At 42.3% G+C, this 288358-nt stretch overlaps 1 protein-coding gene and 1 long non-coding RNA gene across 7 annotated transcripts; one reads left to right on the top strand and one right to left on the bottom strand.

Annotated features, from left to right (window-relative positions):
- Positions 1–72544: 72544 nt before the first annotated feature.
- On the bottom strand, positions 72545–73849 carry LOC309344582. Its single transcript, XR_014157774.1, has 2 exons — positions 73731–73849; positions 72545–72610 (listed from the first exon to the last, which is right to left on the bottom strand). It is a non-coding gene; the product is annotated as an uncharacterized lncRNA (long non-coding RNA).
- A 15524-nt stretch (positions 73850–89373) lies between these two features.
- FOXP4 (forkhead box P4) lies at positions 89374–248620 on the top strand. Of its 6 annotated transcripts, none has more exons than XM_081865383.1 (17): positions 89374–89576; positions 131677–131875; positions 160113–160202; positions 183310–183432; positions 189587–189673; positions 197905–198055; positions 202030–202234; positions 203905–204009; positions 206912–206999; positions 210122–210205; positions 212633–212834; positions 212947–213023; positions 216849–216950; positions 232945–233066; positions 235236–235302; positions 236449–236615; positions 238303–248620. In XM_081865383.1, the coding sequence occupies exons 2-17, from the start codon at positions 131693–131695 to the stop codon at positions 238445–238447; spliced, it is 1998 nt and encodes a 665-aa protein (XP_081721509.1). In that variant the 5' UTR covers positions 89374–89576; positions 131677–131692; the 3' UTR covers positions 238448–248620. The 6 variants fall into 6 exon arrangements, with proteins under 6 accessions (XP_081721509.1, XP_081721507.1, XP_081721510.1 ...); XM_081865381.1 differs by lacking the exon at positions 89374–89576 and adding an exon at positions 89757–89893; XM_081865384.1 differs by lacking the exon at positions 89374–89576 and adding an exon at positions 119096–119230 and having other exon boundaries at positions 197908–198055.
- Positions 248621–288358: the final 39738 nt, after the last annotated feature.

The raw sequence follows: 288358 nt of genomic DNA, 5'->3' as shown, positions 1-288358 counted from the left end.
CTGTACTAATAATCTATACAAAATAAAAGAAAAAAAATTCCTTCCAGTAGCACCTTAAAGACCAACTAAGTTAGTTCTAGGTATGAAGGTATCTGAAGAAGTGTGCATGCACACGAAAGCTCATACCTAGAACTAACTTAGTTGGTCTTTAAGGTGCTACTGGAAGGAATTTTTTTTCTTTTATTTTGTTTTGACTATGGCAGACCAACACGGCTACCTATCTGTAACTAATAATCTATGCGTGTCTATCCACACAACTACATCCATTTGCAGCAGCCTGCAAGCCAAACAGTTCTTCTGTATGTTTGTAACATGCTATGATCATCGTGAATACAGTGGTACCTCGGGTTAAGTACTTAATTCATTCCAGACATCCGTACTTAACCTGAAACTGTTCTTAACCTGAAGCACCACTTTAGCTAATGGGGCCTCCTGCTGCCACCGCGCCGCCGGAGCACAATTTCTGTTCTCATCCTGAAGCAAAGTTCTTAACCTGAGGTACTATTTATGGGTTAGCGGACTCTGTAACCTGAAGCGTATGTAACCTGAAGCGTATGTAACCTGAGGTACCACTGTATAACTGCAATTTAGAGGAATAGTCTTGCACTAGAGCTGGAGAGTGCATGTTCCCATTGCTCTGCAAAAGCAGAAATGCTGCCATTACCTCAATGCACGCTCAAATTCCCAAGTTCGGGGCTTACCTTCACGTTTCATGTGCTCTTTCTGCTGCAGATGCGGGCAAGTCTTCTAAACGTTCCAATCCAGAACACACACAGAGCCAGACTTGACAGACATTAAATGCATTTTGCATTTAACATGCAGCGTTTCAAACATGCAAAAAGCATCAGCTTTGGGAGTGTGGGTGTTTTCTGATAATAATCAGGATCGCATCAGGCATGAAGGGGAGGAGAATGTAGTTCCTTTCTCTCCTGATGAGATCCTGAGAAAATGCCCTTTTCTGAAGGTGGCATTTACTTTGGAGTGAATTCCCCCTGTCCCCCCCCCCCCGACACACACTGATGTCAAGATAGGTGGAACCAGAAATTTGGCTTGTGTGTTTCATATCCTGATATGAATGGGGAGGAGGGTAATCCCAAACTCTGGCAAAGGAAGTGGCAAAGTGTTTGTTTTGTTTTAATCCTGTGATTTTTCTGAATGATGCACGAAGAGAAAGGAGACCGGGTACTAAGAAATTGAGGAAGGTCAGGCCAAATGGCAACTCCATACAGAAAAGGACAATCCCCAGTATTTTTCAGAAGGTTGCTATGTTAGACCCCTGTCTCCATTTCTAAAATGTTCCCTGCTCTCCCTATGCCTTAGCAGATAGTTATTGGTTCCTATTGCCATTGTATGCATAAAGCAAACAGACAGAAATCCATCATCTTCATTTATAAACTTCAATTTTTCTTCCCTCTCAAAATGGCCTTTTTCTTTGGGCCTGCTAAGAAAGTGTATTAGCACATTGCGTTGGGGGCACCTTGAAATGGGCCATGCCCTCGTAAGCTCTAGAAACCAGAGTATACCCAGAGTCCAGGAATGCAGCTTTATGGATTCAGCTGCATAACTGATCCTCAGGCATTTTCTGCCGATAGCAGCAGTTTCAAACGACACCGTGCTCGCTGCCAGACCCACCGTGCAACAACTTGTTCCTCGATTACGTCATCCTGCATAAAAGGGGATTATTCAGACCTTGGTTTCAGCTAAAACAATACTGCAAATTAGCTAAACGTGTGCTCTGTGTGCCTTCCATCCCCCCTGTGCTTTCCATCTCTTAAGGAACAACGGCTGTGTGGTTCAGATGGAGAGGGAAGGTTGAAATTAGACCCGCTTCAAAATGCAGGGGATTAAATCACTGAATCCGATTTTGTGGGGTTTAGAAAAACACCCATTTCCTTTAGAAAAAGGCTGCATGCTGTAAAAGCGAGTCCTGCCGCAGGAGAAAACATCAACAACTGGGAGACTGCTACATCCCCAGTGTCTCGATCACTCCAGTACTCTTCCATCTTTCCATATGGAAGAACGTTGGCCTTGGCTTCATTTAGAGATCCATCCCTGCCCTGAAGCTTTTCCATTCCATTCAGAATTCCTTCCATGCATTCCTGGAACCTTCTATCTGTCCCTGAACCCCCAATACTTATCACATCTTATAATACAGCCCTTTCCTAACCATCTGGCAGTCATGTTGTGAGGATCTCCCCTCACCGCCAAGTCAAGGGCCCATATTAATGGACACCCTCTCATTTGCAGAAGACCCAACGCCCCAGTTGCTTCTCTCCAAACCTCAACAAAGGTGTCCTCCAAGAATGTGCCAGAGCCGGAACGATCTTAAATATTTTCATTCATGCCAGTCATTTGGGAATTGGTGGGGGGGGGGATAGAAAAAAGGGGAAGGCGAGGGGGGGGACAAAGGGGGTTTAATAGGCTCCAGTGACAGCACAGTGTCCACATTGGGAGAAGATTAATGACAAAAATTAATCGCATGACCTTTCTTTCGAGGAGCTGGAGGTGAGGCGAGCCATTAAAGCCTCTTATGTTGTAATTAACGTTTGAGGGGAGAAAAGACTGGCTTCAGAATGGATGTGATCATTTAATTAGGGTTATGCGTCAGTGCCACAACAGGTTCAGAGAAGTCATAATTTAACTATAGCTTTAAATTACACAGTCAGAATGCGGATGGCAGGGTTTAATGGCAGGAGAGCCCTGCCATAGTGGAGTGGGGAAAACAATTAAATAAACACCTCAAATGGGAGAGAGAGGAAGGGGAGAGAGAGAGAGGGAGCACATGCAAGACTGAGCTTTGAAGAAGATAATCTCGGCAGGGAGATCTGGAATGTGTCGCTATCTATTTTTAAGAGGATTCCTGTAATAAACTTGGAGCAGGCCAAATCTTCCATTCAGTCCAGTGTTAGCCGTCAGCATAAACGCTCCATGAAATTTTGTCCTGGGGCAAGTTGACAGAAGTTCCACTGGAATGCAACCCACCCACTAATATGGGCTCAGAGGTGTGTGTGTGTGTGTGTGTGTAAATTAGCTAAAGGCAATGCAAATATATTGTTATGGAGTTGGGGCCTGGTCCGAATCGTCCCTTGAATTACTGGAGAAGCCTTATAGGGTTCCATCTTATTCACAAGTATGGACAGGGAGGTCTTCAAGTTCCAATTTATTTAGAATCTGGATTGCCTTCCGCAAGAAACAGGACCTTTTGTGGGCTGTTGGTATTATTATTATTCAAATTTCTATACCACCCTTCATCCAAAGATCACAGGGCTGTTTACAATATACAAACAGAAAACTACATACCATAATAACAAACATAATAACAAACTCCCCATAGTCTAAAAGTCCATAGATTGTTTAATTGGGCAAAGGCCTGGGAGAAGAGGAATGCTATCCCTGGCGCCTAAAGGTGCGCAACAAATGTGTGAGGCAAGTCTCCCTGGGAAGAACATTCTGCAAGCGGAAGCCACCACAGAAAAGGCCCCCCAAATGCATGTTGTTGTTGTTGTTGTTGGTAGTAGCAGCAGTAGTATTCCTTAGAATCTGTTTATGTCCTGTCCTGTCCTGGGTCTAATTTCATGCATGTCCTACAATTTGGACTGGGGGATTCAGTTAATGCCACGGATCAGGGAACTGAACCCATAGGCATGACTCAACATCCACTTCTTGCATTTCCCATCTAGCTCATAATGCAAAATTATGAGTGTGTGAAGTGTCCCAGTAAAAATCAAGGCACCTTTGATCACCAAGATATTCTAGTGATAAAAGGGAGACAGCCAGTGACACAAGGCTCTCCTGCATTCAGTCCTTTTAGCCTTCATCTGGAAAAACCACTCCAGAGGACTTCCGGGTTAGCGCCATCGACTAATGGCGGATTCCCTCCGAGCTCCGGAGGGAATCGGCTCTGCAGGATCGGGTCTTGCTGCTGCGGCGACGCGGGGACCCTTAAAAATCACAGGCACGGAAGCCTGTGAGCTTGGTGACTTGGCGGGCACCATTTGCGCCCCCCCAATCTGCGAAGGAGCCTTTTTAAAGACTCTGGAACGGGGGCGGGGGGCGGCGCGGTGCTGAGAGTAGACCGCTTCTTCTGTGGAGTGAAGCCGCAAGCCATTGTCGGAGAGCGCTGACTTTTTTCTTTGAACAATTGGACTTAAAAGCAACAACCCGTGAGTAGTACGGAAATTGGAACTTTAAGGAAAATTTTGATGAATTAGGAACGAGCGGGGAAGGTTTAAATAGGAAGTCTGCCCCCCCTCTTTGTAAATAATCTAAAGCAAAGGACCTGCTAACTAAGGTCGAGAGAATCTTTCCTTTTCTTTTTGTAAAAGATTTTAACTTCACGGTTTGACATTATAAGAAATTTTACTGGAGGATAAAAAACTAATTTTGGGAGCTGAAGTTTCACCCCCCCCTCCTGGATTTGGGAGCGTCCCGCGAGAGAGCCTATTGACGAAGTACTGAAGAGTTTGACAGCACTCTTAATGGACGGTGCTGGCACTAATTGCACCCCCGCAAGAGATGGGAGTTGCCCCCTCAATCCCATATCGTCCCGCCCCAGCCAGAGGACCTCTGTCTTCGAAGGATTTAACTTCAACTGGCTCCCACGTAACCATCCAGCCACAGCTTCCAGACATCTCGCCAGTGTGTCTGGGGCCGAGTCAGGATGGCCATCCATCAACAGATAGAGTTGGGTGTCATCAGCATACTGATGGCAACCCAGCCCAAAACTCCGGACAAGCTGGGCGAGGGGGCGCATAAAGATGTTAAAAAGCATCGGGGAGAGAATCGCACCCTGAGGCACTCCACACACCAAGGAGTGGTGCGATGACAATTCCCCCCCAAGCGCCACCCTCTGTCCCCGACCAGAGAGAAACGAGCGCAGCCATTGAAGGACTGTGCCCTGGATCCCCACGTCGGCAAGGCGGTGGTCCAGGAGTTCGTGATCGACCATGTCGTGATCGACCATGTCGAAGGCTGCTGACAGATCTAGAAGAATCAGCAGCCCCGACCCGCCTCGATCCAGCTGCCTGCGGAGATCATCTGTTAGGGAGACCAGAGCCGTCTCGGTCCCATGACCACTCCAAATTCCTCAACTCTATGAAGCCACAAGGGCTAGGAATGTCCTTGCCAACAAAGGTCTGTCAGGTCCCAGAACTCTATTGTTTTAGGTGGCATGCAAAAAACCTGGCTCTCCAAAAAGCTTTTGGCTGAATATTTTCTTTCCTGGCTAATTTTTAAAATGCTATTCCTGTTTTGACTGCTGTTCCCAGAAATTGTCATTGTTGTTGGTTTTTTAATGGTCCAAGACTGAGGTTTTATTATTGTTGCTGTTAAAAAAAGTTGGTTATGATATACTGTACTGTATTGTTTTAAAATATTTATTTGCTTTGTTCCTTGAGATCCTTTATGGGAAATAAGATGGAATATGCTGGGTTGTATCTGATGATAGTTCTGCTCAGAATAGAGCACTGAAACTAATTGGCATGATCAATTTATGCCTATTATTTCCAGTGGGTCTACTCTTGAGTAGAACTCACTGGAACATGGCCCACTATTTTTTATAAAAAAATAAATATGTCCTGGATAACTGTTGCAAGACAGTTCAGAATGAGCTGGTGCACAACGTGTGTGTTCCAGTGAAATGATGCCTCTGATCTTCCAAGGCTGTGTACAAACTATACAATCAAAGTACATTTGAAACACATTATTTCCCTCAAAGTATTCTGGGCCGTGTGGTTTACCCCTCACAGTTACATTTCCCAGTGACCCTTAACAAACTACAATGCCCATAATTCTCTCTGTGTGTGTGAGATTTGAAGATATAGTGTGTACGCAGCCTAAGTCAGAGCAGTGTGGGTGTCCCTCAAGTTTCCTGCTTCCCACTGGCCATCCTTATTCCAGAATCCTCTACAGACCCACCCAGAGTGCTTTTCCTCTCTCCCCTCTATGATTCAATCCAGCGAGGGTCAGCTTTATGGGGAATCTGCCTGAGAATGGAGCCCTCATCAATTTCTGCTGGTGATTGGCCCATAAACTCTAACACCTTCAAAAAGAAAAGAAAAAAATAATAACAGAAATGACTCCATTTTCTTCCTGGAGGTCTCGAGGCCTTAAAACTTAATAGTCTCTCAAATGCTGCAACGCAAGAGGAGACTTTTATGGACTTGACAAGGGATAATATTATTAAGGTGTGTTATTATCCTAATTCCAGTCTATCGTGAGTGTGGGGCAGCGGGAGGGGAGGGGAGTAAAGAAAATAAAGACCCTTTTGCCTAAGAATTACATCTTTCTGCTTGGTGACTTGTGTTGGGTCCCAGGACAATCTGATTGTGCTGGGCCCAGGTCTATCCGACTGGCATTATCATGTCAGCATCCCTGAGTGATTTCCTCTCTTTCTAAAACAGATGTAAAGGGGCCTGGTGGGAGGTTCAGCCCCAGGCGTGTTTGAAGCGTGACGGGTTCAGATGAGAAGGTTGGGTAAATAGCCTGGTGACTAATGACCAACAATTTAAAGCTTGTGACGGAGTCAATGGGGAGCAGATGGAGGGGGAGGGGGGAGGAAGGGATATTGCCACAACTGCATCAGGAGGAGTTAATTTCCTCAAACGGGTGTCGTCTTTGGTATTTCTTATCCATGTGCTTTTCCTTGAGGTTGTCCAAGTGAAATGGTGGCAAGCTTACTTGTGGCATGGCTGCCTACCCCAGATGCCTCTGCACATTTATTTAATATGCAATTTACAGTGGATGCTCGGGTTGCAAACATGATCCGTGCGGGAGGCACATTTGCAACCTGCAGTGTTCACAACACCACATCGCAGCGCCACATCTGCGCTTGCACGGGTCACGATTCTGCACTTCTGCGCATGCGCAGAGCGATTTACTGTTTCTGCACATGTGCGAGCGCCAAAACCCGGAAATAACCAGTTCTGGTACTTCTGGGTTTGGCGCAGTGCACAACCCAAAATTGCACAACCTGAAGCATCTGTAAGCCAAGGTATGACTGTATTTAAATGCATACTTCTAATTCAGCCTTTGCCATGTGCCTTCCACATGTTTTGGACTACAACTCCCATCAGCCCCAGGCAAAGAAACCTTGTTATATTCCAAAAGTTCTGGAGAGCACCAGGTTGGTGAAGGCTGCTCTGATTAATAAAAGATTCCCAAGGAATGAGGGAAATCTCAGCAGTGGTTTACCACTGACCAGGTTTCAGCTCCAAATCTGCTTAGGACTTCACAGACAAACAGTAGTTGTTTCCACACATCAGTGCCAGCTCAAGACACCTGCACCATGCAGATCATTAGCACTGTCTGCCATGGAATTCCTGGCAAATAATGTGGGTTTTAAAATAGCTCACTTTGGAGAAAAATTCCCCACTTCTAATTGCCAGGATACAAAAATGTGCCTAGTATGAGAACTCCTGAATTGGATGTTGCTTCTGCCACCTGTAGGCAGTGCTCATTTGACCGTTCGTGGTCTAGTTTGCAGCTACCCAATCTCTGTTTGCTTGTGGCTTTTTGTTTGTGCAATAATAGGATGAACGGATAACCTAAGGCAACTGAAAGGTAAGCAAATGTGACCAAATGTGCCACACCGTGGGATCAAGGTATTCTTACTAGGCCACAGAAATACTCAGAATGCAATGAGTTCTTCGCATGAGCAGGGTTGCCTACTGTAAGCAATGGAGACATTTGAGACCATATTTAAAGGCCCAATTTGCACTTTCTGAAACAATATGTGACCCAATCACATCCGTCCTTCAAAATTTGCACTTCCCTGAATTTTGCAATGGAGTTTGCCAACCTAGCAATGTGTACAAAGCACACACTGGGGTAAAGTGTGCATAGAAATATATTAGTGAAAATAACATACAAAAATGTATTGGATTGGGGAAATTACTTTGCAAAAATGTGTAGACTGGGCAGAACTGCATGCAAAATGCTGGTGAATTTTCAAAAAATAACCACAAACTGATGCGGAAATGTGGAAAACGGAACTTAAAGATTAGAAAAATGTGAAACTGAGAGAAGTCAAAACTGTCAGATTTGCCCGTCCCTACATACTTTTACTGATTTTTTTTTCATGATGCACAAACTGCAAGTACAGAGTTTGTGCTATCATTTCTTGCATTACAGAGAACCATTTGGCCCCATGGAGGCATTTAGGGATTATCCACTTTTACATTTTGCTCCATGCTTTCCAAGCACAGGTCTGCACTTTAAAGCTCCGTGTCTGAGTGCTCTTTTTTTGCCCCAGATCTTTCCCCATGAAAACCTGCTCTTTAAAGCTGAAGTGCAACAAACAGCAGTTTGGGTTTTCAGATTGCCATTTGCTCCAATTCAGCAATAAAGAGCGGGTTTTCATGAGGAAAGCTCCAGAGAAGAAGAAGAAAAAGAGTGCTTGGACACAGCACTTTAACTGCAGAGGAATGGTAAGTTTGGGTAAGTCCTCAGGTGGATTCTAACTCTTATTAGTCTGGAGTAGCCACAGCCATTTTAGAAGGGTACCCGAAGTCTAACAACTCAAGGCCTATTTTATAGTGGCTATCATCTCTGCTTACAGTTTGACTAGAAACTTCTGCCATTGCAGCTCCACAGTGTCACTTTGAACCCTTTGCTGTCAGGCAGAAAGATCCATGCACACATTATGGGAAGCTTCCTTGGTTCTACTTACTTTAGCTTGCTCAAGGAACACACAGGGATCCTTACAAACCTCTCCCCACAGCCCATTACAAAACACAGTGCATCGGAAATTAAATGTCACTCCTTCCTTGTTTCTTGCTCTCTGTGTATGTGTGAAACCATTGTGGGTGGGTGGGTATCCTCTACGAAAAACATGGAGTCCTCTACTGCTTTCATTTCCATTTCATCTTCCACGTTTGCTGTCCTCTTCTTGCGCTCTCTCTCTCTCTCTCCCTCAGATCCAAGAAGCCTGCTGGGAAGAATTTGGAGGCTGGCCACTGCACAATTTTCACCATGTGTGGGCAACACCAAACAAACAGACTGTAAATAAAGTCCGCACTCTCTCACACGCGCATGCACACAGACACATATTTTCTCGATTACCTTTGCTAATACCATCTTTCTTCCATCTTGAGCTCAGTGTTGTTTTTTTGTCTTTTTCAAACCCTCCTCCCCTTCCCCTCAATTTATTCCAGCTGTGAAAACCTTTTGCCATCTCCTCTGTCACACGGGCAGAGAGGTGAGTGGCAGGGAGAAAAGCCGCTGCAAGCCATGGTGGATAATCTGTTCCACATGTGTGCCCTGGCAGGAGCCCCACCGCCAGCAACTCGGCTGGATGGAATGGCTCCTGCTGAAATCGGCTTGGCCATTAATGCGTTTTGGCCCTAACACTCTGCTTCGCACATGAATACACAGGGGCACTGGCAGCGTCACTTCTGCACTGCTTACTGGTTTTGCAGGGGAAACCTGAACAGCTTGGGAGAAGGAGGGAAAGTCAAAGAGGGAAGAAGAAAGAAAATGAAAAGAATAACATGGGGAAGTGAGACAACTGCAGGTAAAGTGGGAGCCAGGGCCCCAGCCAAAGATATACGCCTCCACCAAAATTAAATCTGGATTTGAGAGAGAGACAGCGTGGTAATTTCCAAGAGTGCTTTAACAAAATGCTGTACTTCCTATATGAAGAAGTTAGAATGAATTTTAGCACAAATCCTCTTGTGGAAAGCAATGGAAGCTAATGGAAAAATGGAGCTGCTTCCAGATGTGTGGCTCCTAGCCCTGCCCAGCCATGGCTTTTCCATTGTAAGCTGCAGGCAGACACTCTACATGATCTACATGATCTACATGATCAGGCGCATCTTCAGAGGCTGTTTCTGTGTGTGCATCCCTCTGTCCACACCAGTGGTTGTAGCAGAGCTACTGTGGGTGGGGCCAACTGAAGCTCAGCATACATTCACTCTCCCCCATTGGGCAGAGAGCAGATCCTTTCTTGATCCCTGCCTCTTGCCCACCCATGAGGTCTTGCATTGGCTCCTCCCTTCGAAAGAAGCAGGTGTAAAGCCCCACCACACCCCTGGGCAGGCGGAGAGATTCCCCACCCAGTAGTAAATGTGGCAGCAGGGGAGCTGTTCCACAGAGCTTTGTTGCCAGTCCTTTTCTGCCCCTAGAGGCTGGGAAGACCAGTGGCAAAGCTGGGTAGTAGAACGGGGTAACGCCCCATGCAGGGTACCGCCTGAGGCGGCCTCCTCATTCAGCTTCATGGGCAGACCAGCTCTGCTGCCCGTTACAAATGTCTGAAGAACATCTTCTGAAGAACCCCAAGGTTTCTGAGGTATGAGAAAAGACTCAAAAACCACAGGGAAAATACAGGGTGGCAGTGATTGTGTGGATGTGCCATAAAGAGTGATTGAATGAAATATGATAATGCCACACTAAATACTTAGAATGGAACTACACTAGGATGCCTCCAGACTTTCATGATTGTGCAGAAGTAATTCAGGCGCAAATGGGAAATGTAGGTTTGCACAAGGAAAGTGGGTCAAAGCATTCCTGGCACCCTAGAAAAACAAATCTGCTTTTGAAAGAAATGGGCTTTCTGTGGTTAAGAAAGTGGTGGGGAAATGCAACGAAAAGTGTGGGGTGAATGAATCATGATCAGGAAGTGTGTAAATATCCAGCAAGAAAATCCAGTTGAACACAGGATGAATGCTCATTATTATATAACCTCAGTGCTCAATAAAGGCTGGGCATAATCTAATGTCTTCGTAAGCCAAGCAAATCAGGATGGATGCTCAATAAATAGGTTGTCTGGAAGAGCCCTAGTTGCAGCCACTTTTTCAGTGATGGGCAAGAAGTCAGTAGGGGCGAGGAGGAATGGGGGAGAAGAAATTTGATTTGCTTAGGATTTTAAGGCAAACCTACCCAATTTTTCACTTTCTGAAACAATACCTGAACTGAAGCACAGCCATCCCTTGAAATTTGAACTTCTCTGAATTATGTGGTGTAGTTTCCCAACCAAACAGCATGTAGAAAATGTCTATTTTAGAGAAAAGTGTGCATTAAAATGCATGCATTAGGGCTCATCCATGCTTCTGCTTGTCCCATGTCTAGAAAACACAGGTCTGAGTGGTTTTCTGTTTGCCCCACCACTTCTCCCAGGAAAACCCACTTATTTACCACTGAATTGGAGCAAATGTCAATCCACAGAAAATTCAGTGGGTGCTTGCTCCAACTCAGCAGTAAAGAAAGTTTCTTTCTTGGGGGAAAGTGATGAGACAAGTCAAAATGTGAATGAGACCTTTGTGAAAATAACATATAAAATATATTATATTTGGGGAAATTGCTTAAAATTCTATTCTATAAAGCTGCCAAAATTGCATACAAAAATATGTGTGCAGTATTTGGAAAGATTGCACTCAAATGCTGACAAATTTTCATGAGAGCTTTAAAAAGATAATAATCACAATCAGATGCAGAAATGTGGAGAACATGAACTTAAAAGTGGGGGGGGGGATGACAAACCGAAATTGACAGATTCATCCATTCCTAGGAGAAGGTAGAGTACATGGCGGTTCATGGCCAGTAAAAAAAAAAATCCCCCATCTATTATGTTGTGACTAGATTACATATCGTTTAGGCTGGGAGGCATCTCTGTGAGCATCTGATTGGCATCACCAGCTTTGCACAATCCTCAGGTGCTCTGCCTCCCAGGAGGACCCATGCCTTGTGTGCGAATGTGTTCAGGTTAGCAGTGGTTAGGCCAGTTCATAAGCAATCCTGGGAGGTAAATATCTCTGTGTTGGGAAGCAGGAGGGCCCCAGGCCACAATGGAGGGTGAAGCTTGTTTGTGGAAGGAGAAAATATATATGTAAGTCTCTTGCCGTGCCTATACGCTGGGATATTATCTCCAAAATTACTTGGAGGGAGACCTTGAGGCCAGGAGAAAAGAAGAGCTTAATCTCCCTGAATTTGCCCCAGATGTGTGGTAGGCTCACACATGATTGATGGCATCTGTTTTCTGCTTTATTAAACTTGCGCAGCCATGTTCAGCCTGGGATTTGCAAGTGGCTTAATGAGCATTAGGCAGGAATCTTTGGCAGGACAGAGTGATTTCAGGGAGTTATTGAGCCAGTGGCCAAAAGTGTCCGGCACAATGAGGTGTGGCCCGATGGTTCCTCTCAGTTGGAACTCTGTGTGCTACTCTAAATGGGCAGGGGATGAAATGCAGAACCAGGTTGCAATGTTAATTCAATATCAGGCCCCAGATCCATAGCTCAAATACTTAAGTGAGGTTGTATTTGAAGAGGAAAAAATACCTCCTACCAGTCTAAAGATTCTGTGTACAGTTGCACCTTGGAAGTCAAACAGAATCCGTTCCGGAAGTCTGTTTGACTTCCAAAACATTCGACTTCCAAAGCGCGGCTTCTGATTGGCTGCAGGTGCTCATCCAAGGATCTTGGCACCTGGGCAGGTTCCTATAGGGAGATACGAACTTTCAGGTAGCCTGAGCCCAAGCCATATAAATTCCTATGGAAATGATACTGGACATACTCCTGAGACTTGATATATTGCTGCTGTTCTTGGAGAGGTGGTCACCCCAGGTTTGAAACATGTACACTACCATTTGCTTGTGGTATCCAAATGTCAAAGAATTAAGCATCTAGGTTTCAGTAAACTGCATCTTTGAAAGCTAATATATTGAAAGATATATATTGGGGGATGGTAAGCTACCAGAATTCACTCTCACCATTACACTTTGCACAGCTTGTAAAGAACAACTCATGTTATGTTATGTATTCAGTTTTATTTTTGCCTATCTTTTTTGGGAGAATATAGGTGTTTCTGCACTTAATATTTACAGCGGAATAGTTGCATTATCTGATGTTCTTAAGAGTGAATTGGCAGATGATTGTCACGTTTTGCTTTCTACACTGAATGGCAGGTTGTGCCCAAACTGAGAAAAGTTCCATGGCTATAGCCATACCACTAATATACTCTCATGCTCCTCCAGTTATAAGCATGTGCGTGGGGATCATTGTGCACATACAACACAACTGAAAAGATTGAGGATGCATTCCAGACCTTTCACAAAAGTCAGAGTTTTTTGGGGTGTAAGAAAGAGCTGGTTTTTAAAAATACATTATTCTGGAATACTCTGGAATATTAGCTGAATGATTCTGATGTCATATGGCAACAGCCCCCCAAATCCAAAACAAACAAACAAACAAAGTAGTAGTATTTGAGTTCTGTGAGTCCATTGGTCAGCAACACCATTTCCCCTAGATCAGTTTCTCCTTTTGGCCATCTTTGCTTCTTCATCATCGTCATCGTCATCGTCAATGAAGGCCTTTCCTCTGCCTCTAGTATTTTTTGGGGGGTGGGGTGAGGCGGGGTTGGTGACTCCCTCTGTCAAAATTAGTCAAGGCTCAACTGCCCAACTTCCCAACAAGACCCTGTTTCACCCTGCCTAAAGTTCACTGCCTTGTCAAACCTAGCTAATCTCCTGCAGGGGTGGAAAAGGCTTATTTCAAACGGCTACTCATTCAGGGAGTAGGGCTGGTGGGGGAGGAGGAGGAGGTCTTCCTGACTGCTGCCTGAAAAGACCCAGGACAATAATACCCCTTTTGTTCTAAGTCAGTGGGTGGGGGTTAGGCGGCAGGAATGAAAGATGGGGGATATTAAAGAAGCAGGTGAAAGACATGTGTCTTCAGCAGTCTCAGATAAGAACCTGCCCCTTCTAATCTGACTGAAGCTTATTATCTTTCTGCCACAGTCATTACTATTTTAATATTAGATACAAGAGAAGAAAACTGCATGAGACAACAAGCACAAGAGGCTGGCTTAAAGCACCAGCATGTTCAAAAGTAAAGTTGACAGCCACTGGCGTCCACAAGCCCATTTACGAAAAAAGGAATTAGGACCTTCAGCCACAACTAGTGTCCAGATGTTTACAGTCCATAAAGTGTCTGGTATGCACATCACAGGAACCCCTTGCTCCATCACTGGATTTTGTAGGCACAGCTCGAATGCAAAATGTAGTAAAAAATAATATTTGAGAGCACTCGGAAGCGGAATAAATGCATGTGTGTCAGCAGCAATGTGGAGGAATGGGATCTGAAACAGCAGAAGGCCCCACAGCACACAGAGAAAGAAGGTGATGTGTAAAGGGTGGAGAAGCACAGGAGACCTATGTACGGGAGACAACGGAAGTCTGTGTACCAGCCTTCGCCAGTCAGATGCTTTGGTCTATGACTTCTATCAGATGATTGGGGCTGGTGGGAGTCCAAAACACATGGAGGGCACCAGGTTGGCAACAGCTGCTGCATGTGCTTAGGGAGAGCTCAGGAGAAGAAGACATTTAAGGAGCTTCTGGGGAAGCAATTGGAGAAGACTAGGTCCTCTATTTGGGGTCTTCACATTCCTTGGGCCAGCCAAACAGCTTATAAACAGAACCTCCTAGGAAAAGTCACATACTACTATATAATACCTGTCTGGACCTCCAAAACCAGCATAGGTCATATGCTGATGTTAGGGGCTTTTAATGTCTGTCCATCTGTCTCACTACGCAAATTTGAAACCTGAAAAAGAGGAGGGGATATAAGGGGCAGAAATGCACTGGACAGGGAGAACACACAACCAGCAAGGAACCTTTCTTAAAGAGCAATAGTTTCACAGGAGTTACTGTGCAGGATTAAAGCCACATTTTATGCTTAAAGGGTTACACAAGCACTCCTGTATTTGGCTAGTACAACAAGGTGCTGCTCATCCACTAAAACTGAGAATTCTCAATGGTCTTGGCCATTTACACAAGCATGTTTATACAGTGGTACCTTGGTTTACAAACTTAATACGTTCCGGAAGTCCATTCTTAAACCAAAGTCGTTCTTCAACCAAGGTGCACTTTCCCATGAGGCCTCCTGCCGCTGGTGCCCTTCCACCATTCGGCTTCCATTCATCGACCAAGGTAAAGTTCGCTAACCGGAACACTACTTCTGGTTTTGCGGAGTTTGTATACCGAATAGTTCGTAAACAGGGCTGTTCTTAAACCAAGGTACGACTGTACATATGTTTAGCCAGGAGAAGAGAAGACTGGGAGGTGATAATGATAGCAACCTTCAAATATCTGAAGAATTGTCATGTGGAAGATGGAGAAAGTTCATTTTCTGCTGTTTCAGAGAGTAGACATTGAACCAATAGATTCAAATTGCAAGAAGGAAATTCTGACTAAACACTGGGACAAACTTTCTGATCATAAGAGCTGTTCAGCACTGGAATGGACTACTTCAGATGGTGGTGGAGACTCCTTCATTGGCGGTTTAAACAGAAGTTGGATGGCTATCTTACAGGGCTTCTTTAGCTGTGATTCCTGCATTGCAGGGGGCTGGACTGGTGCCCTTTCCAACTTTCTAGTTCTTTGATTCTATGTGCTACAGAGAGCAGCTATCCAGTAGTATATCTGACACATGCAGTCCAAATCTGCATCAATATCTGCAATTATTACATTGTGAACTGCATTTACCCCTGCAACAAGAACTGCTGTTCAGCTGTTGGGGAAATTGCTCTCTGTCCACCACAACCAGACGGCTACCTTGAGTAAACAAATGCAAACAATGACACATTTTGTGCTCTAAACTGATTGGCTCCAGTTCAGTCAAAGGAAAGGAAAGAAAATGGAAAAAGTTTGCTACCCTACACTGAAATCCCGTTACTTGATTTCTATGGCACCAACAGCACAGTCTTAAAGCAGATTTACTTAGGAGCAAGTCCCAGTGATTTTAGTGGTGCTTACCTCTCAGAAGGAGGACTTAGGATTGCAGCCATAAATTCCTAGCTGGATTGGGGCCAATACCTTTAGCGGCTCATACATGCAGAAACTAGAGGTGGGCACACACAGCTTGTTTGAGAACATTCAGTAAAGCCAAGATATAAACACAAAATGCACATCTGCATATGTAATATCCACTGGGCTACAACAGCTCAATGCCCCTCTCTTGTCTCTACTTTTATTTGCCATTTAAATTTTTGCTGATGATTTTTTTTTAAAGGAGCTACTCTCATTTTTTTCTAGTTAAGAAGTTAAAAAATGAAGTGAATCGCAGAGCACAGCACTTGTTAGCCTGGGTCCTCCCTTGTTTCTAGGGAGCTTAAGAACCACCATGCAGAGCACTCAGACAATGAAGAAAAAAGGCTCTCTGGCAATAGGGAAGCTTGTTTTTGTAGTTGCTTGACAGACCATGTGCCTGGAATGCGAGTTGTAGCTAATGCTCGAACTGGAGCAGGGTATATACATGCTGGCAGACAGGCAGTGTAGGTCTGTGTCGTGCATTTATGTTAGAGACAGAAGTAATGGGCAGGACAGAGGGAGAGAAAGTGCATTTGAGTATGACCGGAAAATGCCAAAGATTGGAGACTCCCAGGGAAGTGGAGAGGCAGTGTGAGTAGGTAGGTGTTGTATATGTATATTTCATGGTCATACAACAAACACATTAAAAAAGTTATTGGTGTGGTGTATGCTCCAGGATTATATTTCACCTCTACTTCCATTCAGATTTCGATTTTGAGCAGGCTCTGCTCTCTTCTTTCACGCTTCCTCTACTCTGTGTTAGGGTCATGGGCTGGTGAAATGGAAAACAGTGGTTATTATTATTTAAACTATTTACTATATACCTCTTAACTACAGTATTGTTTTCTCCACACTGAATATAAGGGCTGAGAATGAAACTGAAATTGCTTCCAGATGACCTGTTCATCGAGCATTTGTTCTGATTTGTTTGCACAAAGTTTGCAGGGAGGTTAGATGATGTCAAATATCATGTTTATGATGAGGATAGATGATGTTGCATCAGGTCACCATTATCTTACACTTTCCAGTCCATTTCCCCATCACTTTCCTTATTGCAAAAAATCTGCTGTTGTTTTTGTTTTTGAGGAGGGGAAGAAGTGTATTTGCTGTGCAAGAACACCAAATCAGCTTCATCTTGTGCAAGCTCAGTTTCTGGTATGGGACCGAATCCCATTCGAAAAGCATCAAAGTGCCCTTAGGGGATAGCAGTTTGCCTAAGGGCAGCGAGTAAGTCCATGAGTGAAATGAGATTTAAACTAGGGATTTCTTGACTCACAGTTCTCACACTTTGTGGCTAAACTAAGGACTATATGTGTGTAAAACATACACTATACCACCAAGCTATGGGCAATTTTTAATAAAATGAAATGAAATAAAGTGAAATAAAATGTAATTAAATTAATTTTTTAATGAAACTGAAAATAATAAAATAGTTTAATTGCATCAAAAATTGCCTCTACTCTCTTCCTGCTTATCTTAACACCACTGCTCTCTTGACAAACCATTTTTTGGTAGAAAGAGATCTGCGGTCTGTTGCCACAGGCTAAATTAACCAGCCCTTTCTGTATTATCACCAGAGCCTGCCAAAGTTATTTTTGCACTACAACCTATATTCACCTGCCATTTCCTCAACCCCACAGCACCTTGATACCCTGTTGATGTTGGGGGTAGGCAGAGATGGATTAAGCATGGGATAGTAAAACAGTCAGTCTTTGCTTGCATATTCAGGATTGTCTGGGTGGGTGTTTTTGGCCAGAAAATGCTGGTGCCTCTTCCCCACCCAGTGCACCTTCTGCCACTTCATAACTGCAAAGTGCTGCATATTTTGTGTGCATTCAGGGCAATGTCATAGCGTTGTGTTTCCAGGCACACAGTTTAGGACAGCAATCAAATTTTTCAGTGGTAGTTCATCAGTAATTCCAGAAGTTGGCTGAATCTGTGCCAAAATTCCCCAGGGAAGATAGGAGGAAGGTTTCAAGACAGCCCTAGCTGTGTTATAAATAGAATGATGGACAAAACACTTAAGTCTCCAAACATTAAAGTTGTCATGTGGGTTCTTACAATGTGTGGTGTTTATCACACACATACTATTGTGGTGGCGGGTTTACTGTTTGATTACTGTGAATGGGTCTGTCACTGATCTGAAGTAAGTCAGCAAGGATTTATTGGCAACAAAAAGCAGCCCCCACACTTCAAAATCAGGTTCTTAGAACCCCTGATCTATAGTAACTCAGACAGAGATTTGCACACTTACATATGTGTATAGCTCATAGGGTCTGGCAAGTGACTGGCTCCAACTCCTGAACCAATTGCATTTGGCTGCATGCCTTACCATTTTGTTCCTGGTTGGTTAAAACACCTTGGGGTGCTTAGTCTCTCTCTGGGTATCTGATGTAGAGGATCATATCTGATATCTTGTAGGAGCACCACTTTGCCTCCACTTACATTCTGCCAAAAGGTATGTAAATAAAGCCATGTCGGGCCAATTCAGACACTGATATCCCAGTTCAAGAAACTAAGATTATGAATGAATCTTTCGGCCATGCTTGCAGTCTCTTCAAACAAATCAGGACTCCTTCCATTAACTATAGTTTTCTGCTTCAACTGAATGGGGAAACTAAGGTTAAACAGCTTTGGAACAAGTCGGTCATGGTTTGAAGTTGGCTTAATATCACAGCCAGTTCCCAAGTTGTGTCGAAGTTCAGACAAAATGGGAAACTATAGTTAATACTTTCCTGGTTTGTTTGTTTCCTCGCATGAAGAGGAGCAAGAGGACTGCTGCATATGTGACCAAAAGGCTCTTTCACGTCTTGGTTGATCACCCAAACACAGTCCATAAGTCTCCAGTTCTCTCCCTGCCAAAGGAAACCATAGTCAGTCAGTCGTGCTTCCTCAGGAACCTCTTGCTGCTTTGGGAAGCTGAGAACATGTAACAGTATTTATTGCATTTGCAATTATTGCACACTGCATTCGTTGCAGAATTTATTGCATTTCCTTGCTTTCAAGGGTTGGAAGTTTAAGAAAATCTGAATCACCGCCTTACATTTTAACATGTTTGGGAAGCTAATATCTAGTATCTAGAGAAAAAGGGGAGAGCCTTAAAACAGTAGGAGTTCCATTTTTAAAATTTCAGCTTCCTGAAAAACCGATGTTTATTAATTAGCACTGGTATTAATTTATCACATTAATACTAGGGGATTCAAACAATAATCTAGACAATTACTCTGTCTAATTTAAAAAGGTTATTGTATATATGGTTCTCATTAAGCCACACTTTGAGAGATGACACGGTTTAGTTTAAGCCTGATATATGCTTTTACAAAATTATAGCTCAGTCCACAGATCAGGGCTACGTTGGCACAATGGGTGTTCATGAGGAAGCCCTCCCCCTGCAATTGTGTTAGTGTAGCCCTGGAATGCTGCACTCATATCTTAATCATTATTAGTACTGATGCCTATATCATTTCAAACCCCCCCCATATACAAATGCTTTACCATTCCTATTCCGTTTATTGTTGCTAACATAATTATAATGGATAGGTCTATCAACTGCTATTAGATTATGACGGCTGAATGGAAATTCCATATTCAGAAGCTGTATTACTGGATACTAGTGTCTATTCCTTGTGACTCACCAGAGTACGCAGGACCTGGTGGCCTTCTTGGTCTGATCCAGCATAGATTTTCTTATGTTCTTAATTCCGCAAAGCAGCTTAGGCTAAGAGATAACTGATTTTCCCAGAGACACAAAACAAGCTTTGTGATTGAGAGATTTGAACCTGTATAGGATTGCACAAGAGTCCCTGCACAGATCCTTTGTGATGGTGTGTCTAATAACCCAATATAGGAAGCTTCTGTGTTGGAGGCTGAGGTGACGAACTAGCTGGGATGAGGGACTGGTGGAGAGAGGGAGGGTGTGCTGTTTCTTCAGCTTTCAGAGAGAATTATCAAACGTACAATAAGCTTCAGATAGTGCTAATTGCTAGAGTTTCTCCAGCAGTTTAGAAATACATTTCTCACCCTTTATTGGCCATGTAGCATTGGGAAAGAAACCTTTGATTCATTTATCTTAAGCCCAAACTACATATTACATTGGAATTCTGTGGTCTGAATTCCCAATGTAATTTTCTTCTGACTTCAAAAAGCAACCCTTTGCCCTACAGTAGTACACTGATTTAACTGGAGGTGGGTGAATCTGTCATTTTTTGGCTTCTCTCAGTTTCTCATTTTTCTAGACAATGTCGTTTCTCCATATATCTAGTAAAAGTTTGCAAATTTTATTTTTAACAGTCCTCACGTAAATTCACCAGCATTATAGCGAGAATTTCTCCCAATATACACATTTTTTGCAAAGCAATTAATGTCGTTCCCACCATGGGAACTTAGGGTGAAGGGCTAGAAATAATAAAACAAAACAAAATATACATCTTTGTATGTCCTTTTCTCTAATATGTGCATTTATATGCATACTTTATAATAGTATATGCATTTTTATGCACATTACTTGGCTAGGGAACTGCATTCCAAAGTTTAGGAAAGTGAGAATCTTGGTTTCCATATTGTTTCAGAAAGGACAAATTTGTTAGGCTCCCCTTTAAATGTGAACTGAATCAAAATTCGTCCTCAGCCCTGAACTTAATACCCCTGAAGCTGAAGAGGTTTCTTTTGGGGTTTTTTGGTCCCTGTATTTCCCCTCTGTGGTTAATGGCAACATGTGTCTGTGTGCACTGATAAGCATTGGGCTATCCCATGGGGTAGGGGTAAAGGGAGATAGCAGAAGTCCCTGAATGAAGCAGACCAAATCCAGAATGGGAACAACTTGGCTAACTTTAATGAATTATAAACAGGCAGGCTGCAGCAATAAGATTGCTGTAAATAACAGTGCACAGACAGAGCTCTCTGGTGAAGCAGTCAGACAGGACAGCAGGTCAGGCAGGGCTTCTAACAGAATGAAACTACGGCTGGTCTGCAACAAGAACAGTTTGCAGCCAGGGCTCCCTGGAAGCAACCAGGCTCCCTACACAATTTAGCATCCTGTGCCTACGTGTGTTGAGCAAGCTCCCTGCTTCAGACCTTCACACCTAAGGTATGGACAGTGTGGGGTGGACCAGGAGAAAGGTGGGCACACAATGTATAGGAACAGAAGAAGAGCCAAAGGCCCATCTACTAAGTCCAGCATCCTGTTCTCAGTGGCCAAGCAGATGTCTGTCAGAAGACCACAAGTGAGATCTGAACACAAAGGCACTCTCCCTGACTGTGATTCCCAGGAACTGGTAATCAGAAGCACACTGCTTCTGAAAATGAAGTAGAGTAAAGCTATTTAAATACAAAGGGAAGTTGCTAAGTTCTAAGTCCGTCAAGTCAGGGGTTTTCCTGAGTTGAGTGGAAGTCACACAGAACTTCCCTAAGACAAGTATTCTGTGGTTAGTTAGCATACCAATTACAGGCTGAACAGCTTCTTCCAGTGCATCCCTTTCTGACTTAGTGGGGGAGTACAGCTCTTTCAGCAGAAGACATGGAGTTTCCCCATACACAGCCTTTTAGGACTTCATAGATCCATAGAACTGCAGAGTTGGAAGGGACCACAATAATAATAATATAATAATTTATTATTTATACCCGGCCCATCTGGCTGAGTTTCCCCAGCCACTCTGGGCGGCTCCCAATCGAGTCTGAAGGCAGCCCTGTTTAGGGAAGTTTTAAATATTTAATGCTGTATTGTTTTTACAGCATTAGATATTAAAAACTTCCCTAAACAGGGCTGCCTTCAGATGTCTTTTAAAGATAAGTCTTCTTATTTCCTTCACACAGGGTGGGCACCACTACAGAGAAGGCCCTCTGTCTGGTTCCCTGTAACCTCACTTCTCGCAATGAGGGAACCGCTAGAAGGCCCTTGGAGCTGGATCTCAGTGTCCGGGCTGAATGATGGGGGAGGAGATGCTCCTTCAGGTATACTGGACCGAGGCCAACCCCCTGCAATTCACGAATATTTTGCCCAGTATGGGCCTTGAACCCGAAGACCCAGAGATAAGAGCTGACTGAGTTATCCATCATGAGCTTGTGTAGCAACAGCATTTTTTTCCAGTAGATGTTGCACAACATCTCCAGTCATGTCCCTTTAGGGCAGGGACAGGGAACCCTTTTCAATGCAAAGGCTGCGCGCTGATGGAGGGTGGGGCCAGAGGTGAAAAGTGATGGATGTGACTCTTGCCTTTGTACAGTAGGCTACCTTCAAGCCACACAAAACTCAGAGGTTACTGCACACCTGTACACATATCTCCACCAGGAAAGCAAGGCATATTATCATGGTTCAAGCCAGCCAAGCAAAAGTACTTGAGGAGGGCACAGAGCAAGGGCCGGGCAAGGGGTGTCTTAGAGAGAAAATATGTGGCCTGAGAAAGGGGTGTGGGTTGGGGAGAGTCCTTGGGGCAAGATGGAGAGGCCTGCAGGGACAGAACTGACTCTAGTGTCTGAGATGTAGGGCTGTAGGGCTTGCATTGAAAACCAAGGCTCTAAAGTGGCGTTCTCTGCAAAACAGCCTCAAAAGCACTGTTTGTTTGTTTCTTAATATAGGCTGCCTATCTGTAAAATTTTCTACTGTAGAAAAAAGGCAATTTTCTACTCAGTAGCGGCTGGCAGCACAGGACAGGTGGGGCTGCGTTGCTCGCCTGAGTTCCTGTCGATGTGCATCACTGCTGGTTACTGAGAGGGGAAGGCAGTGGGGAGTTTGGTGCAGTTTGGCTGCAGTAGTGCAACAAAGCCAAAGCTCCCACTGAACTGAGCTCCTCTCTGCCTTGCCTCTCCCCCTCTCCCTATTGGTAGCTGGGCCAGGCCAGCCACTATTGTTCCCATATGAAAATTAAAGCTATATCAGCAGTAACATAACTCCTGTCTTGGATGCTTTAGCTGAGATTCCTGCATTGCAGGGTGTTGGGCTGGATGACCCTTGTGGTCTCTTCCATCAATACAATTCTATGATTCTATGACTCCTACTTATAGTGAATTCAAGTGGTGTGTAGCAACTGGATTATAGCCCAAGCTGGGGCACTGAGAAGCAAGAGGGAAGTACAGTGGTACCTCGGGTTACAGACACTTCAGGTTACAGATGCTTCGGGTTACAGACTATGCTAACCCAGAAATAGTACCTTGGGTTAAGAACTTTGCTTCAGGATGAGAACAGAAATTGCACAGCAGCAGCAGCAGGAGGCCCCATTAGCTAAAGTGGTACCTCAGGTTAAGAACAGTTTCAGGTTAAGAACAAACCTCCAGAACGAATTAAGTTCTTAACCCGAGGTACCACTGTATCAGCATATTCAGGGGAACCCCAAGGTTTGAAGTAGTACGAAAACTTTTTGGGGAAAACCTAAAAGGGGGAAATCCAAAACCCCACAACGGAATGAGGTCTGAGTATGTTCAATAGCCATATAATGTTGAGCAAGTGACAGCTGGAAAAGAAAAGATAAATTGGACATGACATGGGGGAGAGTGGACAGCCTGCTTGGAGGGATTGGCTGGATAGAACCCTAAACCATATTGCTCCTTTTAGGAGTGAGAATACATTTGCAATATCTTGTTTCCAGTTCCACTGGCTACCTTTCTCACAAGTGACATTTTGCCCATTAAAAGTGTTGCCACCTTTGTCTCCAGCTAGTACAAATAAGACACTCCCGCAATTGCCTTGTCCAGAAAGTATGCAGCTCTCTGAGGTAGACCAATAAGGCGTTCTGAGTAGGATACATTTTTGCATCAGTGGCACAAAAAACACAGTATGCTTGAAATGCACATGCAAATCTAGCTTCCTGTATAGACTCCTGTTGACTGAAAACTGGATTCCTGTGAACTCATAACTACATTGTGGTCATTCGCTAATGCCAGGAGGGTGGTTCAAGGGTGCACTTTACATCACTTGGGTGCAAATACTCTTAGGTAAGACAAATGAGAAATCGGAATACATTACGCCGCTGTTACCGCATCCCAAACATCAAACACTATGGTGTTAGGCAGCTATTCTTGGCACTTCTGAAAACATGTTTGTAAACACGTCACATTACAGACAGCAACAGTGACACCATACCTAAGACAGTGCTAAAGAAATATAGGCGAATAAGCCAGATTCCCCTGCATTACACAAAGTGTCTTCAGAAAACTGTCATTCCTTCAGCATATCTGCAAAGATCTGCAGAGGTACACCTGGCAGCTGAGCATGGCAGAGGCTTGGATCTTTCAAGTCTGTTTTGTGGACATTCTGCTTGCTTTGGGACAGCTTCTTGAAAAATAGAAATCTTGATTTATGTTTATTATTATATGTTGATTTTAGTTAAAAGAGGTGGCTAGAAAGAGGCTAAATAATTCAAGCTTCCATATTATTCTCCAAGAGGTTTTTAGCACAATTTACGAATGATTAAACAGGAAGTGTTTTCTGGATTGGCTTTATGGCATGAATGGAGAATTAAATGTGCCACAGAAATTGGGGAGATTCCACATATTTTCGAACTTCTATTTTTGTCATGTTTTACTTCACTAGATGATCCTATCCACTGAGCCACCAGCAACCTTTATGATACAGAATGTATAAAACAACGTTTGTAAAGTTCAAATTCGATTCACAAAACACTAAACCATTCAACTGATGCAAAATTGTGTTTGTAACTAGTTGATACATTCTTCAAATGTTTCAAAGTCTGACATCAACTCTGGAAGTGCTCAGGCAGGAGCTAAGAGGAAGGAAATTCCAGAGCTGGGGAGCATTCACCAAGAACATACCCTGTTCCAAGATGGTGCACAGATGGTACACTTAAGAGGAATTAAATTATTTTATGATGCTGGGTTGTTCTTGACTGATTTTAGAGATTTCAATGTGACGCAAAGGAGGAGAAATACAACAATCAGTCTTTAAAATCAGGGATCAGTGCCTGTATGCTGTGTCAACTGCGGTTAACACAAAGGCATGGTCTGCTCTTGCACCATCCATCACTCTTTCCCCATGACGAAGCTACAGATATCGAATGCTTACTGTTTTCTATTTTAATCTGCTTTTACTGTTTCATGAAGGGAAAAGGCTTGGCAATGGGCCCCAAAAGCCAAGCAGTCCAAACCAAATAAAAATAACCCCAACCTTTTAAAAGGTTTGATGTCTCATGGATGCAAATGTATTATTACCATTATCTGGGGAGAAATGTTGGAATGTATGAGGTGGGTTGCTGTGTTGGCACTTAACATGCCTTTGTAAATTGATGGTGCTTGCAGCCACAGTTTTCGAACTTGCCTAATAACTTGGCTACTAACTAACTCCAGCTTGGGGGGGGGGGTGTATGTTTAAAAAAGGCTGACTAACCAAAGGGGCAGTTTTTCATAGGTGCCATGCTGCCACGCTCCAGTTACGGGGGACTGGCATCTTCTCAGGCAGCTCCTTAAGCAGCACAGTGGGAAGAGAGAGAGGACATCCTGTCTGTTTACTTATGTGTCTGGTGGCAGATGTGGGCTGCATGCTTGTATTTATATATGCAATTTATTTGTTTTCAAGGCTTCTATCCCATCTTTTCACTTAAAATAAAGCACTCAAGACGACTAACTTAATAAGATTTTTTAAAAACCCAGCCCATTAAAAAAAAAACCACTTTAAAAACCATGCAATATGTGGAAAATTTGTCTTTTTTTCAATTTAGAAAATTGTGCATGGTGTGGGTGGGGAATGTGGATAGTTTTTCCTCCCTCTCTCGTAATACTAATGGCCAGCATCATCCAGTGAAGCTGAATGGTGGGAGATTCAGAACAGACAAAAGGAGGTACTTCATGCACACAGTGCATATTTAAACTATGGAATTTGCTACCACAAGGTATGTTGATAGCTATCAACTTGGATGGCTTTTGTAGATGGTTGGAGAAACCCAGGGAGGATAAGCCTATCAATGACTACTAGTCAAGAAAGCTGTATATTACCTCCAGGGTCAAGGAAGCTTGCCTCTGAATGCCAGTCACTGGGGAATAACAGTGCCCTCATGTCTTCCTTGTGGGCTTCTTTTAGGCATCTGGCTGCCCACTGTAGGGAACAGAATGTTGGATTAGATAGGCCTTTGGTCTGATCCAGCAGGAAGGCTCTGTATATGTTCTAAAACGTCAGGAATAGCAAGAATTCAGGGGGAAAAAACCCACACTTCAGGGTAGAGATGAGTTCAATTCAGCCTGCATTTAAAAGTGAACTTACTAGTTTCACAATACACAAGCTGAAGCATAGCCATCCTTCAAGGTTCACATTTTTCTGAATTTTGCAAGGCAGTTCTCCAGCCAAGTAATGTGTACAACAAGGTATAGCGTACATAAAAATCCACCTTTTAGTAAACATAACATGCGTCAACCGAAGCACCTGCAATGTTAGATAAAGCCAGGGAATACAGTGGTACCTCGGGTTAAGTACTTAATTTGTTATCAAGATCCGTTCTTAACCTGAAACTGTTCTTAACCTGAAGCACCACTTTAGCTAATGGGTGCTGCTGCACCACTGCTGCACGATTTCTGTTCTCATCCTGAAGCAAAGTTCTTAACCTGAGGTAATATTTCTGGGTTAGCGGAGTCTGTAACCTGAAGCGTATGTAACCCGAGGTACCATTGTACAATGAATCCCAAATACACTACTCTTGTTGTTTCAGGTTTCCCATTCATTTTAGGGGAAATTGTTTTGCAAAAATGAGTATAGTGGGATAAATGTCCCCTAAAATGCTGATGGGTTTTTCATGAGGACCATCCTACTGCCCTCCCCCACAAAAAAATGCAATCTGTTGTGGAAATTTGAGCAACTGAATTTAGTACTGGAAAAATTTGAAATTGGGAGAAACCAAAATTGACGTATTTGCCCATCCTGACTCCAAGGGGAGCAGCAGAAGATAAGGCAAAATCCATGCCTAAGGCCTGCTGAAACAAACAGGTTTTAGCTGGTGGAGTCCAACAAAGGAGCGGCCTACATGGTCTTAAGTGCTACAACAGAGAAGGGCCTTCCTTCTCTGAGGGGGGGGGGTAGAAAGGGACTCTACCACCAACCTCAGTGGACATGGGGTTGTACAGGAGACAGTCTTGTTCCCAAGTGGTTTAGGGTTTTAAAGGCAATAACCAGAGTTGTGTCTGGAAATGGACTGACATCCAGTGAAGTTTATAAAGAAGTGGAATAAGCTGAGCCCAACCACACACACACAACAGGCTCAAGTCAGAATGTTTGCAGCTGCATTTTGTACTTGTTGAAGCTTCTGAAGCCCTTCAAAGGCAAATAACTGGTATTCCTACTCACTGCTGCCAGCTGTGAATCCAAGCAAGGCCAGGTTCAGGAGCATCCCCTAAACTGCCAACCTGATCCTTCCAGAGGAGTGCAAGCCCATCCAAAAACAGGGTTTTAAAACATGAGTGTTTGCCATTTTCAGCATGTGTGTGTGCATTTTAGGTACAGGTTATCTACTTAGGACACTGGATGGGGCGCATGATTCTCAGCAGCAGCCACTAGCTAATTGTAGCAAGGAAAGGTGTTTTTACAAGTTAGAAGAAGTAAGAAAACTAAAAGTGGCCTCACAAAGTGACACTTAATTCAAAGCTTTTACATGCACTTTTCCATCTCGGAAGCATGAAAGTGCCTAAATTAGCAAAACAGAAGTAAACTGTTGACTGCTTCATTGCAGGATTAAGTGTGATAAATGGAGGTTTTGTTCAGCCTCTGTCCAGATGTTGTGTCTATGCTGTGTGCACACGCCTCTTTTTCTCTTTTCTTTTTCTTTTTTTTACATTCTTGGCGTAAGGCCCATATATATTTTGGATACTGCAGGGAGTATATAATATCATTGGAAAATGATGTGGTCTGGTAACCTTTTAAATAACATTTCCTCCCTCCTCTCTTTTCTAATAGTTTGTTTTTCTTTCCATGTTTTCCTTTTATTGGGGGGATTTTTAAAAAAATTAATGAGAGAAAAGTTTTAAAACAAAAAAAAAAAAGTCAGATTGCCTTCCTCCTCCTCTTCTCCCTCTTTTTTTTTTTTTAAATTGGGCGTAAAGGGACTTGTAAGGGTGCAGACATAGCTTATATATGGGGCCCTTTCTGTCTAGAATATATTCCTGATTTTTTTTTTTTTCACTTTCCTGGCCAACTTGGCTTGAAAAGTAAAGTAAGGGATTTGGCAAAATGTTAATTTCCCCCCGCACACACCTTTTACCTTCTGTTTGCATTTCAAACCCTCATCCCGAGATGCCTTGTTTTCTAGGAAGTACCTGCCACTCCTATACGCTTTGCCTGAAAAAGGGTGGCTGACTTGCCTTTCCTGAGTTTAAAAATACAGTATCCAGCAGGAATTCGGACCTCCCAGTTTTAAGAAAAACAAACAAAGAAAAGATTGTCAGGCAGGCCTCAAAGTGCCGCCATGCCGCCATATGAGTTGCCCTCTGCATGCCTTTGAGTCTGGGCCTCTTCTGCTTTTGCAGAATGCCCATCCAATTTGCAGTAATAGTGTCCATCTTTCCCAGAGTAGCATCTAAAGGAAAATGATGAGATTTCAGAAAAGCATTTCTCACTCTTAATACAATTTTTGGGGAGCTTCACCCCTCCCCCTGCCCTCAGCACACACTAGATTTTCTCTCTCACACATGCCACACTTTTTGGCTAGGCTAGATGGTGGAGACTTTCTTTCTTCACAACTAGCTAGTCACTGAAATGGTGCATTTTTCTGTTTTGGTGAGAAATACAGAAAAGGATGCGTATATCTTACTTCACTGACTTGTTGCTCTATCGAAGTTCCAAGTTGTTTAATCAAGACTTTTCAGTTCAGCAAAGGGCATATTTTTATTTTGTCTGATTCTGTGAGACCCAACATGACTACAAAAACCCAGATCCATTTTTTAAAAAAATAAAGGAAAAGCTCACATTACATTGAATTCCTTACAGTGAGTCTCAGACCACAAATTTCTGATGGTAATTTACTAAACAAATATATAGAATAGACAGGTGTGCTGAGCATTCCTTACTAACAAAATCTGCAAATCTAGAGGCCAAGATGCTCCTATTTATCAGTATTGTATATATCAAGAGTGGCCAACTGTTGTTGGCATCCATGTATTTGAGAGACAGTGGAGTGCACCTCTGGGGGTGAAGTCAAACCACTGTGTTAGCAGCACCCAAGTGACCTCAACAGAGTACAAACCTGGGCAGTGTGTACAGAGGTCCTGAGCTGCCCAGACAACAAGATCCCTATGGTCCAAAGGAAAGCAGAGCAATACATTTGGCACCAGCTGGGCTGCATGAGTTGCCAGAAAGAGCCGTACAAGGTGCCATCCAACCATCTTAAGGACTCCACTCCAGATTTGTGTAGGGTTACTCCTTAGCCTTTTCTTCTCCCAAAGATATCCTACAAGGCAGCAGAGGTTTAGGACTGGAGTTTCCCTTCTCCTAGATGGGCTGCCTTCCCAGGTTGACAAGCCCCATCCACCCCACACTTCCCTCTACAACTCCTGCAGAAACTGCCTTTGGACCCATATTAGTGTTGTCTGCTCAACCTGCCGGAATCTGTCTATGTATGCAGGGGAAGTTCATAACTTACCAAGAGTTTGACAACCATTGGCTACCCTCACCTGGTTTACCTGGCCAGTCAAAGCCACTTCGTGGGGTGTGGCCACTGTCACGTACTGACAACTCTAGGAGCCACAGGTGAGAGCTGAGTACAATTATTTCAAACATTTTTAAAAAACTTAAAATCAATCATGAGCTAAAAACCAAATGAAAACACACATCAACCGTCTACATATCTGTATAAAAGGTAAAGGTAAAGGGACCCCTGACCATTAGGTCCAGTCGTGGCCGACTCTGGGGTTGCAGCGCTCATCTCGCTTTATTGGCCGAGGGAGCTGGCGTACAGCTTCTGGGTCATGTGGCCAGCATGACTAAGCCGCTTCTGGCGAACCAGAGCAGCACACGGAAATGCCATTTACCTTCCCGCCAGAACGGTACCTATTTATCTACTTGCACTTTGACGTGCTTTCGAACTGCTAGGTTGGCAGGAGCAGGGACCGAACAACAGGAGTTCACCCCGTTGCGGGGATTCGAACCACCGACCTTCTGATCGGCAAGTCCTGGTTTAACCCACAGCCCCACCCGCATCCCGCATATCTGTATAGGCATGGCTAAACAAAAATGTACAGTGAAGGTGCCTGTCTGGTGTCAGGAAGTTTTTATTGCCTCTTTTATTTCTGATATTCTATTTATTGCATTATATAGAACACAATTAAAAACCTGTGCTATTTTTCTAGAAAAAGAGGTGCTGGAACTTTCCATGAACTTTCCCTTGTTCTCTTATATTAGAAATGGCACCCACCTGAGAGGTGCCGGAACTGAGTTCTGGCGAGTTCCAACAGGGGAAAAAAACTTGTTTAAAACCAATATGTGTATTCAATATGAATATTATGTGGACTGCCTGAATGAAGCTGGCAGACCATTGGACGATGGACCATAGTTTCGGAACCCCTACCCCAGAACCTGTGTATAGGATTGCAGTGCCCTGAATCACAGTTCTGTGGGAAATAAATAGGTAAAGCATTGTGATGTCCCCAAACACCTTGCTGATGGGGTCCAAACATGTACTAAAGATTCTTGATTCTGTTTTCTGTTGCGAGAAACAGGTGGTTTTCTCATGACCTATTAGGTAATAAAAGAAAATGGGTAGACAGCAAAGTGAAACTAGGCCAAAGATGTCTTCCAAAAGGATGAAAATCAGAATCAAACTATAAATGTTACCTATTGGAATGGTCTGATTGGCAAGAGACTTGATTACACATCAGAATGAAGGAAGTCTTTGTTAGCAGTTACATAATGCCTGTGTTTTTTTCTGTTGTTTTTACTCTTTTATTCTTTTCGTAAACCACATCGAGGTTGTTGTTTTTACAGCAAAGCAGTATATAAATTTTATGAAATAAAAAATAAAAATTCAATTAAAAATCACACGGCAGCAAGCACAGCATATTTTAATTGCTACAACCAGTGGGGGATCATTAATTGATCTGCTAAGGCCCTCAGCAATTTTTATGTAGTCCATGGGGGGGGGGAGGAGTTTTGGGAACCACAGTTCTTGGGAGCAAAGCTCACTGAACAAAGTGGGACTTACGTCTTCTGAACAGACCTGTAAGAGGACTGCACTGAAAATGATTTGCCCCAGGGGAGACAGAGGAGCAAGTCTGCTGCAAAGCAGGGATATGTTTAAGACCCTAAGTCAGCACCTAAGAACCACATCAGGTAATGTAACCAGTCCATAGCCCCATCAGTCTTGAGCTTAATTGTTTCTGCTGGTTATTTGGAAGAGATGCGTAAGTCCCATCAGTGACATGAGCATATACATGCTATTTGTTCAGGTTTTGAGAGAATATAAAAAGGTGACAATTTTTGAAGATAAAAAGGCAAAGCGTCAGCCATTTGCAGCAGTAAACACCTTGAGAAACTTGTTCTCTCTCTCCCCCCCCTCCTCCTTACTCCTGGCCTCCTCCTGTTTTCTCCCTCCTCTCTCTTAAGGTAGCAGTGTGGGAGCATTGCCAATACATTGTGGTCTCATGGGGAAGCTTTCCTCTCACTGAAAGAGCCCTTGCGCCTGCCAGCCCAATTAAAGCAATGTGAAAGGAAAGCAGCATCTGGAATCATGCTGCCTCTCACAGCCAAGTCACAATTGTTTAGTCTGAAAGTTGTTTCAGGGAGAGCTGAGCTGGCTGGCTGCACAGTGGCCCCCCACATCTGGATCTGCGGCTAGACAGCCTCTTTGGCTGAAGTCCTGTGTGCATGTGCATTATAAACTTTAGGATATGCTGACAAGTTAAGAAGTCAGAAAGGCAGTCACACTGACAGTCTCTGCAGCCTCTTTCCAAGACACACATGCATGCATGCTCTCTCTCACACACAAACACACACACAACTGCATATAGTTTTCAGAGACCGTCTTTCTCTTTCCTTTCTTGACTAGCAGCTTTGGTTTCCTGAATAAGATCAGCTGAGCCAACACACATGAATAAAACTGTTCTCCTCACTTTGATTTTAAGGCCTGTTTGCTGTATTTACATCCCAGCAAGAATGAGATCTACTGCTGGATGTTCTCCAAAGAGCACCTCCGAGGGTCATATTTTAGATTACTTCACCGTGGTTTGGTCCCAGGGGAAGCCATCTTCAAATGTGGATGCATCTATCATGTTTCTGAACTCAAATGTGAACACAATTAAGGCCAAACTAGACATGACGTTAAATGCATGACTGCATTTAGCAAGTCTAGTTTTTCTTCTTCTAAATAATAGCTGCCGTGGGGTCATGATTGGGATTGGGTGGCATGGAGACAAGGGGTTTAATCCTTTCCCCCTGCCTTGGTCCAAATGGAAATCCCCACCAAAACTTATTAGCTTCAGAAGATAAATTTTCACTGGCACTGGTAGAAGCTGCCCTCCTGGGGCTAATAGTAGGTTTGGAGGGTTTCTCATTCAGATTGCATGGATAGATCAGTTGGTTAGAGAACAGAACATGGCAGGAGGGAAGGCTAAATGTCTCCTTTTCACATATTATGTTCCTCCTTCCCAACTATTATTTGGAAGAAAAGACCAGTTAAACACCATCACACATTTAAAGCCAGGTTGAGTTTGGCCCTTAGGATAAAACCATTTTCACTCTTGCAGGAGTTTTAGCTAAAACTGTACCATAATTGTCTCCATTCCCAACTAAGGTTGCAATCCAAATCCTGGCAGGGTCGATGCAGGGCTAAATAGAGCAAGTGGGGTCAAGGCAGAAAGTGGGGCTGGCAAATCACTGTGCCATCCTGTTGCAGTGATCTAGCAGTAGGGCCCTTCTGGGATCCAGTGTAATTGGGGTTGGCTCAGACCCTCCCCTATCCCCAAATGTCTCATTTTGGGCTTTCTGTGGGCTGTGATTGCCAGGGATCCCATTGGCAGCACTGCTTCCCATCCATTCAGCTGGGAAGCTCTTTCCCACAGCACTTCAGAATTTCTTTAGATTTCTTCATCAATACAATGGGCTGAGCTTGCTAGATTGTTACAAGTGTTTGTAGAGTGTTTTTCTTCTGTCACTTAAACATTTCCACAGTACTCTGTACTGCAGCTTCCCTTTCTAGTCTAAAAAGGCCCATGAGGTAAGTTACCTCATGACAACTTTCCCTGAACTGTTGTTGAAATACTATGAAGTTGGCTACTAAGCACATGACATTGCTGAGGCTGATGATTTTGCTTTTAAATAAAGTTATTCCATTAACCTTAAAAAGTAAATATCTGTACAGTGGTACCTCGGGTTAAGTACTTAATTCGTTCCGGAGGTCTGTTCTTAACCTGAAGCACCACTTTAGCTAATGAGGCCTCCCGCTGCCGTCGCGCTGCCAGAGCACGATTTCTGTTCTCACTCTGAAGCAAAGTTCTTAACCCGAGATACTATTTCTAGCCTAACAGAGTCTGTAACCTGAAGCGTATGTAACCTGAAGTGTATGTAACCCGAGGTACCACTGTACTGATTTCTCGAAAAGTAAAGACTTTGCTTAAAAAAATTAGCTGCTGTCAGGTGCTCTGTAGGCAGCCTAACCAACCTTCCTGCACTGACAGGAACGTCCAACCAAGAACATCATGAAGTTTTCAGGAGACGAGTGCACCCAGGGAGGCTGTAAAGTGCAGAGTACCCAAGAGATGATTTGTAGAAGGAAAAAACAATGCTCACCAACACACCTCTACCACCTGCAATGTAGGGTAAGTGCAACAAAAAGCCTGAAAATGTCAGTAAAATTTTCTCTCGCCTTTCATTCTTTTTAAATGCAATTTCTTTTCTCATAAATTGGATCCATGTGAGTGACCACGTGTGCTCTGAACCCTTGCCCCTGGTGGCTGATGAAAACTAGCAAGGAGGGAAATGGGTGGGTGGCTGGGTGGATAGACCATGGAGGTGATTAATGCCTCTTTATGAGAGGGAGCAGTTCCTGAATGCCTAACAATGGTAAAGTTACTCCTTAAAAAATGTCCCTAAGATCCAGAAAATAACTATCATCTGGATATGAAAGTCCCCTTCCTGGGCAAGGTTCTTGGATGGTTGCTAACCAGCTTGGCTGTATTGGATGATGATGATGATGATGATAATGATGATGATGATTTATTTGTACCCCGCCCATGTGACTGGGTCTCCCCAGCCACTCTGGGTGGCTTCCAACAAAGATTAAAAATACATTAAAATGTCACACATTAAAAGCTTCCCTAAACAAGGCTGCCTTCATATGTCTTCAAAATGTCAGGTAGTTGTTTATTTCCTTGACATCTGATTGGAGGGCGTTCCACAGGGCGGGTGCCACTACCAAGAAGGCCCTCTGCCTGGTTCCCTGTAGCTTTGCTTCTCACAGTGAGGGAACTGCCAGAAGGCCCTCAGTGCTGGACCTCAGTGTCCGGACAGAACAATGGGGGTGGAGACGCTTCTTCAGGTATACTGGATGAGACTGATTTACTATTATCCACCTTTTGTGGAGTCTTGCAAAGGTATTATTATGCCAGTGTAGCCTTGTGTCTTGCAGGTGGAAGGAGGATTTAGTCAAGATCCTATCCTACCCAGCAAATATAGATTTTCTATAGGATCGCTCATTTAGACTTTGACAGCTTATAACTGGCTTATTAGATTATTATGTATTGTATTGATTTCTTTGTTCCACAGATTTTAATGCTGGTTTTTCTATCGTATTCCCAGGGCAGGATGAGGGGGGAAACAATTGCAGAGAAAATGCATACAAAACATAATAAACGAAAAAGTCTCAAAAGAAGCATCAAATAGCAACAAGATTAGCATTGTATCTAGAAAGGTTGGGGGGAGGTTTTAGGTGTCAGTCAAATCTCTCTGGGGAGAGCTTTCTAAAACTGGGGTGCCACCACCAAGAAGGTCCCCTCTCTGGGACCAATTTAGATGGTCTTCCATTGCAGGTTTTCATGTGTGGACAGTTACATAATGTTACACAGTCCTTTAAGAACCCTACTTCTAAGCCATGAAATGGTTTTAAAAGTCAAAACCAAAGCTTTGAATTGTGCCTCAAAAAAGGCAGTTGGCATAGCACACAGGTATAATATAGTCATAGAAGGCAGCACCATTACATTAATCTAATGTGGTATCCAGAGCATGGATAGTTGGGACTAGACAGGCAGGGTTTCAGATAGGTAAGTTAGATCCATTTTTAACAGTTAACATGGTCACGATGACTCTGGCTTGTACATATCATGGACTAAGAGCCAAAGCTGAAGTTGTTTCGATTTGTTTTAAGAAAGCCGTTAACAGACTTTACAAAGATAAATGAGGGCAACTAAAAGAAACTCAATAAATAGAAAATAAATAGATCTGTGCGTAATTTTTAACTTCAACTTTTACAAATTCTGAGACATAGTCAACCTAAAGCCTATGGGCTGGATGAAGCCTAATCGCCTTCTCAATCCGGCCTGCAGACGGGCCAGGAATCAGCGTGTTTTTACATGAGTAGAATGTGTGCTTTTATTTAAAATGCATCTCTGGGTTATTTGTGGGGCATAGGAATTTGTTCATTTCCCCCCAAAAAAGTATAGTCCAGCCCACCACATGGTCTGAGGGATGGTGGACCGGCCCACGGCTGAAAAAGGTTGCAGACCCCTGTTCTAAGATGTGCTGTGAAGCATTTTGTTTAAACTTGTTTACATATTGCAAAAAAATTTAGCATAATTCTTTGTTTATAGATTTGACGGGGAAATTCTCAGAAAAGCCCCACTTTTCACTGTTTTTCTATTAGCTCTGATAAGAATGAAAAGCGGAGATATTTGTTTATGCAAGTGACAGGCAAGTCTTTGTTCTTAAACCATTAAAGTCAGAAGGAGCTTTTCCACTGACTTCCATGACCTGTCTCTAGATCTCAATAGAACTGTCTAATGAATTTCCATCTCTTAGATTAGTAATTATTTGCTGGCCTGACTTCCTCTTGTGGTTTGAACGGAGAGAAACAAACCACAAGTGCTGGTTTTAACATACTGCTAAGCCATCCCTCTGGTTTGTTTCCTCTTTGCTTTAGATAGGGAGGAGCAGGGAGGGTGCAGTTTTACCAGTGCGCACTTGCTCATCCATAGTAAGCCACAGAAAAGAAAAGAAAAGAAAAGAAAAGAAAAAAGGGTGGGTGGGTGGGTGGGTGAGATATGAAGGATGTCCACAATCTAGAGATTAAACTTCTAATGCCAATACTTTTGTATTGTATACAGATACTTCCGTAGGTGAAAGAAATTGATTCAGATCTTCAAAGAGAGTTGCGGAAATATATCTCTTTGTGAAGGAACTTCTGTTCCAGTGGGAGCAAAGTTGGAGAGGATTTCCACAAACTAATGGATATATTAGAATAATGGAGTCACAGCCTGGCAATGGAAAGCTGACAGTACAAGCAGGGTAACCAGGCAGCTTTGTTCAAAGGAAAGGCTGAGAAGCAGCTAGAGATATTAATGAGACCCCTCCTAAGATCTCCCAAGCCCCGCACCCTGAGCCAATTTTTGTGGGTATAGGGAATGTGGGAAGAGTTCCATCGCACTAGTGGAAGTCCTTGTGCAGGGCTTTCACTGACGGGGCTCATTAGTTGGATCCCACCCCAAATGCACCCTGGTGACATGGCAGCGTGGGAAGCTGAAAGGAAGAATGAGCCAGGATTTATCAGGCCTCAGCCCAATAATGAGCTTTTGTTATGTGACTTGGGCTTCAAAAAAAGTGAGACAGTAAAGAGTGTCTGTGGCCTTGTCAGGTATCTGTTCCAGGCAGTGCTTTCCCCCCCGAAGGGATGCAGGGGGACATTTTGTGAATCTAACAGGTGAAGAAACAATTTTTTTTTTAAAAAAAGTTTCTTCTCTAGCACGGGTGAATCGTCTGTTCCGTTGCTACCTTTGATGGCGGCCTCATTTCCTGTCATGGTGTTTTCTGAGTCTCAGATGGAAGCGAGCGTTTAATGTGTGAAGTAGGAGCTGGAATCTAGCACAGTGATTGGTCACTTTTGTTGTTACTACCTCCGATGGTGGTTTCATTTCCTTTCCCGATTTGAACTATAAAATGGTGATCTTCTTGAGTCAAAATGAGAGTACCCCTAAACATTTTTTTAGAAAAAAAGCACTGGTTCCAGGCATAAATGGATATGTCGAAAGTGGGAATTGGGAACGTGCCTCCACACATTCACTAGAATGTATGGACAAAGTCGCTGTGAACACATATTTGAATATTAGAGATGGTCAAGGTCTCCCAAGCTCCTCAGTTTGGCCCAGGATTTTTCCAAGTTTCCTAGAAAGAAAATGGGAACACTCAACATTTTCCAATATGAAAGGGCCCAGAAGAATGTGCCTGTCTCCCTCCGTCTCCAGTTTGGCAACTTCCACCCCTTAAATACACTTCCCCTTCCTTTCCCCCTACTCAGTGTGGCAGTGCAAGAGAGGTTCTTCTTTCCTACTCTCTCTCAGTCCATGGTTGGACATTGCACTGGTTAGCAGTGTGATAAGGCCACAGAGGCCTGTGGGAGATTGGGAGAACTGCCCTTCTCTCCCATGGCTTTGCTTCTGCTATTGCCTAGTGAAGGTGGGAATGTGTCTGTGGTTGGGGTGGGTGGGGATGACTTTTTGAGATGAAAAATCAGCAGGGATGCCAGGAATTCCCCCACTTGGATTCTGATCTGAGTGCAAGAAAACTATTGGAAAAAAAATATTCTACTGGGTGAGAATTGTGGCTGAGAAAGCATGGGATGGGAAAGAAACTTGATTCAGTTCACACTGAAAGGCGAACCCACCTGATTCACACTTTCCAAAACAATATGTGAACCAAAACCCAATCCTTTGAAATTTGCAACTCTTCTAATTTTGTAATGACCGCTCCCCGCATAAAACGGGGGGAGACCTTTGTGTGGACGTGCGCAGCCCCTGGATCTGGAGCGGCTCCATCAGCATAGGCTTGGCTTCGCCTTCCCTCAGGTGGGATACCTGGAGGTCTCCGCCTACCCCAGTCAGCTGTCCAATCCCACCTGGGGGAAGCGTTGCCAAGGAGATCAGGCCAGGTCGGGGAGGGATTACCTGCCCACACAATAGAGGGAGGACCTTACCTGGGAATCCTACTTACCTAATGAAGCCGCCCAGCCAAGTAATGTGTACAGAAATGCATACACTAGGGTAAAGTGTACATTTAAATGCATATATCTGTGAAAATTATATTGGAAAAATGTGTGCATTAGTCAAAACTGCATGCAAAAATATGTATATAAGGAGAAATTTGCATGCTGATGACTTTTCATGATGACTTTGAAAAACAACAACAACCACAAACTAATGTGGAGGTATGGAAACCTAAACTTCAAGATTCAAAAAGAATGTGAAAATCAGAGAAATATCTGCCTTTCCCTAGTTACTTCAGCCTTGCTAAGTATCCCAGTGTTGTGGTATTAATATTGTAGGGGAGAAGGAGCGAGGACTAAATGAAAACCTTGCAGTGTAGCCCAATGTTGTAATCTAGTCTCCTGGTGTTGATTTTCTTTTTTCTTAAGAGAAATAAAGTTGGGAAGCTGTTAAGTGAATTGTAGCAGCAACATGGGGGGTGGTGATTAATTGCTTTCCCACCTGTGGGAGGAGCGAAATAGGGGGAATCTTGGAGGTAAGATTCTGCTGCTGGTATAAACACTTGAATGGATATACTCATCAAATCCTTTTTGCTCAAAAAGAAAAAGAAAGAAAAAGGTGTCTGTTTGACCTTTGCTGATAACATTGCTGTAGTTATTATGAGATATAAATAATAAATAACCAAAACAAATGCTGTTAGAATACACTGCCTGTTTTTTGTTTTTTGAACAATTTAAACTTGAATTTATCCAAGCACAGGCAACTAAACCTTCATTGCTGCAAATCTCTTTCAACCCTGACCCCACCCGCATATGAAATTCCATTGAATGTAGAATTGCCAGCCTAAGATCAATGGGTAAATGCTCTATAACTCATGAAGCTCTTTGCATGGTTTAGGGTTGGTCTGCAGGAGAGCAGAGCTCTTGTTGAGGAGGCAGAAATTCAACAGGTTAAGTCTGTTCTAGTCTAAAAATACCATTATGACCAAAAAATTACCTGTTGACACTCTTGTCTGTCTGACATCTTATTTGTGTGCGGCCCCCAATTTCTTTTCAGGCCTTCCACCCAACCTGCAAAAAATGTAAATTTGCTTATGACACAAAATGTACACATCTCGATTTCAGCCTTCTTTGTAAGTGGGGCTGAGGGCCCAGTCGACACACCAGGCCTAGAAAATTTTGTTAGCACCCTTTGTAGGTTCTGTGTACAAGCTTCAACTAGACCAGACCAGGAGATATGTCACCTATTTCCCTCCCTCCAGGTATTCATTACTTCTGGGGGGAAACACTTCTACAGGGGCTATTTGATTTTATATATTAAGTTTCTCCCCTCACCACAGAGTAACCACAGCCAGATCTTCGCACAATGAGGATTAGGAGAAGTGGCTTTTAGGAAGTCTTGAGCTTTGGCAGCTGTCATTTTAGACATTCTGTACTGCTGAAATGTCATGAGTGTGTGAGGATAACAAAAAAGAAAGGGAGAGTTTGTGGATAGTATTGGATATAGGAAGGCAGAGAGTCTTGGAAAGAAGCTTGAGGGAAGGCTAGGTAAGGTAGGGGAGACTTGATAACTGAGAGACAGTCCTGAGATGGTAGGATATTCTGCACCATTTCATACTATCAGCGTGGGCTGCCATTTTTTAATGCCCCCTCATGTAAAGAAGGCTGATCGCCGAAGAATTGACGCTTTTGAATTATGGTGCTGGAGGAGACTCTTGAGAGTCCCATGGACTGCAAGAAGATCAAACCTATCCATTCTTAAGGAAATCAGCCCCGAGTGCTCACTGGAAGGACAGATCCTGAAGCTGAGGCTCCAATACTTTGGCCACCTCATGAGAAGAGAAGACTCCCTGGAAAAGACCCTGATGTTGGGAAAGATGGAGGGCACAAGGAGAAGGAGACGACAGAGGATGAGATGGTTGGATAGTGTTCTCGAAGCTACCAGCATAGGTTTGACCAAACTGCGGGAGGCAGTGGAAGACAGGAGTGGCTGGTGTGCTCTGGTCCATGGGGTCATGAAGAGTCAGACACGACTAAACAACAACAACAACAACACACATACAAAGCTAGCATATCTGAGAGAGATAGCCCAACTTGCTACCTGTTGTGTTGATTTTCTGCATTTGGGGATATATCCCCACAACAGGGAAGCATTCAGAAATTTGTTCTCCCGCTAAGAAACTGGAGCCACTCTGTCAGCTTATTACCACATTCTGCCACATGGGTAGACTAGTTGCTGTGGTGTTAAAATATGTCGTACACTATAGCTCTCTTCAGGCTTCTTTCCAGTGAAAGAGAATATGTAAGCAGGGAAATGGAAAGATAAGATTTGAGTCTGTGTGCACACAATATATTTAAAGCACCCCTCATAAGAATCCTGGGAACTGTAGTTCACCCCTCACAGAGCCGCAGTTAACACCCTTAACACACTACAGTTCCAGGATTCTTTGGGTGGGGGGAAGATGCTTAAATACGTGATGTGCATACAACCTTTTCCCATGTGTGTTATTTTATGGCATTCCCCCCCCCCCATTAACTGTAATTTAAGGGAAACTGGGACAGAGTTCTTTATGGAAAAGTAGGTGGGACTGAGTGCCCATCTTTAGATGAAAAGGAATCATGAGTTTTAATTCCCTTCAGAAATCCGTTCTATTTCAGCATTTCAGATTTATACAAAAAGAGAGAAAACATTGTGTCAGAAACATAATACCTCGTAATTCTAAAACTTCACATTTCAGAGTCCATTACATTCATATTAAGTATATGTGTCAAATAAATAGAAATATCTCCTGTTCTTGACATAATAAGATTGTAAGATTGTCGTTTTGAAAACACGTTATTTTCATGGGACCTTTTTTTTTGGGGGGGGGAGGTTGCTTGCACAGAGATATGGTTGTGCATTTCATCGTGTACACAAAGGAAGAAAAATATGGGTTTATGTGCACTGCTGTTTGCTTTTGTGGGTTGTTACATGTATTAATACGTATGAGTCTAACAGGTTTAACAACCCTTAAGGGCTGGGTTGATGCTGTTTCCAAAGTCTCACCAAAAACATGTTGTTCGCAAAGCCCTCCTATATAAATAAACACCAGTATTTTCTCTCCTGACCTTTACTCTCTTCCCGGATTACATGTAAATGCTGAGCATCCAAATAAAACTTTTGTTAATAAAGAGGCTTGAATTTCATCTCTGCTAATTTTCCATGTCTTGTTGCAGGGTTTTCCTGTGACCAAAATCCTAGAATCTAGAATTGTAGCTTTCAGATTTTTCATTCTGCTCTCAGCAACTAAAGCACAAACTGAAGTAGAAATGAGAATACAGCAGAGCCAAGCAGCAGAACAGACACCATGGTTCAGTGAATACAGAGTTTTTATGTATATAAAAAGCATTTCTAGCCTATATAGTGCCTTTCAGCCCACAAAATTCCACTCAAGGCGGTTTACAATTAAAATATCAACCAGGTTAAAAAGAGTCAAAATAAAACAAACAAGGCTATAGCTAGCAAGACTGAAATATACTAAGGCTACAAACCCAAATGCTTGCCCAGGAGTAAGTCCCATTAAACACAACGGGACTTACTTCTGAGTAGGAATGTATTGGATTGCACCAAGAGCACTTGCCAGGTTTGAGGGGGCCTGGGCAGGGTGTCTTCCAGGGTCCCCCATCACCACCCTCCCACCTCCCCAATCCACTCCTCCTCAACTTGCTGCTGACATGGTTTCTTCTCCCTTGGTTTTCTTCCCTACTCTACCTGCCTGCCTGCTTGCTTGGTGGCAGATGGTTATGTTCTCCAGAGGAGCTTGGCAGCAGCCTAGATAACTACTGCTGATTTGAAAGTGGCGCTGACAGGAAGTGGGAAGGGAACAATGCGCCTCGCAGCTCCAATTACAAACCATCCAGGCTGCTGTGTTGCTGCTGCAATTGCAGTTAAACTGCTCTTTCCCCCCCTTTCCCCCCCCCCCTTTTTGGAGACACATGATTGGATTTTACTTTTGCAGTTTAAAATCCAAGGGCTGCTTTTCCAGACAGATTGGCAGAGGCACTAGCCCAGGTAAGCCAATCCAAGCATGGACATGGGGAGCAGAGAAGTTGCATGCTTAGTTTGCCCCTCCATGATATAAGCAAGGTTTGCACTGCATTGGATTACTTTGAAAAAGCCTGGCAAAATAAAATTTAAAAGCCATAAAAGTAACAAAGAAGAGGGCAGCCCAAACTCTCTTGGGAGGGAGTTCTGTAATTGAGGTGCCGCCCCTGGAAAAGCCCTGTCCTGTGTCCCCTCCAATTGCCCCAATCTCCACAGCAGAATGCGGACCATTCTGAGATGATTGCAACTGGTAGGCAGGGTCACATGAGAAGAAGTGGTTGGTGTACAAAGCTGAACTGAACTTTAACATATCTCATTGCCTTATGCCAGGGATGGGGAACCTCAGGTCCAGGGGCCAAATGTAGCCTCCAGGCTTTCTATCTGGCCCTGGGGACTTCTCAGGCCACACCTGCTTTCCCAAGCCACTCTCCTCACTGGCTCTACTCTGCCCCCTCATCAAGTTCTTTTGCTGGTCTGAAATGTGCCTTTGAACTATGTTAACACATCTTGCTTGTGTTGATGGAGGAGGGAGGTTTGCGTAGAAACCACTGGCTTTTATGTCCCTGAAATGTAGCTTACTGTACAATGGCAAGAGTCACACCCATTGCCCAGGTTTTGACCTCTTGTTGGCCCCACCCACCACTGGCATCTGAACTCCAAAAGGTTGCCTCCAAGGGAATGCGGCCCTTAGGCTAAAAACGTTTCCCACTCCTGTCTTCCACAATTTTAGACCATTAGCCAAACTTGCCCAATTTTGTGTTCTCTTGGTGACTCTAGGACATACTGTGTACAATGTACGTGTCATCCCACTGAGATATAAACCCCTCCCCATAAACATTTTAGCCAGTGCTTTTATTCTAGGAAAAAAGGTGCCAGTACTGTGTACCCTTGACTAGCCCCAGAAAAAAGCACTGATTTTAGCTGTTATTTCTCTTTTCATGTTAAATCTGTACAGAATCATGGCTACTAGAATTAAAAACACATATACAGCCATACACACACATGTACACAAGCATATAACCATTCATCTTTTGTTCACTCTGTGTGTAGCACCGCCCCCCGCCTCAAATATTGATAGTAAATACATATAAAGACCCTACAAGTGTCCCTATTTTCCAGGGACATCCCTGATTTAGAGAAGCTGTCTCCAGAGTAGCTGGGGCAACCCAGTAAGATGTGTGGGATATAAACAGTAAAATTATCATTATGGAATGGGATGTCCCTATTTTCATCGGATAAATGTTGGAGGGTATGCTTATAAACCCACAATTTAATAACCTAAAGTTAGTTAAAATAATAGTTCATTTTTTTAAAAAAAGTAATGAAGTCTACTGCAGGAAGTATTTACGCCTGCGATGAACACCGCCTTGTGAGAAGCCTTATTTAAATTGTGTCATATTCATCTTGGATGCATTAGTTGGACGGCACTCTTCCTTGGATAATTTGATAATTCGATGATACTACAAATGCAGTGTCTGACTAATGGCAGATGTCCAAATGAGTGGATGGCAGAGCATGTGATTGCAGACCTGGCCCCATATAAAATGTACGACCTGATGCAGATATACATTGAGGAGACAGCTTAGAGAACCAGGGCTGGGGAGTAGGTGTTTTTATCCCTCTCTTCTGGGAGGAAGATAGTGAAAATTTGAGAGAAATCAGAAAAGCAACCAGAGATGAAGGCTTATGAGAAACAGGCCCTGGATAATAATTTTCAACCTGTTGTTGCAAAGTGGTGGGGCCATCTGTGTGCTAGCCATGTGATCCACCACTGAACTATGGCCCTTCCTCTGTCTTTTTAACGATCCAGGAGGTTAAATGTATACTAGCCTAGGATCAGCAAGGTAACAAGATTAAGCAGAGCTTCAAATACATACAGGGGTCCGTACAGGGGTATGGATCCTTACAAGTTTTTTCACAGAGACAAACTGGAAATCATAGACACAGGCTGTGTACACACTCCTGTTTACTCTGCATCCAGTGTACTCCCACTACTTATTTGGGAAGCGATGTACACACAACATCAGCCACAATCCATATCTATCCTGTATGTATACTGCCATTTCTTAGGAAATACTGCATTTCCCTCAAAAACAGCGTCATTCTGAACAGAGAAAAAGAGTGACCTAGCTGCATTTTAAGCTGGCAATGTGTACATAGTCACAGTTATGAAATAAGGAGACCTAAACCCATCAGGGAACAGCAGGCAGAGTTCTGGGTTTTTAAAAATCATTTTGCTGGTTTAATTAAACAGACTTTTGAATTACTGTTACCTAAACCAGTGCAAGCTTTGTGTATATGCAAGAGCTTGTGTTTGATATGAGATGAGTAATATAAATCCAGAGTTGTCTGAGCTAATTGGCAGGATGAAAAACTTCACCAGAATGATGCAAGTTGTGGCATTACAGAATGGGATACAGCAGCCTAAGAGCAGACATGTTGTGTGTAAAACTCACTACAGCTAAACTTTCTAGTCACCCCTCGTACACACCCAGTTTCTGGGTTTATTTTATATTTTTTCTCATAAAGATCCATGCCCCTGTTGCTTTCCTATCAAAGCCTGTGGCGGCTTCTAGGATAAACATGTGGTCAAAAGACAGAAAACTCCAGGCAAAAATGGTATTCATTTCGCCCATAGCAGCATAAACTGAGAGGCTTTTAAGAAGGGTGAATGGTTTTCAGTAAATCTCTCGTATCAGCAGAAACCTTTGAAAAAGTTTGTTTAAAGGCCGTGGAGATAAACAGCCCAGCCAAGTGTTTGTTTAAGATGTATGTACTCTGTGTCACCCAGTAGGCTGGTATTTGTAGGGGGAAGGAAAGCTGGGGTCTTTTTGACTCTCTGCTACCTTCAGCTGCCACGAAACGAGTGTTTAAAGGGCTGGGATGGTCACCAGTCCTCTGGCCTGTTGCCTCCAGTGTGTCTCATCTGGGTGTGTGTGCTAGATGCAGCTCAGGGTGACTACACTTCAACCAAATAACTCTTGGTTTTCAGGCACGCACACAAGCTGCCAGCTAGAGAATTCACGAACTTCACACCAAGGCAAGCCTGAAGTGCTGAGCACCCAAATTCTTTAGTTACCTCCTCAGTAAAACTAACATCATTTCAGAAGAGCTGAGCAACTTGGGGTGTTTTTAGAATGTTTGACCCAAGATCAAAGAATGCCCCCGAACTAAAGAGCTTGTGGTAGATTTTATTGACACAGGATGCAGTCATACACAACTAAGATTGGATCCAGATCTTCTAGTTCTTTTGGTGTAATATATCATAAATATAAGGACTTAGATTGTAACTTGTGCCCTCCAACTGCTCCCCCCCTTTTTTTACCAATATAGCGTCAGTTTTCAGAGGAACATGGAAACTGCCTTTTGCAAAGTCAGACTGTTGGTCTAGCTAGTTCAGAATTGTCTATAAACTGAGCAGCGGCTCGCAGAGAGTCTTTCCTAGCCCTGCCTACCGATGCCAATGATTGAGCTTGGGTACTTCTGCATGCAAGTCATGCACTGAACCACCAAGCTTTGGCCCTTCCACAGTTGCTGACAAAGGAGTTCCTAATGGCAGGCAGTTATGAAAGTTTCCTTAATTATTATAGCAGTGTGAGACATTTGTTTGCCCAGCTAAGGTTTCAGAAATTGTGGGCAACAAATGGAGAGAGGGACGTTTTTCAAATATGTTATGAATTATGTTTATGGATTTTTGCTGATCAAACGTGATGAGGCATCTTGTCCACTGCTCTCTGTTCTGTCCTTAAAATGCAGAGGTATACTTAATGCAGAGGAATCCTTGTTAGGATTGTTCATAAATGAATTCCATGTTGTAACTTTTTTTCCTTGGGAATATACTATTGGGGCTTAAAGATCTGTTGCTATTTTTCCAGAAAAAGAGGTGCTGGAACTCACCATGAACACCTCCCTTGTTCTCTTAGAATGGCAATGGTGCGCACCTGAGAGGTGCCAGAACTGAATTTCAGCGAGTTCCAGCTGAAACCCCCCCTCCCCCGATTACTTGCCTTATTATCTGAGACAAGTGGTTGGGTTGTTTTATAGTGGGGACAGTATTATCTGTATGAAGAAAACTTGAAAACCCTGTATTTTGGTTTTTTATATCTGCACAGATGTATCCATGTGTGATTTTATGTTGCTATTGCTAATGGATGACATTAAATTTTTCCACAATTCCTCTGAAGAAGCATCACTCCTAGGCATTGTGGGAAATAAAACACCCCTCCCACTTCCTGGTTCTGTTTCAAATGCTGGTACCAGTAGCCCACAAAATGAGGACTCCTAGAGAGGGTATTTTGTTCAGCACCTCCTAAAACGTAGAGCCAGTCCTGATGACTGAGGTCACTGTGTTGGTTGGGATAATGACCGCTCCCCGCTTAAAACGGGGGGCGCCCTTTGCGTGGACGCGTGCAGCCCTGGATCTGGAGTGGCCCCATCAGCATAGGCTTTGCCTTCCCTCAGGTGGGATACCTGGAGGTCCCCGCCTACCCCAGTGAGTTGTCCAATCCCACCTGGGGGAAGCGTTGCCAGGGAAACCAGGCCAGGTAGGGGGAGGGATTACCTGCCCACACAATAGAGGGTGGATCTTACCTGGTAATCCTCACTTGGCTCCAGAGCTTCTCCCACCCTACCCACCCTCAGTTAATGTCTTCTTTTGCAGGTTAACTTTTCCTCATAGGTTTTGCAGGTTAACTTTCTCCACAGGTATGCGGGCGCTGCTACGATAAGGTTGCTGTTAAAGGGCCGGAAAGGAATTTCCCTGCATTGGCAGGTTTCGCCTTTCCCGTAGCAAAACGTCACAACTTTGGCGGTATCAGGCCTTGGGCGGAATCCTTTAGTCCATCTTCCTCTTTGCGGCGGCGATACCAGGGTTCCCCGTTAAAGGGGTTTCTGGAGGGAGGCTTTGACCGTACGCCGAAAGGTCGTCATTGCTCTCCCCTGCGGCGGCGGCGTAACGGGGGCGGCTATCTCTGCTTGAACATATGTTCTCCAGAGCCAGCCCTTCCCCCCCACACACACTGGATAACCCTGTAGCTCCCTAGGTCCCCGGCTGGGGACTGGGGAGGGAGAACGCCCAATGCCTGAGCCAAGGTCTACCCACATTTGAAATTTAATAAAGTTGTGGCCAATTTAATCCCATAGCACGTTGTCTAGAGTCGTTATTCCACATGACGGGGGAGGACCACTCGGGATCTGGGGACTCCGCCTGTCCACGCAAAAGGCAATTCCTTATTTCCCACATGTTTAGTTTAGTCCTAAATGTTAAACCAAGGGGTTGAGAAGCAATTATAGTACTGCAACCTAAACTTGAGACAAGTCCTTTTTCCTGGGACAGATGATGATCGACTCATCAGATGGACCTGATAATGGAGGTAATATTAAACTGGGTACATTGGAGTCTTTTCCAGACAATATATTTAATGCAGAGCAAATTCGCGTTTGTTATTCTTTTATTGCAAAAGATCTAGATCCCCCCTTGATGTTTTGCCTCTGATTCAAGAATACTGTATTCCCCAAAGACTGAAATAGTAACATTCTATCACCAGAAACGTGATTTCTCCTCCAACCTCACAGCTAGTCTAACATGTTATTTGCAATAGTGACAGTATAGAAAGTGGTTGTGCAAATGTCACAGGAATCTATTGAACAGTGTCTGTGACATCATTTGTGAATACCTCCTCCCTACAGCTTAGATTGCTTAGCTAATGAGGACCACTTTACTGTATCAATCAGGTTCACAAGGACTCTGCAGCTTTGAAATAAAAAAGGAAAAGTGTCAACTATGAGTAAGGCTACACCTTCTTGTCGCAAGAATACCCCAACACTGAGTAATTGTTTAATTTTTCCCATATCTATTTTATCAGTTTGCAGTCTGTGGAATCCCCCTCTCTACTGCAGTATGCATCACCTGTGATTTTTAAGATGACCATAAACATGGCTATTTCCTTGTAGAAAAGCTAATAATTCTCCTCTATCCACTTAAACTGTAACTCTCCTGGTGTTGAAACAAGGCTAACACAAGCATGGTTGAATTGATAAAAGCTGAGTTTTTGAATGACCAGAAGTGACCCAAGACGTGAACTCGGTGAACAAGCCAGTCATGTTTCTCCTTCTTTTTCTTATACCAAAGACCCTCCAAATTCCAGATATTTTGTCAAAACTTAGACTGAAGTGTACACTTCTGCTTGCATTTTGAAAAAGTCACTGCGGGTGGAAAGGGACGTTGACAAATGACGACTGGCCCTTCTCATTATTATAGCAAAGCAGGTGACAAAGGGAATGTGTGACAGGCATGACTGAGGCAAGCCCCCACTGTTCTGGAAGCATGGGAGAAATAAAGGGCTTTCTTTATTATTTCTGCCTTATCCAACACTGCTATCAAAATTAGCTCTGGGAAGTCAATTTCATATTCTCATTTACTTTTTCTCTGACCCACGCATGCTCTGGACATGGCAGAGAAGTCCTCTGCTCCGAACCAGATTAGCAGCTGATATTGTATGCTAAATGGTGCTAGAGTTCTCTGCAATGCTGGTCTTTGCAAGAGGCTGGGAGAGGTCAGTCTACCATTTGACAGATTACATGCTAGTATGATAAAATGACTTTGGACTCTTATGGGTCAGAAAGAAACTTGAAGGTCATCTACCCTGAACCTATGCAAGGCACGGTAGGAGCCGTTGAAGAAAGTAGGTGGCAACAATCCTGTCACTCATTGGTATACAGTGGTACCTTGGGTTACATATGTTTCAGGTTACAGACTCTGCTAACCCAGAAATAGTACCTCGGGTTAAGAACTTTGCTTCAGGATGAGAACAGAAATTGTGCGGCGGCGGTGCAGCGGCAGCGGGAAATCCCATTAGCTAAAGTGGTACCTCAGGTTAAGAACAGTTTCAGGTTGAGAACAGACCTCCAGAATGAATTAAGTTCTTAACCCGAGGTACCACTGTACCTGTTGTGTGCTGTTTTCTTTCCTGCATTTAATTGAAGGGATCTTTTGAACCAGATTTTGTGAATTTTGAAAATAATCTCCTAAAGTTATTGAAAGAAGAACTTGGGGTCTTTTTGCACATTGGGGTTGCCAGGTCGCAGCCTGGAGATTCCTGTTAGGTCCTTAAAATCCCTGATAATGTAGGAGACACGGCAGTTGTTTTTCCTGAGAATGTTAGCATGACAGAATTACCCTACTAATGCAAATACAATCCATCATTAGTATATCCATCTTTCAGAGGGTTGGGTGCTGTGGTTGAGAAACATGGGTCACATTAGTCCTGCAAAGTAGCCCAGTGTTGTCCTAATATTTGGTTGGGTGGGGGGAGTGTATTGCATGACAGCCCTACAGTGCAGTCTAGTGTTATTGTCCAATCTCGGTATGCCAGTGGCAGGGCTGGCCCACCAATGAGGCCAGGTGTGGCAACTGCTTCAGGCGGCAGGATCCACAGGGGCAGCTGATCCTGATGTAGCCTTTTCTTCCTCCCCTTGTTCGTGATTTAGAACTTCACTCCCCCCTTCTTTCCTAGCAGGAAGGGGGAGGTACCATTTTGTGGTTCACCTCAGGTGCCAAAATGTATTGAGATGGCCATGGTGGGTGGGTGTTTTTAGGGAAATAGAGCCAGAGGAGGCTGTTAAGTTGATTGTGGCAGCAGCATACGAGAGAGAAGTGATTCATTGCTTTCTATAATAATAATAATTTATTTCACACTCATGGAGGTAGGGGGAGACAGGGATTTACTTGACGGCTGCTGCTGGTGGTATAAAAATTAAAATAGGTCAATGTCAAATCCTTTTTGCTCAAAAATAGAAAAGAGTGGCTGTTTGACCAGTGCTGATAACATTGCTGTAGTTATTATAAGGTATAAATAATAAATAACCACAACAAATGCTCTCGGAATACACAGCTTGCCTTTTAACAATTTTGAATTTATCCAAGCATGGGCATCTGAACCTCTGTTGCCATAAATCATAAATCTCTTTCTACACCCCTCACTCCCTGCCATCTGAAATAGCCCTCTCCTGGTCTTGCACTAAATGTAGTATTGCCAGCCTAAGAGCAATTGATGAAAGACCTACAGTAACATAAGTGTTTTACAAGTTACAACTCATGAAACTTAAGTTTTTTTGCATGGTTTAGTATTGGCATTGGGGGGGGGGGAACAGAGCTCTTGTACTTTAACAGCTGAGTGGCAGGCACAAATTCAACAGGTTGTATCTTTTCTAGTATGGAAATGCAATTATGGGGGAAAGCTTCACCTGTTGGCACTTTGTGAGGACTTATGCTATTCCCGTGACTAGAATTGGTTTCAGCTTTTTTTAACATTGGATTTTAAATTGTTGTAACCCGCCCTAGAACCTGATGGTGAAGGGTGAGTAATAAATTGAAGTAGTAGTAGTAGGTAGTAGTAGTAGTAATACTAAGAAGAAAAAGTCCAGGAAATCCTATTGGTTCCCCTGCCTATCTAAGCAACAGATTCATTGGGAGGAAAAAAGTGCTGCTTGTTAGTGTGAGGAAGCAACAGAATGAATTCTTATTTATTCTAAGTCTAAGGGTGGGACCATATAATACAACATGAGGCTTCCAAACCACAGGGCATTTCCAGGGGTAAACTGACAGGTGGGTGGGGCTGCAATTCTCCCATCCACATGTTTCTTCCCTGGAACAACTTCTCCGGGGTTGTGTTTCATTCTCTTCATTTGCTTTTAAGACCATTGTCTAAGCTGTTTTTTCATCAAAAGGATATCCCAGACAGATAACACTGAAAAAATAAAAATAAATCAAAACTGCACATTTTAAAAAATCAAAACCGCACTTTACAAAATTCCAAATAAAACATGGACAGGACAGCAGATGAGATACAAAAACTAAGCAGGTAAGTTAAATACCTGATTAAATAAATCAGTCTTATGGAGTTTTATCCCAGCTAATCTCCAAGTAGAAGAATAAATGGAACAAAGAAAAGAATTTCAGAGGAGAATCAGTTAATGGGAGGGGAGGGTGCTACTGCCAATTCTTCTCTGCAACTCCCTTTCCCTGCTCCTTCATTCATATATTGCAGGGATGTTGAAGCTGCGGCTGTCAGATACATGTTGCTGGACCAACTCCTGCCATTTCTGTTGCCCATGCTGGAGGGCCATAGCTTCATCATCCCTGAGGTATGGAGAGTCTATGTCTATTCAGCTGCTCAGAAACAAGACCCATTTGTTTCACAGGTCTGGCTACAAAGGAACGCCCTGGTAAAGAAACCAATTTAAAACCCAGAAGCTGATACTTTTCATTTCAAAACTCTTCCATTTTGTCTTTCTTTTGAGAAGGGCGGAAGCCCCTTCTGTTGAGTATACAGCCTGTAATTTCCCTGTCAGATCCTAGCCAGCAGGTCAGTGTTGTGACTGACTGTGTGAGGATAGCTCCCTTAAGGGTAATTACACTAAATTTCCTTTTGAAGGACAGCTTTCTCTGGATATGATACAAGGAACTTGCTTTTTTCCATTCACTTAAATTCATGAAATCGGCATCTGTCACTAGAAACTCGCAGTTAGAGACTTACATCCATTCCAGCTCCAAGGTGAGTCTTGAAAAGGGAGGTAATAACAATATTGTAGACTGTGGTGCTAATCATGTAACACCAACTGACTTGCCTGAGAGGGGGAAATGGAACAAAAAGCAGGGAACAGGGAAGCATCTTCTCAACTTTGTGTTGGCAGTCTGTGGGAATTTCTCAATCCTAGGCCAAGAGCAAAACTATAAAAAGTGAAAAGTCCAGCCTCTGAGAGGATAAATAGTGAAGTCTTCATTATGGAATCCCTGCAAGTGGAATATATAAGGTAAGATGACCCTTAATTCAAAACAATGATTGGCTGATGATTGGCTAAGCAGCTGAATGGTTTATGAGGAGAGAAGTTTTCAAAAAGCGATAGCTCTACAGGATGAAATAGCCATGGAAATGCTTCAGTGTCAACATATCTAAGATGTAAATTGTTAGCATGGACAGGGTTACCAAAGAATGTAGATGTACTCGATCTGAGGATCTCCTTATATTGGTAGTTATAGAAAAATGAGAAATCTAATTAGCATGTTACATGGATGTGGAGGAACAAGAATCCAGTCCCTCAAGACTCCCTCTCTCCTTAAAAATATTCTTTGTTCTTTCAACCTTAAGGCCTCTGCAGTTACTTTTCCACATCTAGAATGTTCCCAAGGTACGAGCTGCCATGAGTCCAGGAATCACCCATCAACAACAAACAGTTAAAAGGAAGAAAATAGCCTCAAAATATCAATGCACTTTGGTAACAATAAACCCTGCTTTTAATTTATGCTAATATGTAGGGTTGTGGTGACAGTAAGAACAAAATTATAGAGTGGCTTTCTAGCTGGTAATTATCCCCCCATTTTCGTTGCTCAGGAAGATGGACACACAATTATGCTCTCTTGCTGTATATTAATACGGATTCTTGACATCTTCAGCAGACCTGGAGCTGTCATCGGGCTTTTTGTCTAGTTTAATTGAAAATTAATGGTTACTGTGTTACCACGGAAACCGTGGCAATGGACGCCAATAGCGCTCACATATCAAACAGGCACTGGTGGCATTGTCTGTCCCTGTTGACCTTGAAAGTTAAAAGAAAACTTAAGGGGGGGGAGAAAGCCCCCCTGAAAACAGAGGGTTGAATATTATGTATCAAAAGGGTGGAAAGGGATAGAAAAAGTCTGAAGGATAGAAGAGAAAAAAGAATTTGCAGCCTTTTGTATCTTGAAGAAGAGAAAAAGCGGAAGGAGACCTTAAATAAGAGAATCAGAGTGGCAAAGGGGAGAATGGTGTTTGAGTACGAAAGCTTCATAGACCACCCTTGTGAGGCACGGAAGACGGCTGTTCGTACAACCGACATTGATGTTCTGATGGGGCTTGCAAGGTGTATTATGCCATCAAAATGCAGAGGATAGGCCCAGGCTAAAGAGTCACCACATAACTGCCATAACATTACACAGACGGTAGTGATGGAGTGAAAGAGTTGTGTCTGTTGGGCCATCAATTTGAAGACATAACAAAAGAACTCAAATCAGTCAGAAGAGGGAGGGGGCAGAAGATGGGAGTGGGAAAGATTGGGGGGGGGGGAGTTAATGGTATGTATAAAAACAGAAGAGGTAAAAAGAAATGAAGGAAAATAGACTGGAGGGTGTAGAATCCAGATTTGCTCCAACTGTTAATACCGAATGAACAATAAATAAAGGTTTGTGGTTTAGAGATCAGTGGATGTTTAGGAAATTCTTCCATTATTGCTGTTGTTTTTATTTCAGTGTTTTGCTGTTTTAGCAATTCTTAGCTTAGCTGGGAGTTTATACAGTGCCAAAAGGTAAATACAGCCTGGTTGTTCTTTTGGCATCGCCACCAATCCTGTTAGAAGCCAAAAGGATTAAACTGTTTTAAGAGACTGAGAAATTGAGAGATTCAGAGAGAGAGAGAGAAAGATGGAGGAAGTGTGTGTGTGTGTGAGAGAGAGAGAGAGAGGGAGAGGGAGAGAGAGAGAGAGAGAGAGAGAGAGAGAGATTTTCTCAAGTCCCATAAACAATGAAAACCTTTAGTTTTCTAATTTTGAGTACAAGTTGGGGTGCCAGACTCATTTTAGCCTTAAATGGAACAATCCTTTGGCATTAAGAGTGCCAGGAAGCCACGATCCAACCATGCCAAACAGATAGGCTGATAATTGTCTTCCTGAAACTTGTTGTGGAGGACAGTTATTTTGCACTGTAGGCAATAATATTTTAGGCGTTGCTCTGTAATGTGTCTACGGTATAATTTTATACTCAAGTTATGCTGGCTGAACAAGGATAAGATTGCAACTAAGTTGTGCACACCAGTGTAACCCTGTTTCAGTGTGCAAAGTAATGCCATTATAAATTATCATCCTAACCCAGGGGTCAGCAACCCACGGCTCCAGAGCCACATGTGGCTCTTTTACACCTTTGCCGCGGCTCCGGGGCAGATACTAGCGAGGGCAGGAGGCGCACTGTGCGCCCCGACACTCCCCACTGTGGCAGGCGCTGTACTGGCTGTGACGTCGCATGGGGGCGGTGCGTGCATTAGTCACGCACTGTCCCGATGTCACCTTCCCGCCCACTGTCCGGAGATATATTTTTTTTTTAAATGTCGCAATGGTTTTGCGGCTCCCAGTTTTTTCCCCTTCGGAAACAGGTCCAAGTGGCTCTTTTTGTCTTAAAGGTTGCAGACCCCTGTCCTAACCTTTTGTCAGTGTAAGTCTTATATACTCTTGTAACTGTTATGGTTTAAGATGGGAAGGGGAATGGTTGGGGAGAATCTCATTAGTGGCTAGTAAGGTTGGCATCCTAACCTCTTCCAAGGCTAAGTCACACCTCTTGTGTGGCATAGAGTTATGACAGCAAAACAACTAACTACCCTAAGTAAAAAGACACTTTCATGAGTGTGAATTCTATTTCTGCTACCCGTTCCTTTTCCCTCTAGCACGGCTGTTGCCAGCTAGAACCTCAGAAGTCATGCTCTGCCTCGTTTCCAATTTCAGTGGTTTTTCATCATTGAGCTATTGGCTAGTTCCTGGAGTTGCTACGCCTGTGGTCTTTCTGTTGTATCTTCTATTCTTCCTTGCCCAAGAGACTACCTCGCCTCCCTTTTGCAGAATGTGTGTCTTTCACACAGGCACAAATTCAGGCATGTTGTGTGTGTAGTATTAGGCAGATCCACTCCATTGATTTAAGGCATATCCAACACACATTTAAAGTGCATGACTTCCCCCAAAGAAACTTGGGAACTCTAGTTTGTTAAGCATCTGTGAGTTGTAGCTCTGCTAGGGAAACTATACTTCCCAGGATTCCTTGGGAGAAGTCATGTGCTTTAAAGGTGCATTGGATGCCCTTTAAATCTATATTGTGTTTAAATTCTGTTGCAGCATTCGAGGAACTTCAGTAATAGTTGCAAGGTAGATAGAAGAAATTAGATTTATTGAGAATAAGTTTAATTATGAAAAAAAATGTGTATTGGCAATAAGTAATATGAATTTGAAATATGGAATAGACGGGAGGTTGGGTCTTTAGTGTTAAGGCCAATAGATGTTTTATTGTTTGCTAAGAAAATTATGTGTCTATGGTTACTTTTGTAATTTGTGTGTAATTTGGTATTTGTTTTTTTTTTTTCTTGTTGTATAAATAAAAAACTTTATATAAAAAAAAAATTTAAAAAAAGAAACAAGCGTAGGACCAAATGAAAAAGCAAGTTTCAAGTTGTTGTCAAACTGATCTGTACATTCATGCATGTGTTCCAGATTCTGCAAACGCTTGAATACTACTGGGTTCACAACAGAGCTTGCAGACTTAAGCAGCTTATGAAAAAATTGCCAATTTGAATAAATAATGTGGATAGACAAAAAAATAATAATAAAAAATCTATATTGTGGATCTGTGCATTGTCTCTGTGGATTTATTGATTTTTAACGCATTGGTCCTTGAACCCTCCTCCTAGGGATCAGGGGTTTCGTCCCCCAAGTTCTGTGTTGGGGCTTCATCCCAGTCTCTGGCTTATGGAGCCAGCTAATAGTTGGAATAGCAGTCCTTCCTTCTCTGCTTTTCCTAACAAGAGTGACACTTGTTTTCAGACTGTTGTTTGGGCCAACAAAATGTCTGTGTTGGAAGTGTGGATGGGGGAGGAATCTAATTCAGTTTGCACTTAGAGCAAACCTACAAAATTTGCACTTTCCAAAACTATCTGCAAACTAAAACAAAGCCATCCTTTGAAATTCACACTTTTCTGGATTTTGCAATGCAGTTCTCCAGCCAAGTAATGTGTGCAAAAATGCATATACTAAAGTGTGCATACAATTCATATATTAGTGAAAGTAACATACAAAAATGCATTATACATTAGGAGAAATTGCCCTTGCATAAATAATAATAATAATAATAATAATTTATTATTTATACCCCGCCCATCTGGCTGAGTTTCCCCAGCCACTCTGGGCGGCTCCCAATCAGTATTAAAAACAATACAGCATTACATATTAAAAACATCCCTGAACAGGGCTGCCTTAAGATGTCTTCTGAACATCAGGTAATTCTTTATCTCTTTGACATCTGATGGGAGGGCGTTCCACAGGGCGGGCGCCACTACCGAGAAGGCCCTCTGTCTGGTTCCCTGTAGCCTCACTTCTCGCAATGAGGGAACCGCCAGAAGGCCCTCGGCGCTGGATCTCAGTGTCCGGGCTGAACGATGGGGGTGGAGACGCTCCTTCAGGTATACCGGACCGAGGCCGTTTAGGGCTTTAAAGGTCAGCACCAACACTTTGAATCGTGCTCGGAAACGTACTGGGAGCCAATGCAGATCTCTCAGAACCGGTGTTATGTGGTCCCGGCGGCCACTCCCAGTCACCAGTCTAGCTGCCGCATTCTGGATTAATTGCAGTTTCCGGGTCACCTTCAAAGGTAGCCCCACGTAGAGCGCATTGCAGTAGTCCAAGCGTGAGATAACTAGAGCATGCACCACTCTGGCGAGACAGTCCGCGGGGAGGTAGGGTCTTAGCCTGCGTACCAGGTGGAGCTGGTAGACAGCTGCCCTGGACACAGAGTTAATCTGCGCCTCCATGGACAGCTGTGAGTCCAAAATGACTCCCAGGCTGCGCACCTGGTCCTTCAGGGGCACAGTTACCCCATTCAGGACCAGGGAATCCTCCACACCTGCCCGCCTCCTGTCCCCCAAAAACAGTACTTCTGTCTTGTCAGGATTCAACCTCAATCTGTTAGCCGCCATCCAACCTCCAACCGCCTCCAGGCACTCACACAGGACCTTCACCGCCTTCACTGGTTCTGATTTAAAGGAGAGGTAGAGCTGGGTGTCATCTGCATACTGATGAACACCCAGTCCAAACCCCCTGATGTAAATATGTAGATTAGGTGAATTTGGTGTGGCACAAGCAAATTCATGTTCTGAAAGTATGGCCCAGAGGAAAAATGTTGGAGAACCACTGGTTTAAGTGATGTTGTGATGTTGCTGCCATTGCCAGATGTCCATTGGCATATTCCTTTTAAAGTTAATGTGAAGGTGTTTTGTGAATGGTACTACTGTGATTGTTGAGCTGCTGGGGTCCTTGTATGCCATTTCCCCACAAAATTGTGCCCAAGGTGGCTCATAACATACCAAAAGAACAACAATAAATATAACAATTCAGCAAACATATTTGGAACAATTACAGATAATGATAATGACAATTAGTTAAATTTTATCCATTTCTCTACTGCTGTTGTGTTTTTGATGTTGCTACTGTGAGAAAGCATAGGATACCAACTTGTTACACCAGTGTAAGATTCAACATAGTGGTAGCCATCTTAACTGGATCATAGAATTGGCCTGCCTATCCTCCTTCCCAACTCTCTGTGAGGTAGGGAATCTGCAAGCACATTGCTCCCACATGTTGCTGATATCATTAAATATTCCTGCTCTGGCTACAATGGCCCCTGATGAATTACTGCTCTTGGATACTTTTCCAGACTTCCCCCAGATGTATGTCTGTGCAGATGCACAAAGCAGGGTGATAATACTGTCCTGGCATTACACAGGGTTTTTTTGTGTGTGTGTGTGTGGACAGGGCTCAATTAAATTGTGTGAAAATGACTGAAGTGTCCTAGGCTGGTCACAAAAGCACATAAATACAGCCAAGAAGACATAGTCTTTCAACATTAGAATATATTAGCCAAGAAACTTGATTGTATAATTTATGTGAAGGACATTGATTGCATGAAAACTGGATACAATTCGTTTTGAGAAGTCATACTCAGAGAATGGTGCTTTTCCCACAAATGACTATCCTGGGTCCATAGGTGTTCAACATTTCTTTTGGATGAAGAAGTGGAGAATGTCACTCAGATTTGCAGACAATACCAAAGTAGAAAAGGTCAAAACCACTACAGAGGAGAGGACAAAATAAAAAATCAGAATGAAAAAGTAAAGCACAGAGAGGATAATATTGAGATAAGCTGCTATACAAGATGAAGGTGATGTATTTCACATTGGCAAGAGAAATAGACAAGCTAATATGTAAAAAGTGTGGAACTGGTTTGGTTTTAGTTCCATTGAGAAGGACCTTGGGATCTAGTATCAATTTATTTGATTTTACAAATTTTTTCACTTTCTTTCCATGAAAGTGCTCATAGTGGTTTACTGTCAAAACAGTAAACGTCAGCAACAAGAACAAAGTTTTTTGGCAACAAGGAACCAGGGAAAGGATGAACAGGTGGTTGAACATCTCCAAGTATTCCAGCAGCATCTTCTGAGATACCAAACAACTGTGACAATTGGAAGCCAATGATACCTCTGGCCTTAGTTCTGCTTCTGCACTGCTGCCCAAGGTAGATCAGATGCAAGCAGTTTGGGAAGCTTTTGCCACCAGCCAGAACATGCATTTATTTTGGGAATGGAAGCCTCATACCTGACTTTCAAAGAAGGCAGGCAGCACTTATGGGTAATGTTACGGCCAGGCAAGGCAACTGAGATGTATGCTGCTACAACTTCCCTGTTTGATGATGGTCCAGTGTGGGGCAATGGACAGAGAGACTTGAGTTGAAAGGCTGGTTCACACAACCATGATCACTGAATGATAAGTGCAACATTGAGTAATGACGAGCATGTGTGAACAGACCATTCCATAAGCACAAACTGTAAGACAAGCATGTCCGAGAGCCAAAATCTTTTTTTTATTTTCCCTGCACCCGGCCTTAATTCCCACTCTGAATAAACTATTCACACATGGTTAGGAGACCAGCTTGGTATCACATGTCTGCTGCCATGGGTTCTGTGATGGAAGAAAGGCAGCTAGGAAAGCAAGAAAATAATTAATAAATGAACCATCAAAAAGAAAACACCAATGAGCGAGTGCTAATATCTGCTCACATCACCTCAGACGCATTGCTCTTCAGTGGAATTTGCTCACGTTTCCACCTGCCAGGCATTACGTGCCAGGCTGCCGCACATCAAGTGATATGTGCGCATGTATGAGCCACCCCTAAGAAGCTGTGAACTTTCAGAGTTTTGCCATCCCCATTCTGTTAACATGTCTTTGGCTGTGGCAGAAGTGACGTAGCAGTTAGGCAAACACTGGGGCCTTTCATGAAGGTGATCTCGGGCTTTTTAAAGTCAAATGTCCAGGGAGTCAATCTTCCTTAAGAACAAACAGCAAGACAAACACAACAGAAGCACGCCTGAAAGCCAGAATCTTTTTTCATTTTCCCTGCATCCCTGATCCCAACCTTAATCCCCGCTCTGAATCCTGTCAGCCCGACTGTTCTAGAACTGACATTGCTGCAGGCATCTTCTCCGCCGACTTCCCTCAGATCTGCCTCCTCCTGGGACTGCTAAAGAGGACTTGGAGATTTCTGTGTTACTGGATGATTCACTCAGTGCCCTCAAGCAAAGCACTGGGGTTCCCTTGGGGGTGAGCGAGGAAGGGAGGGGAACAGAGGCAGTGCAGTGCCATCCCATAGAAGGAAGGCAGGTTATATGGCACAGAGGAGCTGCCTGACTTACAGCAATGAGTAATAGTAGGGGCTGGTGCAATTCTATTAACTGTAGCTGTGGGCTGATCCCACTGGTGCAGCTGCCCTTTTCTTCCTCTGAGGAAAGAGAGAAAGAGAGAGAGCGTGTACACATGAGAGAGGAGGATTGCTGTTCTGACCCATTTTGGAATAATAATTTGTAGGTGGAGCTCTCTTGACAGATCTCTTCTCAGTAGTCTTGTCAGGTGATCAAATTGATATTAATACTTTACCAGAGTCTATGAATTTTTTTAAACCCACTTTCTCCCTTACTATTTGTGCTGACTCCCCACCCTACCCCACCCCACCCCACCCCACCCGTTATGCCAGATTGCTTTTGCTTTCAAATAACATGTGGTGGTTATCAGTGCTATTTTTCTAGAAAAAGAGGTGGCAGAACTCACCATGAACGCCTCCCTCGTTCTCTTAGAATGGCAATGGCGCCCACCTCAGAGGTGTTGGAACTGAGTTCCTGTGAGTTCCGGCTGAAGAAAAAAGCCCTGGTTGTTATGATGGAAAATAATGATCAATACCTCAAAAATCAGTCTTATGGTTTGAACCCCCTTCACTTTCATTCATTTTTTTTAATAGGGAGAAAATAATTTCCCAACCTACTAACTGAATTGAAGATGACCACTTGCCCTGTTAGAGCAGCTTTGTGCTTTATATGGTCCTGTGGGAATGCCAGCGCTTGATCATTGTTTCCCATGTTAAACTCGTAAAAGGTTAAGGAGAAACACCCATGTGCGAAATATCTGAGGGCATGCAATAGACATGTGGCAGAGAGCAGAAGCTGGTTAGGGTTCTCTAAGGAGTTTCCACTGAGTGATTGAAGATGCCCATCTCTCTTCCTGTTTAAAAAGTGAGTGTGGAAATTTTGTCAAACGATTTGTATTTTGTCCATTCTTCTCCATTGTTTAAAAGGAGGGCTGTGGTGCTTCCACGCTCCTCCATTTCTGGATTATAATTGGTGTAGTTGTCCAAATTCCACTCCCAACAGTCACCAGAGAATAATAATAATAATAATAATAATAATAATAATAATAATAATAATAGAAAGCAGTGGCGTAGCGTGGGGGGTGCAGGGGGGGCCGGCCGCACCGGGCGCAACATCTGGGGGTTAGGGTTAGGGGGCGCAAATCCACGGGTTAGGGGGCGCAAATTACTTGCCTTGCCCCGGGTGCTGACAACCCACGCTACGCCACTGATAGAGAGAGGAGAAGAAGAAGAAGAAGAAGAGGGTGTAACTGGCATTCTCACTATGCCTGGGGTTTTTCTTTCTCGATATGTACACCTGTGGTAATAACATATGCTATAGTTAAAGCTGATAGAATAGCATTGATACTGCTGGCTGCTGCTGTATTTGAGTCTTCCCTAGCCACTGGTATGTGCTAGTCAAGAGACCCTGGTTGCTCTTTCAACAGCTGTGCAGTAGCTTATAGCAGACCCTCCAAGTGTCCCTCTTTTCCAGGGACAGTCCCAGATTTACAGAAGCCATCCCGGTTTCTGATTTGATCCCGGAATGTACCACTTTTCCTTAGGACATTCATTTTTTCATTGGAGAAATGATTTAGGGTATGGAACAGACCGTCTCCAGGGCTTTTTCCCCAGCTGGAACTCACCAGAACTCAGTTCTCAGTTACGCACCATTGTCATTCTAAGAGAACAAGGGAGGTGCTTAGAGTGAGTTCCGGCACCTCTTTTTCTAGAAAAATAGCACTGGACATCCCTATTGGATACATGTTAGAGAGTATGGATAGGATATTCCTATTTTCACTGGAGAAATGTTGGAGGATATGCTATAGATCAGGGGTAGGCAACCTAAGACCCGGGGGCCGGATGCGGCCCAATCGCCTTCTCAGTCCAGCCCATGGACGGTTCTGGAATCAGCATGTTTATACATGAATAGAATGTGTGCTTTTATTTAAAATGTATCTCTGGGTAATTTGTGGGACATAGGAATTTGTTCTCTCCCCCACCTCCAAATATAGTCTAGCTCACCACATGGTCTGAGGGATGGTGGACCGGCCCACGGCTGAAAAAGGTTGCTGAACATGAATCACTCATGAGGGCCAAATTGGGCATGATGTTAAGTGTGTCTTTGCATTTAACATGTAGGTTTTAAAAATGCAAATGAAATCTTCTTGTGGGGGAGGGTCTGTGAATTATTGGGAGTGGAGCTGGTTTAGAGAGGAAATTTAACCCTTCCCTCTCATAATCAGTCTAGTAGAAGAAAACCCCTCTTCTGAAGCAATTATTTGCTTGGGGTAGTGGAAAGAGAATCTTTCATTCAGGGAATGTTTTCATAGATGTACACAATTGGTTGGGTGTGGGCAGCAATGGCATCATCGACAGTTGGTTTTGAGACCCAGGAGAAATATATTGGAGAGCATGCTTGTTTGGAAACTGAAAGTCAAAAGCCTTTCTAATTACAAAAAAGTACCAGGCTCATAGGCTAAGCAGATTTTCTCAATAAAAGCCAGCCAAGCTGAACATGAAAACTCCCTGGTAAACATTCTAGCTAAGCCTTAAAACAAAATGAATATTTTTACACATTGTTTTCCAATTTCTTTGCACCCTTGTCCACTCAGTCTTCTGTTTTTGAACTAATTTCTGCTCTAAATCAGTTTTACTCTGAAAGGAATAGCACGGAAGTAAAGGTCATATATGGTTGAACAGAACATAGATGAATGTACATTGACCAAACAGTGCGTATTGGTAGGTGTGGAAAGCTGTACAGAGGCCAAAGAATTGGAGCTCCGTCTCTTTCATTTCACTGTGGGTGATGTTGTAGCGCCTTTTAATAATAAATAAATAGGAGAAGAGATATATGCATGGCGATTGCTGCTGCTGTTGTTGTTTGTTAGTCAGGGGTAGTTAATATATGACCCATCGGGCATGCCACTGTCCCTTAAGAGCTGCACCATGCAATGCGGTGGTCGTCTAGCAGGCTCACATGATGACTGCTCAGTTGTCTGCATGATTTCAAGAGTGGTGTTCAACACCGCCAGATTGTCATGCATCTAACTGTCCTTGAAATAAGGCACAATTTGTATCCCAGTTGCTTTTCTGGCTGCATCAGAAATGTGGGTAGTGCAGATGCAGGCTTATTTAGAACATGGCTAAGTGGTCCTAAATGCTCATCTCACACAAGAATCTGAACAATGGTATTCTAGAAGACACAAAATGATACGTAAATATGCAGATCAGACAGAGCCATTCAGCTTGTGAATTATTCCCGTGATAGCCCTCTGTCCTTACATTTTATCTACTGGCGACTATAATATAGGTATAGAAATATGTTGTATCATATACAGACATCTCCTCACTCTGTGCATGTGATGAACCAGACTGCGTTCATATTGCCTGTGTGCCCTACCTGACCTGTTCCAGCCAACGATTAAAGAAACAGGAAGAATGGGATGGGCAGTCAGAATTACCTGGCCCGCGTAAGCATCTGCTTCTTGGTTTAAAGCTACTGATAATCTTTAGACATGTACTCTGTTATTGTAAAGTCCTGTTAGGCACGGCAGGAAGGTGATTTATAGACTTGTTGCCTCTTCCAGGTGCTCCTGTATTTCTGTAACTAGGCATCTTCCTTACCTTGACTAAAATATGTGATAGTGACAGCATCTCTAGGTTTAGGCACTAGTTACCTTAAAATGAAGTCCTATATATACCGGTACTTACCTGCATGTACCTGTGTAGGACTGCATTGGCAAGGCCTCCTGTTAGAACTCTTCTCAGAACTGGGTCTGTATGTGAATAGCATTTTGGTTAAACTAGACTAATCACTGGTTCTCTGTGACTGGGAACATTTTGGGTACACCTAAGCACTGTGGCACTTACTCCTTTCCCCCAGATTCAGTGGCCTATTTCTTCTTCTTCCTCTGTGTGACAAGTTCTGGTAGGACCTGCAAACTCCATTACAGAAGCAAGTATGGGAAAACTCAAAGCAGTTAGCTGTTATGATGTTCAGCTCAGTAGTAGAGTGGTACTCATAGATCCCAGCATGCGGTGAGGATTTGCTCCCTGAGATATAGAACCTTGAAAGGTTTTCTGTGAAGCATGAGCGTGCAGAGAATACTTGCGACACATGCAATCAAAAAACCTCGCTGACAGTTGTTATCAGACATACTGTCTGTCCTGCTTTGCTCTGATTGTGATGGTTTTGTCTTGATCTAGTGACAAGTGTCCCCTGTGCTCCCCACACCACAGCCCACCAAAGCTTCTTTTTATTATCCTCTTAATACATATGCAGAACTCCTGTTGAAGGTAACAGGCACACCAGAACGCCCTTTGCTTCTGTGCTACTCACACACTTTGTTCAGAGGGCAAACATCGCCCTAATGTAATGTAATGTAATGTAGTGATGGTGTCATTCTTCTCAAGTCCAAGAAGTTAGTCCTTAAAAGGGTTTATTGGGCACATGTGATTAAGGCTCGGCTAGTTCAGTGCTTTGGCAATGGACTAGTGGAGCTTTTCGTTTTCCAAATCACTGGTTCAGATCCAGCCAGATAGCAGTTGGCATCAATCAATCCTCTAATTAAACATCCATCTTCATTGGGAACTATATATATCATCATGGGGGTATGAACATATCATCTTGTACACAAATGGAAGTACTTAAAATAGAGCTTCACTGAAGAATGAAATCACCACATCTTGAAATATATGGGTTGCTTTGCACAGGGTTATTTGTTTAGTATACATGTTTTAATGCCTTATTTTACATGGCAGTAGGATGGGTAACAGTAGGATGGCCAAGTAGGGAAGGCAGAAGTTGGACAATACAAAACTCAGCAGATAGCTCCAGTTCTTCTCTGGAGTGACAAGTAGGTATATGACCCATAAGACTGTAAAAACCAAAGGGATCTCTTATTATTAAAAAGCAAAATATTTGAAAAATTGAGCTGCTGAAGGTGTGGGAGTGCAGAAGGCCAGAGAACTCCAACTCCTCCCTCCCTCCCTTGGTCTTTCTCTCTCTGAAAGCTCTTCCCCTACCCTCCTGGTCTTCCCCTTACTACTTCCTAGAGCCAATTCTTTGGCCACAGTGGGGTTGTATTGCTTCTCCAGACAAACACCAAGAGTTTGGATTTGATATCCCACTTTATCGCTACCCGAAGGAGTCTCAAAGCGGCTAACAATCTCCTTTCCCTTCCTTCCCCACAACAAACACTCTGTGAGGTGAGTGAGGCTGGGAGACTTCAGAAAAGTGTGACTAGCCCAAGGTTACCCTGCAGCTGCATGTGGAGGAGCGGGGAAGCGAACCCGGTTCACCAGATTACGAGTCTACCGCTCTTAACCACACCACCACACTGGCTCTCAAAGTAGTGGGAGGCAGCATGTACTGGTGCTTTAGAGCCTTGGAACTAAGGGATGGGAAGGTGGTGCTTCTCTGTGACTCATGCAACATGGCTTCCCGTGCTTTGCTACGTTGGGCTCTCAAACCACCCTTCTCAGAATGGTGGATCGAGAGCCCAACTTGGCAAAGTGCAGGGGCCATGTTGCTGTGTGAGTGGAGATCAAATGAGGCCATGTATGTATTTCTTCTATGTATCCTGCCCATAGCTGTTATTTGATGTGGAAGTGGGCAGACAAGGCAATGCAGCATAGTGATTAAGTGATTCAGGCTGCAGTCCTAACCATGCCTACAAGTCACATTGAATTCAGCGGGGCTTACTCTGTTCTAAGTAAGTGAAGTTCAGGTTGCAGGCTAAGGAGTCCCTTGTTTTGAGTTTCACCTCTGCCATGAATTTACTAGGCAGCCCAAGCTTCCTCCTGGCCTCATCCTCTTCACCCTGCACCAATATGTGTATCATACTACTCACCTTACAGGGAGGTTTTAAGGACAATAAGACAATGCATGTGGGCACAAATGTGCTATGCAAATGCTTGCTCATTTATTTCCCGTTAATACAAACGTATTTAATGAGAGCTATAACTCTTTGACTGGATAGGAATTTTTACTCAGATTGCACTTTGGAATACATTGGCTGTGATTGGAAGTAATAGTCAGGACTGAGTATTCTGTATTTAAGAAACACATATCACTTTTCTGCCGCAATGTACAGCTCAAGGTCTGTGCCAATAAAAGCTGTGCATAGAAATCATACAGATGAAGTATAGTAACATCCCTGGGAAATATGGCCTGGGAGACTACTACATAAGGCAGGGTCTTCTCAGTGGTGGCACCGAGTCTCTCTCTCTCTCTCTCTCTCTCTCTCTCTCTCTCTCTCTCTGGCTGACCCCAACTGTATTTTAGTTCAGGTGGCACCTTAACGCCTTTTGTTCCAGCATCTTTGAACAGCAAAAGGAGTGGCATACAGATGATGCAGACTGTTGTATTGTATATGATATTATATATTGTGGGTTTAATTTGTTTTAATGATATTTGTAATGTTTGTCACCCTGGGCTATCCTGAGAGGAAAGGTGGTGGATAATAATAGCATACTGTAATTTTGCAGTTTATTCTGTGTTTCAGAGAGTGTTTGAGGAGTTTTTTTTACAATCAAGTGGTGTATAAATTTTATGAAATAAATGAATCATGGAGAGGCAAGAACAAGAAATATTTGCAGCTACAAGGGCTATACACTTGGGAAGGGAGGGAGAGATTGAGATCTTTAGGAAGGTGATTTCTTGGTCCAACACCACAATCCCTAGATTTTATGTGCACAATCTTCTGAGATACACACAATGTTAGTGGTAACTGATTGGCTACATCCCTTTCCTGAGTTCTATGCATTACACATACTAGTCCTCCGACCCACACATATCTGGTGAGCTGCAAAAACTGGGGATGCAAATGGAGGACCTTTACTCTTTGGACTGTATGATGATACAGGCAGGATTTTTCGTCTGCTGTACTGTGAAACTTCATTCTGGGTTGAACAAACTGATTCTCACGGAGTTTCACATACCAGACGTTATCTTAATTGGAGTGGATTTATTATCCCCTGCTTTAATTGACCAGAAATGAGTGATGGGGAATAAGAAAGACTTATCAACACAATCGTATATAGCCTAACACCATTTTGACCCTGTTTGACTTCCATGTTGAATATCTTCTGGACTGATCAAACACTTGATCTGCCTCTGGTTTCATATGGTACTGATATATTGTGGCTTTAAAATAAAGGCGATATATATCTTGAAATAGTGGGAGATTTATAACAGAAGAGAACTTGGTAGATGGGGAAACAATGTAATTGAAATGCTAGCTGTGCATGCATGTGTTTGTATGAGTCGAGTGAGTGAGGGGTGTGTGGGTTACGTGCTGTTCAGACACTCCTGCAATAACGTTCACAAAGTCTCCAGAGAGGTGTTTTTTTTTCATAAATTTTAAAATTTGATCAACTCTGTGAGGGGGTGTGTTTGCTAAAGTTAATGGATGTAATTCAAACACAACACAGGCTCCTGAATTGTAGTTACACAGATTAGGTGTCATATCCAACACCAACTGCAAGACGTGATTATATATTAAGCAACTGAAACTGGACCCTTGCCTGAGGTGAACTGCGTATAGGTCAGCAGATCTGATGAAAGGATTCCTGGACACAGAGATACAGAAAGCTGTTTCAGGACAATTTTATCATGAAACAATGTGAAAACAGGCTGTTATGGGAAGCAGATATTCTGAGGGGACATCATTTCCCCATCTCCACTGCTATGAGATCAGGATTGCCAACTTTTGTTTCTGGTATGGTTCAGCTGCTTTTTACAGCTGCTTGATTAACAGGAAACATATACGTAATCTGCTGAACTTCAGTAGGGGCGGGGCTAGAATTGGGGCACAGGCCCGTGACACAAACTTGTCTCCAGACATAGTAAGACAGTGTGTGGCTGGGCTCTCACAAACACTGTGGCCACACCGTCACCATAGACCTTTAACAGTCAATGAGAAACATGGGGACTGTAGCTTTTAAGGGTGCTGAGAACTGTAGTTCTGTGAAGTCAGTGCCCTTGGCAAACTTCAGTTCCCTGGACTCTCCATGATGACTGTTAGGTGGTATAATAGTGCTTTAAATGTGTGGTATGGATGTGACCTGTGCTTTGAAGGTCATCCGACCATCCCATGGGCAAAGTATTTTTAAAAGTTTTTGTTTTTTTAAGGAAGGGCAGATTATTTGTGGTTTAGTGCAAAAGCCCCAATGGATGTTGCACCCCTGACAGCTAGCTGTTCAAAGCATAGGAGCAAAACAGTTTCCCAACTGGTATTAATTTGAAATAGCTCAATGGAGCTGTACTGCTTAAAAACAGGTATCTGTTGCTGGCAGAGGAACCCTGCTATTTGCCATTAGGATTGTCAGCAGTTTTATTGACAGGGAGCCTATGCTTCTAAAACATGTGCTACAGGAAGAAATTCAACAGGTACAGCCTTCCATCCTCACTACTTCTCTTATACTTGGGAAAGCAACATCTGTTGAATTTCTTCCTGTAAGGCAGCTGTTAGAAACACCGAGCACCATCAGGGGCAGGGGGAGTAAGCAATTCTATCTGTATAATATGCCCATCACATATGGACTTGGGATACTTTGTTTTTCAGCCACATCACTAGAGAGAACTCTCAGAATAATTTTTTTAAAAGAAGATGTTTACTGAAAGATTGTTGTCACGGGGACAAGTAAACTCCTGAAGCAGACAGAAGCCTGAGCTTAAGGAAATCCAAACCTAGAAAACGTTTGCCACTGAACCAAAAAATGAAAAGGGGGGAGAGAGAAAAAGTAGCCACAGAATGGGAAAAAACCAACTGTTTCCTGAAAAAAAGAATTTAAAAAAATGCCGACGTATTGAGCTGTGACATATGGTTACACAAGTAGAAACCACAGAGGGGAAAATCATGTTTTCTCTTTCATTATTTATCACTCTCTAACCATCTCCAGCTGGGTGAGTAAACAGCCTCATTGGTCTGTAATGAGAACAGCCTGCTGCCACTGTGCTCCCAGCTGCTGGATTCCTATGGTGTGAGGAGGAGTTTTGTATGAGTGTGTGTGCATACGTGCAACTGACCTTGCCTAGCCACTGTCTTGGAAAGGAAAACAGGGGACCACATGGGCAAATTTCCATCCAATTTTTACTCCAGAACATGGCTGTCAAGGCCTGTTGCTTCCCTTCCTTGTTTATCCTGTTGTCCTGGTGCGTTTTGGGTTTGGTCAAGATTATATATCCAAGAGGCCCACCCTCATGGTATAAAAACTTGTTGAAATATGTATGTATTTATTTCACAATCCTTCCATGACACATAAGGAGAGGCTGGCTCTCTGTCTCTCACCCCTCCCCCCCCTTGATGGATGTATCATGTGGGCCTACAGGAAGCCTGCAGCCCATCAGGAACATCTTATGCTGTTCTTAAATCCCGGGCAATGTCTCTCTTAAGCAGTGGTCTATCCTTTCCCGTGCAGACACACAATCTTACGCTGACTTTCTTCTGGTTCCAATCTGGACATGGAGACGGGTGCATGTCAATCCAGATGCCTGCTTCATGGTCGTGCACTGGAATGTGCCTGCCGCGGTGTTCTCTGATGGAGTGCAAACTGGCTACAGGCTTTGAGTTAAATTAACCACGCGACTCCCTGTTATTGTTCAGGGGGAATTATGTGCCCAATTTCCCCCCACTGCCGCGTTGCAAATTGAGTCCTAAGTGTCCCGTGAAATGGCTGCATAATTTGTGCATTTAGGAACTGGTGGCACAAATGTGTTCAGAGCTGGAAGGCGACTGAGATCCAGATGGTTTTTCTTCTCTCCCCCCGCCCTTTCTTTTCTTGTCTCATTCATTTAAATATGTCTCTCCCTTTCATAAACTCGCCATTATTATAGTCAATTTGGAGATGGGGAGAAACTCAATGCAAATACCCCTAATACTATCTCAGGCTCTCACAGGGCTTTAAATTCATCGCCATCCCCTCCTGTGGGGGGTGGGGAATGATTCAAATCTCCTTTACTAAGGAAAGGAGAAATACAGTAACTAAGTTCCGTTTACTCAAATGTCTCCACGCGCCCCATTTCTCACATCCTAAAAGTGCAATACTATACCCACTTACCTGGGATTAAGCCTCATTGAATTCAGTGAGACAGCTCAGTAGACATATATCAGATGGCACTGTCAGTCTCAGCAACTCTGTTGCACTATGGCCCACCTTTTTTGTTTTCGTCTTTTGGCCTTTAAATATATATAACGGTGAATTGCAATTTGAATGTAGCTCCACTGTACCACAAACCTTGTAAACTTCTTGGGGTGATGTGCTTGTGAAGAGCAGTGGGACAGACGTCTGAAGTCCCCAGTGGAAACTGGCAGTGCAATCCTCTCTCTTTCTATATATATATATATATATAATCTCCTCGGAAGTAAATCCTATTGAGTTCAGTGGAGCATATTCCCAGGGTTGTGAGTATGGGATTTCAGCCTAAGACTCAGTGAGAGTGCCTGTAAACATGTGAATGATTCAGTGTGGCTGGGAGGACACCACAAAATAGGGTTGTCAACTGACCAGAAAAAAATTGTCCTTTATCTGTAGCTTGATCTGCAGAAATTCATATAAAGAGAAGCTGTTTGTGGCAGGTTGATATGTATTATGGTCTTCTAAAGTCTATAGGACAGGCTACTGTTCAGTTCAGAGGCATGGAAGCTAATAAATAGTTGGTAATGGAGGCAGTGAGAGATTTTACTTTCTTGGGCTCCATGATCACTGCAGATGGTGACAGCAGCCACGAAATTAAAAGACGCCTGCTTCTTGGGAGAAAGGCAATGACAAACCTAGACAGCATCTTAAAAAGCAGAAACATCACCTTGCCAACAAAGGTCCGTATAGTAAAAGCTATGGTTTTCCCAGTAGTGATGTATGGAAGTGAGAGCTGGACCATAAAGAAGGCTGATCGCCGAAGAGTTGATGCTTTTGAATTATGGTGCTGGAGGAGACTCTTGAGAGTCCCATGGACTGCAAGAAGATCAAACCTCTCCATTCTGAAGGAAATCAGCCCTGAGTGCTCACTGGAAGGACAGGTCATGAAGCTGAGGCTCCAATACTTTGGCCACCTCATGAGAAGAGAAGACTCCCTGGAAAAGACCCTGATGTTGGGAAAGATGGAGGCACAAGGAGAAGGGGACGACAGAGGACGAGATGGTTGGACAGTGTTCTCGAAGCTACAAACATGAGTCTGACCAAACTGCGGGAGGCAGTGGAAGACAGGAGTGCCTGGCGCGCTCTGGTCCATGGGGTCACAAAGAGTCGGACACGACTAAGCGACTAAACAACAACAACAATCTTACTCCAAAGACATAATCCGTTGGTTCTCAAACGTTTTTTCTGGACCACACTTTCAGAACAAAAATTTGCTCGCACACACTTATTGGTAAGAAATACACTGGGGGGGGGGGGAAACAACTCCTAGCAGTGCTTGATTTATAACATAGAACACAACTACGTTATAATATGATCATGGGACATCCAGAAAGTTTAAAACAATGCAACATGAATCATCCCCAAAATATAATTATCGATGAGTCTCTTACATATGTAACTTAAGGATGTACACAAACTCAATGAGAGGCATGAGCTTGCTTTTGCTGGGTAATCTCATCTATATTAGGTCTAATTTGAGACAAACAAACCCCCCTCTCCTCAACAACACAAATAAGCCTTTCTCTTGTCTGATCTTCCATATTTGTCAGAGTTTAAAATCCCTGTAGAAGAATAGCTAATGCTATTATCCAGTGCAGTTCGAACAGCAATTCTGCATCACAACTAGGATTGTCCTCAATATCACCTGATGCTCTTCCTCTCGTTTTGAAAATGTATCTATCCATATTCTGCAAATAAATACTATACTATACTATACTATACTATACTATACTATACTATACTATACTATACTATACTATACTATACTATACTATACTATACTGAAATGTTTCCTTGTTTCTTTGCTTGCCCTTGGATTTCCCCTCAATTGCCACCCTCTCCTGCCACACCAGTGTGGTCTGCCACATACCATTTGAGAACCACTTACATAATCCATTGTAAAGGCCTTCTGAGCAAGCCATGTTGAAAGGCATGGAAAATTTACAAAAACGCCATCATACTCTTGCAGCACTCCCAGTGATTTCAACTGGGCTTCCCTAGGAGATCCTCCTGAATGGACTGTATATCTAAACTCTCTGTGTAGATTTCCATTTCCCAGATTTTCTATCATACATATAGGAGAAGTAAACCTTTCATTTTAGCAGGTCACAGTTTCCCTAAAAAATATGACAATACCACAGACACGCTTTTATTTTGTTGCAAAAACTCAAGGCTGCACCTGTGGGCTGGGGAAGATATAAAGCAATAGGAGCCAGTCCTTTTGAGTGAAATGTGGACCTCTTTCCGACACCTGTATTACCAACTGCAAGTTATGTAAATGACATTAAATTTGTTTACAAATACATTTCAAAACAAACCAAAATGTAAAAATGACCTTTAAAAATTGCTTACTAACCAATTTCAATCAAAAAGAGCAACACTGCCATTTAAAGTGGGCTATTTATTCAGCACGAGTACCTTTTGTAGGAAAGTTGCAAACAAAATTTACAGTTTAACATATCTTGATCTGAGAAACAATTTTTTGCAGGTGTGTATTGAAATCTTCCAGTGCAATACCACAAATAGTACTGTACAAAGAAACAGGAAAACGAGCCAGATGTATTTGCCTGACCCTCTCCAAGAAACAATTGGCTTAGTAACACTTGAGCTCACATTATAAGCTTTCTGCCTTTTCACGGAGAAACACTTAAAAAAAGGTTACTGGTGGAAATCAACAGGTGAACTGTTTCCACCAGTGCCTGCCTCTCTATGCCAGGGAAATTGACACCTGTTGATTTTTACCTATTATGCAGCTCACATTCTGTGCCCATGTAGAAAGTTAAAACAAATCCACACCTTGTGGGCAAGGTGGTCCCAATTATGAGACAGCAAAGCCATGACATGGGAACAATATAAAGACTGCATATATTTCTATTTATATAATAATATTTTATATAATGTTACACGCCTCTCCTATCTCTGAGCAGCACCAGTTTCCAGAGGTCCAGTAGCTTACACAGAGTCTGTGTTTCCTTTGGAAACAAGGCACAATGGAGACTATGTTGCCTTTAGTATATGGTTAATTTACACATATATACAACCTGAGCCTATGGCATGGGTGTTCAAAGCATTACACTCTAAGAGGATCCTGTTTCTCCCATTCCTGCAGCTTCAAACGGTCAGTCAACATTGTGCTCTGACTCCATCCCTCAGCTTGCTGTGTTTAACAGACTGCAACTATTTTTCCTCCAGCCCACACCATCCCCAACTGCAATTCTAAAACTTTCTCCCCCCAAAAACTGGCATTGTCTTATGCTTACTTCCCAGAGCATAGAATGGGACTTCACCCATTTGTTGGCTGGCATGTAGTCTTAGTTTAGCTGATGGCATATCCCTGTTAATGACTTAGCGGCCACTATCAGGCTGGCCTGTGTTTTGACACTGCTAAATTCACCGCCTGGCAGCCCATCTTAATATTCCAAGCACTGATTAAATTTCAAGACCTAATAGGCCCGGGAATTTAGGGGAGTTGAGGCACCCAGAAACCCATAGCAATAAAATAATAATGATCTCAGGGAACTTTGCAATATGATTGTAATTCCAAAACAAGAATAAAAATATGTAAGTGTCAGGTGCTGGTTGCTCGTGAGTAACCAGGCAGGACTCCGACCTGTCTTTTACAGGTTTTATTGGTGCAAACTATGTTCAGTGCAGAAACCCATAGTTCATTTCTGTCTCAGTCACTTGCAGATTCTGGGAGTGCCCCTTTCCGGTTTCTCCCCAGTAAGAACTTGGACACCCCAAAACTCCGCCTCCCCTCCTTACGTTTCAACCCTCTGTGCAAGCAGGGTGACGGAAGTGACGTGTTTGCCTCCTGGCCGGCTGGGCTAGCTGAGGCGCTTTGGCTCTCAAAAGCATCTTCGAGCCTTCCCTTCACTCGGCTATCCCCCTCCCCCCCCCGCTCTACTGGAGGTGTGGCTTTCTCCACTGCCGGATGAGGAGCTGCTTCTCAGAAGCTTCGGAGGCTCTTGATATTCCCCTGCCTCCCTCCCCCATTCCGATGACAGTCCCCTGACAATAAGATATTAAAAATCAATAAAACAGAAGAGTAGAAAAACAGAAACTACCAGCAAATACAAAATCATCAATCACCTGGCAGAATGAAAACCTCTCAATCAGCTAAGCTTCTTCATGGAGGATGTTCAAAGGTGAAAAGGCCCTCCTCTTCCACCTTATCTCTTATGGCAGGAGAACTCTGATGGCAGGTTAGTTCAGTGTATCTTGTTCTAGCTATTGAGTCAGCACCATCCCTGTTCTACGACACCCTTGAGACATATATGGATTCCAATCATTTTCTTTAAAGGTGAAAAGTTGATCGTAAGAGCATAAGGGCCCTGTTGGATCAGGCAAATGGCCCATCTAGTCCAGCATCCTGTTCTTACAATGGGCCAACCAGATGCCTATGGGAAGCATGCAAGCAGAACCTGAGCGCAACAACACTCTCCCCACTTGTGATTCAGACAGACCAGTTGCACTGACTCCAATCATCATGAAGTGTTTTGAGAAACTGGTGCGCCGTCACATTATTTCCTGTCTTCCACCAGTTTTTGACAACTACCAGTTTGCATACAGGGCAAATAGATCCACAGAAGACGCTATCACCACCACTCTCCATGCTGCTCTGTCCCATCTGGAGCAGCCGGGGAGTTATGTGAGGCTGCTGTTTGTGGATTTTAGCTCTGCTTTTAACACTATCCTCCCCCATAGACTGGTGTCCAAGCTAGAGGCGATTGGACTCTCCAACTCCACCTGTCTCTGGGTTTTGGATTTTTTGTCAGAACGTTCTCAGAGGGTTAGAATAGGGTCACATATGTCCAAAGCCCTTAGCCTTAACACCGGCTCACCACAGGGTTGTGTGTTGAGTCCCCTGCTCTTTACTCTCTACACGTATGACTGTACAGCCATCTATTCCAGCAACAAAATCATCAAGTTTGCTGATGACACTACGGTGGTGGGGCTCATTTCAGGAGGGGATGAGTCCGCCTATCGGGACGAGGTGGAGCGGCTCTGTGTTTGGTGTGGAGAGAACAATCTGGCTCTTAATACAGCTAAGACCAAGGAATTGGTGGTGGATTACAGGACAAAAAAGGCGGTCATTCAGCCCTTGTATATCAACGGGGAACGGGTGGAGAGGGTGGCGGAATTCAGGTTTTTGGGAGTGACTATCGATCAGGGCATGTCTTGGAGCGCAAATACCACTGCTCTGGTGAAGAAGGCTCAGCAGAGAATTTATTTCCTCAGACTTTTAAAGAAGAACAATCTGAGTGAGAAACTGCTGGTGTCCTTCTACCGAGGCTCCATAGAGAGCATTCTCACATACTGTATTTGTGCTTGGTTCTCCAGTTGTACAGCTAGGGAGAAGAAGGTGCTCCAGAAGGTCATAACCACAGCCCAAAGGATTATTGGTCATCCTCTCCCATCTTTGGAAGAACTGTACGGTTCCCGTTGTCTTAGGAAAGCAAACAACATCCTGCAGGATTCATCTCACCCGGGATACAGTCTGTTTGCACTACTGCCTTCTGGCAGGAGATATAGAAACATCAAGTCAAGGACAAATAGACTGAAAAATAGTTTCTATCCAAGAGCTGTGGCCTTTTTGAATGCTGTAACTCGATAGTGTGACCTGGAAGTTTGATGGGTGTGGGTGTGGGTGTGGCTGGAATGTGGTTTGTTTGGTTGTTGTTGCTGTTTTGCTTTTGTTGTTTTTTTAAGGGATGGCATCCAATTTCGTTGCACTGTGCAATGTTGCACTTGTGTAATGACAATAAAGAATCTATCTATCTATTCCCAGCAGGCATGCTGCCTCCAACAGTACTGGTAGAACATAACTATCATGACTAGTAGCTACTGATAGACTTATCCTTCAGGAATTTGTCTAATCCTTCTTTAAAGCCATCCAAGTTGGTGGACATCGCTACATCTTGTGGGAGCTCATTCCATTAAGTACCAGTATGTATTGTGTGTGAAAAAGCACTTGATTTTGGTCTGTCTTGAATCTGCCAGCATTTTAGCTTCCTTGGATTGCTTAATATGAGAGAGGAAGATGATGCACATGAAAATGATTGCCCAAGGATCATGATTCAATTGCAGTGTTTTGAGAAGAACAAAAGAGTAGTGCCAACAAAATTGTAGAAAGAAGCAATGTAAATGATTAATATGCTGGGAGATCAGGGAGATGGAATTAAAAATAAACACCCATGTTCAGAAGAACCCTCGACAAAACAATGATGGCCGTGAATGAACAAGAGGCATGGAAATGAACAGAAACTTAGGAAGCCCCCTTATATTTAGTCCAAACCCATCTAACATGGAATGAGAGTGTCTCTTTTCAGACAGGCATCTTTTCCAGTGCTTCCTGGCTAGAGCTAGGCATTGAACCTGGGACTTCCTATATACAAAGCAGGAGCTGCAGGTGCCGGCCCTTTCCAGGGATGCTTTTCTGCACTTGCATGCTTCTGCAAAATCCAGGAGCAAAAGAAGCTAATCTGTGGATATGTACTACCCCATAGATGTATAGGAGGGTTTGAAAGCTAGTGTAGGATGTAATAGTTTGTTGCTTAAGAAGATAAGCAGTGGTTCCAATAAAACAATTCCCTTTGCAGAACAGATTTAATGAGCTGTCCGTTGATTATTCTTGCTTTTCATCCGAGTGCTTGCATTCTTTGGGAACGGATGTTGATCTGTGCAACCTCTGTGTAAGGCTCCAAGAGAGCTCTGTTAGCTCAGGAAAAAACTGGTCTGCTAGATTTGTGTTTGCCCTCAGGAAGACCACCTTATCAGGCTGTTTGGAGCTGCTGTAACACCAGCCTTCTTTATTTTTGTACTCTCCCCTTTCTTTGTTAGTTCTAACGGTTAACATTCTCTTCCTGTACATTGTAATGAACTGTCGTCAGACAAAAGTAATCACCAATCAGCACCCTTAATTTTATATTAAAAAAATAAGCCCCAAAACAAAAGGAGGCTTCATTCTAATTGATGGAAAATTGGTTGTTTCTTGTCAGGTTATTGTTCATTTTGTGGTCCTTAATGACTTGTGTTTCCTACCAATCAGGGCAGAGATTTCAAATCTCATAAAATACCTGTACAGTTTCTCATGCTGTTAAACTGTATGTTACATACTGCCCTCTAAAGACATTTTATCACTTCCGTGTGAGCCCTAAGAGTAGCTGTTTGAAATCCTGAGACTATCTTTTTTATTTTATTTTTATTAAAATACAGCTGGAAATATGGCTTCATGTAGCTAGAAAAGAAATCTGCTTTCTGGGCTTGCAGCTCATCTTGCACAATGAGCAAGTGCAAACAAGCAGTAAGAGAAAACTCTTCATTGGGTATAGACTACAGTTTCCGCTTTCCCCACCAAATACTGCTGTTGCTACCAGCACCACCAAGGCTTCCATTGATGAGGGTTTGTGTGAAGCTTCCACACTGTCCTGCTGAGATGTATCAAGGTTGCAGAGCAGCAGTGTTTAGTCTACGACACCCTTAATAATCAGAGCAATTTCTAATCATACAGAGAAAGAAAAATGGGTGTAAATCAGATTTAACACAGCTGAAAGCTGATCGTGGGAGATTATTATTAAATACTTGTCAAATAAAAATCACAGATGAGCTATGGTATTTTGAAATAGATGGCACATCTTGTTCAGTAAGTTATATGGTGGGAAATTATGTCACACATATAGACATATCCATGCCCATTGTACTTAGGTCTAGGACAAGAATTCTTCTAGAACTACTACCTAAAGGACCCAATCCAGCCCAGGTCTTGGTAGTTCTAGGTCCTAAACAAATATGTATATTATTGTACATATCAAATGTCACACATTCTGTATAAGCAAAAGTAGCTGCCCATCTGCCCATTCTGCCACATGAGCCAGTCCTCGTACCCTGTTTATATCACAAGCTATTCTTGAAGAGTGCATGTTCTACACAGGCTATTACGGTAATTTGATAAGCCAGTTCTTCGTGATATGAATCTTTGCCTTTGTTAAAGGGAGGTGGGGGGAGAACCATTGCAGTCTGATGGCTCGCAGGGACAGTTCATTAAGCAATCAACCCTTTTAATGAAATATTTCTTTGTTAAAATATTCATTGATCTGCTGCAGTTTTGCACTGAGAAAGGACCGGGCTGTGTCCCAAATGCTTTTCTGTCGAGTCCTCCCAAGCACGCACTTAAAACAGAAGATTGTGCCCCAGCATTACAAACATGGTAATTCACACACCAGACCTTGTCAAGTGACCTTCAGAGAGTCCAACCAAGACCCTAGGGTGGCACAAAGCTCTGTTCCCACTATATTGCACCAGTATGGATAATGATTGTTGATGTTTTACATCCCACAGGGCGGTTTTCTTCTGAGAAAAGTAAACGTCAGTTCCTCCCCAAGGAAGAGAGGAAACACACAGAGAAATAAAATACAAGTGGTGCATTTTGTATGGCAATTCTGCTGCTATTATACGTGATGCAGACAGGTGGACCTTGCTCAGCTCCTATGCAGCAGTTGTGTGGTTTAGGGGGGAAAGTCAGTTTTCACCAGTCCAGGATCTGGGCCTTGGTGTCAAAGCAGCAAAAAGAGAGTGCTGGTTGAATAAAATATGAAAGGCAGTATGGAGATGAAGACAAGAATATGGGAAAAGACGGAAAGGAAGGACCTTTGTGAAGAAGCTGGTAAAACAATAAGCAAAGTGAGAGAAACAAAAAGAAAACAAATGGGCAGATTCTCCCTTAATTCTCATTAAAACAAAAATCAGGGAACTGAATGGATCAGAAAGTCATCTGATGTAACTGAAATTGATGAGCTGTTGCAGTTTTTCAGTAGACAAGGATCTGTCCCAAAGCATATTACGGTAAATGAAGTCTGGGCCATAAGAAGAAACAACAACATAAACAGCAGTTGAAACTTAAAGCCTCAAAGCAAGGAATATTCTTACACAGCGCTATTGAGTGTCTGACTTGTCCCATCGATTTCAAAAGGATTACTCACAGCTGACTCTGAAAGGGTAAGGAGAGAAGAATCTAAATCTAAGGAAACAATGCAGACAAGCACCGTGAGTGGTGTGTACAGACAGCCGATCTGTATGAGTAACATTATTTGAAAAGCAGATAAATGAAAAATGAAACCCAGACCTGCTGTGTCTAAAGAAGTGAGTGGTAAAGTGTTCATGGCTCTGGGCGGGTGGTACTACAGCCTTGGTCTTTTTCCACCTGGCACGAAGCAAGCAATACGCACAGGTCAGCTGTTCATCGGTCTGGAATTACATTGTTCTCTCGTGCTCAAACATAGCCTCCGAGCCCAGAGCTTTTCTCCTTTTGGTCTGAGGTTTCAGAGACATGATGCAGGCTCCCTGCTGAGTAAGCCCCATCTGGAACTGAAGATTCCCAGGTGAAAAGTGGCGGGGGGGGGGGAGCAGGAGCTGGAGCAAGGAATGTGTGGGAGGCAACATTCCTAGTTCAACCTCTCACCAAAAACACGTTTCCCTGTGAGAATACCCTATGGCTAGCCAGAGGTCCTTTGAAAAAATTGTCAGCAGCAGAGAACATGGCAACTAAAGATTTTTCCAGCTGATTTTTTTTAAAATCCAGATTTTATCTTTAGTTCTATAGTAATGCTAACACTGTCTGGAGCCAACAATCTGTTGGCTCATCCACCACTATGATTGGAGAGAAGGAGGAAGAATACTTTGGCAGGGGAGTGGCAGTGTTAGCCTTGCTGTGGTGTTAGAAGATAGTCGTATCGCCTCCTTTGCCTATACCATTTTTGATGGTACTGACTATCCACAACTGGAAAACACAGAATGTGCAGGGAGATTTAGACAAAAAGTGTCAAAGTTTTCTGAGATGACTGGCAGTGCAGCATTAAGAGGAAGGAGCAGCACGGCCCGAAACTTTTGTTCAAAACTAGGGCTCTGTACATAGGGACGCAGGTGGTGCTGTGGTCTAAACCACAGAGCCTAGGGCTTGCCATTCAGAAGGTCGATGGTTCGAATCCCCACAACAGGGTGAGCTCCCGTTGTTTGGACCCAGCTCCTGCCCACCTTGCAGTTCAAAAGCACGTCAAGTGCAAGTAAATAAATAGGTACCATTCTGGCAGGAAGTGCAAGTAAATAAATAGGTACCACTCTGGCAGGAAGGTAAACGGCGTTTCCGTGTGCTGCTCTGGTTCGCCAGAAGCAGCTCAGTCATGCTGGCCACATGGCCCGGAAGCTGTCTACGGACAAACGCCGGCTCCCTCGGCCTATAGAGTGAGATGAGCGCGCAACCCCAGAGTCGTCTGCGACTGGACCTAATAGTCAGGGGTACCTTTGCCTTTTTAGGGCTGTGTACACATTAGCAGCTTAAAACCTAGAAAGGTCGTTCCCTCAGCCACTGTATTTCATGTTGCATTTACATGCTGCATGTACACAGTAGAGATTTAACCACAAAGCACACTTTCAAATTGGATGGAATCTGGTTTGAGGGAAAATGCATCAAGCAGCAGAATTTCGCAGGAAACTACAGGTATAGATTGTGGCTAAAGTTCTGTCTACATGGCTTCAAACAGCTGGAGCCAGAGCAAATGGTAATGTGTACACAGCTGTATATATTTCTCAGAAAGAGTGAGGCATGGAGCCAGTTTGTTATGGCCCCTGGTATTCATGTGACATTATATTCCCCAGAAACAAAGGGTGCTTCCAGACAGGGGCTTAATTTGCAAACTAGGTGTAGAGATACCACAAATGTATTGTGGCAGCAGTCATTTTACTTATTAGATTTTGTCTGTAAAGTTTAGTCTGGATTAAATGGGGTGGAGAGGAGATGCAGGATGTCATTTTGCTACACAGCAATGATGCTGCAAAAAAGTTGCATGAGGCGCATCAATCACAAAATAAAATCTCACCTGGAAGTGTCCAAAATCCAGTGTTGAGAAAATATGATAAATCCACAACAGATGGATTACATTGAGAGAAGATGGTTTGAGGATTCTTTAGTTGTGACTCCTGCATTGCAGAGGTCAGACTAGATGGCCCTTGAGGATCCCTTCCAACTCTACAATTCTATTATTCTATGCATGGATCCTAAGCATTTAACATGTAACCACCCACAGTAATATAAATGATTTGGGCGGCAAAACCCATTGTTTAAAAATAGAAGCATCATTTCTAGAACATTTTACTGCTTTGGTGATTGGAAAACCTATAGCACAGATGTTAGCCTGACTAAAAGTTGGTAGCGTTTGGCATCTTCGGAGTAATTTACAGGCACTATATACTTGTATTTATGCCACACAGCCCCATCTAATTTAAAATCTCCCAGCACATCCATCTCCAGGATGGATACTCCACATGCAGCCCTCCCTATTCCCCCTTCTCTGGCTTTAGAGCCACTGAGGAGTTCTACATTTCCTTGTGGATATTTGTTTGGGAAAACATGATGCAGTTACTTGTTGACTAAGGCTAGTGGGTTGGCTTTTAACCCAGTGCTGAGAGGAATATGTTGTTTTTAAATGCAGAGCCAGGGGATTTCTCATCACTTACAGTAAATGGATCACGTCATTTCATTGCCTTACACAACTGGAATGTAATAGCCCAATGACAAAGCCATGGCCACCCACCTAACCATTTTCTCTAAAGCTGGAGTAGGAATTTCACAACTATTTAGCCAAGGAAGGCAGTGCCAGCAACCATGTGGAAAGGTATCAGACACTTTCTCTAGTTCGGGGGGCATAAGAAAGACACCTCCCCTTTCTGGGATCCTGCTAATTACAGGCCAGCTTTTACTCATTCAATGTTGGGCACTGCTTTTGCTTCATCATTTATATTAAACTCTGTTAACTATTTTTATACTCATGGATCCCTTGGAATTTTCCAGTATGCTGCTTATGCTGTGCTGGATCCATTATGCAAATAGATTCAAATGAAGCAGAAGCTTGAGAGTCATCTTTGATTGAAGCCATCACCAACCAACCTGGTGCCTTCCAAATCCTTTATAGACTACAACTTCGATCAGCCCCAGACAGTGCTGCTGGAGGGCACCAGGTTGGTGAAGCCTGGTCAAAACCAACAGAGAAAGTGTTAGGAAGAAATAGACATGGGTTGTTTTTATGTTTGGGCTGTTTCCTAATCAGATCCAGCTTTTGTGTGAGGTAGTTTATAATTGTCTATTGGGTGAGGAACCACTCAGCCTTAGCTGAGCTGGTAGAGAAAGCAGAAGCTGAAATTCATTCATTCATTGCATTGATATCTCACCTATGGCTCTCCCCACCTCAATTAATCCCCACAGCAAACTCTGCATGGTAGATTATGCTGAAGGGCAGTGACTGACCCAAGGTCACCCAGTGAGCTTCATGGTCAAGTAGGGATTTCAACCCTGGTCTCTCAAGTTCTAGCCCAAAACTCTAACCACTATAGCAAACCAGCTTTGAGTCAAAGGACTCTGAGCCATCTCATGGCCTCTTAATATATGTCTGTTGAGGTATAACATTATATATGAAAGATGTTTGTAAAGCAGGCTGAGAAGGAGGATGGTTCTAGATCAGGGGTCAGCAACCCACGGCTCCAGAGCCACATGTGGCTCTTTTACACCTTTGCCGCGGCTCCGGGGCAGATACTAGCGAGGGCAGGAGGCGCACTGTGCGCCCCGACACTCCCCACTGTGGCAGGCGCTGTACTGGCTGTGACGTCACATGGGGGCGGTGCGTGCGTTAGTCACGCACTGTCCCGATGTCACCTTCCCGCCCACTGTCCGGAGATATATTTGTTTTAAATGTCGCAATGGTTTTGCGGCTCCCAGTTTTTTTCCCTTCGGAAACAGGTCCAAGTGGCTCTTTTTGTCTTAAAGGTTGCAGACCCCTGTTCTAGATAAAGGCATAGAAGGTTGTGGATGCCAGTTTGAAGCGGCAAGTTAATGCTACCTCACCTTGCTTTCACTCAGGCCATTTTCCTTTGCCTTTGTGGAGCAAGATAAGCAGGAGGGTCTTAGTAACCCCTGCATCTTCTTTTCCCCCATTGATATTTGCAAGCAGGAGTTATGTTGAAATGTTGAGAGCTGAAGGGGGAAGAAGGGGTATTGGGGCTAGATCCACCTCAACAAGAAAACAACTACTTTCAAAGGAACCAAAGAGAAGGAAAGGAAGTAGCAGGTTGTGTGATCAATTGGAAATCTTGTAGCAATCAATGAAATTTGCTTCCAAAAATTCTTAAAACTCTATGAATTTTTATATTGAATATTCACCTTGTGTAATTTGAACAAGTTACTATATGCGTGTTACATCTGTTGATATTTGATTTCCATTTGACTTTAACTTTCGGATATCAGTATTGAATATAGCATAGTATACAGTGGTACGTCGGGTTAAGAAAATTTGTTCTGGAGGTCCATTCTTAACCTGAAACTGTTCTAAGCCTGAAGCACCACTCTAGCTAATGCGGCCTCCTGCTGCCGCCGCACCACAATTTCTGTTCTCATCCTGAAGCAAAGTTCTTAGCCCGAGGTACTATTTCTGAGTTAGCGGAGTCTGTAACCTGAAGCGTCTGTAACCTGAAGCGTCTGTAACCCAAGGTACCACTGTATTATGGTATATATAATGATATTTGGTTCCTGTTGATAGCTGACAATTCTTCAATTCTATGAGACAGTCCTATACATGAGGCAATGGAGATAGGGTGGGGTTGTTTGAGAGAGCAGGAGACCTTCAGACAAGGGATGTGCTGGGATATAAGACAGGGTGTAAGGGGGTGGTGAACAGGGCCATGGTCAGTTTTGAAGACAAAGCTGAGAAGCTTGGGTAGGATCTGGGAGCAAGCAGATTTTACTGAGAAGTAACTCCCATTCAGTTCTAAAGTAATCCTAGGAACACTTGTGTTGGATGGAATGGGCCTCTTTGACAAGTTCCATAGATTTCATTGAGACTTCAGCACTATGCAGGCATTCTTATTTTCATTTGATTATAATTGCATGAGGGAGAGCCTACACAAAAACAGCAGGCTCCCTGCTGCAGACATTTGCCCTCCAGTTTGTGGTGGGCAAAGGGTTGATGTTGATGAGGCTACCAAGGGGGAGGAGCTAGCTGGCACACAATCACTCCCCCCCCCACCTTAGTGCGTGAGGAGAAGAATGCCCGAATATGGCTTTAGTCACACAACCAATTTTTGCTGGAATGTGCCCAATGTGGCTTTAGCAGTATTGTTTTCAAAACTGGGCCATTACCCAATGCTACATATTGTTGAAAAAATATATGATTTCATTAAAACTTTCCATTTGTAAAACATCAGAGCAAAACTGAACATTGACAAGCATTATTTTGATAATTTTTGTGCCAGTATTTTTTTTTTTAAAAAACCACGCTGCACATGTAGCATGGAAATTGTATTTATATTGTATTGTATTTCTTAACAAGCTTTCATTTCTGTTGTTGAGAAATGACGAAATGCTTTAATCAAAACAGAATTCTCCATCCAAGTGAAAAAGATCTGAATGTATACAGTGCACATTTTGATAAAACTCTCCAGCTAACAGCAATTCTGTTCGCAAAACTGACTTTTTAAAAACCTTGCCATGCATCCTTGTTTTGTAAAATTACAAAATGCATGCTGTAAGTGCCATATTTCTTCAATTGTGCTCTTCCAGCAGGAGAGAGGGACAAGGTCTAAGGCAAAGAGCTACAGCAAATCAAGTCCCTTTGTGGCTCAGGGCAAATGTGGCTACAGTAAAGTCTTATTCACATGACTTGTGGCTTATTGTCGTTCAAGAGCCTGACTGTAGGCATAAACTGCTAATTTTGTAGTTACTGTCATCAACCAAAATTTGATGGTAGGCCGCAGATTCCACAGTCAGGACACAAGTGTGGGCTCGAGTGTGCACAATATTGTATGGTAGACAAGGGCCTGCCAGTGCACTGGGTGAGGGGTGTATTTTGTGTGTGTGAGGCAGTAATGAAAGAAAGAGCCTTTTCCCATCCTCCATTTTGTTTGAGCCCCTCTCACTACCCAAATATTTATGTTTCACGGGTATGTTATGGCCCACAATTCAGGCATAGCCAAATGCAAGGCAGGTAAGAACAGAGACACCACCAATATTTACTTTCTGAGAAAGAGAAGAGTGGGAGAGAAAGGTGGGCATGTATAGTAAAAACGAAACGAACGTCAAAAGTAGACTTTGTGTTGTAGGCCGAGATTAAACATAGGTTTAGGGATGTGAAGTTGTAGTCCATCCACAATCACGGATAGTTCCACACATATCAGACCACTATAGCACTGCAGGGAGGTCCACAAAAATTATTAACCCTCCCCCAATTGTCACTAATCTGCTTGTGGTAATGAATCATGCTATGTAAAACCTATGTGCCACGGTGACTGCTTGACATTTTTGTTAGCCAGAGGTGATCCAGTGAGTAGCTATTTACAATCTTGGACCAAGTATTTATTCAGATTATCAATAAGGAATTGACAGATAGGTTTTGATCTGCTAGAAAGGGCCACAGCGTTTTCACAAGATGGGAGTGGCAAAAGGCATTCTTGGCAACTGCTGGAACCTAGACCTTCATATGTTATTAGAAGAAATAAAAAATATGAGGAATATGTTTGGTCAGGATATTTTTTCCTAAAAGTTTATCAATATTTTGCTTTGTTGATTGGGTTTTCAAAAACATTTCATGTGTCTAGGCACCCACCGTAACACAGGGCTGCCATGATAAGAAAAAAAAGTGATGGTGGAGGACCATACACACTGCCCTGAACTCCTTAGAGAATTCTGGGGCAAATATAAATAATGTTCTTAATTTCTAAAAAATAAATGAGAGACTGCATGCTCTATATATCAGTCTTTTTAGAAAACAGTAGCCAAAATTAGCCTTATATGCAATTTCAGTACAACACAGGGTAATACAGAATTTTCTTGAAAGAGAGAAGGAAAACAATCAGCCTGAAGTTGATCAGCTTCTAGGAAAATCTGTGCCTGTACAGTGGTTATGAACTTAATTCGTTCCGGAGGTCCGTTCTTAAACTGAAACCGTTCTTATCCTGAGGCGCGCTTTTGCTAATGGGGTCTCCTGCTGCACGGACACCTCCAGCGCACAATTTCTGTTCACATCCTGGGGCAAATTTCGCAACCAGGAGCAGCTACTTCCGGGGTAGCGGAGTTTGTAACCTGAACCATTCGTAACCAGAGGTACCACTGTATACAGGTCAAACTTTTCATTTTATTTGTAGTTTGCAGGCTTTTGAAAAGCTCAGTTCATAGTGTGACTGCTTTGAAAGACAACACTGTTGACAATATAATATAAAATTTTTGGGCAGTAATGTTACTCTAGAAAGAAACACTAACAGTTTTTCCTGGACCATAGAAGTACCCCATATTATAACACCCAATTAATCAAGATCCAAAGAAAATAATAGGTTCAAATAAATTCATTGACAAACCCTGATATGTTTCCAGCTAAAATACAATCTTCAACAAATATTTAGTCATTCTGTTATAGAAAACTTTATTGCATTACTTTTGCATGAGTCCTATTAGAGGTATAAGAATCACTCAGCAAATAAGGCCTGGTCTCACAAATGAAAGCACGATAGGGAATTGAGAGCCTTTCCTGCAGAAATGTTTAAATTAGATTTTCCTTTCATTTAAGGCAAAGCAGTAGGACTTACCTATGCATAACATGATAGCAGGATTGCAGCCTTGGTCACAATTCTGCATAGGGTTAGATGTGCCTAACTAAGCTCCATGATTTCAGTGGGTTCTAAGAGTGCATAAATGTGCATTGGGTTGTGGTTTCTGTCTGATAAAAACATTTTGAGTTTTTCTTTCTTACTACTGCTGCTCTTCATAAGGTTTTGCAAAAAGTAAGTAAGTTAAATGTTGTGGCATTTGGATACGTTTTTACAATTCAACCTATTAATCTTTACTCAGGAGAAAAACATGAATATTGAATCTGTGGAGGCCATGCTATGCATGTGTACATGGAAGGAAGTCCGACCAATTTCGATGGTGGAATACTTAAGGTATTTTGCTTTGTGTTCAGTGGGATTTGCATCCAAATAAACATTCATTGGATTGCAGCTTTTACAGTCCAATTTTAATAATGGCTTCTCAGGAATATGCTTCATTGATTTCAATAGGCCTTACTACTTAAATAAATTTAGGATTGCAGCCACAGTGGGACAAGAGCAGCACACAGTTGTAGCAGCAGAAACATCCATGCTTCTCTTGTATGCAAAATGGCTGTCTAAAAATCTGTTTCTATCCCTCACGAAGTAGTGAACTTGAAAATGTAATGGTAGCACATGTGCCCTTATTTAAGGAAAATGCCTTATTTCTTAAGACCGAGAAAAACTGAAGAACTGTCTGCATTCATATGGACTCCCTCTTTTGCTCAGACGTTAGGCTGAGGAGCTGCTCTGGTTCCCCTGCCTTTGGAAGTTAGGGGACAGGGTCTTCTCTGTTCTACAGCTGAAGCATTGACTCCAATGAGACAAAAATAACTGGGGCTGGTGTAGTTTTGGACACTCCCCCCCTGGAGGGGAAGTGTTGGGAAGAAGGGGGCTTAGGATCTTCTGGTTCCTTGCCTTTCCTGACATACTCCATTTTGGCCCCCACAACCTGTGCAACATCTACACGCATGGGATCTTCAGATGAAGGGTGGTATACAAATTTTAACAACAACAACATACTAGGGGAACTTCCAGTGGCCTTTGTGCTGTCCATTCAAGGGCCTTTCCTGTGGCCCCTCAGCTGGCTGAATGCTGGCTGTAGGATTGCACCCTTAATATAAACACCAGGTAAAATATATATAATTTATTTGAGCTTTCAGAGGCATTTAACTGTGGTTAGCTTTTAGTAGTGCTGATTTCTGTCCATTTATGTTGGGTCATTTTAATTAGACTTAAGGCAAACTAGATGTGATGTGAGAGATCGATGAATCAGATTCCCCCCCCCTTTTGTTTCCTTTTAAAAAGGAGCAGAGCAGCCACAAGAAGCTGGGAATTCAAATCAGGACCATGATTGCTAGATGGTGTTTTAAACTTTCCACCAATCCATTTTTCTGGTCGAAATCTACCCCGCCCCCCATCGCTGCCATTTCTCCACAGGGTAAAGCATACCATGGGGTTGACTTCAGCAGGGAAAATGGCACAGGTGAAAACCATCCCACAGCACTGCAATCCTGATCTGAATCAGGCCTTGCTGGATCTCTTCACCCCACCCTCAAATGTAGGTGATAATTATTTTATTATTTATCTGTATTTTATATTTTTATTTTATTTTTTAATGTATGGAATAAGGCAGCATCAATATCCTTCAGTAGAAAGAAGGCATAGAAATATTCCAAATAAAATGTCATATTTAAGCATATATATTCAGTGTTCTCTGAACAGATCAGGATCATTGTTACTGAGGGATTGGTAAATACAGGTAAGGGCATTTTTGGACCTATTGAATGTATCCAGAAGATAAAAGCTGGGGTATACTAAGGCTGCAATCCTAAAGACGCTTACTAGAAAATAAGCCCAACTAAATGTAGGGGGACCCTCTTTTGAATAACTTTGCTGATAATTGTGTTGCATATTATTATTAATAATAATAAACCTGGGTGAATTCTGCTGCTCTTTTACAAGCCAGTCCTACACATACATACTGGAAAGTATGGTTTCAGTGAGAGCAACATTCAAGGCAAATTTGAAGAGACCTGCAAAGCATTTAGGGAAATGAAAAGGATCTCAGTATGATTAGCAAAAATGGTCAAGCTTTCCAATCTCAGTATAATTTTTAAAAGCCATTTCCAAGTAAATAAACTAAGGGTCAGGTGTGAAAAGTACTTTATAACGTTTATGAAGCCTAATCCTATGCTTAGGGTTGCAAGTGTGAGGACATTTTTGCTTACGTTAATTAAAAATAAATTGAGTCTCCCCCTCACTCTGCGTGTGCTCATGCAAATGTTTTTTTAATACTTGTCAGAAAGTGGTAGGAAGCCATTTCCAAGTTATTCAGGCTAATATAAGTATTTCATTGGCATTGCAAATAGGAGAAATGCAAAAAACCCGGACTTAAGTCTCATGAGTGAAAACAACCCTAATCATTCCCCCATATTCACAACAAAATTGTATGGCCCGCTTCCCATGTTATCTGGGATCAAAGACACATTTAATATTTCCTGTGCACCTTGAGAGGAGCAGCGGCCAGTCCTGCTGCATGCACCTGTGTGATACCTACAACGATCCCTGCAGGTTTGTGGCACACAGACAGACTCACGATATGTGCCCATTAAACTGTTTGGTAAAATATATTAAGCTATGACATAGCAGCGAGGCCACGCTTTCAGCAGGGTCTTTAAAACCAGAATCGGTAGTCTAACACAAGGGCTATTAGCAAAAACTGAACAACCCCAAGCACAGAAAACTAAGAAAAATATGTATCCCTTATTATCCCCCCCAAATATATAAGAAAGGAGGGGAAACTTAACACATTAAAAGTGCGGAGAAATCACGATTTCAGGTATTAAAGGCCCCAAAAAGTGACTTGAGAGAGGGGCCTCGCTTCCTTTTGCTCGCCTCGATTCAAAAAAACCTTGCCTTCCCCTCTCCTCCGCGCTCCTCGCCCGTGGCTTCCTTTTCCATTCAGGACCTGTGGGCTTGGAAAAGAGCTGCACCTGCTTTAGATGGATTATGGTAGAACTGGAAGTAACTCTCTCTCTCTCTCTCTCTCTCCCCCCTCCCCTCCCTTCCCAGCTCTCAAGTCACATCTCCAGTACAGACACAACCCCTGTGATTAGAGGCTGATCTCCACATCTGAATGGGACAGAGAGAGGAGGGACCCGAGACATAGATTGACTCCCCCCTCCCCCCCCGCCCGCCTCTGAGACTTCCATTGAGGAAAACGGAACAGGAGAAAGGGGTGAAGGAAGAAGAAACAGGACCCCCCCCCCGAATACAATAAGAGAAGAAAGCGGCAAAGCCTTTGGCAGGAGAAAAGTATGATCATGCCTGAACTGTGTTAGTGCTTTCTCTTCTCTCTCTCTCTGTCGGCTTGCTTCTCCCTCTTTCTTTCTCTCTCTCTTTCTCTGTCTCTCTCTCTTTGTCTCCGAGGTGTTTAACTTTGGGGGAACCTCGGGCTGCTGGGAGCTGGAGGCATTTCTGCTCCGCAAGGGACGAAGCTGGACGAGGCGGCGGCAACGGCGGTAGCAGCGGCGGCGGCGGCAGCAGCAGCAGCAGCAAAGAGGCAGCCACATGCTCCAAGTGGGGGGTGTTAAAAGTTGAGACCCGATTCCAGGCGCTGTAGATCGAAACAGGTTGGTGGGATCTTTTAACAGTAGCAGCAACAGCAGCAACAACAACAACAACAACCCTCCCCTCCCCCCTCCTCTTAAACTTTCTAGTTTAGTTTTTAATCCATACAGTAGTTCCTTCCTCTTTCTCTCTACAACCCCCCCCCCGCCGCCGCGCGCACTCTTCTGCTTTAAAGATATATATATATACCTTGCATTGAATATTTGCGACCAGGAACGACTTAAAGTTGATAAACTGGCCGATCTGTTGCGCCTGCCCCCCAGGTGTTTTGGAAAAAGCAGGTGTGTGGAGGAGGCTGAGATTTATGCTTTGTTGATTCCCTCCCTCCCTTCTCCCTGGCCCCCTTTCCCGCATCCTTCCTTACTCTCTCCCTTTGAGATTGCAGCCTCAAGGATGTTAGGGTGTGTATGTGGAAAATATATATATATAGAAAAACTACTTGGCGAAGGCAGCCTCCTCTCAGTTTAATTTATCTGTGCCTTTTGATAAAAGGGACGCGTGAAAGTTCGGGGTACCCGGAAAACGGAGCACTCCAGACAAAGAGAGGTGCTGGTGGAAATAACTTTTCAGCTGGGATTTACAGAGGGTGGCATGGAAACCAAAGGAATCGGATATGTGAGACTAGTTGGGGTGTTGGAAAGCTTTCCTCTTTGTTCATGGGGGGAGCTGTGAGGATGGGAGGCAGGGATAAGAGGTTCTTGCTTATAGGGAAAAATGAAGGAAGGAGCAGGCAGAAGGAGCAGGCAGTGAGTGGTTTTTTTTTTTTTTTTTGTTCCTCTGTTTTGTGAATGTGAAGAGGGGTGGGGAGTAGATGTTGCAAAACCGCTTTGGGGTTTCTGCAGATCAATCAGTCCTGTAAGTGTGTCTTTGAATTACAATTTATTGTGATTGACAGGATGGATAGGCTCAAAGGCACTCACATTTATGGTCTTCTTGAGTACACATTTAGAGTGGGGGTGAGATCCTGAATTGGGATAGCAGAATTTCTTGTCTTCTCCACTCTGAAATAACTTTTTCCTGGCAAACAAGTTGGCAACAGATAGGAAAGTTTTTTGTCTAGCGAAAAGATCGGCTCTCTGGCTTAGGTCTATTCTTTAGGGTAATAAAACTTTGAGGTGGTAGAGATGCTAGAAAAATATTTCGTAAATCCTGAATTCCCCTTATTTCTTACCGGTTTTTATACGGTGGCTGAAATTTAAATTTGCTTTATTCTAAATAACAAGACTAAAAAAAAAACTTTTAATGGCTCTTTAAATTATTATTTCCTGCTGGGAAGGTAGCAATAAATATACTCTGTTGTTACAGTAGTTCACTTTATCATCTACATTCTTAAATGAGCTTGATCTTCCTTGTTTTATATATTTCTTAAATGCACAAAATGTATTTATTGCGGTCAGGTAATGTTTTTGGCCCAATCAGTCTTTCAGTCTGTCTCCTCAGCTTCTTGTCAGTTAGTCTTCTACTCCCACCTTTAAATGCCACCTCTGAATTAGAAATGTTTCTAATATCCCTTAGAGCAGCAAACTTGAACTAAAATTAGCAGAGAAATGATCGTATACATTGTTCACTATAATACAATATGATGCCATCCCAGTGCTCCCTAAAAGGAGGGGGGGGACCTATATAAATTTTTATATAACCTATATAAATCTGTATAAAAGTGGGAAATGGTGCAAATATATATAATTTAAATGCCACGGTGATTGAAACTTGAAAGGGGAAAATTTATATTCAGACTTAGGAGCTTAGAAGTGATGTTCTTGGTTTATCTGTATAGGTTTCTCCTAACTGAGAGAACTTTTTAAAAGCACAAATCTTAAACAACCTAAAACATCAACGTATTTTTTTTTTTAAAAAAAGGAGCTCAGTAGATATTTTGCTGTGATTGTGAGTTGGGACTGGGTCTTCTAGTAGGTGTATCATAGTTTTGTGAGCATTAGTCGGTCATTAAGAGAAAGGGAGCAAATTCATTATCAGCCTTTCTTGGGCAGCTGAGAAGTTTCAAGTAAAATGTATTTTAAAACTTGTAGTTGACATGGGTCTATGAAGATAATGCTCCATTTCTACCATCATTTCATCACCATTAACACACAGCAGAATAATTAATAAAGTTATAGATCTTGGTTCTTTTATAAATTTTCATACGTGATAAAGTTCTGAATGCTTCGTAACGCAGATGAGTTCAAATATGGGGGGAGTGTTAAAAATGGTTTTATTTTGGCAGACCATTTTTTTTTTTGTATATGATCTGAAACAAAAACTCCCATTGAATTTGGTATTTAAAAAATCATTTAATCATCTCTTCTCAAGTTCAAAATAAACTTCGAATGGATGAGAATAGGTATACTAATTCATTAGAGACACTTAGACTCTAAAAGATCTTTTGAAGCGCAGTATTACAAGGAATGCATTTGACAAACTCATAGTGAGATTTGTCTCTTCTTAATTTAGCCCTAAGGAATTTCACTACAGATCCCATTCCAGGGTCCATTGCTGACTTCAATCAAGTGCTCAGTCCGAAATAGTGTTTCTTTGGAGACAAAAATTTACTCCAGTTTTTAGCAATGGCTTATAACTTCAGTTTAATGCTTTCAGAAAAGCTGTGGGGTGTACAATAAAAAAGAATTATTACATTGTGTTAAAAGGTGGGTATAATCAACAACAGAAATAGTATAGTATTCTACAGATATATTACTACATGTTAAAACATTTACACAAGAAGGGGCTTGTGTTGATCACAGGCCATTTTCTGTCAAATTGTCACAGTGTGTTACTTTCTTAGGCACTGGGCCCTGTGAGTTGTGTATGCTACCTGCAATAGCATCCAGGATCCTAAACCATTTTTACACATATTTAACATTTCTTAATTTCTGTTAATTGTACTTTAAACTGAGAGCATATATTGCAGGTGAGTGATGCTTGTATAACATGATTTAAAATATTTAACCCCCTTCCCCTCTCAAGTTTTAAAAAAACCAGTCAGATTTAAACTAAGGAAGATGGTCAGGACCAGATTCATAATTTATTGTGCAAACCAGGTCTGGTGGGGTGTGTGTGTGTGTGTGTGTGAGAGAGAGAGAGAGAGAGAGAGAGAGAGAGTGTGAGTTGGTTCTGGTTCCAAATCTTTGTTCCTTTATTTTCTCCCCCTCAGAAATGGGTGCACATTGAAGTGGAGTAAATTGCTGAGCTCCTGTGTTTCCTGTATTTTGAATTGATTTTATATAAAGTTCTTGGAAGTTTAAACAGATCTTCAAAACTTAATGCTTATGCGTATGTGCATAGATTGTAAACATTTAAATTTTGAGTGGGGAGAACATCTATTTAGTTACAATTGATGCAAGTGATTAGTTATATTTTAAAACTACAAACATAATGAAAAAGAAAAATGTTTCTCTAGTAAAGTGCTATCTTATATGATTAATTTGAGTATTTTGGCATGGAAATATATGATCAAAAACCTTCTCTCCCATCCATTTTTGAATTCTTTTTTTAGCAAAGATTAAATGGGGGGGGGGGGAGAGTATTCCAGTCCCACAGGCACTAAGCACTGGTGTTAGGCAAAAACCTTCTTGCAGAGTAAGATACATACAGTAGGCTGCCTTTTCACAGCTCCATTGTGTAATATTGTAAGGAAAGCTGGGTAAATAGGCATGGAATTTCTTTCTTCCCGGACTGGTAACTTTCTAGACCATGAAGTCGTCAAGTTCATCTGATACTCTAATGTCACAGTTTAGGATTATAATAAGAAAAGTTTTTTGTTTGCATGCAGGACTAAAGGATGTAATAATTGAGAAAATAATTTGGAGTGAATAGTTCATTCAATTTACACTGCATATTTTCTTATTATATTAACATTTTCGATTGCTCTTTTACTTATTAAGAGTACAATCAATAATACCAAAAAATCTGGTGGATCTCTAATTCAGATTCTCTTTATAGAAAGGAGGGTTTCTTTAAAAAGAAGGGGGAAATCTATAAAACAAAGAGCAAATAAAATAACCACTTCAGGCGCTTTCTCTTTTTCTTTTCTAATAACCAAGCCGGGAACTATGTGCAGTCAGTTGTGAAGTTTTTGCCCAAAGAAGCCTAAGAGCTTTTCTTTTCTCATGGCAGAGGGGATGCTTTTGAATCTGATAATGTTTGTGTGTGTCTCGCTGTGGGGCTGAAATGGGGAAGGGAGGGGGTGATGGCTGAAATGTTTCTGTTGCATGTGGGGGGAGATCGAAGTTGGAGGAAGAAAAGATACTGTTGTGTTTTGCTTTTTAAAGTGACATACAGTGCAATTCACCCAGAAATAAATCTCACTAAGTTCAATGGGACTTACTTCCAAGTAACCATGGTTAGGACTGCTGTGATAAAGCGTGTGCCTGTGTGAGAACTGGGGAGAGTCAGAATTCTGAACCCCCACCTTAAAACTAGAGGGGAAAGAGACGGATCTCACAGAAAAGATGAGCATATATGTGTTCCCCTTCCCTTAGAATGTAAATTTTATAGCTTGGCACCATTTAGTAAAGAGCTTTCCACCTCCGCTTTGCACTTCCAATCAGTGCTTTTCCATGAAAGTTGAAGCGGAGAGAGAAGTCATTTGTTCACCAAAGTCCTTCTTTACTGGTAGCAGGTGTTTGTTTCTAGAAAAGGCATTCACTCTAAAAAAAGGTTAGGGGATAACATCATATAAAGCTACTCATCTGTGCCCTGTGCTTCAGGAAGACAACATATTGTTACACAGGTTCTTGGCACTGAGATCCTGCAAGAAATTCGTTATCAGCCGTTATAATCAAACTCTGCTTGTGTATGGTTTGGCCTTCAGGGTAGAAAAAGGCTCTCTTATTGCTTCCTTATGGAGGAACTTGCTTTTGCCTGCAAAAATATATTGTTTTATCCCAGTTGTCTTAAGAGAGGGCAATAAAAGATCTTTAACATGATTTAAAGACAACTTCAAAACAAGTCCCACTGATGCCCGTTTTGATTTAATTATTTTCAATTTGGCATTGTTGTGCTGTTGCATAGAACAGGATGCCACCTTTCAAACTTGGCTAATTCACTTGCCTCCAGGGCTGAGTGATTTCCTCCTTACACTGGGAGTAATTGCCACATGGCAGGTTAAAACACACCTTCAGAATTGTTGTTGATAGGAAGAGAGTGATGACTTAAATTATATGAGGGAAATCTGTACCTGGGAGGTGTGTGATAGGAGATATGATTAACAAAATAATAAATTTTCAAATTTTGAATGCAGTTTTTCTGTTATATAAACTTTGAAATTGGCATCCGTGCCACAAACCTAGATTTCATTCACTTCCATTTGTTGATTTGTTCTGTTAATTTTTCTGGCTCTGTATCAAATAGACACATTAATACATTTCTCTATTAATTCATTGTGCTGCTTTGTCTCAGAAGCTCCTTCACTGGGCATAAACATTTTTTTCTTGGTAGTCGAGAGGGAGGCTTTTGAAATGTTTGTTTTGTTTTTAAGTTAAAAATACTATTTTCACATTTGACTTTGTTCTTCTACCCACACTGGAGTTTCAGTCCTAGTGTGTGCAGTTTGCACATGGAATTTAAAACAGTTTTTGTTTTCTTTGAAAAATCTGCTTGTCTTACGTGAAAAGGGTTTTGAAGCAATACAGGGGGGAATGCAGTAGATAGAACATTTCCAGAATTCAGTTTCAATTTGTCTTATAACAGTGTATATATGTGTGCGCACGTTTGAACTGATGGTTCAGTTGATTATTGAATTTCTATCCATTAATATATTTTCCACAGAGATCCTGATTTTAGGAAAGGGTTAAAAAGCTGAACTAGGAAGGAGGATATATTAAAAAGTACAAGTGCACTTGCACATTTGTATACATAAGGTAATTTAAGCCAAGATCCATAGTGTGGGGATTCATTGGGAAAACCTGGAGTCTCGTTTTGTTTTATAAAAACCCTGCTGTGTCTGGTGAACAGAGGTTGTCTGTATAAAGGACGGTTATTGAAAACTTTGCAATGTAAGTATCTCATCAGGTCAGTAGAGTTTCCTGGACAAGGTGTTAGTTAGCATTGTGAATCTGACTCTTTCAAATTCACTATTGCACATTGTTCTCTACTGACTTGGTCTTTATGGCAATATCAGCATTTGTTATCTGCTAGCCTGCACATGTTACCCAACCTCCATGTCCTTGCAAAGAGACAGAATCTGATCAATTCACTGCCCGCTTACCTGAAACACTTCCATCCGTTTCAGGACTTTCAACAACAAATGGATCAGTAGACAAGGATTTCTGCCACCCATTAAGGGTTGTTGTGTAGCCTGGCATTCTGGATGGCGTATTATGTTAACTGCATGCAAACTTCATAAAAGCACACTATAAAAATTCTAAGTATCGATAAAAAAAACACAAGCATTGAAAATACTTGGGTGGAAGAGAGAAGCCACTGTGCCCCATTTTGATATGCTGCTTCTCATTCTGCCCCATTGGCGAAACTTTACCACGTGGTGCCTTTGAACAGGCATTAGCATATAGGCAGCAGCTAAACCAGAGTTGGAAACAAACCTATGAAAGTCACTGGCATGCAAATGTTTTAATTAGCCGACAGGGGTTGGCAGAGGAGGGACAGAGAGCTCTGCTTCTCTCCCAGCAGCCTGCTGCATGTCTATACTGGGTGAAGAGGAGGCAGCTTCTGTCCTGCAGCAACTTACTTGCTGGAGTGCCCCATCCATCGTCTGTCAGTCCATTAGCTCACTTGCATGCAATTCCTTACTGTTTATGGCTACCAGGCAAGTGTATTAATACAGGGGTAAACTAAACAATTCATACTTCGAAGTGGGAAGAGGCTTTCCCGAAAGGTTTGGCAAGCCGCTTTGAGGTTTTATTACAATCAAGCGGTATATAAATCTTGTTAAATAAATAAAAGCGATTCTCTGTGAGAAGCTTGACTTTGCTTCACTAGTTCATGAAATAATGAATAAGGAAAATCACTGCAAATTCATAAGGGAAGAGAAGTTTGTATCTTTTTTGAAGAATGGGAGTGTTGGCCCATTTGTATATAGCAGCTGTATGCCAATGAACCTGGATATTTTAACATGAACACTATCCTGGCACTATTTCTCCTCAATCTATTTAGCTTCCTGAATTTATGCTGGTATGGTTTAGAAGAGAGCCCTACTTGCCTGTATAAGCACAAGAAGGGTGGAATAGCACTATCAGGTAAAGCAAAAAGCATCCTGCATGAAGACAGTGGGAAATGACCAGTGTGCCTCTGCAGTATTAGGCAACGGAGCATGTGTATAGTGTGTTCCTTGAGGGCAGCATAGGAGCTAACATGCTTCTGGATTTATCTGGCACTGTTGGATCCTGTCAAAAGGAAACTGTAATGACTCACACATGCGGGACTGAACAGAGCAGTTTTGGGGAATATATCCCATCCCCGAAGAGGCAGTTTGCTCAGTTAAAAACCAGTCATTCCTCTTTAAAAAAATCTAGGAGTGGCCAGCGGCTTAAAACTGTTCTCCCATATCCCATGGCCTCATACAAACAAATAAAACATGGGAAGCGGCAAAGAAGAGTGTAGATGAATTAGTTGATATTTTCAGGCAATTTTTCTAGGGTTTTCCTATGGTCTATTTCCTATATACACTTCTAGTTCACATATATTTTAAGCTTTACAAATGACAACCCAGGTATATTCAAATAAAACATAGTGATTGTTTTCTCTTAGGCAAAAGGCCGATATAAGTAGATGGTGTTGACCTGTGTTTCAAGACCTAGACTGTCTAGTTCACTTTTTGGTTGTGCTGTGATCATCCTGTGTTGCTTTGGGTGGGTCATTGCTTCAGTAACATCTAATTTCAATGACAGTTACCTCCGTTTTGGAATAGAATTACAATGAAGTAGTTGGGTGTACTTCTTGGTGTTGGGCACCTTAGAAAAGCCTCTGTAAATAAGGTACTTGACCACATGAACAAGGTGAAAAAAAGCTTGCTTGTGGTGTGTGTGTGAAGGATTGGAGGAAATGCAGAAAGCCTGTTTTTCTGCCATCAGCAAAGACTCAAAAAGAAGTATATAATGGGAGAGGCAGTAGATCCTGTCAAATAGCAGGACTTCATCCATTGTAGTGAGGTAGGGAACAGCTGGATTTTTAGATGAAGGGCAATACTATGCCAGTATAATGGAGCAAAGTGATATTTGAGCATCATCAAACACTTCGTACCTTAATTTTCCTGGTGTACCCTATAGGATAATTCTTTGCATTCTTGTTATTCAACATTCATTAACTCCAAAATATTTACAAATGATTTATATTTGTAACCTAGTAGGGAGTTTTTAAACTTGAACCCAGTGTGTTTTGTATAGAAAGCACTCCATAGCATGACCTGAATTTGACCCAGCTCTGCCCATTTTTCTGCCCTGAAGATATTCTTGGGACTCTCAGAAATGGCTTCCCAGATGGACGAAGGTCTGGGTCACAGAGCTCTTCCGATTTACGTGTGAAAGGATGCTGCCGCCTTTTGGTTTAGGTCCTGATTTGCCAGATGTGGGATTAAAGGTGGAAATGCTGAATATCAGATAATTGACATAACTGGACTGTTTGTGGCAAGTTGTTTTGCTGCAATCTGATAAGTTACAGCCAACCCTTAACGTCACAATAAACAGCCAGTTGGAATTGATGACTATCTCCTCCTAGCTCAGGCTGAAGCAGCATTATCTTTGCCTAGACAAGGGAGTGGAAACAGTACTGTTAACATCTCTCTGCCTTCCTATTTTTGGGTGGGGGGGGCACTCTTGTATGGTGTAACTAGGTTCTTACGGCTGACTTAAATGCCCATCAAACATTTTTTGTGTGCCTAGCTAGTTGACTGAGAAGCATTTCAAGAAGGCAAGAAAAGGTTCATAGAGAGGGGTGCCAAAGATACAATACAAAGCTACATCTTCATCTTCCAGTGAGCCTAACAGTCTAGAACAACTTGGTTCTTGGAGGTCACTTTTCAGTATTATTGACCTTTTCCAATTCCAGAGAGTATGCTGATACCAAGCAGTTTATGCAGAGAGTTGGCATCCCTCTCTTCTCTGATTCATCTTGGTTCAACTATTGGACATACACAATGTTTTAGGAAAGCTCCAGCTTCTATTTTAGAAGATGCTGTGCCTTTGTTTCTTGCAGCTGCCCGGCATTTGTTTTGACAAGGTACCTTCTCCAAACAGAGACTATGGCTACGGACTCTGGCAAGTTGCATTTGTTCATTAATGAACGGTGCCCTGGTTTTCTTCTATTTCTTTGATTTCTCTGCCTTCGTGTATTATAAACTGCCAAGATACTTTCTTAGCAAGCAAAATTTAGCAGTTTTTCCCCTCGCACTTAAAGAAAAATTGTAGACTGGTTTTTTTCCAATAAGTAGAAGGAAGAGGCTGGCATAGCAGAGTGGAGAACTGTGAAGAAGAAGAAGAAGAAGAAGAAGAAGAAGAAGAAGAAGAAGAAGAAGAAGAAGAAGAGTCGTCTCTTATTACCCCCCCCCCCTTCTAGTAGAAACCGTTTTCTACAAAATATATCAAAAGCAGTCACTTTTTTGAGATTTTATGGGTGTTTTAACTAGACCAAACTATGCAGTTGGGTGATGAAAGTATGTTAATATTACTTTTGCAGTAGACTCTTGAGGTGGCATTTACAGGTGTGAAGGAAACCAATTGTTCTGATTTAAAGATTTAAGTTGCAGGACTTCAGTCAACTTCACCCCTGACCTTTTCTTGTCCTATTTTTGCCTCTGATGTAAACATAACATTCATGTTGTTCATGGAAGGAGGCATCGTTTTAATTTTGAGTGCCAAAAATCTTTGCACTGAGGTCGCTTTCTCTCCTACACCCTATTCATTCAATCAGATAAAGTGGTATTTCAGTAATACAACATAACAATCATGCTGAGCATTTTCTTTTTGTTCATCTAACTTAAAATTTACCTTTATGCCTGGCCAATATTTGGTTTCAAGTATCCCATACTTCATGTCATGTAATTCTGAGAGTTACGTTTGGCATAGTGAAAGGACAGAAACGATCATTTCTCTCCCTAGGCAATTAGAAATTAAAACTTAATACTCTGGGTTTTTTTGAGATTTAATATTTTCATTTTTCATAACGAAGTTGTTGCACTATCTATATTTGGATGAAATGTTCTACATTTGTGATCAGGTTGTGTATTATTAATTTCTGTAGTGCTTTTAAAATTTCTGTATTCTTGATCTTTATAACATACTCTTTGACAGTTTGCTATTATCCCCATTTTAGAGATGGGGAATTTATAATGGAGGGCCATTGGTTAACTTTGTCCAGCATTTTTTCTGTTGAAACAAACACTAAACAGAATTCTTGCTATTTGCAGCCTTTTGTTAAAAAGAAAATAGAAACTATTTTTTGGCTCCATCACCACATTCAGAGAAATGATCTACAAATGAGAGTCCTGCTTGTTTCAATTTGTACGCTTTCAGACTGCACCTACTGTTTTTATTTTCCCATAGTATTTCAGTGTGAAGTCTTAAAAGTAACCATAGTGCAGAAATTGGGATCTCGCCTCCCACAGGATACTCAAATAGGATTTACCGGGCTATGCTGTAAGGTTGAGCTTTTATTTTTTTTAATGGCAAAATCTTGACAAAAAAACGACACTGCCGACACGGGTGGCCATATGTAAAGATTTTCCCAGACATTTCAGCAATTTCTGCCCAGACGCTGTTTCTGACACCTGATTGCCAGCTATGTCCGGGAAATTCCGGATGTATGGCAACCGTACTATATGAATATTTTCAGAGGAGTAAGAGAGGAGGCTGGTGTGTGTGCAAAGTATATATCTGGTGTGTTCTTTAGTAGAAATGCCCTATAGTGTGTCTTCTACCATGTAGCTTGCTCAGGGTAGAACAACTTGCTTGATCACTGAAAAGGGCAACTACCAGTAAAAGAAATAACACCATTCTTGTGGAGTCCATGATTGGCATGTATTGGTGGTAATGCAGCCACCTAGTGTTGGTTTGGAATCCAGAGCAGAACTGGGCCAAGCGTGGTAAATAAAGCACTTGGTGAGGGAAGTTCTAGATCAACTCTCCCGCTGCTTTAGTTTCCCTACAGTAATGCAATCTCTTGTCTGTTGTGAAAGGACTTTCTCAAGGGAAGGCAGAAGGGGTTGGTCGCTATTAGACTATCGATTCTAAGGGAACAATAGGGCCAGAATGAAATATAACTAATGAAAAGCATTTTTGAACATGCATGTGTTGCACTAGGATGGGAACTTCAGATAAAAACTCCCTGTTATGCACATTGAATTCTGAGTTATGCAAATGTCCAGAGTTAAAAACTCTCTGTCTCTGTCTGTCTGTGTCTCTCTCTCTCTCTCTCTCTCTCTCTCTCTGTGTGTGTGTGTGTGTGTGTGTTCTTGACTTTCTATAGCTATCTGGAATAAAGGGAGACATACTCAATGTTTTGATAACTGATGTAGTTCCTTGTATTATGAAACCAGTACGAGCGCATCTGACCTTTTTGCAAAGAGGGCAAAAAGAAAAACCCGGTCATGACTATTCTTACTATTTGACTATCATTTTTCTTAATAATGTAATATTTATTGAAATAAAAGGTTTCCATGCTCTGGTGTCAGCAGAAAATGTTTAGAGTTTCTACAGTGTTTTCACAGTCTAGAGTAAAAGTCCAATGTGAATTTTTAAGTTTTGCTGCCTCAAACCTTGATATAGTAGTCTTGCCCTGACTTGGAATAACCAGGTGCGCCTTCCCTCCCTTGGCCCATGCTGCCAGATGGAGAAAGTTCTGTTCCAAAGTTTGACACATTATTGCATAAAATCAAATGTCTGCTTTTGCTTGCTGATGCGCTGTAGGGCTGTGTATTTTCTTTAAAGGTACTGTACATATTCATGTGCTTTGAAAATATATTGTTTGAAGTACAGTGCACTAAAATAAACTGAAGAAAGGAATTGTTTGAATAATGTCTGTCGGATTCTGTAGTTCTTGGTTACGGCATGTAAATAGTTGGAGGTATAGGCTTTGCCCCAGAAACTGGTGATGGGTTCCTTGTGGTGCTAGTTCTTTCTTGGAGTGGCATGTTAACACATTATTTATGACATATTATAAAGTAAGTATAGCACTGTCTAGGTCTGTTAAAGGTGGCATGGCAACATGATGTCTCTGTGCTTGTGACATTTTACCTAGCCTGTGTGTGTGTGTGTGTGTGTGTGTGTGTGTGTGTGAATCTCATAGTTCCTGAGAAATAGCAATATTTTTGGACCTTATATTCACAATCACTGGAATTGTGTGGTAAGTCCTTTCCTGGGCTGTACCACTTCAGATTGCAGGTGGTAAATTTTCTCCATGGAATCAGGAAAAACACCCTTTAGAGCAGATTAAAACTCTTTACCCTGGTGTACCGAGCCCTCCCCCTGTGGGAAGCATTCGGATGCCACCCCATTTGCACCCTGAAATGGTACACTCTAAGAAAGCCTCAACTATGTAACTTCATTTATTATGTAAAATGGGCCTAAACTTTTGTACAGTACTCTCCCCTGACCCAAGTTCAAGTTTGAGTGTGACAGTTTCTAATGAGGTTCAGTTTGCATTATACTACATATGGACCTGATAAAGTGGTAACCCAGGAGTAAGAATCGGTGAAATGAGAGAGAAGCTTTTTTAAAACCCATCTCTTCCTTGAAAGGGTTTTGTCATCCTAGTAATTTTAGTTAATCTGAAGTAGGAAAATCCTTCTCCTTCCAGTGTTCTTAAATCTTTATATGCCTCCACTCAGTGATGTACAGTGGTGCCCCGCAAGACGAATGCCTCGCAAGACGAAAAACCCGCTAGACGAAAGGTTTTTCCGTTTTTGAGGCGCTTCGCAAGACGAATTTCCCTATGGGCTTGCTTCGCAAGACGAAAATGTGTTGCGAGTCTTGCGATTTTTTTCGCTCCCCCCCCTTTTTCTAAGCCGCTAATAGCCGCTAAGCCGCTAAGCCGCTAATAGGGTTGCTTCGCAAGACGAAAAAACCGCTAGACGAAGAGACTCGCGGAATGGATTCTTTTTGTCTTGCAAGGCACCACTGTATCCAATTTGAGGCTATTTGCTGGAGCACTTGTTCTGTCATCTAGGGATGAATGAATTTTAAGAGTTTCCTTGGATTTTAAGGTCTGGGATGAGACTAGAATGGCACTCAGGGTGATTTCTGATCCTTGGTCTCCAGGTTGCCTTTGTTGAACCTCTTCCTCCTTGGATACTCTGTAGACCATCTTAGAATAAAATACTATGAAGATTGTATAGAAATACCCCAAATAAAATAAAAAATTCCTTTCAGCAATCTTTCATTAGCATAGTTCACTTTTTGGTCTATCAATCAATTTGTTCTTGTATGTATGGAGTTCGTAGCACGGTACTGTAAGTACAGTGGTACCTCAGGTTACATACGCTTCAGGTTACAGACTCCGCTAACCCAGAAATAGTGCTTCAGGTTAAGAACTTTGCTTCAGGATAAGAACAGAAATTGTGCTCCAGCGGCGCGGTGGCAGCAGGAGGCCCCATTAGCTAAAGTGGTGCTTCAGGTTAAGAACAGTTTCAGGTTAAGAACGGACTTCCGGAACGAATTTAGTACTTAACTAGAGGTACCACTGTACTATGATTAGTTGCTTCCTTCTTGATGAAATCAAAGACAGTCATGTTGACCCAGTTTAGGCTGATCTCTAGCTAATAAGCCATGGTACACTGGACTGAGAATGAACATTAGGCTTGTATATGCCCTTCCTCCCTTTCCCTTCTCTTATGCACTCTGATGAAAAACTACCAGGGTTTGTTTAAATCAGTTTCCTATTACATTAGAACCAGGAAACCTGAAACCAGGTTTAATCTCTGATTACAAACTAGGATATGATTTTCCTAGTTTTCCGCTGAAAACTGAGATTTAATAAAGTCTTGCATTATAGTACACAAGAATAGGGAACAGGGAGCCGTGCAGGTATAACACTTTTCTCTTGGTGCAAAAATCATTTATGTCTGAAATAAGCCACTGTCCCCCTTCCCCCACCTGTTAGAACTGAAAGGTCCCTTTTTGGCCCAGTAATAGCATTAAGGCACTATTGTATTTCCTCTATTCTTAATTTTCGTGAACCACCCTGATAAACTTTTATACGGGGGTATAAACATCTCAAACATTGCAAGGAGTGTATTATCTAGCACTACTCTAGAACTATTATTTTCCCTCCTAGGCGGCATTCATATTTAGCCAACTATGGGAATGGAATGCTGACATCTTGCGTGTCCCACTTTTAAGATGTATGCATTAAAACTAAAAATAAAATAAAATATGTAACCCCATATGTCAAGCTGCAAAAATTTCAGCTTTTGATAATTTCTATGTTCCCCAACTTTGGCATGTTGGATATAGCTCAGGCATGTTCAGACCCTACTGTTTTGTCCCCATGTGAAACAGAACACATCAAGGTGTGCAAATGAAGGTGACTGTCTAAAGAGCTTCAGACTGCCTGCACTTTGTGAGGACAGTTGCAGTAGTAACAAAGCCAAAATCACTCTGTTAATCATCTGGAAATAGCATTCCACCCTGACATAGCTGAAGGGGAAGGTGGGGGATGGTGGAGGAGAGGTTCCAACATGACCCATAAACACAAGAGGACTACCATAATCTGATTTGTTAGTCTGGGATGAGCTGGATTGTGAATCTCTTTCCAGTTCTCAATAGGAGTGATAACGCTGCCATTAAAGCCCTGAATGCAACTAGTATTTATTTTGCTGTCATATGGAGTTCTTGCTATGGGTTAGTGATTGAATAGGTAGAGAGATTCACTTTCTGCTGTAGAGGAAAAGTTAAGACATGTCGGAGAAACAGCTGTTTCTTCCGATTCCGTGCTTGTCCTGTGATCATGCAAGCTACAATTTCTTCAGAGCTGTAAATCTAGTATTGTGCATTTTGTGAAATCGAGAGTGCAGGAGCTGGAAGGCGCTGAGGACCTTGGGCTACACATAATAGCCAGCATAAGATGACCAAGAATTTTTAGGTCTAAAAGAACCTGCATATTTGTCGTCTTTTCTCTCAGTCTCTTTCGCCTATTAGTCCATGTGGCGGTAAAGCAATATGGGAAAGTTTTAAATTGAAATTATTACAGCTATTTCTGGCGTCACACTGAAGTTGGCCAAGTCAACTGACTTTGTAGAGCTACCATTTATTTATTTATTTAGAGGGGGGAAATGTGCAGTTAGGTTTCCTCATATCTAACATGTGCCTACATGTAATTCTCTTTGTGATGTGAGCTATTCAGTTACTTGTTTAATAGCCTATTCTAAAACTAGTAAACTAGTTCTTAGCTGTTTCTTGTTGAAGGAAGTGGCTAATTTGGAGCCTTGTAAACTGTAAGGAAAAATTAACTGAAGCAGGCAGAGTTCCCAGATGTACAGCTTTGCACTGAGGGCGGCACCAGTTAAATGGTATAATCTTGCACTATAGGCATGTATGCACTGGATACATTTTTGCCTGGAGGATTTAGGAATTTGTCTCCTGGCTGCTGGTACTACTTACTGATTCTGATTTATTAGTTATTTATTGTTAAAAAAAAAATTGATAAGCTGCACCATATCTGTAGGATATAGGAGCAGTTTTAACAGAACAAACATTTTCATAGAGCAGTTTGGGACTGGGCCAAGGTCCATTTCCACTATCTTCTTGAGGATAGCAGTTGCTTTTTTTTTCATTGACAGCAAACTGCTGCTTCTGTTGAGTAAAGGGCTTAATTAGAGTAAGACTTTCCGTATCTGAGTACTTGTTATGCTGCATCTTCTTGTTCTTTCTTTGACAGTACGTACAAAATGATGGTAGTATTTCAGCAGCCACCTTGGTGGTATGACTGAGGTATGCTTCACTCTCATAAAACAAGGCAGAACTTGAATCAGGGAAGTTGATTCACACAACTCCTAACAAGTTGCCGGTGATGCCTTTTACTTCTTGGATTCTGTAGTGCATGCCTGCATGATTAAAAAAATATATATTAAAGTCTTGTTTAAGACAGATTCTTGCCTTCCGAAGAAAGTGTGGTTGCAGTGGGGGGGGGTGTGTTTCAAATTTTACTGTATTTTTACTCATTTAGGGTATTTCTTTCTGGACGATGCCCATCCACAGTGGCTTGAAGTAGGAAATGTTTACAAAATATCAACTGTAAAAGTTTGCAAAATATATACAGTGTTCAAAAACAAAACAAAAAAAAATATGCTCAGCTGGCCAATTAAGCACTTTTACAGCACTAGAAAAATAGAATTGTATAGTTGGAAGGGCCCCAGGGGTCATTCTAGTCCAACTCTGCTGCAATGCAGGAATCTCAACTAGGAACTCTCGGTTCAAGACTGGACTAGTCAGAAAAGAGATGTCTTTAAAGCTTTTGAAAAACTTGAAGCCTGTCTCAGATGCACTGGCATAAAGTTCCAAACCCATGCTGCCATCATGGAGAAGGCCTTCTCCCTCATTTAAACCAGCAGCTTAAATTTAAACCAGCAGTTTAAATGAACACTTGTATATGAGAGCTTGTTCCTTGGCCTGCTTCTTCTTGCATCTGATGTTTGGGGTTATTCGACAATACAGTCATACCTTGGGTTACAGATGCTTCAGGTTACGTTTTTTTGAGTTAGGGACCCGCCGAAACCCCGGAGTACTGGAACAGGTTACTTCCGGGTTTCGGTGGTTGCGCATGTGCAGAAGCACCGAATCGCAACCCACGCGTGTGCAGACATGCTGCTGCGGGTTGCGAACATGCATCCCGCACGGATCCCATTCGCAACCTGAGCGTCCACTGTAGTTTCAGCAGAAGCAACTGGCTTAGAAGCTTAGAATATGTGGGCTGAGCCATAGTTTCTTTATTAAGCATCCCCAACTGATCACTCATCTGAATATTGCCAATGTACCTGTGGATATTTCTGGTGCTTGCAATTTATAGGTAGCTGGGCAGACAGACTTCTCATTGTCTCTAGGAGCAAAGAAAACAACAACTGGAAAGCTGTGTCTCTTACACACACACACACACACACACACACACACACACACACACAGGCTTAGTAGGGCCAGAAATGCTTTTGTCTGGTTCTGAATTGGTGATTAAGCCATTAGCTGTATGTACCGTATTTTTCGCTCTATAACACGCACCAGACCATAACACGCACGTAGTTTTTAGAGGAGGAAAACAAGAAAAAAAATATTCTAAACGAAATAGTGGATATATGATTTTTGTGGTTCATGCTGTGGCCAAAGACATGTGATCTGACAGTGAGTTTGGAGTAGCCCAATGCAAAAATCCTGAGGATCCATGTGGATCCATGCTTTGTAACCACGGAGGAGGGAAGGAAGGGGAACCATGGATCCTCTGCTCACGACTGCAGCAGATCCCCACCACCACCCGCAGGCATTTGCTCCATAACACGCACAGACATTTTCCCTTACTTTCTAGGAGGAAAAAAGTGAGTGTTATGGTGCAAAAAATATGGTAGCTAATGCTTGAGATGACAACTAACCCCCCCCCCACACATTTGACTTTCTTGCTACATGGTGGGGCAGTATGTTTTAATTCACATATTAAACCTTTTACTAAGTGTAAGACCAAATGTGAAAATTGGGGGGGGGGGCGCTATCTGAAAATCTTGTTGAGGTGTAAATTTGTCCCATGACTGGTAATGACTTCTCTTGTATAAGCTATGAATGAAGGAGACTGGACACAGTATATGCAAACGAGCTGTATTTGATGTCTTCCGCTGGTGAATTCGCATGAGCTTTCTATGAGCTAAATCCCTGCTTGCAGAGCAGCAAAGTCATTCAGAGCCTCGCAATCCTGTAAAAATGTAAACACGCAAATCAAGGTGGGAGTTGAGGCTTCCTTTCATTACTTTAATTTTGTGTGTTGTGCATGTTTCCTTTATTTCCTGCACACTTTTATCCATGTGCAAGTGTGTAAGGTAGGTTTCCAGTAGCAGGAAACACTGAGGGCATAGTGTGGCTAAGAGTTGCAATTCCATTCATTTTCTTTTTTCATCCACAGCTGAAATTTTTTTCCATTTTTTGTATTTTCTTTTCTGTTTAATTAGGTTGTGATGGGAAATTATCTCTATTCGAGAGTAAAACTCCTGACTTTGTCCCAAGCCGAAATTTTGCGTGTTGCACAAGTACATAATGGCGAGAGGGTTTTTTTAAAAATAAAAAAACAATTTCTTCATAAAAGCTTCTTAAAAGAGAAACTGTTTTCCTTCCCCATGCTGCCTCCTCCCTGCCCCCCCTAATTAAACGGTTTGAATTTGCACGTTAACCGCTTGGCGCTTCCTCGGCGCCTCAGATGATTAGAAAGGGATATTCATTTATGCCTTTTAAACGCCGCCCCGATTAAAATCAGAGAGATTTTTTCCTTCATCAAAATCTAACATCCTTGAAAAATTAATTTGATGCCTCTTGTTATCAATTAATTGAATCTCGTTGGGAAGGAGGCTTGTGCAGCGGGTGGTTAGAGCTAGTCCTTCTGTTCTTAGCTGCTTTTTTAAAACACAGTCTCTCCCCCCCCCCACTACTGCTTCTTCCAAACTGTGACATTATAAAACTTTCTTTTATTATCTTACTCTTCTTATATAAAATAAATGAATAAAACTTTTTTCTGCCCCCGCCTTTCTTGGGGTGTCTTCATATACTGTATAGAAAGGAAAACCTCCTCTTCCTTCTACTTCCTAAGAAGACTTCAGGAAAAAAATAGTGCTTTAGCAATTTCTTGCCAATGTAGCTGGGTTTTCATTCTCTTTCAAATGGGGATATTGGATATTTCATTTGACTCTCCCTTTCAATTAAAAACGTAGAGCACCTTCACTTAAACCTGCTTCTTTTCTCTGCTGAAGTAATTTTTTTGTTGTAAATTTCGGTTCTTCCCACGAGACGAGACAGACTCCTTCAATATGAATAGACTTCTTTCCCCACTTTATTAACTTCTCAACTCTTTGTCCCCTTTTCTGCTTTCTTAAACAAAAAGCTGGCAATCAAAGGTACTGACTTATTCGCACAAGCTTTTTTTATTATTTCTTTAAAAATTATTTAAATAAACTATATCTTGAAGTGTTTTTCTCTTTTCTGCATTACACTGAAACTGCAGAGTTATTCAAACTCTATGTCTCCCTAGTTCTATAACATGATCATGAATAGATGGATGGAGCAAATTTTAGATTGCAACAGAATAGCATGAGCAGTAGAGAACAAATTTTTCACTTCCTCAATCTCCATTGCTTTAGAAAGGCCACTCCTGTTAATGGTACTTAAGTGTTCTCACAGACCTGGCAAGGGTATAAACTTGTATGTATCATTCACCTTATGGCTACTCTTTTCAATCCTGCAGTGTTCTTCCTCAGACTGGGATCCCTCTAGTGATTAGACTATACAGAAGTATTTTGAAATTAAAGTTTTTTGCCCTATCTGTCCATCTGTCTGGATATAAAATGATAATCATGGAAGACAACAATGTAAACTTACCAGCAAATCTGTTTAATGGCTATCTCACCTAGCTTCTCTGCTTAGTTTGGTCCTTTCATAGCTGTTTTTATACAACTGTTGTTGAGAAATGGTAGTGTTTCTGATTAACGACAGTCGCAGCTGAGAGCATAGACTTGTCATGCAGAAATGGCTTCCCCTACAGACAGAGCTACTGATTCGGCAAAAGTGAATGAAATTTTATAAATTAAACCATATGCACATTTAAGAAAACTCCACTGGAGTCCAGTTTTGCATAGCAAGTAATTTTGCAGGTTAATGTGTAATTGGCATGATTCTTATTTATGTGAATATGGCGGTCGATGCAATTCCTCTTTCAGAATGAAAGTAGGAAACTATTATTATTAGGATGAATATATTTAAGCATATGCAACTTAAAAGTGCTAACAGATTTGCCAACTATAATTGACATAAGGTTTAAAAATAAAACTAGTTGGAAACCAGGCATGTGCCACTGACTCCATTCCTTAGCTGGTTGGCCTATTACTAATAGAAACTACAAAAAAATCCCCAAATGTGAGAACCTGATGGTAGCACAGCAAAAGCCATAAAATAGTTTGGACCTCAAATAAATGAAATGTTTTGGAGCATAATTAATAATTACCCAAGGGTTACCTTTGGTTGAACCTAGTATTGTCGAAGGGGTAGACCATTTAGCTCAGTTGGGGATTGAACAAAGCACATTTTGCATGCTAACTATGTGTTCTACCACTAATGATGCTGGGCTTTTTACTTTTTCACCAATTTCTGAGCCTACAATGCACTTTGCTATTTTGATTTCAAGCTTATCTTTTCAAGGGCTCGCAAAAATGTTCAAGACCCATTTACACTCTGTAGGCTGTGTTTTGTCACTTGCTTGTTCTAAACCATCAAGGGGTAGGAGGAGAAATATCAAGTCATAATTAAATCGTGGTCAATATTATGCTCCAGTTAGTTGTGAACCTGAACATAAAAACACTACCTAGCTTGGTGTGTTAGATATAAAGTGATAACTGAGCTGCTACTATTGTGTGTATCCCTTGAATTACTGATTTCTTAATTTTGTTAAGTAGATTCTGCACTATGACAGCAGCTTCATGTATTATAGTTATGCAAAGGAAAAAAGTTGGAAGGTGTATGTATCCCTCTTCTTAGTTTCATCATCACTGATTGACTTGGAAATCTCTGGGCCCTTTGGGAAAGTGATGCTTTCAAGGTTTCTATATTGAAATGTATTTTTCTACTAAGCAGAACAGCATGGTTAGTTGGTCATCTCCTGTACCAAAGATGATCTTCGTGGAACAGCTCAGGGGTGTGTATGATGATAGAACTTCAGGTTAGGTGTTGGTCTTGCAGAGCATAAATTGAACTTTATACTATAAAATGCTTCAACAGTCCTGCTTTTATGCTACCCTTAGAAGCTTGTTATTTTAGTTGCAGCCTCCTATGCTTACCCTGATACTTCTATTGGTTATGGAAGTTCACAGTGCAGTTCATTGTGGAGCAGCGTTAGAAACTCAGATATATAAGCTAGGCACCAAATGGCTCCTTAAACCAGTGTTAACAGTCACCAAAACGGCATGCCTAGTTGCTATTTTGGGGCCAGACAGCTCAAAAGCCATCTTTTCCAATAAGACTTTTTGCTTCCTGAAATTAATTGTGATTGCGCAGATAAAATATAACAGATAGAATTCTGCGGGATGTGTTGTTAGTGTGTGAAAACAGTCCACATCCAAGGATCTCCAGGCATGCACTTCCAGAGGGCTGGAGACATCAGGTACCATCCTGACACCTGGGCATCTTCGCTTGGTTTCAAGTGGCCAATAGCCACTTGAAACCAAATGAACCTGGTGCCTGGCGAATTTTGAACACTGTTGTGGAGATGACTTCTGATCCCCCCCCCCCTTCCTGCAATGGATTTCCCATTTTATTCTCCCAACTACCCTGTAAAATACTGTGATCTATATCAGGCCTCTGAGTGAACTTGATGGCTGAATAAGGAAACCCAAGCACATTATTTAAAATACCACAGTGGCTCCCCCAACATTCAATATATTTTCTTGACAGATTGGGAATTAGGTAAACTATATTTAAGATAGAAAAATATTACAATATTTGTTCCGGATTGGTTCACTTTTCGCTTCTATTGTGACTTAATATACATCAAGTTTGAAAGATGTACATTAGAGCCCTATACTTGTTTACTCTGATGTAAGTCCCACTGAGTTCAATAGAGCTTACTCCTAGGCAAGAGGGTTTAAGATTGCAGTCTTCCAGAGCAATCCAACTTCCCCCTACCATGCACTAAGTCAAGTAGCTGTAGTAGTGGAAACCTTTCTAGAGCGGGCAAGGTTGATATTGGATGGTGTGCTCCTTCTTACAACTTCAAAGTACATTCTCATTTAGATATTTTAAGTCCTTTTTTTTATTCCACAAAAAACCACACGCTCAAGTAATACATTTTCCAGCATATTTTGAATAACTTATGTCAGTACGCGTCACCTTAGTTTTCTAATGCTGAATGAAATGTAAGGTTTGTTCACATGAAACTAGAAATTTCATTTGCCCTCTCACTTTTTTGTGCATGTGTGAAAGTTGTTGATGGGAAATAACAGAAGAGGTCCATTTTCAGTGACTAAATTCTTACCACTGTAGGTTTGGCCTTTGCATGATAGCCTGAAATCCCATATATGTTTATTGGAAATAAGCATTGAAAGCAGAGGGATGCATGCATAGGATGAATCTCATTTTTAAAAAATATTGTTATGGAAAAACAGCTTTAAACCCTGCATGTTCAGTGGTACATATTCTCAAGGTTGGCATACATAGCTCTGAGCCTTAGTTGTTGAAAAGTCATACAATTTATATGATTTCGATTACAAGCCTGGGTTGCAAAAAATAGGTGTTATTTTTTATATATACAAAAATCTAGTTTATAGATTCATAGTATCCTTTCCTATAAGCCACACTTGAATATTTCACTCTTAGTCTGGCTTGTACCTGCAGTGACAATTGGTACTTATTATCACTTGGGTTTGCCAAGCGAGTGGAGAAATATCTAGTCCTTAAGAACTGCATTGTGCATATTTTGGTATTGATGTGAATATAAGTTAATTTGCACATGCAGAAAATATTTAACAAGAAAATGGTGTCTGAATGATTGTCCTTCAGAAACATAGCTCTTTTTCTTTTCCCCACTTCCATTTTACTAAGAGTATTCAGGGACTCCACTCCTTCAGAGGCAGTGGGGTAGTACATTTTACCCCAGATCGCATGTCAACCATCCTGGACTTCCAGAATGTATACCAAGGATACACAAAGGTGTCTTATCCTAGGCAACCTCTTGCCCTGTCTCTGGATTGCTCCCCCTTTTTACCTTGCGAAAAGCCCCTAAAATAACAGGTGAGGCTGTAACAGTACTTAATAGTTCTCTTGCTCTTTTCTTGGGAATAAGAGAGGCCACTCTGTATATCTTACATACATTTGAGCTTTCCACACAAATGTCACAGGATATATCTCTTTGCATTTCATACACTTCTGACCTTGCTATTTACATGCCTCGTCTCCCGTCTCCCACCCTCAAGCCTCCGTAGCCTTATCGTCAGTTGAGGATCATGCTTCAGGTATCTATTGAAGTGGACTGTAGTTCACAAATACTTGCACTGCAATACATCTGTTAGTCTGTAAGAGGCAACAGGATTTTGTTCTTTGCAGGGCTGCTGGTTATAATCACTTTCCTAAAATCTGGTAATCTATCCTCATTGTGGTTTGTACTTGATTAAAAGCAAGACCTTTTTGTTCTGTATCACTTTTTATGTATAGTTTGGTATAAACTAGGGGGGTTATATGATATGATGGAAAATTTGGAAAACTCGGATCTGAACTCTTAAATGTTCTTTGGCTTTTTAAATCCCATTCTTAGGTGTATGCCTAAAATGCATCTGGTGTGAACTTGGTGGTAAACCTAGGTTGCCTTAATTGGTTTGATAGAGGACTACAGTTGTTTTGGGGTGCCAGAAGTTGGGAATGACCAGATTCATTCTAAAAACAGAGGAAAGTATTGGCTAGAGTTATTGGCATGCAAGTCCAGAGACACTGCATACGCACAATTATATTTTGAGGATGTCTTTTATAAGAGCAGTCATGTTGGAAACATGCATTTTTTCTTATAGCATGAAATAGCCTTCCCGGTGGCAACAGAACAAAAGTTTAAAAATTCAGTTGCCATCTCTGAACAGATTAGTGCTGGCAAGCAGTAGCCTCTTCTCTATGCCCTCCTCCTTTTTGAAACCTTTCAGGGTGACACAGTGAGGAAGGTTCTGTTACCCTCGCTTAGACCCAGTCACACACACACACACATGGTTTCCTGAGTCTCCCAAACAGTAAGGCAGGAGCCCCTGTGTGTGCAACGTCACTATTTAATTAGTCGTCCCTGATTAACAAAACTTGGCGTTCAGCTTCCTTCTGCCCTCATCTTTCCTGGCTTCGAATCAATGGCTTTGATATGCTAATTAGGGAGTAATTTAATTTCAAAAGGCCGCAATTAACAAGGGTGTTGTGGACATGCTGTAGTTAAGCGGCGTAATCTAATTTGCATTAGTAACAAGCAGGGACTAATTAGAAGCTTAATTAGACACTTAGATGGCTCTTGTGTTTACTTTCTTAATGAGATGGAGTGGGGCTCTTTTTTTAATCTTTTCAAGAGCTCAGCAGAAAGCAAGCAGTGGGTGAAACCAGGATGCCAACGCCTGGCACTTTTTCAGTCGCTGAAGGCAGCGAAAGCAGGCCGGTTGCCTCACCCAGTCACTCCTCTCCGCAGAAGAGATGAAGGCTTCCAGTTCTAGCCTTGGCATCTCATATAGGATAATAATGGCGGAAGAAACTCTGCTACTATGGAAGGATTTAAAAGTTGGCTATTCCCCCCCCCCCACCCATTCTGATGAAAGGCACATAGGAAGTGACCTTGTATCAAGTCAGATCATTGGTTTGTTAAGATCTATATTCTATAGATCAACTGGCAGTGGCTCTTCAGGGTTTCAGGCAGAATCTTTTTTAGCTGTATCTGGAGATACCATGGATTGTACATGGGACCTTCTACATGGAATATTGACCTATGGCCCTTCTAGGGGAAGGCAAGTGACTGTATTGGAGAGGCCAATTCCTGCTCATTGTTAACTATGTGGTCCCCTATCGAAGTGCTAAGTTTTGCTTAAAATGATGGATATGCAAAGGCTGTTCTAGGCTGTATTAGAGGCCCATAGATCCTTTACCAATTCATCTTCATTCCCACCAGTTGAGCACCTCCTGTGAAATTTTTCATTATCTTGTATATACTGTACCTGCTGCACATAGTCTTGCTGGTCTTGTAATCCATTTAGTCCCCTGGACTGGACATTCAAATGTTATTTCCTTTGTCAAAAATAGAGTCCCCAGTTGTACAATGCAAATGTCTACAATTCTCACTTTTTTATGACGTAGGAGAAAGGAGACTCTAAGAAATGTAAGTCTATGCAACTTCTCCCTGGCTCCAGCTTCAGTGAGACAACTGCCATAGAATTATTTTCAACTCCTCTTCAGAGTCAAGGATTTGGAGAAATAGGAAAAACTTGGAAACAACAGAATCTGGACAGGGTTTCACATTGTTTTGCATTATAAAAAAACTCCTTCCAGTAGCACCTTAAAGACCAACTAAGTTAGTTCTTGGTATGAGCTTTCGTGTGCATGCACACTTCTTCTTCTTCTTGGTATCTGAAGAAGTGTGCATGCACACGAAAGCTCATACCAAGAACTAACTTAGTTGGTCTTTAAGATGCTACTGGAATGAATTTTTTTATTTTGTTTTGACTATGGCAGACCAACACGGCTACCTATCTGTAATTGTTTTGCATTGTGAGTTCACTAATGAATGTCAACACTAGAAGCAACACTAGACTATAGAAAAGTATGAAGTGCAAGAGCATGGGACATTGAAGGGAAGTTGTCAGGTTCTTTTAATGACTATTAGTGCATGGGGTGGGCTCAAAAGTGACTTACTCCAAAATAAAAAGTTGCTTTTTAGCTAGATGAAAGTAGTAGATGAAAGCATCCATAGGTGTGATCCCATTAAAAGGGGTACCTGGACTAAGCCAATCCTTGCTTCCTTAAATCTCTTCTAATTTACTGTAATGCTTTAAATTCATTTTAGCTCTTGCAGATTTTATTTTCTAATCCCTTTCCACATTTCCATGTGTTTGTGTGTTAATTAAAGGGTAAAAAGCCACTCTGAGCAATCCTAGGTTCTTCTTCTCCTCCTGAACCCAAAGCCTTTTAAGATTAAGAGCTGTTTTCTAAAGACTTCCTATTACCCACACTTGGGGAGGAATATCGTTCAACTCTTCACATGTTTAAGCAAAGACTAAATGTGAGTAAAGGTTTGTGAGAGAAAATACTTTATCCTTCAGATAGCTGTGCAAACTCATTCCTGGCTAGCACTAGTGTTGCTTAGTCAATCTAAAGGCCAAGTTGTAGCATTCTGAAGTGGTCCTAGGGAGGCTTGGCCAGTTGGCAAGGAGGTATTGCTTCCTTCCTTTCTACACCTTGTATAAGTCTCCACAGACCCTGGAATTCAAAGTATCAAGTAGTATGGTGCAGTATGTAGACTTCGGGGTTTTGACATGGGTGATGAGCCATGAGGCTTAGGGCAGCTTCCTGTGTGACACGTTTCTCCTTGGCAGTTGGAGGACAGAAAGAATTCTGTGAAATAACCTTTATAAGGTGGCCTAGAAAATCACTGTTCTCGGTGCAACAGTACTTGATAATATTTTTTTTTTAAAAAAAGACTGTTCGGTTTCCCAGCTACTTAGCTTTAGCCTCAGATATATCCAGATCATTTGCTGAATGCTGAGTATAAAATAAGCAGAAAAACAAAACTCTAGGCATGAAATAGTGTTGTTTGTGGCATCTCTTATGCCTGAAGGAGCATCTCTTTCAGTACCAACTTGCCTGCATGTTAAGATCTGCTGAGGCCCTTGTCCATGTACCTCCTTTATCAGAGAGACATTATTTGACCTCAAGAGACAGAGGCTTCTCAATAGTGGCGTTATGCCTATGGAATGCCCCCCCCCCCAAAGAGGCACACTTGATGCATACATTTCAGTGTTCCTGGTGCCTGGAAAAAATGTTTTTATTTACCCAAGTATCTTAGTCTGTTGTAAACTTTGGTTTGTTTTTAACGTATTTTTTTGCTTGTAAAATTCAAGTACAGTAAAGGATGATGTAGAAATGTTTAGGTAAATTAATAATATTAAGTTGCTAGTTAGGATAGTTGGGGCAAGTCTGTTCATCACCCCACCCTCTTTGCATAGGGTTCATCTTCCTGGGTTCATAAAGCATTTCCTTTCCATTACTTTTTTGTGATCTTTTGCCAGATTACAGGCAACAGATTCTATTCTTAAGGAGGGCCAAACAGACTTGGGGAAATTTACAGGACTTTGCTAGGAAAGGATTGACTGTTGTACCAACCTGTTGAACATGTTGGCATCTCCACTTCTTTAAAACAATATGTATGGTTTTTTATTGTACTGTTTTTCCTTTTGTCAACTGTTTTGATTTTTTTAAAGTGAATGGCATATAAATTTTATGAAATTAATAAAATAAAAAATATTTACAAACTTAAATGAAAGAATTAAGTATTTCATTTAGCTACTTCTGCTAACCTTTGGCAAAGAGTAGCTGCATGCTGGTGGATTTGAATCCTGGCAGGCACAACTTGGGGAGAAGACCTTTTGGGTGGTAAACTGAGTGCTATGTCTGGCCTTAGTCTCTTATTTTCTTGGTAGTTCTGAAGCCTGAAAGAATGAATTGGGCAAACCGGTTTGGTTGAATGTTGGGAGGGGCTGAACTTTCAGAGTTTGGAACTGAATGGGAATTGCCCTGAAGCTGTATGAATTTGGATCTCTAAGACTGTGGTTATTAAAATATGACAAGAGTATGTTCCGACTTTCAACCAAAAATAAGCTCCTGCCAGCTCAGTGCCAGAAGTTAAAAATTTTGTTCGGCCTCCTTTTTCAGCTAGAATGTGATAGAAGGTGCAAGAAAGCCAGAGAATTGTCCAAAACACAGGGTACGTATGTGAATAGGGTTTAGAATATATTCTCTCCCTGTGCTTCCTGGAGATTAGGGTTTGTTTAATCTAGACAGAATGCTGTTGATGTGGAGTGTGATGTGCTACATATTGAATTTTCAGTGTAATCTTCATATTTTGGTACTGGAAGGAATCTTCATGCGTCTCAGATTGGTCATAGCTTCTGGAGTGGGGAAGGATGTGTGTATGCATACACGTTTGTATATTTGCACATATTGCCTACTGCTGTGTGCATGCTTGGCCTTCATACTTCTATGCAACAATTTGCTGTACTACCACCGTATAGTAAGTTCACAATTTATGTGCTCATTCAGCTTTATGTGTTTGGCAATTTAAAAAAAGGGGGGGGTGAGCATCCAGGAAAAAATACTTTGGGTCAATGGCGAGTGGGACTGCCATTGTGTTTTGACTATACACAATTTGGGCTTTAAGTGAGATCCCTGGAGGGCTTATACTGTACTTGCAGTGCACAGCTCTTGCTTGTACCATTTCATGTTTTGAACTTCCTGGATTTAACTGTGGAGTGCACTGAGGAGCTAGTGAGTGGCATGTCTTGCTTTTTGACATATATAAAAAAATAAAAGAATTGTCCAGTAGCACCTTCGAGACCAACTAAGTTTGTTCTTGATATAAGCCTTTGTGTTCATGCACACTTCTTCAGATTGCTTTTTGACATTCAAGTTTGGACAACATTGATATTTGCTCCTTTTTAGCCCATATACTATTTACAGAACCAGGGTTTGTTTTTTTTCTAATCAAAGTGAATCCTCTCATCTTCTGATGACTTTTCTTTTCCAAGCTTAAAAATAGACCCTCACAGACAGGGTTCGAAACTAGCAGGGCACCAGGTGCATTTTGCGCCTAAAGATTCTCCATTTGCGAGCACCTTGAAAAGTCTGGGTGCCATGTTTTGAGCTTGACTGACACTCCAGGATTACTAAAATGTTTGTGCCTTGAAGCCTCAAAGTATATGTTAAAGATAAACAATATGTTAAGGAGTTTAGCAATACATAGTAGAGTGTTTTGAAAACTAAAGTATGGTACCAATATTTTTATTGTAAACACTAAATTAAACATGTACAGTATTAATAATTTCTGTTAAAGTGATATTAACAATCTCAGTTATGTGAATTGTGTACTAGTTCATGCTTATCAAAATAATAAATAAAAAGTGTTGCTGAACCTTCCCCCCCCCAAATGGCGACTGTACATTCTATTTTGGCGCCCACAACCCACGTCCCAAGAGCCGTTTGGCTCCTAGCAGTTTCTAACTCACAGATCTAAGTAGGCCTTGCTGTCTCTTACAGTGTTGTGCACTCTATTCTCCTCGGCTATCTCAGCATTTTGGAAAGTGCACCTGCTTCCCAAGTAGAAAGCAAATACAGAGTTTTTGCTGCCTTCTGGAGTGTTGCTGTTGTGCTTGTGGGCCCTTGCTTTCTCCCTGCCACTCAGTGCTACTTGGCAGTGAGGTGGAAGGCACAGACACAGATGAAGCATGTGGGTGTCTTATCTGCTGTGACTTACGCCGGGGGTCAAATGTGTAAAGGTGGCGAGAGCAGAATCTTTGGTGGCAGAAGGTTCCATGACAGTTGAAGGTGCTCATTGGGGGAAGACTTGAGGCCATGGAGTTTCTGGTTGCTATCGGTGACAAGTATATTCTTGGCAGGAGAAGTTATTTACCCAACATTCAGAAGAGCAAAGCGGACGGATGTGAGGTGATGATTTTATGTTGGCAGAAGGAATCTTTTAGTAAGGTATGTGCAGAGTTGAAATGACAGTTAAGAGCATCTACAGACTGTTGCTACAATCACACTAGCTTAGCTCTCTTGTCTTGAGGTGTGTGGGACCAGAATATTGGGAGAAGAAAAAATTAAGGTTTCTGCCTGATTCTTTTTTTTTGCTTCTGTAGTTTAAGAGATCGAGAAGTGAAAGGAGAAAGTGAAGCTTTTACTCCTTGCTGCGTCAAAAACTTTATGAGAAGAATATATTTGAGAACCTAACTTTACAGTTTTTGTATATGGTAAAACTGCAATTTGAAACAGTTGCTTCAGAGCACTGTCATAATATAGCTACCTCTGTAACAAGAGCATACAGTACGTGGGTTGCTGAACATTTTGATGAGCTTTGTGCTGCTTTAAGGATAAACATTTCTGTGTTTTTGTACATGTACACCACTGCATTACACCTACAGTTCTCCCAATACAGAGAAAAAACTCTCGTAGCTTGCCCCTAGATCTGCAAATACTTCATTTTAAAATTCTAGAAGATAGCATGTATATGCTGTTACGTGTGCTTGCTCTCAGTCAGAGATCTGTCCATACAGCAAAACCAGCTGATCTCTGTGCTCTCTCTCCCAGGGAAACTCCGGGCATCCATCAGTCTGTTAATTGCACTAATTAGAGAGTGTGGAGGTGTTAATTGGAAAACCCTGGTATTGTGCCTGTTTAAGGGAAGAAAACGTCAATAAAAATTAATTGATGACTTGGCATGGCATGCGCACTTCACAGGTTAGGAGAGAGTCAAAAGATGTCAAGGCAAATGTTACTGCTCAGATTAAGCAATTGTTAATTAAAAAGCAGCAGTAATTAATATGCCTATGTGCCATATGGTATTGGGTCTCTCTTTACTCCTGTTGCCTGTCTCTTTCGTCTACCTCTTTCCCTAACCTCCTTTCGCTGCCAAATAAAAGGTGTACTTTGAAACAAACAAATATGGAAAGTGAAATCAGTGGACAATTGTTGAATGAAATTATTTTGATTCCAGACAAAAAGAATCGCAATTAGTTATCCAGTCACACTAACTAATCACTGAAGGATGAATGTCTGACCTCCCTGCTCTTTATATTTGTGCATGAACTTGTATGTGGTGTTGTTGCCAGTATTTCCTCTCCCAGAAAGACTGAAAAACCACCACTGCTCATCTGTATCTTTACTGCTTATGTATTCATTTAAATTTAAAATTTGCTTGGCACTGAGACTAGGCTTTAACTGCAAACAGGCCCTTTAAGACTACTAAAAATCTAGTCAGTTGGTAGTTCTTATTGGCTGCCATTTTGATATGCCATATACACTTACTTGTCCAGATTTCCATGGGTGGTGATTTGTGATAGCTCGTGCCAGAGAGACTGACTAAATTGTTGGGCTTGTACTTCTTGATTGTACCCACATGCCTTCTTCTGAATGCAGGTAAAATGGTTTAGCTTGCAATAGCAGTTGCTGAGAGAAATTTGTGTGTGAGTTTGTGTTTATACTAAAGGATCCATTTCTGGTTTTGACAATTTATAGTTTGGTGATTTTTCAGTCTCCTGTCAAGGTTTCTAATAAGTTAGCAATAAATTCTCCTGATATTGATGCTGGAAAAATCATTGCCAGGCTTAACACTCCTTCAATCCTTTACTGATAGTGTCGGCTTGCTCATCTCCCAAAAATAAACTAGAATACTGCTCCCATTGTATAAATAAGGAACTCGGGGACCAGTGCTTCAACTCAAGCGAGAAGGCTGGCAGAAGGCAGCATTTATATAAAAGCAAATATCATCTATCAGGGTTTATTCCAGTACTACATACTGGTAATGATCTAAGTGTACTAACAAATGGGCAAAAGCATTGTGGTTGTGAAGTAGAAGATACTCCTCTATTATTCACCATTAACATCAGTGAAATAGGTACTTGACTTTATTCTAAGTATGTATCTGAAGCCATGAGCTGATGTTAGGGTCAGTTTGTTACTCACTGCTATGATTATTATTTGTCTCAATTGTGTGACGTGACTAAGAGTGCAATTCTATTCATGTCTACTGAGAAGTAACTGAGTTCATAGGGCTTAAAGGTAAAGTGACCCCTGACCATTAGGTCCAGTCGCGGACGACTCTGGGGTTGCAGCACTCATCTCGCTTTACTGGCCGAGGGAGCCGATGTACAGCTTCCGGGTCATGTGGCCAGCATGACTAAGCTGCTTCTGGTGAACCAGAGCAGCACATGGAAACACCATTTACTTTCCCGCCGGAGTGGTACCTATTTATCTACTTGCACTTCGTGCTTTCGAACTGTTACGTTGGCAGGAGCAGGGACTAAGCGACAGGAGCTCACCCCGTCGCGGGGATTCGAACCGCTGACCTTCTGATTGGCAAGCCCTATGCTCTGTGGTTTAACCCACAGCGCCACCCACGTTCTAGGGCTTAGTCCCAAGTAAATGGGTACAGAATTGCAGCCTAAATATTTTCCCATTGTCTAGCTCAGATATCCCGTTCAGAATGTGATTCGAAGGTTGGAAATAGACCATGGCTTCACTCCTTCCATCTAATGCAGTGGTTCTCTCCTCCATTTCCTGGTTGTTCTAAGCATGGTTTTGAAATCTGGCAACTATGGTTTGCTTGATTTGAATGCCATGACAAGCTATAGTTAGAACAAATCAGGAAATTGAGGAGGAAACCAGTGTTATGTTTCTAATCCTTCCAAATTGCTGTTTAGAGGATTGTCAGAACCGAGGTTTTCCCACAGGCATTGGTTGGCCACTGTGAGAGTACAGGATACTGGACTAGATGGGCCTGATCCAACAAGCTTTTATGTTCTTATGAGGCTATAGCCAGGGTTGTGGTCTGAAGGCGTGTGATTCAACAGACTTGTTGCCTTGAAGCAGGCCTGGGTATTCTCAGCATGTAGATTAGGGATACTATCTGGGAATTCTTTGGGGTCTTCCAGACAACCTATTTATTGATCATTCATCCAGATTTGCTTTCACAGGAGTTACATTGTATCTGGGGGTTCTGATTTGTTTGTGGGGAGGTCATACAACAATGAGCATTCATCCTGATTTGCTTGTGGTGTACTCATACGTCTTTGCAGTGACCATTTGTTCATGTCACACTTTTCAATGCATTTCCCTGTCACTTCCCTAACCACAAAAGTCAGTTTCTTTTTTAAAGTGGATTTGTTGTGGTGGGATAATAAAGCACTTTAATCCACTTTAATTGCACAAACCTAAATTTCTTGGTATGTGCTTGACTCCTTCGTGCAAAATGCTGACAGTTTGGAGGTGCTATTGATATGCCATTTTGAGCTCTGTGGAAGAAAAGTGAGCTATGAGTGTAGTAATAATATGTAGGCTCAAAGTGTACACATCTTGTGCAATCACATCTGTCGCGCTGCTGCATGCATCTATTTAAAATGTGTCAGTCAAGCTGTATGCTCTGTGATGTATACTCTTAAACTATAGCCCGCAAACCAGCCCTTAGACACGTTAGGGCAGGAGACACAGGCCTTACTGAGCCTCTGGGGGCTATAGTTGTCCAAATAGCACTGGGAACCCAATGTCTTTAAAAGCCATAATTTAAAACTTTTTCCAAATCATTGTGTGTTAAAAATCTATATCAGTAGAGGGTTAACTATCTGACACAGTCCTCTAAAACTGTAAACAGCATTTTGTCCCTAACACTTTGCAGAGTAAACTCTCACTTAACTAGGAACCCCCCCCCCACTGGTTTGGATGAAAATTGATTCTATCTATTTCTCTCAAACACCACCGCCCATGCAGCGAAAGTTCAAGAATTAAGATTAAGAGTGGGGAAAACAGTAAAAAGGGCACACACACAAAAAAACACCACCCCACCAAGGAAAGACATATATGTTGGGAATGTTGATAGTTTTGCAAACTGGTGGGAGTTTGATTTTGATAAAATTGTATCACTTGCCTATATCTTACACACCTGGTGTACAAGTTGTGGATCACAGGAATGTCTGGGTGTCATGTGGCATGGGCTCATTTTGGAACGTTACTGTTCTTCAGAGTACAGAAATGCTTAGCCACTTTCTGGCATGGCTGGTGACAGTTGAACTTTAAAGTTCAATATAGTGTTTAGCCCATTGGAGCTTCAATGAACATGTTCAGTGCAAGGGTTGTACGTGGTGTGGTCATCAGGATATTCTTCTAGACCTATGGGGGAGAATAAATACTTTCTACTTCAAGACTTCCAGAGCTCTTACATTCCAGTATTTCTGTGCGTATTTTTATGGACAGTACGGGAACAACTGCTTTCCTAAACTGCTTAGAAGTCCCTATAAACTGTAGGCTCTTGAATATTTATTACTAAAATATGTGAAAACGTATTTGGAACATGAACCTGTTTAACTTTAAAATACTTTATCTCATCGTGAAACTCTCCTCCCATATCATAGTGGGTTGGAGCTTTGAAGCCTTATGCAACCATGTATCGCCCTCTGTGATAGATGGGAACATAGGAAGTTGACTTATACTAGCTCAACTATTTATCCATCTAGCTCAATATTGTCTGTTGACTGGCAGTGGCTCTCCAGAGTCTCAGGCCGAGGTCTTTCACATCACCTGCTACCTGATCCCTTTAAAAACCAAGCCAAAGCAGGAGATGTCAGGGATTCCGCCTAGGACCTTCTGCACACATAGCATGGGTTCTACCGCTGAGCTGTGGTCCCTTCCCAAATCTATAGTATTTCTTCATGGTTCAGTTCTTGGTGTGTTTGGGATTTCTCAGTGCCTTCGGCTTGTTTTCTTTTTTCGTCTACCACAATAGCAGTTTTCAGACAGGCAGGACTAGAATTAAATGAGTAACCCAGTGCATTTGCTTGGGGCATGAATGGGAAGAGATAAAGATAAGCCTGGGATTTTGTTTTGCAGCAGTTGTATCGGGGTTTTTTTTCTTGATGGTGCTCTAACTGGACACCACTACCAACCATGCTGCCTTCCCAAACCATCACATGCAGATCCCAGGCATTTTCATACTTGGCACTAAAAGTACCTTGCCTTGTTCTCTATATGTACTCATATAAATGCTGTTGATGTGGGTAGAGGGAGAAGTAAACCATTTTAAACCATCCCAAGTTTGTTCTTCATTCGAATATTGTCAGAGGAGCATAGGATCCAGACAAGGGAAAGCAGGAACCATACTGTATCATAGCACCTGTAACACATCGTGTGTGAACACTTCATGTGTTGCCCAATAAAACGTTAGTTGATGGTATGCATTTGCATTTGAATCTGCTAACTGCATGAATGAATGGATGGATGGATGAATACTTTTGAGGAAGAAAAGACTACTTTGTTTTTATTTTAAAAAGTTACTTAGTTGTTTATATTTATCAGTCACTTCATGCAGCGAACTGCTAGGCAACATACAATACAATACAGTATAAACTTTCAAGCATACAATCAGTTAGATAATGTATACTTTTGTCATGGCAAGTACCACTCTCTTGGAAGAGATACTCCCTTCTGTATACAAAGTATCATGGTGTAGATAAACACAATTCATAACTGCATGATTCATGTAGCATGTTTTCTGTTATGTTTTTTTCATCTGCAAACATTTATCTATACCTATAAAACTAATATGTACAGTTGACCTATTATAATTGGTTTGATTTAAGTGTACCTAAGCTATGGAGAAATGCTAGAAAAGAACTGTAGGTAAACAGAATGGACCTGGTTAGAGCGCAGTGCTGATAACGCCAAGGTTGCAGGTTTGATCCCCGTTTGGGACTGCTGCATATTCCTGCGTTGCGGGGTATTGGTGTACATGATCCTCAGCAACCTTTCCAACTCTAGAATTCTGTGATTCTACTCCACCCTGCCTCCTGACCAGTTATACAAACTCATGATGTTTTGGAGCAAGCTGCATGTTTTTCTCTGTCTTTTTTCTTTAAGTGGCTAGGATTGCCTGCTGAACAAAGATGTAATGGAGGGGAATGGCAAGTTGAAGGAGATTGATTCATGTTGTTTCTATGCGTCATGTATAAGATTAAAATCTACTTTTGTGTTCCCACGCTTGTAATAGCAAAGCCTATGCTGGCGAAAATGTTCATGTGATTTAAAAATGGCTCTCCCGCTTTTAGTTCTAAATGTTTTTATCCTTGGGTAAAGAGGGAGAGGCTATAGCTCAGTGGCAGAGCACATGTATTGATTGCAGGAAGTCAGTTACCAGAATTACCAGGTGATGCTGGGAAGTACTCTTGTCTTAAACCCTGGACAGCTACTGCCAGTCAGTGGAGACAATGCTGAGCTAGATGCGCCAATGGCAGAAGTGACTTGCCTAGTGGAGTGCAGCTTCTATGCAACCATTCTAGCAGATGGGTCTCTCTTGCTTACCAGGAGGAGGAGGGTGTGAGGCGGCAGGGAGGTTTGCATGATGATTTGCTATACAGCAGCTTCTGGTGTTCGTATTAACGGCCTTCACATGTGCTCACACCGTATATATAAATTGAAACAAAACAATATACAATCATACTTTTTGCCCACCAGTGATCGAAATGTTCTTTTTGAAACAAGATTCTGTAGCTGCTTTTGTGGTTGTGCTGCTCTTTATGTTTGCTTTAGATGCTGTTTTTAGCTTCATAACTTTGTGTTTTTATGGTTTAATTAGGAATTTATTCTTACTTTTATTTTTATAAGCCATTTCAAGCAACTCCTTTTGTGGAGTGAAAAAGCAGTGTATAATTTTTCTACAGAATAAAAAAGCTTCAGAGGCACTGATTTGATGGAGGGAGTTGATAAATTGAAAGAAAATATAGCAGGAATTTTAAAAGGGAAGGGGAAAGGAATCTTATTGGACTATGAAGGTCTGAGCAGCACTCACAATGTAGGTAATACTGATAATGTGTACAGCTAGGATTACTTTTTTTTTTTAAGTGTGGTTGAGATTTTGAAAACCAAGTTCTTTTTCACATTTTGAACAACTTATTTGCTGAAAATAGAGTTTGTGTCCCTGTGAAGTAGGAAGATGCATGTTGGAAAGCACTGTCAACAGCTTTGTATAGTTAGCATGTGACTAAAAGCTGAATTGTATCTCTGTTTTGCTGCTAACTTTGCAACTCCTACAGTCCAAGTTCAACAGCCTTTGTCTCAGAATGCTGTTTCTCCAATGCCCTACTATCCTGTGTCCTAGTATCACTAGCCTGAAACATGTATATTTTCAACAAAACCAAAAATGCAGTAATCTCTGTGCCCTTGAATTCTCCTGCAGCTACAAGTATGTCATTGTGTGTGTGTGTGTGTGTGTGTGTGTTTGATAGTGTGAGGGACTACAGGAGAGAGTCGACAACTCCACATGGGAATTAATGTCATTCATACACCCTGCGGAAATGACTTTTGAAATGCATATAATCTCAAACATGCAAATGAGAAGCTTGCTTCACCCTGTTTAATATGAATGATCAGCTTCTGAATAGCTATTATTACACGCCACATTTCAGCAATTATGTTGTTCCCAGTTTGTCGGTCTATCGTGCCAAAAAAAGGGAGGGGGGAACCATGCATAGGAAAGAAAAGGTAGAAAAAAGAAATATCCCTTTTTTGCTGCTCCTCTTCCGCTTTCAAACTTGCTGACCGCTTCTCTGATCAGTCCCAGTTAATGTTTTTTTTCTTCTTCACTTCTTTGCTGGCTTGGCAGCTTGTTTTCTTTATCAAGAGACAAAATTAAAACAAGACACCCTAGTGTGTCTGTTGCGTTTTAGCCATTTTGTTTTAGTCTTACGTCAATTGTAGATAGATTTATTAAGCTGAAATGGCACTGCCATATAGAATTGGGATAGCAAAACTCTGCCCATTGGTCTTAACAGAATTGGTGTTACCAGTTTAAAATAATTGGTATTTCCTCCTTTACGCTGATATAACTATTTGTAGTATACTGCTAAAGTAACATGAATCAATATTAGAATCTGCTTTCACTTTATGTTTAAAACAAACTCCTAGCTTTTCTGGTTGCAGAGAAAAGCTTTAAAATAATTGGTATTTCCTCCTTTACACTGATATAACTATTTGTAGTATACTGCTAAAGTAACATGAATCAGTATTAGAATCTGCTTTCACTTTATGTTTAAAACAAACTCCTAGCTTTTCTGGTTGCAGAGAAAAGCTTGAAAACATGACAATAGTGCGTTCTTAACTATCTCAAATGAGAAATTTAGAAAAATGAACCTTTTCTTGTCTTCCAAAAAGAATTTTCTTTGAGGATCCCCTCCTGCCCTGCAAAAAATCTAGCATTTTATTAAAGTCAAGCAGATACCAGCTGCTGGGCCTATCCAATGCCAAACCTCACTGCAAATAATTCCTGCTGTCATTGTACTAGGCAATTTACTAAGTAAGTAATCTAGAGCATCTCTCACTGGACATGTTACTGATTGTGCGTACAGCTAGGGGAAACAGTTACTCTAAATAAATGCAGTCAGAAGTGATGATTTTGAATGTACGAAGAATAAAAAACAGACTTTTTTCAACTCCTCTTTTTTCCTTTTGTCAATAAGTCTCTCTCTCTCTCTCTCTCTCTCTCTCTCTCTCTCTGTGTGTGTGTGTGTGTGTGTGTGTGATGTCAACTAATTCTTGCCCAGCTCTGTAGGATGGCGTAATCTTTGTCTTCCTCCTTGTAGTTCTGAGTTTTTCACTTTTTACAAACTCAATTCATAGAGACTTACAAAATATTAAAGTCCGGAAATTACCATACTTAATTCTATTTAGAGAAGTGAGTGGCCCCATGCCAACCAGGATATCAGCAGAGCAACCCAGGTACTCAGAAAAAGAGTGTGCTTAAAAGGAAAATGAGAAGATCATATGAAAGCATGTTGCTGTGGAACCCTGGTAGTATAAGGGTAGAATACAGACCCCAGTTTTCCCAATGGGCTCCTTAAAGTTGTTATAAGGTCTACTGCCATCACTATTTAAAGGTTTCCTTTGGGATGGAAGAGGAAAATCCTCTGATCCATATTACCCCTGCAGGATTATATAAGCTGTACAAGTGGCAAAATACCTAACAGGTTATAGGGTCATGAATGGGAAGAAATCAATATTGCCTCTGAACTCTCCCTAATACTGTAGTGAGTATGGGTAGGGGAGGATTAACCTCCCCTATGCTCCATTCCCCAAGTTTGAACCTCAGTAAGTTTTGTTTACTTTTGTATGTGTGATTGTGAGTATGTGATTCCCCATAATTTTTATCCCACTCAGCGGCATTTTCTTTAATGGAGGTTTCTTGATAGATGCATGTGCTTGGGATAGAAGCTACTTCTTCCCAAGAGTCCTTTAGGACCACTACCTTCTTACTTGTTTTGTTTTGTTTTATTTTTCTTAGACAGTTTCTGAGGCTGGAACAAAAAACCCTCCACATCAGTAGTCTTTTCTGACTGAGGACCCACCTTTTAGCCAAAACATTTCTTCCTTCCTTCCTTCCTTCCTTCCTTCCTTCCTTCCTTTCTTTCTTTCTTTCTTTCTTTCTTTCACCATGTATTTGTACGGTGGTACTGTGGCTATTGCAACCCACCTTAGATCAGGACATGACCTGTGATGAGTCCTGACCTAGCAGTTGAAGACAAGTTGAAGAAGCAGAGCCAGCTTCTTTGTATTCCCACCCCCCTTTTTCATTTTAAAGAGGAAAGAAACTTTAACTGACAAGCTTTAAAGGTTTCAAAAACAAAGTGGAACAAACAGCTGGGTCTGCTGTATTGCTTCTCCCACTATCATTCCGGTGGTGCTAATTTCAAATTTAGACATATGGGCACACGATTTTTCAGGATGGTAATATGTCCAGCCTTGCATACCCACTCCCATCTATGGTAAAAATGTGGAAAGTCGCCTTTGACTATAAGGTGGGTTTAAAAGCAGAGCTGCTCTCTACTAGTTCCTTGCTTTGCCTATCTGGCGGCTTCTTTGAAGTTAGGGCTGGATTTTCAAAATAGACCTGGCTTTAGTTTGCTATGGATGCCTTCCTGATGCCTGCTGGTTTACTGCAGTATGTGCTCTTGCTACTGTACACTTTGCACTTGAGCAGCAGTAATTCAATTTCACGTTGCTGTTTGTTTTCCTTTGGATGCTTAAAAAGCGTGTCATCCATACGCATATAATGCAAGGGAATAGTAACCTGCAGTGAGAGAGGTTTTACATGAGAGGTTTGGGGGGTATTGTGGATCTTGGTATTCTTTGCTGCTATTGTGTGTGGTGGTTTTCTTGGTTTCTCTTGTCTCTAGGGTGGATTTGCCCCCTTTTAATGGTATGTCCCAATTCCTAGTATATTGGCTGCTTCAGTTTTGACTAATGTATGTGTTTTATTAACCCATCTTTTTGTTTATTTTGGGGGGTATTGTTTATTATTTGGCTTTCTTTTAGGCATTGAATCAGCGCTCTCCAGGCTTATTGTAGCTTGTTTTCATATTGCTTGGTTGTCTTCTGATACTTGTTTTTGTATGCTGTTTGTTTGGGCTTCCTTCTGAAAGGAAAAGTGTGGTATTGGTACATGTTGAAATGAAAACACACAGCATAGCCGCTACTTTTTTTGAGCCTCGGAACAAAACAGAGCAAACATCAGGAATATGCTTCTCACTAAAGTGTACAAAAGTTATGTTATGTTGAAGTTAAGATTGGAGTAAAGTGCTTTCCTTTGAAAAAGGAAAGCTGCCTTTTCCTTTGAAAAAGGAAAGCTGCCTTCTATTTGTTAACAATAAAATGGAAATATTAGCATATCCTGCCCTGGTATTTGTTAACTCTTCAGCCCAAACTTGCAGGGATTGGCAACCTACCATTCATTTATGTATTGAGTAGCCATTAAAATGTGCACTGATTGTCTTATTCTGTGACCCTCCATGTGTTGTTAGACTCCATCTCCAGTCAGCCCACGGCATCATGGTCAGTGGTTAGCTGTGGTGGGCGTTGTAGTCCAAACACATCTGGAGGATCATAGGTTCCCCATCCCTGGTTTAACAGGTTTTATGTTGATGTAATCACCACTAAGACAAACTATAGAAATCAAAAACTTTCATATTCATTGTAGTTTACATGTTAAGGTGAAGAAATGCTTTGGTTTTTAACAGCATTTTGTGGAAGATGGGGGGCAAGGCTCTTTTCAAAGGCAAACATTTCCTGAAGTACTTCCTGCTTGTCTTATGAAGTCTTAGTTTATCCAGATGTGTTTGAGCTGACTGCATGGCTAGGTAGGAGTCTTGGAAATACTAAATTGCCGACTCCATCAACTCATGTGGGAAGTCCTTTGTTGCGCCATCATTTTCTTTTGAAATCATTATGCCCATTTAGAGTGCAGGAACCACATTTTATCTCCAGAGGTTTACTCTAGTGGACTTTATTCACTAAGCCATGCAAGGCATCATAATCCATAATATGATCACAACAACAAAAATATAGTCAGTGGTTCATAAAATTTACTAGATCTCATGTTGTGGGAGTGAACCTGTTGAATTGGGCTTCAGCACACCCCCACCCCCCAGATTGAGGCATGTCATTGGAAGCAGTCATGGGAGTGCCTGTTTCCCACAATGTTTCAGGTAGGTGACAAACATACTTTCTCCTAGGCCTCCTGTGATGCTTTTGACTTCTAAACTCTGTATGAGGGACTCTTTTTTTCTTCTTCTAGTGCTTTCTACTAAATAAGGAGCTTCTCCAAATTCTATGCATTGGAGCAGGCCCAGAGCAAGTGTGTTATGAATATGACTCCTAGCAGCTAAACTATTTTAATTTCTATGAGAGTTTCACTTGGTAAAAAGAAGGGCATGTTAGTGTGTGTACTGAAGACGTAGCTGCACTAAACAACTTTGTGGGCACAGCTGTTCTCTGGCAAATGTCCCATTGGTTCCTGCTTTCTGGATGTCTTGGAGCATTTATACATCTGGGATGGGGAGGAGTCTGTCGTGCTTAGGTCATTGCAGTGCAGTGCTTGAAACTGATATGAAAGCTAGGCGCTAAATGGCATCTTAAACCGAGGTTATGGGCGAAACAACTGAATGCTCAGGTGTGCTTTTTCTATAACAAGAATTCAAAGCTGAAAATGAATGAATTGCAGCTAGAATATTATGTTTATTTTTCACATTGTCTAGTCCTTTCCCTGTCCACCCCCCCCCCCAAATATTCTTAAGAGGATCTCTTCTCCAGTACCTGGAAGTGGGGAGACAGAAAAAGGTCCTCCTTTCCTTCTACTCTGCAGTTTCAATCTGAATCCTAGGCGCAGTACTGTATCCAGAGCTCAAAAACTGATCACGCTAATGAAATTCCTTGTCGTAAAATGCGGCTAGAACAATGGGAATTTTGAATCCTGTTGCAGTGTGAACAACGTTGTGCAGAGTGATGCCTTCCAGTATAGCATAGAGAGTAGCTTCAGCTGAAATTTATGCTCTTGTAATAGTACTGCTTTGCTTATGCAGGTGCTGCTAGCAAGTCATGATGGTTGAATCTGCCTCGGAGACAATACGTTCTACTCCCTCCAGTCAGAATGGGGTCAGCAGCCTAAACAATCCAACTGATGGAGGAGGCGGTGGTGGATGTGGAAGAGAAGGAGGAGCCAGTGGAGAAACCAATGGAGAAATGAGCCCAGTGGAACTCTTGCATTTTCAGCAGCAGCAGGTACTGAGGATTTGATTCTTCCAGACACTCTCTTGCTTACCTACCTTTTGAGTGCTTCTCTCAACCTGTTAGGAACAGGTTGATCTAAAACGGATCCCAAACCCTTTCCTTGGTCTTTATACTACTATGTGGTATAGTAGAATGCAGAAAAAGGGCAATGGAAAGATAATAGGGTAGCCATGAATAGCCATGAATAGGGTAGGTTAATTGGTGGGAGGGGTTATGGATAGTCTGCTGCTGTCAGTTCTTAGCCACATTTAGTAATCTTGCCTTCATAAAACCTACTTCCATAAAATTCTGATTGGAATGAATATTTTTTAATGGAAGTGACTTTTTCATAGATGTGACTTGTTTAGGATTAACATTTATGCCTAGGTATGTGCATACCTTAAATTAGCATTCCAGCTTACTTTTACCAAAATGTTTGACTTAGTTTATGACGGATCCTTGTGTGTTCACACTCTGCTTCTTTTTCTCTGTACCCCACACTCCCCATTCAGTGGCAGGATATTCTTAGAGTCATGTGAACAGATTGGCTCATGGCTGTTTGTATGTCCACTTGTAACTTCAAGTATACTTAATCTTGTGGCCAACCCTATTGGAAGGTGCTCTTCTGAGTATGAACCATCCTCCTTCAGTTGTGTACATACTTTACTGATACTGTTCATGTGTGTTTTTTCTATCTCCAGCTTTGCAAGTAAGCCAGTGTAGCGCTGGCATTGTGTAGTACTAGCAGGCTTTTGGGGCAGCCCAATGAATCACATCTTACAAACACTGCACTGTCACCTGCCTTGAAAACTGACCAGCTGTAACAATTGTTACCATGTCACTGTGGATTCTTTCTGCTCACACAAAGTCCTAAAGGTGATCTTGTATGCTCACAGCAGTGTTACCCTTTGGAGCTGACTCAAAATACACACATGGGTGCCACATTGTGAAGGTACTCCACATATTTGCTGTCTTTCCTTCAAATCAGGGATTAAGTAGTCCCAAATTAGAAGCACTAGCTACCCTGCTTGGCCAGATATTTGGAGGTAACAAAGAGTACATGCCAGAGTTCGCCTTTGGCATACTGTGTGTTTGCCCATGTTCACACAGTGCAGCTCTGTTTTGGTGGTCTTACTAAATGTGCTGCATGTAAAGAAAAATAGGAACACATGCACTACAGGGATTTTTTTGTGTCTGTTTCTTAGGCATATATGTGCATATAATTTTTATGTAGGATTTGCATGTGTTTGTGTATGGATTTAAGTGCTTACAATTTACCTTTCAAAACAAACTTAAGAGAAAACTTTAGTAACCTCAGATACTAAATAAGGCAATGAGCCCAGACTCATACGGAGATCGCCTCTCGTGTAAGTTGTAAATTCCAGCGTGAAAGCTGTAAAAAATTGCTGTGTCTGATACTTTAGTAGTGAGCACTGTAAATCCATTACCTGAATAACAGCCGTTTCTCATGCAGTTAAGCCACTGTTCCCCTGATCTGAAGGGTAATCATGCATGTCATGCTTCTCAGAGTCACCCCTGCTGAATGAAAGAGACACAGTTCTCCCCCTCCTTCAGAGGGGCGTGTGTGGCTGTAGCAAGGCTGTCTTCGTGGTGCCTTGGGGCTTGGCACTGCAATTAGTTTAACAGTATTGTGGGCTCTAGTAAACAGATGTGTGCTCACTCATTGCCCAGGTAAAGTATTATGCAGTACTCACTGAGTAGCATGAACCTGGTGCTGTTTGGCCTAAGCCACTGTGGGAACGTGTAAAAGCGATTGCTCCTGATTTAAAGCTATTGCTATGTCAGGATGTACAATGTGTGTGCGGGACATTTACAGCCAAATTCTCAAGTAATTCATCCCCTCTGCCCCCAATGTGTAAGACTGCTTTTTTAAAAAAAACAAAACAAACCACACACAACTTTTTGTATTGCAGTGGTTTTACTACTGGAAAAGAGAATGACACATGGACTCTGGACCAAATAAGCCTTTTGGGCCTGTTTTCCTGAAATAATGCCCCCTGCCCTACATATGATGCCATATGTGACATCAGTTGTAATGCAAGGAGAGATGTGGCTAGATAGGTTGCACGACTGAGTTCCCCATGGCTTGATCGCAAAGGGCTTGCAAAGCGCTATGTGCGGCACTTCACAAGCTCCCAATAGACAGCTGACTATCAGGCATTTGAGCAGTGGTGCACAAAGCACTTTGCAAGCCCTATGTTCAGTGCTGAGCATAGGACTGACACATCCCCTTGTGCTGCAGTTCCCAAGTGCCTAATAACCAGCTGGCTGACAGTCACTTAGGATGTTCTGTGCAAGGGACTTGATAGGCGAGCAGGACAACCCACCTGACAATCATCTGACATCAACAATGTGGGGGTTATAATACCGTGTGGTTTGGCTTGATGTACTATTTATGCCACTGGTTTGAGACTTGCCATGTGCCACAGAGTGACAACTAATACTATACCTTCATTTTTACTGCATTTGCTTGTCCAAAGTCAGATATGATATCCTGTCTTGCTCTGTGGCAGAACTCTCTTGAAGAGATGGCTGTGGAAAATGCTGTACAGTGGTACCTCTGGTTATGCACTTAATTCGTTCTGGAGGTCCGTTCTTAACCTGAAACTGTTCTTAACCTGAGGTACCACTTTAGATAATGGGACCTTCCGCTGCCACCGCGCTGCTGGCTCGCAATTTCTGTTCTCATCCTGAGGTAAAGTTCTTAACCCAAGGTACTACTTCCAGGTTAGCAGAGTCTGTAACCTAAAGTGTTTGTAACCTGAAGCGTTTGTAACCTGAGGTACCACTGTACTACAATTCATCAGCCATGTTGAGATTCCTGCATTGCTGGAGGGTTGGACTAGAAGATCCTTCGGGTCCCTTCCAACAATACAGTTCTCTGATTCTGTGTGGACTTTTCTGAGATGAACCTGAGGAGGATCTTGCAGGAATCAAGTATCCCCCAAACCTATGGTTCTTTCTGATAAGGCAATATGAATGATCAGCTTTTTGATTTCCCTCAAAAAGCACTCAAGGGAAGCTAGACATTTGGGAACCTGTCCTCTTCCATTCTAGGTCTCAGAAATGGAACATAAAAGTACTAACTTGAATCTCTTGTTCTAACTGCAAGGACATTTTGTCTACCTTGCCAAACAATGTACAGAATCTGCTGCAACAGACTTAGATATCCATAGCCATATCTCACTATGTAGAGAGGCTGCCTTGCTTCCAGTAGAACATGCCTAGGAAGTAAAGGAGAAGGAGGTTGTTTTTAAATTGCAATACCTTGTGGAGATGTGTCATTTTGGTCAGTTTTCTGAGTGCTCCCATATACCTGCCTTAGGGCAATATATATTTGCTTATATTTTTATAATTTGCACACATACACAGCATTTAAGCTTTTTCAAGTACCCCAAAGGTCTGACCAAAAATGACAAATCCCCACCTGCTGCAATTTAAATGAACTTCATTGCCCCAGCTCCTTCCTGGGCACCTTCTACTGGAGGCAAGTCACTTTATAGTGGGATGTACCAATGAATATAGTAGTAAAGGGGAGCAACTGTATTTCTTGTGCTCTTTTCTTCACCAGGAATGAAAGAGCTTAGGTGTGAAGTAACTGAAAGAAGGTTATTTTTTTGGGGGGGGGGAGGGAAGAATCATTATCCCAAGTAACGTTTGCCTTTCTTCCCTGCCCCTGCCCCCTCAGCACTGCATATAATTAACCTGTAGAATTCACCAGTGTGAGACGGTATTTAAAGGCAAAGGAGACTTCTGAACGCAGATGGCATCTGCAGTGACAGTAGCTCAGAGGAGAACCATTGGTGCCATCAATCTTCATGCTTCAGGGAACAAGCTGAGCAGCAGCTGGGGTCAGTAATAAATGTCCCCATATATAGAGTTTTGCACAATTAGGTGCTTCATGAAGGATTTACATCTTCTCCAGTAGCATCCTATATCTGCCCCTGTTTAAAGAGGCTTCTGAGCCATTGGTCTGTTCCTGTCTGACAACTTCTGTCTCTTCCTTGTGCTTCAGATCCCAAATGCACTATCTCTCACTTCCTCTTTAAAAACGAAACAGAAAAACCCCCAAGACTAATTCTCAGGAGGAGGACTAGAAAAATAATAAGTGGACTGTAAATAAAAGGCTATGGGGGGGGGGGAGATATTGGTGAACATATTACACAACCAGTTGGTAAAATTCCTGCCACAAGAAGAGTTAAGGCCTAGAATGTAATAAAACTGGTCATGAAGAACTACTTCTAGAGGGCAAATGGCTAATGCCATCAAATATGGAAAGACAGATTAAAACTTGCTTCTTCAGAATAATAGCTAGTCTTTGTTAGGGCGATTTTAGACATGTATTTTCTGTGTCAAAAGCCATTTGTATATATGAAGCTCCACACACACACACACACACACACACACACACACACCCCTCCTGCTTTATCCTGTGTTATGGGTATTTGTTGAAACTACTTACTGGTATATAAAACAGTGTGTTTGTATATGTGGTATTCAGCACTACGCATTTCCGAACAGTTGCTTTTGACATGCTAGATGCATTTAGTTTGCTCTGGGTGATAGCATTCTCTAATTCACCTGCGTACATGAATCATCTCCCAAAGTTTGCGTATGGACATCCTGGATCTGATCATGTTTGATGAACGCAGACTAGTAGGTGGACTTTAATAAGTATGTCTAGACAGTGCTTGCTTCTAGGATTTTATATGATTCAGTGCTGTCTGTATAGATATTCTCCAGCTCCATCCACATATTTTTTATGGAGTTCATTGTGGGATTAACTGAGCTGCTTTTGTTTTTCTGGAGATGTCTGGGGCAAAAATATAATAGCCCTTTTCCAGAATACTTCTGGCTGTGTGCCCCCCCCCCCGGCCTATTTGAAAAAAATCTCTCAACCCTTCCCCCCAAGTTGTGTAGTCTCTGGCTCGCACTATGAGCTAGGTGCCTCTCAATGCTGCATTCTATCCCTTTGGCAAAGGAGGTAATGAGTTTGAATGCTGATTCCTACGCAGGTGTCATTGGGTTACTGCAAAACGACCAAACACCTAGAACAACATAAGCCTTTGCTGATTGTACTCCACAAGGAAGGCAGTAGCACATTGGCCATTTTCCTACAGAGAGACAAAGTGATTTGCCCAAACAACAATAAGGCTCAGAGTAGGGATTAGAACTATCCGATTCCTGGTTTTGAGGCCTCTGCTTGGTCAACTCGAGGATTTTTTGTTCTCTTAAGGTTGGTATATTTTATAAAGTAGCTGCAACCCAGGACCCTGCTAATGTTGCTTCACTGAAGAGATCTGTTCGTGGTACACATACGGTAAGAACACATTTTGAAGATCACAGTAGAGGATTTTGTTGTGGTTATTCCAGCTGCTGTGCAGGTATAACGTGTTCTCTCCACCTCTTCCCATCAGACAAAGTGCCCAACTCCTGAGCTTTTGGTAAACAAGGCCTGGAAACGTGAGCTGGGCTGTGGAGTAATGAGGTGACAGAAGGAGAGGGAGATAAACAGAGAGAGTCAGAAGTCAGGCATCTGACAGGAGTTTAGACTGAAACAAACAGCACTGGCAAGAGAGCGCTTGTCACTTTTGAACAAGACGGAGTGTCTGTTTCCATGCAACGGGCAGAGCTGAAGAGCTTGTTTAAATAGAGATGAAAGGAACAAGGAGGTTGTGTGACCTGCAGCCAGCGTATGGTCCTGAGGCTAGAAAAAGGGAGGAGGATGTTAGGAAGAGAGGAATTGCTGAACTTGAATTCAGGATGGTTGAAGAAAGAAATCCGGGATGGGCAAGCAGATCCCTTGAGTGCTGCATGCAGATGTGTTGGAAAGTTCAGTGGTTCCTGGAGCTATTTCTTTTATGTATTGCAGAAAGGTCTCCATTTATCAGAGGGCAAAGCAGAAGCTCCAGCACATGATTTGGCAGCTGGGTATCAAGTCTGAGCTCTGACAGGCAAACTTGGTTATTGCTAGATGTCTGAAGTAATAACTTATGAAACAAAGATTTGACCTTGTAGATTTGATTTGTTTTGTTATACATGGCTAACTCCCAAACTTTGACCTGTTACCTAATAGATCATATTGCCCCTGTGGGAACCTTTTTCCATGCAAAGAAAAAAAATCACACATAAAGTGCTACAGTAACCTAAACGCCCAGTCATGCTTCTATATCCTTTGAAAGTTGGTCAATTAATCAAACCTCCCAGCCCTATGTTCCCAGTGTTTGTGGGTATTGCAGCTCTTTTGGGTTCCTGTCTTTCCCCCCACCTCCAAGTAACCTTTCTCCTGTGGAGCTTGCCCTTTCCAATTTGATACAAGGCAGACTCTGAGAAAACACTAAACACTGTGTGCTGCTGTCAGGAAAACAGAACAGCCACGTTATAGTTTCATTTACTTTCCTTCCTTTTTCTCTGTAATGTGTCCGGTCTTTAATTCAGTTGTGAGCCCGTACCCAGGGACTTAGGGACTTTAAAAAAAAAAGTCATTCTGCAGCACCTACTTGTTGTTGTTTTATATAAAAAAACAACAACCCAGGAGTAACAATATTGTATTTCGCTTCTGGCTCTGTAAGCTCACTGATACTGTTGCACTGAAATATACATATGATAGTCAATGATCTTGTATGCATATGTCTTGGTACAGTGGTGCCCCGCAAGACGAATGCCTCGCAAGACGGAAAACTCGCTAGACGAAAGAGTTTTCCGTTTTGGAGGTGCTTCGCAAAACGAATTTCCTATGGGCTTGCTTCACAAGACGAAAATGTCTTGCGAGTTCCTGCGGGTTTTTCCCCCTCCCCCCCTTTTTCTAAGCCGCTTATCAGCTGATCCGATAAGCCGCTAAAAGCCGCTAATAGCGCTAATCCGCTAAGCCGTCAATGGGCTTGCTTCGCAAGACGAAAAAACCGCTAGATGAAGAGACTCGCGGAACGGATTCTTTTCGTCTTGCGAGGCACCATTGTATAGATGTTGCCACTTGCCTTTGCCAGCTGCTCAAAATATCTGTGATAATTCTTCATGCAGAAGCACTAATGCTTTTTAAACAGTCCTTATCACATTTGTTGCACAGCTTTATGCAGAGGGGTTGGACTAGATCAGTGTTTCCCAACCGGTGTTCCGCGGCACACTAGTGTGCCGCCGGACGTTGCCTAGTGTGCCGTGGGAGGGAGGCGGGCGAGTCGGGCTAATCCTCCGACGAGCTCCACCTCCAGACCCATTGCTCAAATCCTTTAACCCAGGAGGGCGGGGAGAAAGGGTGGGAAAAAAGAAGGGGAAGAGAAAATATTTTTTTAAAAAAAGGAAAGAGAGGGAAAAAAGCGAGGGATGGAGGAAGGGGAATAAACAGAAGGGGAGGACAATGAAGAGGGGCGGGGCTTGGCAGGCAGCAGATAACTGGGGAGGGGGCGCGGCTGGCGGCGGCTCAAGGCAGGAAGGGAGGAGCTGCCTCGCGGAGAGTCTTGGGCTGCAGAGATTTCCCGTTCAGGAGCGCGGGAGGCCACGCCGTGGATGGGAATCTCCTCCTCCTCTTCCTCCTCCTCCTCCAGGAGAGAGGGTGGTCTGCCCCACCGAGTCGGGCGTGCTCAAGCGTGGGAGCCTATAGTTAGAGCTCAGCTCCTTTTCTTGCCTTCCCCGCCCCCCCCCCCCACGGAGCACATTTTCCTCGCCCCCCCAACCCCCGCATGTAGAATAGAAGCCCTCCAGCCTCCACGGTGCACAAACTCTCCCCTCTGCAACGAAGCGCTTTGTTGCATATCTTTGGTGAGGTTTTTAGGCAGTCTTGGTGCACCTTAAATCAGCGCTAATTGCGCCTGGACGCAGTATTTACTTCCGAGTAGGCCCCCTCCCCCCCCCCGGTAGCACCTGACGTTGCTATTCGTATCATCAGGTTTGTTTGTTGATAATTTAATTGTTTTAAAAGCATCATGCTAAAGAGCTCTCTCCCACCCCCAGACCCTTGGGCAAAACAGAAACACACACATACACAAACACAGAGATTGAGCCCTGCAGGTTTTATGAAATGAATGGATTCTGAATGCCTGTTTCAGTGGCTTGTCCGCCTTAGGCTGCTGGGCCAGACACCTGTTACACGGTGCAGTCCGTAAGCTGTGAGCGCTGCTACCTGCCGCCGAGACCACGTAACGACAGTCTTGAAAGACCTACATTGGCTCCCAGTACCTTTCCGAGCACAATTCAAAGTGTTGGTGCTGACCTTTAAAGCCCTAAGCGGTTTCGGTCCAGTATACCTGAAGTAGCGTCTCCGCCACCATCGTTCAGCCCAGACACTGAGATCCAGTGCCAAGGGCCTTCTGGCAATTCCCTCACTGTGAAAAGTGAGGTTACAGGGAACCAGGCAGAGGGCCTTCTCAGTAGTGGCGCCCGCCCTGTGGAATGCCCTCCCATCAGACATCAAAGAGATAATCATTACCTTCTATGCTGTTACTATTTTTTTATTTTTTTTTACATAAGTAAAAAGTGACCTTTCCCCATCTGGCATGGTGGTGTGCCTCGAGATTTTTTTCATGAAACAAGTGTGCCTTTGCCCAAAAAAGGTTGGGAAACACTGGACTAGATGACCGATGGGATCCCTTCAAACTCTACAATTCTGTGATTCTGTGACTCACATGCAATTTGTACACATACAATAAGGCAAGGATAGTCAATGTATTACTATCCAGATGTTGGACTACAACTCTTACCATCCCTGACCATTGGCCATGTTGGCTTCGGCTAATGGGAGCTGAGAGTCCAAAAACATCGGGAGAGTACCATGTTGGCTGTACTGGCATAAAGAAGTGTTGTGTATGATAATGCTTCTGTGTGTAGTCATGCCATAAATAAGACTTTTCAGATGCCTACAAAAGCAAGCTGGTCATCAATGAACTGCTTATGGAGATGGAAACGGCAGTAGGAAGATCTGAAATCCTGATAATAAAACTAGCTGTGATGGAGGTGATCAAAGCCATGGTAATTAATTCTCTTAAAATATGCCAGGCTTCATCCACCCAGCTTCAAGCTTGTTGTTACCCATAACATTGCTATTTTTTCTTTTTTCAAATTATGGGTACAAGTCTTCATAGGGCGTGTTTTGGAACAGGTTGCCAGAATAGGAAATATCTATCCACGTATCCGTAAAACTTTCCTAGTGCAGTCAATATGGGCATATGTGTTGCGGCTGTGACCTGATCAATGTCTTCTTTTGGGAGATGGAGGGGTGGGGGTTGTGTTCCATTTGAGCTCTCCGTATGATCCAGTGAAACAGCGATTTAAGAATCAGTAAAATTATTTTATGGCTATTTCCACACATTTTGAAGGTCTGTGGGTCAAGAGCCCTTGATTCTAGGTAGCCTGGATCTTGAAATGTGGCTCCAGCAAAATGCTCTGTGGTGCCTTGTTCATTCTGAAATGTGTTCATTTTCAAAGCAGTCTTGGGAGTGTCTATTTATATTCCCACTCATGCTTTAGCTCAGAAGGGTCTGTATATCTGTAGTCTGAAAGCTGCTTTAGCCTACAGTAAACATGCAGTTGCTGTATTGTAATTTTGCTGCTCTGAACGTGCACTGGGGGAATGGGGAGAACAACTCCCACCTCCTTCCAAGGAGTAGACTATTAGAAACAACTTCCAGTGAGGCTTCCGCAGACTCTTTCTGAAGAGAGTGGAAAGAATGGAGGGATCACTTCCCATCTTTCTCTAGCAAATTTGATGGTGTTAGGGGGAAATCCTTAGGTTTCAATGGTGGGGCCCAGCTGAAAAACGTCCTGGGATTCAATAGCGCGCGCTTACATTGTGGCAAGGGTCATAGAAGGGGAAAGGTCAGCCAGGGTCATGGGAGGGTTGCCTAGCGTCTGGGAACTCCCACAGTGGTTGCTGTGGGAACATCAAGAGACCTCCAGTGTGTTAACATCCTGTAACGAGATTCAAAAGAGCTCTAGTCTTTGCACATTAATGAGTTTTTAACTTGGGCTAAGTCCTCCCCACCAGAACCCCACCTTTCCAAGTTCAGATCCTCTTTAATCCTTGGAAAGAGGGAGCATTACAGAGACTGGAAAGCAAGAGACCAAGGCAGTGTGATAAAAAAAACAAAACCCCTCCAACCTACTTGGTAAGACAGGATTGAGGAGGGGAAGAAGAATCCTCTTTGCCATACTGCACATTGACTGCTCTTGACTTCATGGGGAGCCACTGCTGAGAACATCTGGAGAAGAGATTAACCCTTTGGGGGCCTTATTGCTTTTCTCCCACTTGCGTGATTGTATTCACGGTCTGGTGGCTACAGCAGCAGCTCTCCAGGATCTCAGGCAGAGGTCTTCCCCATTACCTGATACCAAAACCCTAAAAAAAAAAGGTCGACGAGGCCCAGTATTGCATCTGGGAACCTTGCATATGAAAAGATTGTGCTCTACTACTCACTTTACACGCTTTGCCCTAAAAAAATCCTACAGTTGTTACATTAAAAAGTGTAGTCTAAACCAGTGGTTGCCAACTGGCAGCCCATGGGCTTCAATTATCGCCTTCTCGACCCTTTGCAACCTTCTCCCAAAACAAAGTTGTTTTTTGCATATGGCATACTGCTCCATTAATTGTATATCAGATCTAGTCTAGTATTTGTGCTGTCTTTCCATTTTTTAAAAAAAAAATAATTATTATTTAATTATTTATTTAAATTATAAACCACCCTATACCCGCAGGTCTCAGGGTGGTTAACAGATAAAATCAGAATATAAAACCACAAAATCTATAATCCAAATTCAAAAAACAACCATAAAATTTCCCTTTCCCTCAGTTCTTGCATAATGGCAGTGTCAAAGTTGGCTAGATTAAATGAGTGAGAGCATGGGGTAGAGTTGAACATTTGAGTGGTTAAAAAAAAGACTTGATCCATCAACTGGTGAGGTGTTGGCAAACTAACGGTCACTTATTTCTATGGGTGCAGTCCAAGCTCATTCCCACAACCACAGCCCTGTTCACATGTGTGTTTAGTGGGCAGGGTGGGATGGGTAACACAATCAGGCCTGCACATGCTCTAGACTGGCACAGTGATTAGATGCCAGCTGGTGATGGCTGTAAGACCAATTCGGGATCCAGCAGATTTTGGTCTGGTTCCACCGCACCCCCTGGAATGCTCCATTTTGGGGCTACCCCCTGGCAGGGCTATCACCAGCAGATCTCTTGTTTGTTCGGAGGCCCGCTCACCTGGGAGAGCTGAGCGGAGGGATGCCTCTGCTCAATCTATACCCACACAGCTTGGCATAACTGGGGTTGGATTGCTCTGCGAAGCATTAACTTGATTCCCAAACAGCAAATATATACTCAACAGTTTTGATACTTTGTTTTCTAATTTGAGTAGCTGTTATTATGAAGCAACGATACTAATGTTTTTAAAAATTTGCGACGTTTTACAATCAATGGCATGCCATAACTTTTAAGTTTCAGATAGTACTCCAAACCATGGTTTGGGGAATAAGAAATTAGACAATGTGCTTGCACATTCTCATCTCCCCTTGCATGCAACTTAATACAGTACATTGCTTCCTGGTTTAATCATGCCGTAGTGTTTCACTACATCCAAAAGAGCAAGCAATGGTGTGAAGTGATCCTGGTTTGCCACTGTGGTTCGGTGGCCTTTCTGGCATGCTGTAGTTTGATTAAACAAGAAAGCAATGTATTTAACTGAGATCTTGAGCGGAGGTAGGAAGAGGCAGTGTGAGAGCATGTACCTCATTCCCTGTCCTCCAAACCATGACTTGGGATATTATCTGAAAGCAACCAATGTTAGATAAGATCTCTATTGATGTTAATTGTTACTGAAACAAACCTTCTTTTTGGCTTTTATTTTGGTCATCCTAAAATTCCACTTTAAAACAAATAGATCAAAATAAAAAATTCAAGTCAGTTTTTTAAAAAGGAATTGTATACAACACATAGCACACCAATTATATGTTTATCGTCAACATCATGGCTTCATGGAATATTTGACTGCAGTCAAGTTGGCAGTCATTTGACAGTATTTTGTACTGGCATGCCAACCCTACATAGGAAAGAGAGAGATGTATTCCAGGAATTGCTAGTAAAAATGAAGTGAGGCAGTAGCAGAAACGAAGACAAGAAAATACCATCTAAAAATTGTATGAGTGTGATGGGGGTGCAGATATGTCTCTTCTCATCGGTGATCTCATGGGCATCATCCAGTAAATGTCCTTGACAGTCCCGCCGCAACCTTACGCACAGCAATTAGAAAGCAATGGAAATACTAGTTGGAAGCGAAGAATCTCATTTAAAGTGCAATGCTGAAATGAGAGTGGAGTGCTTTGTTTCCCACAACACAGGCTGGATCTAGAGTGGCTGATGAAAGGTGACTATCAGAAATATAACGGCTGGTGGACAAATGAAACTAAACGTTGGCCTTTGTATGGCACTTGATGAAAATCTGCTTCTGTTTGAACGAGGAACTTGCTCTTTTCCCACCTCCCAGTTCTATATAAAGCCCTATAAATCTTCCTCTAAAGTGATTCCAAACAAACTTTCTATATACCGTAATTCAGTAGCTTACAAAAGTAGTAATGGTATTAGTACTAAGATGATGTTATCAGCTTTGATAACTTGTTTGCAGATTTTACTATATTTTATAGCTTTGGATTTAGTTGTCATGAAAATCTGTTCCTCCACTTTAAAGAATAATTCATAACCATGTTTGTTACTGAAAAAAAGCTTGAATATGCTGCTGAAAGGGGGTCTGAAGACTAAAAAATAAATGTTAAAACCTCCCAAGGGAATGTTTACTATGTTCTCCTTCATCCAAACTCCAAAATACTGTGTGTATACAGAAGTATAAGATATCATTGCTTTCAAAATTTAGGACTTGTGCTGATTACAGGGAGTGGAGAATTCTGTAAGTTTTCAAAAATGGTGGTCACATGGTGTTCAAAAACACCTTGGTACTGGTTGGGCATCCTCTTGCTTTAAGTACCCAAGGTAAGCCCACAGGACAGTTTTTGGAACCATTTCTTGACATTCATACATTGCATAAATGTTAAACTGTTAAATGAAAACTAGTCTCTAAGATGAAGCAGTTTCATATTTAAGGGAGAGTATGTGACTTGATCGAGGTCCAGAGGGTGGCAACACAAGAACAGACCTTTTTTTGCAGGTGTGTGTGTATGTGTGGAGAGAGAGATATAAATATATTTGTGCAATACATGATGCTATTATTACAATATTTTAAGATAAAAGCAGATGCCAGAAAACTTAATTAAGCTTCATCTTGCTCTTACTTTTGGCTGATTTCGTGTCACGTTCCTCCAGGTGTTCGTCTCTTGCATTGGGCAATCTTCCTAGAGGCATCCTGCCTGCATCCAGGACAGTCCGCTCTGGTACATCAAAGCTTCTGCTTTCAGAGAACAAAAGGGGAGAAATGGGGTGGTGGTTGAAAATGTTCATGAAATTATTCCTGTGCATTGATCTGAGGAGAGATTAGCCTTACTTACCCGGAAAACCCTTACATTTCCATAGTATAGCAGAAAGTTGCTTTGTCTCTAAAGACACTTTTTTTCCAAAGCAAAAGAAATAAAATAAATATAATTGGTTGTAAAGTATTTGCATTGGAGTGGTTTTGAGGTAATTGTAAGTAGCATTGTTAGTGGTACTGGCCAGTAGGTATTCTTGCACAACCAAACCTCTAATTGCAATAACTATCACATTAAGGAAAAGCTGGAGCAAAACTGCATTTTTTCAGTGACAAAATCCTTGCATTTTAAAGGGCAGGAAAATGCAATTTCCTTAGAAGTGCTTCTTTGAGGGAAAGATGTCTAGGTTCATTGTACAATTTGAAAAGCAGCTGCTCATCTATCATGTGGGGAAAAGTATTACCCAACATGACCACAACTCTTAAGTCTGGCCACTATTTTGGTCAGCTGAAAAGTTGGAGGGAATATATCTCTTTTCAACTACCTCCCTATAACATTTTGAAGTAGACAGCAACAGGTCTGCTGATTCATTGCCTAAGAGGGTGATGATCTTCAAACTTCTAAAGTGTGGAATGCTTCACAGCAGCAGCTCCTATTTCTTCTTGAGATCTGATACTGACAAGATTTTCTTAGTGCCCATGTGCACCTGGAATTAATTGTAGACTTTCTTTGTTGCTAGATGTGCACACACACAACCCTTTTTGCAGGCTTTGTTGCTCTGGATATTTGCAGCTAAGCCATAAAGTAGCAGCTGAAAATCAGACAGAAAGAAATAGAGACAGAAACAACCATTGAGCCGAATACTTGGATCCACACTACATTGGCTTAGAACCCAGAGCAGAAGTCGGAACTAAAATTCACTTTGAAAAAGTCAGTAAGCTCCCAAAGCTCAAATTCTTCTCCCAGAAATGCAGCTGGTTGGTGTGGATTAAAATTGGGCAGGGTGGGGAAGATTTTGAAAATAATACAGAACTCAGGTTAATGTTTTTGAAATGGAAACACTTTTCATTTTCCAAACTGAAACTCATCCAAGGCTCTAAGTTCTTGGTGCATTTTTGATTCTTAATATTAATATACAGTACATAATATAAACCATTAAAGTGAACGCTTCATTAAATATATTTTCAGCAGAACATCACACACGCATGTATTCATGCTTTCTCTTTCTCCTTTGTGGTTTGGCTCACACATCACATTAACCATAGTTTGGAACAAGCTGTGGTTTTAACATGAACAAGCAGCAAGCTGGTATACAGTGTTGTAAAGTTCTTGCTCCAATCCTGGTGCTGCACCGTGGAAGAAACTAGACAAGAGTTTGCCTTGTCATGACACCAGAACCTTGACTTATGGGTTTGTTTCTTTCCAGATAAATCATGAGCACTGAACCTTGTTCTTGGCATACTGCTCATGGTTGGTTTTGGAAAACAAGCAGCAAGCCCCAGATCAGATGTCATGTCGAGCCAGACTCTCTTATTTCCTGGTCATTGTTTTTAACTATATTTTAACCATGGCTTAATTTGACATGTGAACTGGGCCACTATATAATATTAAGAGTAGAATGGGTTGAATTTAGCCCCATCAGCAGAAGCCCAGTGCAAAGACTTCCACTTGTGCAGTGGGCCTCCTTCCCACTCATCCCCCTGTGCACCCCCTGAAATTGGTTTGTGGGGGGCGTTGGGAGATCCTCCAGAACAGTGTACCAGGGGGAGGAGAGAGGGAATAATTCCTTTTAGGAAGCTGAAATGCTTGCTAAGATGGAATGACTGGAACAGTGGATAATTCTGGTTGATAGCTTCACTTCTGAGCTGATCATTAGGCAACTGTTGAGTGGGGGCCAAGAGCTAAGGAACAGACCTGGGATGTCTAAACCAGAGCACAAGTCAAGAGCCAGAAGCAAAGGAATACTTGAGTTGCCCAGGCGTAGTCCCAGCCTGTACAGGCCTTTTTAGCCTTGTTTGATGAGGGCTGTCAGTGGCCATGCTTGGTAGGCACCACTCCAGTATCCAAAAGCCATTTACTATCTGGGAGATGCTCCATCTTGTAATCTGGGTGCTATATCATATGGTGCAGCCATTCACAGAGCCAGAGTCTCCTAGTTCTCAGCCCAGCTGTTCTTCCCATCTGTTCTGTCATGTTGGCTATTGTCAGCCGACTTGACCACTAGATTTGTTTTTTTAATGCATTGTGTACAAATGATGGTGTTCAAATGGGGTTTCCTGATAGCTACTCTAGAACTCTCTTCCTTCAGATAGTTGATTAAACCAGAGTATAGAAGCATCAAAACAAGACCTTCATATTTGGGCAAACATGTAACTGTCAGGGATTTGGTGGCTATATCGGATAACATGTTTGTCTTTAACACAGTTTATAGTTTTAAACAACTTTTTTTTGAAACTCATTTTAAAAATGTGATTTTAAGCCTCTGTGAATTATGTGGGTTAAAAATCTAAAGAAAAGTATTTGTATGTCAGCCAGAATACTCTCATAGGGGAGCATCTTATTTCATCCTAAGAAGATGCCAAAGGGCTAACACAATTGCCAAGTGGCTTTGAATTGTTGCTAATATTCCTCTTAGGAAAAACAAAACCAAGGGAAGCAAAAGAAAGGGCAAAGACCCAAAATGATATTGCAAAATGTCCTCATCAAATACAAATATTTAAAATAAAATAATTAAAATACCCAGAGCATTTGGGTTGATTACCTTTCTCAGAAGTTTATCAGATTCTTTTTTCAAGGAAAAATCTCTCTTTAGTAGCTTTTTGAGTCTTCAGTGTCTCTTAACATTCTGTCTTTAGATGAAAGTGCCACTCCACAGTTGCACACCAAAACTGAATTCCCTGTTACAATCTTCTCTTTCTGTGTCTTTGGGGGATGTTGTTTCAGGCTAACCACTGAGAATTTGTAGAGTAATATGAATATGGCTGTTCCTTTTACCTGTTCTTTTCCTTGTGAAAGGCTCCATCTTTTTTCATGGATACAACCATGTAGCAAACCTTAGCCCTAGCCTCTAGCAGACTTTTACAGTACTGAGATGTAATGACTGCTTATGCTAGGATTACATTTTTTGATGGCAATGGGATAATAGAATCTAATCTGAGTGGATGTTTCTTGTGGGATGTGTGTTCCTCATGCATGCCCCCCCCCCCGGCAAGGTCTTCATGGCATCTGTAGCATCCATACCCCACCCCCAAACTTTTAATCTGGATTTACCACACACACACACACACACACACACACAGAGAGAGAGAGAGCGCTAGTGACCCATTTGCAATTTAAATTCATGGCATGCAGTTCACTAAGAGAAAATTAAAGGAAAATTATGTATAGATTATATTTAACGCCGGTTAAACTTGCTAAGATGTATAAAAATTCGTCTGATTTATGCTTGAAATGTAAAGATAAAGAAGGTACGGTTTTTCATATGTGGTGGACATGCAAAAAGGTAAAGGGCTTCTGGGAAATGATATATAATGAAATGAAAAAAATGTTTACAAATACATTTGTCAAAAAAAGAGAGACCTTTCTACTAGGAATATTAGGAGATGAAGTGCCAAAGAAGCAAAAGAGATTATTTATGTATGCGACCACAGCTGCCAGGATGCTGCTTGCCCAGAAGTGGAAAGCAGAGAACGTCCCAACGAAAGAAGAATGGATGACTTAAGATGATAGACTATGCCAAAATGGCTAAATTAACTGTGAAGGTCAGGTACCAAGATGAGGAAAAAATTAATCAAGAATGGAATTTTTTAAATAAATTACTTTGAAGAACACTGTAAAAATGTGGAAACATTAGCAGGATTGTTGTAACATTTATGAACTGAAAATAGAATTAGGATATGAAAAAGAATTTCAAATTATGTGGAAAAATAACTAGATGCAAGGGAAATAAAAGGGGGGAAATGGAAACGGGGGGGGGGAGGTCAGTCAAGTAAATTTGGATTGAATATGTGTGAAAATTATTGTTATAAAAATAGAAAATAAAATATATAAAAAAGTGACAGGAGAGTCCAAAGACAGCTCCACAACAGCAATATCTGGCTAGGGATGTCTGATGTCAGGGGATTGAATACTCCTCTGCCAACCCACTTGATCCCTCCAGACACTTCTTGTGGTCCTGACTTCACCTCCCCTAATCTGCTAGGACCCCCCTCCCATTCAAGATCATCCAGGATCATCCATCACCAACTCCCCAAGCTCTTCTAAATCCTTCTCACGATCTGTCCATCCTCTTCATGGCATCCCTATGAAACTCTTGTCAACCATTAACATTCTTAAGCCCCTATCAGGAAGTATCCTGCATCTCTAACTTTTGGTACTGAAAGGCAGAGGCAAGGGGTAGTGCAGTATGTTCTGTCATCTCTCCTAGTAGAGTAACCTAGTTGATCTTTCGGATATTGCAATAAACTTTCTTGTTTTGCTGCTTTTGCTTTCATTCTTTTTTTCTGATCACCACTTGCTTGCTTTTACTCTCCTCCTTGATTCTACTCTGTGATCCTAGATGAAACCCTTCTCTTGAAGGATTTCTTTGCAATTACCTCCTGTTTCCTCTCTCTTCATCTTCTCCTAATAAGGCTGTTTCACTATTTAGCTCTGTTCTTTCTACTATAATTTATTCTTCTGCCTAGTCTCATAATCCTTTCTTTCTCAGCCTTGGCTTACTTCTTACTTCCAGTCTCTTCATTCATATATTAGACAACTTGCACGTTTATGGCGCAGGTCCTGAGCACACTGTTTTTTTAGAAAGCCATTTCTGAGCTTGGGAGGAGAGGGTGTTACGGGCAATCCCCTCCCACACACGCGGGGGCTGGCCTTTTGCCCCCGCGAGAACAGGGAATCCCCGGGTGTGCCTTCGGCCCAGCCCGCCAATCGGCGGGCTGGGGAGGCGGGGCCTAGCCTATTTAAGGCCAGGCACGCCCAGGGACCGCCCTCTTTCCCCTTTCCAGCTGGGCGGTTTTTCCCATCCCACCCACCCTTTAAGCTTAGCTAGCTATGACCTTGCTATGGACTCTGGTTGGTCGCCGCAAGGGACCTGGTAGGAATTTTTCCAATTTGGCGCACTTCTAGCCTTTTGGTTTTTTCGCCTACCTCGTAGCAAACGTCACAACTTCCGCGGTATTGGCGGTTAGGCATTGGCAGGGGGTTAATTGTTATGCAAATGAAGGGGGGAAGGAAGCGCCATCACCTTCCCCCAATGAAAAGGGTAGTCCAGTAGAGGACTCCGGGGGGCGTTGCCTTGTCCAAAACCTAGGGAGGTAAGGGCCTCTGGCACGCCCCCGAGCGGTGACACCCGTGGGATCCTAGTTGGTGTACTTCCACGGCTTGTGGATAACCCTTCTCGGTCTCCATGCTGGGTAGTCGATAGGAGCCAATGCCTACGGCCAATACCTTTCAGTTCTGTAATCAATAAAGTTGTGGCCTTTTTATGCCCATTAACCTTAAATAATGTGTCCAGTGTCTTCATTTCACATGGGGGAGGGGACTTGCCACGCAAGTCTAGACTTAATGCTCACCCTTTTCCCCTGTTAGGCAATATTAAAAACTGATTTTTCCACAATGCTCATTGTCTCTCTTCAGTTGTTAAATTATTGTTCCACCTTTTTTCTTCTTTCTCTCACTCAGCTCCTCAGATTCTTGGTCATTTTTTTGTGATATAAATCAACTGCTGTTTATTTCTTATATTTATGGCATTTGCTGCTTTTGCCCTTTCTTTTTGGAACCTCTCTGCTGCCTTCTTTTTCCTTTATCCCCTGTTTCTTTGAATGGTCTTTCTGTTTGTCTTCATCCAAAACGACCTCTGGTTCTTTTATTCCTGTTTTGTCTTTTTCCCTTAAAAAGGTTTCTGGAGATCTTACCATTACCTATATTTTTGTAATGTTTTTGCAATCTTTGCCTTAGCACTGATTCTTGCCTGTTGACAATCATCTAATTTATCTTATTTCCTTTCTTTCTAAACTGGTTGAATGTGGTTTCTTTCATTTGTTGGTTTTTCTTTTACCTAACTCTATTTGATCTTCATTAGTTTTTTGTTTGATCTTACCACTCAACAGAAGCTACTTTTACCTTATTTAATTATCAGTCAAGTGAAGATGGCTAATAGTCTATTCATCTTGATCTGTCCTTGTTCTTCTTGTTCTGTCCTCTACTTTCAATACTGTTGGTCATTCTCTTCATTTTTGTCTTATCTATCTAACCATACTTGCCACATTTCCATTAATGGTTCTTTTGTTTCCTTGTCCTCTTCCTCTGTCTACCAGTGTTTTTAAATGTTCTATTTTAATCACCTTGCTTTTTATTCTTGTCCATGTCTTATTTTTTAGTTATAATAATCATGTTCGTGGTGACAATGTTGTGTTACTTTCTGTCTCTGATTTTTTCTCTTCTTTTGTTAATTTTTCATCTCGTCTTTTTATTTCCTCGTGGCTTTCTCATTCTCTGAAGCCAAATCTTTCAAAGGGAATATCATATTTTTCCTCTGGACTCTTCTCTTTCCATTTCTTTATCTACTGATCATGTGATTACTACTTCTCCTCAAGATAGAGATCTTAGGGATCCTTGGGGAAGAAGAGTGGACTATAAATGATGATAAACAAACAAATAAACAAATGTTCTCTTCCAATTCCTTCTTTCCTCTCAGATGTCAACATTATTCTTGTAATTTTCAGTTGTCAGAAAACAACAATTTTAATAACATTTTCTTCTTAATTGTGCCCATGTTTGGTTCTGTTATTTTGTCCCGCTTTGCTTATTGTTTTAGTTGATCATCGCTTCAGCCTATTGTGTGTATTATTCAGTGTTGGCCATACTCAGAGTAGATAAATTGAAGTCAATGGGGTTACTCTGATGTAGAATATCACTTAGTTTTTATTTGGGGATCTATTGCCCATCTTATTTTTTCTGCATGCAAATATGATCTTGTTTCTGAATATATATTTAGCTTCACTTGTTACCTTTTTCCATCTTTGCATTGAAGGTTCTCTTATCTTCAGATACATTCATTTTCTAGCTCTTATCATTTCCATATTCTTTTACTGAGTATTTGCATTCCCCTAATTTTTCATTCCTTGTTAAAACCTACATCCCCATGCCTAGCACTTTGTCTGTTTGTGCTTTTATCTACAGAACTCTTTACCAGCAAGTTTGTTTCATGTTTACTGATCAGTGACAATTTTATAATAGTTTTGTTGTTGTTTGTTAGGCTAATAAAGAAAATAAATGACATAATCATTGCTCTGGGACCAAGGTGCTTTGTGTATTGAATACTTGTAGAAGGAGGGGCTAAAAGGATAGGATTTAGCTCTTAAAACAGGTATGGGGCATTATACCTCCAACATCTTCCTTCATTAGACAGTGCATTCCTATACAAATGTTGTGGAGTCTAATATACTCAAATATTAATTTTTGCTAAATCAATCTCAATTTCAAGTCTAAGAAAATTTTCCATACAGACTAAAGCAAATTTTCATTGTTTGGGCTGCATGATGCCCTCTAATTCCCTATTCCACACCTGAGTTCTTGAGCTTATTGTTGCTCTCCACACCTATCTCCAAGCTTTGTGAGATTCCATTTTTTAAATATAATTTTTATTAATTTTTCAAATTTTGCATTATAAATTAAACATATTTTATTATACCATACATTTATTGACTTCCCTCCTCTCCCCTCCCAAGCCTTGTGAGATTCCAGGGGTTCCAGGTGCTTACCCAGGGTTGTGTGTTTCCTTTTAGAATGAGGGACAGTGGGCACTGTGGTGTCTTTATGATTTATGGTTTATTTACACGTATATACAACCTGAGCCTATGATGGAAGCGTTCACCGCATTAACACCCCATTGCCCACAGTCTTGGATTCCAGCAGAAATCAGACATGGCTCTCTCTAGCTTGCTGCTTTACTTTTAGGTCCCATCACTGGTAAACTCTGCTCTCAACTTTGGCTTTTTCTGTGAAGAAGGGGGCCCCGCCCATTTGCTGTCTCACACTGAGCCCTTTAATCCTCCACCACCTCTCCAGGAAGCTAGTTTGAAATTAGAAGGCTTAATTAGCTTTAAACAGTTGCTGGATCAAGGGATCAGAGGAGTCTGACACCCCCCCCCAAAAAAAACCCCTTGTAACACTTATAAACAACAGTTTACAAGTTTAGTTTTCTGTTAGGTGGCACAGAGTCTTTCCTTTTATGAAACCTAGACCCCAGCACTAACCATCTAAATAAGGGTGCCAAATAAGCCATCTCTAAAATTGCCCAAGCTGGGGAATTCAAGGAAGGAAAAAAATGCCAGTCTTTTGTACATGCTGACAAATAAGCCCTGTCATGTAAACTAATATCTGCCTCCTTCCAATATTGACAGCTGCGTTCTCTTAAGTGAAAAATGTAGTGCAGAAGTATCCTACATAAACTTCTGAAATATGTCATTAGTCCTTTGAAAATATACTTGGAGATTATGCAACGAAACACCACAAAGTATATTTATTATCCATGACAAAATATTCATCTAAAGTGCATTAACCTAACCCCAAATATTAAATTTGAGTGAGGCTCATTGTTCCAAATCACTGGAAAACCTTTATCAACCGATTCAAATTCAGTGTAATTGTTTGATGAATATCTCCTGGAACCAAAATACCTAGCTATGTTAAGACCTCTGGACACCAACAAAATCACCAGTTAGTATACAAAGTAAGTTGTCTGCAATTGCCCACTGGTATTAATTCAGATTTTGCCCAATTACTTGTATATCCTGAATAGTCTACCCAAGCTATTAATTACTCTTTATTAATTCTGCTTTGGATGTTTCAGGTCTACTAATGAATAATAATAACACATCCATGTATAAAGCTAATTTAAATTATACTTGATAATGAACAAAACCACAAATCGCCCTCTTCCATCTGATTGCACATGCAATCAGTGGTTCCAAACACAAATCAGAAGGCAGCCCTATCTGGTAACCTGTTCCAGACCAAATGGCTCTTAAAGAATTTCATTTGTTCTTACTTTCAGTTTAGGAGAGAGGTACAAAATTATAATTCATTTATACATTTATGAGAAAATCCAAACTTTTCCAAATAACCAGGCAATTAGGTTCTTGAACTGAAGGCACATGCCTGTTTCTCCCTATTCCGTGGTAGTAGTGGGGGTGAGCTTTCCTTTTAAATGGATTGAGAGCAAACTACTAGTTTCCATATTGTCAGGTGGTTGGAAAATTATATGCTGCCTATGAAAAAAAATGTTGGCTACCAGTTCATATGACTAGCATGTTGACTTTAAAATAATTATGGAGAAGTGTCTCTACGGTGTTGGAATTTGCTGTTTGAAAAGTGGAGCCATGTATACTGCTGTGTCCTAGTTGTGTGTTTTTACCCCCTACTCATTTTTCTCCCATTCCTGATTGTATGGCCTTCTGTGGGTGAGCTGCATAGTTGTTGCAGGGAGACCCCAGTGTGAGACTGTACGGCCATGTCATTTTTTCCTGTAAATCTTGTAATTTCTTGCTTCAGAGCACAACAAAGTGAGAGAGTCAGCAGGGAGTGAATTAAATTCCCCCACGAGAGCTTGTATGGGGTGGGCCTCTTATATTCTGTCCACCGTTCCCTTGGCTCTCATGCACCATGCTGTGTATCCCCTTAATCGAGCAGCAGGTCTCCTGCGTACCAGCCTGGCTTGGTGCCCTCTTGACATGTTCCGGCACCCGTCACGAGCTGTATTCTTCTTGCACAAGCCACTACCAGGCTTAATAAACTCACACAGACTTTACAGGGTTCCCAAAGCCCATAAAACAGGGGGCTGTCCCTGCTGTCCCCTTGTGAACAAAGCTACTGTTGTGTGGCTAATGCAATTAAAATGGGGTCTATTGGAGACTTCATACAGCTGGCTACAGCATCCCAGTTTCTTCTGGCAAGCTGGCCTTCCGATCATTATGGCACTAGTGTTGTAGTGGAGCTCTTTTCTCTCCTCAATTTGTGTAGGACTCCTCTTGAACTTTGATTGGCTAATTAATTGATTGATTGAACTAATGAAGCATAATTAATTAAAATAGTGAAGCATTGAAAGAGAGATTAGGAAGCAGACGTGTGAAGTGCTGAAAGACTTTCCGAGGGTCGGAGAGTTAGATGAAATAAGACTCCAGTTTTGTTCCCGATTCTTACTCTGCGTTATAAAGGAACAGTTATCTTCTCTTCTGAGCCTCTATTTCTTCGTTTGCCAAATTGTTGGAAGGATTTTACAACGATCCTTGAACTTACCTTTTCAGTTGGGTGTTCTTTCTTGTGAGGTCAGTGATATTATAAATCCACACTTTAGTCAATAAGGACACAGAGCAGAATGGATTCAATCCAGGTCACATGGAAGGTCAGTACAACTGTGCCATGACTAAAACCCAACCCTCTTAAATTGCAGTCAAATCCACCCTTCCTTGGGGCAACTGCCCTTGGGCAAAAATTGCTGCAAAATGGAAGCTTTTAAAGGGAAGGCGCAGGCTGTTCTGTACACATTGGAAGAGGATAAAAGTGCTGCCTGAGCTGTTGCCACAGGTATTTGGAAGCCAGATGGTGCAGCTGAAACTTTAAACCTGTTGAATTTTGAATGGGATTTCATTGCGACTGTTTTCTTTTGTCGTTTTGGTTGATGCCTGTATAGTAGGCAAATGCAAGGAAACATCGCTTTCATTTCCGAAGAAGGCAACACACACCACCTTAGATTTATAGAACTATTTATACAGAAATGGACTGTTGATATCTTACTTTTCATGTGTTGACATGTAGACCAGTGAACTTTATTGAAAACACCAAGTCTAAAAATTATTTAGTCTGTGGCATTTTCCATTGTTGCTGCATGTCTTCTCAAATGAACACAATGCGGTTTCAGTGCTTGTTTGTCCTGTAAAGTATGTATTTAGGAGCATGTTTTTGAGTTTTATATGACTGACAATTGTATTAGGTTTGCTGATATTGTGGGTGGGTGGGTGGGTGGGTGGGTGGGTGGAGAAGTTGCTATAAGAGACTTTTAGCACTGTTTGTGTGACTAAGGAAGTGTCTGTAACTTTGTTGCTTTTTAGCCAGTAAGCCGCTTCTAAAGACTGTGTTTGCAATCTTGCACTTCTTTTAGCATTTAGTGAAAGTGTAATAAAACACCTGGTATCATTTGGGCATCTGTGTGGTGTCTTAATGTAAAGTCACTTGGAAAAAATTTGGATGTCTCCCTTAAAGATGCACATATGGTGAGCTTCCAAACCAATAGTGATGCTAACCTTTAAAGTTTACACGCATGGTAAATCTGATGTACATGCAGTATGCAACACAGATCATATTGAAACTTTAAGATATTAAAATGCATTTTAAAAATTGCTCATGTGTTTTTCATAGCTGTGTGATGAGTATGTTCTTCCTTATAATTGTGCTGAATACTGTCGTAGAAATAAAATTACTTGCAAACATCCCTGCTGTGTTCTCAGATATGGTGTATGCATGAGAGATATTCATGAGATCACTTTGTAACATGTGTGTAGATACTCTTGTTTACACTGTGTGTCCATATGCTTTGCACGTAGCACACATGCATATCTATCTACACTGCAAAACTAGGTTGTGCCCATCAGTCTCATTCGTAGCTACAACAATACAGTCTCTGTCTTGCATTTACATGCCATGGTGTATGCAATTATATTGCATACGGGTAAGTGTGCACACACTAATTTGATCCATGTGTTGAAAATCAGCTGCTCCTCCAAACAGAGAGAGTACGGTACAGTATGTAAGGTTTAAATGCCTGACGGAAAGTAACTTTGTTCTTTATAGCTGGAAATGTGGAAAATTAACAAGCGGTTCTTTCTCTGGGACACACCCTGCAAGTGCCTCTGCTGACTGGGGAGAGCACAGCCGCCCTTTGGAAGCCAGAGTCTTGATTTACGGCTGCGGTGTTGACAGCTCAGTGGAACCCACATGCTGTTTGCAGCACCGCCAAGCTGGGCTATGACCCGTCGACCTCTACCTCCGTGCTCCCCCCTCCTGTCTCTATGCTGTAATAAAAACCTGTCTTGCAGGCAGGGCTACAATGACTTTGTTGTTCAGAAATGTACCAATTTTTTTAAAAAATAATTCTTCTCAAAGCAAAAATAAGAAACGTATGAGGAAGTGGGGCTTTGGGAGCAGCCGCTTTTGGTACCACAGGATTGTTTGTGTTAGGGGTTATTCTCTGCTTGCAGTCTGCTCTTGGCTCCTGAATGAAACCCCTCTCCTCTGCTCTTTGCAAGCATAGACTTTTTCCCTCTGCGGTATGGCTGCTGTGATCTGACATATTAGAGTGCACTTCCCTCCCATGCCTGTGTGTTCTTTTTTAAAGTCCCATGCCTTCATGCACACCTTTCTATTCTCCACTTCCCCAACTCTCCACCCTCTGCTTGCCAGTCATGGTTTGCTGTTGAGCTTACCAGGCTAGCCATTGCCTGTGATCACGCACAGGAATGCCATCAGCTCCTGAAGAGACATATCAGTGGCCTGAAGAAGGGTGAGAAGCCCTTTCCCCATCTTCACTGGGGATACTTAAAGTCCTGTGTGTCTTGAAGGAAGACAAAAGTGAGGAAGCACAGGCTAGAGAGCCCATTCCAGGAGCTCCTGAATGAACCATTAGTCTGCCTGAGAGAATTCTGTTCTATATTATGTACAACTGGTTTCTTTTTGTAGTGAGGTTTTTTTTTTAGTAGTTTTAAATTTTGGATTATGTGTTGGGAGTCTTGGCTGAAACGTGGTATCTTGATAGAACAAGTAAGTAAAAAATACCCATAGTTCTATATGTAGTGACTACTTAATTTGTTATACAAATTTTATTCCCAGCTGCCTAGAATATTTGAATCTGGCAGGATTTTTAACAATCTGTATCCAGAAAGTCATTCTTGAAGGTATATTGGCCCATCTAGGCCAATCTGTGTACAGACATAATCTATGCTTGTATTTGAGACTTGAAAGACCAAGGTGGAGGAGTGGGGTAAATCTAAATTGAGTTAGGTCAATGGAAGCCTATTCCTTTTGACTGTTGCCAAAAGACTATTGATCCCATCCTCTCCATCCTAAAAACAATATGCAGCTACTTGACGCTGCACTATCTCTGTGTTGCTATGAGATTGGAGTGGGATATGGACACACAGAAAATCAGATCAAGAAAATAAATTTCATCCCCCTGGATCTATCTTAGAATAGAATCATAGAATCATAGAGTTGGAAGAGACCACAAGGGCCATCGAGTCCAACCCCCTGCCAAGCAGGAAACACCATCAGAGCACTCCTGAAATATGGTTGTCAAGCCTCTGCTTAAAGACCTCCAAAGAAGGAGACTCCAGCACACACCTTGGCAGCAAATTCCACTGTCGAACAGCTCTTACTGTCAGGAAGTTCTTCCTAATGTTTAGGTGGAATCTTTTTTCTTGTAGTTTGGAACCATTGCTCCGTGTCCGCTTCTCTGGAGCAGCAGAAAACAACCTTTCTCCCTCCTCTATGTGACATCCTTTTATATATATGAACATGGCTATCATATCACCCCTTAACCTCCTCTTCTCCAGGCTAAACATGCCCAGCTCCCTTAGCCGTTCTTCATAAGGCATCGTTTCCAGGCCTTTCACCATTTTGGTTGCCCTCCTCTGGACACGTTCCAGTTTGTCAGTGTCTTTCTTGAACTGTGGTGCCCAGAACTGGACACAGTACTCCAGGTGAGGTCTGACCAGAGCAGAATACAGTGGCACTATTACTTCCCTTGATCTAGATGCAATACTCCTATTGATGCAGCCCAGAATTGCATTGGCTTTTTTAGCTGCCGCGTCACACTGTTGGCTCATGTCAAGTTTGTGGTCAACCAGGACTCCTAGATCCTTTTCACATGTACTGCTCTCAAGCCAGGTGTCACCCATCTTGTATTTGTGCCTCTCATTTTTTTTGCCCAAGTGCAATACTTTACATTTCTCCCTATTAAAATTCATCTTGTTTGTTTTGGCCCAGTTCTCTAATCTGTCAAGGTCGTTTTGAAGTGTGATCCTGTCCTCTGGGGTGTTAGCCACCCCTCCCAGTTTGGTGTCATCTGCAAATTTGATCAGGATGCCCTTGAGTCCATCATCCAAGTCATTGATAAAGATGTTGAATAAGACCGGGCCCAAGACAGAACCCTGTGGCACCCCACTAGTCACTCTTCTCCAGGATGAAGAGGAACCATTGATGAGCACCCTTTGGGTTCGGTCAGTCAGCCAGTTACAAATCCACTGAGTGGTAGCATAGTCAAGACCGCATTTTACCAGCTACTTTATAAGAATATCATGGGGCACCTTGTCAAATGCCTTGCTGAAATCAAGGTAGGCTACATCCACTGCGTTCCCTTCATCTACCAGGCTTGTAATTCTGTCAAAAAATGAAAACCTGTTATTTCCTTATTAATATGGCTCTTATGTTGGAGCTCTAGTAGTCTCCCATGCTGATAGCTGGTGAGGACTATTTCTGTTTTAGCTTAGTCTTCCAGCATCCTGGATCATTCTTTGGTCTCAGATCTTTCTAGTAATGTGAACCTTCACAATGGTGGAAGAGAAATGCCTGGCTTCATGGAGGTCCTGCTATTTGTGGTCTTTCTGTGCCAGTGTTGCATGCTTAATACAAACTACTTTGGCAAGTAATATTTGATCTGCTGTCTTGAGTATGTGAGTAGTTATTTTTCAAATTTGATGGCAAGTTTGCATTGGAAAGAATATAAAAAGAGACTCCACTTTTTAAATCTTCATCCTGTACTATATATCTTTCCCTCCAGGCTCTTCAGGTGGCACGGCAGTTCCTTCTGCAACAGGCAACAGGGCTGACTTCTCCCAGCAGCAATGAAAATAAGCAGCCAGCAGTCCAGGTGAGAGGATAAGAGCTTTCTGGCAAAAAGTGCCTCTGAAAAGCTATGCTTCCTGATCTGATTTTAAAAAACTCACTGCTGATCCTCTGAATCACAAACTTTTGGTTCTTAAATACTATAGTATTAAGATATATTAGTATTCCTTATATACCTAATGTTACTGTGGTCTTTGGAGGTATTGCACTATGGTTGTTTCCATTACACAGATGATAATTTAATTTTTGTTCCATGTTCCAAGCTGGTATTTACCTAGTAGGCCACCTTCCATGTCAGTTGATTGATGAGGTTGTCACTCCTGAATACATTCTTGGTGTATATATATTTTTTAATTGTGGCACTCATACTAAATTTTACATTGCCAAAGCAAGCCAAGCAACTATTTAAAGATGTCATCCAAGGTCATATGGCTTAAATACCATTTATAGAATTTTGTACTTGTTGAGTACGCCTGGAGAATTGTGCTGAAATTATTTAATTCATTGAGAGTTAATATCAGAGGAAGGCAGAAACATCTGGATTGTATTCTATGATTCTATGAACTTGAAGTGAGAGTAGCATCTGTATTCTTGTAGATTTACTTCTATGAACCGCCCTGAGATCTTATGATGAAGGACAGTAAATACATACATACATACATACATACATACATACATACTTTTGACTGTCATTTGGGCAGAGCTTGGTTAAGACACCTGTGTGTTTGATTCCCATTATGGATATAATATTTAAAGTGGCTCAGAGCAGTGAGTTGGATGTTGATATGTGGAAGCAGATGTGTTACTGGAAGCTTTTTTTTAGGTTTTCAGGCTGGAGGAGAGCATACTGAGAAAAGCGTCAGAGTTGCTGGATGCCTTAGTGCTCTGGGGTAGCAAGAACCTATGGCAGGATTCCCAGGTTCTACAAAGAATGTTAAACAATAAGGTGTAGAAGAGCTTGCTGAGGACTAAACGCCTGCCAATATTCTGCATTAGCATGTGATATGGCACGGTTGGGCTTTGAGCCTTTTTCTTTAAGGACTGGATTCACACAGCCACATGTACTCCATTTTCAGGTGAGGTTGCACTGTTTCATGACAGACTGGCAATCTGTAGCACTTGTCACCGGCACAGAGTGCAGTTTTTCTCCTACTGTTCAACCCACTTTAGTAACAGAATGGTAGCATGCCAAGACATGATCTAGGCTCATCTTTGAACCACTAGTTGATTAGGCTCAGAAGGAAATTGGCCACTGCGTATTGCTCCTGTGGATTTGTTTATTTGGGACACTTCACATTTGAGATGTTGCCATGTCAGTGAGATGCCATAAATGGTGGCAATGTTTATGGAAATCTTACTATAAACTTGCTATAAAGGGAATAGTTAAAGAAAGCCTGGAATTAACTGCTTTCCTTTTGACAACAGTGAGGCAAATGATAGCTGCTAATTGGAAATCTCCTAAACCCCTATATATTCTGTAGTGGCATGAAAAGGGAATCAACCTCTTACTACTAACTTTCTTATTTATAAAAGAAGCAAGGAGGGCTATGCTCCCAGTAAACTCACAGAACAATTGAGTTTATAATTTTAAATTCACAAAATAGTCATGCTTTATTTTCATTTGTTTAATTGTAATAACCGGTTTGCCTCATAATTAACCAGGCTGCTGAGCAATATATACTGATCACTTGTTACTTTATGCTTGATTTCTCTCATACTCTTTTCTTAATTTCTTTCTTCTTTTTATTTAAATATGTTTTGACTTTTTAATGTTTTATAAACAAGATCTGTTTAGTTATCTTTTACTATGTATATCTTATCAATCTAAATAGAAAATAAAGACATAGCCAAATGGGTTAATCAACCCTGTCTTTGCTTGCCCACCCACTTCCTTGCTGTCTTCATCCTTTTGGACCATCATATCTGTCCACCATTTTATTTGATCTCACTCTAGGTTTATGTCCCTTCCCCTATTGATTCCTATTTAGCTAAAGCATATCCCTGTGACCATGTTAGTGAAGTCTCCATATCAGAGCATATACTTTGCATGCATAAGTTCCTGCGCTCAGTCCCTGCCATCTTAAGCTAAATGATCTTGGATAGCAAGAGAGAGTTCTACTTAAGACCATGACTGGAGCTAATAATGACCTGACAATTCTGAGTTAGATGATCCTATCTGTTATAATTCCATCCTAGACTATTTCATCTTAACTATTTCTTCATGATTTCAATTGGAGAGTGAGAAGCTAAATGATTTTTTAAATAGACCACTGATGTCATAACTTATCCAGTTCTGACACAACTGCCATTCACTCTGTAATTAGCTGATTTCATACTGGTCAGTGAATTTGGGGGCATGTGTCCCCCAGATGAAAGGTCATACACTCACCATAATCAGTGCATTCTTGGATTCTGTGTAGCCCCATAAATGAGTGTGTGCTAGCACAATACCACAGGCATTATTTTATAGAAAGCTCAGGAAGACCAGGAGTAATGGCTCCCTTGCCCATCCTCAAGAACTGATCATAAATGAAGTTAGCAGGCACAGTCACTACTTTCTGCTCAGTCCCATCCCCTAACCATTGCAGAGAGGTCCTATAAGACGAGTAAAAATAGTCATGATCCTCTGGATATTTTCATAGTGTTTGGATGGAGGGTGAGATGTGTGACTGCACATGATACCTATTTTTAAAAAATAACATGTGAGCAATTATCTGTTTCTTACTCATGGATTCTGTGCAACCCCTCATAGGGGAGAATATTTTGTTCTTTCATTGTAAAGAGGAAATGGGCAGCAATGCTGTGAGATCTCATTTAGGGCAGGAATCATGAAGGCTTCTTCATGTCCAGTTTGTACTGCTTAGCAAAAGTCAAACCTGTGGACCAGGTTGCTGCCCTGTGGATCTTAGTGATGGCTATGCCTCTTGACAGCTGTAGAGTCATCACGAAGCTAGTGGAGTGTGCAAAAAACAGATCTGGACAATTAACGTTCTGCATCTCATGGCAGTGTGAAATTGTCTTGACAATCCAGTGAGAGAGACAGTGAGCCGATATGGGATATCCATTTGGAAGGGCCTCCATACCACGCAAAGAGAGAACTAGATGTTTCCCCCCTAAAAGAAAAACAAACAGACAGACAAACCCTGTCCAGTGTAGATGGCCAGAGCATGACAGAGATCTGAGGAATGCTACAACTACCTGCCATCTGCAGACAGAGTAGAAGAATACACAGGCGAAACTAGCCATTGGAAGATATGCAAGTCAGAAGCTACCCTATGTTTTAAGTTGTGTTCTTAAACGGGGTCCACACATAACAGCCACCTTGCTGAGATGTCAAGTTGGTGTAAGAACAACGAGGATGGTGCAGGATAGCCAAGAGAGCTGGCAAGTTACCAAGGGTTCAGATGGTGTCTTCATGAGTGAAGTAATTTTAAAAGAGATTCGGTTGTGAAGCACAAGGAGGAAGAGAGGGAAGCATGTTGGCTGAACCTTGTTAGAGTCATTAAAATAAGACATGTTAAAAAGAGACATTCCACTGGATGGCAAAAAGCTGGTTTTGCAGCCATGTGGACTTTAATATTTGACCAAGTAAGGCCTAAGCCTTTCAGTGAAAGGAAACAGGTGAGGGCTTGAGTCAGCATAGCTGAGTCCGTGGCAACATAATTAATCGTGAAGTGCTTCCAGTTAATAGATTAAAAAATTGATGTGGTAGCCTAGTAATGGGGCTGTAGGAGCCAGACACACAGATGGTGGTTGGGGTGTGGGAATCTGACCTTTTGCCTGAATACCTAGTCTGGGATAATGGAAAATGACGCTGTGTAGTCCTTGGTCATTTGTAGAAATGTTGAAAACTACAAGGTGGGCAGGGTGGCCTTAGAAGAATACATGGCTTTTGATCAATGAAACCTTCTCAGAAGTGGAACATTGACCACCAAATATATATCTTTGCAAGCCCTGCCCCCTCACAATATAATGCTCAAAACGTGAGCTGCAGATTATTGTTCATTCTGTGTGATTCAGAAAGATGCTGGATGCACTCAAAGATCTTTTGTTGCTCTGTGTCTCTCTTCCACTCTTCTTCAAAACATTTCCTATCATGCTTGACATTATGTTGTCACGTTGTGCTCTGCCCCTCTCCGATAAATGACAGCCAATGATATGACACAAGGGCAATGCATAGCATGATGACATCACATCACACATTGTGTTAATGTAGACACTATGAGGAAGAGGGTGAGAGAGACGTGGAGAGGCAGCAGTTCTGTGCTTCTTGTAACACCTAGTTACACTCTGAATAAGTTACACCCGAAGCACAAAGCCTGCTCTTCAGATGCAAAGCTATAAAAGTGTCCTGCTTTCAGCTTTGAATGTCCCTAGAGATGTTGCCAAGATGGAGGTCATTGAACATGTACATGCCATTGAGGGCAGCAGGTTTGGGACATGAAAGGGCTTGCAAAATGAGCATAAATTCAGGTCTAAAGGAGGAACAGCAAGAGAAGGGGGGGAAGCCCAAGTGAATGGAAAGTGACAATTTTAAATAGCTGTGTGGAGGGGCTCTCCCTTCAGGCTAATTAAATTTATCGGCGAACAGCAGGTTACCTTATTAGAGCCACGTGGGTTTAATTAACAAAGGAAAGTAATTAGTATGTGCTCTCCTGGAGCTGAAGGTCCCGCCTATACCAAACTGAACTGCCTCCACAGTCTGCTGGAAATGGAGGAAACCCAGTGGATGAGAGTATGGAGATGGGGGAGGCTGCCTTCTGCTTTTCCGGACACCCCAGGGAGCCAAATCTATGCAGTGGTCTCAGCACTGTTTGTTCTCATTTTCTTTCTGTTGAAATATGTCTGGAATAAAGCAAGGGGATTATATTGCTTGTTGTGTTCCCCTCTCACTTATTCTATTTAGTTTGGAACCACATACCTGCAGTTTGATCTTGAGTGTATAAGCTGTCTTCTCCTCATCCTGGTCTGTTGCATTTATTTTTTCACTTGGCTGCCTATTTCTAAACCTATCAAATCGAATTGGTATAGGCTCACTCACCTTCAAGGTACCATTGTTGGCACTGAAGGCAATAAGACTTCATCTGATGTCCAGCACCCCTATTCATGTCTTAAAATATTGTTGAAGATGTTAATCTTCAGAACAGCCAGATGGGACTAGGATTAGCAAAACTAAAGCCATTTTGGGGAATTTTACCAGTTTAATGTGTCAGTTTCGGCATCTCAAACCATTACAGGGCAATGAAGTTTAGGGTCTTTTGGACTCTTCTCCACCTCCCACCCCAATTTTCCAAACCTGATCAATGAAAAATGACATTGGAACCAACAGATCTAAGCTTTCTCAGTATCCATTCCACAAAATAGCTTTGCTTATATATTCTGATCTCTCTCCATCAGGAGTGCCTGTAAGTTCCTGGCAATATGTTAGGTGACTTTATTTTATTCCAAGAAGTTTTAAATGGAGCCCTGCTGGGAGTTTTCCACTGACTTCGTTGTTTTTTCAACAAACTTTGGATTAGGCCCAAGCACCTCCTATATTGGAACAGTGGCTATGGAAGACCATTACTTTAAATGCAGTAAATTTAGAAAAGGCAGATGGCTATAGGGGAAAATCCTATATTGGCAGGGAGACTGTCTTTATGCCCTAATGGGTCTTTTCCAGTCTTGAAAATGCACTATAAAAATGCCATCTCTTAAGGGAGTTTGTGGGATATGATGGAATCCAGACCTGGCCTGAAACATTTTTCCTTCTCTTCTAAACCACCACCTCCTCCTCTTTCCCTCGGGCCTCTATAACACCTGCCCTGAAAGGAGTAGCCCTTCTGTGAAGGTACCAGACGGGCCGCCATCTCCATTAATGAGTTTAACTGAAAGTGAAGAAGGCAAAATCACTGCTGATATTAACAGCAATAATTCATCAGGGCTTCTTTCAAGCCAACAGCCAGCTTTTTCCAATAGCTTTTTCAGGAAGGAAATGCAGTCACTGAATGGAAAATATCTTGAAAGAACAAAGGCAGTTAAGGGTGAAGTCAGATTCCTGTAATCTGTGAGTGTCTCCTCTTTTTTTTTTAGTCTATGTGTTTATATATATTTGTGTGTGTGTGCAAACACACACATGCCCATCTTTTGGAATTTTTCTCTTATTGTTTTTCTCCCCCTGCTGTTTCTTTTCCTGGTAACTATGAAGTGTGTGTATGTGTTGTGTAGCTGTGTCTCTCTAACCTAGTCTCATTCTGTCATTGCCTGTTTATCTTCCCTTTCACCCTCACTCATTCATGGTCTGTTTTCTCTCTCACACTTTGTTTTTCAATCTCCTTTCTCTCCCCCTTCCTAGTCCACCCTTTCCCAGCCTCCCCTCTGTCTGTCCTGCTGGCTTTCTCAGAGTTAACAGAGCCTGACGTCCTGTCTCCCTCCCCACCTTTTGTGTTGCAAAAGAACTTGTGAAAGTTGTAGACATGAGTCAGGAATAGCTCATAACTCAGCAACCTCTCTCCCCTCCTCATGCCCCGCATTACAACTGGAGGAGGATCTGAATGAGGGGAGATATAGGATTAAGCAGACTCACTTTGAAAGGAAGTTTATCTAACAGTGGAATGGTGTGGATGAGATTGACCAGGAGAGTTTCTCCAGGCTGGATGGGGGTGGGGTGCAGATGTAGAGAATATGGGTGAGAATGAAGAATGTATATAGCAAGATTCCTGGGCCAAGGTCTGGGCCTGGTGATGGGGTACACCGAGGTGATTGTTAAATATGTGTCAAAGTAATCTGAATTTGTACTTCCACACGAGCCCCGCTATGGCAAAGTTTAAGTGAAGCAGGAATGCTTCCCTGCCTTTAGGAGATGCAAAAACCACATACTTCACTTTTTTCCCACTCACTTGCCAGGGCTGCAGTGGCTGCCTCCCAACCTTTCTCCCTACCCACATAAAGAAAGAAAGCAGAGCGCTTCCCTCAGTCTAGTAGCCTCTGAACTGAGCTGAAAGGATTTTCTGTTTGTTTGCTTTACAAGGAGGGTATAAGGAACTGAAACTAAACAAATTGCACAGCTAGGTACAGAAAGGAAAGCAGCAATTTCCAAGTTTGGAGTGAAAGTGTAACCATATCCTGGACTGGCAGTGAACTGATAGATTTCCTCCTCAGTAGCTGGGAGTGAGAGGGAAGGATAGCACTAGGGAAATTGTTCCAGAACAGGCTGTAAAAATGCTCTCAAATCTCTCCCTCCCTCTCCTCCTTCCCCCTTTCTCTCTCTCTCTCCCCCTTTCCCTCCCTCACTTATGACTCTTCTGTGGACAGGTAGTGGTTGAAAGACTAAGTTGTCTCCTATAGTCTGCTTTTTAGCCCTTCACTTATACCATAGTATACACATTGTGAATATTAAGGAATGCCAAAACTTTGTTTTGACTGTTGATCTTAATGAATGGCGTTATGTCAAATAATCAACATTTTGCCCACATCAAGACTGCAAGCTAAGTCAAACAAATTCACTTACTTTTACCGCCTTTTAAAAGGTGTTTTTCTGTGCCCTAATTTGGTATTGTAATGCAATTTTAATAAACAGAACTAAGCTGGCTGCCTGCCACCTGACTTCAGGGGCCTCTGTCCCCTACTGGACCCTAACTCATCAGTCTGCCTTTGGAGCCACATCCAGATGACAGCTTTTTATTCTTGTGGCTGGGCTCTGTCTTACAAAGTGTGTGCATTTTAGAAAGACTCGCTAAGCTTAACGGTCTTCATGGCCCAGACTGGTCTCTTATCAACTGTGAAGACTAGAGGGAAGCTAGTACAGACTCAGGCTACTCTGCGTTTTGGGGACTGCGTGGACCAGAAGTGCAGAAATTACTCCCCCAAAATTCTAGCTGTATGGATAAATGTGCCTGAATGGTCTGTTAAAAAAAAATCATTAGTTTTCAAATTATTATGAAGCCACAGGGAGACGTAAACAATAACAAAAACATCCAATCCTATAGCCAACTAAAAACAGGGCATACAAAACCTAAACATGTTAAATAAAAACACCCAATTTAAAACCACTACAATCCTATTTCTCTTGGCAGTGTGGGGAGAGATACCTGTAAACCGGAAACTAAACTATATGAAATAAAATCCCGCCGTACTAAATAGAAACGGCCAGGATCTTCCTGCCCCTTACAGACCCATAATGTGTTATTTTTTTCTGCAATAACTAAATTCCAGGTATATTATTATTATTATTATTATTATTATTATTATTATTAATCATTTATATACCACCTTTTTTCTTTTTGCAAGGAGCTTTTCTCTTCCTCATTTAATCCCCCCCAAGAAACCTGTGAGGTAGATTAGGCTGAGAGGCATTGACTGGCCCAAGGTCACCCAGTGAGCTTCATCATGGCCAAGTAGGGATTTGAACCCTGGTCTCCTAGGTCCTAGTCTGACACCCTAATCACTACACCGATTTTTTAAAAAACAACACCTGTGGGCATTCCCCCCAGAGAAGGGGAAAAAAATCTCTTTCCCCCCACAACCTCTCCAAAAGTTGGCAGATATATCAGAAGTAATATGAGATATGGTGTATGATGCCATTGGTGTAGAATTTTTAAGGAACATTCTCTCAGATGTGCATGAATTATCTGCGAAGTGCAAACTCTTTTAAAAATGTAAAGTTCCATTGACCGTGCAACATTCTGAATTTGCGCATAAATGTTTTGCTAGAAGAGATCAATCAAAAATAATAGTGTGCATGGAACTGTAGAGCTTCAAGGAACCTAAGGATCATCTTGTCCAAACTCTGGACCAGCAGCATTTCTTCCATTCAACTTCACCTGGCAGATCATCTTGTATTCATTTTCAGGTGTGCTGCTGAGATGTGATTTCAGACAATATACCTTATTGTTGTTTGGTTGTTTCTGTGTCATTTGGAACAAACATGGATGTTAAGGCATTTTTCTCACAGGTGATTTGCGGCCATGCAAAGCCTGCTGATTTATGACCACACTTTTTGGTAGCGAGGTTTCTGAATTGTTGTTGTTGTTATTCTGTAAACTGAATAAAATAATATTTGCCACATGAGAAAGTCTGCAAGTGACTTAAAAAATGTTAAGGACATAGAGCATAATATAAAATCTGAAAAAAACAATACATTACAATAAAAATCATGTATTTATTATAAAACAGTAATCAAACATACCCTAAATAGACATCAAAGTAATCATAATCCATGAAATGTATTGCATGTTGGATGTATGACTATTTAAGAGCTGTCATTGCAATTCCCTTGATTATTTTAAAATTCTGAAGCCAAATACAAATCATTTTAGTGATGGCAACTTCTCAGTCAAGTGAAGTCATGAGCCTTTCTTCTATATGGCATTACTTTCAGCTGTGTCCTAACTGCTTTCTTGATGGTTTTCTCATTCATATTCTCTCTCTCTCTCTCTCTCTCTCTCTCTGTGTGTGTGTGTGTGTGTGTGTGTGTGTGTGCGCGCGTGTGTGTGTGCTATTTCCAATTGGGTAACTACAGTCATAGGTTCAGATCAATAGTCACTCCTGAAAATTCCACCCTAGTATAAAGATACAGTGGTACCTCGGGTTACATAAGCTTCAGGTTACAGACTCCACTAACCCAGAAATAATACCTCTGGTTAAGAACTTTGCTTCAGGATGAGAACAGAAATCGTGCTCCGGCGGCGCAGCAGCAGCGGGAGGCCCCATTAGCTAAAGTGGTTCTTCAGGTTAAGAACAGTTTCAGGTTAAGAACGGACCTCCCGAACGAATTAAGTACGTAAGCAGAGGTACCACTGTATCAATATTTGAAATGTTTAAAGAGAAATTCCAGTTTTCCTGATGAAGTGCTAGAACTAAGCCTAATCACTTTGGCTGCAATTTAGGGTAACAGTTTAAAAGTTGCCACCATCTTATTGATTCTTGGTTCCATTGTGAAGTAATCTGCGATTCTTAGTTCTAGATCCAAGCATGTGTGACATCAGATGACTTAAAACAAAATTCCTTTGATTCCTTTTTTGTAATTAAATTCTTTTTTAATATCACATTCTGTCCAGGAGAGGAACACTTACGGTATTTGATTTCAAGAAGGTAAACTGCTGCTTGTCGTTAGAAACTTTGTGTGGAGGTAATGATAGGTTTAATAACTTGGCCATTCAAGTTATTGAATGACCATTCATTCTTGACCAGCCCTGGTAGCAGGAGTCTCTGTATTTGTAAGTGAATGTCACTTTTCAGCTGGGCTTTCAAAAGGTTATATACAAAGATTCAAAATTAGTGTGGATCTGAAGAGGCGTTTTGAAGATAGTGTTACTCCCGCTGACATGAAACAATTAGATTTTAGCTACCTCGAGTCTTACCACAATACGTATTCTGATTTAACCTAGGTGATCTAATGGTGCCTTTATCAGCTATTATTTCTACTTTATTTAGGAGACAAAATAGTCATTCGTGAAGCTCACTGTGTGATACCAGGTCAGCCACTTCCTTCTTACATCACCTACCATATATAGTTGGTGCCAGAGGGGGCCCTTTTGAATGTTCAGCACCCTCAGATATTGGACGGTGGCAGTCTGAGAGAGGGCATCCTCTGTGGCAGCCCCTAAGTTGTGGGGCTCCCCACAGAGGTGCTTTTGGCACCTTCAGCAAAGGCTGAATACTGTTTACCCTGGCTGTTGACACTTGAGATGTGTATTTTTGGACCCACCTTCTTTCTATAATTTTATGTTTTTTTAAACTCTATTTAATATTGTGTAATAATTGTGTTTTAATAATAACATTGGGTTATAATCCTTGTACCTGCCCAGGGACCTTAGGGTGAAGGGCAGGTAATTAATTGTTTGAATAATAGTACGGTAATAATATTGTGCTGTATGTTTGCAGTGAAATGCTAAATTGGCCCCAGGTTCCTAGTAAGCTTCCTGCAGCATAATACATAGGTGTGAAATTGCCAGTATTGATTATTTAAGTGGTGGTTTCCTCAGCTGCTTCCCCCCCCCCCAAGTTTCTTCTGTGTTAGGATTTCATTTTGAGTGCTGTAGCCCTGTAACTATGCTGCCACTTTTTATTTGTTTATATATTTTTTTTACTTACAGTCATACCTCTTGTTGCGTCTGCTTCAGGTTACGTGTTTCCTTGTTGCGTCCCGTGGCAACCCGGAAGTACCAGAACGGGTTACTTCCGGGTTTTGCCACTCACACAGAAGCGCTAAATTGCCCGTGCGCAGACGTGGTGCTTCGGTTTGCATCAGTTCCATGTTACGGACAGGCCTCCGGAACGGATCCCATCCATAACATGAGGTTCCACTGTACAGTGGTACCTCTGGTTACGTACTTAATTCGTTCGGGAGGTCCGTTCTTAACCTGAAACTGTTCTTAACCTGAAGCACCACTTTAGCTAATGGGGCCTTCCGCTGCCACCGCGCCGCTGGAGCACGATTTCTGTTCTCACCCTGAAGCAAAGTTCTTAACCCAAGGTACTATTTCTGGGTTAGCAGAGTCTGTAACCTGAAGCGTATGTAACCCGAGGTACCACTGTATTACATTTCAATCCTGCCTTTCCTCCAAAGAGATTGGGGTGTCTTGCAAGGATTTTCCTCTCTCTTCTCCCCACTCTCCCTGCCCCATATTATCTTCACAACAGTGCTGTTAAATAGATTAAACTAAGAGAACGTGATTGGCCTAAATGTCACCAAGTAAGTCACATGACTGGGAATTTGAACTTGGATCAATGCAGTGTTAGTCTGGCACTCTAACCACTATGCTGCATTTGCTCTATGCTGGGCCACGTTTTACTTCCAACCATATGGACTAAATACTTTTCAGAAGGTCTATAGTTGGAATGGTTTTGGATTTCAGAGATCTTCTTGATTCTGTATCAGAAACTAATTTTGCAACAAGATCATGCCTATTGAAAAAAATCTGGTGATTAGAAAGCAACATTGGATTCTCTTTTGCCGTTCTCCTGAAGACCGTCCATTTCTGAAGGAATATTGTGGAGGAAATCTGAAGACATGTTTGTAGCAGAAGGGGGGGGGGGGGCAATAGTACATGGAAGGAGTAGCAAGTTTGGAGCAAACTGCAGGAAATTGCTTTTCTTTTGTCTGCTGTGGCAGAGAGGGCACTGGTGTGGAAAAGTGTATTTTGCTGATTTGAACTTGAGTGAAATGGGTAATGAAGACAGATCAATACTGGCCCCTCTGCATTGCCTCACTCGAGGAAAAAGAGCTGCCTGTGTGTCTGCTGTGTAGCTGATTTCCCCCCACTTGGTCTTACTGCAGTTAGTTCTCTTGCACTCTTCCTGACAGAATTTTTTTCCTATGTGCTACACTCTGAACTGGTTTGCACATCACTTTAAGCCATAGTTTAAATTACACTGGTTTAAAATGAACAAGCAACATGCGGATGAAAAAGTCTCATTGGCTTACCATCATGGTTTGTCAAGAGAGAAACAAACCATGAGCCCTGGTTCACACATGAAAGCTAGCCAGCCTCTGGTTTGTTGCTTCCGCGGCACATTGAAGAAAGTAGCTGGGAGGAGTGAAGTGTTGTCTTTTGAGCAGCACACGCCATTGCACATTAATGTGACATGTGAACCAAGCCTCTGTCCCGCTTGAGCATTTCACCACTACTTGCTCTTGCTTTATGTGATTGGTTTCAAGAAAATTTGAGCTCGTTTTGAACAGATACTGTGTGGCAGCACTGTCCTCAGTCTAAAGTGCCCCTGCACGTAAGATAGGAGTCGCTTATACCAGGATGATAGGAAAACTTGGTACAGGTCTGATGCACAGCCTGACCTACACTAGCCTTAGGTTGGAGATCAGCAAAGGCAGATGCAACCTTAGAAGGCCGATAGGGTAAATAAAGCATCAGACATGACCTTGTTCCTAGTTTGTTTACCATCAAGGAATGTTAATGTACATTCTTAAGTGTTCTCTTCATCCCTTTTCATTGAATCTTAGAGCTCTATGGGTTGCAAGAGACATAACATACATGTGTACAGTGGTACCTCGGGTTACATGCGCTTCAGGTTACAGACTCTGCTAACCCAGAAATAGTGCTTCAGGTTTGCTTCAGGATAAGAACAGAAATCGTGCTCTGGCGGTGCGGCAGCAGGAGGAGGCCCCATTAGCTAAAGTGGTGCTTCAGGTTAAGAACAGTTTCAGGTTAAGAACGGACCTCTGGAACGAATTAAGTACTTAACCTGAGGTCCCACTGTATATCATACTCTATTTGGAGTGATAACATGTGGTTTCATCTGAACCCATTTCCTTGAGGAAAGTTCTTTCCCAAGAATTGTTAATAATGTTTTATGCATCTTGCTTCAAATTACAGAAGTTTATAATCAGGTTCTGTACAACTGTGTAGGCGTAATGTTGGAACTAAAGCTGTAGGCAGATACCAGGGTAGGCCAATGGAATAAATTATGAATAGGACTGGTACTAGATTGCTTGTTAACCTTACGCAGATTTAGAAAATCAGTCCAAAATCTGTTCATGTGTGGAGTGTGGATTGGTATGTACCCATTACCACATTTTATTAGAGGGGGTCACCAGCCTTTTGGGGACAGAGGGCATATTTAGGTTCTTGAGAGAATTGCATGGGCACCAATTTGTCTGGCTGCTTCTCTCCTCCAGGTCACCTTTCCCCGCCCCCCAGTAGAGTGCATGTGCAAACAAACACAAACATGCTTTGGGTTGTATTAAAGAGAATGTTTTGTCAGTGCAAAGTTATTCTTTGTGTAATGGGCCATTCTCCCCTCCCCTCCCCCCAAAATCTAAGGGTTCTTCCAACCTTTAGATTTCCCATTGTGCAAATATTGACTACTGCCCATTATTTGCTTTTCCATGAGGTCCGGATAAAAATCAGATCCAGTAAAATTAAGTGATCCTCTTGAATTTGTATCATTTTCCTTGGGGGTCCCCCCCCCCTCAAAAATAATATATCACTGTATAATTAAATCTTACATTGGTAAGCTGCACAGTATCACAGATCTGGTACTTGCAAGCACTACATAAACATTGATCCAAAGCATCAATCCAAAGCATTACTAGGGAAACCCTAGTAAAATTAGGAAGAACCGTGCTTTGAACTCACATTATTTTGCCATGTCAGAGGCTTTGCAGGCACTGGGGAAGACTTCAGCAGTGTCATTGTAGCAATGGGCACCACTTGGCAACTCCAGGTAGGTGTATGGAGTAAGTTTTAGCTGTGCGTGAGCTGTTCCATCCCTGAACTTGCTCTTCTGACTACATCTGGTTTCTTTGCATCTGTTGCAGCTCGCTTGCTCTATCCAGATATCTTCACATAATAGCTGTTGTTTTACAATGGCACAGAATATTTATCTGTTGTTTTACACAGCAAAACAAGATTTCAAACATTGCATCAAACCAAAATATGAGCAGTAGCGTTCAGTATTCCAGTCATGCTCATTCAGTCATGTGATCCTTTCTCCCTCTGTTCCTCAAACACAAATTGATATACTAGGTAAGGAATTGCCTTCTACCTTGAAGAATGCTGTAACCTCTTTGACTCTTGGGATACTTTATCCAGCTTCAAGCAATAGGAGATTTCATCTAACACAGCCTTCAGCTGAAGTCTTGTGTTATGCTTCATTAATGACTCTTACCCTGATTTAGATGGCACATTCCCTCCAGGGTTGGTTCCTTCTTGCCATATTGCTTCTTTGGTACTGCAGTCTTATCTTAAGAATCTGTTCTGCCAAGTTCTGCTTTTTACTTACCTGTTTTGAAATCACAACTAACGTCACTGAATGTGGTGAGCTTTCATCAGGAAACACACTTTCCACCACACACTGGCGATCCTTTTGCATTTCATTCCTAACTCCGGTATGGTGGGATTCCATTTAAGTAAGGCATCCTGGAAAAGCATCTCTTCAGATGCATTGTCAAAGCTTTGTTAGGAAGCCAGTGCTGTTAGTAAGCAGTTTTGTGGAATGGCAACTGGCCAACAAGTGAGTCACTGCCTGCCTTAGCTCACTGTCTGCCAGATGCCAGCTATGACACACGCACACCCACAAACCATTCTTGGAGAGAGAAATTCAGCCTCTCTGTCTACAGACACAATGCTTCTGTTGTTGGGAGTGCTAATATTCAGAGAACGGAGAAGAGTCTACAGTTCTTATGAAAGTAAAAAAGCAGGCTTGGGACAAGGAGTTAGTTGAAGTTTCTGTACTAGTTCAACTTTCATTTGCACCAGAACATTATTTTAATATTTCTTTCTTGTTGAGCTTCCCGTGTGCAAAGTCCTGAACTAACTGGTTGATGCTAAAGTGGTTGATCTTTCCTTTTAACATGAGTTTCCTATAATGTTTGTTGATTGTATGATTCCTATTAAATATTTGAAAGCTTATGCCCCAAATTAAAGTATCTTCTGCCCAGATGGCCTAATGCTTTGGGAGCTTTGTCATCCTCCCAGAGTCTGATATGGTATATTGAAAGAATCCATGTGTTTAACAGTAGAAACAAATTCAAGCTTTCATGTTGTATGTTCAGATCATGTCAAAATTGCTGTCATGTTACTGTGGCTGTGTGAGCCATTAAAACAGGCCTCTCACGCTTCCATTATCTTCAGATATGCCATCCTGCATGCTGTAGCTTAAGGTGTTGCTACTAAAGATATTTAGGGTGAGCAGGCTTAGCTTCCATTTTGATGGAAAAGTTGATTTTGGAGTCACCAAGAAATGGACTGAAGCCTTTTGCCCCTTAACTGAAGCCCCTGCTCTTAGCCTATAGGTAACTTACCGTATTTATCTTTGTTCACACTGCTCGAGCTAGAAGGGAAAAGCAAAATAGCTGGATAGGGCAGTTATGGCTATCTAAAGTTATGGAGCCTATTGGTCTGTGTTAGTATTGGGGGGTTGCTTCAACAGATTTTAAATTCTGGATTGTTTCCATTATCAGGATCTTAGCATGCTTTCTTGTTTTTTGCCCCCCCCCCCAGGTTTAATAAACAACTTGAATACAAACACATAAACTGTGTTGTCAGGAATAGTGCTGCTGTTGCACAAGATGAGCTATAAACTTGTTGAACAGTCAGTCTGTCTTGTTTAAATCTCCAGACAATAGGTGTACACTAAGAGAGGAGACACAACGAGGAAGCATTATGATTTGAAACCTCATTTTTAACAATGGTAATTTCCTGTTAGCACTGGACGGAGTTTTGCATCATTGCTTGTGTCAATAAGCAGAGTACATGTGTTTAGCTTATAACTTTGCAGCGCTGATATATTAAACCACTTTTCAGCATTTGATTAGGGCAAATGTTTTCTGTAATGAGATGCAGCTACTGTGTTGACAATTCTTATAATATTGGGTAGAAGATCTTGAGGGAGGTAGATGATAAGATGGTAGAACCCAGCCCTGGAAATGATGGGGCTACTTTTTTCACCATCTCATCTTAAACCAGGAAACAAGAAATCTGGAGGCCTCTTGAGTCCTAAGAATACTCCCATCTTGTAAGAACCATTGCTCATGTATCTTTTATCTTCTTTCCTGCCCCTCTTCCTAAGGAGCCCCCACCATTCTCTGTGTCAGCTTAGCATTTTAAGAGAAAGGGGAAAGCGATTTGATGTAGACAAAGGTTTGTATGAAAATATAATTCTGCTTTGTTAGCAGCCATCACACTCTAAAAGGCACTGCTTTTGTTTTCTTGTAACGTTGTGAAAACCTCATGTCGGATCGAGAGCTGCGGCCCTCACGACTAATCGCCTCTCCTTTGTGTTTTTAGATTATAGGGGCAATTAGTGTTGTCAAAACCTCTGGCAAGTCTCTTTGCTCTTGACAGGGTGTCAGTCCGACGGGCGCGAAATGGAAGGTGTTATAACTCTCCGGTAATTAGAATGCCTCCGATTTTGAAAATGCCAGCCAACGTGTATCAAGCTGGATGCACGGTGTAGTGGTGGGGGTTGGTGGGGAAGGGAGTTCAGATGGGGGATGCAGATGAGCAATTAATTACAGGCTCTCATTCAGAGCACATTGCAGGCTGATGAACAGCAAAGGGAAATTAGCGTGATGCTTGTCTCCTAGTGAGTGGGCATCAACTCCATTCTTTCTCATTCTCCTGGTACTGCTGCCTGAGTTTCTATGTTGATTTTCATTGCTACTTGCATGTTGGAACACCCATTCCGTTGGTTAGACAAAGCACAAAATACTAGTAGCAATGTACATCAGTGAAATACAAGTTGCAGAGGCCATGGTTTTGCTATGATAACAAGGCTTTATATTAACTACTCCACTATAATTTAGTGGAATACCTCACCAATGGCTTTTCCATGTTGTGCTGCCAGTATTATATTAGGTTTTGCACAAGATTCTTTCAGGTGAATGTTGGAAGAACTTTGCAACTAACTGTGCTATATTGATGGACTAGAATCTCTGTCCAGCGTGAAGAAGGTTAGACAGTCTGGATTTTGTTAGGGAGGACCAAGGGTCTTGCAGCTTTGCTTCATGGACTGATTCTGGTTAATGGTGCCTCTTTAGCAGTTTTGGAGCAAGCCCACAGCAGTTAATAATTAACTTTGTAAGTTGACTCAAAGTGACTTCTGGAATAACAAATGAAAATTTGGGCACCTCCCTCAAGCCAGCAACCTGAGTAAACAGATAAGACTTGCAACCTGCCCCAAAGGTCAGCAAGCTCCTGAATGCTTGAACCAGCAGGACAGAAGGGGGGAAAAATGCCCTGGTAGAATTCCCTCTGCTCAGGTTCCTCCTTCTGAGTGAGGTATTAAACTCCTTGTAAAACTAAAGGTAAGATTGCCCTCCAGGTTGTCACACTTGCCAGGTTGATGGTGAGTTTGATCTGCTTCATGTGACAAACTGCAGCCTTTTCCATCCTGAGTGGTCCAGTGTAAGGGTGAAGACTATTCACTGCAGTATCTTCATTGAGTTGTTCGATTTCAAACTGGGATGGAGGGGAGAGTGCATCCCTGACAAGGGACACAAGAGGGATGAGAGTTTCAGATTGCATTAGCTGTATCTCGTGTATATTCTGGAGGGGCTGGGACAGATGTTTTGAATGCACCCCAAATTTGAGCTATTTCTGGACATTCTTTGTTCTTTCACAACAGTGCAATAGAGTGCTAATCCTAACTGGAAAGTTTATTTTCTCTACTTAAGAGAAAGGCATGGATGAAATGGAGCAATCATTTGCATTCCCTGATTAATTTGATTAAAGTGATTTAGATGCCCCTTTTCCTTTGCTCAGAGTGGTTTACAAAGCGGATGTATCTTTCCTCTCTTACTGAAGACAAAAGGAGGAACATCCTCTAACTTCAGCTGGGAGGTCGTTCCTTAGTTTCAGTGGCAACTGGGATAAAGGTCCTGGTCTTGGAAACCAATAGTCATTCTTCACAAAGTGAAGGCTCGTGGAGCAGGACATGATCTGACAAGGTGTGTGTCTCTATGTGTGAGTGTCATATCATTTCAATTACTCCCCACATAGCTTAGGTCTGGTGAGTCCTTCGTCATCTTCCACCTTCTAGGAACCATCTCTTCCCTTTCTATACAATTCAATACTTTGAGCATTAACTCCAAATGGTGCCTTTATTCTCCAAGACAGGGGTTCCAAAACTATGGTCCATAGACCACCAGTGGTCTGTGAGCTTCATTCAGATGGTCTGCAGCATGTTTGTGAATTTATGGTTGAAGACAGCAGACAGCATTTCCATCAAATTAAAAACATTTATTTTTAATTGCTTCTTTTACTTCTTTTATTGTATAACCATATGAATTCCATGGAATACAATAGAATGCAATATATAAGAAATAAAACAAGCAATAAAAATACAATACAGCATCTAGTGCAACAATTGGAACAACAGCAGAAAAATCATTAAGTGGTCCTCCAAGACCTTCAGCAATTTTCAATTGTGCCATGTGGGGTGCTGGTGGTCAGGGAACCACTACTCTATGAAGAATATTCCCAGTAATAGAGAATCTGCAGGCCTTTTGCTGATAGAAAAGACCCAGGAAACTTTACTTAGCTCGAAAAACTTTTATGCTAGTGAGAGTGGAATGTCTGCTCCAGAGAGCCCTCCATGCAGGAATTTCATTCCTAGGAAAATTGTGTATTATAATAGTCAAGCCTGTAAATTTTGTCTGTTGGTTCTGAAAGTCACTCTATTGTCACTTTTTACATGACAGTTCTTCATCTGTGGTGCTGAGAAAATGTGGGTATTCTTCAAATGCTCTTTGCAGTGAAGCCTGATGAATGGAATAGCTTTTTTAAAAGTCCCTTACTACTTCAGTGTTCTTCTAACACCTTTGCCATCTTCCCAGTGCTTGTCCAGTTGATTTCCTGCTTCTGATGCAAATGTCACTGCATGAACATACAGTTGATCACAGTGTGTGTGTGCGTCTGTGTTCGGATTTTTTGTGTTTTACCTTACACCAAAGGTTTTCCATGCAGGAATTGTATGACAGTTGAAGCAACCTTCACTCTGAGAATAAGGTGTGGTTATTGTTCTTATTACTGCTGCTGCCACTATTGCTATTATAGCAATAATATTTAATATGCCACATTATTCAAAAAGGTGCACTGAATCCCTAAGGGATAGGTAGCTTGGAGACTGGTGTTTCTGTGCACTTGTTAACCCTTCTCCAGGAACATCAATTTAAAATATGTACTGACAGTTATTAAAGTAGAGCTCATCTCTTTAATACACCCTTCGTGAGCCTCTCTTTCCATACTTTCCACACCTGCACAATCTGCACCTTAAACACACTTCACCCCCATTGATTTCTCTGTAGGCTCTTGCATCTTTCCTGGTCTTCTTCCACTCTCACTTCAAGCCAGAGGTGTGTGGAGTGATCCAATTGTGACCCCATGACCATGCGATTATTAAACCAGTCAATCAATTCCTGCCTAGATGGACTTATTTCCACTACTACTTTCCTTGTATGTATGGAGGTATGATAAGCAAAGTAGTCTTAGAAGGAAGGTGGAATAACTTGCTCACTACATTTATTCTCTCTTCCCAACAAGAGCACACTAATTTGTCTCCTTATCTCTGCCCCCACCGAATTGAAACCTAGTCACATGGTAGACGAAAGAAATTATAGGATAGGTTCCATCAGTTCATTCTATGAGGGAATGCCATGCAAAACTCCTATGTCCATATTATTTTCTTTCCATTCTTGTCCAACACTAAAGCATTGAACTGAAAATAGAGGAACCTGCAGCAAAGAAGTACCATGAGTTTTAGGGATTGGGAATAAGCAGTATATGGATGGCACCCAGCTTTTATATTTTGTTACTTATGAAGCTAGAAATTGCTGCCTCTTTCCATAGCTAGTGTGTGAAGGTTGTGGTTAGATGGATGAGGCTTAATTAATGAACTGAGGCTTAATCGGGGTAAGACTAAAAGTGATGCTGATGGGAATTGGAGTGGCAGGTTTTCCTGTTGTGCTGTAGGACTGGCTGTACTTGTTTCCAGATGGACTTCTGTATTAAATACGTTGTGAGATGCCTTGAGCAAATGTGAAAAGGCCAAATACAAATGCTTTCAATAACAGTTTGACACCACTCATATTTATCAACCTGATTCTACACCAATTTTTTTCTGAGCTAGGAGAAAATACTTAGAATAGTGGTTTTTGGATCTCTTAATCGTGGTTTGCAGAGAGCAGGCCACTTTCACCAGAGTGCTTCTGACTTTTGGTTTCCATTTTCAGCCCTGAGTTAAAACGTGTACCTTTAAATCCTTTTTTAAGGATTTAAGTTGTTGAGGGTTTTTACCCCAGGAAATAAACTGCCACATGGGCCAGATTAAACCGACTGGCGGGCCACATTAGGCCCCCCAAATAGACTTTGGACAATGCCTGCTTTGGAATATCTCCAGGAGTTACATTGAATTGTGTAAGCAGCTGCATTAAGGCCATACAAATGTAAATTTTTGAACCCAGAAGAACTCCTGAGATTAGAGCAGGGGTTAGCAACCTTTTTCAGCCGTGGACCAGTCCACCATCCCTCAGACCATGTGGGGGGCCGGACTACATTTTGAAGAAAAAGAAATGAACGAATTCCTATGCTCCACAAATAACCCAGAGATGCATTTTAAATAACTTTTTAAATAAAAGGACACATTCAGGTGATTGGACCACACCTGGCCCATGGGCCTTAGGTTGCCTACCCCTGGATTAGAGCCTTTGTTGTGTAAAGACTGCTGAGAATCATTATGACCCTCAACATCCTCACAGAACTTCTGTTCTTCAAAACTAGTGATTTAAGGTGATGCTGGGAAGGCCATGCCAGTAAAGTGGTGTGTGTGTTGGGCAAACTTCTCCTCTGCTCACCTTGGCCTGACTTTTTCCAGAAATAAATTGATAACCCTAATCTCCCTAATCCCGGCTTGATGGCGTGCATCTGTCGGATGCTGGAAATGATATATGGCTGAAGGACATAGCTATGGGGATAAGGGATTGGTTTCAGGCATGAGAGTATTGGCAGCGAGCGTTGCTCGTGTGGCGGTAGGCATTGGTAAGAAGGGGTTAAGACGATGTGTGTGTGGGGAGGAACGCCATCACCTCCCCCCAGCGAGCGAAGGGTGGTCCGTTAAAGGACCCCGGGGGGCGTGGCCCTGTCCGAAGCCTATGGAGGTGTGGGCCAAAGGCACGCCCCAGAGCGGTGACCCGGGGGAGCTCCTAGCAGACGTGCCTCGCGGGAGTCTCCCCCGATATAAGGTTAACCCTTCCCTGTGTCTCCAGCAAATGGGCTGGAGCCGGATAGCCGTTAGGACCAATGCCTATGCCAATGCCTCTCATTCCTGAATTCAATAAAGTTGTGGCCTAATTCGCCCAATTAACCTTACATACGTTGTCTTGTGTCTTTATTTATCCTGGTGGGGGCGGGAACTTGCCACGCAACCCTAATCTCCCTAATCCCCAAAGCACCCTCCTAATTTCCCCAAGCACCTACATTCCCTTCCTTATGATCAACCTTTGAGTTCCTTCTTCAAGTTTCCCTTCCAAGAGGGGTTCAAAAAAGTAGTGACAGGGAAAAGGTTCTTTCATAGCAGTGCATACCGCAGCAATAATAACCTTTCACAAGCTCTTCTCGTTGTGAGACTTTTGTGGGTGAGCTGAGAGTTCGTTTGGACCCTGGGTGAGACCTTTGTATCAATGTAACATTTTTATATGTAACTGTGTATTTTTGTAATACTTTTGTTTAAGTTGTCTGCTGTTGCTTTCATTTTCTGTACACTTCTTAGAGATACTTTAAATATATTAAGGGGCATAAAAAAAGGTAAAGGACCCCTGACCATTAGGTCCAGTGTGGCCGACTCTGGGGTTGCGGTGCTCATCTCGCTTTATTGGCCGAGGGAGCCGGCATACAGCTTCCGGGTCATGTGGCCAGCATGACTAAGCTGCTTCTGGCAAACCAGAGCAGTGCACGGAAACGCCGTTTACCTTCCCGCCAGAGCGGTACCTATTTAGCTACTTGCACTTTGATGTGCTTTCGAACTGCTAAGTTGGCAGGAGCAGGGACCGAGCAATGGGAGCTCACCCTGTCACGGGGATTCGAACCGCTGACCTTTTGATCGGCAAGCCCTAGGCTCTGTGGTTTAACCAACACAGCCACCCGCGTCCCATTAAGAGGCATAGAAGTGAAGTAAATCATATCACCATCATCATCTACAAGCAATAGCTTTTTCCAAAGGCAAAGAAGTGGTATTATGGAGCCATCAGTGCTCAAGGTGTCTGTGTTTGTTTCAGTCTAACCTCAAGTTCAAAACTAGTTCAAGTTCTACAATATTTTGTACTGTGTTAAATTACCTGTAGAAAGTGAAGCAACAGAATTAGGGTGTCTGACAAATGATTTATTTATCTTTGTGGTCTTAAGATCAGCTTTTGCCCTGGACTTGCCTCACTGTGTTTGGTCTGTGACGGGTAAAAGTTGTAGGATTGGACAGACCAGTTTATCTCAACTCTAAGGTCATGTCCTTGTGAAATTTTGAGAGGGGATGTGCCGGGAGCCAGTCGGCCTGGCAGTACTTGTAAGTGTAACAAGCATCTTGCTCTTGCCCACATGCCAGGAAGAATCAATGTAGCTGTACCTTCTTTCCCTGTTCTCCTACCTACACCCTTTCATTTGGGTATAGCATATGCCATCATCCACCGTCCTTTGTTTCTGCAGGTTCCAGTGTCTGTGGCCATGATGTCTCCTCAGATGATCACCCCACAGCAGATGCAACAAATCCTGTCTCCTCCTCAGCTCCAAGCTCTGCTGCAGCAGCAGCAAGCAATTATGCTGCAACAGGTAAGACAGCCTGTGTTTGAGTGGCCTTCTTGTGACAGACATTTCATGTGATTTCAGAGGACCGACCTTTGTGTCTCTACATTTCTCACATGCAAATATAATGTGTTTTCTGTTTGTAAATTCCGAGATGAGGCACTGATATTCTACACTGATGTCCTGAGGCAGAGAGATACTTACCCAGGGTTGTTTAATGTGTCCTTGCTTAGGTGCAATGTAAGTCCTGGACAGCCATGTTCTACACTTTCTACTGTAAGAACTTATCCTCGCCCATGTCCTTTGCCTCTGAATATGGTTTAGCCACAAATATCTAGGCTAGCTGAAATTGTTTTAGTTTCCCCTTTGTAAATGGCAGCTCTTTTTTGAGAGGGGCTTGAATTGCCCTCCCAATGAACAGTTTTGAGAGCCAGTGTGGTGTAGTGGTTAAGAGCAGTAGTCTCTAATCTGGGGAACCGGGTTCGCGTCTCTGCTCCACATGCAGCTGCTGGGTGACCTTGGGCCAGTCACACTTCTTTGAAGTCTCTCAGCCCCACTCACCTCACAGAGTGTTTGTTGTGGGGGAGGAAGGGAAAGGAGAATGTTAGCCACTTTGAGACTCCTGAAGGGGAGTGAAAGGCGGGATATCAAATCCAAACTCTTCTTCTTCTTCTCTTTAAAGATTGCTGTAGCATAGGGGTCTCTCTCCAAAAAACATTAACAAAACTTTCTAGGTTTTTCTTCTTCTTCATGCTTTATTAGACCAGTGCTAGTATAGTGAAGAGTCTGTCCCCATCAAATGGATTTGGGAGTCAGGTCTTGTCGCAAGGTGGTGAGGTGTGGGTGTGTGCTTGTGTGGGGAGGGAATTTCTTTTCCCCGGCAACAAAATCGTACAGATTCATTGCTAATGCAACATTGTTAGTCTTCTTCTGCTCTGCCTTGGGAAATGTCTGGATACCTTATGACAACTGAATAATCATAATTGTACATTGCTATGCAATGAGATTAGAGTCTAGAAAGGCCTCTTTCTCCCTGCTGTAGCTGTTCTTGTGAAATATTAAGAGCATTAACTATGAATAATTGCAGCAAGTTTGAAATAGTAAGTTGGATGTGTATGCCATTCTAATTGGTACTGAGTCAAAGTATTTGGCCTTTGGTTTTTGTAAATTTTGGGGGTTGGGGCAAAAGTGATCATTGAAGATTGGATTGATGTTCAGGTGCAGGTGAATTTCAAAATTCGTCAAATTGCCTTAAAAACAAGATGTCAATGTTTTCTTTTTCTAACAACACAAAGCTTTGCCAGCTGTTCTGCTTGTATTACTGGGATGGAATGCCCCATGGAAATAATACTGTATCTTGATGTACAGTGGTGCCCCGCAAGACGAATGCCTCGCAAGACGGAACACTCGCTAGACGAAAGAGTTTTCCGTTTTGGAGGTGCTTCGCAAAACGAATTTCCTATGGGCTTGCTTCACAAGACAAAAATGTCTTGCAAGTTCCTGCGGGGTTTTTTCCCTTTCCCCCCCTTTTTCTAAGCCGCTAAGCCGCTAAAAGCTGCTAAACCGCTAATAGCGCTAATCTGCTAAGCCGTCAATGGGCTTGCTTCGCAAGACAAAAAAACCGCTAGACGAAGAGACTCGCGGAACGGATTCTTTTCGTCTTGCGAGGCACCACTGTAACATCTTTCTTGGGGGGTGGGTTGGGGGTGCCACTCACCACATTGTATTTAAGGTAAGATGAAAATTCTTGAGTTTAATCTGCATCCTGGAAAGTTGCCAAATATCTCCATAAACACTTTCATGGAGAATGGACAGTTCTGAATGCGGGATATTCAACCAGCGCTTAATTCAAATATTCCTTGTGTTAAAAGACTTGGCACCCAAATCAAGGATGTATCAAGAGTGTTTGGTTGGTTTTGTTGTCTGAACGTGGGCTTGTAGTTCAGCTCTCTCCTTGCTAACCATGAGCTATAGCAAAGACCTAGTTTGGCTTTTTGTGATGTGCTGACCAGGTCAATGAGAAATTTAAGAAGATAAGATGAATTAAGGGTGCTCTTATCCAACTAAATAAATTAAGGTGCTCTCACCACTAGGAATTACTTTGTAGCTGCACATAACTGGAGAGCCTTATTCCAATTAAGATATGTATTTTGACCTAACGCTTTGTCTAGCTGTTCCTCTTTGCTGCTCTGAACCACATTTGCTTGCCCCCTAATTTGGAATTGAGTGTTTGAATAAAAAGTCAGCCTTAGCAGCTTGATCTGGTACTTTTACAGACAGACAGACTTTCCTTGGCAAAAGGAAGATGCTTTCTCTCTTAGTTACGAAATAGTTAGAAGAAGGGAGGAGATAATAAAATCCCCCAACAAAACACAACTTTTTTGATAAACACTTTCTCTAGGGAGGGGGAATGAACAAGAAAACACAGCATCCTCCACACCCTTCTTCCTGCCTTCAGTACCTGTTTACTTCATACAAGCTGATAAGAAGTCAAGGTTGGCCCCAGGGAAAGAACAAAGGGTAAACACTAACTTGGGTGGGGTCCTTCCTTCTCTGAGCCTCTTTGGAGCCAGATAGAGAAACATGTTTGACTGCAAATTAAACAGCCTAGGCCGGAATAGCTGGCATTCTCCACAAGAAGAAAACCAAACATCACACCTCTCACCTCTTGACCCAATGTTCTCAGAACCCCATACAGAGACCAGGTTTTGATTGGCTTTTGGGTAAACAGGGAGGCTTTCCAAACCTGTTCAGCAGACATAAAGAGAAAAGTTTCTGCTGTCAGCACTGTCAACTACAAGCTGATAAGGACTTTCCCAGAATCCCCAGGGGCATTCCTCAGGAGCCAGCTTTTTTTCCTAGTGTTGAAGAACCTGTGTCGACCTCTCCTGTGGTTCTGGCCCCCTCCTGTGGAAAACAAACCAAATTTGTAGATTTAGAAGGGCACAGTGTATTAAATTAGAATTGGCATCCCTTTGAAAATCCCTGTATAATACCACTTAGCACACAATGAGCATTACCCTTTATCCAGGAATCTTAGGTCACATTGTAGAGTATTAAGTGTTTATGTGCAGTATATACTGGCATGCCTGTTTCATAGATAGCAGAACAGAGACGCTAAGTAGAAGTGAGTTATGATACCCCAGAGCCCCAATCATATGTACCATTTAAAAGCCGCACTCTCATTTTCAAGTTTTTGAGGTGTAAATTTTTAGAAAAAAATAAATTGTACTTTTAGGATTTTATTTTATTATTTGCATTTTTATGTAATAAACCCAAACTTTTGCTTCTTATAATCCATGTCCAGGACACCCAGAAACAAGGGCAAGTATTTTTAGGGCAGGGCAATTTATTTTCCTAAGATTAAAATAAAATGTATGTTTGTGAGTATTTACAATTTAAGAACTGAGCAACTTGCAAAGACTACACCATACATAGTATACAAATGTAACCAAGCCTTACTACATGCCATTGCATTAGCTTGCATTCATCCCTTGCTAGATTGTAAGCATCTTGGAGGCAGAGACATACGAGTGCCAAGTGCCTTTGGCATGCTATAAATTGCTCTTTTCACTCCCTGCTGATCTTCAAACAGGAGACAAAGATCTGGTGTTTTTTTTAGAGAGCCTTTGAAACTCTGAGTTTGGCACACACAAAATTTGGCTTGCTTTATTAATTTAATGTATTGATTTCTGAGTTTGTTCTGCCGTTTTGTTTACTTTTCGTATTATGGATTTTAAAATTTGTTACAGCTTGTCTTTAGGCTTAAAGACACAATGCTAATGTTTTAAAAAGCAAAACAGGTAACAGTTTCACCTTTTTGCTTCTGATGTGACTGTAAAACATACTTTGGCTATTTTGACTTTCTTCTGTAACGTTATTATTCACTCATAATATTTGCATGCAAATTGTGCAAGGGGAGCTTGGAGAAACTGCATGTGTGAAACTGCACTTAGAAAGTACTTAACATACAATGATTAAACCAACTGAACAGGGTGAGCATGAAGTTGGGGTGCTAAACAGCTCAGGACAAGGACTGCCCCTCTGCATGTGAATTGACCTAGACCCTGTGATCATCATCTGAGGTCCTTCTTCATGTGCCTCTTCCATGAGAGGCCTAGAGGAGACAACCCAAGAGCAGACCTCCCAATTTGTGGAATACCCAGGGGAGACTCACCTGGCACCATCATAACATATCTTTAGGCATTAGGCAAAAACTTTCCTCTATAACCAGGCCTTTTGCTTTTAACTATCTGTGGTCTTTTAGAAGTGTGCAAGTTGTTTTTATTGTATTTCTTTCCCCCCTTTTTGTTTTAATTATCTATGTGCGGGGGTGGTAGTGTCTGTCTGTGTCTTTGGTTCTAAGTTGCTTTGGGTTACCCTGGACACAATAAAATGGCTAACAAATTTAATAATGATGATGATGATGATGCAAGTGATGATGACAGTGATGATGAAGCAATACAATGCATAACCAAATAACAGACAAATTGCTTGATATAGTAAGATAAATATATGTCTGTTTCAAATGAAGTAAGCTCCTTCAACTCTAAACCAGTTAGTCTCTGGTTGTACTGGACACAAAAATACGCAGTTTCCTATCTCTCCCTCTTTCCCATTTATCTCGCCCCAGATGGCGTAGTGATGGACAGGAAGAGCTTACAGCCTGGAGCTCATGTAAAACAGTCTGTTGAATCATATTCTTTCAGTTCTGGGAATTCTCCTTTAAATTTTTACATGTATTTGCCACACCTTTTAGAAAAATATTACATTTGGCTATCTGTTTCCATTGCAAGAAATAATGGAGGAAATAATTTCCCTGTCTTGTTTTCTTGGTTTTTTCTTTCCCCTGTAAACAAAAGATTTGCAATTGCTATAGTCTTCTCTGTCTCTGCATAAGCAGGAAGGTGACGATTCTGCTGCTTTACAAATGATGATTTAACATCAAACCTTGTGGAGTTAAGCATGCCTTACTCTGGGTGTTGCTGGCATGGAAGAAAGAGCCTAGTTTAAATGGCTCACATTTTAAAACCCACAATTCTCAGGAGTTTTGGAATCTCCCAGCATTCCAATGCAATACTTGCAAATAATGTCACAATTCTTAGCCACATGATATCAATCTAGTGTGAAGTGCTGGGGAAACCAAAGCAGTTTTACAAGTGCCAGTGTAATCCAGTTCACAGAACAAGAGAGAGATATTAGTGGAATACTGGGTTTCTTAAACAAGTTAATTTCTCAACCTCTATTTGAATTCATAAAATGGGAGTGCCAGTGAGCTTCATATGATCTTCGTGAGGATGGATGAGCTGTAAAGAAAATTGTTATACTAAAAGTACAACAGAAATAAATAGCTTTCTTCCACAGACTCCTTATGTGATCCTGTTCAAATCACCTGCTTCTTGGGGGCTATTGTAAATAATGCCAAACATATATGTAACACCTTGTCAATGTGCTAACACAGGCATAGGTACCTTCGGCCCTCCGGATGTACAACTCCCATGATCCCTAGCTAACAGGCCCAGTGGTCAGGGATGATGGGAACTGTAGTCCAAAACATCTGGAGGGCCGAAGGTTGCCTATGCCTGTGCTAACATTTTAGGAAATGGTGAGGCCCAGATATATAATTCTCAATCACTCTGCCCCTTTTTAAATCAAACACTGACCTCATTCACATATCACTTTAAACCATAGTTAAGCAAAACTAGAGTTTTAAGGTGACAGTTCAGTGTGCTGTGTATGCTACTGAAATGGTGGGTGTTTCACTCCTACCCCACTCCTTCTGCCACCGTGCTCCAGAAGCTAAGCCATGGTTTGGCCTAGTGTTAGAATCTGAATCCAGGCTCACGATTTCTTTCTTTCCAAACAAGCCAGGAGCTGTAAGCAAGGTTTGTTCTTAGCTTCCTACTTGTGATTTATTTGGGAGAACAGGAGCAGGGAAGGAGTGAAGCACCTTCAATTTCAGCAGTGTGCATGAGCAGCAGTGAGTAACCTTTGGTGCTCCAGATATTGCTGAACTACAATAAGCCCCAGCAAGCATGCCCGGTGGCCCAGTAGGTGTCGTAGTAATTTAGCAACATTTGGAAGACCACAGGTTCTCCACCCCTGGTTTAAAGTGATGTGCAAGCAAACAACTAATGGTCTCATTTCCTCTCTATATTCTTCCCTCATGCCTCTCCCTCAGCTGCAGGAATACTACAAGAAGCAGCAGGAGCAACTTCATCTGCAGCTACTGACTCAGCAGCAAGCTGGAAAGCAGCAAGCCAAAGAGGTGAGTTTGGCCTCTGTGTACAGAAATGCACTGCTGTTTGCATGAACACTTCTGCAGAAAAGTGAGTTCAACTTGTTTATAAAGGGGGGGGGGGCAACTTCAGAAATGTCTTCTGGGAATGGTAGATGAGTGGTGCATTATTCCTCCTTTAGAAGAACAGACTGGCCAATTGTGTAACTTCCTATTTGAGGGGGGGGCAGACTGTCCTTCCTTATTCTATGAAACAAGCTAAATTTTCCTATGCTTTTAAAAAGAACTTACTTTTTTTTTTTAGAAATAAATTCTCCTGGATCCCCAGTAATTGTCTGGGAACCTGTTGCTTGTTCAAGACACTTATCTGCAACTGCAAACATATGATTTTCACTTCAGGAATCAAAAATCATAGATATTTGCCGCATCCCTGCTATTAGCACTCCTGCCAGAATCAACATCATAATACTGAGTGCTGTGAAAGCATTATTTGGCAGTTGTGCTGCTGCCTTGAAAGCACACGTTGCAGTGTATGATAACCTGGAAAATCTGATATGCTTGTCACAATAGCACAACCCGCAGAACTTATTTCTGGGCTACCTGTTAGTTCTAGGGAATAATAGAGCTTCCAGGATTCAAATGTCCATATCTCAAACCCTTCTCCAATGAATTTCTTCAGCTTTATATTTGCATAGTTAATTGTGTTGTGATGCAACAAATTATTTTAGCATTTTCCACAAAGGTTTGTGCGAGGACAAGTGGAGAATGATTCAGCTATATTGATGTTTCTAAATTCCAGGATTATTATTTTTTGTGATATTTGAGTTTATTTCCCCCAATATTTACTGAAGCACCATGAATTTCAGCTTGTTGTGAATTATTGTGATTAACACCACCATCATCGTTATTACTATTATAATCACTATCATCGTTATTTAGTTGCCTATTTCAAAAATAGTTTCTAGGCGATTTACAAACAGAATAAAAATATGGAGTTAAAAATGTAGCAACCATCAGTACGCTAACAAAACAATAACCTCAAGCATCACAGCAACAGCAAAATAGCAGCAGTATATGGGCCACAACAACCTTTCTCAATCAACCTTAACCTGTATCATCTGTGTCAGGGAAGCCTGATTGGAGAATATTCTGTAGCTGAGGGGCCACAGCTAAAAAGGGCCTCTCCCATGTCACCACTCTTCAACATTCTTTACATTAAAGATGGAAGTTTATCAAGTTCTTCAGTTAGTGTTGGATTGATAGAGGCACTAGCTGAGCAGTACTGTTCTGTATACTCCCCCAAACAGATTTTGATTCTTCCTGCTGTGTCACTGGTGATGTGTGCTGCTTCTATTTATTGTTAGTTTCTTCCATTCTCTGTTGCAGTAGCTTCCACCACAAAGCCATCTGGCATAACCAAAATTATCAGCAGCTCAGAATCACTATTATTAAGGACTGTATGGTCACCTTATGATTTAGCCACATTATGCATATGGCCAGATATCAGGATTAACCTGTGACCTCTCTGTGAACCCAATAGGAACTATGCATGCTCAGGTCAGACTCTAAAGGTTCTAGAGCGCTCTTATGAAAGCAAGGTGCTCTTCTGCTCCTCTCCCCTAAAGGTTATACCAGTCTTTCTGTCACACCTCTGATTTAAGACTGTTTCCATGTGTTGGCTGTAATGTATAAACAGGCCCTTAGACTGGCCTCTGTAAATATATATATATATATATATACATACACACACACACACACACACACACACACACACACACACATATATAATGGTTGGATAGCCAGTGCTTAACCTAGTTTTGATATCTGGAGGGGTGACTTTTTTGGTCATATCATGCTTAAGATAATCTCTGAAACAGTAAAATGCTATTGATCAAAGTATGGCTGATGTTACTTACTTTTTCTCTAACTTTAAATATGTGGGCAATAGTCTGTTTGCTTATTTATTGGTTGATTTAAATTTATACCCCTTCCTCAAGGTTTAGAGTGGGGATTCAGAGCCAGGTTACAAATCATATTGAATTATATGTCATTCTCCTCCTCGCCCCCAGCTGGGTTTCTTTTTCAAAATCTGCCTATTCAGAAAGAAGAAATGCAGGAATAGCCTTTTAACCTTCCCCCCTTCTGTTGAAAATTCCCCCTTCCAACTCCTTTTTCCTCTCAGAGTGGGAAGAAATAAATGTACCTCAAATCTTTTCCCTTGTAGGGGAAAAAAGGATATTGGGGGGAGGGAACAATTTTCAACAGCCAAAAAAACCTGGAGAGGAAATAGTTTAAAAGGTGAAGGTCTGTGAAGGCAGATTGTTGCCACCATTGCTGCATTTTGTTTTTAGGGGAGGGGGCAAGAACTACACACAACTTGGTGTCATGTGCAGCTTGGCCATAATGCCACCAGAAAACAAGCTTATTTATGAGCACTATCCAGTAGAAGTTAATAACTCCTCTTAAATTCTATTGATTTCAGTGGGAGAACTCAAACTCAGGCTTAAAGCTCTTCTGTTGAAGTCAGTGGGACTTGAAAGAGTTTTGCCTAGAGCTAGATCATAACCATAAATTTTATGTATGTTCTTACACATTTTTCTGCATTTCCCAGGTTCTGATATTTTATGTAGCATAATATGCATGCTTTCAAGTCTAGTTTTGCATCTGTTTGGGCTAGGAAAAAACACACACACAAAGCTAAGACTCTCAAGGTATAAATTCTGCACTTGCCTGGAATATGTTGCCTATTCAGAGCCCATTGCTCTGTTGGCCTTTTCTTCCTAATTTATTGAATTTATTCTATATCTGTTCTATACCTGTCTATAGTTGTTTCTAATAATATTAACTCAGCACTTTTGAAATCAGCACCTTTATTCCCTCATGCCCAAATGTCTATAAGAAGTGCAGTAATTGAGGAACTGAGAAATCACAGTTACTCGTCCAAACACATACCGCAAGCCGACAGCGGAATAAGAAGAAACTCTGAATCTGAGACGATCATCTGAATTTTGTGGCACCTGTTTTGTTTTGATTTGCAAAGTGCTGCTTCCTTTAGTTGAGCAACATTTTTATTTTGGCAGGTATGAGTTAATCCTGTCACAACCAATGTGGACAGCAGTATACAGTGTACTCAGGCCAGTAATGTTATATTGTTGTTTCTAGTAGTGTATTTGGAATGCGAAACCAGCTGTCCCTGTTCTTACAAACCCAGTTCCTTTTATGCTTCCAGAAAACTTGAGAGGGAGAAAAGCTTTCAGACAGAGCCTCGTCTCTGGCAGTTGCCCCAGTGTACCAGATGATATTGCATGAGGGGGCAGCACATGAAGATTGGCCAGCGAGTAACCTAGGCGTCAGATTAATGAAGTGCTCCTGTCAGTCCAGAGTGTCACGCTGAAACTCCTCTTGATGTGCTCATAAATCAAAGTGACGGTGCCTGTTACCCCAGTAGCTGCACCCGCTCAGCTGCGTCTAATGTAAACAGAGTGCAGACAAAATGCATTAAGGAACTCAAACCCCGTCGCTAGGGAAAAGATCAGGGATCAAGGGTGTATAGGGTTGGAGCAGGAAGAGGGAGGGTTGGATTTGGGGATTGCACCCTAACAGGAAACCTTCCCTATGTGCCTCCGTCTCTGAGAGAAGGAAAGATTGGAAAGGCCCAGTGGGTGCTAGTGACTGGCAGAGTAAGGTTCAGTAATTACTTTCTTTGTGTTTAAGATTTTTATCTGTGGGCCGATAAGCTTCATACTTCATTGGTTCTATCAAAAGTACGCAGTGGATGACCTCCAAAAGTGAAAGTGTCCAGAGAAACCCACAGACTCTGGCAGCAGCACGTCAGGGGAGGCTGAGAGGGAGCGGGTAGGCAACAGCAGAAGGAAACTTTATTTTTTTAGTACCTGGTGATCAGGGAAAGATGTTTGAGGAAGGTGGCTTATTAGAAGAAAGGCGGGAAGAAAGACTGAAGTGCATTTAATGGGCTATGCCATTTTACAAATGCGGTACCCATAGTTAGGCCTGGCAAACTAGCAAAGCTTTCATATCTTTTAAGCATAACTTGAACTCAATTTCCTGTGATAATATCTGAAAAACAAGAATTCCATTACATGCATTACTGTGCCTCATATTCAGTATTTTATCTGAATATTAAAACTGATAACTCTCCTCCCAAAGGTTTGGGGTGAGTAAAAAGGGGGGGGGGAATTAAAACAAAAAATAACCCACCAACAGACTAGCATAACATTAAAAAATTCACTGACATTTCCCCACCCTTTCCTAATTTAAGCCTCAAAGTCCAGCCCTAAACAGTAAGTCATCGCAAAGCTACCATAAAGCAGTCAGTTTTGGATTTTGTTGACTCTATAATTGGAGTAAAGTTTGTAATTGATGTGAGCAGGGAACCACCAAGAATGCTTCTCTTCACACCATCTTTGCTGTCTGAACCTGATGGGTAGATGTTGTCAAAAAGAGGGCACCTTTGGTGGATGTCTGAGATTATATTTGGAAATGCGTCAAAAGGCCATTTTAAGGTGTGCTTGCTGTATTCCCCAAAACTAGATACAGTGGAACCTTGGTTCTCAAACGGCTTAGTTGACGAACAGATCGGCTCCTGAACGCCGAAAACCCAAAAGTCAGTGTTTCGGTTTTCGAACTTTTTTCAGAAGCCAAACATCCAACGCGGCTTCTGCTTGAGTTCAGGAAGCTTCAGCAGCCAGTTGGAAGCTGTGCCTTGGTTTTCGAACATTTTGGGAGTCGAACGGACTTCCGGAATGGATTAAGTTCCATAACCAAGGTACCATTATATCTAATGTGGTTATTATATTGGTCCTTTCCATACTAGTAATGAAAACAGTACTACTGAGTATGATGATACCACATTACCGACTCAGTCATTGTAGACAAAGGGCACAATCCAACAGGAAATTTTGTATGTGCTAGCCTCAATGAAATAAATGGAAGCTGCAGAAGAGCACAGCAGTATTCTTGTTCAGCTTGCTTTCATTTCAAAAGAGCTTATGCAGGAGAACTTCCCAGAGGATTACGTCTGCAGGTGCCTCCTGGAAAGCAAGTGTATTTTCATAGTTTCCTGCGCTGACATTTTTGATGGTGTGGAAAGCAGCTTTAGAACTTATTTGTGAGTAAGGGCTCTAGGGAGGAGGATAAATTTTTGTTAGCTTGAATTGGAGGCTTGCAACCAGGGGATTTGATATCCAAGCTTCTGTTAGAAGCTTAAATGAAACTAGCTAAAGGGTTCAAACAACCATTTTAACCCAGCTCTTCTCCCAGTGGCAGGAACTCCATATATGATGACGTGTTCCATCCCCAAATTGTTTTAGGAGTTCCAAAAAGCTATGCTCTGATGCAGGGGTCAGCAAACTAAGGCCCGGGGGCCGGATCCAGCGCAATTGCCTTCTCAATCCGGCCTGCAGATGGTCCGGGAATCAGCATGTTTTTACATGAGTAGAATGTGTCCTTTTATTTATTTGTTCATTTCCCCCCTCAAAATATAGTCCGGCCCCCCACAAGGGCTGAGGGACAGTGGATCAGCCCTCTGCTGAAAGTTTGCTGACCCCTGCTCTAATGCATTAGTTACTCTGTTGCATGCAAAACATGTCCTGACAATCCATTTTCTAAGGAGAGGTGCTTACACTCCTGGATTCTGTTGCAGCCTCCAGTGCTCATTCATATGGCCCTAGACTTCATTGTACCCTCTATTTATCCCCACTTGTCCCACAGCCACGAGTCACTCCATTCTCAGTGCCTATGAGATCCCATTTCAGTGTGGGCCTGCAGAAAAGCTATGCAGCTGAAGCCATTTCACCTGCTGGTTACTCACTGCTCCCTTGTCCCCATCTGCTATCCCCCAGACTCCCGGAACCTACTATAAGGATGCTTGGGCTCAATGACAAGTCCATGAGGAAAGATACAGAGGACTGTTGAGTTATGAAGTGAAAGCAACATGCCCTGGGGATCCTAATGACTTAATCCGTTCCCAATTTCCTTCTGTTTTACAGCCTGGAAGTTGAGTGAATGGGGCAGTGTTCAACTGCTCTGATGTAACAGGCAGAAACCTGTGCTCACAGAAAGGCCTGCCAGGGAGTGAGGAAGCAAGGGAGGGGGAAAAGCAAACTCTAGTCTGTGTGATACTGCTACAGATTTTTTACATGGGAGAGTTCTAGGATCTCCTCCCACACCCTTAGGCCACTCAGAGTGCATCTCACACACATAAATTTTTTTAACATGAATGACTCACCCTTCCTTGCTTGTCTGCCTGCAGTACAGTCTGTAGGGGATGCCTCTTCCCAGTTTTGATGCCCCTTGGCTGAGACAGACCGCCTGGTGATTCATCAGTTAGGAATTTTATCCAAATTGAAAATGAATGGACTTGCCTTGATGTACTCTTCAATGATGTATTCTATTCTGCTCTTCAGATAGCTACCAAATAAATGCTTCAAAGATTAGATGGAGAACAAAATGGATATTTTAGGCTCTGAATCTTTCCCATATTTTGCCAGTTTCTGCTTCTCTGAGGCCGCCTTGGTTTATGCTACTGTGGATCTCTCTCTACCTCTTAAATTTATCCATTTAAATATTTATAAGCAATACTTGCATAAGAATAGAAGAAGGCAGTGTACAACATACAAGCATAATGTGATCTTATCTGCCAGCTGAAGTACACATACTTTAGTAGAGGTAGTATGAAGAATCATAGCATTGTAAAACTGAAGAGTTGGAGGGAACCACAAGGGTCATCTAGTCCAACCCTCTACAATGCAGGAATTTTTTTTACCCAGCATGAGACTCAAAACCATGACCCTGAGATTAAGTGTATTATTCTCTACCAACTAAGCTGTCCAGCATAGGGTTATGGTGAGAAAGGGGCCACACATTATTCTCTCTTACATATTGTCATTTGTTACAGTTCTGTTTATAAAATAAATCAATGGCTGTAGTTGTGCTCCTATTTCTGCCACCTCATTTTACCTGTGTGTTTTTAGATTGTGATTTTATGTTGTGATCCGCCTTGAGACCTCTGGGTATAGGGCGGTATACAAATTTAATTAACAACAACAACTTCCAAACAAATCTTTAATAAATGTTTTAGGAAAATCATTACATAAATTATTTTAATAATAATATTCAAACTATTTGCATTTGAATTTAATCCTTTCATTTTGCCTCTTGGGCTTTCTTTTTAAATCACCTCAATTAAAAATATTTGAGAAGAATCTTATTCTTGGCTTTGTCACAAACTCCCCATGAAATCATGGGCAGGCCATTATTCTTTTCATCTCACTGAAATTAATGGGCCTCGTCTTGTTGGAGTCAGTGTACATGGATGTCAATGGGTTGTGGTTAAGGCCCACAGTCAGCTAGAGTTCTTGAATTTTAAGATCATTTAGTGCTGTTAATTTCTGACACTGAGATTGATTCTCCATCTTAACATTAATTTTTTTTACATTGGATTAACCCATTTCCTGCCTCTAATAGGAAGATAATGATGAGCATTTGTGACACATTTTGCAAAACTTTTTCTAAATTATGGCCCATATTTGTGTCGCATTCCATTTTCTCTGAAAAGCCATGCATAAACAACCAGATTTCTATGTGTCATTCTGTATGAGAGGTGGAAAAAAAGTTTATCTTAGAGTATATTTCCCTCTGCCAATTTAATTATTATATCTTTAAAAACACACACACCTGTATTCCTTGAGACCAGCAGGAGCCCCAGATCCTGGGCATTAAAGTTTCAGGAGTAGATATGGCCCAGATGGTTGTGTGTTACTCCATAAAGTCAAACCATTGTCTTTAAGAGTTTCCCAGGTTATGATGCTCTAGCCTGCAAGCCTTTTGTGTTGCTCATAGGAGCTCAATCCATTGATGCTGATGTATGCTTCGGGTAGGCAGATACAACTGAGAAACAGAGATTCTGCTTCTTTATGCACAATTCAAATGCATAAACTTTGTGGAAATGCTCATCTGGCAGAGAGACTCAGCATTTTCACTGCTCTGCCAAGCAGGCTCGCTCTCTTCTCTTCCGCCACCCACCCCCTTCGTTCTGCTGCTATGATAGATCAAAGGCTTTCTGTCTTGGTTATATGCTGTGTGGCCACTGAGGACAAGAGATCAGGACTGTGAGCTGTGCTGGCTGAAAGCAAGACTGATGCTGGGATTGGGCTGCTTATGCAAGACCCCAGAGAATCCCGGAAGGCCTGTGCTACAGGGTTGAAAATAATGTGTTTTGATTTTTTCCTTTTGTCTTCCAGCAGCCATTAGGGAATAAGCAGCTGGCATTCCAACAACAGCTACTGCAGATGCAGCAGCTGCAGCAGCAGCACCTGTTAAACCTCCAGCGACAAGGGCTGGTCAGTTTACAGCCAGGACAAGGCACCGTTCCTCTGCAGACCCTTCCACAAGGTAATTCACATAAGCTTCCTTGCTTTTTTAGTGCCAGAGGAGGTAACCCATGCACCCAGAGCAGCAATTAGCACAGCCTGTTGGTTTTCTGTTAATTTTAAGAGCTGACTGTTTGAATGCACATGGGGCCTAACATTTGGCAAGCTTTGGGTTTTGTTATAGAACAGACATCAATAACGCATTATTGAACCAAAATGTAATGTGCCTGATCTGACTCCTGTTCCAGGAGCTGTGTTGCTGTTAACGGGAGAAAGCTGGGGCCTAATATTTCATTTTTACCTTTCGTGCATAACACAGGGATTGCCTGCCGGTGGAAGCTTCACTGATGTTGCTACTTTCTGTCTGCAAGAGGGGGGATGCATAAGCAAAGTAGCTTCACTTTATGCAGACACCTTATGCCCCTCTCTTCCAGAGAGGGAGTCCTTGAGGAAAGCGGCAGAGTCTAGACTGATATACTCAGCCTAGTTCATGCTAAATGGGGTCTTTGAACATCGTGAATTGGTAGGGACAGGCAGTGGCAAGGCATGTGGTGGTGGGCAAGCTGAAAGCAATGCTCAGGTTTTGCCAGTAAGTGCCCCCACCCCCGCTTACCTTGGCCATGGCAGCAGGAGTTAGCCGAGTACTGCTTTCATCCCCCTCCCTTCACTCCCCACCCCACCCCGTTCAAGCCTATTCAGTTTCATATTCAAATGTCCAAGGGTCTCTCTTTTTTTTAAATATTTATTAAAGTTTTGAAAGTTACAGAAAGGAAAAAGAAAAAGAATTAAACATAACAAAACCATACAATACAATACAAAAACAAAAATATTACATATACATAACAAAAATAAAACAAAAGCAATTAAAAAAAGAAAAAAGAAACACAACCTATACTTTCAATGTTATTAGCTTTCTTTTACTTGTTTCAGCGACCTCCTCACACCTCCCTTTTTTTGTATTCCACTTCGATTAATTGTTTCAGCAAATCCTTTCCATCTTCCTCAAACTTCTGTCCTATCATTTAACTTAACAAATTCTAACATTATTTTTTCCTTTAATCCAATTACAATCTATTATACTTAATTCTTTATAACATTTCTGCTAAAGCCATGTAACTTCATTCCAACATCTTTCTAACATTCCTTAATTTTACAATATTTCTGTAAATAATCTTTAAATTTCTTCCAATCTACTTCCACCGACTCTTCTCCCTGGTTTCGGATTCTACCAGTCATTTCCGCCAGTTCCATGTAGTCCATCACCTTCATCTGCCATTCTTCCCGGGTGGGTAGATCTTGTGTCTTCCAATACTTTGCAATAAGTATTTTTGCTGCTGTTGTAGCATACATAAAGAAAGTTCTATCCTTCTTTGGCACCAAGTAGCCGACCATGCCCAGGAGAAAGGCCTCTGGTTTCTTCAAAAAAGTATATTTAAATACATTTTTCATTTCATTATAAATCATTTCCCAGAAAGTCTTAATCCTTGGGCATGTCCACCAAAGGTGAAAGAATGTGCCTTCGGTCTCTTTACATTTCCAACATTTATTATCGGGCAAATGGTAAATTTTTGCAAGCTTGACTGGTGTCATGTACCACCTGTAAATCATTTTCATTATATCCTCTCTTAAGGCATTACATGCCGTAAATTTCTTACCTGTGGTCCATAACTGTTCCCAGTCAGCCATCATAATATTAAGTCCAACATCTTGTGCCCATTTAATCATAGCTGATTTTACCGTTTCATCCTGAGTGTTCCATTTCAACAGCAAGTTATACATTCTTGACAAGTTCTTACTTTTAGGATCTAACAGCTCTATTTCCAATTTTGATTTTTCCACCTGGAAGCCATTTTTTTTTGTCCAGATTATATGCCTCCATTATTTGATAATAATGGAGCCAATCCCGCACTCTATTTTTTAATTTTTCAAAACTCTGTAGTTTTAATCTGTCTCCCTCTTGTTCCAGAATTTCCCAATATTTCGGCCATTTGGCTTCCATATTGAGCTTTTTCTGAGCCTTTGCTTCCATTGGTGACAACCACCTTGGGGTTTTATTTTTAAGCAAGTCCTTATATCTTATCCAGACATTAAACAGTGCTTTTCTGACAATATGATTTTTAAACGCTTTATGTGCTTTGACCTTATCATACCACAAATATGCATGCCAGCCAAATACGTTGTTAAAACCTTCTAGATCCAATACGTCAGTGCTTTCAAGAAGCAACCATTCTCTCAGCCAGCAAAAAGCGGCTGATTCATAATAAAGTTTAAGGTCTGGCAGGGCAAATCCACCTCTTTCTTTAACATCAGTCAGTATCTTAAATTTTATTCGTGGTTTCTTGCCCTGCCAGACAAATCTAGAAATATCTCTCTGCCACTTCTTGAAACAATCCATTTTATCCAAAATTTGCAATGTTTGAAACAAAAACAGCATCCTAGGCAATACATTCATTTTTATAGCAGCAATTCGGCCTAGCAATGATAGCTTCAGATTGGACCCAAGGGTCTCTTTATTTGTTTGGAATGGAAACCAGAAGACGTTTGGACACACACTCACTTGAAATTTCAGTCTGGCATCCTGGATTCATTTGACTTTGCTGGTCAGAACTGAGTCTATGCCCATCCTTTGGGGAAGGATATTGACTCACTAGTAAGGCACATGCTTTTGCATGAAGAAGGTTCCAGGTTCAATCTTTGGTATCTCCGGGTAGAGCTGGGAGGGATCTTGTCTGAAATCCTGACGAGCTACTGTTGGTTAGTAAACAAGCAAGCATGCAGGTACACAAATAGAAAATCACAACTGCTTCACTCTTTACCAGGTTCTGCTACTGCCATTCTACCCTGAGCTAAGCCATGGTTTGGCTTAATTTTAAGTACAAACTCAAGACTGTGGTTTGTCTCACTCCAAACAAACTACAAACATTAAGCTAAGAACAAGCCCTTGATACAGCTTGTTTGGAATGAGACAAATCGTGGGCCTGGGTTCACACTTAACACTTAGCCAAACTATGGCATAGCTCTGGGTAGTGCAATAGCAGGACTGGGAGAGGAGGAAAATGGCTGTGATTTTTGCTCTCTCTACCCATACACTTGCTTGTTCACACTTAGCCTTGATTTGGTGTTATGTGTGAACCAGGCTGATAAAAGGCAATTTCCTAGGTTTCTGTGAGTAACTGAATGCAAATATGTAATTGGGCAGCTAATTTTTAAGAGTTACATCCCGAAAAGCATTGTAGCTGCTGCTGTGCCTAAACGTCAGTATTTTTACCTATCTAAAAGACAGTGTGATCATCTAGCTAGCCAAATCAAGATAAGAATGAATGCATTCTATGGCATGAAATCCATATATTGCCAGAACCACTTGTGGTGCATACCAGGCATGCCAAAACAAAACCACCCTCTGGCTTAGTTTTTCTTCTCTGTATAAGTGGTATAAATATCCAGCCTCTGCATCAGGGATGGGTAAAAGCAGTCAGTTGGCAGTGTGTTGGAGGACTGCTATCCAATTTCTAGTGGGCCACATACTGCTGAGATGGTGGACTAGTGTGCCTGACTGTTTCGAGCAAAAGTCATTTTTATAGTATTAAGCAAGGGTTTGTTCTAATACAGATTAGTTATGTCTTTAATTGTTAAGAAACGCTTCAATAAAATTGTAATTTTAAATAATTAATTTAAAACTTGTAATGGCCATGGAGATTCTAGACCATGTAAGACTGAAGTAATTCCATGCCTGCTCTAAAAGACACTAAGTTCTGTTTGATTTCCAGATGCCACAATTAATAGTGTTGCATAAATAGTCATTGAGGAGAGCTCTCAGTAGCCGGGAGACTCAGTTAGCTCTTTTGTCAACAAACTAAACACAGAAGCCACACCTCTCATGGATTTTTTTGGCTCATCTTAGCGTGGGTTCTGCAGATTTGTGATTCTTAAATCCTTCTTTAAAAAATCTTTTCCTCTTTCTGCTGCTCCTTCCTGCTCTCTCCAACATGTGTGAAGCTGTGTGTCCCTCAGACCTTCAGCAGCTATGGAAAGAGGTTACTGCTACTCAGCCTGTAGAAGACAGTATCAAGCAAGAGGGACTTGACCTCAGCACCAACACCTCCAATTCTACCTCGTTTTCGGCCGCCAAGGTCTCTCCTCCAATTTCCCACCACCCTCTTCCCAATGGACAGAACGCCATGCTCACACAAAGGAGGGACAGGTAGAAACTTTATGTGGTCCTTTGAAATATGGAATGGATAATTTGTTAAGGATATAGAATTTATCTCAAAGGACAGGGTAAAATTCTACACATGATTGGGAGAGACTAGTATTTTCTATCGTGTTCAGACCTTGAACTTCTACTGTTTGGCACAGTGTTGGCTTACCAGATATGGAGTCAAATTTGTGATTGTACCTGCCTTCAGTGACAAATGGAACTTATTAAGTCACAATAGGAGGGATTGGCCATGTGGAAATTGGCCACTTCAATTCAGACCCAATGAATTACAATTTAGGCACAATGAACTAATTATATGTGAATCTTGCTAGCCATTGGAGAATGGCTACATGGCTATCTTCCCAAACATTTGTGTATAATGGCCCCATTGCTGTTGTGGAGACTATGCTGACTCAGTTGCTTTTTTTTAATGGCACAGCCTTTAAAAAAGGCTGTGTAGTCACAGCCTTTAGTTTTTCAGTTTACCCCAAGGGCCAAATAAGAGTTCATAATAGTCATTCATGTCAGGGAAATGGCTTAGATGCTGTACTGTTTGGGAGTATCCAGTAAAGAGCTTTCCACTCTGATGCTTTGACACCCTAGCAGACAGCTCAGGATCTAACAAGATCCTTCATATAGGCAGAGACTCTTACCCTTGGGACAGTCCCATGCTAATCAGATGAAGGCAGCTGTGCTAAGTACACAGTCCATAGGTCTGCCAGCCTTGTGGGCTTTCAAGAATAAGCAAGAAACATAGCATAGATGCACTGCAGAGATAAGGAAGTTCTGCATCAAGCAGAAGCAGACTAGCAATCTATATTAAAATCTAATAAAGCAAACCCATCAATGGATTAAAACAAACAATCTCATTAAAATCCACTAAAAGTCAAAGGAAACAGGATTATTTACTTGAGTGTCTAAAGCTAGCCGAGTAGGTATCAGAAGAAAGGTTACAGGGAGAGAGTTCCACAAATGAGGCGCCAACACCAAGACAGCTCTGGTAACTACCCAAGTTGACTTGGAAGATGAAGGAACCTATAACCTGACATCCTATGAAGCTTTTACTAATGTGGCAGGTTCACAGGGGAGTAGGCAGCCCTTTCATATATTGTGGTCCCAGACCTTTTAAAGCCTTATAGCTCAGAACCAGCACTTGAATTATGTTTGGAAATAAATTTGGAGACCATGAAGCTCTTTTGGTACTGGTGATACATCTTCCTCTGCATCTGTGTTTGAAACCAACTGCAGTTTCTGTGCATTCTTCATAGGCAGTCCTACACATAGCACTTTATAGTAATCTAACCTTGATGAAACCAGGGTATGGATAACTGTAGCCAGTGCACATTTTTTTTAAGAAGAGTTGCATCTAGCATACCAAGAAGATAGTTAAAAAGTATTTTGTGCCACACCTGACAACCTAAAATATGAACTGAGGATGAATTCTGCTGGTCTGCATCTGCAACTATGGTTCTGGCAGCCCAGGCTAGATTCGCAGTTAACTGGGTGGAGACAACATCTGATCAATGAAGGGAGTATACATGAGCATGTCCGATCCCTTTAAAATGCCCTGTGTGGTTGTTCCTTCAGTCGACAAAGCAAATGAACTATACAAAGCTAGAGCTGCTTTTCCATAATAATGCTTTTTTTGTTTTCCTTTACCCCCTCCTTTGCAGCTCTTCTCATGAGGAGACTCCTGGCTCTCACCCTCTGTATGGACATGGAGAGTGCAAGTGGCCTGGTTGTGAAACCCTCTGTGAGGACTTGGGACAGTTTGTCAAGTAGGTGACTTCCTTATGTGCAAGGTATACTCATGCTGCTGTGTTCTTTGGCCCAACCTGTACTTAATATTCTTCCTGTATTTTCTCACACCATAGACCAAGCTTCCTCAGCCTCGGCCCTCCACATGTTTTGAGACTACAATTCCCATCATCCCTGACCACTGGTCCTGCTAGCTAGGGATCATGGGAGATGTAGGCCAAAAACATCTGGAGGGCCAAGGTTGAGGAAGCCTGCCATAGACCTCAAAAAGGAAAAGTCCTGCTGCAAGCACTTTAACTGTTTTTGATGTGCAGTGAAGCCGAAAGACCAGTCTGTTGCTTTTTGGCCCTGGGGATGGTTTCCTCAGATTCTAGAGATATTTTCCCTCTAAATCAGTTATTAGTGAGCTTTGATACTTCAGAAAATATAATTTATGTCTGTAGAACAGGTACCTGGTAGCTTTTGATAGTCTAGAAGCACCACCATGCCAGCCCCCTAGAGCCATTCTAGCATCACTACTTTTAGAAAAATTGAGTACAGTACTTCCACACCAGTTTTTCCTTCTGTGAAATGGAGCTAGACCCCTCTAGGCTTCTTCTCCGAAACAGAGGTATATCACTGTCATAGACCTTCGGTAAGAACCGGGAAGTTTTTAAAGGCTGCCAGGCACTGTGGGGTATATAGGAAGTGTGGGAGAGACTCTGCTAGAGAGAAAGAGGCTGACTGGGACCTACCATAATGACAAGGCTTTAGAGGAGAGAGGAGACAGACCACTAAAGTTTATAGCTCGCCCATGTTAGGAAGAAGAAAAGGGGGGCGGGTGGGGAGAACTAGAGAGAAACAGATGGCAGCGCGGCAGCCTGCTGACACCGCTTGTGGGCTCTGTCACTGACTGATTAACTCCGCTGTCTAAGAGCCCTCTGCTAGCGTCAGGGTCAAACAAATTGTTTTCACGCTTCGTCAGAGGTTTACTTAATTAGTTCATTTGCAATTAGATCTCTTTGTAGCCAAGATTTTTAGCAAAGACATCAGATGAAACTGACGGGTTTTCTTTTCTTGCTTGTTCGGGTTCCCCCCTCCCCCCAATGCCTTTCTTGCTACACATGCTTCCCACCCCGTCCACATACGCACATGCCGCTCCTCATTCTCGGCCCCCCTCCACCTCCCACCCCACTGCCTCCAAACAGAATGTTGTGAAGGTTGAAAATGACGTTTGGGAGGACTGGAGACGGTCAGAAGCACAGCCTGTGTGTCTGATCTGTGTGTGTATGTGTTCTGTGAAATGAACATTTTAGAAAAACTTGCCACCCCACCCTCACCCTGGCCTTCAGCTACCGAAGGATCACTGTTAACGAGCCAACAGGTGCCAACTGCAACAGACTTAAGGCAGATGGGCAGGGAACTCGCATACTCCTTCAAAGCCTAACTTAGCCTTTTTCATGTGGCCAGGAGGAGGCCAAAAGGGAGAATTGATTCCACCTGTGCTACCATATGTAACTGACTGGTCCGAAAGGAGCCTCCTAACATTAGACAGCCATATCCTGCTTCCCCTAACTGGGAAGTCTTGACACAGCTTAAAATAGTAAGGAAACATTGCATGGAATGTTGTTCAGTAGTGAAACTAAGGCTCTTAGAGTAAAATGAATTTAATTCCCTGCACTACCTTTAGTTCATTGGCTGACATTAAGAAAGCTTACATTCATTCGCCTGTTAACGGTACAAGCTTTGAAATGGAATATAAAGTCCAGGCCTGTTTCGGTTTTGTTAAATTTTGTATGGCAAAAGGCTATGCTGCTTCAGTTAGGGACCGGAACTTGGCAGCAGATGGAGGGTGGCTTGTTGAGGCAAAGTTGTGAACCTACAGTGAAGAGGCTCTTGGAATTCATAAAGGAAAATGCATTTTCTGTCCTTATAATCCATCTCTCCTGAATGAAGAAAAATCTCTGGAAAATTGGTAGACTTACGAGTGTTGAGCTCTTTTTCCAACTGATTTGTAAGCGTGTCACTTTGCCTTTCTGTCGTTCAGGATCTCCACCTGACTCTTTGGTTGACTTGTCTCTTCAGGCTCTAGGGCAGCCTTCCTTAATTAGATGTCCTCTATGTCTTCTAGATCTTTTGGACCGTGACTTATCTCTGACCATTATCCATGCTGGTTGGGGCGGATGGGACTAGTAGTCCAAAACATCTGTAGGGAATCAAGTTGGAGATGACTGCTGTAGGTCGTGTAACTTGCTGTGTATATATGTACAGGGTGAGTCTTTTAAAAGAGGCCCCGTGGAACATGTGTACTCTGTATCCATGGGGCCTCTTTTAAAGGACTCACCCTGTATATGTATCACCAGTGTGGTACAGCAGACAAGGTGGTAGACTTAAATCAGAAAACCTTTGGCTCAAATCCCCACTCAGCAGTCATGCTGACTAGGGGGGAATACAGCCTTGCACTTTTCCAGTTGTTCCATCTTTGAAAACATTTCAGCTTGCCAGTTGGAACGATTCCCCATCTCCTCGCCCCATGTGCTGATCTGGGGGATCTCCTCCTGCCCTGAGCCATTTTCAGGGGGGAGAGGAGGAAGTCCTTGAACTGATGGGCCTGGTTAGGTACATTTCACCCTAGGTCATGGTCTATGGGCAAATCACTCTTTCTCAGGCTAGCCTCCCTCACAGCATTATTGTGATGATAAAATTGAATAACCTGTTGATGAACAGGATAAAAATGAGATAGATAAGATAGTAGACATGTTGCATAGCACAGCCAGTGTATTAAAGAATCTTAATAAAGGGCTAAACATTGTCAAGGGAGTTCTGGTTGTCCAGAGCTATGTTAATTTTTTCATCCCCCTCCTCCTCCTCCTTCTCCTCCTCCTCTTCTTCTTCTTCTTCTTCTTCTTCTTCTCCTCTTAAAAATATGTTTTCTGTTTTTAGACACCTCAATACAGAACATGCACTTGATGACCGGAGCACAGCTCAGTGTCGAGTTCAAATGCAAGTGGTACAGCAGCTGGAAATACAGGTGAGTGTAAATGTATGCAGTGAACCTTATTCAGTCCCATCTGTATTCAAGCCAAAATCCTTGAACACAGCAAAGTCAGTAAGCTGTTTAATTTGGGATCTTGTGTGCCTAAGGGATGGATTTGGAGTTTCTTTTTTACATTGGTTTAAGGCTTCCTTCATCTTTTTGGCTCTAAGGATCCAGGTCCTTTATCAGGATCGGCCTCATGGGCCAAATTTGACAGGTAAGCAGGGTTGCCCATCTGTTAAGCACATGATGTCATTATGACCATCGCATGATTGACATACAGATCTACCTGGCAAAATCCCCTGTGGGGCTCCCAAGTATCCCCTGCTGCTATGAAAAGCCCAGGAAAGAATGCAGTTTCCGCTCCACTCCCTAGCTTCATGTTGCCTTAGTCATTGCAACCTTAGGATCAGAGGCAGGTCATGAATGTCCATAGTATTCATTACTCCTGTCTTCTGTTATGCTGATAGGCATCTATTTCCACCCATCAGAGTGGTGGAGAGGGCCTCAGACATATGAGTCAATCATAAACGGATGCAGCAGTTCCTGCTGAAATTTGCAAGAATTGTAAAAATTGGATGCACAAGGGTGTAAACAGCCTTTCTTCCATAACCTAGGACTTTATTCTGTGATTACAGAGCTGAACAACTTGCAGGAATGTCACCAAAGGAGTTATTGACTTTATGAGACCAGGACTGGACTTAGAGGAGATATGTGGCTGCTTCTAAAAGCAGAAGCCGTGCATCACCTGCTGCTGCTGGGAACATTCAGTAATACAAAACATCTGATGTGATGTCACTGTGCTTTGAGTTTTTTCACCCCCTCCCCCATTACAATTGATGAAGAGGAGGAGCTGGGAAACTTGAGGCATGGTGGCATCACACCACATGCTTTATATTAATGGATTCAACCAGGGGTGAGAGGAAGTGATGCACTGCTGCTGATCTGAGTGGAAGCCAAATTCCTCCTGTAACATTTAGTTTGGAGCTGAGAGAAATTGTAAACACAAGGAGGAGGCAACATTGGTAAATTAGAAGAGTATGGATTTTGCATATAGGCGATACCTGTAAATGTTTGCATAGGGTGCAGGAACAGGTAAAGCAGCATGTAATCTGTGATAAATGATTATTGCATAGGATGGAATATAAATTGGGAATGGCATTTGGTTTCCCATTCCTTATTTCCAGCTCGTTTTCGGAAACAGCCAGCACTGATGCTTGCTTGATGGACTCTGAAGGGAATGGGCAGGGGGTTCTTTTTATCCATGTTGCTAGATTGTATATATGCGAAGCAGTGCAGGGATGAAAGGAGCAGCATTCTCTGGAACATGAATCTCCACAGCAGCAGGATTAGTGGCAGAGGAAGGAGTGTGCCAAGGAGCGAGGCAGCTATAACACAAAGCGCAAGTAGTCTCTGTTGGAAGCTAAACTAAGTCAGTAGTTGCAGATGGGGTGCCTTGAAGAGAATGCAGCAGACATGCAAAAAGAGGAGAGAAAAGGAAGGAGTGCAACACTCAAAGAGCAGAGTTAAGATTGTTACACAGCCTGAGTCAAACCGTGTGATTCTACCCTGTTCCCAAGCACTCTCTAAAGCAAAAGGTTGAAAGCAATTACTAGCTCTTAAAGAAGGGAATGTGGGGGAGAGAATCCTTGAAGAGAGCAGAAAGCTCCATGCGTGAAAAGAAGAAGCTGCCACCAGAGTTCCCAATTATAAAGTTTTCACTACAGAGCTCCTGCTGTGTCGGCAGCAAGAGTATCTACATCACGAGAGTGGATCTGTCAGCTCTAATGAGAGCCACGACAGTGCCAGAGCGTCCTTGCATCAGAGTCTCTCAAACTTCCAGCAAACTCCACTCTGGCTGCTTCCTTTAACTCCTGCCTCACTGGCCCTCTCTTTTTTTTTCTTTTCTTTTTTTTTTGTTTTGGGGATGGTTTTAAAACCTGGTGGGGGAGGAGAGAAATGCCCTCTCTGGGTGTGTCCTAGATTCTGCATAGGGGCCCATCAGGTCAGGAGGAACTGAGGCAAAGTTTGAGGGGAGCACTCAGAAAGGGAAGGTGACACAAAGGGAGATGGTGTCAGATCCCATTGCTTCTGCAGCACTCAAACTCTCTCCCTGTGCCACAGCGAATATTTCACCCTTCTCCGCACACTGAGAAATAAACACACACCCCAGGAGCATGCAATTAAAGCAATGTTGCACATCTGGAGAGATGGATGGGCAGGTGAGTGGGTGGGTTGAAAAAGGCATGGTGGGAGTGATAGATGGATGAGAGGAAGTAGTGTAGAGAGGGAAGAGATTAGAAACATGAGCAAGTGATGAGGTGAGGGAAAACCATAGAAGCAAAGGATGTTGAGAGGAGGTGACTAATATGATAGAGTGCCAAAAGGAAAGATGGTAGAAGTGATCTAGCAGCTTCACATGGGGCAGGAGGATCCTAATGCCTGGGATAGGGAGAGAGGCCAGCCCATTTAATACCATGGTGGATGAAAAGGACAAGAACTGGGTGAAAACGCAGTGAATGAAATGGAGGGAGGTTTCATAATGTGAGGTTCCATTTTCAGCAGCTTCTTCTGCCTCTGTTCACCCACATCTGATTCCTTTACATCAAGGTCACTGGCACTCCTATGTTTACTGCACAGTGGATGTACCAGAGTATCAAAAAACCACCACACATCCTGATCTTGATATCCAATAGGAAAAGGCAGCTCTTTAGAGGCTTGGAAATGTGATACTCCAACCAGATTCATGGCTCTCAGGAGTATTCAGTGTTACTAGGGAATTAGGGAAGCTGGCAGCTTTTCTCTTCCAGGAGTGCTCTATGAAGGCAGCACAGCACAGCAAGAGCTAAAGGGAACAGCCCAGTGCTGTCACATTACTGCATGTAGGAAATATTAGTCAAAAGAAGAGAATGGCATGTTCACACTGATGTTGAATGGAGCAAGCAAAACGAGGTGTGTGTGATCCCTGCTGATGTAGAGGGAACCATTCAAGGGCATGATTATTGATGGAACACTTAACTGGACCACCTTTCTAAATATGTTGGCCAAGTGAATTGACCACTAATGGGAAAAAGCTTCCTCAAAACAATTGACTTCTTGTTTGGTTTTCTTTGCAGCTAGCTAAGGAGAGTGAGCGTCTCCAGGCGATGATGGCCCACCTCCATATGAGACCTTCAGAGCCAAAGCCGTTCAGTCAGCCTGTAAGCAATGCTCAGTTTGTTCCTCACCTTTACGCTCTAACTTTCTTTTCTAATAGGGATTGCCACCTGAAGCCTCAGGCCCATATTGTCCTGCCAGAGTCACTCAGGGCTGAAGCAAGCCTGGCTGTGACAACATTTCTAGACTCACAGTAATGGGAACTATTTCCTACGAGTTCCTTTGAGCCACTAGGCTCCTAGTAGATGGCATGATGGTGTGAGGAAGCCAAGGTACACCTACGCTCCATTGAAACTCCTAAACTGATGATTACCAGTTTTCCACCCTTGTGGAATCCTCCCTTTTACTACAACCCAAACATTGTTTACTTGAGCTTCACTTTCCACAGTCACAGCCATAGAGGGTCATGTAATATCATAATGCCTGCCAGATACTGCCCATGAACCACCAGGTAGCTGTCCTTTCTTTATAATAACAATACTTTTCCTCTATCTGTTTCTCCAAGTCCTCTTTTACACTTGCATTTCTCCATGGCATTTCACAGAGGCATAACTCAAACTGTATAGGCTTAGTAATCTCCTTGAGAGAGGAATCTGTCCTCTTGTCATGCATGTTATTATTTTATTATTTATTACATTTATATACCACCCTTCATCTGAAGATCTCAGCGCGGTTCACAACATGCAAGCATACTGATGGTGCTATAGGAATACAAACAACCATAGGTACCTGTGCTGGCCCTTTCTGCAGGCAGGTAGAATCACTCGTTCTCACAACATCAAGCCAGACTGAGACAATCTCCCAGAGGCAACAGCTCACAGAGCATGCCCAGATAGCCCAAGCTGCTATTGTACACAAGGAGTGAAGCAAGGGGGTTGGGATAAGACAGGCTGTGCCAAGGCCATCCTTGCATTCACATTGCACAGTTTAGAAAGCCAGCTGTGTTGAAAGACCACACTACTTGTGTCAGTCCTGCAAACTGCATAGACATAGGCTGAAAAGTGCTGCTTGGAAGTGCTGAAAACAGCACACCAAATTCTGAAATCAAAGCTGATACAAACATACCCTAGTGTCCTCTACCCTGCAGGGTGTGTTACTGGCTCCTTCCTGACCTGTTTCCTTATGTGCTGCCTTATTGGCCATTCTAAGGTGTTTGAGACCCACATCTATCTCAGGAAAAGCAGCTGGTGACATCTATGCTCTCTTGAGGTTCTAGTTCACATCTGTGCGTGTGAGACCCTCTTGGAAGAACTTGCATCAATGGTAAAAATATGTGTTTCCCCTCTGTGGTTTCTGAAAGTCCCTCCTGTTCATGAGAAGGGAGGTGGCCGTGGTTACAGTTTTGAGGAAGGAAGAGAGAGAAAGTACATGCATATCACTGAATTACATTCCGAACCCCAAGAGCTCACTGACATCTGCAGTGCTTCAATATATGGTTGTATAAGTTGACCTGATTTTTTTTTTACTCATGAAATGATTGCAATCCTCTTTCTTGGCAAGAGATGAAATTTTACATGGATGCTGTTGATCTTCAAAAGATAATGCTTATATGTCAGTGTTAGAATATGACTATAGATAACGGTACTGATGAACTACTGGGAATTGTGCTGTATCCTGGGACAGCATTGCTCCAATTTGCTAATGAGACACTTGTGGCAATGCCACAATGTTTTTAAAATGAAATCCACAACTACCTGATCACCTTCATGAAATGAGCAGATAATTAATTTTCCCCCAAGTTAAGCTGCAGTTTAGACAATCTCATTGGACGTAGTGTAGCATAGTAGCTAAGAGTGCACACTTTCAGCCAGGAAGCCCTTAGCTCAAATCTTGCCTAAGCCATGAGCTCACTAACGGTCCCCACCTGTGCATGCTTGCTTGCTTCTAAATAAACATTCATAGACTTGGACCATGTTTGGATTTATGCAAGCCACTATCTTGTAATTTCAGCCCCCGTCTGCAGTACAGGTGGTAAATTGTGCTAGCTGTAACTGAAAACCGTTCCTCCTAAAGTTTGGCTTCCCATTTGCCTTGAAAAAACGGCTACAGACAAGAATTATGGATTAGTTTTTTTATTAAAAAACTGAGCAAGGGAGGAATACTTTATATTGTACTAGATGGTCATCTGGTTCTTTCACGTTTCTAACAACTGGCTTTGATGTAGCTAGTAAAGAGTTTCAGGTTTCATTCATGTTTGCAGAGTATGATCTGATTTCTCATCCACATCGAGCCCTTCCATTGTAGTTGATGAGTCTCAAGTGCTTATCTGAGGTGCCTGTTTCAATCTTTGCTGCTGAATTGATTAGTAGACCCTCAGTGGTGTGCCTCTGCCTTTCACCCAACCTCTATATCTTCATTGATAGAAGTTGAGCAGCCATGTGCTATGTCCATATAGAAAACTGTTGCTTACCCAGACACCACTCTGTCTCCTGGGTTGATTCTAATAATAGTTTGTCATCCTTTTTGAGCAGCTGAACCTGGTTTCCAGCGCCACCCTCTCCAAGAGCACTTCTGATACCTTCCCTGATGGATTACCTCATCCCCCCACCTCTGCTACTGCACCCATTACTCCATTGCGGCAGGGCCCTTCTGTCATCAGCTCATCCACTTTACACAATGTAGGGCCTATTCGCAGGAGGAACTCAGACAAGTTCTGCACGCCAATCTCCTCAGGTGAGAGCAGCTGGGGAAACTGCAGCTGCAACTTTATGTTTGGGTTGAATTGTGTGTTTCTTAGACTGAATTGTGTGCTACTTTTCTTCATAACTTTCTTTCTTCCCCCTAGAACTTGCGCAGAATCATGAGTTTTACAAAAATGCAGATGTCCGCCCCCCCTTCACATACGCCTCGCTTATCCGGCAGGTGAGAAATTCCTTATTTTGGAGCATGTACAAGTGTGCCAGAAAGGCCTGGAACAGGCAGCAGTTGTTCACACTCACCTTGAATGTTGCTTGTGACAAGTGGCTCAGGTTGCTAATAGTACATTCTAGACATCGCCTTCTTATGCTGCCTTTGGAAATGGAATTTGAGTCAGTGGCTGGGGTGTAAATCTGGCAATTGGGAAACCTGGATTCATTGTGGTCTTGAGCTATTGTGGTTTTTTTCACCCAACCATGCCTTTCACAGTTAACACTAGACATTCTAGCACTGCAGGTAAATGGATAGGCACATAATTCTCTCTGTAGTTTGTTTTGTGTAGAAGTCAAAGGCCTAGAGACTAAGACTTTAGGCTATATCTACAGCCATCACTGCTGTATCTTGTGACCTCAGTGCTTCTTTGTCCTTTACATGATCATTATTTCCTCAAGAGTTCAAAGCAGCTTAGTTTGATTACAGAGTCTCTGACTTGGTGCTTTTCTGGTCCCCTGGGTGAAAGATACATTAGCTATAAATGGAGTGAGGATGGGGAGTTTTCAGCAACAGAAATGGCAGTGATGGCTTCAACTTGAAACAATAAGATTTTGCCACCCCACTGTTTTCAGGGATTTTATAAACTTGCTCAACAAGGTATTTTTGAAGTCATTACTACAGAATCACCTTGTGGTTAATAACTCAAATCTCCATTTTAAATGAGATGGTTGGGATTTTTTTTTGACCAATACCATTTCCTGAATATTAGCCTTTGTGAGGAGAAAAATAGAATCTGCATGTATCAGTGCTATTTCATGGGTTGTTGGCTACCACACTTGATATTTGAATTATTTGCACCCTGCCTCATGCATGTAGGAGCAATGTTCACGGTGGGCTTTACAGTGTTTCTGGCTTCCAGAGTATAACATAACTACTAATGTTTCCTGTTGTGTCAGAGTATTAGCAGTAGAGTTTGTCAGGATCAGCCTTAGTGGTCCATAACAACTGAAATCTCTTTTCAGCCTTAGCTTTCAGGCACAGCAGGTGGGACTTTACTGTGTCAGTTTCTTGGATGAACTGCAACCTTCTGTTTCCAGAGCTGCCAACAGCATATCTTTGACAAAGAATAAATTCCCTGGGGAGGATGGCTTCTATTGCTCCCTAGTGGTGCTGTATTGTGTGGGCATTCCCCACCTTCCAGTTAATTGAAGTAGGCTCTGTAAGTTAGCGTGCAGGCTACGATATTGTTCTGTGGATCTCACCTACACCCTTATTCTCCTTTGGCTAAAAATATGCCTTCACTGTCCATGTAAAAATATACTTTAGAAGAGATGCTAAGATCTGCTTGCTGGCACTGGCCTTTTAAAGCCCTGGCTCCTGGAATTCATTCCTTTTGATTCAGCTCTTTGAGGTTAACCTCCCTGGAGTAGCTGAGATCTAGGAAACTCTTCCAAGAGCATGCAGTAGTTGGTGTTTTCAGACACAATATCACCTCCATTAACCAGGCCAAAGTGGGGGAATGAGTGCCTTTATGCTTATCTTACCTCCCTCCCTCCTACAGCATCACACACCCTTCTGCATGCAGTGTTTTGTTTAAGAACTCTGGATCAGACCAAATGGCTGGGATCAGACAGGTGCTCCTGGAATACTCGCAAAATGGGACATGATAGAGCATTATCTGCTGTTTTTTGCTTTCACCATCTAGTAATCAGAAGTTCACTACCTCTACATTTGAGTTTTGCTTTTAGCTACCATGGTTAATATTCAACACACATAGTATTTGGCATGCTCAGGTTTTATTAGTGGTGTGTATATGTGATTATTCTTTTTGTAATAAATAATTTTATAGGCTCTGTACATACTTATTCCTTAACTTCCAAGTTTTTGGTTGTACCATAGCCAATACCCATTGGTATCCCACCCGTGAATTTGTCTGATCTTTGGAAAGTTCATTTTCAGGGGTTTTTTAAGCCCTTAAACTGGTTAAGGTGTTGCCTTGTAATCTACCACTTATGAACTTCATTGAATCATGCCAAGATCTAGTCTATGTACCTCCATTATGCTCTCTTTTTTATTCACTAATGGTAACCAAGTATGGCACACCCTCCCCTCATGTGGATGCAAATGGTGCCTGAATTATTCTCTGAGTGAAATTAGCAAACAGCAGGCCCAACCAGTTATCTGCTTTCAGTTCAGATAAGAATGAAGAGGGGCTGGAGTGGACCAGTTTCAGGCAGAAATTGTTGATCTTGCTCTACAAAACTGGGATCAGGATTCCAATGTTCAAGTCTAGTTCAGCAAGGAATGTTTTGAGTGCATTCTAGCTAATTTGCCCAGATTTGATCTGGTGCAATTCCTGGTTTGCAGCAATGGTTACTGTGCTTCACTCACTAAATTAATTCAACTTTTATGCATTTTGAAAGCGATACTTTAGCACTGATTTTACTTTCTATCCATTGTAACCTGGAGCACTTCTTTCCAATTAACTGTGAGATGGGTAGAGTAGTCGAAATCAATGGTTTGTCTGGGCTAGTACTTACTAGAGCTTCTAAGCAGTCAGGTGTACTATAAGTGAAATAGGGTGTCACTGCATTTGCATAAGGGTATGTCCTGCTAAATGAAAATACCTCAAGACTATTTTAGCATATTCTTCAGGCAGTAATACTGATCTGCAGAGATATGTCATATCTAAAAATGACCAAGCTTTATGCAGCTGGTCATTCACCTAAGAGGAAAAGGAAACAATTTTCATAGAATCTTGCATATCAGGTCCCAGAATCTGTTTCAGAAGTTTCTTTAAGGCCTTAGAGCCTGTTATTACCCAATACTATGCTTCTCTGCACCTGTAGACTTGACTGAAGTAGATCTTTGAGCATGCACAGCAGGGGTGGGGAACCATTTTCAGATTGAGAGCTGAATTTCCTTCTGGGCAACTTTCAAGGTCTGTGATGGCCAGTGGTTGGAAGGGCCTGAGGCAACAGTGGGCAAAGCAGTGAATGTGAATGTTACCTTTGAACAGCAGGCTAGTTTCTACACTTCTCTATCTCCAGCCAGATAATAATAATAATAATAATAATAATAATAATAATAATACTTATTTAAAAACTTAATAAAAACATCATGCATTAAAAAAGCTCCTGATACAGGACTGCCTTCAGATGTCTTGTAGACAAGCAAAAGTCATTATCGGAGTTCAAAGACGCATTCCCACCAGGCAAAAATACTCAAGGTGGGAATAAGCAAGGCTAGTGAGAACTGTGGCCTGCAGAGGGGTCTGGCTTGGGAGAGTCACAAGGGCACCATTTACATGCACACCCCAGGCCTGAGGTTCTCTGTTCCTCTGCTGCTAAGCTTGCTTCAGTGCATTTAGCCTAAGAGGTAGAGCATTCAAATTATGAGAGTAATGCTTCTGCACCTCCTTTTATATTTGAGGACTAGCTATTCAGTCCATAATATATTTAATTCCTGGCTTTTTTTTTTCTATAATCTTGCTTTGCAACATATCTGGCTTCTCCTGTATCTTTAATAAAGGCTATGTTTGGGCTGATTCACACATTCATACATATCACTCTCAAAGCCTTATCACTCAGTTACTTGAGTCTCAATTCATGAACTGTCTTCACTAAAAATGCATTGTTTCAGAGTAACCTTGTACAGCTATACAGCTATTTTTAGTGTTGGATCTGTGGTGGCTGTTTCATGCATGTTGGTCCCCACCTGATGTTGTATTCCTCAAGTGAGAAACATGGATGTCCTCATAATGATTTGCCTAGTACTGGTGGTAAGAACTTATGGGACTGATGTCTGTGAGTAACTTTTTCTCACCTTTCAATGCAGGCTATCCTTGAGACACCCGACAGGCAGCTAACATTGAATGAAATCTACAATTGGTTCACACGGATGTTTGCCTACTTCAGGAGAAACACAGCTACCTGGAAGGTAAAGCTTAGTCTGGGATTTTAATGCAGCTTTAGTGCTAACACACTTCTTAATATGGAACTGGGTCTCAACTTGGAGGACCTGCTAAATAATTTCATGTCCCAAATGTTTTTGGTGGAAGAGGTTCTTAAATAAGTGGAAGCAGGGAGCTCTTATTAAGCAACTGCATGTGTCCATGTTTGATCTGTATCCTGGCTGCATCCTGGTTATGGACATGACACTGGGGATCCTGAAGAAGTTAATGAATTAAGGCATTTACTCTGTCCACATTCTGCTAAAGATTCTGCTCTGGAGTGGTACAACAAGGCCACTTCAGAATAGATACTCTGCATGTTCTTACTTCTTTTTAGAATTGGAGAGGAAGGATTATTCATTAGTTTATGACACCAGGCTGCAGACTCATGTTTCAGTTTCCCACTCCACGTAGCATTACACAGAACGTTTGGTGCTTGGATACTATGGTAAAGGCAGCATCCACAAAGAAATATACACTGCCTTTGTAATACACTCTATGTACCTAAGGATGGATTCAGATGAAAGAGGTGGCTAAAACAAAGTGTGAGTGACTTGCACATTCTACTTTCCCTCCTTTTGACTTATTTCTCCTATACCTGTAGTGGGATGTGTAAGTTCCCCATATCTTTGGGAACTTGCCACTGGCAAGGTGGGCAGGTCCCTTCCTTGGATATGACTTGAAGGGCAGGGGGAAGTAGCTGAATGAGTCATTCTTATCTCCTTCACACACACCCATCCTTTTTTGTGCTGCTTTCAGTAATTGTGATGTGACTGTGAGACTGTCAGGGAAAGGAGCTGGGACCAATGGATGCAAGCATTCTGAAAGTAGGGAGTACTAGTAGCGAGGAATATCTAACGTCCCTCCATCTTCCTAGGCCCTGTGGTTGTAGCTTGCTCTGGTGAGAGAGCTGCGGGTACTCAGCACAATTGACAAATTGAGAATTTAGCTTAAAATGTGTCAAACTGCCTGGGTTGTAAAATAAGCCAGGGAACTATATTCCTTCTCTTAGAAGAATCTGTTTCAGCCCTCTGAGGTGGAGGCAGTGATGTGTGGGTGGGTGACAACAGCATGTGACCAATCTGTTCCGTTATAAGGCTGCAGAAATAGGTCTGTGCTGGCATGCACGTGGCCTGTCTACAGGAAAAGCAGAAGGGGAGTTAGAGATTCTAGAAATAGAAAATAAGGTTAATGATAACCCGGGGGCTGGTATCTCACTGCATGTGGCAAATAGATGATGCCTTAGCCAAGCTAGCAACGATTCAGGCTGGCTTTTCAGAGCATTGGGATGCAGATGGTCTCCTGATAGGGAAGATTGTGTGTGAGCTGCTAATACTCAACTTTCAACCTTGGGGAAGAAGAACATGAGGAGGCAACTTAATCTTTGTAACAGAAAACAATCTTGCACATGAAAAGGGGCTAACAGAAGTGCCACCCAGTCTCCTGTCTGGTTCAGATTCCCTATGTGATGTTAGCTGTCAGTTGGTGTCTCTGTTTTCCCATCTGTAAAATGGCACAACAAGAAGGGGCCGGTTTCCTCTGTTATATTCACATATATGTTATAATGCAGTAGGCCCATGATCCTAATTGAGGTCTTGATTACTGCTAAAATCATAATCTTGATTTGTCTGTCTCGGTCTTTCTCCTTTTCACCGTAATGTATAACTCTCTAGGCAAATGCCAGTCCATCACTGTAAAGGCATTGTGTGGGAAACAATGGGGAAGGGTCATAGCTTAGTGGTAGAGCATATGCTTTGCATAGAGAAAATCTCAGATTCAATACTTTTGAGGTAGGGATGAGAGAGCCTTTCACAGAGCCTTTCAGAAACCACTGCCAGCTAGTGAAGTCCATACCGAGCAAGCTGAACCAATAGCTTCACTTGTATAAAGGAGCTTCTTCTTTCAATATTTCTAAACCAGACAATGAGCACACCTCCCCTACTGTGTACTGGCTCTGGATATGCAGGTGTCCATGCTTGCTCTTGGAATCAAGTCCAACTCCCTTTGCTTGTATTTTTTTCCCTAAAGAATTCAATTTTAGCAAAAGCATACATCCTTACAATGTGTCTGTGCCCGTGTGTGCTTTCATCATGTGAAGGTGGTCCTAATTCAAAGCTTGGCCTATTAGTGTCCACTCTCTCTGAATATACTGACCCATTCCTTGCTCATGTGTTCAGTGAGATCTGGAAAGCAGAAGAAGTAATTCCAGAAGAGATACAAAGTGAGGGAGGGTGAGAGAGAGGATAGAAGGACTATCTCCAGAGTAGAGGGGTGTGTGTTGTCTTCCTGCAGCTGGGCATCTCTGCCTTTCAGCTGGAGGCCTGATAAGATTCTGTCTTCCAGACATGACATAATTCTGCCAGTGTCACATTCAAGCCCTGATACAATCACTCCCTCAGACGGGAAGCCAGAGTCATTGTGTAGCCGTCAAACTCTTGATAACGGCCAAGCAGAGCTTGCTGCCCATTAAGCAAACACAAGTCTGAGACTAGCAAGTTATTTTCTGTGAGTAAAAAGGGGGTTATGGCATCAACCATGTAGGAAGTGAGTGAACTTATTTGGATCAATTCATAGAGAAGTGCTGAAAGTACTAAGTCACCTATAAACGTCCTTGGGGAAGGGTAGCTGTATGTTGTAGTGCATGTGCTTTTCAATGAAGAAGTCCCAAGTTCATGGAATCTTCAGTGAAGTGAAGGAATACCAGAGAGCAGGGCAAGAAAATGCCTCTTCCTCCATTTCTGTTGTGTTGCTTCCCAAGGGAGACTATGCCAGGCTAAAGTATGATGGCTTTGTCCAATGTTGCCTGTGACTGTTCCTGACTACATAGCAGCCTATACCCTAGCTTCTGGGGAACAAACTCGGAGAAAAATTATTTATTTGCTTGCCTGCCTGCTTGCTTGCTTGCTTGCTTGCTTGCTTGCTTGCTTGCTTACTTACTTACTATATTTATGTAGCCACCCCATAACAGGCGTTTTCTCGGTGGCTCATAAAGAAAATAAAATACAATATTCAAGTACAACATAAAACAAATTAAATTATTTTCAAAAATTGAAACCGTTAAAAACAATTTTAAACCTCAAATTTAAAACTGAGAGACCAAAATAATGAAGTTTTAAAGACCAGGAAAGATATTCAGCTGGCACCGAAAAGCCCATAAAGATGGCATCGGGTGCACCTGTCCAGGATGGCTATTCCATAACTGGGGTGCTGGTACTGAAAAGACCCTGTCCTAAATACTTGAAAGCAATGCTTTTTTGTCATCCTTCATCTGCTTAATTTGCCAGGCCTTGGCATGTCTGCAAAACTGGCAAACAGGCCAGTTTCAGAAAACAAATCTTAAAGCCTCAGGCAAAGGGGAAAGAAGTCAAAACTCTTTTTTGTTGCTGCCTCTTCTTTTCTCGTACTGCCTGAACAAGGAAGAAGAAACAGAAGGAAGGTCCTTTGTGCAGCTTGTTGGCTACCTTTCCCTATATATACAAACATACATGTACAAATGTGACACACACCCCAACAAGCATATAAACAAATGATACCAAGATCTGGGCTTGAATCTAAGGACAAAACTACTAGGAAGAGACTACTAGGAAGAGACTGAGTGCCTACTTAAGCATGATAAACATGATAGGTGCTTAGTGCTTGGCACATTTACGTAGATGTTGGTTTTTGCTTTTCTTTGGTGTGCTTTTAAATGCATCTAATCCCTGAAAGAAACAAAGCAGCTGTGGTGCCCATGGCTGATGTCCCACATTATGGCACCTGGAGAAATTGTGCAATTGCTCTGGAAGTTGGCATATCATCACAGAGGAAAGATGTCAAACTTGCACACAACCTGGTACCTTTATTTGTTCTCGTCCATTTTCCTCCATTTTGTGAGTTTGTGCTAAAATATTGAATTAGATGCATGTGGAGTTCCTATGGCTTCGGTGGTCCAGTTCTCCTCGATGTATTGCCATTCCAGTTCTTCTTGCTTAGCTAGGTAGCCCTTGTGGGTGGATGGGTTTCCCATGGATGCACAACTCAAAGCACACTAAGAACCACTGTTAGATTTTAGCAGTGCAAGAGGATTGCATTGGACGTCCAGTGTAGCAAAAACTTGTTATTGTAATCCTAACCTATTGGTATTCTCTTTAAGATGTTCATATATTCCACCCTCATGCACTGATGTGGGGAGCTGGGATGTGACCAGCAGCCGCATGTTTGGCCATCATGTAAAGTGGTCCTATAAACATAAAGCATCTGCATGCATGAGGGACGATCCTGATTCACCCAGGATCTCAGCGTAAGTGGAGGCACTCTGTGCGCACAGGCTGATGCATGCATAGGACTACTTTGCGCATGGGTAGAACATGTGGTGTGAGCCAGCAGCAGGGCCACCAGCCCAATCATGCTCCCTGTGAATGTGCAAAGGGTGAGTTATATGAGCCCTGCTTTTGTTAACCCACTTTTTCTCTATATAGACTATAGTGCACACATTCGCCTCTTTGCATCGTGGTCACTGATAGCCCTGCCTGTTTTCCGTTCCCCTCTCTGTGGTGGTCTGCAGCCCTTTCTGTCATTACTGTCCTCTCTTTTACTTAACCCAGAGTTTTCTCTGTTCCCCATCTCAGTTAGCCATTTTTCCTCTCCACACCCCACAGCATATGCTTGCTTGCTCACTCTCTCTTTTCACTGCACATCAGAAGGTGTCCCTGTTCCCTCCAAGGGTTATGCCCCTTTTTGTTTCTCTCTCCTTTCCACAGGTCTCCTGACACACGGATCTGTTACTTCCCTTTCTCTGTTTCCGCTGCTATTGGTCTCACTTCACCACTATCTCTACTACCCTCTTTTTGCACCCTTTCTAGCACAATCCTATAGATGTCTACTCAGAAGTAAATCCCACAGAGTTCAATAGGGCTTACTCCTAGGCAAGGGAGTGTAGGATTGCAGACTGTCCCTTTATACGCTCTGTTTCTACCCCCACCCTTATCTCTTCTTCTGCCTTGCTAAACTCAGCAAGAATACCTAAGGCATTCATTTTCTCAGCGGTTCACACATTAAGTGCCTTTCCATATATTATTTGGCAGCAAACCTGGGTTAGCAACTAAGTGTTTGTGATAGGGAGTTGGAGCCAATACTAGCTCTCTGCTGTGTTTAGTGATATGATACATGCATTTACAAACAGGTATTTGGCTCATTTGCTCATTACATTTTTAGAGGTATGCTTTTCAACGTGTAAATCTGCCTTGAGGGGGTCTTATAGGCAGGAAACCATTGAACATGGTGATCTGGTTGCAACAGGCTGGTAAAGCTTTGTGGTCGACTTGGCTGTAGAGTTTGATTCTAGGGAAATGAAAAGCTATGTAGAATATAATGCAGGTATCTTCCTGGACTTCTCTGCTGGAGGGCCAAAAACAGGCAGGGTAGGTGCTGCAGATGGCTGACAGCCCTGCTTAGGTTGTGCAGCTCTATCTAGCAACAGAAGGAATAGAATATCCTAGCTCACTATCTATAAAAGCCCTGGATTTTGTTTGTCATTCATGTCTGGAGCTTCTCTCCCTCCTTTATTTAGTTGCCACTCAGCTGAGGAAAAAGGTCCCTTCATTTCTGGTTAACATAAGCTGTGCCTGCGCTCATGTAACAAATCACTGTAAGCTCTGATTCTAGGGGTTTGCTCGCCACATCATCTGTAGATGGAGACAGATAGTTAACCTATTCAAGTGCAAAATGAGAGACTTGAAAGAATATTCACTCCAGCTTCTTCAAGAATTATATAATCTTAGTCACTAGAGTCTGGAAAACAATTATTAGCTGACACCTAGTCAATTCACCTGCCAGAGGACGAATTTTTCCTACTATGTAATTATTTACAATACAACAAATTTCAGCTATAATAGCTTATGCTATGCTGTAATCGCATTCTCAAAACACCAGATAGGAAAGTGCTTGAGGGAATACAACCGCTGTGAAATTTTCAAGCAGCATGTGATGTCTTTAACTATTATGCCAACAGCACACAGCCTTGTGCTTTTATGTTTTCTTACAGTTTTAGAGTGCAGGTATACGAGAGTGCTTGCTTGCAACTGTACTCTAAGGTCGGTAGGCAGATATATTTGTATACTGCTATATCCAAAGCTATCCCTCTTTTGGACTTCTGTCCTTTTCCCTAGTGGGCAAGTTATGGCCGCTTTGAAAACACACACACACACACACACACACACACACACACACACACACGAAAGTAAATATATTTTGCATAAGATAAATAAAAATGTGTTGGTAACAAAATGAAATATCAGCTCATTCTTCACAGTTATCATGCTACCTGCCTCTTGCATTTCACCACAGGAGTCCCAGGGACACTTGTAAAAGGGATGTTGATTGCACCAGAGATGGAGTACTTCTAGAATTTTCCTGTCCAGAGGACATAAAGTCTTCTGTTTCATAGTTGTGTGGTGTCATTTAAATAATTATATGCAAAGTCTTCCTTAATATAGTCGTGGACTATGTGAACTTCAAAATGTCTTCTAGGGTGAGTGGACATGGGGCAGAAGACCAAAAGTGAGCAGGGAACCCACAAAATCTTCAGTACTGTTGAATATGTCCCCAAAAGCCTTAGGGGGAAAATATCCCCCTTCGTGCATTCACCATGGAGAGGAGGTTCCACATGAACAAGAGGCAGTGGAGCTACATTGCATTAGGCATGGGTGTCTGCGGTGCAGAAAGCCATATTTGTAGATCTCTATGCATTCTGTGGAACCCTGACCCATGTCAGAACACAAAGAAGCCTACATGTGTACAGGTCTATATAAGTAGATTTCCCTTTTGCAGACATGCACATCAAACATTTGGCTGTGACAAGGAATCTCTGTGACAGCACTGCTGCCCCTTGATCACGTATGAAGGGGGCTTATGTTAGGCAAACAATATGAAATTGCTCAGAAATAGAATATTCAGAGACATCCTTACATGTGGACACATTTGTCTCTTAAGTCACTTACCATAAATTATCTCTTCAGCAAACAGATGAGCTCTCCTCCTTCTCCTCTCCACTACCATCGAAAGAAAATGTTAGCCCTCCAGCTCACAAATAGTCTTTCAAGGCTAAAACCACTATAGCACCCTACCAGGAGCACTAGTTTGCTCCACCTAACATTTTTAGGGGAAAATGTGGCTGGGTTGTAAAATATTTCTGGGTTTGAACATGGAAATTTCTGGTTTTTTAAAAAAATTATGGCAGCTGGTTCCCCATAGTAGTATTAGTGCACACAATATCCCCTACTTGACCTGCCTATCTTGCCTGCCTGGACTACCCCTGGTTTGAGGTGATTTTTTCAAGATCACTATCATCCTTATTCTACTTAAGGTTCTCTTGGTTTTAAGCAATATGCCATGCTGATTGTCAAAGTAGATAAGGAGCAGTATTTATCCAGGATCACTATACAATGAATACAGTAGGGTGTTTAACACTAGGAAAACCTGGGTTATGTGGAGAAAAACAAGTAAATGGAACAGCAGGTAATTTAAAAGGTGGTGGTCCACCCCCCAAGAGTAACTTAGTATGGTCTTGAAAGAAATCTACTCTGACTGTTATGTCCTTTAGTACCCTGTCATATTAAGTTATATGGCCAAAAGGCTGATTCCCCCTAAGAACGGTAAAGGTTGAAAACACATACAGACATAGGAAGTACACACCAATATATGCATGTGCATGCTTAATGTTCCTCTCTCACACAAACATTTAAAATGATGTGTATTTTAAATTATATTTTATTGTAAACCACTTGGAGGTTATTTACAGCTCAGCAGTATACAAATTTTGTTAAATAAATAAATGAACAACTCCTTTCCGCACAAACATATTTGTACAGAGAACCAGGCAGGTTCCCCAAACGTTAGCTTAGTTGCAGACCAGGCCTACAGAATTTAAGGCCCATTAACAATTGTGTCACTTCCATGGCTAAGGACCACTGGGACATTTAATTTCCTTTTACTGTATTTCAATATACGTATATCCTGGTTTTCAGGATAGTGAAGCAGCTAACAACCTCATTTAAAAACAATAAACCATAATAAATGAAAATTTGAAATCAGTTTTAAAAAGACCTATCACCAGTCACTGACAGATAGTTCAAAATGCTGAGGCTGCCAGGTGTTGAAGGCCTATGGAAACAAGTAGGTCTTTACTTCCTATATAAAAACAAATGAAGGAGAAGCCGTATGGCTTTTGCAAAGGAGAGTATTCTGTAATCTATGCACTGCCACAAAAAAGAATGTCAAACATCCATTCTTTGTAGCCCATTTCTACCTTATTGTGTGAGAGTACAAATCTCTCTCAACCTCATAGACTCATTAACAGGTGGAGTGAGGTTGGCAGACTGCTCCTTCTCTTTCTCTGGATTCAGAGGTAGTCAGTGGAACTGGTACCATTTTTGACAGCATGATTCATTCAGCTGGCCATGCGATATAGCCTTTTTGCGTCAGAAACTCCTTCATTGCGTAAATTGCTAAGAAAAAGAAAGGTTAGGGCCGGATTCAACTAAGCTGGAGCACTAGTGGAAGCCACCACAAGGACTCCTGGTAGCACAGTGGAACTTCCCCGCCCCCCGCCCCCATGTGCCTCCTGCATCTCCCCCAGATCTGCTCTGGATGTTCAGGTGAACCCCTGAACGGTTCAGGGAGGGAAGGTGGGAAATCGTTCCATCTGGCAAGCATAAATGCTTGTTCTGATGCAACAATAATATTAGCACAACATTGCATTCCACCCTTTGTGTCCTCTTGCCATGGGCTTCAGTAGGGAAGAGTGGAGATACCGTATTTTTCGCCCTATACGACACACTTTTTCCCCTCCAAAAATGAAGGGGAAATGTGGCTGCGTCCTATGGGGCGAATACAGGCTTTCGCTGAAGCCTGGAGAGCGAGAGGCTCTCACTCTCCAGGCTTCAGGAAGCTCTGCGCAACCCTCCGGAGCCCAGCGTGAAGCCGCGCCGGCCTCCGGAAGGTCGCGCAGAGCTGCTTGCCCTCCCGGGCTCCGCGCACCTCTGCGCGACCCTCCGGAGCCTGGCGCCCAGCCGCGCCGGGCTCCGGAGGGTCGCGCAGAGCTGCCTGCGCTCTACAGGGCAGTGCGTCCTATGGGGCGAAAAATACGGTAATTAAGAAGGTTAGAAATAGAGTGGGAAAAGACTCGAAGAAAAGGGAGTAATAGAGATGAGGATGCAGAGAGACAGGGAAAGGAGGGAGAAGCTGGTACAGATTGCGGGGAAGAGAGTTCTATTGCATAGCAGATATGATGGTTGAGAGCAAGCGGAAAGGAGGAGATGAGGATGCTGTGACAAATAGGATGTGCTGGGTGGAGTTAACAGGGAGGTGGTTAAAAAGAGAAGACGGAGTATAACAATTGGCAGAAATGCTTGCCCGTTGTTGATGGGGTAAAGCAGTCCTAATAGAGTGTCCCTTGATAATTTAGAGTTTTACACCCTTGTTGTAAAGAAATGCCATAACAGCAATAGCTCCTCTTCCTTTCCAGGCCTGCAAGTGGGTTGTTCCATTTTCATTCCCTTACCAAAAGTGTAGGAGGGAGGAGCCCAGTGGAGGCAGTGCACATGGGCACCATGCTCCCCTCCTTCATTGAGAGTGGATGTCCTTACTTGTCCCATATCCTCTCTGCCAGGTATTTTCTGGGTTGCAAGACAGAAATAAATCTGTTTATATACTGCTAGAATGGGACGCGGGTGGCGCTGTGGGTTAAACCACAGAGCCTAGGACTTGCCGATCAGAAGGTCGGCGGTTCAAATCCCCGTGACGGGGTGAGCTCCCATTGTTTGGTCTCTGCTCCTGCCCACCTAGCAGTTCGAAAGCACGCCAATGTGCAGGTAGATAAATAGGTACTGCTCCAGCGGGAAGGTAAACCGCATTTCCGTGCACTGCTCTGGTTCGCCAGAAGCGGCTTAGTCATGCTGGCCACATGACCCGGAAGCTGAATGCCAGCTCCCTCGGCCAATAAAGCGAGATGAGCGCCGCAACCCCAGAGTTGGCCATGACTGGACCTAATGGTCAGGGGTCCCTTTACCTTATACTGCAAGAAAGAAAACAGTTCACTAAATTTCAGCAAAAATGTTAAGCATGTGCACTGTTCTCTTATTGCAAATGATGTGACTTAAAGTGCTTAACTTTGGCTGGGGTGTGGGTGTGTGCATGTGCGCTAGATAGGAATAAAACTGGATTGTATTTTTTTTTAAGCTGCAGCTCTTTTCTCACTTGTTATTTATAGCACAAACTATTTTGTTTCTTCACCTTTTGATCTCTCTTGTTCACTGTGTACTATTAACACCCTTAATTCTTATGAAACATTAGTCATTTAGTGCAAGGTGTTTTCCATTATATTGAACTTTCATAATAGTCTGCGGGCACTTATTTGTAAATCTGGGCTTGTTGCATGAGTGAATACTAACTGCTGTTATTCACCTTCGTGTTTTTGATGTTAGTGATTCAAAGATATTTAAAGTACACCATAGACATGGTGGATTTGATAGCAGAATTACAGATGTTTCAGTTACTTGTGAGAAAATGGTTAATTCTAAATTAATTTCTTTGAAGCCTGCCTGGAAATATGTTAGGCCCCGTTTTGTGAGGAAGGCTGGCATCCTGCTCCCAAATCAGTTGTTTTGTTGCTGGTGTTCTGTGCCTCTGTCTGGATGACTGACCATGAATAATGATGTCAGAGAACTGAAATGTGTAATTTCACCATCCCCAGCATGAGATCTCTTGCTTCACAACGTATTGCTGTGCCTGTATTTTAATTCTGTAAGGTTTACAGGTTTTCGTCTATGCTCATCCTCTAAGCCTTCCTCAGCTGCTTTTGTTCATTGGTACAGAGTATCAGCAAGAGTTTGTTTCAGCAACTCCCACTTTCTTGGCAAGGGGGTGTACAAGGCTAATACAATCCTACTATATATTCGTTCTTTTCATTTCATTCTTTGTCTCAAACCTTTGCTCTCATAAAGTTTCCCCGTCTTTCATTCCAGTGTTTTGCACCACTGAATTTTCCTCTGACTTTACCACCTTCATCTCGCCTACTTAACCCTATGGGACCTTCTGAAGACAACTGCATGTGTTGCTCTTTAAAATCTGTTCAGTGAAAAGTGCATGCCTGGCATGTATGAGTGACAACATGTGTATGGGGAGGGGTTGCTCTGCCCAGTGGTGTCCCAATATACATGCTAATAGTAAAAAGACACATTGCCATATTTTGAGTTGCATGCTTGGCTGGATATGCCAATTAAACTCTGTATCCTAAAAAGGGATGTATCAAAGTGAGAGGGTGATGTAAAAACAAAATCTACTCTCCCTTCGATGTGAACAATTATAAGACTAATTATCTATGTTCTATTTAGATTTTTGTACTTTGGTTAAATGCATCAGCCTTTAAGCAAGTGCCATGGGAACATTTGAGTTTTGGCGTAGGGAATGATTTGAAACAAGACTGTGATTAGATGACCCTTTTATTTTCCTTTCTAAGCAAAGTGTAAGAGCCACAATATTAACCAGAATGGGTGTCTGTGAATAGGTAATTTAAACAAACTGAGGAAGGCTGCAATCATTTCAAGTGCTCTGTAAGTAAGTTTGTGCGCCAATCATTGAGTCCCCCTAATGGTTCAGGTGGATTACTACAAGTAAATAAGCTGGGCTTGTGCAAGACACAAATAACTGTAGACAGCATCCCGGACATGTTGCAAATAGGGTCCTATTGAAGGGAATTGGGGAAGGGGGTGTGGAGATATGCCAAGCTATAGCTGTCACTCTTGTTTAAAACTACATGCCCCATAGAAAATGCTATGCCTAAAATGGTTAGGGCAGGAGCCAGAAATCCAAATTTTTGGACTCTCTTTCTAACCTTTAGAGAGGAAGTGAGGAATGATGTCCATTTCTACATCCTTTATTGATGTTGTGCACACATTAATTGCACCCTTGGCTAATTAGAAAAAGATTGGTGCAGACTGAAAATCTCTACTAAAAAAAAACTTACTTTCAAAAATAGCTTTAAAATCTTGTGTTTGCTTCAGTTTGCCATTTAGTCCCATATTTTTCTTTATTGTCTCTGGCAAAATTGAAGAAAATAATGTCACTATAAAAGAGGTATGGGAAGGAACAGAAATTCCAGCACTACGGCTTGTTCCAGTGAAAGTGCATATTACGTTGGTTGTCTCACAAAGAAAGCATTTCATTTTTTAAATGATGGTTTAATCCTTCTGGAGCAATTTGAGGTACTTAGGTAGTAGGAGCTGGGTGAGTGCAAAGTAAATAGGTGCCAAGAGGTATGGCAAGAGGTGCCTGCAAAGAGGCAGGTGTGAGGAGGATTTTGTTGGTATGGCGGCAGTGGCGTCAGCGCATGTAACAGGGAGATGCTGAATGGCTGGGGTAGAAGCTGGGGAGAGAAGCTGGGCCAGGGGCATAAAGCAAACATCATTAGAAAAGACAAAGATAAGAAGCAAACAGAGCAGCCAAGCCTGGCATTAAACAAATACTCTGTCAAAACACAAAAGCTGCATTTAAATCATGCAAGGAGGCCTCCCTGGAGCAGGAGACCACAGAATTAAGGAAAGAGGAAAGACACACTTGGCGACACCCTCCTGCCAGCCACTGGGATGGCCAAGAGACAGCGAATAATCCACATAAAGAGCTAGAAAGCTTAGTGTTTCTTTCTTCAGATGCTGCCAGAAGCACCTTTCATAGATTTTTCCTTCCTGGGATTTCTGTGTGAAGTTATTCCTAGACAGCTTATGAAAATGCAAGTGGGATTTTCAGGAAGAATCTGTGAACATCGCTGCCCATGTAGTGGCCTCATTTGGTCTCCATTTCCTTTCCTGCCCTGTGCATATAAGCAAGTCAATGTCCTGTTGCCAGCTATGGATGGTTAGTGGTACCCATAAAACACTGAATGGGTGCTAAGCGAGCCTGAGTTTGGTTCTGTACCTCTTGATGATCAGAAGAGCAAGCCTTGCTCTTAAATGATTTGGTTTTTAGCCTGTTTTTATTGTTCTGTGGTGCTTAATGTTTTGCTTTATAGTTTCTGCTAGCATTGTACACACACACACTTGCGCCAAGGTTCTGTTTGGATGAAGAGCAGTTCAGAAAGTTTGTAAATAAAATAAATGATAGAAGCAGTCCACTGGGTAGGGATCAATGTCAAATGGGGAGACCCTTGCAACCAAAATCCATCACTGCCATATTTTGGGGCAGAATGGGGACAATTTCCCAGTCTCATTATGGCCCTCATGAGCCACATGCAGATAACGTTCTCGGGCTTCATCATCTGGCCAATAGCAGCATGGCCACACTAATTAAACAGAGGTAGAATTTTTCCCAGCACAGGTTTGCAAAAGACATACGTGCTCATCTGCTGATTTCAGCGCCGGAGGGTGTCTGCCTTCAAAGCGGTTTCAGTGGAGACCAAAGAGAAAAGGCCGTCATTTTGTAACAGAAGCAGATGTGGTGTTTCCAACAGTAACCAATCCATACAGGATTTGCTGTACCAAAAACAAAACAGGAGGCCATAGCATTTTACAGGGAAAGCTTGACCTTATTCTCTTGATTTCTTCATTGGGACTGTCTTTAGAGACGGATTCACTTCCTGCCTGAGATTCCCTTTGTGGAACTCAGCGAGCCATTTAGGCATGCTTTCTCTCTCATGCACACACACACACACACACACACTTGTGTGATTCCTGTCTGGGGTAAGCCCTGAGGCAGGTCTCTCCTCACAGATGATCAACCACAGAGTCACAGAGCTCATCTGCACCTCACACTGCAGCAGCATCAATGCCACAAAAAGAGAGAGGGTTATAAGGCACTTCAAATGTCATCGTAAAGGTGGTGCAGAAGAAGAAGAAACACTATTCAGTACTCTGTTCTGTGAGCAGCAAAGCAAATCCCCAAGCCATTTCATCAGGCTGCTATTCAATTCCCTGAAAGTGTTACCAAGTCCAAGCCATGATGCCATGTGAAAACCCTCAAGCTCTTGCAAAGCTTATGCAGAGCTGCCGCAAGCAAACAGTGCCATGTAGAAGGGCCCTTACCTTGATAATTGGCATAGTATTTACCTATTGGAAATGTGTGCCAACATGCCACAAGCATGGCAAGACTGAGCAAGATGAGCAGTTTGGGTTTTTACTGCTCATAAGCATGCCTGATATGTGATGACCATTAACCTTACTGTTAGTTGATGTGGTCTTACTGAATGCAGGTAAGAAGTTTCCTCTGTTGCTGAACACTGTTTAGTGATAAGAGTATGCTAGTGATGAACACATTTTCAAGTGGTACATGGGCAACATCAAGCCCCATATAATTCTAGCCTGAACTGCTGTCAGATATAACAAAAATGGAAACTGAGGCCTCTCTTCTCATGTCTGGAGAACAGGGGCACTAGGAAGGGACAATTGCATTGTCACAAATATTCAGGTGGGTAAATAATAGAAGGAAGTCGATGGGGAAAAGAAATGGGTAGGCTTGAAAAATACTGTAGCCAGTATGGGAAGAAAAAGTCTGATTCATTGAGTTTCCAAGAACTGTAACACTTTCGAAGGTGGGGTTTTTATTCCCCATCTCTCTCTTTTGCCTTGTTGTCTTGGCCAGCTCTTTTGTTTATACGGCCCCCGTTCGACCTTTTAAATTGCTGTTAATGTTTTAGCGTAACGAATTAGTCTCTCATCACGAATCAGGACTCGAAATAAAAAAAAAACCCTCCGAGGCCAACATCCTGAAATTGGGGTCATTCTCATTTGCAAGGCAGAGAATCTGAGAACCTTAATGCAAGGAAATTTATTCAAAGGCAGAGCCCCGACGTGATTAGGCCCTTTGTAATTATAGCTCGGAGAGATTCCACTCCAGCCTCCTGCCTCCCTCATGGATTAGCAAGTGAGTCGGAAAAATACACAGGATTTAATTAGAGGCAAATTAAAATTGGTAATGAAATAGGGGCAGTAGCAAATGGCAGGGAGCTGGAAGGGGGGAAAGGGAGCTAGTATCTCTCGGGGCAACACTGCCTGTGTACGTGCATTTTCTTTATTTTACATTTAGAAATGTAAAGATGGGCAACACAGAATAAAGAGGAAGGATGGGCTGTGTGATGGGAGGGGGGAAGGCTGAGGATTTCCAAGTAGGAGCTGGCATTGGCAATTCATTTCCCAGCACGATATTTAGTTTCCCTCTCCCTCCCTTTTCTCTACATTTAGCCAATAATGAGCAATTACGTAGGCTGGTTTGTGGAAGCCCAGCAACCATTCTCAGTTCACTTCCGTGGGAGGTGAGAACAAGACACACAATCACAAAATGGCTCTTCCATGGAAGCTTTGTTAGCAAGTGTCCCAGAGAATGGAATGGTGTGGTCGCTGTCCTGCTGATCTCAGAATAACAGGACTGAAACATTTTTCATAGCATGCTCTGCTGGAATGCTCTCCTTCTACATTTCTGACCAAGCCTTTTCCCAGCTGCTGCTGGCATTTGTTGATCCCATCAATTGCCCTTGAAGGAGAGGGGCTCATCTTCCGCTCTCACTGCTGGTTTGTGCTGCTGAGGGTACCTCAATGCCAGCTGTGATGTTTCACAGGTATGCGAGCACATCCCTGCTGTTGTGAGGAGGTGGCTGGGACCAATCATGATTAGGATGAGACGACGTGATAACTGATCAGGAGGTGGTGCTGACCCAGGCAACAATCTAGCTGAGTAATACGGCATAGGAGCATGTACAGTAGAGACAATACCCAAAATATCTAGCTATTACCATAAAGAGCAGATGGTTGTCTTCAGAAAATGGTAGACCGAAAGCATCATCCCCCATTACACAGAGAGACAGATTTTCAGGTTATCTGTAGCAGGTTGCTGACTAATCTGTAGGAGACTGGCTGCTAACAGAGGTATCAGCTGGAAGCGTTGCCAAGAGGGCTGTCTAGCAGAAGGTCTTCACGTGTTTCAACATCATTCTTTATCTTCTTTTTGTCCTCCCTGCAGAACGCCGTACGCCACAACCTGAGCCTACACAAGTGCTTCGTCCGAGTGGAGAATGTCAAGGGAGCCGTCTGGACTGTAGATGAACTTGAGTACCAAAAGAGAAGGCCACCAAAGATGACAGGGTGTGTCACACAGCTTGCCAGGCAGCCTCCATGGAAAGAGGAGTGCTACAGTTGAATATGAGAATGGCTGGGAGTATGCAAAGCTCATCTCATGGGGGGGGGAGTACATAGGAGGGGAGCAGCACATCTTCCAGCAACATGTTTCTCATCTGGGCTGCACACTCAGGGGCAGAATCATGAAAACAACCTGGCTGGTTAGGACCAAAGGTCCACCTGTGTCGTAAACTGTGCCCTGGCAGATGTTACTGAGAAATTTGCACACAAGGCTTGAAGGCAACAGCTGTCCTCTGAATTTGGCAGTATACCATGTCTGAACATACATCATTGCTAATATGTGTAGATAAATACCCAATGAATTTGAAGGGCAGAGGGAAGTTTTTAAAGCTAGTGACAACCACTGGTAAATCTTGTGGCTATGAGTTCTGTAAATGAATTAGTATTTTGTGAAGGAGTAAATATCCCTCTTCAAATGATTGGGATATAATCCCCATCTATTATCCCTGAGGTAAGCTCAGAAGTGGCTGAGAGGCCTGAGTTATTATTTTCATTCCTGCAAGATTTCCCTATGAATTTATTCTTTTCAGAACCGTATTTTAGCTTTTGCTTCACTGATTAATATGTTTATTGCCTGTGCCAGTTTTCAGAACTGAACTTTAACATTGCACACTGCTCTATGATTATCTGTTCACTACTGCAAAGATGTACATTTAGAAGTATGCAGTGCATTGGAAATATGGGTTCATGTTCTCTACCTGCAATGAGACAACAACCCTCTTGTCAGCAAACATGATGGTTGAAGAGGCATTCCCTCTTTACTTTACAAAGGTTCATTTGAGGATGGGGCAGTTGTATGGAACTGTCACATAAACATCACTGGCTATTTCCAGCCAAAGGAATAATTTTGTGAAGAGGGCTGCGAGACATGTAAAATGACATATTTTCACTTTAACTTTTTTATCAGTAAATATTATTGGGGTACCAATGATAGTCATCTCTTTAAATTTATACGAACAAAACTGCAATCCTGTACAAGCTTACAGCATGTCTGATAGCTTGCCAGACAACATCCTTGGGAAGAGGAATACAATCCTGTTCAGCAAGCTGTCAGACACAGTATAAGTTTGTATAGGATTTCCATGTAGTAAGCTCCATTGAACACAAAGGAACATCTTGAGTAGACAACCATAGGATACTACTGCAAGCATCATAGCGGTATGTAGCAGTAGCATTGCATGCACATAGGAGCATATTTCCACAGCCAAAAACATTCACTTACCACTAGTGGAAGCTGCGCAGGCAACAAACAGGGCACCACTGCTGGTATTCCATTTGTGGTATTAGCTCTAGTAACCATAGAAAACCTGTTAGTGTATTTATGTACACAAACAAGAAATGGGGGAGAGAATAGATTAAAAGAAACCCCTAGCCCTTCAGATTAAAAATCTCTGCCAACTGTTGCAATGTTTGTTCAAGACATGTCTAAAATGAAACAGCACAGACTACAGCAGAGCCTAGGACACAGTTGATAGGGGTGGCTAACCTGTGCTCTTCCAAATGCTGTATTCTTAACTCCCATCAGTCCTAGCTAGTATGGCCAATGGTCAGGGAAGATAAGATTATAGTCCTGTAACCTCTTGAGGATTACTGGTTAGTCACTCCTCATCTAAATATTTAGATTGTAGTAGATGGAGGGGGAATAACATGGGACTGGTTACCATCTTCCAGCCACAGTAGGGCATATTTTCAGACACTGAAGAAAGAACCACCATTATCATTTCCCCATAAGATGTAGTGATGGCCTCCAGCACAGATGGCTTTAAAGGAGGATTAGAGAAATTTATGGAGGATAAACCTGTCAGTGATTACTGGCCACGAGAACTATGTTCTACTCCACTTTTGAGGGCAGTATGCCTCTGAATGGCAGCTGCTAAGAATCACAAGCAAAGAAAACACTTTTGCACTCAGGTAATGCTTGCAGGCATCCCATAGGCATCTGATTGGCTACTGTGAGAACAGGATGCTGGACTAGATCAGTCTTTGGTCTGATCCAGCGGGGCTCTTAGGTTCTTAACACTGGCAGCAACTATTGCAGCTGCTCTTCCATAGTGAGTCTATTTTTGCATCTTGTGCTTAGATAAGAATGCTAACAGCTGCTTCTTTTGTTTACAGGAGTCCAACTTTAGTCAAAAACATGATTTCTGGCCTTAGTTATGGAGCACTTAATGCCAGCTACCAGGTATGACCCACCAATGAACAAGTTTTATAGGTAATATTACTCCCATTAGAGAGAGCCATCCCTTGTGGAGAGAGTGCTGTGTTCACAGTTCATGTCCAACAAAGCAAGCTCCCACTCCACTGGTTCCTCATAGCAATGTGAGTATAGAAATAAAATAAAATATAGAAATCAAATGCATAAAAGGTGGTTTTTGTTTTTGTTTTTCTGTTTCTCTTATCGCATGATAGCCAGTGCTCCTTTCCCACAAGATATATTGGAGAACCAGACCAACCTAAGCAATCCCACTCTCCACAGTCATGTGAGAGCCCTCACTCCAAATGGGCCAGAAACCCACTTTACTGTTTGTTGCAGTAGCTCACTAATGTCCTCCTAGGCAATGTAAAGACCAATTGTTTTGGCAATAGTTGTAAGGAGTAAAGGATAGCAAATGGCAGAATATCTAAATAGCCTCGTTCTCCCTCATCACAGCTGAGTGCCTTGCAGGATGTTAAATGAAATTGTCCTTTCAGCCTCCCCTCTCAGTAGGTTGGTAGACTAGGGTGTTGAAGGTCTATGGATAGGGAGAGGGTCCAGATATTGAATAATTGTGCAGGTATCATTAGGATGATTACTGCTGAGGAACCAGTGACCTAGCCCTATTTAACAAGTCCCCTAAATTAGACTTCAGAACTCTCTTAACCAATGAAGTGGGTACGCTGAGCTTCCTCAGCACACACAAAAAGCTCACCTTTCTGACATCTGAGTTTCATTCCCATGATTGTTGAAGGAATAAAACCAACACAGGAAAGTTTATTAATGAGATTTTACAAAAGTATTTTAGTTGCTTTTGTTGTTACTTTTGTTCCTTGATTCATTTCATGCTGTGAGATTTAAAAGTGGAACATACATTTCCATTTCTGTACACTGAGCTGTTGTGGAAGAAAACATAGCCAGATGCACTTTAAGTACTTGGGGAAAGTAATTTCTATTTCTCATTACCTATATAGAACTAGAGTTGTTTTGTAAACCTGTCATTTTTTAAAAAAAAATAAAAATTGAGTATTCATTAACTGTATTCCCACACACAACACACCCACTAAATTGGTCTTTATTTAGGGAATGATATTGTGCTAGGCTATTTTTATTACTGGCATTTTGACTTTTTAGGCAGCCCTGGCTGAGAGCAACTTCCCTCTGCTGAACAGTCCCACCATGATCAACACAAGCTCCACTAGCGGCATGCTACATGTCGGCCATGATGATGTGAGCAGCACTGTGGAACAAGTCAACAGTAATGGCAGCAATAGCCCCAGGCTTTCACCACAGCAGTATAGGTAAGTTCAGACTTGTCTTTTTTTTCTGTAGGCTTCCTTCCAGGCAAAAATGAATTGGAGCTCTGGTAGCTCCTGCATTTTGGGCTCCCCTAGAAGTGCAATGACAGATACAGTAGTCTTTAAAATGCAGACATAGAATCATAGAATCATAGAGTTGGAAGAGACCACAAGGGCCATCGAGTCCAACCCCCTGCCAAGCAGGAAACACCATCAGAGCACTCCTGACATATGGTTGTCAAGCCTCTGCTTAAAGACCTCCAAAGAAGGAGACTCCACCACACTCCTTGGCAGCAAATTCCACTGTCGAATATCTTCTACATTTCATTAGTGGGTCAGACTGTGCAACTTTTGGAAGACCCCTTTAAGATGCAAATACATGTACAACTTGAGTTTTGCCCTGCTGCTTGTGTCAGTGGGGGGGGGGGGATAGCCCTGGGGTTCAAAACGGGCTTCTTGGGAATGCTAATGAATTTACACCAGATTTCCAGTTAAAGAATACTTCATTTTCACATCAGAACCCTCCTTCAACACACAGTGGTACAGTACCTTTTGGCAAGGTATAATGTCAGCATCACTGTTGGATAAGAGCCTGAGTGAATACTGCCTTACTCAGACGTAGTAAACCAGGCATAGGCAAACTCGGCCCTCCAGATGTTTTGGGACTACAACTCCCATCATCCCTGACCACTGGTCCTGTTAGCTAGGGATGATGGGAGTTGTAGTCCCAAAACATTTGGAGGGCCGAGTTTGCCTATGCCTGTAGTAAACTACAGTGGTACCTCCGGTTGCAGACGGGATCCGTTCCAGAGGTCCGGCCAGATCCAAAGGTTTTCACAACTGGAAAGACCACTTCTGTGCACGCATGTGTGGCAGAAGAGCGCTGCAAAAACCCAGAAATATACTTCCGGGTTTGCTGCTTACGTATCCCAAAGTTTACATAACTGGAAGGATACGTAAGCGGAGGTACAACTGTATCTAGAATGGGTGGGTGGGTATAGGAGCCACACATTCAATGTCCAAATGTCAAATCATTGATTGTAATGACAAGGGCTTTCAGACCCTGTAAGCATCCTCTGAGGTCCTTCTTCATGTGCCTCCCCCATGAGAGGTCTGCAGGGTGGCAACACAAGAATGGGCATTTTCTGCAATGGCTTCCCATTTGTGGAATGCACTCCCCAGGGAGGCTCGCCTGGCGCCTTCATTACCTATCTTGAGGTGCCAGGTGGAAATGTTTCTCTATAACCAGGCCTTTTAAATGTGTTTGTGGGAGGAGGGTTATTGGTTTGTTTTTATTACGCATTTTGTGTTTTTATGTTGTAAACCACTCTATGATATTTGGATGAATATTCAAATAATAAATAAATAATCAGCATTAAAATTCATCTGGGGAAATATTAACATCAAGTTAATCTGGAGATTGCAGTGAGTATAGACTAAACATTATAATTGCCATAAAACGCCCCCAGCCCATGTAATTGATCCAAATGCCGCGAAGATTTCTGTCCCAAGGGAAACATGTTTAGACTCGAATATTTGGGATCTTGAAAAAGTCAGGACTAATGTCCTTTCAGCCAAATGTTCAGTTTCTGCCCTGCTTCTTTTGCTAGTAATCTCCTGAATGATCTTATTTTCCCTAGTAAAATTTTGTTGTAATTCTGCTTGGTTTCTCCAACTGTCCATTCTGCAGCCACCAAGTCCATGTGAAGGAAGAACCAACTGAGACAGAAGATGACAGCAGACCTGTTTCTCTCATGGCAACAACCAATCAGAATGTGACAATTCCTGATGACAGAGACATGGAGGAGGAGCTGCCAGTGGAAGACTTGTCTTAAGGGCCCTCCCTCCTCACCTAGGCCCAGCATTTCCCCAGAGACAAAGCAATGGCTCCCACCTCCTCAAGGTGACCTTCAGCGTTATCTTGTTTAAGGCACTTCTGCAAAGCAAAAGGGTTTCCTTGGGTCTACCCATTGCTGAAGGCACACACTTCTTTCCCTTCCTTACATCCCAGTGACTCTTAACAGACATTCACAGAGGGGGATGTGCAAAGAAACAAAAAACAGAGTTGAGCTTTTTCTTTAACTTTTTTATTATTTTATAACTGATAAACGAGGATGGTAGGTTGGTTCTGTCCGAAGACTTCTTTGTTGCCTTCCCCTGCTCCATCACCCCATTCTCATGGGGATAAAAAGAAGGTGTCTCGTATTGTCTGCTCTGTGTTTTGTCATTTTCAGCTCATATGCCATATTGTTTCCACAAATCAAGATTTTGGAAGCATCCAGTCCAGCAGGGGGCAGCATCCAAGCCATGGGCTTCTGTGAATGTCCCCCACTTTCCCATGGAAAGCATTTCCAGTAACCTGCCAGTTTATCCCACTGAGAACTTTGCACTAGGAGGAATGTTTTTTCACGCACACACACTTAGCATATATGCATACACAACTCACACACACCCTAGCACCATTTCAACGTACTGGAACAGCAGTTTGAAACTAGAACCCTACAGTGGCCCTGGTGTTGTCCCAGCTTCTGCTCATTTCCTGAATGAGAGAGAAATGGAAAAAAACCGAGCTGGGTATAAGGAATACACTGTAGGTCAACAAACAGCCAAAGGGTCTCTCACTGCCACACATAAAACCACTCGGTTATTCTTTCTCCAACCTGTGTTTGTGCCCCTGCAAGTTCAAGATGTAGCCTTCTTTTACCAGTCATGCTTGACAGCCAGACTTCAGTCCACAAAGCTTTATTCACCACAAAACCCAGGGATGAATATCCATTCCGTGCCATCACATACTGTGAAAATTTTACCGGAAGCCAACAGCCAGGTGATTGGACAGCAAGCTGCTGGGGCCCAGCATGAGACTGAATTCAGGGAAAGACTTTAACTTCTGCAAGACAAACCTTTTGCTTGCTCCTCCCAGCTTCCATTCTGTCCCTTCCGTTTTCACCCATGCTGGGATAAGGCCAGAAAGCATGACTCTTGGTTGCTCATGTGGGAGTGAAGAGGTGGGTAAATGGGAAGGCCAAGTATATGTGAGTGGAGCTGACTTAGCAAAGCCAGCAAAATCTGAAGCACTTGTGGTGGGGGGAGGGGGAAGTGGGGACAGGCCAATGTATGTGGCTGTAGAAAACCAAGAGCCGGTTGACCATGCAAAACTCAAAGCAATATAAATGTAAGGTCAACAAACTTTTTCCTTTGTGACCAAACACAGCAACGCTATGATGAAGCACTCATTTCCTTCTAGACATTAGCTTGTCTAGTGGAAATATATCCAACCACACAATTGGTATGCTAGCAATTAGTTCCTAGATGCCAACTATTTTGGAGGGGGAACAAAAGTTTCCAAAACGTTACAGTAGGATCTAGTACATCTTTCAGGTGAACAAACAGTGTTAACCAAAAACCCTTCCCACAGCCTTTTTATTTTATGTTAACTCATTGTCTGATGCCTCAAATTAGAATTTCAGGATGGAGAGGCAAGAGGATATTCCAGGAGCACTTCCCGGCAGAAAAAAATAATGGTTTCCAAAGGCTCCTCTCCCTCTACTTCCATGAGAGGGCAACCGAAAAGCTTCCTCTTGGTGACCAAAAAATTGTCTTGGCCATTGTGGGACAAGGGATGCAGTGGGTCAAAGAAGTTGGATACTGGGCTTTTGAGGAGTCTCTTTCTAAAGCAAAAGCTCATGTGTGTCCACTCTCCCACCAGTAAATCTGTGTAACCTAGGGCTTATCCACACTTCCTTTTTCCCTGTGATTTCCAGTCATGGGTCCAAGAGGTTCTTATTTTTTGTCCCACTGCTTCCTTCACTAGGAAAACCGGTTTACTGCTGAATTGGAATAAACGCTTATCTACAGAAAATCCAATAGATGGGGTTTACCGATTCAGCAGTAAACAGCGGGTTTTCCCGGGAAAAGCAGTGGAACCCATACCTATTTTGTGCCTAGAAATCATGGGACAAACACAAGTGTGGATGACCCCCACATTAAGGGTTTAATCAAGATACAGGAGTTTCATTGTCACCTTTTGGGGAAACAAGCTGGTACTTGGCCACACCTGGATGATTCCCAAACCAGCAAGAAATTGTGTTCTGTATGCAACCCTTTATGTTAGAAGAGTAAGCTGCCATAGCCATGCTTCAACCCTGAAGTTCAGCGTAGATTAGCTTGCTGGATGCCCTCCCCAGACTAAGGCCCCCAAAGACATTGGAGCAAAATAGTCATGATTAACTCGTCTTAGGATTCCTTTGCACCATTCTTTGTTTCATTATTAGGTAATTTCCCCCCTTTTGTTCAAAGCACCATCTGGTAAAATGAGGGGTAATACCGTCTGGGTAAGGAAGAGAGCTAACCTACTCAAAATGTTGTCTCTTTAGCCTGTATGCACCATTGCTCCATTTATCTCCAGCACAGTGCATTTTAATGGTGTTAAAATTCTTCCTTAAAGTCTCCTTTCACCAGCTGGCAGACCATGATAACAATCCCTCCTTCTTCTTTTCCTTAATTCCCAAGCTTAGCTTAAAAGGTTACAGTAAATCAGCTGGCACTTCTTGTGCCTTTTTGCCTCCACTCTACCTCTTCTTAAGTGTACAGAATGACACATTAGTTCTATACAACCCCAAACTTACGTTTGTAGGTGAATGGTGATTGGGATCAGACCTCTTAACCAAGATCAAGTTCTCTCTCTCTCTCAAAACTTGCTCTCTGATTAGTCTCTGCAACAGCTCTAAAACCACCTAGCAGAATCATTTGAGTCTGTTTGCTCAATTTTGCCAGTGGAATTACCTCCTAGAAGGATCTCTGGTGGGTTACACTAGAACAATATATCTTTTTATTAAATTCTGGAACACCATGCACTATTATCTCTAGTCACCTTCTTGGCCAGTCTCCCCACCCCCTTGTGTTATTTTTTCTAAATAAGTTTGCTGATGGAAGGGAAGCCTGCCCCTCAAGTCACAAAGAACAGAGATTGATGTTACCCCATGTAAGCCTTATCTAAGCAATTGTATCTGTCCATGTATGTAACACTCAATACTTCCTCTCTAACACTTTCCTTCTGAAACTTCATATTGAGTAGTGCGCTTAAGTGACCCAGATTTGTATCACACCTAGACAAAAATGAAAAGCAGTAAAGATATATAAAAAGCTTCCCACCCTTCTTTCTCTTTCTTTCTTTCTTTCTTTCTTTCTTTCTTTCTTTCTTTCTTTCTTTCCTTCCTTCCTTCCTTCCTTCCTTCCTTCCTTCCTTCCTTCCTTCCTTCCTTCCTTCCTTCCTTCCTGAATCATGGCTGCAAGAATAAAGAGATGCCACAGTCCTCACTCAGAAAACCACCAATGCTTGGTTCCTGGAGTCAACACTACAGGGCTCCACTGAGCATGAATTCCCCCTACTCAGCTTCCTGACTTCTCCAACCGGCAGAGCAAAATTGGAGTTTATTATCTAGATTAATTGAGGGTAGTTGCTTTGGTTTGATGGGAAGTGGACTGTATACCTATTGGAAGAAAGAGGGGCCATCTTTAAGCTGCAGTAATCTGGAGGTGATCTTGCTTAAGGGATGTGAATCAAATTTAAGAAGCTTTAAATAACCTTCCTAGAGAAACTATCCATTGGCAGTGAGTGGCTGGCTTGGCAAAGCCTGCAAATACAGTCAAGACGGACTGCAAGAGCTGAAAATACCTCAGAACCTTTTGACTGTCTATCCATCCCTCAGGGCCCAGCTCAACTCCAGAAGCAGCTTGAGGAAAATGTTCCCATCCTTAGTTTGAGCAGAAACACACCACACCTCACTTCCTCCTTGGGACCATATCTCAATGCCTCCCTGGTGCCCTCTTCAGAATGCTTTACAATTGGCTTAACCGTTGACCAAAGACCTTTCTTAGACAAGAAGCATAAACCAAAACACTTTTTGTTTTAATTTTTGTTTGGTGCTTTTATTCTGACTTATCCCAACTGGCATAGGCCAAAAAGAAATTCACAAAGATCCTGCACCCCTTTAGCCCTTTTGTCACTTTCTTTTGATTTTAAGTTATTATTTAAACCAAAGTTTACAGGTGCTGTTTTGTACACTTCTAATGAAGGTAGACCAGAATCATGGATTGCTGCTTTATGTTAGTCATTTGCTTTACTAAGGGTACGCCGTTGAGCCTAGAGAGGGTTTGCATTCCATGGGTCTCTCTTGAACCTGCTTCTGTCTCACTCGCTCCCCTTTTCAGATCATAGCTTCCTTCATTTCAGCTGTTATCAGAGGTTGTTTGTGCAGTTTGGGATTCTTCTCTTTGTTTTCAGCAGTTGTTCTTTCCAAAGTTTTGTTGTCCTAACCCCTTTCCTCATCATCCAAAATGATTGGGAGCCTTGTCAGATCTTGAAGGCATTGTCTGAGTAGCATGTGTTTTGAAAAGCTCACAGCAGATTCATTGTAGCCACTCAAGGTATTGAGTCAATTAACACATTCACATAGTGTGAGATGGCAGAATTTTGGGCAGCATGATTTCAGACTGCAGGGGTGGGGCTGTTGTGGCCATCTTTTTAATGCTCCCATACATTGTGTTTTGTGTTTTTTTAACTCCCTGCATGTAGTAAATTGCATGTAGGAAATGTGACTAAACACATAGGGAGGGATTCACCTAACAAACTCCATCAGCTTGTGCAACAGGGCTTCCTGCCTCTCCCCATGCCTCTAAAACTGGGTTGGGAGAATCCCAGAATAGTGCATCATTCCATCTGTCAAGGCAGAACATCTACAACAGCGCAGCATTGAAATATACCCTCTGTCTTCTCCCTGATGTACTAGTTTAATATAAACTGTATGATTATTTTTACATGACAGAGGGTTTGCTTAAGATTCCTGTAGTCTGAAATGATTCCTTCTGGAATTCTGTCACCTTATTTAATGTGTAGATCAACTTTGCAATAAGATATTTATTGGATCTTTGTCTTACTCCATCATGATCCATGTACTACTGTAGTATGTCAGATTGCTTTGAAAACAACTCTGGAGCTGAGTGGTTATACCCCAGTGTTGTTTATCTTACCCCTTGGTATTCTTTCCCCATCAATTCCTACCAAGTTCCATCAATTTGAACTCTTCAAAGATGCTACTTTTCTGCCTCACTGACCTCAGTCTGTTTTTCTCCTACCTGGTACAATAACTTGTGTTAGGCACCTGCAGCTGGTCCTGGGGTGCCCAGTATATGCGTTCTGCCAGTATTACAGTGGTGTTACCTGGTGCTGTACTGCCAATATCTGAACTGTAACCATCCTCACTTGTGGGAAGAGGTTCTCTTTAGAAATATAACTGTCTCTGTTTAAATCAAAACCCGTGCCTCACTGTTTGGGTTTGTTCAAGATGACTCACTTATTGGAGGGGCCCAAGAAAAGGAAGCATGATGGTCATAGTTAATATATTAAATGCCCATTATCTCAAACTAACTGGAGGCAAGGAATGGAGCAACTAAGGCTGAACTTGTTGCTGCAGTGCTGGGCATATGGCAACCAGTTTATACTTTTGGTAGAATCAAATGGTAAAACTTCCTGGACTGCAATGCTTTGGGCCACAAGTGGAGGCAAAGGTGGTTGTTTGCCCTGTGCAGTATTTTCCCCTCCATTATAAAGCCAAACAAGTGCCACCACCCACCCACATCCTCATGGTGCAGTCCAGGAAAAGCTTAACCATGATTCTGATGAATATAAAAACTGGCCCCAAGTTCTGGACCTGGAGCAGCAATAACAACCTCAGTGGCTTGCACTGTCATAGAGAATCTAGTCTTGACTGAGAATCTTGATTAACTTGGTGGGACACTGCCCACTCATACCGCATAATCCATACCTGATTGGGCACTTACTATGACTCCAGTGAAAGTAGGCAGGAGCCTTTGCTATCTTATAGGTACAGAGGATGCAACCTTTCTAGAGACCCTGGCATGCATGTACATAATTTGTAAGACAATTTGGCTTTTGACCTAGAACGGAGCATCTCCAGTCTGTAATGTGCTGCTAGCCATTTCTGCCAGTTATAGCTCCTCCCTGCCAAGATGTGACAATATTAATGTGTGCATCCCACAGGGTAACTTTGGATCTTAATTCTCGCTGCAGCAATAAATCTATGTCTGGAGTTGCACCACTTCAGAATGCAGGTAGGACAGGAGATCATGAGAATGCAGTATTTCCATGCACATAGAAAACTAGTTGTTGGAAAGAAAGGTTCTCCTTGACATCTGGTTGTCTATATGGGCAGATCCCCCCCCCCCAATGAAGGAGCATTCAGACACATGAAGCAGTCTATCTCAGACACAGATTCCTTTATCCCTGTGAGAACTATACTATATTACTACTAATTATGGAAGGAATTTGTGTGTGTGTGTTTGTGTTATTATCTCATTTAGTTTCTCAAACAGTGATTCCTACCCCTCCAAATGCCAGAAGGGCACTCCCCACCCCCACCCCCTGCTATGTTGCAACCCACTAGCTTTAAAACATTGGATGTGCTGTCCAAACGTCACTGCTTTGTATGTTACAACCAGGATTTTGCATCAGAATTGTCAGTGTGTGGGGTGTATGCATATTGGTCACTAGGCAAGTGGCATAGTTTTAAATCTCTTTGGATTTTCAAATCCACCCCTGGTCCTGAAGGGAGCCAGTGTACATGTGAGCTGGATAATTAAAGAGGAGGTTTGGGGTGTCAGGGGTATCATTCTCTCAGTCCTCCAAACTTCTGTGCCCTGCAATTGTTTCCATTTCCATGGCTCAAGTCAAAACCATCCTCTCTTGGCTTGGTTCATTTTTTCTTGTGTTTCTGACTTCCCCGGCAAAAGCTATTTGAACCAGGATATTAATTTCACATTGCTTCTACAGCTTTCTAATTTTCAGTGGTAATGCACTGTCTCAATGAAAGAAATGTACCACAAAACTAGAGTGGTTCTGATGTTTGGTTGCTTTAAGATTCTGCCTCATCTTTTATACACATAAAGGAGTGTCATTATAATAGAGTTTCCACATGACTCATGGGCCTGCCTGTGTATAAAGCTGAAAAGATTATTACTTGCAAAACAAGTCCTAAATTCATTCATATCAATAACAGGATTCCCACTAACTTTACTGGGCAACTGATCAGGATCTGCCCTATCCCTGCTCTTTCTAGACACAACTTTAAGAATCTTTACAGGTGCTTGATTAATAACAGGACACTGAAGAAAGACTAGAGTTCAGTATCACTGAATCCATGCTGTTCGCTACAGCTATTCAATTTGTGGTCTGTTTGCCCTCCAACAGCTTGAAGTGTGAAACTTGCTCCTGTTTTTTGAACTGCTTGATTGAACTGCTATGGCTTCAGTTGGCATAATTTTCTTTTGATGCTGCCTTTCATTTAAATCTGACTCAAGCTACCTGACCAGGATCCTTTCTTATGCCCAGGTCATGGCTTTGAGTGTCTTCTTATTGTGTTTTCCTGGGTTACAGGGGGATTTCCCCATTCCTCTAATGTTTACCTTTCTGTGAGAATTCCTTTGAAAAGGGTTTCAGCCTGGCAACACCAGCTCTTTAGAAGTGATGGACAACAATGAGCATAGTTGTTAGGATGTGAGCAACTGCTTGGCAAATGGTTAGATCTGCGCAGCCCTTGTTATTGAAGTCAGTGTGTTTCGTTACACTGGTGTAAATTCAGAAAAAGTTAATGGTCAAGCATTCCTAGAGAGAAAGAGCAAATCCAAATACTGTTGAGATATTGTTTGTCTTAGATTAATATAAATGTGTTTAGAATAAGCTTGGGAAATCCATATTGTTCCTTCTGGCCTTCCCAGCAAAATCAAAAGTAATGATGACTGCCAGAATTCTCTGCCCAGAATTGTACAAAATGTATTCCAGTGCTGCGATTTCATCTGTAAGGTGTTCTTTCTATTCCGCTGTTGCAAAAAGTGGAGGCTCTTTATACAGACTGGGAAAGGGCGTCTAGTCGATAGTTTTCTGGCTGCAGGTTAAACATCTGATTTTATTTTTATTATTTTTTTTGGTCTTCTGCTCAAAATCGAATAATTCCCGTAATGCCATATTAAAAACATCAGCACCCATATGTAAATGCAATATATGTACCAACAGAAAATGAATCTATGGGATCTTCTCTTAATAGTTAAGGCATCCATGCAATTTCTTTCACCTCATCAAATGTGCCCATTTACTGTTGTTCCATAAGTCATTTTGGAAGAATAGTTTACCACAGAGTTTCTTTTTGTGGCTTTAAGCTCTTGTAACTTTGTTCAGTGTCCTTTATTCCTCATCCTCCATTCATGAAAAGTAAGTATGGCTGGCATGAGACTTGGAGGGTTCTCTTCTCTTAAGCTGGAAATATCTTGGCACTTAACTTTCCCTAAGTTTAACTGCATTAGGTACATCTGTTTTTTGCACAAATAACTTTTCACAAAACTCTGTTTCATTCAAACTACGTATAGTACTTGTGTGTTTTTATGGTTTTTGTTGTTACCTCAAAATGGCTTTTAAAGGGGTAGTGTGGGAAAGACCAAACCCAACTTGTGGCAGGATAGTATCTGTATATATTGATATATATGCTGGTTAAAAACCTACTAAAATTAGTTTATTGTTGTCTATTTAACTATCCTGTGATGAAACTAATGCAGGGAATATTTTAGGAAGGTTTTCCCCCCCTTATTCTGGAATTTAGGAAGCCATTCTTGTATCTTTCTTTGACTTGACTTGGATGCTGTTCCAGTTCTTTATGCTGTCTTTGGTTTGTTTTCTTTCTGAAAATTAGGTTGTAGAAATGGTGAGGGTGGGAAGAGAGAACCCGTTGCTTAAAAGAAATTGGGATACTGATGTAATCATTTCCCTTTCCTTCTCACTTCCTCAAAGTTGGGAGAAGTAAGAACAGAAGCAAAACACATTTTATTAAACCAAAGGTGTGTGTGTTTCAGTTTTGTATGTTTACATAATCTTTAATAGGTATATTTCAAGGGGAGAGATACAAAAATCCCACTCAGAAAAACCCACAAGAGCCTGTTCCGTTTATCCATTCTGTAGATTTTCAAGTGTTCGACTCCACATAAATGTGGCCACTCTGCATAATTTGCAGAGGTTTTGTTTTAGTTTTTTCCTTCTTCAAATTTAGACTATTCCAAAGTGCTGAAGGATTTGTCAAATGGGAGTCTTTTTATTGCTCATTGCAATGGGGCTGTTCTTCTGTAGGATTGAAATACTGGTGCCCCATTGGCCTGTTGTTCACTTTAACCGTTTGCTCTTTGGAGCAGCTTTCCTGTTAACCTTCCCAAAGAGTTGAGGCTCAGCTTCTCTGAGCTTTTCACCACTTGGCATTCTTGTCTTCCAAATCTCTCACTGAATCTCAGGTGGCAGAAAAATCACCCAGGAAACAATGACTAGTGACTTTCAAACCGTATCAGCTTAGCAGTTTGGCATGAGCCAAGGGGTCACTGATCTCATTGAATGGAAATGGGGAGGTTAACATGTCTCCTGAAATGACCTGATTTGCTAATTTGTAATATTTAATTTTGCCTCCAGGGGCTCCTCCTTCTTAGATCTTCTCTATTGCAAGTGGATCTGTTCTCCCTCATCCTAGTACCCAACATACAGTGGGAGGGTAGGGAACTGTGGCATGTCAGCACTCTGTTGTCTTTTCCTTCTCCTGGTACCCAGGAAGGTGCAAGAAAGGAGCAAGACATACAGTGACCTTTAATATTGTGGGTTTTTCCTTCCTCACATTTGTTGGTTTGATGTGATCATCCTTTTAGCAGGTGGCAAGTCAGTGTGAAGGGAAAGGTTACTGGGGAGGGGGAAGGATGTCTGTAAACCTTTGATCCATCCTCCTCCTACTGCATCACACTGCCATATTTCCACCCTGTATAAAGGAAATAGCATTGCTGTGTATTTGTACTCTGGACTTCTGTGTGTCTGCTCTGGCAGACGGTAAACCCTTGTACAGTAGATCTAGCTGCATGTAATCTGTATGACAATGGCATTATAAAATGCAATAAAATTAAATTACCTATGAGGTGGTTGTGACTCTTTAAAAATGTACTCTTCTCTAGCTCCTCTAAAATGGAACATTATCCATTTTCCATGTGGCACTTTTGTTTGCTTTTCCTTACCCTACTGAATATATTCTCACCTTCGTTTGGCAGTTTAACACTCCTGTGCGCATTAGCAACAGGGAACCACTTTCACCCATATGTTGTGCTTCCATTCAGCCCTGTTCTGCAACCTCAGGTCTACTTAACTGACCCTGTGTCCTCAATCTGTTCTTCTGGAAAATGTGCATAAAGAAAAATAACAATATTTTGCACGAGCCCCCCCTTGTCATTGGTAATATAGCAACTGCTTTGCCCTGAGATCACAAATTGAAATATTAATAGATGCAGATCTTTTAAGAGGTTAAATGAATTATGCTTTCTGACTGCTTTTTGTTTCATTGCACCATTTGAATCTGACATCCCTAATTATTTACAGTTCTGGCTGGTCTTTTCCTCAAAGCGCCTCTCCAATCAGCATCTTAAAGCTGGTATCTCTCTGCTGGATGGAAAATTAACCCCCATGCCCAGAGCTCCAAACTACTTAAGGCCAGCCTGACTTTTATGGTGCAAACAAACAATAGTTCTAAGACCACCTACCAGCACCTCATATCCTGGAACATCTGCACACCTCATGGTCCCACCTCCTGTCTCACCTGCCCTGGTGGCTTCTCAAGGCTTGCATTAATTCCTACCTCCCTGCCCCCAGGGGATACATGCTTCGTCTCTGCCACATCCTGCCATTTTTCTGTGCTGCATAAAGATAGTAATATTGAAGTATTCTAATCTTTATTCCTCTTATGTTTGTTTTGGTAACTTCCTTCACCGTGTTACGCTCTCCACTGCCCCAGAAGTGAGAACTCATCAGGCTCCTGTATTAAGTGCAGGATTGAAGGGTTCAATGTCCATGCAATGTTCGTTTATAAATACATAAGCAGAGCATAGTGGAGGCAGACAGACTTCAACAAAAACACTTCTCCTGCACCAGATGCCTCCAAGCCATGGCATGGATTCCTTCAACCCCTAAGATGCTTCTGATCCAGCTAAAAACTCTTGACTTTGTAGCAGTTTCTCTGCCATTCCTAATGCCTGAGGGATATTTCCTTTCAAAGGACTGAAATTTCAGGCCTCAAGAAGTTTTGGCCCTCAGCTATGGCCTAGAAGAAAAGTCTAGAAGAGAAATGGCCAGGTTAAGAAAAATTAAGAATTTAGAAAGTGGTTAGATAGACAGACAGACAGACAGGAAACAAGCAAGTGGGTTCTTTCACTAGTAACACAAGATATGTTTACTTTAACTTAATGGCTCCTCTCAGTCCCTAAACATAGGCTGCAATCCAAAAGCCCCTTTGCGCCATGCTGTGTGTGTGTGTGTGTGGATTGGGTAGGTGTGTCCTTCCATCCAGCCCTGGTGGTCTCAGCCTATAGAGTGATGCCAGTGTCCCTGTTGGTGCAGAGTTCCCTGTTCCACCCACTGAATGTGTAAACAGTGAGACCTACTGCTAGCGGGATCCCTGGCAGAGGTGGCTAGCAAAAAGCTCCAACGCAGGGGGGGATTGGGGCAGGAGCTGAGATACTTTGGGCTTGATTGCTGCTCCGAGTCCAGGCTGGCACAATGATTTCCCTGCTCCCACCACCAGCTAACCTGGCTGGAATGAGCAAGAGGGCTGTGGGTATGGTTCGGCTGCTCCATTACACCCCACTGCTGCTTTGCTGGGGTTCGGGTTCTGTTTGCCAATGAGCAAGAAAAATGGATATCACTGATACAGGTGGGGCAAAGATACCCAAAAGTGCATGTGCCTCCAGAGAGAAAACTAGATTAACTACTTCATCAATTTTGCTCAGGGCCGGCCCTTGACATTTGGGCACCTGAAGTGAACCACAAAATGGTGCCTTCCCTACTGCATCAGGTGCAACAGAGGAGGAATCCAATCAGCCTTGCCCAATGGCTGAAGTGAGAATCAAAGGCCGTCACACAGGGGAAAGGGTCCCACTCTTGCTGGGTAGGTGCAGAGTCCAAGGGGCCATTTCCTCTTCAGGGGTTGGAGGAAACCAGCAGTGCCTCCTATTTGCCAAGAGGCTGCTGTACATGCAGCATTTGGGCAGCGGGGGGGGGGGGGCTGCTAAAGAGGCAGATCCAGCCTCCAAGGAGCATGCCGCAGCTGTTGCCACCCCCACAGCAACAGTGGGTGATGAGTTCCATGGGGGCCAGATCTGCTGCCCCAGTGGATCCTGCCGCCCAAGGCAGTTGTCTCACCTGATCTCATGGGTGGGCCTGCCCTGACTTTTCTCTTTCTGCCAAAAGCTAAAATTTATGTTCCCCCACAGTTAGGAACTATTTGAATGGTGGCATTTTATGCTGCATCAAATGCACATCTTCTTGAAAGCAAATATTCCATGTGCCCTTCATTGTTTTGCTGTACGGAAAAATAGCCCAGCTCTAACTGCACAATAAGATAGACACAAAAAGGGCAAATATTATTTTAAAAAATAAAAATAGGACAACAGCAGCAAAATGCATACATCTGTCTTGTATACAGATTTAGAAGGTGGCCTGTAGCTCCATGCTGGAGCATGTGGTTCCAAGTTCAGTCCTTGCTCCTTCCAGCTAAGAGGATCAGGCAAGAGATGGGGGATACATCTCTGTAGAACTGCCAGTCAGGAGACAATACTAGGCTAGGTGGACAAATAACCTGACATAATGTAAGGCACATTCCTATGTGAATTACTCTAGCATATGACACTAAATCTTGCCCCCTTTCAAAAGGATAATGGTAGTATATTTGGTAGCCAAGCTTGTGCACTTTCTCCACTAATACGGTAATCCAATGAGCCTTCCCATACTGGTGGCCAGCTTCAGTCAATATAATATAAATTTAGCAGTCTGAATCCTAAGCACTCCCAGAAGAAAAGTGCAAGAAGAAAAGCACACTGAAGCTAACACACAGCAACAAAATCCTCTGCATCAGTCAGGCATGAAAGGAATAAATTCATGGACTATAATGTTCTCTTCCACAACACACATACTACCTGAAGGACACAAAAAGATGCTGCAGCACTCCTGGATATGAGATTCTCCAAAGCACAATAGCCACAAGTATCTGGGATCCCTGTATGCTTGTATTTGAGCCCTTCTGCATACGCACACACGCACCACAAAACAACAACAACAACAACTAAACATAGTTTTAACGGACTGGTGCTGACATGGATAGAAGAACATGCAGGAGGCTTGCTTGGGAGGAAGCATGTTTAACAAAGCCTCGAGCCTTCCTGGAGCAAAAATTCAAGATGTGTTTTGGGAGAAAGACCATTTTGGCAGCGAGAGTAAGGAACTAGGGTTATTAGGGTAAATAATAATGGAAGCAATGACTGCACTCTTATAGGAACATCTTGTAGGCTCAGTAGTGCCTTCAAGACAGGACTTGGTGGTGGGCAGAGGTCCAGGGCCGCACTCCAATGAATGATCAGAAGAGCCCCCCAGAATATGAAGCAATCAATATATATATTACCATCTAAGATGGGTAGAGGAACAGAAGGCCATTATGTCCAGAATCTGAAATTATCTAACGGCACCACTGGTAACTTATGATATAGGGCAGTGGAATGAGAAATGTAAATTCAAACCGACCAAGTGAATGGCAGAATTAAGACCAAATTCATCTTTTGTATGCCTGGTCCAACAACTATGTAAATGGCAAAAGAGAGTATCTGGCAGATCTGAAGTCCACCCAGCACACACTACCAGGCAACTCTCTAACCAGTCAACCACAGACAGGAAAAGATACACATCGTGGAGCATTTTGTCATCCTCCAGCCACATACGCAAAGATCAACTGGGTTGCACAAGCAGCACATGCAAGCTGTCTCCGGATCAAATACCAGATGTGATCTTGTGCTAGAAGACTGGGAGGAGTTCACAAAGCAGCACATACTGGTGAGAATGTAGTGCTGGTGGGAGCAAGCATCAAACGGACCTATTGGCTGCTCTTACACAACCAGGTTGCTTGGGCATTACCTGGCCCCCACCACCCCAACTAGCCTCATCACTCTGCTTATTTGCTTGATAGCCAGCACCTGATGATGACTGTCAAAGCAGATTGACTTCCCACTGCTACTACTGCCCCAGGCCAACTTGACTGCATGACTTCCCACACTAGCAAACCGCACTGTAAATATCTTGCCATGGTCAATTCATCCACTCTGTGTAGCAATCAAGAAATCCTCAACTGTCTTGGTCAGAGATGTTGCTCCTTTCAAATTGGGGACAGGGGTGGGGAGAGGTTTCTACTGTGTTTTTAAGCAGAGGTTGGATGGCCATCTGTCATGGATGCTTTAGCAGAGATTCCTGCATTGCAGGGGGTTGACTAGATGACCCTCGGGGTCCCTTCCAATTCTATGATTCCTCCACTACAGTTGCCTTGATGAGTCACGCTTCCCTTTATCCTGATGCTAGATTAAAGGCCTCCATTCCTATAGCAATTCCTACCCCTTGGCCAAAGAGCTCTGGCACCGTTCCATTACAATCACCTTAGTCCCAAATAAATTGCCTTTCAATAAAGTAGTCCTTTATTAAAGACCATTTAAGTCATCTGTCTTGCTGGCCTCTTAGTATGCCCAACTCATAGACCTTCTCTAATTCTGTACAGGGTACATCTGCCTTTTCTGCCTGGGTTCCTGGACCAATCTGACCCACTGCTGATGTCAGTGTTGTAGCAAATCTTTACCCAGGGGTATCGTCTGCTGGGCCATTGCAGCTGATCCGCTCAGCACAGCTGAACCCAATTTTCCCTTTCTTCCCATCATCCCCCCCTCATTTGTACTAGGGAGGTAGGAACTTATGCGGCAGGAAACAAGAGTGACAAGTGCCACACAGGCCTTCCCAAGGTGAGCATGGAATCAAGAAGTTCCACAAAGGAAATTTCCCCTCCCACAAGACTCTAGACTGCAGCTATTCCCTCCCCAAGCCCTTTGCTTTCACTGTAGAATTCACTTCCTCTTCTTCATCACCTGCAGTTTCTTTCCAAGTAGTTCTCTAAAACCAGGCTACTAATCCAGCTTCTCACACTCGTGACTGGTGGGTTTGTAGTCCCCTGGACAGACAAAGCTTCTTCCCCCACTAATTTACCCGCTGGCATTTTATCTTGGAAAAATCTGGCCAGTGTTTTCACTTTCAATCCGACATTTCTCTCTCATCGGCCACCAGAGGGAGGTATTGGATTTGAACTTGGTGCCTTGTCGCAAACAAGTGCTACCTACAAATAGTTCGAATGGGTGAGTAGGAATAAGGAGGGCATTTTTTTGTACAGCCAGTGGCAGGGTCTTCAGCGTGTTGTGTTCTAGGATCTGGACAGGTATCAGCAAAATTTTCAGCATTATGGTCTGATTTTGAAGGATGGGAAAACAGAAGCCAGTGTAATTATGACGTAAGTGCTTATGGGATGTTGTGATTGATATCCAGTACGTCCTCTACCACAGCTGTATCATCACACCCCTCAAAAAAACAAACCTTTTCGCTAAACAATATACTATATTCAACAAGTGAATGTTCTAATGCCCATGGAGGTTGGGTGCTCAGCTGACCAGATCCATGGTGAATGTGCAAAACCACTAAACATGGATTAATGGTACAGCTTGATGTACTCATCTGTCCTATCCATTTTCTCGGCAGCTGCCCTCGCTTGTAATAAAATGGAGAGAGGGTAGGCAGGAATGAATCTGTCAATTTAGATTTCTCTCAGCTTTTCAATTTAGCAATCTTGAAATTCAGTTCTTCACATTTCTGCAGCTATTTGTGATTTAAAAAAAAAATCCTCATGAGAATTCAGTAGCAATTTGGTGCGAGTGTCTCTTAATCAACACATTTTCAATGCCATTTTGCTTAATGTGCACTTTTTTTGCAAACAATTCCCCTACCTTTAATGAAATTTTGTGTATTATTTTCATTTTTATCACACTTTCCCTGAATGCATACATTTTTTGCACATACTGGTTGAAGAACTGCATTGCAAAATTCGGAGAAGTACGGATTTCAAAGGATAGCTGGGTTTGGTTCATGTATTAGTTCAAGAAGTGCGAATTAGGTAGTTTCTCATTAAAATGCACACAAAACTGAATTTCTCCATCCCTAGGTAGGAGTCTCTGCTCCTTTTTGTGCATGCTAATACATGCAGTGTAAGATCTAACATGCATTAGGGATTAAACAAATGGGTGCTAATTATTCTTCACTGTTCTATATGGAATAAGAATATGTGATCCAACGCTTGTGCCCAGCAAGAAGTGAGCTAAAGGAGTTTACCATCTGAGGGGTGTGGGCTTTCGCTGGCTAGACAATGAGTTCCTTAAAAAAAAAAATTGCAGTCATTTAAATTAATTGGCACGGGCAAAGAAAACCCCTGAATGACTGCCCTTTTAGTTTCAAGTACAAAAAGGAGATTATTATTTGGGAAGGAGCCATTCGCTTGCCCATCCTTCCCCTCAAAATATACTGTAGGGGTTCTATAATGTCCTTCAGGTATAATAATAATAATAATAATAATAATAATAATAATAATAATAATTTATTATTTGTACCCCACCCATCTGGCTGGGTTTCCCCAGCCACTCTGGGTGGCTTCCAACAAAGATTAAAAATACATCAAAATGTCACACATTATAAACTTCCCTGAACAGGGCTGCCTTCAGATGTTTTCTAAATGTCAGGTAGTTGTTTATCTCTTTGACATCTGATGGGAGGGCGTTCCACAGGACCAGAGCCACTACCAAGAAGGCCCTCTGCCTGGTTCCCTGTAACCTCACTTCTTGCAGTGAGGGAACCGCCAGAAGGCCCTCAGAGCTGGACCTCAGTGTCCGGGCAGAATGATGGGGGTGGAGACACTCCTTCAGGTATACTGGGCCGAGGCCGTTTAGGGCTTTAAAGGTTAACACCAACACTTTGAATTGTGCTTGGAAACGTACTGGGAGCCAATGTAGGTCTTTCAAGATCGGTGTCACGTGGTCTTGGCGGCCGCTCCAAGTTACCAGTCTAGCTGCCACATTCTGGAATAGTTGCAGTTTCTGGGCCACCTTCAAAGGTAGCCCCACGTAGAGCGCATTACAGTAGTCCAAGCGAGAGATAACTAGGAAGACTATGGATCAAAGAATGGCCAACTGAAATGGTCTGCTTCACACTGAGGTTAAGCCTGTATCTAAGCTGAGCTGTGATAAAATAAATGTCTACCTAGAAAACCAGACTGTTACGTACAAACACCCCATTTCCCCCAAAGAAACCTGGAGACTGTAGTTTAAGGGGCTCTTTCAGAGGTAAACTAGTTCCCATGATTCTTCCAGGGGAGCTATGCTTTTAACGTGCTTTAAATAAATGGCATGTATGTAGCCTGGATCTCGTCTCTGATAACTGCCCTTTTCTCCATACAGAGAATTATTTGTATTGAAAAGCACTCAGTCATGTCAGCTGCCACCTGCATTCTCAAGTGATATATAGCCCAGATACAGGTTTACCACCTCTGTAATAGGAAGGTGTCTCCCCTGTACCCAGTCTTTAGATATAAAATGAGACATCTAGTATAAAATGACAGGGTCTCTGGGTCAATGGGGGAGCAGCCACCAGCACTCTCCAACAAGGTTTCAAATAGGCTGCAAAGGGGAGATTAAAAATAAAAAGTGAATCCTCTCTCTAAGTACCTGGTCTCAGCAGCCCTGTCTTAAAGCTTTGCAGCTCCTTTCAAAAGTACCCACCATTTGATCTAGGGATGCTAGGGATGACAAAATTCATCTATTTCTATGCCATGTCTTTTTTGGAATGGGCCCACACATAAATTCATTCTGTCTCCTTCCTGTAGTAACCACACACAAACCCACATTTCTATAAGTATTTAAATGTGTATTATTAACGTAAAAGCCTTAAACCTATAAAGCCTTAAATGGCTCAGGACCGCAATACCTCAAGGACTGCCTCGTTCCATATGAACCTACCCAGACCCTGAGATCATCTTCTGAGGCCCTCCTTTGTGTGCCTCCTCCTAAAGAGGTCTGAAAGGTGGCAACACGAGAACGGGCCTTTTCTGCAGTGGCTCCCTGTCTGTGGAATGCTCTCCCCAGGGAAGTTCGCCTGGCACCTTCATTATACACCTTCAGGCGCCAGGCAAAAACATTCCTTTTTAACCAGGCCTTTGGTTGATCTGATTGATATCCTTTGCCCTTTTAAAATGTGAGAATTTTTTGTGGGGGGTTGTTATTGGCTTGTTGTTTTCATTTTAATTATATATATTGTGGTTTTTATGTTGATCTTGTTCTGTGAAGCGTGCCGAGACCTCCAGGTATAGGGCAGTAAATAAATTCAATAAATAAATAAATAAACACATTATTTTGAGTTTTTTTCTCAGCTGAGAATGGCATGAAGCACTTTTTCAGCCTCGTGCAGATCCTACTTTGCCTTAGGCAAGCCCCATATCCCTCCAAGGCACAATCCCCTTGATCTCCAGATCCATCCAAGTCTGGTGCTCATGCATACTCCAGTATATGCTACTGAGCATCCTACCCGCAGGTTGCTGACACCCTGGAACTTTTGATAACAGCATTTTGCAATGGGCCTCCTATATCCAACACTCACTATCACTCTTCACCCTGCCATCGGTTACTTGCCTGTTATTTTTCCAAGCAATGCCTTGGGCCTTCTAAAGAGAGCCTTCTTTTGTACCAAACAGCTACAGATAACGGAATTGTCACTGGAATGGGAGCAGGAAAAGTCAGAGCTTGGTGGCCAAGCAGAAGCTTTGCATGAAGAAAGTTCTGGGTTCAATTCCTAGCATTAACTGGACTCCTGTCTAAAACCCTGCAGAACTGCTGCCAGCCAGCCTTGACCGTACTGAGCTTAATGGACCATTGAGCTGATTTCCTATAAGGCAGCTTCTTATGTGTGGATGCAACAAGGAACAACAGTCAGCTCTCTGGGAGATGCCCCTATTTACCACATGTTTGAAACTATGTGTTTACCTCATAGGTACCCACTTGAGAACATAGGATGGTCTTCAATTGAGTTTGACTCAGAGTAAACCCTTAATGAATGGTACTAAGCAAGGTCCATTATTTTCATTGTGTCTGCTTTGAGTCCCTGCTCCTGCCAACCTAGCAGTTCGAAAGCATGTCAAAGTGCAAGCAGATAAATAGGTACCGCTCCGGTGGGAAGGTAAACAGCATTTCCATGCACTGCTCTGGTTCGCCAGAAGTGGCTTAGTCATGCTGGCCACATGACCCGGAAGCTGTACGCCGGCTCCCTCGGCCAATAAAGTGAGATGAGCGCCGCAACTCCAGAGTTGGCCATGACTGGACCTAATGGTCAGGGGTCCTTTACCTTTACGGGCTCATCCAGACTTCCTTTTGTGCTGTGTTTCCATGCACACGTCTGCACTATAAAGCACTGTGCCCAAGTGCTTCTCCCTGCCCCAGGTGCTTTTGCTGCCAAACCCCACTCTCTACCGCTGAATTGGAGCAAAGGAAAATCCGAGCTATCATGGGGAAAGTGGCAGGGGAGGAGCACTCAGACACAGCACAGACCTGTGCCTAGTAAGCATGGCACAAAAGGAAGTCTGGATGAATGATGGATGAATGAATGCTGAATGAAGAGGCCATGAGGGGTAGCCGTGTCACATTCATGGTTTCCTTACTACTTACTACTTGCATCAGGTTTGAAGTTGTACAATGGATGAAGTAATGATAGGAACAAGTCAACCATTGACAGCAGTGGTGTGCAGTCAGTGGACTAGGGGGACTAGGATAGTCCCCTAAAAGTTTCTGGTAAATTAGAGTATTATATTATTACAGGCCGGTGCCTCCTTTCCCAAACCAGGGAAGCTTCTGCCCAGTTTAGGGAAGGAGGCGTGATGTTCATGCACACAACGTCAAGCTCTCACATGCTGATGTTGCCCCACCACCAACAATTGCCCTCGCAAGCTGGTGCCTTTGGCCCTAACTCTTAGCCTTTGGAATTTTTTACCACACGCCACTGACTGACCGGGGCAGAGGTAGGGGGACTAGACTAGGTTCAGTCCTGGATGCTACTTCTTGTTGGAACTGACTTCCCAATTTTTCTAACTATTTTTAGGATATGATAACCTGACGTATTCCCACAGGGAGGCATTTCCATATGAACACTCCGCCTACCCCCCGTTTTCACATGGTACAGTCTCTACCTCAAAAAATAAAATAAACGGCTGTGTGAATTTGGCCTTGGGAGTTAGCCTGGGAAGAAAACAAGGCCCGCTCATCTAGCATGCGGCATAACGGCATTCAATTCCACAATGCAATTTCCTGGCAGCTTTCAGTCAGTGACTGAAGCACTTTGCTCCATGGAGCTATTGATTGTTATGAAAAGAATATGGCTTTGATTGCTTTAACACTTGCTGAAGAGGCTGTTTAACTGCTTAAAGAAACCATAAAGCCTGTCCCTGCACGAAAATGTTTTCTTTCCGATTGCTAAAGCAGCGGCCAGAGCAGCTGAAAAGTCTCTGCTTCTGCTACCTGTGAGTGCAAAGGATGTCTAGCACGAAAAGAGATCACGCAAGGAGGATTCTGAAGCAGGGGGGAGGATTCTGAAGCAGGGGGGATCATTTTGAGTTGTTTGTTTTTAAAATCCATCCCTTCATATTTTTTTTTATTATGAAATGAAACCATACATTTTTTGTTAATATTTCTGTCTTGTTTTCCTTTCTGTTTTGTATGAATAGCCATTCTTTTCTTCCTCATTTTTAACAATAAAACACCGTTGTTACCTAAACTCTCTCAATTGATCATTTGTCAGCCTTTTATGTACTTATCATAGTGGTTTGGTGTATGTATTAAGCATGCTAATAACTAAAATTGCTCCTTTTGCATTTCAAAAGCAGCTTCTTAACTCTCAACCAATTTAGATTTTTCAAGCTTTATTTTTTTTTTGTCACTTTATATTATTTGCCAATCATTAAAACTTTATTCTAGGCTTTGAAAAATCTAAAATACTTTTCAAAGAGTTGGATCCTGAGTTGCCCTTCTGAAAACTGGAGGATTTATTCTGTTCACAGGAGGAACTACAATCTAATGGAGGTTCCTGATGAACGTACAATGGTATCTCGGGTTACATACGCTTCAGGTTACAGACTCCGCAAATCCAGAAATAGTACCTCGGGTTAAGAACTTTGCTTCAGGATGAGAACAGAAATCGTGCTTCGGCGGTGCAGCGGCAGCTGAAGGCCCCATTAGCTAAAGTGGTGCTTCAGGTTAAGAACAGTTTCAGGTTAAGAACAGACCTCCGGAACGAATTAAGTACTTAACCCGAGGTACCACTGTACTAGGGAGTGGGGAAGGAGCTTTTTGCCAATTATCCCAGCAGCCACAAACGACATCCTGAAGTCCTCTAAAGAACATTTCAAGGGAGCTGCGGATGGAGGCAGCGGCGTAGCGTGGGTTGTCAGCACCCGGGGCAAGGCAAGTAATTTGCGCCCCCTAACCCGGGGCAAGGCAAGTAATTTGCGCCCCTAACCCCTAACCTGCCGCCGCTGCCAGCTTCTTCTTGCTGCTGCCTGGGCTGGGGTATTTACAGTAAGGTAGCCACGGCGGTGGTGGCGGGTCCGTGTCAGGTGATCTGAGGCGAGTTGCCGCTGGCGCTGCCGCCCAAACGACGCCGCTTGACCAGAGGAGGAGGGCAGAGAGGCGAGGAAAATGCAACATGGCCCAGCAGCTGCAGCAGCAGCAGCGGCGGCGGGGCTGTGAGGAGGGGCTGCCTGGCGCGCCCTCCGCGGCCCTGGCGCGGGGACCACGGCGAGCGCTGAGAGCCGCTGCCTGCCGGACGCCTTCAGCCCGGATGCGCACACAGCTCGTCGGTTCCGCGAGACATGGGGCTCTGCTTCAGCCTGCGCCCAAGGCTCTTCGGCGACTCCAAAGGCGGCGAGCGCGGCCCCCCCAGATGTTGCGCCCGGTGCGGCCGGCCCCCCCTGCACCCCCACGCTACGCCACTGGATGGAGGGAGAAATTGGCAAAACTGATTCTCATCAGTCCTTTCTACCAGTGGGACAGTTCCATTCAGTTCTGGGAACTCTGGCTCAGAGCCATAGTGTTTGCCAGTCTGCATGCTGCTTCTATTAGCTTATTGATAGACTTAAAACATTAAATTGGCTACTGTGTACTAATTGTGTTCTACAGCACTCATCATCCACATGCAATTTTATTCCCCTCCCTACTGTATTTAATAAACCTGCCTTCATCTCTCTTGCTGCGTCCAGTTCTTTGAGGGGCGGTCATTTCCCCTATTTGTTGGAAATGAATACCCGGCTTACAATGTCATTAATATCCCATTTACAATGGGCTCACTTTATGAATTCTTTAAATAAATTCAAACTATCAGAGCACTGGTGCTTCACCTGTACACAAAAGAGTCCCAAAGGACTGTATAGTGCCGTACTTTCTGGGTTCCCCTTCAAACTGCCACTGAATTCTGCACCAGCTAAAGTTTCCGAACCATCTTAAGAGGTGGATAGGTTAGGCTGAGAGGCAATGCCTGGCAAAAGGCCACCCAGTTTGCTTAATGGCCAAGGCAGGATTTGTACCCCAGTCTCATTCTAACCACAACACCATGCTGGCCAGATGTGCTTATTACTTTATATGTCAGTGTGATGAGATTCTGGTGCTGAGCACATAATGATAAGTCACAATTAACATTAATTCTTGCTTTCTCAATACCTTTTAAATGCAATATTTCAACTACACACCCAACATCCTATACCCTTTTAAAATGTGGCTCTTTTTGCGGGGGGGGGGGAGTTATTGGGTCATCGTTCCTATTTTGATTTGATATATTGTTATCTTTTCTGTGAACCGCCCTGAGACCTCCAAGTTATAGGGCGGGATAGAAATTCAAGAAAGAAAGAAAGAAAGAAAGAAAGAAAAATACACATGTCAGCTCTTTTTAAAAGTAATTGGAAGTTGCAATAACATCTCTATATAGAAAAAAGTGTCCTCGGCTTTGTTTTTCACAAATCAAGAAACTGAAAGTGAACCAGAACCTATGACAAGGGTAGCTTGCTATCTGAGAAGCCGGTAGATTTGACTTGAATGGTTCTAATCTGAGGTTTTCACAGTGATATCAAATATTAGTCATACCCAAGTAAACTCTATGAACTTAAGACCACTTATTTCAATGGGTCTACTCTAAAAGGTAAAGGTAAAGTTACCCCTGCCCATAAGGGCCAGTCATGACCGACTCTGGAGTTGCATGCTCATCTCGCTTAAGAGGCCGGGAGCCAGCGCTGTCCGCAGACACTTCCGGGTCACGTGGCCAGCGTGACGAAGCTGCTCTGGTGAGCCAGCACCAGCGCAGCGCACAGAAACGCCACTTACCTTCCCGCTATAAAGCGGTACCTATTTATCTACTTGCACTTAGGGGTGCTTTTGAACTGCTAGGTGGGCAGGAGCTGGGACCGAACGACGGGAGCTCACCCCGCCGCGGGGATTCGAACCGCCGACCATACGATCGGCAAGTCCTAGGCACTGAGGTTTTACCCACAGCACCACCTGCATCCCATGAGTCTACTCTAAGTATGATTTAATTGGCTGTCACCTACCCTATTTAAATGAAATAAACACAATAAACAACTTTTAAAAGGCAGCCTTAGCTGCGTGTAAATAAAAATTTGTCTCATAGCCCAAAATTCATCTCAGCTTTCTTCAGTGCATTGTTTTGTGATACTTATTTGCTGCCCTCAGGTGGCTACATTTTTGTGACATTTCTGTATTTTGAGTACAGGTGAAATGCACATTTTTTTAATCCTGTAATTTAAAGCTTAGAATTTTGGATTCCAAATCACTAACTAAAAATTCAGTTATGATGGTGGGCTGTTATCACCTTGAGAGCAAATCTTTTCAGTTGTTCAGCTGTGGTTCAGAATTCTCTCATCCCCCCATAAACATTAAGGCATGTGTAAGAACTTCCAATTTGCACATATTAAATATGGATTTTCAACGTTCAACAGTTCTATCAACAGACTTCAAAATTTAAATTAAACTGGAACTGAAACTTCAAAACAAACCAGAGGCCTAAAGGGCTATCATTGCAGTCCATAATATTAGCTGTTTTGAATATTATGATATCACATGCCATTGTTTCTGTGCTATTTGCCTGTACATGTCTATCCTCATAGGCCTAAAGCAAGGAAAACATTGCACAGATGCTTAGGTTTAGCACATCACTGAGCTTGTTCATTCTTCAGTTACAAGTCTTAAATAATCTTGCGCCTACACCCTCACTGTGGAGAGAAATTAGGGAACATATTGGTCTCTGTAACATTTATTTGAACACAATAACTACCAGGACACCTAATCTGTCCCTAGAAAAAAAGGAAAGGGAGGGGTAGGTCAGATGAGGGAGAGATACAAATAAATATGGTGTTGCAGAGTTCAATAATTTATTTTTGCCTAGAGAAGGAAGGAGAGATGCATTCCTAATTTTCAGATGGTTCTGAGAAATCTCATCAGAATGTAGTAACTGAACAGCCCCATTGTTAGAGCAGAAATGGAAGTTACCAAGCCTGGATGTAACCAGAGCATTAATAAATACTATTAGGCACCCTCTGTCCAGGAGAGGCCAGAGATATCACACCTCCCTTAGCTGGTGAAAAGCTCTTCATACTATTGCATCTATGTGGGCCAGCCCTTCCTAGAGCTGGTTCTGATATCACAAAACAACAAATATGGCATTTCAGGAAAAGCCAGGGTTATTCAAAATAGGCCAAGTGCCACCTCGCATCACACACCGCTTCTATTCAAATGGGGGGTTTTTTTGTGCCAACTGTTTGGCTCATAGCATTATAAGACAGCAAGGCTTCTCCCTGTTCACTTTCTTTGTAGTATGCACAATAGAATAATAGAACTGTAGAGTTGGAAGGGACCACAAGGGTCATCTAGTCCAACTCCCTGCAATGCTCAACATGGGGCTTGAACCCACAACCCTGAGATTAAGAGTCTCAACTGAGCTATGGTCAGAGGAAATTTTGTGAACTTGATCACCCCACCATGCCTACTGGTGTGAATGAAATTTAGCACAACCTAGCAGTATACATGAGTTTGACCAAACTGCGGGAGGCAGTGAAAGACAGGAGTGCCTGGCGTGCTCTGGTCCATGGGGTCACGAAGAGTCGGACACGACTAAACGACTTAACAACAACAACAACGGTATATCAGTCAAAAAGCCACAGTTCATAATGCAACAGGTACTGCAATGTGAAAGCACTGTTAGAAAACAGGACAGATGAGCTGGAAAACTAACACTGGAAACTAACACCTGGAAAACTAACACAAGAAGCCCCATGTCTGAATGTACCCCAGATGGACCTCAACACTGGTTAAGCAGCTTTAGGCAGCACTGATTATGTAACAATGTAATAATTTTGTTGTTGTTTAGTCGTGTTCGACCCTTTGTGACCCCATGGACCAGAGCACGCCAAGCACTCCTGTCTTCCACTGCCTCCCGCAGTTTGGTCAAACTCATGTTAGTAGCTTCGAGAACACTGTCCAACCATCTCGTCCTCTGTTGTTCCCTTCTCCTTGTGCCCTCCATCTTTCCCAACATCAGGGTCTTTTCCAGGGAGTCTTCTCTTCTCATGAGGTGGCCAAAGTATTGGAGCCTCAGCTTCATGATCTGTCCTTCCAGTGAGCACTCAGGGTTGATTTCCTTCAGAATGGATAGGTTTGATCTTCTTGCAGTCCATGGGACTTTCAAGAGTCTCCTTCAGCACCATAATTCAAAAGCATCAATTCTTTGGCGATCAGCCTTCTTTATGGTCCACCTCTCACTTCCATACATCACTACTGGGAAAAACATAGCTTTAAGTATACGGACCTTTATCAGCAAGGTGATGTCTCTGCTTTTTAAGATGCTGTCTAGGTTTGTCATTGCTTTTCTCCCAAAAAGCAGGCGTCTTTTAATTTCATCACTGCTGTCACCATCTGTAGTGATCATGGAGCCCAAAAAAGTAAAATCTCTCACTGCCTCCATTTCTTCCCCTTCTATTTGCCAGGAGGTGATGGGCCCAGTGGCCATGATCTTAGTTTTTTTTATGTTGAGCTTCAGACCATATTTTGCACTCTCCTCTTTCACCCTTGTTAAGAGGTTCTTTAATTCCTCCTCACTTTCCAAGGCAAAAAGATCTCCCAAACGAAGAGTCATTATTTTCAGTTGGTTTAAGCACACAGAGAGAACTTTTAGGATGAACTGGTGTAAATGGAGGAATGCATTAGCTTGCCCAGCCAACTTCAAAGACATAATACTAACCAAAAGAATAGGTAACAAGGCAACCTACAAAAATAAACTCTAGCAGCAGCCACCTTATGATGTCCATAGGTCAGTGCTGGGGAACAAAGGGTTTCTTGTCCACTTGAAGCAGCGCACACACAAACAGTCCAGATGAGCCTGAAATGGTCCAGCTCCAAACTTCACCAAGAAGTGGATCAAAGGTTTAGACTAATATCAGTCCTCCCTGCAGGCTGTGCTGCTAATGTGTTGAGAGGAGTCAGCTGCTTGCAGCAGGGCAAGCATGATGGAGCGGTCCATTGGGGTAGTGAGGATAGGGGGAAATCAAATATCTTCCTTATGAACCAGCCCTTAATTGAGAGAGATGTGGCTATAGTTACGCAGAGGCACAAGACCCCCCAACTTCCCCCCTGCCTGTTAGAATTCAGCTGAATTGCAGAAAGCCCCCAACACTCCTCCCTACCTTGCACTGCAAAGATATTTCCTGAGTTAAATATTTGCTTAATTCCTTCCATTTCACTCACCAAAGAGGTTGTTAGCTTTATTTCACTGTCTAAGACTGTGTGTTCCTGTTTATTCTCCATCCAGTCTGCTCCTGGTGCTAGTTTGGGAAGTGGTGTGCACACAGCTTAGCTCACACCATACCCATCCTGCTGTTTCTTACGAAACACTGTGGTTTGATGTGTTTACCCTCCAAACCAGCTTCAATCTGAATTTAGAAAAAGCAAAGGCCTAACGGTGCTTTAAGCCTGCAATGTGTAGGCTCTTGACTGGAGACCAAAACAAAAAGCAGGTGGCTGTCAGGTCCATATAGCCAGTAGCACATACATTGATACTTGACTCCAGTTCCCTCACAGATGGCTGAGACATTACTGGAAGGGCTCTGAGCACACTTAGCTTTCCTCCTCTCTTTCTAGGCATGGTCCATGTGTTAAAGCTGTATCAGAGCACCCCCCCCCCCCAGAGCTTTCCCCATGAGAACCTGCTCTTTAAAGCTCAACCAAAGCAAATGGCAATCTGCAGAAAACCCAAACTGACATTTGCTCCAACTGAGTGCTAAAGAGTGGGTTTCTGTGAGGAAAACCTCTCATTTTGACACAGAGCTTTTAAGCACAGACCTGAGCCTGGAAAGAGCAGGGCAAAAGGCAAGTGTGAATAAGCTCCTCGTTCTCTGGGGCTTCCAAGTCTTCAAAGTACATTCTTCCAGTTGTGGTGGAGAAACAAGAGAATGGGGGGGGGGGCTCCTGTGCAACTTAGGGCTCATCCTGACTTCCTTTGCACCACACTTTCTAGGCATAGGTCTGTACTTTAAAGCTCTGCATCAGAGGATTTTTGTTTCCCTGGGAAAACTCACATTTTACCACTGAATTGGGGCAAATGGCTGCAATAGCTGAGCATATTCAAGAAGTAACCTGTAACCAGGAGAATGTATTCAGTGGTAAAACACAGTTTTTCCCAGGGAAAGCACCAGGACAAAACATAAACAAAAACTTCCTTGGACACAGAGCTTTAAAGCCCAAATCTGTGCCTAGAAACATGGCACAAAAGGAAGTCAGGATGAGCCCTTGTTCCTAGAGACAGCTCCTGGCAAGTTGGAGATACTTAGAAGAATGAGTAGCCTTATCCTGAGTTTGTTCCAGTTACAACCACCAGGAGCCTTAAGAAGAAGACGCCAGCAAGAGGTGTAGGAAACTTGCCACTGGCATAGGTGTGAAAGTTTCTGTGCAGTCAAGTTTTCCATTGCCTCTTCTTATACCTATTTATTGGATACTGCACCTACTTTCTCACCATCTGTTCCAGTAAATATTAATCCTTGGTACCTTTCCAGTTATAACTGGTTGATTGGTATCGTATCATCCCTTCTTCAGTACTAAATATAATGTTTTACTATATATTTTTTTCTTCTGTGATCCAATAAAAAAATAAAGCTGAAATCCTAATCTGCATGTGAGTCCCATATACATGTACATGCACAGAAATGTGCTGTCAGTCTTTGAGAACAAGACTGCGTTTGACTTTTAAACTATGCAAGGAATGCTTTTAATTCTCATCCACTCCCTCATCAAATATGGTTTCACTGTTATTTCAATTGCTCTTCCTTCCCAAAATTTCCCAAACAGTATGGCTGTTTTTATCTCATGGGTGTTAACATCTTAGATTCCTTGGCATAGAATTATACCGCGTAGGCATACAAAAGGGTCATAATGGAAACACCCTGACTTTCCATTGTGTCCACAACTTAGTTAAGGCCCAGTAGATTAGTTAAGAAGGTGTAAGAAGGCAAAAGAAGAAGAGTTACTTTTGAAAGACAGTATCATGGTTATATTCATGGTTATAATCATGGTAATATTATATTCAGAGCAGATCCATTGAAATAAATGGACATAGCATTCAGTTCAATTAAGTTCAATAGGTCTACTCTGAGCAGAGTTTAATTGGGATACAATCCTCCATAGGAAACACTAGATCTTTCTTGTAGGAAGGGATAGAATAATCTAGACCCTCATCTAGTCCAACCCACTGTGATGCAAGAATCTCACCTAAAACACCCATGACAGATGGCCATCCAACCTCTGCTTAAAAACCTCCAGTGACAGAGAGTCCACCACCATCTGAGGGAAGGGCCACTGAAACATATTCCTCATGGAATTTATAAGCAAATAAGGACAGAACAGGTGTTGCAAGGTGTGACAGAAGAGCTATTTCACCCCCCCCCAAAGATGATATACAGAATACAGTCGCACCTTGGAAGTTGAATGGAATCCGTTCCGGAAGTCCGTTCGACTTCCAAAACGTTCAAAAACCAAGGCACAGCTTCTGCTTGGCTGCAGGAGCTTTCTGCAGCCAATTGGAAGCTGTGGAACCCACGTTGGATGTTTGGGTTCCAAAGAACATTCGCAAACCGGAACACTCACTTCCAGGTTTGCGGTGTTCAGGGAGTCAAAATGTTTGAGTTGCAAGGCGTTCAACTTTTGAGGTACGGCTGTAAAGATGATTAAAAGCAACACAGAAAATAACAGAGTAAACGGAAAAACAGTCCAAAGTAGACATCCATGGCAAAGACCTGTTATAATAATTTATAGCCTATTTTTCAGTATAAGTTGCAATTTCACCGAAACTTTATTTATTTGAATGGGAACCAAGTGAAACAGTCTGGATCCACCCTGCTGAAATATTTTTATGTAATTGTTTCAAGTTAATAACTTCTTTCTGAAGTGAACCGGAAGTTGAACTATAAATTGAAACAATGCACCCTGATACAGTGTATCAATCAGAAATTTTGGAGTGGGTTTTCAGCTATAAAATTGTGCTGTCTGCTACTTCAACTTCCAGAATTAGTTTGGCTAATTGTATTCACTTGAATATGGTAACAATACTTATGAATCATTGAAACCAACCACTGTATTGTTTTGTTATCGCAGGAACTTGTTGTGTTCTACATGTATCATGCAAATAAATAAATTGATATGGAAATAACACATAGTGAGTTGGCTACTCCCTTGCCATAGACAGGTGTGGTTGGCTGTGAATACACATCCTCTGCATTCAAGTCTACATCTTTACTATTGCATAGAAGAGCAGCAACATCACTATCCATCACTATGTCAACACCTTCCTCACCATAGTAGAGGTACCGGTAAATACAGGCCCATATTTTTCCTAGGCACTACAAAGCGATCCTGACTCTTTCTATGCGTATTATATATTTGTACATTGGGGTTTATATTCGTTTTAACTGCATACCCCCTTAATATATCTGAGATTGAAAACTGTGGAATGCTTTAAACACCCCATTCTGTCAACACACATACCCGCCCCCCAAAAAACTTACACATGATTGAAAGCTCTCCTTCCATCTGAAATTAATGGACTATGCAGAATTGGATAAGATGACAGGAAGGATTTGAAACCTGCGGGATCAGAGATTCTCAGAGGACTGGAGTAAATATATGAATTATTTGAAGAGCAATTGTAATCAACAGATTACGCTAGTAGGATTGCAAGAAGTTTTGTAAGGAGGACTATGCAAAATATTGCAGAGATATGATAAGAATTATTAGTGAAGGAGTAATACTGAAAATAATGAAATGCAGATTAAGTGATAAAGACTGGAAAATCTTGTATAGGATAAGTATGTTATATGATTTTTGGGAATTATTTGTAAAAATCAATAAAAATATTATTATTATTATTTTTAAAAAAGAAAGCTCTCCTTCCATCTGCCACATGGGTTTTCTCTGCAATTAGCTTTGATTAAGGCTCACATAAGGGTGAGCATCCTTTGGTTTAGTTACATACTATATTTCAAATAAATAATTTCCCTGTGTGGGCTCACAAATTTGAAATATACCCTTCCATCTACAGTGCATGAAATGGCAGGCTGTGCAACAACATGTGAAACAACAAGTGGCATTATTTATGCAAATAGCGGCTGTGGACAACCAATTCCGGCTGGAGCTGGAGCCAGGGAGAGGGAGAGAGTGAAGGTCTTCCCATAGCATGGTCCCAATCCAGCTCAGAAGTGCTCACGCAGGCTGCTTGTGAAAGAGAAATATTGGACTCAAGGGCAAACCAGATGGATACCATCAGCTGTAACTCAGCCCTTGTTGTATATATGCATTTATGTGCCTTAGAAACTACAAGCAAACCTCTCCTCAGAGAGATAACTTCTAGAGACAGTGTATGAGAGAAAGAGAACCAGAACAATGACAGTTCTAGTTTCCCTTTCACAGAGCTACAGTTCTCAAGCTCATTAACAAACTACAGCACCCAGGATTCCTTTGGGGGGAGGGAGTCGTGTGTTTTAAATACATGTGGATCTGCCCACAGCAGCAAAATGGACAGTAAAATACTAGAGACAGGGGATAGGAACAGTTTGAGCAAAACATACCCTCCAACATTTCTCCAATTAAAATAGGGACGTTCCATTCCATAATGATAATTTTACTATTTATACCTCACACATCTTGCTGGCTTGTCCCAGCCACTCTGGCCAGCGTCCGACATATATAAAAACATAACAACACATTAAACATTTTTTTAAAAAAAAACTTCCCTGTATACAGGATTGCCTTCAGATGGCCCAGGGGTCAGATAGCGCCATACACTCCACGATTTCTGCAACAACAACAACAACAACAACAATAATAATAATTTATTATTTGTACCCCGCCCATCTGGCTGGGTTTCCATAGAAAACCAAAAATACACTAAAATATCACACATTATAGGATTTGAACAAAGGATATCTAAAATTAGAGAAAAAACATGGGAAAATTAGATAATAAGATTGGAAACAAGGCGCTAAATTGCTGGAAAAAAATTTTTTTTTGAGTGAGGAACGCAGGAGCGGGAGATGTGAGGAAGTCCAAAGAAGTTAAGAAATTATGTTAAGATACATGTTATATTGTTTCTTCTTTTGTATTGTATTCAAAAATTGTTAATAAATATTTATAAAAAATAAAAAATAATATATCACACATTAAAAACTTCCCCGAACAGGGCTGCCTTAAGATGTCTTCTGAATGTCAGGTAGTTATTTATCGTTTTGACATCTGCTGGGAGGGCGTTCCACAGGGCGGGCGCCACTACCAAGAAGGCCCTCTGCCTGGTTCGCTGTAGCTTTGCTTCTCGCAATGAGGGAACTGCCAGAAGGCCCTCGGCGCTGGACCTCAGCGTCCGGGCAGAACGATGGGGGTGGAGACGCTCCTTCAGGTATACTGGGCCGAGGCCGTTTAGGGCTTTAAAAGTCAACACCAGCACTTTGAAATGTGCTCGGAAACGTACTGGGAGCCAATGTAGATCTTTCAAGACTGGTGTTATGTGGTCTCGGTGGCCGCCCGCAGTCACCGGTCTAGCTGCCGCATTCTGGATTAGTTGTAGTTTCTGAGTCACCTTCAAAGGTAGCCCCCACGTAGAGCGCATTGCAGTAGTCCAAGCGGGAGATAACTAGAGCATGCACCACTCTGGTGAGACAGTCCGCGGGCAGGTAGGGTCTCAGCCTGCGTACCAGGTGGAGTTGGTAGATAGCTGCCCTGGATACAGAATCGACCTGTGCCTCCATGGACAGCTGTGGGTCCAAAATGACTCCCAGGCTGCGCACCTGGTCCTTCTTTTTTTTTAAAAAAAATAATTTTTTTATTATATTTTCCATAAAATCTCCAATCATACAAATTTTCACATCACATATTTTAACTTATTGGACCTCCCTCAACTTCTCTGACAATCATCCATAATTAAATTTCTATCTTCACATTCCTTAATACTAGTATTGCCTTTGAGTACATTCTTTCTATCCTCATTTACATTCTTGCAATATTCCTTATTTTTTTCACAAAGCTTCTTTACAACACACTAGCGTTGTGTCTTCCTCACATACCGTTTTCAAATATTCTCTAAATTTTCCCCAGTCCTCTAAAAACTTATGATCTCTTTGGAATCTAATTTTTCCAGTTAATTTGTCCAGTTCTGCGTAGTCTGTTAATTTTGTTCTCCATTCTTCCAAAGTCGGTACTTCTTCTTGTTTCCATTTTTGAGCCATCAATATCCTCGCTGCTGTTATTGCATACTGAAAAAGTTTACAGTCCCTCTTATTTATTTCCTTTCTAGTTATTCCCAGTAGGAAGGTTTCTGGTTTCTTTACAAAGCTGTATTTCAGCATTTTCTTTAACTCATTATATATCATTTCCCAGAACCCCTTCACTTTCTTACATTCCCACCACATATGAATAAATGTACCCTCTTTCTCTTTACATTTCCAACATTTGTTACATTTTTGCTAATTTAGCTGGTGTCATATACCATCTGTATACCATTTTCATAACATTTTCTTTTAACGTAGTACATGCTGTAAACTTCAGATTTTCATTCCATATTTTTTGCCAATCTTCCATATCTATATTATATCCTAAATCTCTGGCCCATTGAATCATTACCACTTTTACTTCCTCATCTAACGTGTGCCATTCCAATAACATTTTGTACATTTTTGAGATTATCTTACAATCATTATTAACAATTTCTGTTGGAAATTTTGAATCTTTTTCTTTATACCCTTTTTCTTTCACATCCTTTTTGAACATATCGCTTATCTGATAATAGTGCAGCCAATCATATACATGTTCTTTTACTTGCTTGTATGGTTTCAATCTCCATTTCTCTCCTTCTTTCACCACCAAATCTCCATAAGTAATCCATCCGCTCCTCATATTAGTTTTTTTGACTCCTATAACCTCTAATGGGGATAACCAATGTGGGATCCCCGTTTCTAATATATTTTTGTATCTGTCCCAAACTTCAATTAACGATTTCCGGAAGATATGGTTTTCAAACGATTTGTAACCCTTTTTCTTTTCTTTCCATAGATGCGCATGCCACCCAAATCTGTTATCAAATCCTTCTAAGTCAAGAAGTTTTGTATTCTTAAGTTTTTTCCATTCTTTTAACCAGCAAAGACGTGATGCCTCATAGTATAACTTCAAATCTGGCAGGGCAAAGCCTCCTCTTTCTTTTGCATCTGTTAGTAATTTATATTTAATTCTCGGCTTTTTGCCCTGCCAGATATATCTTGAAATCATTCTTTGCCATTCCTTAAAAATAGTCACTCCTTTTAGTATTGGAATCATCTGAAATAAGAATAACATCTTTGGTAGCACCGACATCTTGATCATTGAAATTCTACCCCAAAAGGATAGTTTTAACCTTCCCCATACCTCCAGAGCCTTCTTAATTCCATTCCACACCGGAACGTAGTTGTTTTGGAACAAATCAATATTTTTTGGAGTTAACCATATTCCCAAATATTTAACCTTTTTAACAATTTCAATACCCATTTGTTGTTGCAGCACTTCCATCATTGTTTTTTTCCATATTTTTGATTATGATTTTAGTTTTTTTCCTATTTATTATAAAACCTGCCACATCACCAAATTTTTCAATTTCCTCCAATATTTCAGTTACATTCTCCATCGGTTCTTCCACCGTTATAACCAAATCATCGGCAAAGGCTTTAACTTTATATTCATTTTGGCCTACTGTCACCCCCTTTATCCTTTCGTTTTTCCTAATTGAGTTCAGAAAGACCTCCAGGACCATTATAAATAGTAATGGTGAGAGCGGACAACCCTGTCTAGTACCTTTTGATATTTTAATTTCTTCTGTTATCACGTTATTTACTATCAACTTCGCCCTTTGTTCTGTATATATTGCCTTAATTCCATTAAAGAAATCATTCCCCATCTCCATATGTTCTATATTTTTCAACATAAAATCCCATGATACGTTATCGAATGGCTTTTCGGCATCCACAAACATTAACATTGCTTGTTTCTTATTCCTGGCTGTCAGATATTCCAAAATATTTATTATATTCCTCACATTATCTCTCATCTGTCTGCCAGGAAGAAAACCCGCTTGATCCTCATGAATGATTTCTTGTAATACCTTTTTTAGTCTCTTTGCTATTATTCCTGCAAAAATTTTATAGTCCGTATTTAATAAAGAAATTGGTCTATAATTCTTTACTTGTGTTAAAACCGCATCCTCTTTTGGAATAAAGGTTATAAATGCATCTTTCCAAGTCTCTGGAATCTCTCTCTCCTTTAAAATGTTATTCATTACTTCTTTTAATGGTGTCATCATTGAATCCTGACAAGACAGAAGTACTGTTTTTGGGGGACAGGGGGTGGGCTGGTGTGGAGGACTCCCTGGTCCTGAATAGGGTAACTGTGCCCCTGAAGGACCTGATGACTCCATCCTGGTCCTTCAGGGGCACAGTTACCCTATTCAGGACCAGGGAGTCCTCCACACCAGCCCGCCCCCTGTCCCCCCAAAACAGTACTTCTGTCTTGTCAGGATTCAACTTCAATCCATTAGCTGCCATCCATCCTCCAACCGCCTCCAGGCACTCACACAGGACCTTCACCGCCTTCACTGGTTCTGATTTGAAAGAGAGGTAGAGCTGGGTATCATCTGCATATTGATGGACACCCAGTCCAAACCCCCTGATGATCTCTCCCAGCTGCTTCATATAGATGTTAAAAAGCATGGGGGAGAGGACGGAACCCTGAGGTACCCCACAAGTAAGGGCCCAGGGGTCTGAACACTCATCCCCCACCACCACTTTCTGAACACGGCCCAGGAGGAAGGAGCGAAACCACTGTATAACAGTGCCCCCAGCTCCCAGCCCCTCTAGACGGTCCAGAAGGATGTTATGGTCGATTGTATCAAAGGCCGCTGAGAGATCCAGCAGAACTAGGAAACAACTAGGAAACAATGAAAATAGTGACATCCTAAGGAAAAGCGGGACATTCTGGGATCAAATCAGAAACCGGGATGGCTTCTCTAAATCAGGGTCATCTCTGAAAAACAGGGACACTTGGAGGGTCTGGCATAACCACCATTTGACATGGGGGGTGTGTGTATATTTAACTGTTTTTTATTGTTGTGAGGTACCCCAAGCACATATTTTGGTCACGGGGAGAAATTTTAAACATGAAACAGAAACAAAATGCTACTATACTTCCCATGGGGAGTGGGGGAGAGAAGAGATGTGTCACCTCAAGATAGTTGCCCAGCCCACAACTCTCTCCCACCTCACCAATACAAGCAGCCACCAAAGACCACAAACTTCCCTCAGTAAGGAGCAGGCTGTTGTTTCCTTATGAGGCACGAACCCTCTTCAGGTGTTCTTGAATTCTATCCTCAGAGGGAACATGAGGCCATCCATTTACAACACTCTTAGACCACTTTAAACAGTTATGGCTCCACACCCACCCACCCCAAGAATCCTGGGAACTGTGGTTTATTAAGAGGACTGAGAGTGGATAGGAGATTACCTCACATAACTGCAACTCCCAACATGCTTAACTAACTACAGTTCTCAGAATTAACTGAAGGGAATCCATGATTGTTAAAGTCAAATACAGTGGTACCTCGGGTTAAGAACTTAATTCGTTCTGAGTAATAAAAGCTTCTTTCCACGATTCCGGCGCCTTCTTTCCCTCCATAATTTCATTACTGACCTCCATCAATGGTTGTATCAAATAGTCTCTTAGTGTCTTATAATACTTGGAGGTTAGGCCATCTGGCCCTGGAGATTTGCCCAATTTCATGTTCTGAATGGCTTGTTCGATCTCTTGTCGTGTTATTTTACTGTTCAGGAGTGATCTATTTTCTTGTGACAGTTTTTTAAGTCCATTTTTTTCCAAAAATTGTTTAATCTCAGCCTCATCCTGTGGCCCTTGGGTGTATAATTTTTTGAAATATTTCTGAAAACACTTTCTAATCTCCACGGGGTTCTGGATGTTTCTTCCTTCAATTTCCAGGTTTGTAACTATATTTAACTTTTGTCTCTTCTTCAACTGCCAAGCCAGCAGTTTCCCACATTTGTTTGCCGATTCAAAAATTTTTTGTTTCATTAATTTAATCTTCCACTCTATTTCCTGGTTTATCAGTTTAGAATATTGTGCCTGATGGAGTTTAATTTCTCTCAGAATCGGCTGTGACTTCGGATTTGATCTTAACTTCTTCTCTAACTCTTTAATTTTCTCCAAAATCTTATCTTTCCTCTCATTTTGTGTTCTTTTCTTTACAGCATTCTGTTGTATCAAGAACCCCCTCATCACAGCTTTGCTTGCGTCCCAGATAATTCTTTTTTCCACTGCGGTGTTCATGTTTATCTCGAAATAGTCCTTCAAAACTTTTTGGGCCTTCTTAGTAATCTCCTGATCTCTAAACAAATTGTCATTCATCTTCCATCTAAAGGAACCGGTTGGTAATAATGTCATGTCCATTTTCAGTGCATTATGGTCGGAGCAGGTCTTTGGGCAGATTTCCACTTTCCTGACCTTGGGTGCCAGACCTCTAGTTATCCATATTTGGTCGATTCTTGTCCAAGTCAGCTGGGCTTTAGAGAAAAATGTACCTTCTTTTCCCAAGGGGTTCTTCGTTCTCCAGATGTCAATCCAGTCCATATTGTCTGTCATTTCAAAAAAGGTCTTTGGTAGTCTGCCATCTTTCGTGACATTTTGACTTTGTGACTTATCCATGTTAGTTGATACGACCCCATTCATATCTCCCATCATAATGATGTTGTCATAGTCCAGATACTCCAGCATTGTCTCATGCAACTTCTTATAAAATTCCGATTTCCCTTCATTTGGTGCATAAATTCCTAATAACAAAATCTTCTCTCCTTGGTGTTGTATTTCGATTGCCAAAATTCTTCCCTGTTCATCTTTGAATAAAAATTTAGGTGACAGGCTCTCTTTTGCATAAATCACCACTCCTCTCTTCTTTACTGTGTCTGAAGATATAAATTCCTGACCAAGTCTTTTGTTTATTAACACTTTTCTATGGAGCCTAGTCACATGTGTTTCTTGTAAACAAATAATGTCCAATTGTTCCTTTTTTAATATATGAAAAATTTTCCTCCTTTTTCCGGGATGTTACAGCCATTTATATTCCAGCTCAAAAGTTGCAGAGACATCCTGAATAAATCTGGTTATTTTTCTGGGGGTGGTACTTTGTTCTCCGGGTCTTTAGGGTCCGAGGGTGCAGGTACCCCTGGTAGTTCAGGCCCCGAGGGTAATTCCAGTCCTTTGTGAAGGTCCTCTCCGTATGCAGTCAGGAACTTATCTTTGTCTTCCGATGTTCTAATTTTAATCTTCTTCCCTCTAAAAGTGAAAGATAATCCTTGAGGAAAATCCCACCTGAAGATGATTGAGTTGCTCCTCAACAATCTTGCTAGTTCCAAATACTCAGATCTAAGATCCAAAAGTTGTTTAGGAATGTCCTTGTAAATTTCAATTCTTTTGCCCAAGATGTCCAGTGACTTTCCGTAGTGCAGGCCCAAAATCTTGTCCCTTTCCTCCTTTGATCTCAATGTTATCAGACAGTCTCTGGGTTTATCTTTCTTTATAAGTCTTCCAAGCCTGAAAGCTGATACGATTTTAAAGTCTTTTTCCTCTAGGTTCCAGGACTTGGAAAATATTTTGGTCAGAAACTCAGCTAAGTTGTCTTCTTCCACTTCTGGTACCAACCTTATCCTTAAGTTAGTCTCCCTGTTCCGCAGTTCAATCATAGAAAGGTAGGTCTGGTGTTCACCTACTTGTTTACTGAGTGGTTTTACCTCTTTCTCTAACTTTCCAAGTCTTTGGCTGGTATCTTCAGCCAGTTTCCGATTTTCACCTGCAGCCTCTTTCAATTCTCCAATTGCTTGTGCATTCTGTGCCACTTGTCCAGTTAGTCTATTTAAACATTCTGTGTTTTGGTCGATTTTAAATGTTTGCTCATCGGCTTTTTTATCCAAAGATTCCACTCTTTTGTCCAAAGATTCCAGTTTTTCATAGATTTTCTCTAAAATAGAGGCAGTTGTTCCTGAGGCCATATCTTCCAATTGTAATTTCTCAGTTTCTCCTTCCCCTGCCCGTGGCAGAGAAACAGCTTCTTCCTCAGAAAGCAAAATAGGCACAGACGATCTACGTGACTGTAAGGCTGAGGCTAAGGTTGTTTGTCTAGTTCTTACTCTAGGTTCCTTTTCTTTAGACTCCTTTTTTCTTGCACCACTCATTCCAAAGTTATCTAAAAGTCAAGGTCAAGCTGAGTTATTCCCATGAGAAAGAAACAGCCCAGATGGTGACAGTCAGGCAGGAGGCCGGGAAAGAGAAAGTAAAACAATGCCACTGCTGTAAATCCCAAAACCTCTAGGGGGAGCTTAAAATGTCTTTCAGGAAGAGATCAATTCCAGTAAAGTTTATAAAATCAAAGTTAATGTCCAGAAACCTTCAAATAAAAAGTTTTAGCAGAGTTGGTATTCAAAGAACACAATGTCTCAAACAGTGCTTGCTGGTATTCCAAATGGTGCCTCACAGTAGCAAATCCAAACCCCCTCAGATTGTTTCCAAGTTTATATTCAAAGTATCCAGATCTGCAGACTGACTGCTACAGTTACTCAGGCAGTTCCAGCACCTGGGTTTCTTACTTAAATTGTAATTCCAATAGAAGAGGATATCACAGTCCAAATCAAAAACATAAAATCCAATGCTTACAGTCCTTATTCTACTTCAAAAGGAGTTCAGTGGGTGCTCAGATCCGTTAGATTAAAAGTTCACTCTCTGCCTCCACTCCTCCTGCTCTTTGCTTTGAAGTTCAATAGCAGCGGAAGACGGACTTCCTTTTTTTTCGTCACTCCGCTTTCAGCCAAATTCAATAACTTTTAAGCCTTTAGGTTTTTTTAAAAGTCCTTATTACTCACGGGTTGTTGCTTTCCGAAACAAAAATTTCAGGAAGAAAGGTCAGCGCTCACCGGCAACAGCTACGCGGCTTCGCTCCGTTGATTGCGGAACGACCCTCAGCGCCGCTACCCCCTCCGTGATCCGGAGCCCCTTACGGGGTTCCTTCAACATTTTGGGGGCAGCTCCTGGCGCCCGCCGGGTCCCAAGACTGCAGGCTTCTGCCGCCTGCGGTTTTCCGATGTGGGTCTCCGCTTCGCCGTAGCCGCCTCCGGAAGTCTTTACTTTGATACCAAAATCAGAAACTGAAAAGACACAACTCAAGAACTATCATCCCATTTCCCTTTTAAATGTGGATTACAAAATATTTGCTGACGTTTTGGCAAGCAGACTTAAAAGAGTTTTAAATGAAGTAATTCATAATGATCAAGTAGGCTTTCTCCCAGGTAGACACATGTCTGCTAACACAAGGAACATTATTGACATTTTAGAACTTTTGCAAACAGACATAAATACAAAAGCAGTGTTAATTTTTATAGATGCGGAGAAGGCCTTTGACAATATTTCGTGGAAATTTATGAAGGGAAATTTAAAAGAAATGGGAGTGGGACGGGGTTTTGAGAATGGAATTGATGCAATATATTCAGAACAAAAGGCAAAATTGATAGTTAATAATGTGGTTACAGAAGAGTTTAAAATTGAAAAAGGAACACAACAAGGCTGCCCGATTTCCCCTCTGTTATTTATTTCGGTTCTGGAGGTGCTCTTGAATTTGATAAGAATTTGCAAGGGATTCAGGTCGGAGCGAAACAATATAAACTTAAAGCTTTTGCAGATGACCTAGTTTTGACTCTGCAGGAGCCAGAACCTAGTACGAAAAGAGTATTGCAATTGATTCAAGACTTTGGTCGGGTGGCGGGATTTAAACTAAATAAACAGAAAACTAAGGTGCTGGGAAAAAATCTGACAGATACAGAGTCAGAACGGTTTCAGAGAGAAACAGAATTAACTATGGTAAAAAAAGTAAAGTACCTAGGGCTAAACATAACAGCAAAAAATCTGAGTTTATTTAAGGATAATTATGAAAAATGTTGGTCTGAAATTAAGAGAGACTTGGAGAGTTGGACAAGATTGAAGCTTTCTTTGTTAGGCCGAATTGCTGCTATTAAGATGAATGTATTGCCAAAGGTGTTGTTTTTGTTTCAAACATTGAAAATTGTAGACAAGACGGAGTGCTTCCGGAAGTGGCAGAGAGATATTTCTAAATTTGTCTGGCAGGGCAAAAAGCCCAGAATTAAGTTTAAGATATTAACAGATGCGAAAGAAAGAGGGGGCTTTGCCCTGCCAGACTTAAAGTTATACTATGAAGCCGCAGCTTTCTGCTGGCTAAAAGACTGGCTACTTCTCGAAGACACTGATGTATTGGATCTGGAAGGTTTTAACAATGCTTTCGGTTGGCACGCATATCTATGGTATGACAAAGTTAAGATCAACAAGGCCTTTAAAAACCATATTGTCAGGAAAGCAGTATTTAATGTCTGGACAAAATACAAAGACTTATTGGAAAACAAAACTCCGAGGTGGCTTTCCCCTCTGGAAGCTAAGGCCCGAAAAAGACCCAATATGGAGGCCAAATGGCCAAAATATTGGGAAATATTAGAAAAAGATGGAGACAATTGGAAATTGCAGAGTTTGGAGAAAATGAAGGATAAAGTGCGAGACTGGTTACATTACGCTCAGATTAAAGAAGTCTTTAAAAATGACAAAAAGTTAGGGTTCCAGGTGGAGAAATCGAAGTTAGAAACAGAATTGTTAGAACCAAAGACTAAGGTACTATCTAGAATGTATAACTTGCTGTTAAAATGGAATACACAAGACGAAATGGTTAAATCGGCTATGATAAAGTGGGCACAGGACATTGGGCATAACATTATGTTTGAGGACTGGGAAAGGTTGTGGACCACTGGGCTGAACTTCACCGCATGTAATGCTCTGAAGGAAAATGTAATGAAAATGATATATAGATGGTACATGACCCCAGTTAAACTTGCCAAAATATACTGAGGCATCTAATCATAAGCCTGCATTTTTTATCAAAGCTTATATGTTTGATCAAGGCTTGTATTTTAAAATGAGCTTAAAGATTTTCAAATGTTTCATGCCAGGCAGAAGACTAAAAAACCTTGGCAAGATGTTTTTCCTCCTAAGACAAGGGGCCCCCCTGATTTATAGCAGAAAACAATTCTCAAAGTTGTAAAAAGGGAATTACAGGCTGAGAGCCAAGGTTACACTGACCCTACAAATTAAGGGTTGGTAAATAGTAAAATGAGCCATATCTTCTTCCTAAGGTTAAAAAGGCCAAGAGCAAATGGAAAAAGGCAACTGGCTTGGCTGGAGAAGAAGAGGCTTCTTTCTATTTTTATTTTGAGGCTGGAAACTGTTCCTTCCTTTTTTACTTTGAGAAGATTTCTTTTCCTTTTAAAAGGTTATTTATGTATTAAATATATTGGCTTAAATATATTCTGGCTCCGAAGCGCCCTCTCCGATTGCATGGAGCTGATTTCTTCGGAGCTGAGGGCGATGAAACAATCGCTGAGACGGCTAGAGCGTCGGTGGCAAAAAACTCACTCCGAATCTGACCGGACACAGGTTAGAGCTCAACGTCGAGCCTACCAAGTGGCGATAGCGACGGCGAAGAAGACTTTCTTCACCGCCTCTATTGCATCTGCAGAAAATAGTAGCAGGAGACTTTTTCAGGTGGTTCGTAATTTAACGGAACCACCTTTACCACCGGGGCTTTGTAAAGACCCCAAGATCTCCTGCAACGATTTTGCAAAGTTTTTTGCAGATAAAATCACTCATATTCGGAAGGAGCTAGACACCACCGTGGGAGCAGGGCTGGGGCGGGAGAGTGCTAGAGCTCTGTCTGGTCAAGTTGCATGGAATCGATTTCAATCCATTACCCCCGAGGATGTGGACAGGCTGCTTGGACGCGTGAAACCAACCACCTGTCTCCTGGATCCTTGCCCATCCTGGCTAATAAAAGCAAGCCGGGAAGGGCTGGGCGATGGGCTCTGTGGGGTGGTGAATGCTTCCCTCTGTGAGGGAGCATTCCCAGATCCGCTGAAAGAGGCGGTCATCAAACCGCTTCTTAAAAAACCATCTTTAGACCCGGCCAGTATGGCCAACTATCGCCCAGTCTCAAATCTTCCATTCTTGGGCAAGGTGATTGAGCGCGTGGTTGCTGAACAACTCCAGGCACGCCTGGAGGATGCGGACCATTTGGATCCCTTCCAATCGGGATTCAGGCCTCATCATGGGACTGAAACTGCCTTGGTCGCGCTGGTTGATGATCTCCGGCGAGCTAGGGACAAAGGTGAGAGCTGTTTCCTAGTTCTGCTGGATCTCTCAGCGGCCTTTGATACAATCGACCATAACATCCTTCTGGACCGTCTTGAGGGGCTGGGAGCTGGGGGCACTGTTATACAGTGGTTTCGCTCCTTCCTCCTGGGCCGTGTTCAGAAAGTGGTGGTGGGGGATGAGTGTTCAGACCCCTGGGCCCTCACTTGTGGGGTGCCTCAGGGTTCCGTCCTCTCCCCCATGCTTTTTAACATCTATATGAAGCCGCTGGGAGAGATCATCAGGGGGTTTGGACTGGGTGTCCATCAATATGCAGATGATACCCAGCTCTACCTCTCTTTCAAATCAGAACCAGTGAAGGCGGTGAAGGTCCTGTGTGAGTGCCTGGAGGCAGTTGGAGGATGGATGGCGGCTAATGGATTGAGGTTGAATCCTGACAAGACAGAAGTACTGTTTTGGGGGGACAGGGGGCGGGCTGGTGTGGAGGACTCCCTGGTCCTGAATGGGGTAACTGTGCCCCTGAAGGACCAGGTGCGCAGCCTGGGAGTCATTTTGGACTCACAGCTGTCCATGGAGGCGCAGGTCAATGCTGTATCCAGGGCAGCTGTCTACCAACTCCACCTGGTACGCAGGCTGAGACCCTACCTGCCCGCGGACTGTCTCGCCAGAGTGGTGCATGCTCTAGTTATCTCCCGCTTGGACTACTGCAATGCGCTCTACGTGGGGCTACCTTTGAAGGTGACTCGGAAACTACAACTAATCCAGAATGCGGCAGCTAGACTGGTGACTGGGGGCAGCCGCCGAGACCACATAACACCGGTCTTGAAAGACCTACATTGGCTCCCAGTACGTTTCCGAGCACAATTCAAAATGCTGGTGTTGACCTTTAAAGCCCTAAACGGCCTCGGCCCAGTATACCTGAAGGAGCATCTCCACCCCCATCGTTCTGCCCGGACGCTGAGGTCCAGCGCCGAGGGCCTTCTGGCGGTTCCCTCATTACGAGAAGCAAAGCTACAGGGAACCAGGCAGAGGGCCTTCTCAGTAGTGGCACCCGCCTTGTGGAACGCCCTCCCATCAGATGTCAAAGCGATAAATAACTACCTGACATTCAGAAGACATCTTAAGGCAGCCCTGTTCAGGGAAGTTTTTAATCTGTGATATTTTAGTGTATTTCTGGTTTTTATGGAAGCCGCCCAGAGTGGCTGGGGAAACCCAGCCAGATGGGCGGGGTACAAATAATAAATTATTATTATTATTATTATTATTATAATTATGCAAAGGATTTAAGAAATGATAGATTCTTATTTCATATAGTTGTAAGAGTTGTAACTATCCTGAAATTAAGTCAGCCACCAGCCCAGCCCCCTGCCAGACAGGAGACGCCATCGAGCACTCCTGATATATAGTTGTCAGGCCTTTTTGTTTAGAAACCTTCAAATGAAGGAGATCTTTCAATGTTGATGTGAACTCAAGATCCTTGAAGATAAAAAGTTAAGATTAACCATCTGTTTTGGAAGGCAATAGGGCAAGGAGGGCAAGAGGTGAGCTGGTAATTAAGATTCCTTGTTGAGACACATGTAAGATATATTACTACTTATTTGTCATTTATAGATGGAAAAATATATAGCTCTTTGTGTCCCATAAAAGGACAGAAGGAAATGGGTGTATCTTTTGTGATTGGTTCTAACAAACAGCCAATAGGAATTTCAACCAGGCTGATTGGACAGAGGCAGCCAAAGGAGGAGCAAGGGGGCTGGATTAAGGAAATATAAGTGCTGGCCAGAATGGCAGGAGGCCAGGCCAGAGCTTGGTAACCATATACCACTGTGCCTCTCATTTATTTGTCTGACAAATAAATTACTATTTTAATTTCTCTATTGCTGCGTTGAATATTTCATTCCAGCTAAGCGTTAACCACAAGCAGGGTGCTACAATACCATTCGTCTGACAATAAATGTTGGAAATGTAAAGAAAATGAAGGAACATTCTTTCACCTCTGGTGGACATGCCCTAAGGTGAAGGCCTTCTGGGAAATGATATATAATGAGCTGAAAAAGGTATTTAAGTATACCTTCACTAAGAAACCAGAGGCCTTCCTTCTGGGTATTGTCGGCCAGAAGGTGCTAAAGAAGGACCGAACATTTTTTATGTATGCAACAACGGCAGCAAGGATACTCATCGCTAAGAACTGGAAAACTCAAGATCTACCCACACTGGAAGAGTGGCAGATGCAGCTGATGGACTATATGCAATTGGCGGAGATGACTGGCAGAATCCGAGACCTGGGAGAAGAAAGGACTGAAGAAGATTGGAAGAAATTTAAGATTTATTTACAAAAATATTGTAATTTGGTTGAATGTTAAGAGGGATGCTTGATCATAAAATAATTGGCCATCACTAAACTAGATTGGAATTTGATGATAAGTGAGATTAAGGAAAATATAAACCTTTTAGAGAATTGTTAGACTATTTTTAAATGAGTGGAAATAAGATTGTAAACAAGATGATAATTTGCTTGAAAAAAAAAATTTCAACGATGTAAGTGGGAGCAGGAGACGTGAGGAAGTCCAAAGAAGCTATGAGATTTTGTTATGACATAACTAATGTTGTTTATTATTTGTGCATTTCTTTTATAAAAAAACCTTAATAAATATTTATTTTTTTAAAAAAAGAACTTAATTCGTTCTGGAGGTCCGTTCTTAACTGAAACTGTTCTTAACCTGAAGCACCACTTTAGCTAATGGGGCCTCCTGCTGCTGCCGCCGCACAATTTCTATTCTCATCCTGAAGCAAAGTTCTTAACCCGAGGTACTATTTCTGGGTTAGTGGATTCTGTAACCTGAAGCGTCTGTAATCTGAGGTACCACTGTAAGAGTACTTTAAAAGTATGGTGTGGATGTGGCCTTACAGTCCTTCCCTATATATTCTAATTCAGGCATTTATCTGGGCAATCTATGGGGAGGGGAAAGAGGCACATGTGTGAACCTCACCCTCAATACCCCTGTATGTGCTGACTTCAAATTCAGACCTTCCTGCAGTGAGAGAGAATATCTGATGGGATGGTTTGTTTGTTTTTGTCACTGTTCTAAAGTGGGAACAAAGGAAGGTGACTGATGGGGGCCACTGGCCTATCTAGCTCGCTTATCGACACTGACCAGCAGCAGCTCCCTGCTGTACAATCAGCCACTCTCATAATGTAAAAGCAGCAAATGCATATCTATTTTTGCCCTTCTGATGGTGTGCATTTTCTTATGCCAGTCTCCGATACGCTACATTGCTCCTCTTGGCACAGGCTGGGATTTGGAGCAGCTGCAAGCTGTCTCCCTAAAGCCAATACAGTTTTCTTAAGTTAAAAATGGGGAGGGGCGAATGTGTGGAATGTCGGTCCAACTTTGGAGTCAGTTTTCTCACTCTGAATGTGTGGGAAACGTGTAAAAATTGCGTCTTTTGTAGCCGAATGGCTGCATCTCGCAAAATTCCACAAACGTGAGTGTTTGATGAAAAGAAAGAAATAAAGTTGTCCTTTCCCAGAAATGATGCCAGTAGAGAGTGAGCATCGCCCAACAAATGAGGGCTTACTACTTACTTTACTTCCTCAGTAACTTCCTTGTGGTAGCGGCAGAAACAGAAGTGGTACAATTAGCAATGTGGTGCAGCTATTAACCACCACGCTCTTTACCCAACATGATCTACTAAACCAATGTAACTGCTCATCTGATTTATTTCCTTCCCTAGACTCCAGTAAGGGTCCCAGGATGGCTTACAACAATTAAAACGCAACTTTAAGAGCAGTTTTAACCAACAATTACAGAAAATACGTGCGTCCTTAAAAATATACATCTCAGCCGTCAAAAGCCCGGGTAATGGCATGCATCTTCAGATATGCATGTTTGCAGCAGGGATAAGCTTATCCTGAGCAAGTTGCCTCAGGGCCAGCACACTTCCTCACCCCAGCTCCATTCCAGAAATGCACCAGGAGAATGGGAGGGCTTTGGATCCTGCAGATTTAAGGCTTCCCCCAATCTGCCGCTGATATGTTCCCTTTTTTGCCCTCTGCCATTGGAGCACCAGCTGCCAGGCTTAAGGAATCTCTCCCTCCCCTCCCGATGGTTTCAAGGAGCCAGGAAAAAAGAAAAAAGCTTTTAATTAAGATTTATTCAGTCACTGCAGTAACAGACAAAGAATTCCAGTCTTTACTCCATGATGGAGTTGCACACTCTGACTCCTCCTCCTTTCCCCTTCCCCAACAGCACTGGCCCCTATGGAAGGACCGTCATGTCCTAAGAGAATGGAGGATCTCCTATTCTGTCTATTGAAGTGTTAGCTGGCTGTTCTCCCCCCCCCCTCCCTTAATTCTCCCAATTCTGCATAGCTCGGCTGCTTGCCCATCCCTACATTGTTATCTTCCCCATAGTTTGGCTGCAATTCAAAGCTGTCTCTCTCCCCCATCAGCTACAGGACGGTGGGGGCGGGGAGATCCTCACCATTCCTCTGCCTCTTCATTCCAGTCCCTGACACGAGCAGTGGGAAAGCACCACGAGCCACGGTTCCTTCCACATTGGCTGGAAGAGGAATTCCAATAGAGGGAAACCTAGAATACACCTGTGTCTTCTGATGCCCTCCCAGGGGCCACTACATAAATTATAAGTAAATAAATACCATTTGAACACAGTGAGACTTGTTTTTAAGTGCACATGCTTTAGAGTTGCATGGCATCCATGCAGGGAGCAAGTAAGTTTCATTGGAAAAAAACTAGGGTTTACAGTGCTACCTCTGGTTACGAACGCTTCAGGTTATGAGCTCTGCTAACCCAGAAGTAGCTGCTCCTGGTTGCGAATTTTGCCCCAGGATGTGAACAGAAATTGCGTGCCAGAGGTGTGCGCGCAGCAGGAGGCCCCATTAATGAAAGCGCACCTCAGGATAAGGACACTTTCAGCTTAAGAACGGACCTCTGGAACGAATTAAGTTTGTAACCAGAGGTACCACTGTACTTCTAAATAAATGTGTATAGGGCTGTCTGGGATGTGCAAGTCATGAGCGGTGAGCATGAGACGTGAGGGAGAAGTGCCTTCCCCTGCTTCCTGCCAGAAAGAGGCAAAGCAACTGAACAGAGCTGGCCCAAGGCACATTGCTACCTGAAGCAAAGGGCAAGAGGGTGCTTTACCCAATTCTATGTACAAAAGCTACCCAGAATGGCAGTTGACACTGGCAAAAGGACAGATGAGGCCAGCACCCTGTTGAAGACCACATGGCGTCTGTCCACACCATGATACTGGGGCTTTGACATCTGAGGCAGATTCCCCAATCTGCCTCATGGCACGGCTGGCCTTATGCAGCTCAGTAGACCTGAAACTGCTGAGGCAAGTGTGACTGGAATTCAGTGTGGTGCTCACAGGACCTTGGTAGAATGAAGTACTTGTCGCGAATGTTCATTCCCATCCAAGGCAACTGGTCTATGCAATTCAGTTGTGGCCCTAAGCACACCTATTGAGGAGTAAGTCCAAATGAACCCAGATGAAATCCAAGTAGAAATCTGTGAGGTTTGCAAGGGAAAAATTCACCAGTGTTTACCAAAGGTAACCACTTTAGTCAACCATGTGAATAAGTCGTCCCAAACAAGCTAAATATAAATGTGGAACGGTTGCTTGCCTCTGCTGTGTCATCTGGTGACACTTTGTCATGCTCCAGTTTTCCAATCAAGGCTTGACACACTACATTTAAAAAGTCAAAGAAAAAATCTTAATAAAACCAAATTTGAATCCAAAGTTGGTTCATATCCCGTATTGATATCATTCCTGAATCCCTTGTTCTCTTCGGCTGTAATAGAAGCACAAATTTGTCTTTTTCTCCCCTGAAGTGTTTGTTTGTTTAATAATCTCTCCCATTATCAATATGCCATGTTGCAGGTTAAAAAAATTAATCCTTTCAAAAAGATTTAGCCTGTTTCTTTCTTCTTCTTCTTCTTCTTCTTCTTCTTCTTCTTCTTCTTCTTCTTCTTCTTCAGTATTTACAGAAATAGCTTGTGACTCATCAAATCTTTTCGCTGAAAATGTAAAACACTGGAGTCATTCACTTCCAAACTTGCAAACCACACCAAGGTTGATCCCTCCCATCCCCTTGAATAGAGTGATTTAAGAATGCTGGCTGTTTTGTTTTGTGAAAAAAAAGTTCTGCATGTGTGCAAAGCATGGTGATTGTGCTAGACAGATTAGACCCTTGTGCATTAACACTAACCATACGCAGTTACAGCCATGTCTTGTGCTGAGAGGCATGTGTATGCATGCAATGCCATTCATTTGACACCGACGCAAGTAAGGTTTGTCATATTTTTTGTATGTGTTTGTACACATGTATGCACACATTTTAAAAAAAAAATCCTACAAAACTGTTGCCTATGGTTAGAATTAGCAAAACAAACTTGCACTGCTATCTTGTTAAAGTTGGGCTGTTTTTCAGTTGTGATGAATCTCCGTAACAAATTGCATGCATTGAGGATGCAGTTCAGAACTTTAAGCCACAGTCTGTTGGGTTATGGTCTGGCTGTTTAGCAATCCATCACCCTGAAGATCAGAAGGGGACGTAGGGTCTTGTGGCCAATACTCAGGCACCAGGGGCATCTGAGATTTGTTTATTCTAGATTTCCTGTGGGATGTGGGCAAGTTCCACTAAAGCTGTAGACATAAACTTCAGCACGTACATAGCATAGTAACCCTGGCAGTGATGCAGAATCTGCCACTTGAGGGGGAGGGGAGGATCAACATCATCATTAAAAGCTATTTTGGGACAAAAATCCTCCTATAGGCACATCCACATGGAGGTTCTCAAAGTGAAAACCCACAACAAATTATCCCCAACAG

This window comes from Podarcis erhardii, assembly GCF_964252035.2.
Source record: "Podarcis erhardii genome assembly, chromosome: 6".
Taxonomy (NCBI): domain Eukaryota; kingdom Metazoa; phylum Chordata; class Lepidosauria; order Squamata; family Lacertidae; genus Podarcis; species Podarcis erhardii.
This window is presented reverse-complemented; position numbering and strand designations above follow the sequence as displayed.

Excerpts from the sequence above, each read along its gene's own strand:
- FOXP4 (XM_081865383.1), top strand. The coding sequence starts at position 131,693 with ATGATGGTTGAATCTGCCTCGGAGACAATACGTTCTACTCCCTCCAGT. Across the intron at positions 213,024-216,848 it reads ACGCCTCGCTTATCCGGCAG|GCTATCCTTGAGACACCCGA; the intron begins GTGAGAAATTCC and ends CTTTCAATGCAG. Across the intron at positions 216,951-232,944 it reads GAAACACAGCTACCTGGAAG|AACGCCGTACGCCACAACCT; the intron begins GTAAAGCTTAGT and ends TCCTCCCTGCAG.